Here is a 228,967-nt window from a genome sequence, read left to right as displayed (position 1 = left end):
AATCTTCGAAGACTGCTGAAGCTTCTTTCAGCCTCTGCTGAAGAAACAGGGCAAACAAGGAGCAACCTCACAAGCGTTTCCACTTGGTCAAAGAGTTGGCGGACTTCTGGCAACATATTCTGAAGAGTGCTTGCAGCCTCAGTAGTTGACTGATAATTATACTTGGACTTAAACATTGCTAATTGCACCCTCAGTGAAGCCCAGTGCAATTCTGGATATTGTTCCAACAGATCCCCATCAGACTCTCCTGTCAACAGTACCTTTTCAAGAGTACTGATCATAAGCAGCCCCTCTTGCTCAAATCTTTCTTGAAACTGCACACTGACAACATCCAATACCTTGAAAAATTCTGTCCTGAAGTAGTCTGCTGAGGAACTAGGTACATGTGCTGAACCCTGACCAGACAGGCGTTTCGGAGGCTTTCGAGCACGGGGCATTTCGATTGGAGACAGATTTAGGGAGTTACACATTTGTGTTGCTTTGTTGTAGACACTTTTGAATGCATCCTCTGTTCTCTTTTTTGCAATTGTGTCCTTCACACAGTTGACAGCAGCTTGCATTCCATCTACTGTCTGAGTGCGGCTCTGAAGAGAAGTATTGAGACACTCCAGCTCTTCTGTCACTTCTAAGGCAAGTAAAAGGCCAAGCAAAACATTGCCTTTTTGAAATCTATCAAACAAACCATTTGCTCTGCAAGCTGACTCTGAATGACCACATGCCATTTCCTCCAGAGAAAGTAACATTGGCTGATACTGGTTAAGCACAGCACGAATGGCAGAGGTGCGCATTGTCCACCTTGTAGGACACAAAGGTCTGATGGTTTTGACAGATCCACTCTCTGACTTGGAAATATCCTGGAAAATTGTCTTCATTTTCACAGATTGGCCAAACAACACTCCAACTTCATGAACCCACTGCAAAGAGTCACGGATAACAGGAGATGCTGTGCAAGCATGCTGTGTGATTAAATTTACACAGTGTGGACCACAGTGGACATATAATGCAAGTGGCTGACTCTCTTTGATGATGGCCTGTGCCCCTGAATATTTTCCTGCCATGTTCGCAGCACCATCATAAGCCTGTCCTCTCAGCCCAGTGATGGATAAGTTCAGACGAAGCAATACATCCTTCACAACCTTTGCCAGGCTCTCTCCTGTTGTCACAGACACTTCATACAGACCAACAAATTCCTCATGGACTATTAGATCATGATCAACATATCTTAGACAGACTGATTCCTGTTCCTTTCCTGATACATCTTGGGTACCATCCATGATGACACAAAACTGCAAGTTAGGAAGTGAATTGATGTTTTGTGCAATTCCACGAATTATAGAATTACTAAATAGATTGAGGATTTCATTTTGAATTTGTGGACAAGTATAATCAGTTTTGAGAGACAACCATTTGCTTAGGCTGGGGTCACCTTCCGACTTGTATTTTAGTAGCTGATTAAAGTTTCCCTCATCATCATCATGGCCTCTAAAAGCTAAACCTTGTCTTGCCAGAAACTGCATAGCGCTGATGATCTTTAATAGGCATTTCCTTGCCTCCTCTTGCTGCGATGCCTTTACATTGGACAGCTGAACATCTATTGGTCTTGATTCATAGATGTGTGTTGTTATGGCTGTCTTGTGACATTCTGATCCAGCATGTAATGTAAACCTCTCTCTAGCCTTCTTCCAGTTTTTAAAGCCAGTGCTGATAAAGGTGGTTTCTGTGTTTTTGACAAGATGTGATGTTTTGTTTTTAAAGGCCTTGTGGCAGTAGAAGCACAATGCTCCATCAATACCAGGCTCAAAATGGAGCCATGCAAAATCTTGGTACCACTGAGCCTGAAATTTTAGAGTTCTGTCTCGAAGCACCTGACACACAATAGTCTTGGAATCTGGCTGGTGGGGTTTTAATACAGGTACTGAAGGCCCGCCTCCTTCTACAACAGTCAACCCTAAGTCTGATGCTCTCTGTTCTGTCTATAAAAAATTACAAATTAGTCTGATTAGTAGAAGAAATATTTAAATGTACACTGTAAAAATAAAATTCAGGTCTCCAATTGAAAATTTTCTAGTGAACGATCACATCTAAATTTTTCAGTTGGCCAAATTGAATTTCTGTGAATTGATGCAATTTAATTCAATTAAAATTCAAGAAATTCAATTTGGCCAACTGAAAAATTTAGATGTGATCGGTCACAAGAAAATGTTCAATTGGAGACCGGAATTTTTTTTACAGTGTAGACATTGTTGCTAAATATTTTGTACATTCCATTCAGTTTGCAAATGCATACAATAAAAGGTACACAACAACAAAAGACCAATTTTTCGGTTCCCAAATCTAAGCCAAATCCTAAGAGACTTGATTTTAGTTATAACTTTAGTAATAACTTTTCACAAACGGAGTAGTTACTTTGTTTTGCTTATGCAAGGCAGTATAGACATAAAACACATAATGATTGTTTAATGGAAAAAAACTAAACTTATTCCATTAATTATCTTATTCCAGTCGTTTGTTTTTCCTCACCTCTGAAGCCTCCTCGAAACTTTCTGCCTCATCCTCTCTCAACTTTGAATTAACTTCTGGCTCTGTCTATTGACAATAAAGAAGTGTTTGAACTATGTTCATACAGGGAATTATGACATACAGAAGAAATGATGTACACTGCTAGACAATAGCCAATCATTTGTATCCTAAATTATCTTTCCTATATTTTCCTAATGACAATTTTATGATTGGTCTATATGGTACTACAAATATTGGTTGAACATTAAGCATAGATGTATAGAAAAATTGTACAATGTATATAAAAAAAAATTTAAAAGCCACTCTATCACTTCTCACCTGTGACGTTTCTTTTGTTTGTGTGTCATCCTGTTTCTGACCTGATAACCCTAAACTGCCTGTGTCTTGTTCAATCTTGACAACACAGAAAGAAAGTTAAATTACTTTCAAAATTGCATTTTAAACAATAAAAGAAAGAGAAAACTATAAATTAAGACCTATGTTAGAACGTTAATGCATACAATTGAATACTGCATTGCTAATGAATTGTATAATATAATAAAAATTGTAGGGTTAAACATGTCACAAAGCTGCCAGATTCAGACAGATATTTAGTGGCTGTTAATGCGTGAAAACCTGAATTCAACATTAAAAATCACATCTATATTCTAATTTTAAGAGCTTTGATAACATATATGTGAAAATAAAAGACGTTACAAAAGAAAATACACTGAAAATAAGTGCACGTTTGTGCGGAGAGCAAATATTTTCAATTTCCAGCAAAACCTGCTAACGTAATTATTCAACAAGAGAAAAAGGCTTTCATCGTTGTGCAACACAATTCGGATACATGCCAACTTACTGTGCTTGACTTTTTCGTAAAAAAGGAGTGAATAGTTTTTTGCCGTTTTGAACTCATCGCGACCTCTATGAAAATGATGATTACAGCGCGGGTGCGAGCATGGGCGTGCGGCGGCCGTGACACGTGAGGGACTGATTACCATGGAAACGTGAAAGGCACACGTATGTAGATAGATCTCGTCTCTTTGAATTTTTAATTTTAAATCTGGATTTATACACATTGCCTCGTGAAAACATCAACTGAACACAGTTTGCCGAATGCAAAAGTGAGGGGGACGAATTTACATTTTATATAAAGTGGGGGGGACACGTCCCCCGCGTCCCCCGCGTAATCTACGCCTATGATTTAGGCCTACATAACTAAAGAGAATAGAGAATTTTGGAATTAGAAAACCAAGAGTCACTGGCCTGGTACTTGAAGACGAACACATTCAGGCAATTGTCTCTTTCTCTCACACACACCAATCAGGTGACACACAGCTTTTGTTTCAGTATAAAGGAGGTCAAACACAGCATCAGCACAGCAGGAGAGAGCAAGAGTATATTTCAGCTGAGAGAACCAAAATTACAGAACAGTCTTCAAGCAACTAGATAAAGAGAAGCCCACTCAGAAAAAAACAAAAAACATTTAGATGTGTATTCATATGTACATTCAGACTTGGCCAAATAAATACATAAATAAGAATAAATTAACAATAAGCATAATTACATAAAACACAGTCAGAAGATAAGAGTCATTACTAGCTTGAACATATTTTAACCAGTTCCCAAACCAGTATAACTTTGCTATAGTTGAAAATACTGGCCCTATTCATGCCCAGCACTGGGCCGTCCCTTTGAGTTAGTGATGTGACGCCTCAGTGCAAAACAATCCAATAGTCCTTTGTGTAAAGAGCATGTTAAAAGCATAAATTCTACGGCTACATTGATGTCTTTGGGCACACACACACCAACTGTAAAGCAGAAAAATAAAAAACTTTCCAATGAGTAACAGAAACATGACTAATCTATTAAGATTTCATTTATAGTGGTCCAAAACTAAATCCAAGACTTTGATTAAAAAAGAACCATCTATGCCGTGCTTTTAAAAGTGATAAAGTATCTCACAGACTTGGATGTTTGTTTAGCAACCCTCCATGTGATAATTCAGTGCAAGTTTCACTCTTCGACTCCAACTCTTCCACCCCTAATAATACTGTATAGCATCAAACTGGCAGTCCTGTTTGTGAGGGAGGCGTTTGACAACGTTGTTACACTGATGACACTTTTACCATAAAAGTGAGTACACAACATGTCATCAGTGGACCTCCTAAATATCCGGACAGAAACAAAAGGCTGACAGTTCGAGAATCGGATAAACATCTTGTCAGCGTGGAGAAAGAACAGTTGTTACACATTTAATGTGCAGATTACAATCAGTGGTAGTATAGACTTCATATTGTGGCGTGAATCTACTACTAGGTTGGCAAGGGCCATTATGAGAAGGCAGTCTAAACCCCTCACATAAAACTGTAGGAAAAGTACAAACTGACTGGCTCAGGTTCGTCCAAGTGCCTTGCCAATTTCAGCCTATTTTTTTTTTTTTTTTAAGTGCAGCGTTTCAATGAGCAGTTTGGCCCCTTCCCCCTTCATCCGACATCTGGATCTTAAAAGGATTGGAGTACTGCAGCAGAGATATGCTAATGCATTAGCTCAGCTTTATCCAAATCCTTTAAATGACCCCCCTTCTTCTTTATAGCTGCTGATTCACTAACTGGATGCAGCCGCTGCCATCTTGTTTTCAGCTATGATGAGAACCGGGAAAAGGAAAAACAGAGAGCTGGATAACTGGGAAAAGGCTATGCATCTGAATTGGTTGTTTTGAATCAAACAACTTCGGTTGACACTCTTTTAGTAGTGAACGGCTTTGCTTTAAAAACTTATCCACCCTTAATGAGGAATAGAACTAAATAAATAACAAAATAAACAGATTCTACAAAAATCTAAAATAAATTCAAAATCTATTTGGAGGTCAACGTAAATAATAAAAATGTATGTACAAATTGACAGAGAAATTTCTGTTCCCTTTTTTGTATCCTCTATGCAACTGTAACAAAGAGACGGATACTCAAGAGAGGCGAACAGGAGGTATCTTTCAATCCTTCCATCTATCACTCATTTTAAATACTGTTCCTGCTTCGTCCACATCTGTCCCTTTTTCTGAAGCTTATGACCATGGTAATTTACAAATGATGCGCTAACCCTGCAAAGCAGATGACATTTCCCCAACCAACTGCTCCGACACAGAGGATGAGCATGTTAGAGAAAAAAAATTATCGGTTTGGTTTGAAGTCTTGTTTTTCTTCTCAAAGAGAAGATGATGGTGAATAGAGAGGGCACACAGCTTGAGTTTCTTTGCCTGCTGACCGACACTGCAGGGTCAAAGAAAGATCCACCCATTGAACTCCGTCAATCTGCCTTCTGTTTCCTATTTGGCCTAAACCTAACAATCCTGCAGCTACATCTCTATTTCTACCCCTCTCTCAGTGCGAATCAGTCTCTCTTGGGCTGTATCCATTAGCAGAGGGCAGGGAGGTTTTCGGTTCAGAGTCTGTGCTGCTAATGGCCGCTTTGTGCCGTGAGGCTCTGGTGAAGAGACGGAAGGCGCCTCTGCAGATGAGGGAAAACCAGTAAACCTGCGGGGCCATGAGCAAAGCTGCACCTGCGTTACAGTGCCAGGGCACGGACAGCGGCACCATGTAGAAGGGGATGGATGCGTACCTGTGAGAAGAGCACAAAAAAAAAACATACATAGAGTCATTGAAGTACGCAAGGCATCAGTTTACTGTCAGGAATTTGTTGTTGCCGCATCCAGTGTAGACAGCATCATTATAATGGGTTCTATCTAATTTTGTCGCACAGTGCCGCTCACGTCTGGTGTAAACACGGTGTAAGGAATTAGATGTATTTAGTATATTCTAAGTCCCTTTCGAGAAAAGTTTGAACACACGCGCGCGCACGCACGCACGCACGCACACACACACACGTTTGGATGATGCAAGTAACTAACATCAAACTATACAGTATCTGAACTTGATTTTTCACACGTTCTGAAACTGGATGACTTTTTCCGACAAAAACTACTAGGGGGTAATTTAAAGGATTTTCAAATGCAAAAAGTGCACTCTCAAAGAGCAATACCTTCCCGAGATATTTTCCATGATTTGTTCAGTTTTGGAAATTACATTTTTTTTTTAAAATCCTCTTGCTAGTGCAAGCAAATACAACTTCTTAGCCATGTGTTTGCCAGTAAAGACCACTCAGAAATGTAACTAGGAGTACAAGTGTTACTGAAAGTCTAAGGATGCTCAAATTTCAGTCTTCTGAATAATACATCAGTGCTGGAATCTTTAAATTAGAACATGCCATCCAGATTGATGATGTTTGTCCTGGTATTCCATCAATTCAAAACAACACGGCTCATGATCTTTGGTGGTTATTACAATCATTTAGGAGAAATGTGAAAATGTCTCATGTTTGAAACAAATCCTGGGTTGAGAATGAGTGAGAAATGTGATGCATATTTATGTCTGACCAAAAAAGAAAACTTCCAGATTTAGGATTTCATGTTAATATTAGAGGGACTGTGAATCAGTGGAGAAAGAGAGGATAAAAGAAAGATGGGATAGAGAAATATAAGACCTAAAAGACTGAATGATTGAGAGTGTTAAATAGTGATCATACCTGCCGTAGGCGTAGTAGAGGTAGGGGAAGAGAAGAACTCTGCAGATGAAGAAAGTGACCAGCATAAGAGCTCCATTGACTTTATGTAGGAGAGTGTGCTGTAGCTTGTACTGAGGCAAAGAAACAAAGGAGAGCACGAAGTAGAGAAAGAGAGAGTGATTAACAGATAGAAAAATATTAATAGGCAGAGCAATGAACCCTAACAACCGTGATTCAATATTCCCCACTACACATTTAACAATCAAGGAGCGAAGGAGACAAGAGAGTTGGTACAGTAAACAAGTCTGTGAAAGATCACTGTCATTCAATCAGATGTCTTAAGATTAGTCAGTCTGGTAGAAATTACCCATACACTATAAGGAAAAGAAAGAGAAATCTGAAAATCTGCTTGTCTATGTCATTCAAAAGAAAGATACGTTGACACGACAAAAAGTCTGAAAGAGATGGAAAGATGTGAGTGATTGTGTTTAGTACCTGGATGAGAATTTTTCCCAGACAGACAGACGGGGTGCTGAGTTCTGCCATGAACATCACACCCTGGAAATAATCCCCTTTGCCGTGTCTCCAGAACTAGAAAGAGAGGAAAAGAGGGAAAGGAAAGGGAAGGATGAGAAAATGAAGGGGAAGGGGAAAAGGACAGCAGGAAAGGGAAGGATGGGAATGGAAAGAGAAAGAAAAAGAAGGAAATTAGGGAAGAAAAGAAAAAAGACACAATAATGGAAGGGAATGGAAAATGGAAGGGGACGAGGAAAGGGAGAATGGAGAAAATTACAGGAAAGACAATACAATTTAAAGGAAGGGGAAAGGGGAGGAAACGTAAAAGAGAAAAGCAAATAAAAGAAAGTGGGAAGGGGAAAGGAAAGGTAAGGGAAAAGGAAGAGAAATATAAAGAGAAAGGGAAAGGAGTGGAAGGGAAGGGAAAAGAAAAAGAATCAAAAAGGGAATGGTATGAGGATACAGAAATGGAAGGGAAAGGGAATGAAGAAAAGATAAAGGAAAGTAAGAACAGAAAGAAAAAGGAAGAGAAAGTCAGACCTTTGTCAGAGGTAGACAAGCGTAGTGTGGTTTTATCAGAGGAAAGTGCTGCAGAGGTTCTCCTCTCTTATCAGTCCATAACACTTATTGCCATTTGAGTGCAGCTAATGCCAGGGTGCTGGCTGCTGTACCGCTGCCGACAGCAACAATCTCCATGGATACAGATGGAGAGTGATGGAGGGCATAATCACAGGGTGAAAGTACACAGGCCCATTCAGGACAAGTTAGACTCAGCCACACTTCAAGACACCCACATAAAGGGGTGTAACGGTACACGTATTCGTACTGAACAGTTTCGGTACAGGACTTCTGGTACGTGCACATGTGTACCGAAAGGTACCGAATTCAATTTTTAACAATAGGATGCGGAACACACTTCAATCCAAGTTCCCACACGAACATATCAAGTATTCTGTCCATTTTATCACAAAATTTAAGCGATAAATGCCGTTTGGACTCTCTTTAATGTGACGTGACAAAACACTGTATAGAGACAGAGTGCATTTAGACCACACCCACACCAGCAATCCAACGCTCTCCATTGACTTTTCCATCCTCCATCATGAGCAAACTCTCCATTGCATGAGGCTGCCTCATTGTCATTTCGGACTTATAACAAAAAGCTGCTAAGTGACAGGGTGTATAGCAAACAAGCTACAAAACACAGAAATAAGTTTTTATAAGCTGTTGACCCCCAAAAAACAGGAGACAAAAGTGTCTTTAAGGAGACAAAAGTGGATACAGGCAATAAGACGTGAAGCATCAGCAAGAAGAATGGGTACATTTTGGGATCCTGACACTCAGTATGCCTATGTGTGCAGTAAACATTTTGTCACTGTTAAGTCAAATATCCAAATGTCAGTTTTATATATTATATTTCCTGTTGCTGATTGCTGGCCGTATTGGTGTCCTGAGTGTAATTTCTTTATGGTGCCCGCGATGGTGCCATTCGCGACTTTGTAAAGCTGAGCCAATTGGGGTTGGGCTGGGGTTGTGGATGGGTCCTCTTTGGGTGCCCCCCTCAGCACTTGGTACCCTATGCGCAGTGCATGAATGCGTGTGGTGGGAGCCGTGGCTCTGCCCTCTAGTGGGTTTAGTTCTCAGTGTTGTGCTCTGTCTCAATTGCCTGTGTCCACTTTTTTGTTCTTAAAGCTACACTATGTAACTTTTCCGTCCACTAGAGGTCGCCTGTTCAAAACAAAGGCGTAGTTTGATGACGGCACGTTTGAGCGCAGAATCTCGGGACATGTGGTCTTCACCTCACAGCCGGTGGAAAACAGTCAGGATAGGACTCAGGCAGAAATCATGTTCATGGATGCGATTATTAACATTACTGTAGTCTGAAGTAGAGCAGGAGCGAGTGTTGTGGAGCTGAGCAAGGCCGCAGGAGCGATTGAAGAGCGGGACTGTTATTATGGCATAGTCGCTGGCGGGACTTTTATTATGACACGGTTGCCGGCGCTACTTCCTCTTTTCCAGTCATGAGTCTGAGGTAACCCAACTCTGTTTATCGTATTAGATATATCTGAGTGTGTTGAAAAGGAAGTTATGACGTTCGCTCGGCGGCTGCTATGACACTTGTTCACACTGCAGTGAGAGTAAAGTGTTTCACTGAATAAAACCGGAGACCGAGTGTGACGCAGATATGACGCAATCGACAGGCGACTCCCTCACACGCATAGCTCACACGTCCCGGCTCCTTGGTTAAAATAGCAATTTTCTCACGATTTACAAATAGTTTAAAACATTTGGGATATTCTAAGTACTCAACTGAACAAAATATATAACACTGGCCTAGTGGTTTCTGGATATTTTACTGCAAAAATCCTACATAGTTCACCTTTAAGGCCTGTAAACACCGGGACGAATATCGCCCGATAATCGCCAGCGTTTTTCGTGACGTTTTTCGGCGCGTCTTGAGTGTTCACACCCAAGCGATTTTCACTGGCGATGCGCCAAGTGAACGTGCACATTCAGTAGATGTTGCTCCCGGTACACAAGGCGGTGCTGTGGCACTTTACGCTTCTGACACTCGCTTGTCATGCAGAAGAAGAAGAGAGACAGTATTTACGTGCTTGAATAGTGCAAAAATAGTTTGGGCTCTGTTGTTAATATTTTTGTAATGTAAGGGCTCTCTATATAGTTTACAGCATTATCTTTAAGAAACTTTTAGTTATAATTGGATTAATTTAAGGACAGATACAAATTGTTCAGTAAACTACCGTTTAATGAAAATAAATAAAAAGCAATTTTAAATTTAGTTTTCTCTCCCTTGCTCCCATGCTGACTTTAAAATCAAGGTACGTACCGAACCATCCGTTTTGTGTACCGTTACACCCCTACCCACACAGCATGATCCCATCAAATCACTCTTAAACAGTCATGAAGCCAAAACTGTTACAACACTCTAAACATAAGGCCAGACTGGCTCTGGGCATAATCATATACCTAAAAAAAAAGTACTTTATATGTGTGTGTTTATGAAAAAACATATGTTAATGGCACACCATCCTCATTCCACTCACCACTGAGACAGGGAAACAGACAGTAACCATGACGACATGGTGCAAGACCATAAGGAACTCTCTGCGCAGATAGCCGATGATGGCTGACCTCATCGGTTTGGCCTCGCTATCCTCCTCGTGATCTTTGACCTGAAGTTTGTACCAGTAGCACAAGAACATGGCATAGATGTCATAGATGAAGTAGGGGACCGCAAAGAGGATATAGCTGCTGGTAAGCCAATGCCTGGACAGAGGGAGCAGAGAGAGATATGGGATGAAAGATCGAGATAAATTGAGAAACAGTGTTATATACACATACATACACATTTACACACACACACTATATATACACACACCGATCAGGCATAACATTATGACAGGTGAAGTGAACAACACTGATTATCTCTTCATCACGGCACCTGTTAGTGGGTGGGATATATTAGGCAGCAAGTGAACATTTTGACCTCGAAGTTGTGTTAGAAGCAGGAAAAATTGGCAAGTGTAAGGGTTTGAGCGAGTTTGACAAGGGCCAAATTGTGATGGCTAGATGACTGGGTCAGCAACTCCAAAACTGCTGCTCTTGTGTTCCCGGTCTGCAGTGGTCAGTATCTATAAAAAGTGCTCCAAGGAAGGAACAGTGGTGAACCGGCGACAGGGTCAATGATCAACTTTAACATGATTATTTCCCAGTCGTCCTTTATATTTGATAAGGATTTAAAAAAGAATTTTGCAGATATTATGCTCAGAAAAGCAACATTTCAAACCTGTGCAGATTAAATGAACTTTCCATTAATTATTGCCTGATATTTCTATGAACATGACCAAGGTGCTCAGTACTGCACCTGAAGGTTACAGGCAGGTGTGTTGGCCTTGAAAATATAACACCATGTATACAAATTTTTATTTAAAAAACCCTCTAAGATTCTGATAAATCTCTCATTTTGTGTTGCATGCAAGATAAACATTCCTACAGGTTTACAACAACAATATGGGAGTAAGTAAATCATGACATTTTCATTTTGGGGTGAAGTATTCCCTTAAAATTTGACTAGCAAATCAAGCACCAGTCAGATTGTAGAGGCAGTAAAACTATTTACAAAAATATGAAGCAGCACAAATGTTTTCAACATTAATAAGAAATGTTTCTTGAACACCAAATAAGCATATTAGAATGATTTCTGAAGGATCATGTGACACTGAAGACTGGAGAAATTATGCTGAATAATGCACTCAATGACTGGCTGTCTGAATGGTGTCCGCAGAATAATAAAGGGTTCATAGACAATTGGAAACGTCACAGAAGTCAGATAAATTCCAACACATAGAGACTCTCTCATCATATAGAGACTGTGCCCATGTCTAGTAAACACAAACAACTCCTAAACTTATTTAAAAGGTAAAAATCTGATGTTCAACAAATAGAAAAACAGACATAATACAGATGAACAAAGAATAAAGCTGGGTTTGCTGAATATTAGATCCTTTTCTACAAAATAACTTATTGTAAATGATATGATCACAGATCATAACCTAGATGTGCTGTTTGACAGAACCCTGGCTAAGTTAGTACTGATAAAGATAAAGTCTTAATTGTTGGTGATTTTAATATCCATGTAGATAATGAAAAAGACGCATTGGGATTGAAATTCATAGACATTCTAACCTCTATTGGTGTTAGACAACATGCGCCTGGACTCATTGTCGTAATCATACTTTGGTATGTTTCATCTAATTAAAAAAATTAACAGAATGCATAGATGATATAAAGAAAAAAATGGATGACTAGTGATTTACTAGTCTACTACTTAAATCGGAAAAAACAAACAAACAGAGGTTTTATTTATTGAAGAAAAAACCTCCTGTAGCAAGATTTAAAGGCTCAGGGATGGAGGAGGCATGAACCGGCGAACGTTCAACAAACTTTAATTCCAAAATAAACAAACAACAAAACAAAAGTAAAACGGCAGCCCCTCAGGGACGACTGCTGCATATAAACATAATGAAACGCATAAATAATCCAGGTCTCCGTGAGACTCGAGACTGGTGTGACGTGCAGGTGACGCTCATTAGCACTTGCGCTACCAGACTCGCTCCGTTCCCACGGCTCTCGGCCCCACCCTGCTAGCCACATACCCCCCCATCTCCCCTCACAGGCTGGGGGTACCCTCAAGACTGCGCTCTACTCCCCCACCCATCACAGTGGCCGCAGCACCTGGGGGTAAGGACAGATGAGGCGAGAGAAAAGGAGACGGAAGGATGAGGAAAGAGAGGGGAGAGAGGGAAAAAAAAATCTTGGTCCAATTTGCAAAATGTACTGCCGCTCTGTCCTTAACTAGCCGGGAGAACTTCTCCACGTTGCCTGAATACCTCAGGTGGACAGACTTACCCCTCACCCCCACTATTCCCTGATGCCCAGCGACAACGAATCCTCATCAGCATCCGGCGGCGAGGCACCATTCCCATAGCACCAGCTCCTCCACATGCTGGTGGCTGGATGCAGACCCGGACGTTGGCAAACTGCAACATCTGCAACCACTCAGCAACCGCCCCTTCATGCTTTGGTTGACGGAGGTGAGTATAGCCGTCACCTCACCGAGCTCTCCAGCTTCACGAGCGTCCTTGGTGGCAGATTCTTGGAATCCAACTCGAAAGTACAGCAAATTCCCCACAGCGGCGAGTACTCTATGACAGCGCGTCCCTCCTTCCTCCCAAGTTTCAGCACAAATTTAGCAAGATTTAAAGGCTCAGGAAAGGAGGAGGCGGGAACCGGCAAATGTTCAACAAACTTTGATTCCAAAATAAACAAACAACAACAACATGTAAGTAAAGCGTCAGCCCCTCACGGAAGACTGCCGCATAAAAACAAAGAAAAACACAACTTGAATAGTCTAGGCCTGGTCCTCTCTCGTCTTGCACAGTCGTCAATCCTTTTATTCTTCCGGAGCTCCTGCGTGAGACTCGAGACCACTGTGGCGTGCAGGTGACGCTCATTAGCACTCGCGCCACAGGCCTCACTCCGTTCCCATGGCTCTCAGCCCAGTCCTGCTTGCCACACCTCCGCACGTAATAACCAAGAATCAGTAAGAACACTTGATGGCTGCTCTGTCAGGTCTTACTCGTCAGTTAGGAACCTGGGTGTGCTCTTTGATACCAAACTTTCATTTGAAAGTAACATTTCTAGCATCTGTAAAACCGCATTTGTCCATCTTAAAAATATATTTATATTAGGGCTGGGCAGTATATTGAGTGTGTACAGTATATCAATATATTTTTTAGAAACAATATGGAAATGTAAAATGGAGTCCTAAACATGACATGCTTTATATTAAGGGCTTCAAATTAACTAGCAAGATATAGTTAACACGTATAGTTTAAATCAGCTTGCCCTGTCAGATGCTCTGACGCATACATATGCTGACTGACAGATAAATCCTTGCGCTGTTTAATGCGTTTGAGATGTGGTGCTTTCCTCAGTGCATAACTTGCATTTCAGAGGTATATTCACCATCTGTAAATGTTAGAAAGTCATGCAAATATGTCCATTTTGCTGTCAGGAGAGGACGTGAAGTAAACTGTCTAAACCCAGCCTGATATGCCGGCGATTTGATTTCGCCCTGCAGCTCAGTCTGGAAACCTGTACATTCATTTTTCCTGCTTCTGTTACACTTTTGCGGGAACCAATCACAGACTGGCTTATCCACCTGGCACGCTACTGGCGGGTTTAACACGATGACGGATAGAGAACCGATGGATTGATGCCCGTTGATCACGCCTCTTGTGGTCTGATTGGTTGAAGGACTATCCAATTATGTACAGAGTCATTTGAATTATGCTTGTTTATCACACCTCTCGTGCAGTAGAAAATGCATAGCAGACTCCCCAGACCAATGTCCAATCTTAAATTTAGCTTGGTCTGGTGATAGCAGACAAGACGTGAAGTGAATCTCAGCTAAAATTCAGGCTTCCATGAATGAGTGCCGGCGTGGGCATTCGTACCAAACAGACGTAGCGCAATTGAATAGGTGCACAATAACTCTTGACTAAAATATACATATTGCTAAAATATTTGTTGTTTGACAATAAATGTGCCATAGTGGAATTTTAAACCTACAAGTAAGTGTATTTTTATGAGTGACCATTATAAATGGGGTAATCAAATGTAGGCTAATATAATTAGTCTGTTGCTTTTGTTTTTATTTTCATTTTTAGGTTTAGTAAATCTAAATTGATTTTGTTTTTTTCTTAGAATGTTAAAATGTAATGTCATTTTAACACCTTTTGCACATAATATATTGCATAGCCTACATTACATTCAACATTTTTTTTCATAGCCTTCATTATCAACATTGTTTGTATGACATCATTGGGCAGGATGTGAATTTTTTTTTTTTTTAAATAAATAAAACAAATTTTAATCCAAAACAGAAAAACAAAGAAAATAGCTAGATATATACCGTATATTGCCATTTAATAAAAAAATACAGATTTTTTTGGCCATATCACCCAGCCCCAAGTTAAATTACAACATATGCTCTCAATGACAAATGCAAAAAAGGTTTATTATAATGCTCTACTGGGTGGTTGCCCTGCTCATTTAATAAATAAACTCCAGCTGGTCCAAAATGCAGCAGCTCCAGTTCTTACTAGAACCAGGAAGTATGACCATTAGACCTGTTCTGTCAACAGTACACTGGCTCCCTATTAAACATTGCATATTTAAAATCTTGCTAAATACTTACAAAAGCACTAAATGGTTTAGCTCCTCAGTACTTGATCGAGCTCTTAACGCATTATACTCCATCAAATCTATTGCGGTCACAAAATTCTGTCCAGATAATACCTACAATATAAAAATCAACAGCAGACATTAGATTCTTTTCCTATTTAACACCAAAATCTGGAACAGTCTTCCTAGCATTGTTCGGGAGGCAGACACACTCTGTCAATCTTAAAAAAAAACTCACCTCTTATATTCTCACATTTCTATAATTCACAACCGTTAAAGGATTGTTAGCCTTCATAAATTAGTTCAACCAGAACCGGGAACACTTCCCATAACACCCGATATACTGGTTACGTCACAAGAAGAATGGCATTTACACTAATATTAGTCTCTCTGTTTATCCCGAGGCTACTGTAAGTCAGCCATATTCGGTCCGTATCCAGATCCGATGGTGGACCTGCACCTAGCAAAGACTACCAGAACCAGACAAATCCTCTGCACAGACCTATGACCAGCTTTGTCTCCATACTGGCGTTATGAATCCGATCTTCCGAATTGGATCTGAATGCTACCGATCCACAATTTGATTTCTGACTTGTGATGCAGCCTACACCCTAAAAACAACAATAACAACAACAACAACAACCACACTGTATTCGTTCATTGGCCAGAGGAGAAGTGCCCCCGACTGAGCCTGGTTTCTCCCAAGGTTTTTTTCTCTATTCTGCCACCTGATGGTGTTGGGGTTCCTTGACCCTGTCGCCTCTGGCTTGCTTAGTTGGGGACACTTAATATTCAACCAAAAAATATTGATTTTACTGTACTGACACTATAGGATGAGAAGTGAACCGAGCTGGATGTCGACATAACTGTTTTCTGCAGAACTGCTTCATATAAACTAATTTAATAATCTTTTCAGCAGAACTGAATCAACACTGAACTGACTTCAGCCCTTAAAGAATGACACTATTTTCTTTTAGAGCTGCTGTACAGCCGAACTGTTTGCATCATTGAATAATTTTTCTATTATCACTGTAAAGCTGCTTTGAAACAATCTGTATTGTATAAAGCGCTATAAAAATAAAGGTGACTTGATTTGACTGAAAATGCTGAAAATGGCACTTGCCAGCTTTTTTTACAGTATTTTGATCAAATAAATACAGCTTTGGTAAGCATACAAGATGTCTTTGAAAAACATTAAAAATATTACAGACTTTCGAATAATAAAAATTGGGCAAGATGTCCCAAAGTATGTTGAAAAGAGTATTTCAAAAGTCCCCAGATGGTCTAGTATTTCCAGTACATTTTTGAAGTGCAGATCTGTGCACACTCTAATGGTTACATTTCATCTGCAACAATGTGAACTTTTATAAAGATCCGTTTGGCCATTCACTTTTAAATGCATCCTTATGCAAAAATATTAGGAGTTCTCCCCATGAAAGACCCACACCTGGAAGATCAACATGCTACTTCTTATCCCTCCAATACAGAAGGAAATTAAATAAATGTTAAGGATGTTAACTGTGTAAACTTGCCTGTCAGTCATCTTGTCAGTGACTGGATGTGCGTAGCTATGCGACAGAGCGTCCCTTAAAGATCCAATTTTATGACATGATAGTATGTCCCAAAGCTGGTCTACTCTTCTGCTACACACTCTATGTACTTTTACTCCATAAAGAGTACATACTTTTAAGGCGTAGCATAAGTAGGTAAATGGGGACACAGCATTAGTCTAATTCCCAGACTTCCTGTTCCCCTGATGTTGCATTTACATCACATAGCCTGAGTAATTGAGTTTACCTGGCTTAAATCATTTATGAAACATGATTGCTTTGACCTATTTGAACTGCCATTCTTAATTCACTTGTGGGCCTTCAAGTTGAGGCAAAAAATAAATGAGATAAACAGTTTAAAACGAGATGAATTCAACTAGATGAGGAAAATCAAATTAGAGCCAACCCTTTTCCATAAACCATCAGCGTGAACACATCAAATGGGTTTTAGGAGTGTTGAGATGCAGCTTTAAATTATGAACTGAAACCGCTGACTAAAGCCATCATAAAAAGTCACCAAGTTTTTCCAGAGTATTTTGCAAGTCTACTCTCTCTCTCGCTCCCTTTCCCCTGGCTTGGTGTGCCACAATGGATTTACAGATAGAAACTAATTAGGTTAAGAGCCTAATTAGATTATTCTGACAAAGTATGCATAGGAGGAATAGCACATTCTTAGAAACACTCAGAGTTAAGGGAATACTTCCGCACTCCTACACATCTGGGAACAATTCCATAGAAATTAGAGAATTCTCAGCTGTATACGCAAATGAGAGAGACACGTGCACATGGGAAAACAAACAAACACTAAAGTAAAGCAGTGTTGTGTTTAGAATAGTGAATCTTCCTGCTGATAAAAATCAACTACCACGAAAAAACAACAACAAAAAAAAAAAAAATTATGGATCTAGCCATAATGCACATCTTCAGCTGATACTCACTGGTCCTCGATGATGTCTTTACAAGAACAGGCGATGATGTACCCGGCAGAGGACGCCATAATGGCTTGAATAGAGGACACCAGCCTGAGAAAGGAAAAAAACCCACATGCTTTTAAAGAGCCAAAACATACTGCAAACACCCTTACATAAGAGATATTTGAAACCATTGATAGCAGATTTTGATAACACCAGTTAAAGGAAGGGTCATTTAAGCAGTATATTTCACAGTAACTTTTCTAGCCAAGAAGAAAAGTTCATCAATGCATCAGACATAACCTGCAACATCTTTACTCAGCAGTTCGTAATCAGATACGTTTCTTGCAAAAATGCCCACAAAACATGATAATAATCTCTGCCACAAACTCACAGCATTACATTTAGTGATAGACCAGCATAACCTACAAAATAAGAATGTTTTGTATTGCTCTTAAGATAACATTTAAGAAATGTTCATATACCCGAAAAGAATGTTCTTAAAAATCATTGTAAATAACTTCTTAAAAACCCAAATGTAAGATGTTTAATTAATTTATTGGGTTATTTCAAATATTAAGCATTACAACATAACAGCAGCTAGCTAAATATAATATTTATTACTACTCTAAAGTGACACAGATTGATAATTTATGCTTATATGATGCGCTCACTCAAGTTAGAACTAGCAAGGCAGCACAACACACACACACACACACACACACACACACACACACACACAGATACCGGACGCATTCACTCTAAAGAGCGCAAGACAGACAGAGCACAAATGAATGGGAAAGACCGCTGCATCTTGAGACAGGCTCTTTAAAAGTAACAATTTAGATGGCACGGCACATTAAAAATACGATGCCGAGTTATTAACTCCCGCCCAGCCAATCACAATTAAAATAATCTGCACATCTATTATGAGATCTACGGTAATCTGCAGGCAGCGGAAAAAAGACAGGCTTTGAGGTGTTTTCCATTCAGCGAGTCTTCAGCAATACACGCCTTTCAATCAAATAACATCTTTCGTTTTCTTCTTAAGATAATGTTCATGAATCCGGCCCCTGATTGGTTGATTGTAATCCATTACATACCTTTCTATCAAATTTATCTGACATTATCAAGATGAATTTGTTCTGACAGTTTAACTCTGAGTTCTTGTCATATTTTATTACCATTTTCTAAACTATAGCGAATAAACTGTGATTATGTGAGAAAATGTTGAAGGTGTCTGAATACATTTTGGTTTGACTGTATATCACTATATTCACTGATGCAGATATTTATCCTTTATTATATAATATATATATACAATTTATCATATTTTTTTTTAAACTGAATATTAATTAAAAATCACACACACAACAAAATACAATTATGAAGCCACTGCCATTTATAAACAAAACGAGGATAGAATATATTCTTTACTGACATACATGTTCTGTGAGGCTAAATATATACAAGTAAATAAAAGCAGGTAGTTTGAGCCTGACAGGACCGCTCAACACGTCTCACTTTCTCTTCCCTTATTTACCTGGACGAGACAATGACAGCATCCTTCTCGCTCCATATGAGCCCAGGACCATGTTTCAGGATTCGCTTAGACAGCAGGAAAAGGCCGGGGAAGAATATGGAGCCAGCTGCAAGGATGCTCAGCATAATCTCGGGAAATGTTGCTCAACGTCACGGTCTGTCTTAAGGGAATAAATATCACACATTTTAGGGTTTTGCTTTTGTTTTTAAAACATCCATATATACATTCTATTGTATAAATAAATATAAGAACAACCTTGAAAACCTTCAAACATTTTTTTTTGTTTTTTTGTTAGCATTTGGTTTCAAACTCAGCATTATAACTTGATTCTCACCTAAATCTGTTCACTGAAAGAAAGGAGAGAGAAGGGCAAGGTAAAGACAGAAGGATGAAACAAATGGGGAGAGTAAAAAAGGAAAATTAGACCACAAAAATGCACTTCAGAAGACAAAATGACAAACAAGCAACACATATACCTACATAAATGCAACATATATAAAACGTACTGTGCCAATTACACCAACATATTAACTTTAACTACCACTAAACTCAACAGTCAGGTCTACAAGACTATGAGGTACATATTGCAATGGCATGACACGGATTGATTCCCCATATATCTTCAGGAGAATTCCAATGCAACTGCATCCCTTCACTGGTCTCATTATTGCATTGTAAGGAGTCCTATATTATATATACATATATATCAGCAGAAGAAGCTGGGATGGTGGGGGTGTCCGTACGAAAATAGCCACAGAAAGGATTAGCAAGCAAGAGATTTAGAAAGATTAATGCAGGGAGAGGGAGGGGAGCGAGACGAGAGAAGAGCAAGAAGAAAGAAAGAGGGTGGGTGGGAGGGTGTTGGCCGTAATTCAGTGGTACAGTGAGGGAAACCTTGTGGGAGGAGGTGAAAGGGAGTGGATTACTCCTGTTATTGCAACATTGGGACTGTGGGTGCATGTCTGCAGCAAGTCAATCACAAAAGCTAAAAAGATTTTACAGAAATCAATTTATATCAGCCAAATTAGGGAGTTACAGACATAACAGCGAATGTGCGTTAGTTCACTAACGATTCTGTTCATGCAACGTGTCAATAATTCAAGGGACTGAACAGTACAAGCAAATCCTATTATGAAAACATATAACAGCGCAACACATGATGCTTTTGCATTTTAAACAGATTCAGAGACTCTAAATCTGCTGCAAGCTATATTACAAAACCCTCCACCATTCCCCACGTCAGCTCGGGTCACGCTCTGATTTTCTCCATTCATGTAAACAGAAGCAAAGCAGCACGCGAGCAGCTCGCAGATTCACAACGCTACCTTCAGAGCTAGCAGACTAGCGGCATCCATCCTATTGTCATCGCCAGCAGTCCAGCAGCACACGAGGCAGAGGGAGTCTTGTCGAGAACTCTAGCTAACAGGTTGTACGCGACAGGCCCACTGGCTGTGTGTGCTTACGGCAGCCAGTAATGAACCGCTTTCCACCCCACATGGTCGATAAAAAAAAAGAAAAGAAAAAAGAAAAAAAAAATAGCTAAAACTGGGATGCGCCCCCAGAGCCCCAGATACGATATGATTATTAAGTGTTCAACCCGTGCCATGCAACTCTTCTGCTGCACCCCATTTAGACCCAGAGACTAAAAAAAAAAACAGTATGTCTTATTTATACACCAAATGAGCCATACATCATAATCAATTACAAGATTTTTTATGATTTTTTTTTTATTATTTCTGACATCCATCATTTCTATAATATATATATATATATATTACTGGGGTGAGTATATTATCAGGGGAAATTTTCATTGTGAAGTGAACTAATCCTTTAAGAAAATTTACCAGCCAAATATATTTTACATAGGCCTACTAGTGAAAATTCACAACCCTCTTTTCCAATTTCAATACCACAGCTAAAACTACTAGCTTAACTAATATAATATACTAGCCTACATTTTTAAAGACAAGTAAACAATCAAATTACAAGCGCAATAGAACAAATAAATACAATACAACAAATTTACAAATAAAATAAACGGTGCTCTTTAGGCAGGTCTAACAGTTTTCAGGTAACGAAATTTAATAAACTAGGCTAATCAAATAAATAGCATAGTCTTCATATCCTTTTTAAAGTTCCAAAGCAGCAAGTGATTTTTTTCCTTTGTCCTTTGTTGTTTGATTAACATTAAAAATGCAGAAAGTAGCAGGATTGCGTTCACTTGAGATACAACCGACTGTTTACTAGGATACTCGCCGAGACAGGCATTTTTTGACATCATTTTGAGTGAATTTATCCATTCAAGCGCAGGAAGGCATGAAAGAGCTCAACTTTGCGCGCTGTCTGAAATGCGTCTTTCAGATGTTTAAACTTCCCACATAGCACGCGAGTAACGAATTCCCTATTCATGTGTTCCAGTGCTTGAATATTTACACTGGAAAGGCTAAAACTTTTGTGATGATGCAGCACTAACCCAACACTTTAGTTTAGTGTTTTTGTTAAACATGTTATAAGTAATTACTATAGTAATAACCGCAAATTATGCATGATTACATGCAACTACTAAACAATAAATAAATAAGTGGCTGGAATAATACTATTCCAAAATATTACGGTTAACATACAACAGTTTAAACAAAGAAACAAGTCATATAAAGTTATTGAAACAAGTATGTCCCCTATGAATGGCTATATTCCTCTGCAGGGCTCAAACCTGCAACCTTTCAATATCCAGCTCAGGTGTTTTCTTATAATACTATGTCACACCAACCACAGCTTTGTCATATCCCCTTAGAGACACAAAGTTGAAATGTCATCGCATTAAATTTGTTTAGATGACTATTGCTGTTACAGGCATTATGGTCAGAGCAAATTATTCATTCCACAACTTTGGTTAGGGATGGTCTGACTGAAAATGATAATTTTGGTGAAGATGGCACAAACGTATTACGGAAACCATAACAAGCAGTATTATGCATAAAAACACCAGAGAAAAGTAATAGAAGTGAGAACACATACATTGAGTCTGAATGGGTTAAAACATTCATAAACGAGGACAGGGTCATATTGGACAAGAGCAAGAGAGGCAAGCAAAAAAGGGGAGATTATTACTTTAAGGTTGAGCGGCGTCGGTTATAGGGCAGGACAATCCTGTCACAGTCTTGCAGAAATCGGATCACAAGGTCCATGAAGCATCTGTGAGACGTTCGACATGATGTTGTCGATGTATCCTTAGCTCTTGATCCCAGAAAGCTTGCTTCACAGTTTTGGTTTAGCAGCACCTTCTGGGGAAAATACACATGTTAACAACAATGAGAAAGACGCAATAAAAGTGTTTAAGGACGAACAATTTTAATGCAAAGTTTGTCTCTGAGCTGTCTGTCTTCATCCAGTGCATCCCTACATACAACAGAGCTGATCCGCGTCCAGCTGGTCTTCACAAAGCTATAACTCAAGCTGAGTCAGCAGATCACAAGCTGCAGTGGTCAGACATGACCACACTCAAACATTAGCCTTGCAAATGACTTAATTTAAATGAAAATGCAGGCTATCCGTGGCAGAGAGCGGATACCTGCGCCAGATGGATGAGAGATAAGCAGGTCTCCAGGCAACCACTTTGGTCCCCGGATCTGCCTCTCTGACCACCTCACTTGGATTAGACAAAACCAGTGGGCACCGAAGAAGGCAGGGAGGGTGGAATGGCTCATATTTGACTACAAAACATGTGCAAATTCTGAACCAAATGCCGAAGGTTATCTAAATAATGGCGTTATTCTAATTCCTATGTAGGCAAAGCAGAGAAAGACACACGCTAGCTTTCAGGCTAGCGCTGTGCTAACATGACTCAGAGCCTCGCTGAGCGGTTAAATACAGCCGTGGTCTCCGTTGTCTTTTTACATAACCTTTAACTAATATCACCGGAGAAGTCAACAAAAAATTACACGGAAACGGAAAAAACGGGTTAACTTACTGTGCATCGTTCTCGATTCCGGAATCACGTCTTTTCGACTGGTCTCAGTCTTAAAATGTGTTGACAAGAGATTAATTTTACTTTTAAATCTGCACCGCGACTCTTAGTAACTAACCGCTGATTGGCTAAACGAGACGAACGCGACAGATTTCCCCTTCGTTTATTGGTTTATGGTTTGATTGACAGTAAATCTGACCAATTGCGAGTAAAAACAAAGTGACCTGATAGTGCGAGACTGCATTAACTATTTATGGTCCGCCGTCTTTTCATTGTTTTAGCAGTCCGTACTAGAAAGACAGAATTGCCAATATTTTGCTGATGCACATAATTATTATTTGCTCAGCACACCAGAACAGAGTGTACATTTGTGTATAGATTTTTATAAAACTGGGTGATTATATGAAAGGCTGCCTATGAGTTTAACATCGACTTACTCCATCTAACCGTATCTGATAAATTATAATATTTGATCTAGTTACATGAAAACAGGTGGAGAAACCTCTATCACTGTGATATAAAGATACATACTAGTACATAATAAAATATTTAATTTCCTTAAAACGTTATCATCTTAAGCAAATCCATTATATATATTATTTTTGTTGAAAGATGGGCTTAGTTCCTGACATGACAGAATGTTTGTATGCAGCAAAAATGAGCATCAACTGCATGGGCAGGGTGTTTCACATCATAGCTATAATTATATTTCTACTTTTATAATATGTAATATTCCTGATGGGAAAGATATGCTAAAATCTCACCAGTAATGTGTGCATATGCCAAGACAGTTTATTATTATATATATTTTTTTATAAATAGCAGCGTGTGAAAGGAACATTTATATTTATATTTATACTTAAGGCCCTGGAACCTAAAAATTATATTTGCCCAAAATACTTAATGGATGTGCTAATTTTAGGAAATGTAGCATTTAGTACTTTTTATATTTTTATATAAAATTCCTTCAGCGATAAACTGAATTTTGCGAGGAAGATTGCTCCTTTGCTCGCTGCTCATTTGCACAAAATGAGCAGCGTCTTAACAATAGTTTTACTGGGAAACAAGACAAAGATAATTAAGTGTAATCTCTTATATCAGTGCAGGAGACTCCTGCAGTCTCAGCTCTCTCTCTCTCTCTTGGAAGGCTATATGCATATGGAAATTATATGGAGATATATGGTCACAACAAGGTATCCGAAGTTCCATTTATGGTTACTTCAGGGACTTGAAAACATGTGAAATAAAGCGCATGTACTTAAAATCAAGTGAACCATGTACATGTGGCCCTTGGTCATAAGGATTTTATGTAGTCTGGTGACTTGTGACCAGCTAGGGTTGGAACAGTAGGCCTATGAGATTTTGATTCTGAAACTTGAAACCATTTGTTCTGTTTTTTTTAAATTGCAATCATCAAAAACATGTCTAATCAATTAAATGTAATAATCAATTAAAGATATAAATAACTTGTATTTATCATTAATAATTTATTTAAATGTTTTAATAATAACATCCTACAAAATCTATTTTACTCTTTACTTTTCTTTTTAGGAATCAAATGAAAATGTAACAACTTCTGCTACTGTGCTGCACAACAGAGATTTACTCAATTAAAACATGGACAAATTATATTCCTGAATGTTTAAATAAATTGTATTATTATTATACCTAAGTACATTCCATTATACAATAATAATACAGACTATTTCTGTCATATTTTCAACCAAACATTTAATATGATTGGTGTAGTGAGACCTTTGAATTTCAGAGTGTATTTGACAATAGATTTTTTTCTCAAATAAAATGAAATAAAATGCTTTCTTTCAGAGCAGCCATGTGTCCACGTCCTTGTATTGTGAGATGGCAGGTGCTGAAAACACCATGGGCGTCACGCGTACTTGAGGCATAGACTATGTACTGTAGTAGACGAAACGGAAGAGCTCATTCAGCCAGACAGCTTATTACATACATTTATATAGTCTTTTTGTACTTTAATATTCACAGACAAGGTCGCAATTTGATTTATTGTACAGCTCTATTGTCAATTTATTCATCCATCCATCAATTCACACATTTTACGTGATATATGCGTTATAGGCCCACTGTAAATTCTATTTTCGTGACAGTAATTCCCATTGCATCTCAGAAATCATATAAAAGGCCTTAAAGGGATAGGTCACCCAAAAATTGAAATGGTCAATTTTGTCAGATATTTTGAAAAATGTTGGTAACCAGACAGCAGACAATAGCCACTGACTTCCATAGCACCAGTATTTTTTTTTCCTACTATGGAAGTCAATAGGGCCCATCAACTGTCTGGTTACCAACATTCTTTAAAACATCTTTTCTTTTATTTGCTTATGCGCAGGTTTATTTATTTCCACCTGCAATATCGCAGGTAAGCAAATTTGCATGATATGATAAACATGTTCATACCGTTACAACCCTAGTTTCCTATATGTTTGTCATGTGAATCTTTTCTAGAAGGTCCTCTTTGAACAAACATTGACAAACAGTGCCATGATCAACTGACTACCAAACTTAAGATCGGAAGATTTTTTTAGTAGAACTTTTAAAATCACAATTTTAAAGTTGCGAAAAAACAAAAGTAGCAACAGATCTATTCATCTATATTGTGGCGTAAAAGGGTTTTTCTTTGGGAACATTGTTAAACATTAAAAGGTCAAAGCATGATTAATTGTTAACAATACAAGTTCTATAATATGCATATAGAAAATAGGCAGAATTTTCATTTCTAACCGAAATAGTTGCAAAACCACATGAACAATAAAACTTCTTCAAAACTTTATAATTGAAATATAGTTCTGTCCTGGAACTGGAATACAATTGTGATGACAAGCCAAAAAGATGCAGAGACAAGGTTTCCAGTGTCTGTTTCTTTAATGTCTATTTTACCCTAATCCACTTCTCTTTTTTTCTTCTTATAAACTTCAAGTATTTGTTGGGAACACAAAAAGTCCAAAAACATTTTTTTCTTCTTCTAAAATGCAGACAAAAAAAAGAAGAAAAAAAAAAAGAAAAAAAATCTAATAAAACAGATAACAAGAAGATATAACCATCTTAAAACAACTGTTCAATCATATTACCAAAGCCATAATAGTCATTAACACGAATATCAAGTTTTCAGTTTCATCTTAAAAATGTCTAACATCTATTATCTTACGACTAAAGGAAATTCACCGTTTACTTGAAAAGTTCACTTTCTGCTTGGCAGTCGGCAAGACGAAAATGACTAAACCAACCCACTGATCTTCATTCCTGTCACTATTTTGCTAGTTTTTCTACCAACACAATAGCAAAAGTGGTCATAAAAACAACAACTAAAAAAATTGTTTTAAACCAAAACCTAAACGAATTGGTCACAATACATAAAAACAAAACAAAAACCTAAAAAGAACATGTTCCTATAATAAAATTAAATAGCAACAGCACATTTAAAAAGTTTCTAAAATAAAACTCCTAATGCACTGCAATTTGCAAATCCAAGTGAAGTCCATACACACATGCATTGAGAGACATTATTGATGAGGAACAGCCTTGATGCATCCAATCGTGCCCTCACTTTTGTTGCCACCTGCTGGTAGGAAGCAAACATTTACAGTGCTGGGCATTTGAGTACTCAGCCTTCCGCAATAAACCCAGAGAGCACCAACTGCCTGTATACAGTAACTCTGCCAGGATGCACGTCCAGTGTCTACAGTCTAGTCCATATTGTAGAATATGAAACCTGAGCTCTAGACGAGTTACTTTTACAAAAGAGTCAGGGAGGTATTACACAAAACAGCAGCATTTCTCCAAACAAGCATCTAAAACTCACCCATTAGTCACCGTCCCAACAATCCCTTGCTCTGAAGGAAAAAGAAAAGCAGATCGATTCAGAAACAATCCGGAGAGAGATTGGCGCCCAGTGGACCAGCTCCACACACGCTTGACGTCATTCGGCTGCATTACAGTACATTTTTGATAAATGATTGGGTTCAGTCTATACACACACACAAGCCCAGTGAACCGAGGGCCAGTTGAGGTAATGAAATATTAAAAAAAGGTACAACACTGCACATTCCCTAAACTCTTGAAACTGCAGTTTTTTCAAAAACACGCACGGACCAGATGGTTCGCTCATGCCGCCATGAAACCCACGCACCTGGTCCACCTAACACCGAACAAGTTGGACAAGACAATAAATTAAAAAGACAATAAATAAGAGTCGATCCATCTTCTCTGCCTACAGAGCCTCGCCCAATCAGAGAGCAGGATACTGATATCAATCTCGTTTGGTCCTAGGAGAGGGGGAGACGGGACCTTTGGGAAGATGCTTTAGGCGGGAACAGCACAGTACCTACGTTCCACAGATAAACACGTACGTCCATCGGCACACGAGACGCCATCACCCCTATACAGCATTCTAATACAACTCTAAAACTAATGCATTTGCTCAAGGATCATTTGCACAGGATGCTTCATAAGAAATATTGAGGGATTAGAACGGAATCTGCACAATAAAACTCCCCCAAAAAACGAAATAAAATGAAAATAATATCAGTAAGGGAAAAAGTGATTTTGAACAGAAAGCATTCGGTTGAATGAGGAAGGAGTAACAAAGAAAGAAGACTTGAGAAGAACTTTTGGTTACCAGAAATTTAAGAGTAAAACCCAAGAACCCGCAAAAGGAACACAGTGATAGGAAGTCTATAGAGAGAATTTGGAGGTACACCACAGATTAAAGATGGCCGCCGGGGGTGATGCTATGGACTTGTGAGCGCTATCATCTCATCTGTTAGTGAAATCATGGTCAGCCCAGTCTAGTCATTTGCATTATTCCAGATATCTGTATTGCACAACATTAACGTTGGCTCATTTAGTCAAAATTCCACAATCCATGAGATTTCCTTGTTTTTTTTTTTTTCCTGTGGAAAACTTCCCAAAATTTCCCATAATCCTCAAGCACACAGTCAGTATAAAACTGTTCTCAGCAGCATCAGAAGCATTATTCATCAGTGTTGTGAAAGTAGAACTGGAAAAATGTTTTTCTGAGAAATCCCCATGTTGACTTGGAAAGAGTGCCGAGAATGCGTTCAAAAGCATGTGATCCTTCAATCATCTCCAATGCAAGTTTGCTCCTGTGATCCACATTTCCCAGAATCCACCCCATCCCTCATCTCTCTTCTTTCCTCGATACTTTTGACGAATGCCAGGCTGTGGATCTGATACACAAGAAGAAAAATAATGACTTGATAGTTCACCCATTTCCTCACCCTCATGACGTTCCAAACCCAGAGTTTTGTTCATCTTCGAAACATGTAATCAAGAGATTTCGGTCCCTCCATTGACATGTCATAAAGAGAAAAAAAAAAAGTTCATAAAGAGATCGTAAAACGAATCATTATGAATTTAGTGGTTTAGTCCAAATTTTCTGAAGAGATACGATCATTTTATATGATGATCAGATTGAATTTAGGCTTTTATTCACATATAAACATTCATCAACTCGCACATCAGTTGTGGTAATCGGAAGCTCAAGAATGCTCGCTGGACACGCGAGAACCAATGAGGTTCACTCTCGTGTTACGCAGCATGTTTGAGCTTCCTCAAGAACCAATGAAGTCCATTCTTGCCAATGAAGTTCAAACCACTCAATTCATATGGATTAGTTTTACAATCTCTTTTTGAAGCGTCAAAGTGGTAGTTGCGTAGGCTGTCAATGGAGAGAAAGAGCTCAGATATCATTCAAAATATCTTCATTTGTGTTTTGAAGATAAAGTCTTACTGTTTGGAATGACATGAGGGTGAGTAATTGATTAAAATGCTCATTTTTGGCGAACTAACCCTTTAAAATGGAAGTTTGGTGGTCATAACACAAAAAAGCATTATATGGGTTTATTTATATGTATATATATATATATATATATATATATATATATATATATATATAATACATATACATATACATATACATTATATATATATATATATATATATATATATATATATATATATATATATATATATATATATATATATATATATATATATATATATATATATATATATATATATATATATATATATATATATATATATATATATATATATATATATATATATATAATAAAACTACTACTAGCACTACCATTATATGTGACCCGTGCTGACAAAATGAGTCGCAATGCTCACATCACCAAACGTTCACGAGACATAACAGATCATCTTTGTGTGAATACTCACCGTGACAGATATTTTGAAATACTGTAATTCTGTGTATGTGTGTATAACGGGATTGCGCGCTGTGAGAGGCATCTTAGGCCCTGTCCCAAATGGCACATTTCATGTGCACTTTCAGTCTTGTGGACTTAGAATGGCCGCTGCGTGCGCGTGTCCGTTAAGTCCACGAGACCGAAGGGGGTCCCATTTGACATTTTAGGGTGTTCGCGAGCACCCCCTTTGAGGTCGATATGCACCCTCAATGCGCACTTCTGCCGAGCCCGCACTGGTGTGGGTTACGCAGTGGCAGCCCACGCGGCATTAAAGTTGTGAAAGTGCAGATTCAGAGGAAGACTGCGAGGGTTTAGGGTGCCATTTGGGACAGGGCCTTAGTGCGCAAGCATCAGATCTGTCAGTCAGCTTGAGTTAGATCGCTTTCACGAACAAAGGAACTCCTCTCCGAAAACATAGAAATAAAAGATACTTTTAGATGTTTAATTGCTATTTGGAGCATTGGGATTTCTACACGTGGTCTTAAATGAACTAATTTTTGCGAAAACCTAAAAAAAAAATAATTTTTACTTGTTTTTTCTTTAGCTCGAAATTATCCCGTGCATATTCCGACTCCTTTTGCCAGCACGTGTCACATATAAGATTTATACAAATATTTATTTTGTATGGTTATTAATTTATATTTATTTTACTGCTGGCTATCAACAAAAATACATTATTAATATTATATTATTATTATATAGATTTACACATTAACAACAAATATTATTTTAAATAAGTGCATTTTATAGAGACCACCCGCTCTAGATATTGATATATACGCCAGGTATTTAAAAATACAACAACAATAAATCTTATAGCCAAGCAACTATCAAATTAACTACATGAATGAGTAAATATTACATCTCCATGTCATTGTTCATTTTGAGTGCATGTATTCAAAAAAGGTTTGACAAAAAATGCTTGTACTTCTACTGACCTAATGAAGGTTTTGAAGGCTGCACTCTGGGGATTGATGCACAAAGGCACTCGTTTGCCTTGCTGGTGCTCTGTTATAAAACGATGGATGAGCTCTGACGTGATGAAAAGAGAAAATGGGTTATCAAAATAGATCCTTCATGTCAAAAGATGATGAAGGTTAATATTGTTACAAAGGGCCAGAGTGATAAAAAGAGTCACCTTTGCCCTGCCAGACAGAGTGCATGCTCTGCTCATAGTTGTGGCTAAAAGGTCGATCCGCAGGCGGCTCAAAGTCTCGGGTGTACACCCTCCCGCTGGGCACTGAGTAACAGCACTTACACATGCAGGTGTGGTACCTCAGACGACCCTCATCCAAATACGGATGAGACAGAGCATCACTGCCCGAGATGCGCTTAGCCTATAGATGGAGACACACAGAGTAATAATAAGAACAACAACAACAACAAAGTCATTTTCACTACAATTGTTATTAACGGGCCATCAATAGTTGTTTCAAATAAATGCCGTTCTTTTGAACTTTCAAAAAAATGCTTCACGGTTTCCTCACAAATAGTAAGTAGCACGACTGTTTTCATCACTAATAAGAAATGTTTCTTTAAAATCAAATCAGCATATTAGAATTCAGCTTTGCCATCACAGAAATTTTAAAAATTATTAATGTATACATTTGTTAACATGTATTAATTGTAATAATATTTTAAAAAAATTAACTGTATTTTATAATCAAATAAATGCAGTCGATGTAAGCAAAAGAGACTTCTTTAAAAAAATATATATATATATATTGGATGGTAGTGTATTTTCAGACTATTAGGATTTTTACATTGAATGGAAATGTACTTAATCATCTAATTTTGACATCCAGACATGTCACCTTTGAGATCATTTTATATTTAGTCGATGATGATGAGGGAGAACTAGATTCTAATTACACACATATACATACATATATAAATATATATATATTTATTTATTATTGAAGCACTTTATCTGCATAACATACACCATACATCAAATATTGCAATTACATATTAAACAAGACATTGAGAATCTAACTATCATGAAAAACAATGTTATAATTTTCGTCTGTGTGCTTCCTACAGTTTTGTGAGAGTCAGCCATTTATGGAAGAATGTTATGAAGTGTTTACTGACTAAAATTAACTCTTATTTTAGGTGTAGGCTATCAAAAAACGACCACAAAAAAATGTCAAAATGTATCCATCATACTCACTGGATCAAAGACTAGCATGCGGCACAAAAGATGAACAGCTTCATGTGTTGCCCCATCCGACAACATGTACAGAACAGACAATGACGGCTAAGGGAGAGAAAGCACAAATTAAAGTTAGAATATTGTATTTGATTTGAGGATATATTTGAGCATTACATTTTTAAAGACTAATAAGTCATTGTAAGACAGGGTACAGAACTGGTTTGTGGGGTCCTCTAAGAATGTGCGCTCGAGCTCCTTCACACGCAGATGCCATGGCAGAAAGAGGAGGAGTCCCGAGAAGATCAGTGATCAGATCCAACTAAGTGAAAAAGAGAGGAAAGGAAACTGAGTAAGTGAAGAGACACTTTCATTCACACGGTTTCAAAATCTAATTCATGAAATAATTACATTTTAGCAAGATTTTAGTGTACATTAAAGATGATCCTTTATTATACAGTACCATTTAAAAGTATGTGGTGGGAATGTTTAAAGCCACAATATGTAATTTTCCACTGCTAGAGGTCGCTTATTCAAAACAAAGGCATAGCTTGATGACGCCTTGATTTCGCAGAGCTTATATTATGCCGCTGACGTCCGCTTCTGCTTTTTCCGGTCATGCGTATGTGCGGTAACGCAGTGCTGTTAATCATTTTAGATGCATTTGAGTTTTGAAAGTTATGTAATAATGCTCCTCTGTGTGTTCACTCTGCACTACTATGAGACACTTGTTGCACACTGGAGTAAGCTAGATCGGTATTAGGCGTGGTAAACATGGTACTCGCGGTAAATCAAGAAAACAAGATTTGAACAATAAGACTAACTGTGTTGAGCTGTGTAACAATGATTCATTTTGTGTCAATGAATGTATCCAAACAGTTGCTCACCTGTCTAATAAAACACATAATATACTAGTTCGGTTGAATCGTACTAGAGTTCATTTTCCCTTTTGGTGTGGTTTGTTTGGTCAGGTGTGAAAGCAACAATCGCAATCGGGTGCGCACCAAAAGCGGACCAAACAAGCGTGCCGAGACCTCCTTGAAGAGGTGGTCTCGGTATGCTTTCAAACTAACTCTGGAGCGGTTTGTTTGTGGTGAGAATGTGATCCGACCTCGAACAGACCCAACTTCAAAAAGTACTGATCATTTTTGGACTAAACCAGCTGCCGTAGTTTGCATTATGTGATGAGGAAGTGTTTGTTGACAGTTTGCACTTTAGCATGGCAGCTCGCGGACAAACTTGGAGTAGTGAGGAGGTGCGGAGCCTCATAGAAATTTGGTCTAATGACCATATTAGGTCCCAACTTTCGAAAACTCACAAGAACAGCGCGGTCTTCGCTTGAAGTGACGAGCGATGCACGCTCGCCGTTTGCAGTGCATTAGAAAGTTGTTTTCAAGCCGCATCCGCGCTTCATTATAGAAATGTATTGTTTGCATATTGTGGTGTATACAAACAATGTAATAGATTATGGCCAGGGACAAAACCAGCCCGCACAGTCGCAGTTTAGGAAATACGCCATGGCCAATGAGTGATGTGGATGTTGTCATGTGACTGCATTTTGGTTCGTTTCAACTGGTTTCGGACCAACGCAATCGGTGTGGTGTGAAAAGGAAGCAAAAAAGCTGAAAAATGCTACAATGTATAATTGTTTGCCCTTGGTTCGGACCAAATTAACCGAACTAAAGATGTGAAAGCACCCTAAAGCATCTTTAGTGTTTCCATGGCTTCTAGAAAATAAAACGGAAATCGAGGGTAACTGGGGTATGATGTCATTGATAGGTTTGGGATAATGTAAGTACACAAGTCAACAAAATATATCATATGTTCTAGTGGTTTTTGCATATTTTAATCCATAAATCTTACATATTGTGCCTTTAATTTGATGAGCAATTCAGTAAAATTGTAATATTGTGCAATAATTAGAATTTAAATATATTTGAAAAAAAAAAATTTTTTCCATGTGATGGCAAAGCTGAATTTTCATCATCATTACTCCTGTCTTCAGTGTCACATGATCCTTCAGAAATCATTATATTATACTGATTTGCTGCTCATGAAACATTTCTTATATTATAAATGTTGAAAACGGTTGTGCTGCTTGATATTTTTGTGTAAACGTGACTTTTTTTCCCAGGATTTTTAAATGAGAAGGTTCAAAAGAACAGCATTGATTTTGATACAAATCTTTTGTAACATTTGATCAATTTAGATTTTTTTTCCTTTTCAGATTAAAAAAAAAATATTTTTTTTATTATGTTACGGGTTCCCAAACTTTTGGTAGAGTATGTAATTTACCTGTTGTATGGGGCTCTGAGCCTGGAAAAGAATACGCCGGCCCAGCAACTCAGCAAAGATGCACCCTACAGACCAGACATCTATAGCTGAAGTGTAATGCTGGCATCCCATCAGAACCTCCGGCGCACGGTAATACTGCGTCACCACCTCCTGGGTCATGTGACGAGAAGGATCTGGCTCCTCCACTCGTGCCAGGCCAAAGTCACAAATCTAAATGAGAATGACAGGTGACATTTCTCATTTTGCCGTTATTATTTGACTAACTACATTTGAGCACATGTGCAGTGTGTTACCTTAAGCAGACAGTTGCTGTTGACCAGCAGGTTCCCTGGTTTGATATCTCTGTGCAGAATGCCTGCAGAGTGCAGGTACTTCAGCCCTGAGAGAAATGCATTTGTGAATATAGACACCCATGCTATTATTAAAGTTGCTGTGTCTTCACTAGTTTGGTTGTACAAAACAAGTGTTGTCATGAAAAAAATTGAAAGGCAGGTATGGAAATGGGAAAATGCAATAAAAATAAGGAGGATCTGACTCTTTTTCATATGAAAAAGAACCCTAAAAAGTACTACTACTTTATTACACTTCAAGTAAAGAAATTACATTTATGTATTTATCTTTTTGCCAGTCAAAATGTAAAAAAAACAACAAAAACTTTGCCATCACAGGAATAAATTATATTTTAAAATTATATTAACATAGAAAACAAATGTTTAAATAGTAATAGTAATACTATTTTTACAACATTACTGTTTCACTGTATTTTTTGATCACATACATGCAACATTGGTGAGCATTAAAGACGTCTTTCAAAAATGTCTTTCCAATCCGATACTTTATGAGTACAATACCATTAATATTAGCATTGTCATCCCTACTCCAGATTCATTATTAACACACATTCAGTCTCAGCAAGAAGATTCATTTGACTCTCCAAGCAATGAGTCAAAATTGCCCCAAACAAGATAAATAGTTCAGTAGGACTTTGTTAAATTTTATTTTCAGAACATAAGATTAAAGTTTTCCAGGCCGATTACAAGGCCAAATATAATCCCATTCTGCAACACAGGCACAAAACACACCAAACTCTCATGTGTCCTGATTAAATACTTCTGATCCCCAAAATAAAAATAAAAAGAATAATCCCAAAGTAACATATGCCCATGTGAACTCACCCCTGAGTATCTGGTAGAGGAACACCTTGATGTGATCGGTGGTGAGAGGCTGAGGGGAAACGATGACTTTATGTAGGTCACTCTGCATGAGCTCAGTGATCACGTATCTACACCACAGACCCAGTTAAGAACACAACTGTCCTGCAAAACATCTACAGCCACAATAACAACTTCTACTGTGAGAACACAAGAGGGAAACTAGCAATGGGTAAAATTAACCAAAAAAGAAAATACCGGTACATTGAGACTAATTTTATATCATCATTGCCATGTGAATTGAAAAGAAAATCTAGCCATAAATCTGTTAAAGTTCCTAATACGGTTAGTTTTCCAACTGGCAAATAACACTGTTTTATTTACTCGCCAAAGCTCATTTTCACTTGCATTTGGCACTTGAAGTGTTCATTTTGGATGCAAACAAGGATATTCATAAATTAATAAGTGCAAAAACAGCTTCACATTATGCTACACTTGAGTTAAACATACTAGACAGTAATTATAAGACTTTGTATTATAAGACTACTCTCAAATTTCACTATATTAATACAGCAAGTTGCTCTGCAAACAACTAAACTCTTTACACTGTATGTTCTGGGGTCCGTTCTTCGTACCTCGCTTAATACATCGGAGATGATTTGACAGATCTCAGATCTTTTGATCTCTGGTTAATTTGGTTCTTCAAACGAATTTGCGGATTGGATTAAAATATCTGGATTAGGTTATCTGAGATTACTGCGCGTTCCTGTGTTCCCTGAATAGGGCAGATGGATTGATACTCAAAACCACGATCAGCAATGCAGGGATTGGCTGGCGGCAAGACAGCAATGACATCATATAATTTAAAAAGCCACCTGGCAAAAAACTTGACAAATTACACAAAACCCCACGAATTTGAATTACACAAAACCCCACGAATCCACATACTGCCATTGCACTGCACTTTACGTTCCTATTGTTACTGTGTAACAACCTGTAATAACCTGTTTGCACATTATACTCCGATTTGCAATTATACCTATTGCATGCACATCATACTTCTCTATATATAAATATATATATATATTTTATGTTAACCACTTATTTTTAAGTCTACAGTTTCTCACTTATCATATCCACTTATTTTATATTTTATATTTTTATTTTATTTTTTTATTTTTATCTTATTTCCTATTTTTATCTTACTTGATTTATTTATAACTCTACTTATGTTAATACTTTTTATTCTAATTTTATTCTATTTCTATTTTAATTTCCCCTTGTGTTCTTGTAACTGTTATTTGCACTGTCCATGGAGCGGACCTGTTTACATTTCACTGCCAGTTGTATATTGTGTATATAACTGTGTATGTGACAAATAAAACTCTTGAATCTTGAATCTTGAATTTCTGGACCTATATAAGGAAACAGCTTATATAAAAACCAACAACCAAACCAACATAAAAGTTATAATAGATAAATTAAATGTGCACTGTTTTTTTTTTTAAAACATGATTCCCAATTATTTATATTCACGATTTTATAGTTTTATAGTTTTTACACCCTTTACATTTTTATTTTAATGTTGTAATTAGCAATTAATGTAATTTTTAATTCAATTTGAAGCAGATTTGTTACGTGACAGCATTAAAGTTTCTTGATGCTGTGTTCACACAGGGCGTCGGCATTAACCCTTCGCATTTACTTTGAATGGGTGACGCCATGCGTTGCCGAACTGAATTGTGGGTTCCGTCACGTCACTTCACTCGCGTTGCAAGCGGCAGAAGTTTTCTCAACTTTTCAAGCGCCAACGCAGCTTCATCCAATCAGATCGCCCTATGCAAATACCCTGGAGCAGACACTAGCCAATAGCGTTCATGCAACCCTAGAGCAGACGCAGCAAGTATTGTGATTGGCTGTTGTCAATATGACGGTCCCATCAGCACCAAGCTTCAGCCACATCCTCCGTCAAGCGTTAACGCCGACGTCCCGTGTGAATGCAGCGCAAGGGTCATGATCAAGTTATCTGCGTCTCCTGCGCTGCATCAAGCCATAATATCTGTCACCACTGAAATTAATGCACGGCTCAGAGTAACTGTACAGCATGTGTAAGACTGCAATAACATTATAAAGTAATTAATCTGTCAAAAATAAATATCTCTATCAAGTGACTGTCTATATAGTATTATACACAACATTATAATATTTTCAAATACATGTTTTATATTATTATTATTATTTAAAATGATTATTGCCCCTGGTTCAGTAAGGAACTCTTGTAATAAAGTAGCAGTGGCTGGGACACATTTTAAGTATCAATGCCGCTTAAAAAGATGCAATCTAATCTTGTTTACATGAAATAAGCCTGCTCGCGAGACTGTTGCTATGACAGCAAGTCCATGATGAGGGTCGAAGACCCAAACAATCCAAGATCATGCCAAATTGTCAACAATCAAACTAGAATGGAAACATATTTACCCAATAAATCCTTCAATGTACAACAAAAACTTGACTTTGCCGAGTCGCCTAGTCATCTAATCACATTCACTGTTGAGGCAGAGCAATTTCATTGAACAGCATCCCGAATGCTGGTTTGATCATTCTTAAAATGCTTGAGCCAAAAGTCTGTTATCAAAACGATTTGGCATAATGACCTCCCAGAAGCGTCTCACAAGATTGCATTCCCCAACACCAGGCATCCAAATGCAAGATAACATGACCATATTTATTGCGTTTCGTCTGTGCGCTCCGAGACGAAAGTCATTTATGATAAAAAGAGCGCCACAGTGGCTTCCCCAATTCCAGAAACGTCCATTTTTATATTTTATATTCCGCGCCAATTTCCCAGGAAGTAGTGGTTTTGTTATCTTGAACACATGGAATGGGAACCCTGCTTTATTCAGAAATGTTTTATGTGATATTTCAATTTTGCATGCTAGTTAAATTTGCAATTTTATGATGGAAACATAGCTAGTGACAGAATGCAAATACATCTACTGTGGTATAACGTTATACAAGTTGGAACATGGTATACAGTCACCCAGTACTAATGGAAACACCAATTACTTAACCCCCTTATTACATAGGCATGAACAGAAATAAACAATAATGAGGGGAACAGATTTAGGTGAAATCTGGGTCTGAAGGATACATCTCCTCAAAGCAGTCGATTTGTGGAGGTTGGAGAATGTCAAGGGCAGACAGCACCTGCCAAAGCAAATCATTCATTACAAAAAAAACATGCAATAAAATCCTAAAACTCTGCAAAAACACACACCCACTTACCAATCGATCAATGCACACATAATTCCTTTTTAGCCCACAAAACTTACGTTGTCATGTTTGAAGAAACACAGCATCCGGAGTTCCCTGAACACACGTTTGCAGGAGACCAGGTTCTGGAAGACATTCGGCATTTTCTTCAGAGCCACCTTACGCCCATCCCGAGGGTCCGTCACAGACCTACCAAAAGCAATGCAACAGAGTAGCCAGATGTTAACATTATTGAAGAAAATGTGAGTGTGTAATGTATAATACACCACTGTTGAAAAGTTTGGGGTCAATTTGATTTATAGTTACATTTTAAAATGTATTAAAATATAAAAGACACTTCTTTCAAAAACGTGCCTACATGGACAGAGAGTCATCATAAATGAGTGTGTTGGGATGACAACAAGACTTACCAGACCACCCCAAATGCACCATAACCGATAGGTCGATCAGGCTCCATTTCTGCAGGGCTTGGAACCTCACTTGCTGGGTTACTGTGAGGTTGCGGGATGGCCGCCCCTCCGCCTGTGCTGCCCCCGAGAGACGCCGGGTGTCTGGGAGTCCCAGCTGGTGCGTTGGGTCCAGTCGGATTTGGTGTTGCACTGAGGCCCGTTGAGGTAGTGCCGGTCGTGGTGTTGACACAAAAATACTTGTGGCCTAAATCTGATCCAGGGAACAAGTTACCACACACTGTCGGCCGAGTGGATCCATGGAACGCCATCCTACATTGGAACAAACACAGGTGAGAAAGTCATTAAAGGGATGGTCCACCAAAAAAATGTTATTCTGTCATTTACTCATCCTCACATCGTTCCAAAACCATCCATCTTTCTTCTGCTGAAGTTGAACACAAAAGATGATATTTTGAAGAATGTTGACAACCAAGCAATTTTGGTTCCCAGTGACTTTGTATTTTTTGTCCACACAATAGAAGTAAATACTAACAGAAACTGTTCGGTTACCAACATTCTTCGAAATGTCCTCTTTTGTTCTTCAGAGGAAAGTCAGTCAGCATTAGATAAACATGAGGTTGAGTAAATGACAGAAATTTCATTCTTGGGTGAACTATGCTTTTAAATTGATTAACTACACTCCCGTCAATGGGTTAGTAAAATTACACATTACTAAATGATTCTAAATTTATAAGTGACAAAACCTCAAATGTTATCATTGAACCGGTTATTTTTTTATGGAATACAAATGGAACAAAATAGGCATTATTCACTGAAATTCATCACATCCACTGGTGCTCATGAATCTTATTAATTTCAGATATGTTGCCATATGAAACATTGCTACATCAGTTCTCGTGTATGGTGTGGAAATGACATTCAAAATACAGGGGGTTCCTCCCCAGTGAATGATGCCTTATTTTGCTTGTTCCTCACACTAAGTTGGCATATGCCTTCAGAAGACTTGGAATGCAGTGTATAAGTTGTATGGATCACTTTAATGGTGTTTTTGTCATTTTTGGGGCTTAACATTCATGGTCGCACACAACTTCGCAATGACACGATGTGTGTAAATAATGACTGAATATTTTAGATATATTTAAGCTTAAGTGTATGTACTATATGTACTATATATATATATATATATATATATATATATATATATATATATATATATATATATATATATATATATATATATATATATATATATATATATATATATATATGTACTATATATATATATATATATATATATATATATATATATAAATGTAACTATTCCTTTCAACATCATTGTTTGAACAGTATCGATGGCAATACGGTCGTATATTAGTGCATTAAGGCACATACGTCACTTCCTCAACAAATAACCAGCCCAAAATGAATTGGGTTACAATGACTAAAAACTATAAATTAAACATTAAATCTAATACTAGGCAAGACAATCAAGTTGTCTCTTTGAGTCAGTGTTCAGATGCAGTGCAGCCGCATTGCAACAACTCAGATCACTCAGAAAACAAGACCAAATGCAAGCCAAAGGTTGATGTACTTTAATCATGTGCTCGGTCGATGGCCTGACAGCACCTTTATCGGCGATATCAGTTTAAATAGCCTGCAAAAAAAAAGAAAAGAAAACGACATATGTGCTTGCAACACGTCTGGAGAGTTAACATCAGTTTGTTCCTCATCTTTGTTCGCAAGCTGCTCTTTCCTCTATATATCCAAGCTAACAAGCTACACTGCACTCACGCAACTCGTTACAAGGTTAATATTTAAGCTGCTGTAAGCCCCTCCACACACTACCGTGGCCTGCCAACACATAGCTCAATCTTCTATATGTTTTGTTTAGTTTTATGCAATTTTCGAGCTAGTTAACTCTAATAATAATGTAGCTAACACGACCTCACCAGCTGTTACATCTGGCTAGCTGGCTAATTAATCTGCTCCGTGACCTATATATGATGTTTATATGCACAAATGATGCCTTTAGAGCGAACATAATATCACAAAGTGAATATAAACCCTCCTAATGCATACAGAAAGGGAAACGCGAGCTGTAGCTCGTGATGAAGGCTGATAATGTAGGTTTATTGGCTACAGTTGTTTGTAAAGTTAGCTTTAGCACAGCGGCTAACCTCTCGGAGCTGATGGCAGCGGCGGCGGAGCTCAAATCTTCATGACGGATGCTGCGGATCGCACCGCTCTCCCTGCATTTCTACTCGCTTTCAATCCTTCTGCTGCTGATCCCAAACCTGAACTGTCTCGCCGTGTTCCTCTCTCTCTGATCTGGAAATCAGCTGTTGGAAATAGCGGTAGTGAGGGAGAAGGAGGAGTTGAGAGAGGGGGATGGAGTGAAAGAAAGGAGGGATGAGTGTATGGGGGAGGGGAGGACCACCGGTGTAAACAATGCGAGGGTTCACTCTTGTCTTGTGTCAGTGATACACTCACTGCGTCTTACACGAATGGAGTAGAGTACACATTATAGAGCCGGAAACTTTTAAGCCCTTTTAATTTTTCTTTCTTTTTTTCAAAGATCGTTGATAGCAGGTGCTTAACCTTCAGAAAATATTATTGGTTTACCATCATTTGAGACACTGGGAAATTATATTTGCATGTTTTCCTGCCATGCTAGGTCCCAATATATTTAATCATTTAAGTAATAAAAAATATATATAAAATTTATATTTGTTTTCTTAAATTATGTTGATTTTAATTTTTCACCTTTTATATTGTATTTTAAACAGCAATGCTGCAAAGGCTTTGACAATATGAATATTTGTCATTCTAATAAAGCACCTTAAAAGTAAAAACTGAAGCTAAACATATGAAATATTATAATATGACCCATTATATTCTCCAAGGTGGGACAGGCATTTGATGTTTTAAAAACTAGCTATGTTTTTTTGCTATATTTATTTTATATTAGATCGTTTTCCTAAGATATCTGATAACACTGTATTGTATTCGTAGAAAAAAAAACATCCTTTTCTTTTCAAAAGAATCAATTTTCCATTTCTATCACTATAGCAACTGTGATTCAAATGGATAAATGAAGATACACATGACATGATAGTTAAATTCAGTATAATTAGGTGCATGTTCATTATACAGAGATTATTTAGGATAAGAGCACAGCGACACCAACACATATTGGCGTTAAACAAGCATCAACACAAACAGAATTGGAAACATAGGTTACAGATCTTATTCAATATAATCAACATTGTTACATTTTTTTTTTAAATGTCTCTAGTCCCAAAAAACAAGAATCAAGATCAATGAGAAAATTATCAAAAGAGGCAATGAACAATAGACACACTTTTAGTTTTCACGTATACTATGTACATTGCAAATATAAATATTTTTTCCTTGTGACCACGTTTAAATGAGAGGAAATGGCACTATATTTGATCCCCTTAAATGTTGTCATTTGTGTCAAGATCATTTATGATGGAATTCATTTATAAAATGTATCTGTTCCTGAACTTTAAGATCATGAGCCAGTATAATATAAGGGAATGGTTGGGATGTACAGTATAATGTGTCACTTCCTCTCAGTGTTCTACATTCCTCAACATTGGATTTTTTTAAATAATGAACTGGGACAGCACTTAATAACAGCCTACATTTAAAACCGGTGATCTCTCCAATGGGACTTTGCAGGAAAATGTAGCGACATGTCTATAGGATCTTGACAGGCTCTTCTTCAAAACACCTTTAGACTGTACCCATCAGACCAGATCAAAGAATACGAAGGAAAAGCAATCCAGTGAGACTTGCTGCTCGGTCTGCACATAAAAGTGAATCTGAAGCGGGTCATGTTTCTTGTGTTCGTTCAAAAGTCACACTTATTTTGAGGAGAGTCGTTCATGTCGACCACAGTGGCAGACTTGAGGTGGACGGGAGGGGTAACGGGTAGGTTTCCATGGCAATCTTTGTGTTGGCATTTCCATGGCAGCCTGGAGTGAGAAAACATTGAGGTTTGATTGGTAATGCTGATTTGCATACAATCACATGTCTCTATTAATTAACAAATTACATCAAAAAGGTAGACAATATAAATTACAAAAACAGATTTATAATAATTTAACATATAGTTAAAAAAAGATATCTAAATATTTATGAATTTGCTCTGCCGTGGCTTTTTTTTGGACCACCATTTTGACCAAAATTGATCAAAAGTCACAGTAAAGGCATTTATAATGTTACAAAGATTTCTATTTCCATGATTTACACAAACGTATTAATCAGCACAACTATTTTCAACATTCATAATGATGATAAATGTTTTTTTGAGCAGCAAATCAGCATAATTCTGAAGGATCATGTGACATTGAAGACTGGAATAATGATGCTGAAAATTCAGCTTTACATCGCAGGAATAAATTACATTTTAAAATATATTCAAACGGAATAGAACATTTTAGATGCTAATAATATTTCACAATATTGCTGTTTTTACTGAATTGTTTATCCAATGAACACAGACTCAGATTTTGTTGTAAAATGCCAGATGGGGATTTCCGTGAACATTTTCGAATGCCAACACAAATGAACCACTGAACAAGACTTTTGAATTGATTCATTTAAATGGCAGCTTGAACTGATGCACAGAAATGAAACAAACTTAATACGAATATTAAATATACACTAATCAAAAGACAAGCAGAGATCATGGAATCAGTTTTTAGGAAAACGAATGGCCAATTAAATTTGCATTTAATTATATGGCAGCAAAACCATTGCAAATATATTGTGAATATTTGATATATCAATCCAGTTCCTTTGCTCACCTGTCCAGCTTAGGCCCATCCTCTTGTGCATTTTTCTCCCCACCCACCCCACCCCACCCGTTAACCCTGCTTCATCCACCCCACCCGCCCTCCCTCCCTCCTCGTGGTGTGCTGTTGGCTAGCTGTGGCTCTGAGGAGCAATGCTGGAGCAGTCAGTCACCAGCAGCCCAACTGTGACCGGAGAGCTGGAAACAGGAGTGGCTGTGTCCACTGTCGGCACTGAACTGCTGCTGCTGCCGATGGGGCAAGGAATGTTGGGGTCCGTTTGGTTGGCGTGCGTGGCCATGTGACCTTGCAGCTGTGTGGGCGTCTTACAGTGTACCCCACACAGCTGGCATAACAGCACCCCACCTGGGCCTGAGCCACGGCCGACCCCACTCTCCTTCCACTCTTGCCCGTGGTGCTTCTGAGCGTGGACGCGCAAGTACGTCAGTGTGGTGAAACCTAAGTTAAAACAAGGATGATTTTGATCAAAAATATAATTGCCGTCTCTTGTCACATTCTCAGTGCTATAAATTATACAGGGAACCTTCTAACTTGGCACTGGCACTATTCTGTTTGGTTTTGTTCATGGACATTCGGGCTTGTAAGGCAGTGTTTGTGCATGAAGGCACCTCACAAAACTAATTTCGGACAGACTTCTTAGGAAGTGTAACCGTTTAATGATCTACAGCAAAATAGAGAGAGCTTTGGTGAGAACTATTTTAATTACTGCATTAGTAATTTCTCGCTAGAAATGATATCAGAAGTGGAAAATGTTGATAAAAAACGTACATTTACACACAAACTGACCAGCAAACGCAACTTTCGGATGCCATCGTTTTTCCCCAGCTCAACTGTCACAAAATGGAAAGCACAGGCAGCGAAGGATACTAATATGCTGCCTTCGAAAATCGATCAGATGAAGGTGTCTCAGGAGACAGGAAGTGAAGCTAACACTAGATTCGGACGTGCCTTGATGCCTTCCTGCCTTGAAATGTGTCCTCCGAAGGCAGCATTTTCCAGGTTTCGGACGCAGCCATTGTCTGGTCACCGGTATGTTATTGTGCTATTGCCTGTTTGCATGTCTGTATTTGTAATTAAACTACGTTTGGGAACCGTATTACCTGTCTCTGTCTTCCTGCCTGCACAGACCCATGACAGGTACATTATAAAAGTACTCTTTCTAAAAATGAACAACAGTGCCCAAACTATGAATTTTTTGATGATGGAGCAATTGGAGATCTTTTTAGATTCATTAAAAGGATCAGATCATAAGAGTCATTTGAGCCAAAGAGTAAGAAGCCACATGATTCAATCTACAAAGCCATAGTAAAATATTATGTATTAAATTATGAATTAACAGAAGTTAATGTCTGAATTAAATGTGATGAGATAAAAATCCTGAAATAATCCAAAGACAATAGATAGTCAGCATGTCTTTCTTTTGCGATGTCACTGGCTGCATGCAAAAACTTGCACAAATGAGTTGTTTGTAATAAAAAGACACTCACTAAAATCAAACAAATTCAGAATAAATTTGGTGAACTTGTCAAACCAGTTACTGAGTTTATATCTGACTTCAGTTTCTGATGTGTGCACTACCATTTAAAAGTTTGAGGTCAGTAAGATTTTTTTTCTCCAAATAAATTCATACTTTTATTCAGCAAGGGCATTGACAAAAGTGACTTTAGTAAATTTGAGAATTTAATAAAATTACAAAAGATTTATTTCAAATAAATCCTGCTCTTTTGAACCTTCAGTTCAGAAAAGAATCCTAAACGTATCACAGCTTCCACAAAAATATTAAGCAGCAAAACAGTTTTCAACATTGATAATAATAATTAAAGTTTCTTGAGCAGCAAATCAGAATATTATAATCATTTCTATAGGACCGTGTGACACTGAAGACTGAAATAATTTAAAATTCAGCTTTGCGTCACAGGAACATATTACAATTAAACGTATATTCAAATAGAAAACGGTTCGTTTAAATTGCTGTTTTCTGATGTTATGATCAAATAAATGCAGCCTTAGAGAGAATAAGAGACTTCTTTAAAAATGTTACTGACCCCAAACTTTTTAACAGCAGTGTATATTACATCATATTTAAAGATACGCATTCACAAAAGTGTTTTGTTGAATAAATAGAAAATAATAAAAGGTAGCCACAAATTAAATAATCAATGAAACTCACTGCGGTTGCAGAGGTGGCAGACGTGATGCTGTGATTGGTTGTGGACCCTCATGTGATCTGTGATGTAAGCAGGGGAGAGAAGTTTGCCACAGATGTGGCAGGGAACCTTGTCCTCGTGTCTGATCATATGAGCTCGTAACCGGTCTTTAGTGGCAAACGCGGATTCGCAGGTCTGCACAAACAAAGAACACGGTTCATCAAACACAATCTTCATTAAGGTATTCCAGCTCTATCCCTATCAGCCTTCATCACGCACATCATGACTCATCCTCGACTCACACACTGCCAGACACATATGGCTGCAGCCCACATACACGTCTTCACACATATGAGCAGAAAAGCAAATGCAAGAGCTCTGCAATACTGCAATAAAATGGCCTGAGGTTGATGATTTAAAAGAATATTCTGGTCCAAGGCTTTCCTAGGCTGCATTTATTTGATCAAAAATACAATAAAAATAGTGATATTGTAAATTATTTTTACAAAAAAATAATAATAATAATTGTATTTATAAATGTAATTTATTATTCCTGTGATGCAAAGCTGAATTTTCAGCATCATTACTCCAGTCTTCAGTGTTGGTGCAAGATTTGGTGCTTAAGAAAAAATGACTATGTTTACATGTGCACCAACAATGCGATTATTTCTAATAATTTGAGTAAGTTCTTAATGTTTAATTTGTTTAATTTTACATGACACAAGCAGAACCCTTCACTCAGTTTACATGCAATTTTTATTATTCTGATTATTCGCTAAATAAGTTATACCACACTCAGATAGGCATACATTATGCATGTTACCGGCTGTTTTAATCTACTCACATCAAAAACAAAATTAATTTTTATGGACGTACGGGATATTAATCGTCCCTGCGATGAACATGTCGAATTCTGACCCCCAGCAAGATTACTACCCTCTTAGTATTGGTAGGTTTAGGAGTAACAAGGGGGGTAATAATTTGGCACAACACCGGTTTTACCTACGGTGTCGTCACGTTCTTCTCCCTGTCTGAAGGAAGATAAGGAGCAGAGACTGCGCAGCGAGTTGTGTTGACAGAGCTTAGTGATTTGGAGAAGAGAAAACTTCCGAATAATGTCACAGAGTTCATTCATGAAGTATACGTCCGTGCACATGCACACTTTGGTCAGAGCAGCAATATTGTGATTAAGGTGTTTACATGCCATTTTAATGCAATTAAAATCGCTGTACTCGTATGTTATTGCGAATTATTGAGGTAAAGTTGAATTTAACTCTGATTGTGTTCGTCTGAAAGAAGATTGTCATATACATCTAGGATGACTTGAGGGTAAGTAAATCATGGGCTAATTTTCATTTTTGGGTGAACTATCCCTTTAATATTTTTGTGGAAACTGTGATATATTGTTGCAGTTTTAATGAATGAATCCTTTGTAAAAAAAATAAATAAATAAAAATAATAATAATAATACAAAATTAAATAAAAAAAATAAATGACAAATATATATATAATTATACTTCTGATCAATTGAATGCATCTTGGCTAAATAAAAGTATTAATTTCTTTCCCAAAAAATCTTACTGACTGTTCTTTTAAATTGTAGAATTTTTAAATATTATTTACAATAAAACTGTTTTTACTGTATAACTGGTCAAATAAATGTAGCCTTGGTGAAAATAAGAGACTTCTTTTAAAAACATAAAAAAATGTAACTGACCTCAAACTTTTGAACAGTTTATATTACAGTATAATTAAAGATACACATTCACAAAAGTGTTTTGTTCAATAAATAGATGATAATAATAAATGATAATAGGAGATCAAACAAATACATAGTTTTTTTCAGGATTATTTGATAAATAGAAAGATTTAAACAGAACACTTTTCTTTGTTTTACCCTCTTAAAATTAGTTTTAGAGGTAATCAAAGGCAATTCACGGAGCATGCAAGATGAAGTTAAAGACAGTGATAAAGAGTAAGAGAAAGATAAATAGAGAGAGGAAGACAGAGAGACTAGAAGATTAGAGTTGTATTACCGGACATTTGAAGGGTCTTTCTGTGGAGTGCACCTGTCGCACATGACTGTTAAGATGGTCAGGCCTGGAGGAGACAGAGAGAGGGCTCAACCAAAGAATACAATACACACAAAACCACAGTAACCAGCAGAGGCCCTTGAGCATTTGTGTGCATTCTGCACTTCATCTCCATGTGAACTAGAGGAGAGTCAGCAGAGATCTACCTCTGTCTGTAGCATCAGGGCTCCTTTAAAACAGCATGAAGACATCGGTTGTACAGTTGTTTTCATTAATTATTTACATATACTCATGTAGCTGACGCTTTTACCCAAATCAACTTGCATTTAAAAGTAAATCTTTTTTTATCAGCATTTGCGTACAGTGGGAACAGTGTACAGTGACTTCAGAGTTGCCAGCGCTGCGTTTTATCAGATGAAATGCAGGAACTATAGTTATACATAAAAACAATATATTATAATTCATTATATATAATATAATGTAGTATATACTATCAATATGTAGATTTTGGGCCCTATCATACACCAGTGTTTTTCGCTAGTTTCAGCCCGACACAGTCACAACGCGCTTGTTTCGAAGACTCGAGATCTACTGAAGAGAACTTATGCGACGCAGAAACTCTTACAAAGCAAAAACAAACACTCGTTTTTGATCCATTAATGCATCTCTCACTTACTGAATGCAACCTCACTCTTTGAAGCGCCTGTCAATCAACGCGTGCTGCTGTATTAAGCGAGGCATCTTCTCATAGGATAAGGACACGCAGACTCATGAATAATTAAGCGAGTCGTCTTCTCATAGGATAAGGACACGCAGACTGATGAACATCCTGTGACATTGGTACAAAGATGAATTTAAACCCAGAAGTTGAATATAGCGCAAATTTTTTTTTAAAATTTACTAGTTTTCTCCAACATTCAAAACGAATGGATGATAACATTGACTTCTATGATGTTAAAATCTCAGAAAATTTGGTTTAGGGTTTCATGACCCTTTAAATAGCAAATGCACTTGCGCCCATCTGTTCGCCCATGGGCGTGCTGGTCTAAAAAAACGAGGTGTGTTCAGGCCATAGACTGTAAAAAATATGCAGTGTCCGCGACGTCACCCATAGGATTCTGAAGAGCAGTTTTGAAGCGTAAAGTCGGTCATTGTCATCTTAGCAGCGCGTCATCACCACACGTCACTCCCTGAAACTGGGCAAAGAGGCGGGACATGGCTGGAGCTGAGGTGACGTGATGACTAACAGACAGCAGACAAACCGCTATCCATCTGTCACTCAAAGTGGCCACGCCCATAATTATGCAGTACTTTAATGTTTTATATAATGTAAACCAATGAGTTATAAAAAAATTCACCCCCTCACAGTTGTCATGAAGGGAAAAATTAGCCGTATAGACCAAAAACACAATTTGTACCAGACTTAAACATGTTTTTTTCTGCTGTAAAGTTGGGCATTTTAACATGGAGCTCAATGAGATTCTGCTCCCTTTTGGAGCCTGTCTCTAGAGGCCAGTCAATAAATTGCAGTTTAAGTCACTTCTGTGTTGGCTTCAAGAGAGACCACGAGAGGTTGCCGCTTGGTTCAGGCGCATTGTTGGCGCGTTGCTAATTTGAGGCAACTGAAACCGACTGCGCCATTTATCAACAAAAACCTGGTCTAAAGGCGCAGTATTTTTTGTTATTTAAAGGGCGTTAGTAATTTGCGCCTATAGGTGGGTGTACAAAGTGCGTACATTCTGCTTATTACACACACAGGGATGCGCAGCAGCACACAAACATTTTTAAATATTAAAAATAAAAGGATTCCTCTCTGGAAAAGCGTTCAGTCTTTCCGCTTTCTGCTATGTATATAGCAATCCACCATGGTGCAAGCGCAACTGGCTTTTAAAGGGAATGGGAGATGAGACTTTGATTGGTTTATTGCACGTTACGCCCAAAACACACCCATGACTCATTACGAAATTAGGTACAACCCTTTTGGACCATGCGCCTGGCGCGCTGACCATTTTTCTTTCATTAAGCGAGCAAAAGTGGCTTTGGACACGCCCTAAATGCACCTGCACCATGTGCTTCAAACCATGCGCTCAGATCGTTAAAATAGGGCCCTTTAAGTTTGGGGTTAGTACGATTTTTCACCAACGCTTGAAAAATACAGCAAAACAGTAATATTGTGAAAATTCTAAATAAATGTTTTCTATTTTAATATATTATAAACATAATTTCTTCCTGTGATTGATTTTTCAGCATCATTACTCCAGTCTTCAGTGTTCCATGACCCTCAGAAATAATGTTTTTTTCCCCAAGACTCCAGAAATCCATTTTATAGATTTAGAAATCTAATATATTTATTATTTAACATTATATTAAATATTTCATGTTAAATAATAAATATTTAAGATTTCTCAAGTGTCTTTGCCCTCACTTTTCAATCAACTTCATATAGGCCTCAGGGCCAGTGAAAATGAGACCAGGCTAAAAAAAAAAAAAAAAGTACTATTGGCTCAACTTATTAAATAGCTCTGCATATGGATGTACATGTGTGTCAAAATATATGAGATAGATTGATAAATACAGACAGGAGGTCATTTATCCCTCATCCCTAACCCATTTTCAGTCTCAAATTAGTAATTAGGGCATCTCTCCATAGCTTTCAGTTAAATTACAACACTCAGAGTCCTCGACCACTTTCAGAACTGCAGTATAATGCTCACTGTTGAAACCTGCTGTGGAATGGCCTGATAAACAGTCTGTTCTTGTTTATACCTAGTCTGCATGTGTTTATAGAAATCATTAAAAATGCATGTTCTCACAATATCAGCTCACTGATGGATGAAGTATGTTTGTTAATGCAACTAGCGTGCAGTTGAGCAAAGCTTTATCTCTTACCGTGAGAAGCCCTTGGCGCAGTGCGGACACACGTACGGTTTCTCCACTCCTCCCTGGTGTGAACGGACATGATAACTCATTCGGTCCTTTCTCTTAAACCGCTGTTGGCAGATTGGACAGGAGTACGGCTTCTCATCCGAATGGGACAACCGATGCCGGTTAAGATGGTACACGTCCCTGAACGCCTTCCCGCATGCCTCACAAGCATGGTTCTTCCTGACTGGATTGGGGTTGGGATTAGGATTGGGAGTTGGATTGATGGGTAATGGGTTTGTTATTGGGATAGATATTTGAATCGGGGTGGGATTACTTAGGTTATCATTGATGTTGCTATTTGGTGCAGCCTGAAAAACAGTAAAACAGAGTTTGAGATTTTCTTTTTGTGTTTAGAGCCACAGCAAATCTTTCAGTGTTTTCTGGGTACAACAAGCACAATGTTTGCTGACCTACTAACCAACTGACTGTAAAGTGTTCAACAAATGAGGTGAGAGCAGGTATGAGACCATCTTACACAACTGCTGACGCGTTAGCCTGATTTTGGCAGAGTCTTGGGAACTGGGAGTTAGAACGTTTGAAACCGACTATTTTAGTTCATCACAGGAGAGAAATAATGTTAAATGGCACTTTCCATGAATAGTACACACATTAGTGTCCTATTACTATTGAGAGTCATAAATGTCACATGTTTGTGTTGTGAGACATGATAGGTAAACTATTAATCTATCTAGAATAAAATTAGTCATTCAACCCTAAAGGCTGGAAAAACTGAAACTGGTTGCAATAATAGCAAACCTCATATAAAATGAATGGAAAATAAAACAGCTCATAGAACATTTGGCTTGACCTATTGTGTTTGACGATCAACCGTTTCTAATTGTTAAGCACCTTGTTTCACTTTTTTTTTTAAGGCCCTATTTGTTAATTGATGAAAAGTGCCTAATAGTTAGCAATGAGATAAAGAGATACAATGAGATTCAAGGCATAAGGGGAAAAGTCAAAGCAACAACAATGGAAGTGCAGCAAAGGTATGCAAAGTATTAACCAAAAGACACAAACCAACCCGACCTGCACCATTGTCCCAGTAACCACCACTGCAGTAGGGAGGGGCTGGTTCACTGTCATGGCAACCGTTGCTGGGGCGATAGAGACAGCAACTGTTTCTACCTGCTGATTGCCGATTGGGGAAGGATGGGCCATGGGGTCGACTGCCATGGGTATGGAGGCAGGTATAGACAGCTGGAGGAGAGAAAGGGGGATGGTCTGCCTCTCCAATCGTGCTCCAGCCTTCCCTCCGTCTATTTTCTCTCTAGCGGCTCTGTCCTTCATCTTGACTCCAGTGTGGACAGACTGGTGACGCCGCAGGTTGTAACTGTTCTTAAACTGCTTATTACATATGGAGCAGATGTGTGCAGGCCGGGCTGGTCGCATTACTGGCTTCACTAGGAAAGAGAAAGACGGTAAAAGGACACTTTAAGTATGCATACACAGGTGTAGTCTATCGCTGCGTCCCAATTCGCCTACTTATACTACGACCTACAAGTATGCACTCTTTTTGTGAAGAAAAAGTACATACTTTTGAGTGTGTAGCAGAAGAGTATGCAAGCTTTGGGACATCTATAACGGACTCTGTCGCTTAGTTACGTCCCCTTAGTTAATCCTCCACATTCAGTTTCATTTCCTTCCGTATTGGAGAGAAATGTAGTAGCACGTTGATCTGCCATTTGTGGGTCATTAATGCAGAGACTCCCCTCATGTGTTTGCAGTTTTAATATAATGATGCATTTAAAAGTTAATGGCCAAATGTATCACTACAAAAGTTCAAAATGCTGCTTCAGGTAAAATATAATGTGGATTACATAATAAATATCTTTTCGTCAGGTTAAATACTGATAATTGATCACTCAAACCCCTTTATCTTAACCTCTCTACTTAACGGTCGGACTGGCACACCCATCATGTTTGTAGTTTTTTTAACACTTTTTTATCCGTGTTTGTAGTTCTAATCGAATCCTCGTCCAACTCGCAATGGGTTGTGGACAATATCAGCCGTTAGAGTGTGCGTCGATCTGCACTTCGAATTCTGACCGTAAATAGTAAACCATCCGGGAATCTTTGGAATACTCTTTTCAACATACTACGATTTGGGACATACTAATTCTATTTTCGAACACTATTTAGTACGGATAGTATGCAAATTGGGACGCAGCATATTTTTGGTAAACAGGCTAGGCTAGGATTAGGATGGAACTCAAAAACATACTATGCTCTATTCAAAGTTCCTACTTAAGAGCTTGGAGGCAGTAATTACGATAAGATGTGAAATCACATGGGCAATTTCATTCTCCAGTTTCTTTCTCTCCGCTTACTGACAAAAACTGGACATTTTTTAGCACTAATGCATCAAACTAAAGTGCAAAAAATGCTTTATCTATGTATTTTATCATTCTGTTGCTTTTAGATTTTTTTTCACCAAATGGATTAGAAAAGATTTGCAGAACAGACTTCTAAGACTAGAACCAAACCAAACAGCTTCAGCATGAATCACATCATAAAAACCTCTGATTTGAAGTAGAAAAGGTTGTAAAAAACTGGAGAAAGACAACGATACTAGACAGGGTTGCCAGATTTACGTAACAAAACCCGCCCAATCACGGGCCAAAACTAGCCCAATCGCGTTCAGCGGGGTTCCCCGGTAAAAATTGTGTTCTGGGGGGTAAAAATGTTTGGAATCTAGAATGAATTCCACCCCCACCTCCCAATTTTTACCCCTAGAACTCGATTTTACCCCCTAGAATAAATTTTTTTCCCCCAGAATGCAAATCTTACTCCAAGAATGCATTTTTTACCCCCTGGAACTCGTTTTTACCCCCTATAATTAAATGTTTTCCCCCAGAATGCAAATCTTACTCCCAAGAATGCATTTTTTACCCTCTAGAACTCGTTTTTACCCCCTAGAATGATTTTTGTCCCCCAAAATGAAATTTTTACTCCCTAGAATGCAAATTTTACTCCCAAGAATGCAATTTTTACCCCCTAGAACTCAATTTTACCCCCTAGAATTAAATGTTTTCCACCAGAATGCAAATCTTACTCCCAAGAATGCATTTATTACCCCCTAGAACTCGTTTTTACCCCCTAGAACTCGTTTTTACCCCCTAGAATGATTTTTGTCCCCCAAAACTAAATTTTTACTCCCTAGAATGCAAATTTTACTCCCAAGAATGCAATTTTTACCCCCTAGAACTCGATTTTACCACGTAGAATTAAATATTTTCCCCCAGAATGCAATTTTGACTCCCAAGAATGCAATTTTTACCCCCTAGAACTCGTTTTTACCCCCTAGAATGATTTTTGTCCCCCAGTATGAATATTTTACTCCCTAGAATGCAAATTTTACTCCCAAGAATGCAATTTTTATATTCATCTTTATTTTATTTACAGATTTGTAATAGTTTTAGTTGACAATAAAGACATTGGTTCTGTTTTAACCTGGTTGCTGTTTCCATGGCAACAGCAACTTCTCTGAATGGCAAATCTCTCTTCAGATATAGAGTGCAAGTGTCAACCCCCCTTTTTCAGCAGCACTGGTTCCGGAATAATTTTTTTCCATTCATTTTTATATAAAATAGTCTTTGTTAAAGAGTTCTAAGCCATAAACCAAGCCAATCAGCTACGAGGTGAATCACAACACTACAAAAAAAGATTTTGTAAGGAAAGAACTTCAATCCCATGAAGCAACAGCATAATCGAATTAAAAACGATGGGGAAATATAATAAAACTATTAATTTACATATGTTGATTATATGTATAAAAAAAAAATATTTGAAGTTTATTACAACATATGCATATATAAAAACATGTCAGTATTTTGAGAGCGTTGTGAGATCGACTCAAGTCATTCGCAGTGCTTTATGGGAGTGGGCGGAGCTAAAGAGCTATTTTGGAGCGTGTTGCTTTTTTCGATTCTCTGATTGGTGTACATTTCTGTACTCATCATGAATAATGTAGATTTTCACCAGGAATTCCACTGTTAAACACAATTATTTAAAAATACCATGGATTAACAATCTCACAGTAGGTCTGTCTTTAGAGGTTTATATGTTATTGTTCAGAATTAATTTCCTTATGGAGAAAATAAAAAGTGTTTATACTTCTGTAACCCAAATGTAGGAGAGAGAAAAAGTGCAGGCATCCTAAATAATATTCCAACCTTACGCAAATAAATGGATCCATCAGCATTCTTGCCCATTTACATTATTCTCCAACTAATGCCACAACTACAAACAGCCTAACCTCGTTCTCTCCCTTCCCACCGTCCTCTTTTGCCCCTCCCTCACCCGGTACAGGCTCCTCATTCAGCGCCGCTGTGTCCACCGTGGATGGGGGCGGGGCAATGTGCTCAGGGGGCGGGTCCTGAGCGGCATCGGTGAGCTCCGGGAGAAGATCTGATTGGAGGGTCCCGTCAGTTTGGGACTGTGAAGGCGGAGTTTGCTGTGAGAAGGGGCAAAATCACAGATTTTAAACATTCTTTTCTTTTGCCTTAACTTGTGAATCAAAGTAAACCGGTTCCATTATGGGCAAATGCTAACTATTATGACATGAATGTTAATCAAATAAGAACATAGCTATCAACATTATGACATATAATCATCGTCTTACCTGAAAGAGGAAATTGCTCCAAGCTGCATCCATCATGACGTGTAGACCAGTACAGATGCTGTATTAACTAGTAATTTTTCCCCACAATGAACGACTTCTTCCACTACTTTATCACGTGTATGCTTTCTATTAAAAATGTAAAGCTACCATATGTAAAAAGACGTTACTGAAATTTAAAAAGTGAATGCATATTACTCTGACACTCAGAAATTAATATACGTTACGTTATTTCAAAATACTAAAAACATTAAGAAATGACAGCTGTCAGTCATAGTACCCGTTTTTAACACCACATTGTCAAATAACAGTGGCCTATCATGCTTAAAATATTATACAAAATGAATTTCTGCATTTAATGTTTTCTTGTTAATTAGACCGCTGTGCAATAATTCATGCAAAGATAATACAGTTAAAATGGCAGTTTAATGTTTCATTTGCTCTCAGCGGTAGCATGGCGTTGGTAAAAATATTTCCATCAATTTTTTTATTACAAGATTCTCCATCCAGGCCCCGAGCGGCATCTGCGCGAGCCTCGGCGTTGCGTTAAATCTCATTCGTGTCTGGCGAGCGCTTTACCGGTCCTCGTCCATGGCTCCGCCTCGGCATTTCAATCGAGAGGATGACATTTTTTCCTTTTTTTTCCTGCAATACTCTCACCCTCCCACCCTCGCTCTTTCTTCCTTTTCTTTTTTTATCCCGTCTTCTCTGCCCCGCTATCTCTCCCCCACCGCCGTGTCCCCCTTGTTTTAAAGGGATAGTATATTTTGAGTGAACACCCCCTGTGTGTCTTCGTCCCCTCCTCCACGCGATGCTCTCGAGCGCGGTGTCGTCCTCTCGCGCCCCTCCGGCGTTTGAGTTCGGCCGACGCAAATTACACCATAAACATCGAGATCAGTTAAAAGAAACCATTCGCATTCTTCTCTAAAACCTTAGTCTACAACACAAAGATTAGCGCTGGTAGACAACTGGATGTTCGTATGGGGGGAAAAATGTCGCAGGTCCTTAAAGGTAAAGACGTACGCAGACGCAGCTGCTGTAAATAATAAGCGGCTCTAGATCACTGCCGATAATAATTGTACGCGCCCAATGGGATTAAACATATATTTCAGATTCACTCCCAACTAACTTTTTTTTTGGTTCCCAGTACAATTTTCTCTCTGGTGGAAAAATGCCTTTCGACGAAATTTTGAACGGAAATAGAACGTTTATTTTAGGCTGTGCGTGGTTGTTCAGAGAGAACGTTCCTTTAACGTTAACGCAACTTCTGCACAACATTTCACCAGCAGCATAAGGCTGTTTTTATACATTATTGTTGTCATGAAAATAAACCCACACCATTAAATTAATTAAATGTTCTTCTCAACAAAAGGAAACTACAGTAAAATTAGGGGACGGTTTTGTGTTTGGCATTAATATCATCAGTAACAACTTGAAAAATAAAGAATTAACAACTGCATCTTGGGGTCAGGATAACTTTATTGTCAAATCACCTGTTACAGTACAAAAGGACTTTCCTCCCGATCATATAACTCTCATAATTCTGATCATTTAGAACAACAGCTCTAAAATAGTATGTCTACCGCAACCCAACAATACATTCAGAAGGCTATGGACAAAATGACACCAGAGCCTCTTGTCTAATATAATAATGGCTTCAACACTCTTTGAACTAATATTCAAACAGATGATACATGTTCTTTGATAGACCTGCAACGAATAGTCTAACAATGAAAAAAAACAAAAAAAAAACAGGCTCATATATAGACAGTTCAGCTCAATAATAATTAAATACCTAACAACTAATGATAAAACAAACAGCAAATACAGTAACACTCGAGTGGCTTTCAGTTGAAGTGTGGAATGTGCCTGTCTTTTCATCGGTGTTTGGAAATGTTGCTTTTAAACAGTGGAGCTATTCTAAATCCCACTAAAATGATGCATTAACAAATAAAACCATTAAAAATATGACACCCCAAATATGACATAAATATGGTACACTCATAGTGCAACTAGTTCCATCAACAGCAATGGGAAACTATTACAACTACAGGAATAGGGATAAAACTTATAGGCCGGTATTTCATACCATTGATAATCTATATTCAAATAAATATATATATATGCTCAGTGAGGCTTTGCAAGGTCCCATGATTGATTTCCATTATCTCATCCGTACTGGCTTCGTCTGCTCATCATCTGCGCTCTGCCGTCATCTCTTGGTTTCGGTCTACTCTCATCCCTCACTGTGCTTTGCTCCGCTCTCTCTCACGGTCAGCCACGTCGATAGCAGCCATGTTGTGGGAGGCGGTGATGAGGTGCAGGAGACTTATGCCAGACTTCAGCAGACAGACCACGCCGCAAACTCCCAGCAGCCATTGCAGCCACACTGGACAGAAAGAGAGAGAGACGTCATTCAAAAACATGTGATGCAAGCGATTTTTCAGTAAAATGTCATCTGTGTCCTTCAACATTGCTGTAGTGTGTACATATGAATTCAACACCACTTCAATTAATACAACTGGCAAAAGGAAAGAGGGACAACAGTGAAATCATGAAGCAAGACAGTCAGAAAGAGCCTGCCGAGACTCACCCTGCGGCTCCTCGATGTAGTACATTATGTAAAGCAGACAGTAGAACAGTTCATTCCCCATACACATGAAAAACAGCACCGGCTGTGGAAAAACACTGATGTCAGGACAGCCAGTACATGTGAACGTCTTCACTAGATATGCATACTTTAAGAACAACTAATTAGGCTTTTGATGGAAGTTCCTGTCTTCCTGACTGTGTGAATGAATAGTGTGAGTGAGCATGTTACCCTGGATGTGTAGTAGAGTCGTAAGATGGGGTTGCCAGAGAGGTCAATGGTCTTGTGACTGGTGGCTCCCTTCATCATGGAACTGGATAAAAAAAAAGACACACCCATATTACTAACACGATTTATGTAGGTCACAGAGGCACTTAAATTAAATGCAATATATTTTAAAGGTGCACTATGTAAACAAAAATTCAGTAAAATATCCAAAAAACAGTTATATATTTTGTTTAGTTGAGTACTAACAATATCCCAAATGTTTCCAATAATTTGTAAAAAAGTGAGATATTGCCATTTTAACCAAGGAACCGGGACGTGTGAGGGAGTCGCCTGTCAATGGCGTCATATCTGCGTTCCCTCGGTTTCCGGTTTTATTTTTGCAGAAACGCTTTACTCTCACTGCAGTGTGCAACAAGTGTCATAGCAGCCGCCGAACTAACAACTTCATTCTCAACACACTCAGATGTATCTAATATGATAAACAGAGCGGCGTTGCCTCATACTCATGACCGGAAAAGCGGAAGTGGCGCTGGCAACTGTGGCATAATAAAAGTCCCGCTGCTCGTGAGGCGTGTTGCGCTCTTCTTATTAACAATCACTCCAGCGGCCTTGCTCAGCTCCCACAACACTCGGTCCTGTTCCGCTTCATACTACAGTAACGTTAATAATCACATCCGTGAACGTGATTTCTTATCCTGATTCTTTTCCACCGGCTGTGAGGTGAAGACCACATGTCCCAATATTCTGCGCTCAAACGTGGCGTCATCAAACTGCGCCTTTTTTTTTACCAAGCAACCTCTAGCAGACGGAAAAGTTACATAGTGCACCTTTAAATAATATTCTAGATTCTGGATTCTAGGGGTTTGTGGAGATCCATGAAGGTTTTTTGTTTTTGACTATTTGCATCTACATTCATATTCTAATATTCTGAAATGCATTACATAATCTATACGTGTTAGTTATTGATTTTGATAATTAAAATAAAATCATTCTTTCTTTTGATTAAGGTCAAAAAAGAAAACATTTACATGGATGAATCATTCACAGTCAGTAAGATCATTTAAATGCATTTACAAAATAGAGAAGACTTTAACAATGATTTATGCAGGTACATTTACTATAAAATGCAAAAAATAAATAAATAAAACAATTCTAATGGTCAGTGGAGATCCATTTGGTACTCTTAAGAGAAGATAGATAATGTATATCATTTCTGACTATTTGAACGAATTTATCCAATATTCTGATATTGGCGTGTATGCATTTTTCAATCTAATAAATTACTTAAAGGTAACATTCATCTTCAGTGCTGGGAAGATGAATGTGTATTTAAACTGGGTCATTTATGTAGTAGAAATGAGAAATTATTTTTCAATTTGGTGCCTTCTAGACTGAGAAAAGACAGAACATTTATTTTTGTCTCATGTGGATGAAAGACAATAACTCCCAGAATAAACTTGCTTCGCTGCTCTGCTCAACAAGGCCACTCCCAAAGCCAGGGCTACTGGTTATCACTTGCCCACCATTGCACCACCCCCACCGTTGTTTTGATTTTCAAAGGAATAAAGTAATTTAGTTCAGTTAGAGAATAAACACTACTATTAAAAACTGAACGCGTCTTTTCAATAAAGTGTGAGTGAGCCGAACGAAAGTCACGTCACGGACACAACAGGGGTCAGATTTCATTCATCACGAGAGCGAAGAGCTGAGGTAAGCGCGGCAGTCATTCTCAGCACGTGTCCAGATCATGCCTATGGAAGCTTAACTTTCATAGGAATTCATTGAAAAGTTGAATATACTACCGGGTTTCTACTGATACAAAGCTTAATGCTAATCACTGAAGTAACCCTTTAGTTACTTAATACCGGTATGTAATTTTCGCAGCTAGAGGTCGCTTATTCAAAACAAAGTTGTAGCTTAATGACTTGATTTCGCAGAATCATGGGAGTACAATACATTAGATCATCCAGCAAATTCATGGATTTATCAACGTTACTGTAGTATGAAGCAAAGTGGGGCTGAGAGCCGTTGGAGCGCAACCAGGCCGCTGGAGTAACTACTAATGAGAGACAAGTGGCACACACGGCTCGAGAGCAACAGAGCTTATTTTATGCTGCTGACGACCGCTTCCGCTTCTTCCACTCATGTGTATATGGGGTAACGCAGCGCTGTTTTATTATATTAGATGCATTCGAGAGTGTTGAAAGTTATGTTATAATGCTACTCTGTGTGTTCACTCGCCGGCTACTTTTTTAAACACTTGTTACACACTTGCAGTAAGCTAGATCGATATAAGCCGTGGTAAAACATGGCACTCATGGTAAATCAAGAAAACAAGATTTAAACAATAAAAATTAGTTTTCTGTCGATGAATGTATCCAAAGAGTTGCTCATCTGTCTAATAAAACACATAATATACTAAAGCATTTTTGTTGTTTCCATGGTTTCTACAAAATAAATAGAAATCGGAAATCGAGGGTAACACGGGTATGATGTCATTAGCCGCGTTTTCATTACCCTTCAAATTGCACAAAGTAAAATTGCGAATCGAAAATACGACCAATGGAAATGCGTCAATTTCGCAAAAAACTCCCATATATAAATCGCAAAAAAAAATGTTTACGATCGCATGGTGATTTTTCCAGGCAATTTGAAAAAGGACATTTTTGTACAACTGCAAATTCTTCCAATAAATGTGAGAGATATATTTATTATACAATAAAACTGCCATTGTTTGTTAGTAGTATTATATTAATAATGGGGGCGCATTTCATTTGCCAATTTCACTGGCATGAAAGCAGATAGCAAATAAGCAATTAGACAGTGTAGCGTGCGTCAGAGAGCTCTGTGCGGGGGTTGCACAAGCAATCAGTGCCAGTCTAGACAAAATGACTATAGCCTATGCCAGGATCTGCCTCTGATGAATGGCGTGTACCAGTTTGGGGTGAGATAATCTGTAAACATAAATAACTAGGACTCCAAGTACAGTCTTGAATCAACTGCTTTATGCATGCATATATCAGGTGGTGTTATTGGCCGCATACACACTGTAAAGTTTCAGGAGTGACAACCACGCTTAAATACAGGAGGTAATCCCCTAAATGATTGTTTTGTGTGTGTGTACGGAACTATATATATATATATATATATATATAGAAAGACGGTGCATTCGTATTACTATGAATGGGAGAAAGTGCAACGTGCAAAATGGCAGAATCAGTCCCACTTTCTAAATAAGAGCCAATCGGCGATTGGTAAAGTCATCGCTTCCTATAGAAACAGTCAGTGCCCTGAGATGCGCGCTTATGACTGCGCATGTACATTAGCTTGGTCCAGCCTGAAAATGCAGTTTTTTGTTATGATTCGAGCATTTAAAAACCACATTTATAAAAATACATTTGTTGTCAGATTTCATTGGTGATTTCAAAAAAGAAATTTAATCGTAAGCTTGGCGAACATTTTTGGAGAATTAGATGTTTAAAGAGATGGGAGCTGCACTTGCATGTCTGAGAGGAGTTTCAAAGATGGCTGCTGAGTGAAATGACTCGTTTTAAAGGGACTTTGACGGAACACAACTCACTCCCAAATTAGCAATGATTGACACATTGGTAACCATAGCAACGTCCTGGTTTCTAACGCATTTGGTATATACTATGTTTGACCAAAATAATATTACAGCTATTAAAGACTTTAACCAACCAGACTTTAATTTGAACCAAACCACCGTTGCCAGAGGCGGTGTTTTATTTACGTTTGAAGGCTGCTTTGCAGAGCGTTCTCTTGAAGTGTTGCCATGTCCTCTTTGTAGTAAGTTAGCTCAAAGGGGATATATTAATAATTAAAGCTGCAAGCAGCGATGAAAGGGCTCTCGCACCCGTTTCACCGCCACCCGGTGGCTTTAGGAAAACAGAGCTGCTGGGCAATATGCATTTAAGTATAGGAGGACTGCGTCAGTCATTTGTATTTGCCACACTTCCTGCTACCAGCTGGTGGTGCTATGACTATAGCTAAATTTCGGTGAGTAGATGTCTTCAGGCAAGGGCACTCATCAAACATGTGAAGTTTGAGGCAGACAGTTGAGTTACAACAATTTCCTGTTTCATGGTGATAATAGCATGCTTTAGCACTCAGCTAAGTGTTAAAATCACAGTGTTAAACACATCACTTTCTGTTGCTAGTGGGTGGCTCTATTGCTATAACGGAATATTGCCATGTAGATGTCTTTAGGCCAGGTCTCTTATTCAACATGTGAAGTTTGGGGCAGATCGGACATAGAACGCCTGAGTTACAGCAAGTTCCTGCTTGTTTAGATTAGACTGACCAAATATGATGTTTATTTGATAAAATCTCTAGGAGGAGTTTGTTCAAGTAAGTCTGGAAATAACAAAAACTGCAAACATTTTGCAGAGAAAATTCTAAATATCTCACTTTCTGTTGAGTTGTCAGATTTTGCTTCCAGGGACTTTTTTGTAGGTATTGGGCTGTTACATGTGTCTACTGAATTTCATTCTTGTATGAGAAACTTAATGCAAACTGCACTTAATTTTGATTTTGTAGGTGGCGCTATCGAGCCCTTTTGAGGCCGCGTGTCAGTCGTCAGTAAAAAGAGAGAGGATTTGTGCATCTTTCTTTAAGGGCTGGAAGAAGTCACACCTCTTAGAGTTGTAAACCCAGCCTGATCTGCCAGCGATTTGATTTCGCCCTGCAGCTAAGGCTGGAAACCTGTACATTCATTTCTACTGCTTCTGTCAAACTTTTGCGGGAACCAATCACAGACTGGCTTATCCACCTGGCACGTTATTGGCAGGTTTATCACGATGACGAACCGATGGATTGATGCCCGTTGATCACGCCTCTTGTGGTCTGATTGTTTGAAGGACTATCCAATTGCGTACAGAGTCATTTGAATTATGCTCGTTTATCACACCTTTTGTGCAGTAAAAAATAAAGAGCAGACTCCCCAGACCAATGTCCAATCTTAAATTTAGCTTAGTCTGGTGATATCCAGACAAAGGGCTGTCTTGACCAATGAGAAAGGCCAAATCTTCCAAGCGGGAAGATTCCTCTGTTGCAGATTTTATGGCTCTTTGTTTCAAGTGTGCTCATTTGCATGTGCAGCCGGATTGGTTGCCAATGAAGAAACTATTGAAGATTCGTGTAATACTAATATGTTGCGTTGCGTAGCTATCGACACATCATATACACGATCATTTTAATCTTCAAAGTACAAATTTATAGAGCCCAAACATGGTATAGGTGAGGTTACATCAAACGTTGGTTCTAGCATAGAATATGCATAAAACAAAAATACCACACAACAACACTACCTGAGACAGTACTAATCATACACACAATGTCCTGGGGTGCATGTTCCTTTATAGATCAATTTTTCTATAAATTAATGAAGGAAAGTCCATGGTAACTGAGGCCCTTCTTAGTGGTATTTTGGGGAGATGGTTTTAAAGATTATTTGTTAAATTTAAAAAATAATTGTGTCTGATTTGTCTCAGTCGTTACATCTTATTATAAGCATTTTTGACCTTGTTGTTTGGGCCTGGCTTAAAGCAATCCAGTTTATTATGGAATTAATAATAATTATTAATATAAATAATAAACTGCAGATTGTTTTGATCTTATTTCCAATATAAAGCATTTGAATTTATTTAGGTTTATTATGGGCTTGTTCTTCAATATGAATGAGTCAAGGCTCGTACCTCTTTCCCTGTGGTTTTCTGGCATCGCGCATACAGAAGACAGACACATCTCTGATGCACATGTAAGCACATCAAATAGTTGTTCAGTTTGGTTCTGTACCCATTGTGTAGAATTCGGTAAATGCGGTTTTCATTCCCTTAAATGACTGAACTGTGTGTGTGTGTGTGTACAGAACAGAATTAACCACTAAAATGTGAATTGACAAATTAATTTAGCTGTGTGTGTGCGCGCATGATCATAGAGTCTGCAGGAATAATGTAGGCTAATTTTGTAAGCCAATACGGATGTTAGCACCACCCTGGTTCCCTCAACAAAACAGGATTTTTTTTCCATTGATTTTTGGATAATTGCAATAATTGTGTAAAATAAGCTCTGTGTCCAACAAAAGTTTATGATTCTTACACATTTTCATCATCATGATAATCTTTACAAATTAACACATTTTATTTTATTTTTAAGCCTAAATACAATCGCCAGAAGTAAAAAGCTAACGTATAGCTATAAACAAACTACAAGACAACTTCAATGTCACCATTAAATGTCCGACAACTCTCAGTTTTAATTTATAATCTACAAGCTGAAAAGTTTGAGTTAGAAAAGTTTGAAAGAACGTGATTATAAACACAACAAGGCTGTAAAAGCCGACTATTACCCCCAATTTCCACCGGCTGCGTTACGGCTCCGTCACGGCGGCGGAGTCAATAGGTTTCCATTAAAGTCAATGAGTGTATTTCCACTGAATGCGTTACAGCTGCGTTCCGACTCCGGCGATCCGCAGCCCTCCGCATCAAATACGCAGAGCTTCTATTTTTGCCGGATGCCGGAGCGCTCCGCAGCACTACAGGGCAGAGTACGCAGGACAGGAAGTCGAGTGACAAAACAGAACAGCCAGAAACAAAATAAAAGATCCGTTTAATTTTCAAAATAAAATACACCGCGCTCATTTTTCCCTACACTACACCTTGAAAACGTCATAATGGGTGGAGACAGGCTTGTTTTAACCCCTTTGACACGATGGATGAAGAAATGCTGATTATTGAGGTACAGAATCAACCCATCATCTATGACCCCTCACATCCTTTTTATAAGGACAACATTAAAAAGGATGCGGCGTGGAAAACTATAGCAGAAGTGATTGGTGTGGATGGTAAGTCACTATTTTTGTCCAAGAAATAAAGAAAGAAAGCAAATAGCTAGTTATGTACTCGTAATGAGGAGTTATATAGCTATACAGGTTAAATATCGCGCGATCACACCAGAATTCGCGAGATTACATGGGGCCTCGTGACGTCAGCTGTCAGTCATGACCGCAGCCGTTCCGCAACAAATCCGGACCTGGTGGGTATTGACGGACGACGGAACACGGAGCTGTCACGCAGCGGAGCCGTTCCGCAGCCGTAACGCAGCTGGTGGAAATTGGGGGTTAAGTAGATGCATTTTCCTGTTCAGCAACATTTAAAAGGTGCACTATGTAAAATTTAGGAGGATCTATTGACAGAAATGCAATATAATATACATAACTATGTTTTCAGTGGTGTATAATGACCTTACATAATGAATTATGTTTTTATTACCTTAGAATGAGCCATTTCTAGCTACACACACACACACCGCTGGTCCCCTTACAGTGAAGTCACCATTTTGCTTCGTCATGTTTCTACAGTAGCCCTAAATGGACAAACTGCTCTATAGAGCTCTAGCTACTTTCTACTGTCTCCGACGATGACATCTTTGTTCTGTCTCGGCCACCATAGCTTCTCTATGTGCTTTCGAAAGGGAGGGGTGAGCGGTGGGCGGTTGCAATTTGCAATCTCACTGCTAGATGGCGCTACAATTTACATACTGCACCTTTAACGTCCCCGACAACCTCTGTAGCCCCAATGAGCAATTTGTTAGCAACTGCACTTTTCACGACATGTAAAAGCTTTTTTTTTAAATCACGTGTGGGGTATTACTGTTTTTTATGTCGTATAAAACGTGAAAATATCTTGAGCTTGTGTAAACCACAGAGTTTATTTCAAGCAAAACACATTAACCTTGGGACAATGGAACCAGAAGTTCAAAAATGCATACTTTTTTAGGACTCATGCCTGCAGCTAGCCTGACGGTGTTTCGACCGCAGGAACCGGGGTCTAAATAAAGTTCCGGGTAAAGATTTCCCCCTCAAAACGGCCCTGCTCGCAAGGTAGTACTTTTTCAAAGTTCAGGAACTTCCAGGGGTGTGACTTGGGCGCTAAACATGCTGATTGGTTGAGCTCACGCAGCATTTTATTTCAACTGAAAGTCTGTTGCGGACGGTGCGCGCAGTAAAAGTTGTTTGCTATTCAAATCAACAATGGAGTTTAAAAAATACGACCGATGTACCGACGACGAGGTTCAGGCTTTATTAAGTGTATTTGCGGAGGATGAAATCCAGTGGGCTCTGGAAAGTTCCACGCAGTCCTACGTCACCGGACTAATCTTCACGGTACTTTAGACCGCTATGGAAACGCAGACAGCAGCAGGTCTGAGGGAAAGAGTTCCTGGGACAAATTGTTCTGGGTAATTTCGGTGGAAACGGGGCTATACTCAGATTCTAGTCAGAATATGAGTCTGACACTGCTCCATTGGGATGGGGGCGTGTTTCAACCGAACCAGGAAAGAAAATGCCTCTGCACTCAATTGGATAGATCTACAACCAATCAGAGCAACGGAGTAAGTGACGCATGCTGAGCAACACATAGTTGTCAACAGAACTCAACTGCACGCACATTGGAAGAAGAAGATAAGTGTAAACGCTCTTTGCCAGTGTTGTAAAAAAGAATGGAAGGATACACGGAGTACTTACCAACACAATCATAATTTTTGAGAGAAATAGTGAAGGTGAATGCATATACGAACAAATTCACCGTTTAGGATTCGAATGAATTCAACCCAAGCGCTCTTTGGTGACATGGATGATTACGTTACTGTTGATCATCTGTCCATCATCGTATAAAGCCCACCCTGACTAGGGTTGGGAACCGAGAACCGGTTCTTATTCAGAACCGAAACTGATTTTTGAAAAATACCAGAACCGCGCGAAATTCCTATGTTTCGGTTCCGAAAACGGTTCTGGTGCAATGTGTGTGCGAAGCGCTGGAAGCGTATCCTTTCATAGCGAGTGACAGCCAGTGTTGCCAAGTCCGTGGTTTTCCCGCTTTCCACTGTTGCCGCGGGCTGTGTTTCATGTCCGCGGGTTGAAGCGATTGTGCAATTGTGCGGGTTTTGTTGTGAAAACCTGGCAACCCTGGCTCACCTCATCATGAATATTAATTACGTTGCCTGCCGCTTCCAGGAGTGCAGCAGTTCAGCACTGAAAGCCCTCGCGCTACACATTTACGGTTTTGCGTCAGATATTTTCTCGTTGACCACCAGCATGGCGAAGAGAAAGTCACAAGTATGGATTCATTTCCAAAGAATGAATGATAATGAAGCAAAATGTGAAAAGTTAATAACATGCAAAGGAGGCTGCACTAGCAATTTGACAAAACATTTGCTACAGCACAAAGTGCCTCAGGGCTTATACCAGATTTATAGTGTAAGGCATATATATATATATATATATATATATATATATGTATATGTATATATATATATATATGTATATGTATGTCAACCGTTGAGTCACCATGGTTTAGGTAAGCGTTTAGGCACAATTACCTTTGTAATGCTGAATTGCAATTTATTATTTACAAGTTCACTGAATAACTGAATTACTATTAAATTAATATACAACTAATTAATAAATATAACTAATAAATATAATTTATAACTTGGTTTTATTCAGAGACAGAGAGATAAAATGTAATAAGACAATTTCAGAGGTGTTCATTTGAAAAACAATGTGTTGCAAGAATGGCTTAATTAATACTGTAACATATGTACAGTACAGGACTTTTTTGACATTGCCAACCTGTAAATTAATTTTAGAGCAAGTAATAAACACAAAATGGATTGTTTGAGTTGCGTATTGTGCCTTTTTCCTTTACCACTATTTGTGTAATAATTTTAATGGAACCGGAATCGGAACCGGAATCGTTAGGCGGAACCGAAACCGGAACCGGAACCGGAAAATTTCTCACGATTCCCAACCCTAACCCTGACAATTGGATTGGTCAGAACAGCTCTGGTTCGAGCATAGTTGCTCAACAATGGATCAAGTCCAGATTGAACTTCCCGACCTCAAATGAAGTGGGCAGGGCTAAGTTCGGCTGGCATCCAGGCTAGCCTGCAGTACTTTATTGGACAAAAGATATGTTATTTCACACACCTGTGCAGGTGCAGCCAGTGGCTGGCCACGTCTAGACACATGCTGAGCTGAAACAGGAAAGTGTAGGATGGGTACAGCAGTGCCAGATTCACCAGCAAACACATGGTGGCACAACGGTCAGTCAACATGTCCAGCATGGCACCAAACTTTGTACCTAAGGGAAGAGGCAGGGATGGGTACAAAGACTGAGCCAAGCACAGAAAGAGGAATACATGTAGAACACAAAGCTGAAGATCACTACCTTGATTAAGAGCACGGGCTGCATGTCCATCGAAGGCATCCAACAGGGCACTCAGTAGGTAACAAAACACAGCCGGGCCCGGGCAGCAGGGCATCAAGAAGAAGGATACCAGTGCCAGTACAATACGGGCATATCCTATTGAAAGCGTGGAAAAGATTTTTAAAAAAGCATATGAAAAGAGAGTGTACATGCTAACACGGGAACTACATATTAAAGTCGGCATGAAACGGAAGTGGCTATACTCTTTTCCTCCCTATTGTGATGTATAGTGAAACGGCTTCTCGAACTGTCTGTCTGTCTGTCTGTCTGTCTGTCTGTCTGTCTATCTCTTTCTTTCTTTCGGTCTCTATATCTATCTATCTCTATCTTTCTATTTGTCTCCATCTATCTATCTATCTATCTATCTATCTATCTATCTATCTATCTATCTATCTATCTATCTATCTATCTATCTATCTATCTATCTATCTATCTATCTATCTTCGAGAAAAAAAATGGGGTGGGATTTGTTGGGATCGTTGTGGTTTGCTATTGCTGTAATATAAAGTGACATCCCGCCATCGTGCAATAAAACATGTCACCAGAGAAGAGATGATGTCTGCAAGAGGGAGGGCAAGTTATATTGATTATTGATTTTGGGATGTGGACCTTGCACTCAAAAGTGGAGGCAGATATGCAAGTTTGAAGGGGCAGAGTTTAAAGTGCACGGATTAAATGGTTCACAATAAGATCTTCAACATGCATGTATAAAATAGGGTGAATTTGTATTGTATGCCGACTATAAATCTTTTATATTACATTGACAGTATTAGTGGGTGGATGTGCTGTTATAAACGAGCTTCACTCTAGTCTTAATGGATTACAGTGACAGCATAGCATCATGTCAAACATCCGCAGGAAGTCAAAACAACCGCTGTAAAACAACAATCATGCAGGCTGGACGCTAGTACAGTCGTTCAGACTCTACGCATCTTTAAACAAAACTGTGACCTCTATATAACGTTACACTTGTTTTTAACGAATAACTATTATTTGTCAGGCAGCCGCCGTTAAATGTGCGCAGGACTCTGCCGCGTGCTGACGATCCGCTTTCGATAACTCGCTCGTTTGACTCACCGATCAAATTCGGGACGAACATGAAGATATTTTCTTCGGCCATGGTAACGAGCGTTTCAATTTGGACGGAGCTCCCTGAAATGTCTCTCCTATGTTTCTATTTCCCTCCCTCTTCTGTATCTGAGCGTGGCGCTTGACGTCATGTTTCCTGTACGCGCGCACGCCGTCAAAGGAATCCTCCCCTTTAATTGGCACGCGCTCTATCCTCGATGTCACCAAAAGCATCACGTGCCACAGCTGACCCCAAATCAGCTGTGTGTCTGTCTATCCATACAAAGTGCACTACCGGTATTTTGAGTCTTGGCTATTAACAGAGTTGCTGCCGAAATATAATCATATTAGGGACAATGTACAGTCAGTCGGTAATTTTGTACAAAATATGGAGGGAGAAAAGCCTAAATAAGTCAGGATATGGAGCACTTCTTTATAGAAATATGGGATTTATTTCGCTTTAAAATATCCCCAGTACTATCACTCAATTATGTGACCAATTACAATCAAGTAAAGTCTACACGTAATCCAATGCTGCTTTATTACTAAATGTCAGTCATTGTTTAATTTGACAAAATATAGTTTATGCTTACTAAAAAGGACACACTAGAAACACGTTCTTACTGTTTTCACATAAAAGGCACTCTGCAATGTTCTGGAAAGGCTAGATTTGTCACTAAAAATAAAACCATAACCACTACAGAACAGAGTGTACATGCTAAAAAAAAAAAAGGTCATTCTTACACTGTTAGGCACATCTCCAGACTCTTAAGACATCTGCTGAAGAATTTCTAACCTGAAAATTATCTTGTACTAACTGTATCTGTTGTTTAGCTATTTTTAGATGAAAATCTAATCGCAATGCCCTTTAGAGAAGAACACAGCAGAAGAAAAATACACAGAATACACCGCAAAATATCCCATCAATTTTCTGACTAGGACTAAAAATAGCCAGACACCAGAACAAACATGTGCTTTTCATAAGCAACCAGTAATTTCCACCTAGTATGGCCTCTGTCTCTATGGAAACGGTCTTTTTTTCTACCTTCAGCATCACCAGGGTGTCGGTGCATGGCAGATGCAGGCTAGAAAACAAATGTATGGTCCGACAGATCACACAGGAAAGGTCATTTTGTTTGTATCCTTTTTAATGACTTGTTAATCATTTTCTGTACAAGTTCTATAGCCCATGTGTTAAAGAGTTCTCCTGTAATCATTTCACCTGAATGTAGTTTGGCCTTTTTTCTGAGCTCCCTGAACAACCATGCTCTCCTTCAGCCTTTCACACATTACAATTTTGCAATACATTTCAGCGCAGGCTACACACACTTTTCCACACATCTGCAAGCGCAGTTGTCTTTGCACCCTTATAGCTCCAGTCCTTCAAACACTGCAGGATGATGACAGTAATTTCATATATTTACCTCAAGTTTCTACCACCAGATACTGAAACACCCCCTAAAAGAGGATACACTAATAAGAATCCAGCATGTGTTGCTGTAAACACATTACATGATAGCCCAGAGTTACAGATGGGCTGAGGATTTGTTTTCTCCTCTTCTGTCCATAGATGTTAGTAACCAAGCAAGGAAGGACATAAGGGAATGTGGTGATGGGCAGGGGGGCAATGTGAAGGGAACACTGAGAACGGAGCGAGAAGTGATTGGCCAGGCACAGGGAAGTGAGGTACTGCACGTCTCCTTGGTTCAGGAGGCCGAGGGAGAATCCGAGTCCGAGTGAACGCTGGTGTCTAAAGAGAGCTGGCAGTGTGGGAGCACAAAAGATTTCGTGTTTTTTTCCGAAAGGAAAAAAATTATAACATCACTGGCAAAATCAGGCTTCATCTTTCACTACGTTCTTATGGGTATGCTGGAGATTTTGGTTGTCAATGTAAACAGCTTGTGTCCGTTTTTGTACATACACATTTTGTATGCAAAAACAAAAGTAATGCATTCCAGAAAATAAGATGGAGGGAGAAAAGCCTGCTGGGTCAGAGGGGGGTGGGGGGTGTTTGAGACACTTTACAGTCGCCTAGAAATGTTCTATACAGCTAAAATCTCTTAAAATGTTCTGTACAAGTTTAATACTGGCTCTAAAATACTAATCTCCTGACAACGCACTGCACAACAGACTCCTACCCTGAGATGTAACAAGGAATGCTGGGATAGGTAGTCCTTTTTTATTTTTTAATCTAAAACGAGACTCAAAATGCTCACTATGACACTGCCAACATTTCCCACCTAGTGGTAAGCATTGATTTAACAAAAAAAAAGGTATTTCAAAAAAAGAAAAGGAAAACATTGTAAAAAGAAAAATTAGTGTACAACACAAATATTACAGCGGCAGTAGTAGGTGTAGTAATAATGACAGTATCTATTTTTTTTTATGTCCCACTTTCCAATTCACATAGCAAAATTATTATTACCCTAATTAAGAGTTAGTGCTTGTATATACACACACGTTGTATAAGTACAATATAGATCAAAAGTGTTGAACGGGAAACAATCGGACGACTTTCCCTGTCAAACCTTCCACAGGAGATGTATTATACACATATATACTCAAAGTCATATAAACGTCTATTGTGTATGTTTGTATACAAATGGTCCCTGTACATCAGTCTCATGCACAGAAACTTGTAACCCAGCTCTCTCTTATTGACATGTACATCATATTTACACAGTGTGCATTTATAGAGTCAAGGAGATGGCTTATTCACCCAGCCAGGTTCAATCTCTTTGTTAAAGTAATCTTATCACACCTATGCTAAAAACAGACACTGAATTACAGCCCAGTTTAAACCAAATGCAACTTAAATGGCAGCTTGCCCTTATAAGGACAGTGGGCGGAGTTGCTTTAGGTCAGCTGAGCCTCTAGATGGCAGTATGACATGTGGCATTGTTCACGAAAATAAACAAAAGAATACAGAATACAAAAAATCATTACAAAATAAAACAAAAAACTGCCTCCCGTCCTTGACTCGAATACAAATGTACAGTTTAAAACCCACCACTGATAGATGTTCTTTTAGTATTGTTTTAGTACTATCTACATAATTACACAAAAAATCAGTTTTATCACCCCTTTAGTTCCTCAGTTTACGCATCGTCTCCATGCAACACGTTTCTGCACATGCTACAGCACCTTCTATTGCATTCGACTCGCTCGCTCTGCTCCCGTTAGCAGTAAAATCCAAAAGTAGGACTCATCCTCTGGAGGCTCAAACTCAAGAGAATTCTTCCATTATTCACTCACCCTTCATGTCATTTCAAACCTGTATTTTGCCATTTATCTGCAAAACACAAATGAATATTAGAAAGAGCTTAAAGAGGTAGTTCACCTAAAAATTTTAATTCTGTCATGTCAGTCCTGACTTTTTTTCTTTCTTGAAGAACGTTTGTTAACAGACTTTCTACGTATGGACATTAACACTTAGACATTTATCAAAATATCTTCTATTATGTTCCACAGAAGAAAGAAAGTCATACAGGTTTGAAGCGACATGCAAGTGAGTTTTCATTTTTGGGGTAAACTTTCTCTTTAAAGCAGCTTTTTTCCATATAATGCTGAACTACATTTGGTTCTGACGCATGAAAATCCAATTTGATCAGCTCAAAGAAAGCATTCAAATGGATTCAGAAGACTCTGAAATTCTGGGAACTCTTGTTGCATAGAAAAGTGCTGCTTAAAGATCCTCCAAAAATCCTCTTGTGTTTTATGAAGAGAAAAAAAAAGCTTTTTAGAGTTTTGTAACAACATGAGAGAGAGTAAATAATGATAGATTTTTCACTTTTGGCAAACTATTCTTTTAAAAAATAAAACCCTTGAATTGAATTGCACTAAATGAATTCAGCTTAATATGATCCAGGTCTAAACATAAAATAATATCTGTAAAAAATTCAAATCTTAAATCTTTAGACGTGCAAGAAAATACCTGGACATGAAAGAGCAGAATTCAATGGGTCTGTCTGACCATTTAAAAATAAAATAAAACTAGGACTAGTCGAGGATGAGCCCAATCTACAGCATTGGCACCACGTCATTTTCCTCCTTTCCCTCCCACACACTTCAACAGTATAGCTTTCTGCTCCTGTAACAGTACATCTCATCTTTTCTGTTCCCGATCTAAACCCTGAGCCCTCTCGAATCACTATCCCTTGGAAACCCTGAGATCTATCTTCTTGTAAGTAAAGGTGTGACCATCTAAACGCGGTTTCTCCTCCTCGCCTCCTAAACAAGCTACGTGAAGGGCTTTTCTCCCCTGCTAAAGCCCGCAAAATGTTCTGAACTTGCTGCCTGATTTTCTACGAGTAGGAGAGGTGGGATCCGTTGGAGATGTGCGACGTCACTGATGTACTCCGACTCAAACCTCCATCCCCACCCGACCCACCAGCACCTCCGCCTGAGGCGGTTCTCCGAAGAGGGCCTGGACTGTTTCTCAAAGCCATCAGGCTGGGGCCCCTCACAGCCAGGCTCTCGCCCCTTCCACCATAGCCACTCTGAGAGGAGGAAGAGGAGGAGGAGGATTGGGGAGAACATGAGGAAAGGGAGATGGGTGGAGGAGGAGGTGGTGGAGGGAGGAGCGCAAGGGATTGGGAAGAGGCATGGGAAGAAATGTGGTGCGAGTGGCCATGAGAGGAGGATGAAGAGGAGTGGTGACCACTTCCTCCTCCTCCTCCGCCGCCACCACCACCACCACCTCCCCACTCCCTCTCTCGGCTGTCGCGGTACAGGTGTGGCGTACTCTGGTGGTGGTAATGCTGCGGTATGTAGCGGAGGTGATGATGCGAAGACGACGACGACGATGCAGACGAGGCGGAGGAGCGAGAGCCTGGAAAACCACGGGCACCCATTCCATCTAAATCCCTCTCTCGATCTCTCTCCCGGCTGGAGATTTGCTCCCCTCGGCTGAACCCGGCCGTACTGTTCTGGCTTCGCCAGGAGGGTGGCGCCGCTGAGTTTTGGACGCCATGGCTCCACTGACTGCCTGAACGAGGCACAGGACGGGACGGCCAGCCCCCAGGGCCAGAGGAAGGAGGGTTGGGGTAACCCTGATTGTAAGCCTCAGCAGGGATTCCACTCAAAGCCATGTTACTGAAGCCCAGACGCATGCTCTCCGAGTCAAAGGACTCGATTTCTCGAGCTTGGTGCTCGAGCAGAGCCCGGATTCGCTCAGAACGCTCGTTCTGCAGAGACAACATCTCCTCCTCGATCTGAGAAAACAACAAAAGCGTGACAAACAGAGAAAAATTAGAATTGACATGGGATGCCTTTTGATGCATAGTACCATAGTGTCAGAAATTAATTCACCCTTCGCTGCAAGTTTGATTGACAGGCGATCTGACCAATCAAATAGTTGAATCTGCCGTTTTGTCCGACAAAACGTTGGTAGATTAACGTCGGTGAAACAACATTTCTTTTAGTGTTCATATCAAAAGTATCTTGCTTTGCTGTCTGCGTGTTGTCAGTGTCCTCTTTGCTCCGCTGTGTATTTTCTCTACGTGAGAACGTGTGTGGTGTGAGAGCGCCAGACTTTGCGAACGGTCAATTGTGAGTTGAGTTTCTGGTGTCTTTGCACTATTTGAATAAGGAGTTCAAATCAGTCACTTAAAAGGTCAATTTTTAGTTAGGATGCTTTTTTAGACGTCAATATGATACACATGTTTTTGCACTATTCACTATTCTAATGTTTTAAAAAAGCTGTGATGCCAAAGCTGTATTTTCAGCCTAATTTCTCCAGTCTTCAGTGTCACATGATCCATCAGAAATCACTCTAATATACTGATTTGGTGCTCAAGTAACATTTCTTATCACCTTGAAACTTTTTTCAGAATTATTTTATAGAATGTTCGAAACAGCATTTATTTGAAATAGGAATCTTTTGTTACATTATAAAATGTCTTCATAAGGTCAAATTTAATGCATCCTTCTTAAAAAGTTCTAACAGATCCCAAACTTTTGAAAGGTAGTGTAAATATTACAGCAGCTCATTAGGTTTTAGAACAGAGCCATCATAAACGATTAATTCACTAATATTCACTCCACTTCTCTCTCTCTCTCTCTCTCTCTCTCTCTCTCTCTCTCACCCTCTGCTCAAGGAGAGCTCTCCGTATAGACACTCTCTGCTCCAGGTCTTTGGCCTCCCTCTCGTGTTGTGTGTCTGTGTGCATCTTTATTTTGCTCTGATAGGCGTTTAGCAGCTCCAATTCCTGCTGCAGCTGCATGCGCAGGGCCCGGTACTCGTCCTCCTGTGTCTCATCTAATCGCAACTGTTGTGAAAACAAAAAGGTGCGATATCAGTAGAGAAGCAGCCAATGAAGAGATTTGGGTCTAATAAGGTCCATTTAGGTCATAAGTAGGCAAACCTCACAAAACCAGTCAAGAACATTTGCTGTTATATTCCTCAAAGTCAATGTTCTTGTCCAGTTTTGTTGAGATTGCACCATGCATGTGAATGTATACATGCATTATTATGGTTACTGCACATCATTCAGAAAGTATGCACTAGTAAAAGAGAAACAAAAGCATTAAAAGATGGTCTCTCCTTGCCTTACTCACAGCCTGTGTGGACAGCATGTCTTTGATGGAATGGTCGTACTGTTCGGCCAAGATGGCCAGTTTACGCGTCTGCTCCTCTTTAAGTCTCTTCAGTACGGTTTTATGCTCTGATTTGGGGGTGGTCTCCAGCAGGTGGTTCCGCAGGGCTTTGTATTGCCGTGTCTGAATCTTACAGGTGTCTTGGAACTGACGTTTGATCTGGAGCTCTTTTGTCTGAAAGAACAAAAACAAAAAAAGAAACATATTTGATCACTCAAGTTAACATTCAAACAAACATCTCACATTCATCTGTTGAGTATGTGTACCTTCAGATACTTTGTTTTTGTCTTCAAATTTATCACATATTCGACCCTTACCTATTACCTATCTGATCCGGGGGGATATGAATGTTTTTTTTTACAGTCTTTACATAACGCTGCATCATTCTTGAGGCGCATTAAAGTGGCCGCTACGATGATATTGACAGGCAAGTGCGTCAGTACGTAGCCGGAATAAGAAATGATGGGCCTCGCTGGTGGGTAAGTTCAGCTCTTTAGAAATGTCCAGCGCCTTCAGCTGGATGACGGCTCTGGTTATGGGCAGCCCCTCATTTCTTTTTTCGGGCTACGTACTGATACACTTGCCTGTCAGTTTCCTCGAAGTGGACACTTTTAGGACAGTGGTAAGCTTTTCTTAGCATTTTTAAGTCTGTCTTTTTGGGCTCGTCATCTTCTAACATTACACTCTGTCGCACCACATTTCTTGGCTGCTTAAAGGATTAGTTCACCCAAAAATGAAAATTCTGTCATTAATTACTTACCCTCATGTCGTTCGACACCCGTAAGACCGCCGTTCATCAACCGCCGGACTCAAATGAAGATATTTTAGTTGAAATCCGATGGCTCAGAAAGGCCTCCATTGGCACAATATGCTTTACACACTCAAGACCCATAAAAGGTACTAAAGACGTCGTTACAAAGCCCATCTCACTACAGTGGTTCTACAATAATTTTATGAATCGACGAGAATAGTTTTTGTGCACAAAAAACCTCCTAAAAACGACTTATATAGTGATGACCGATTTCAAAATAATGCATCATGAAGCTTCGAAGCGTTATGAATCAGCGAGTCGAATCGATTCGGATCGCGTGTCAAACCGCCAAACTGCTGAAATCATGTGACTTTGGCGATTCAAACTGCTGAATCGACTCACTGATTCATAACGCTTCGAAGCTTCATGATGCATTGTTTTGAAATCGGTCATCACTATATAAGTCGTTATTTAGGTTTTTTTTGCGCACAAAAACTATTCTCGTCGCTTCATAAAGTTATTGTAGAACCACTGTAGTGAGATGGACCTTGTAACGACGTCTTTAGTATCTTTTAAGGGTCTTGAGAGTGAACCGTGCATTGTGCCAATGGAGGCCTTTCAGAGCCATCGGATTTCAACTAAAATATCTTCATTTGTCTTACGGGTGTCGCACAACATGAGGGTAAGTAATTAATGACAGAATTTTCATTTTTGGGTGAACTAACCCTTTAAAAGATCAGAAGGCCTTTATTAACCCCCTGGAGCCATGTGGAGCACTTTTATAATGGATGGATACACTTTTTTGGGCTTCAAATTTTATAAAGCTTGGAAATGCCAGGACATTTAATATAACTCTGATTGTATTCGTTCGGAAGAAGAATGTCATATACAATTAGGATGGCTTGAGGGTGAGAAAATCATGGGGTAATTTTCATTTTTGGGTGAACCAACCATTTAATGAGAGTTGTTTGACTGCACTGCGTTTATCACCATGAGCTTAATGTTTGCATCATAACCTCTCCTCAGTTCACTTGCCCGACTTTTAAACAGCTCTGTTTTGATTTCAACATTATTTGGCACTGTAAAGTACCGGTAGTTTACGCCAGGGGCCGCTTCAGTCCTAGGGGGGCAACACTCGTTTTACACGTTTTACTATTGTTGCGGGTGTATTATTGACATGTAAAATTTTAGACCCTGAATATAAGACGACCCCATTTTTTCAGATGTATTTCCAAGAAAAAGTCATCTTATATTCTGAACAATACAGTATTTTCTTAAACATCAGTTAGTGTACAACAGAGTTATGTGGCATTAGGAACTGGATTCAGAATGATCTGATGATCAGAGTTCAATTTGAATTTATGTAGCAAACATGATGCACTATTATTCTAATCATTTGAAGAAAGTAAAATCAAAATGGGACGACAAAATGAAATCAAAGAAAATTCCTGCAGTACTATTTACATTTAAATAGCCCATAAACATATTTATTTATAATCTCTCACACACACACACACACTTTAAAATGTTATATATTTTAACACTTAAAATCCCAAAATGCTCTAATTTACCTCTTATAAGATGGGAAATATAATGAATAATTACCTTAAAAAAATTATAACTAGGAAATAATCTGTTCTTGTCCATTTTGTAGTTCATTGAGATTCAAAATACCACAGGATGTTCAAAACCCTACTCATAAATTAAATGGGATTCTTCATTTTTGTCCAAACCTGGTGAGCACCTCACCATGCACATAAAAAAAGCTGTCCCCACCTTTAAGCTTTTAGGTTGCTGGCGGACCTCCACAGCGTGTTTCTGACAGAGTTCCTGCTCTCGACGCTTATTATACTCCATCTGGTTGGCCAGTTCGCTCTGGTGCTGCGTTCGAATCAGGTCGGCCCGAGTACGCTGAACCAGTGCCAGCTGCCTGAACTCCAGCTCCTGAGTGGACTCATGATGTCTCAACAACATAGCGCACTCCAGATCCTTCTGGGTTTGACGCTTATTCAGGTCCTACAGGGAGCAAATAAAGGCAAAAAAGGATGGATTATGCATAGAAAGAGATTAATAGATAATAAAAAAAAAATTGTTAAAAGTGTCACTCAAAAACTCATGTCATTCTCACCTCTCTAAGCAGGTCCTGCTCCAGATTGTGTCTCGCGAGCAGCATTTTCCTCTTATACTGCCTGCACTGCAGCTCGTAATACTGCCTTTGTCGCCGCAGTAAAGAGGCCTCTTCCTCAGCCTGGATCTGCTGCATACACTCCTTCTGCCTCACCAGCCATTCCTGCTTCTCTCGCTTCGGCGTGGACTGGTTCTCATTCAGCTCCTGTTGCCATGGAGAAGGATTTTAGGGTGGCAAAAGCAAGTGTTACGCTCTGTGGACGTATTTGTAATATGCGTGTGATTTGGGGAGAGTGATACTACTTATTTGGCGTGTTATGTGCTACGTACTTGCGCTCTCTCTCACTCTCTCACAGAGATCCCAGGCAGTATAATAGAGTGGAGAAGCAATGCTGGAGTGCTGACAGTGACGCAATTCACACTTTCCCCTGATCTAGAATTGTGATATTTTAGTGAATTCTCTCATGCACAACCGAGGATGGTCTTTTTCTCTCAACTTTGTGAATGAGTTGTGTACCCACTAGCTGTGAGAGAGTGTGAGTGCCGTGCATGTTCTTCTCTTATGTTACCGTTATTAATTTGTGTAAATATTGTGTTTGAATTTGGAAGCCGTAGGGAATTTTGCTTATGTTAATGTTAGACAGGGAGCGAGGTAAGACTTTGTTGTTTATTTGTTTTTCTTTTGTATAGGTTATTTAATGCTACCCTCGTCAGATAGAGTTATTTGCTTCAGGGAATTGAGGTGACTGTCAGTCTTTTTCGTTACATTTATCATTATTATTTATTTTAATTTACAATAATTGTTACATCCTCTCCTACCCCTAGAAAAAACGGGGAGGTTTGTAACAATTTAAAGACAGGTAATGAGGCTGATAAATATGGAGCAAATCCAAAGACTATTTAAATAATGAATTCATAAACATGAAACTCTGAGAGGAGTCTACTCTTTGACAGAGTCTACCTCCTTTAGCTGCTCCTTGCGTTGCCTGTACTGTCGTTTCTGGGAATCCAGCAGGCTGTTGAGTTCTTTCTTCTGCTGGTTCAAAATGTGCTGCTGAAATTTCTTCTCTTCCGTCTGCGCAGCTTTAATCTGAAAAAAAAAAAAAAAAAACACACCAGATAAATATGTATAAGCAACACAAATAATACACATAAAAATACATACACAAATGTTCAAAGTTTTGGGGTCAGTATGATTTTGTTTTAAATGATCAAGAGGGACAGTAAAGACATAATATTAATACAGAATTTTTTTTTATCACCATTTCCATCAAAATATGACAAAATAAATGTTACCAGAACACAAAAATCAGCTTTGCCATTACAGAAATAAAAAAAAATATTTAAATAGAAATAATTTTAAAGGGGTGGTAAACCACGATTTCACTATTCTAACTTTAGCTAGCGTGTAATGTTGCTGCGTGAGCATAAACAACATCTGCAAAGTTACAACGTTCAAAGTTTAAAGCAAAGGGAGATATTTGCTTTTAAAGAAATCAGTTTCTAAGGACTACAGCAAACGGCCAGCAGGCGACTACAGACATTCCTCCAGGGTTGGTGACATCAACAGGCTCAATATTTACATAAACCCCTCCTCCGAGAATATTAAATAAGGGGGGGTGAGGCCATTTTGTATCGCGGCGCTGTTGTGGTATAGTTAGGCTGGAGTGGTGTTGCTGGAATGCCGACGAAACGCTGTTATTTTCATCCGGATTGCAGGTCTGGGGTACTTGCTTTGTTCAGCCTTCCTTGTGGGACGGGTGCGTTGCAGAGCATTTAACATACAGCATGTTATATGCACGTGTGTTTGAGACGGAGGGGAACAGGTCTCAGATATATGCTGCCCATCATAAAGCACGAGACAGACAGGGTCGGAGGAGAAGACTGGAAAATGTGACATAATGGACAATAATCATCTGTATTTGCAATTCATGAGCCGCGGTTCATGCACGACGGGCTCGCGGCTCCCACTGCACATTTCACGGAGTGGAAAACTCCCACAATCGTCGCGAGTTCAATGCCGAATTCACACACGTCAGCTGCGCGAGACACATGCCAGTGCGTGGATGCACGACGGGCTCGCGGCTCCCGCAGCACATTTCACGGAGGAATTAGCTTCCACAATTTTCGCGAGTTCAGTACAGGATATGCACAACGGCTTGTCCTGAAAGCTGGATTTACAAACAGAAGCTGTTTACGGGCCACAACCTGTAAGTCTGATTTATTTTTCATTGATGTGTTTTCCTGTAATAGGTTGTAGCAAGGAAGTAAACAGATGACAACACTGTTCTGCAAACCAGTCTGTTAAATGCTCATTCATACTTAAAGTTATCCGACGAACACCTATCGTTACAAACACTAACAGCGAACTTGGCATTAGTGTAAATGATTCTTTGATTAGAGCTTTTATGTATTATTTATCTACAGGCATGCTAAACATGGTTCTGTGTGTGATTTGGCTACTAGCAAAGCCAATGTTTAGTGTTCGTTTTGGGACAGATATTTGGCTATAAAAATACAAAAGTAACAGTGCCATTCAGTAGCGATCACTATAGATCCGCAGTCTTTACTCTTGAGGACTGAACAGGTTGAACAGATTATGCTCGATCATCTTCACTAAAATGTTCTGGTTCTGATTCGGGCTCAGATTGGTATGGTTTATTGACGCCATTCTTTTTAATACTGACCAAAGCACAGCCTCCAGGGAAGGGGCGTGACGTTTCCGACAAACGTACACTAGGCGGTTAGCGAATCACAACACACTGGGCCAGCTAACCAATCAGAGCCCACTGCGTATTTTTGAGGGACTGGCTTTATACAACCCGGAAAGCATCAGACCGTTTTACAAGGAGGGACAGAGCAGTGTAGAATAAAGGTCAAATATATGAAAAATAATGAATTATTTGTAAAAACGAAGCATGAACACGTGTTACAGTGCACCCCACAAACACAATCAAGCCTTCAAAAGAATGTGTTTTGCCACCCCTTTAAATAATACATTTCATTAAGTCACAATATATATTACTGTTATTTTTTTATATAAAATAAATGCAGCCTTGTTAAGAATAAGAGACTCTCTTACAACCCCAAACTTTTGAACTGTAGAGTATTTTTTGTATCTTTTTTTCTTTTAATTTTTTACTTTTAGTAGTATTAATGTTTCACTAAAACAATTTAATTCACAAACAGTTTTAACTTCTGGTAGTGAAATTTAAATATCTGCTCTTTAAAAGTCCCATTCTTGCACATAAGACAAGGAGGGATCACAAAACACCTAATAATCATTATCATTTTTCTTAAATCCCTCACCTCTTTTTCCAGGATGGCCTGATGTTTCTTACTCAGCTTGTCTGCTTCACTTCCAAAGTTGTTTCTCTGGGTCTCCAGCTCTTTGTCCAGTCTGAGCTGATGTTCATCCATTTCAGACTTGAGTTTGTTCTCCAGAGCCAGCAGCTGTTTCTGGTGCTGCCTCCTCATGCGTTTGTACCCGGACATCTGCTCCCTCAGAGCCGAGCCCTGTTCATGCTCCTGAATCTGACGGGTCACCTGGAAAGAAAGGGAGAGAGAAGGTTGTCTATCCCAACTTCAGATCTAGAAAAAAAGGACTACAGGCCAGTCAGATGCTCACCAGAGAGGCTGTGCGGATGGTGGCAAAATGATCTCGGTTTCTGTGCACCCTCCTCCGAGCGGCCGATGACGGCTGCTGCTGCTGCTGCGACTCCATCTCCGGCTGATATGGGTCGTCGTAAATATTATCACGCGTCTGATAAACAAAAACAAATTAGTCGAGGAAAGGACAACATTTGAAAAATTGTGTGCTCTCCGGCTTTAATCACGTACAGTGGGGCGGTGTATAATGGAACTGTTAGAGGTGACAGTCTGTTCTCCCTCCTGCATCATGGCCATCTCAGCACTGTCGTCCGAGCCATCGGCAAGGCTGTTGACTGAGGAACTCTGGGAGCTGGCGCTGATGGACATGGAAGGCACAGACTGAGAGCTCTCCATACTGTTCACCGTGCCTGTCTGCAGGAGGTACTGCTCTGCTTCCTACACACACAAAACAAAACATGCCATGATCTTTTCCAATTGTCTGTAGTGTAGAACAATATAACAAAAGAGCAGAGAATGGGCTGAACTAGATAGAAGGATCAAAGAAGAGAAAGACAAAGGTTGACAAGCCTCTGGATGTACCTCTTCCTCCTCTCCTCCTTCCTGTGTGGGGCCGTTGAGGGTTTCCTGAAACAGGATCTTCTTCATCTTCCTGTACTGAAGGTTGTCCAGCTCTCGCACAGCATCTTTGGTGCGCGTGATCAGATCCATCACAACAGAATGGGGGCGCTCTCGACATAGGAAATGGTGCTGCGAAGAGAATCCATTGTGTGAATCACAGAGCTGTATAGATGAGCTTCATGACCAATCTCAGTGTGTAAACATGGATGAGCTAGAATTATGTGAAATAACCAGTTACAGTCATACAAATAATTGCTATCAATGATTTAATTGTCCATTTTTTCACATGCAGAATAAGCTTAATACGCATACAGCTTAAAATGTGATTCATCAGGAATCCAGTGTGAGCTATTAATAGCACAGTTTAAGTAGTGTATACTTTTTTTAACACGTACAAATCATGATTTTATTGGCTTAAGAATATGCTGATCAAATGTTATTAAAAGCTCTTTGATAGATAAAACGGTTTACATGTAACACATTAACAACACTGATTTTGGTCCCACTTTACATTAGGTGGCCTTAACTGCTATGTACTTACATTTGAATTAATCATTTGATACAATGCACTTATTGTGTACATGCATGTTTTTACACTGTACTTACATTTAAACAAATTGCCTGCCTGTAATTACATCTGTAACTTCTGTAATTACATTTTTAATTACACTGTTGACACCACACCTACCCTTAAACTTACCCATACCACCACACCTGTCCCTAACTTTCCCACCTCAATATCAGCAAAAGTGTTTAACAATACAATGTGAACACAATACGTACTTTGTACTTATTTTTTGATGCAAGTACATAGTAGTTAAAGACACCTAATATAAAGTGGGACCCTGATTGGTTTAATACATTTTACCCCAGCGGTGAAAATGGTTGCCTAGCAGCTAGTGGTTTAAATTGCACAAAAAAAAAAATTCCACAACTCGCTAACCCATTTGTGATAAAGACTCTCTCATGGATTTTGCAATTAAATCTTTTTTCTTTGACACTTCATCAAGGCATTTCTATATTCCAGTGAAACATAAGTGTGCACAATAATAGCAGTTATTTCAAACTAATCACGAAAAGAGTATGTAATGACAGGCCTAGCTAGAACAAGGGACGAGAGGGGGAGAGAAAATGTGAATGAAAGAATGAATGAATGAAGAGTCAGAGAGTGTGTCTAGTCTCACATTGAGCAGCACATCTGAGGTAGGCCTGTCCTGAGGGATCTTTTGAAGACAAGAGTCCACAAAGTTACGGAAGTAGTCCGACCTGCATTCAAATAGGGCGGAGATAGAAAAGTAAAGTTAAACATGCGCATACACAGAAAACATAAAAAAGAAACTGATATGGATAAAGGAGAATGACACTGCAATAAAAATAAAAGCAGTCATTTCAAACTTATTTTAAATTGGCCATTTCGAAAGTCTGTGTGGAAGACTTCCAGTAAGCAACTTCCAGTCAACAGAGTTGTACAAAAGTAATTGATTATGTTGCTTTATTTTTCAGGCTAGTAATCAAACACATCATATAGTTTTACTTTGACTGACGGCTGGTTTTAGACCTGATTATAAATGAGAGAGCATTGAAACAGACAGTGCCTAAAAAACTCATGTGACAGACACCAATACATGACTTCTCATTCTGTATCTCCTCATGGCATCCACAAGCTTTGAATAATGGTCTCAGCAGAGAGGGAGAGAGAGCAGTTTCAACTTGACGTAACACGTTATCTTCTAATTTTTTCTCAGAATCAGAAAACATTCCCTCTTTCCTTACAGCAGGTACATAGTCCATGGACACATTGATAATGAATGATTTATTATTTCATTATGGTAATAAATTACTATATTTCAATTCATATTATGCTGCTAATGTTGTGTAAAACTACTAAATTCTAGTATTATACTTAGAGTTACTTACCAACACACTGTAAAACGGAAAAACGAATAAACTAATTGCAAATGCAAGAGAGACATAATGCAAAACCAAACAGAGATGAAATGCAAAAACAAACAGTTAAGAGAAGACAATGAAGGAACAAGAGAAAAAAAAAAGTAGACCAAAGTTCTCACCAGTGGTTTGACGCCAGGACAGGGCTTTCGTTTTGCGCAATGTGGTATAAGGCACTCATAGCATTCATATTGAACAAGGGAGGCTTCCTTTCAGCTAGACAGAGAGACAAACAGAAATTTAAAACCAGTGCAAGCGCGCACACACAAAAAAGAGAATTAAGTCAGATTAAAAGGATGAGACCATAATTAGTGCTACGATGAAATAAACCGAGACTAAATAAATAAATGACTGAATAAATGAAAATGCTAGGAGTTTGAGGGAGACGCAAACAGTGGGTGAGACCAAGAGAAAGAGGAGTATAAGTTAGCTTACAACCCAAAGCAGCTTAGACACTAAAACCCAAATCCCTTTCCCTTGCAGGAGACGAAGAGCCAACACAGAATGGCAAGCACCGAAAAACGCTGGCCTAAATAAACCCTCTTAATACCCATAAAGGCCTGGGGTCAGTTGGAAGTCAGGGATCAGTTTCAACACATCACAAACCTAGTTCGATGCAGGTGATGCCGAGAGACCAGACGTCCACCTTCCCGTCGTACTGCCCCTCGTCCATGGCTAGGATCACTTCTGGGGCCATCCTAAACACAAGAGGGAACGGATCATGGTAAACACTACTTTCTTTGCTTCCTTGAAAGAAATAAAAGCACAATCTACTGCACAGACACACTTTAATAGTCACAATACGGTTTCCTCTCAGTTCACGTAGACCATTTATTGACAAAAGGCAAATCTTATGGCCGACATTGTGAATGTTACAATAATTTTAATTTGCTTTTTATGTGGCAATTATTGCAACATTCACAATGCTGTTTTGCAATCTCTGTCATGAATTGACAGTATGAGAGTGTTCAAACATTTTAATAGTATCTGAGATTTACATTTTAGCAGAAACAATTGTGTAAGAAGTGGCAGGGTTGATTCATCTATGTAAACTAATGCAATTAAATTAGTTCAGTGATTCAGTTCAAAACTCTGATTCTAAGTTTTATGTTGTCAAAAAACAAATCTCAAAATGTGTCTCAAAGTCTCTGAGGTGTTTGTCATATTAAAATGTCTTCGTAAAAATAAAGTAAATATTAGTTTATAACAAAAGTTTGGGGTGACCAATTTAAAATATAGTAAAGACATTAATATCGGGGAATATAATTTGAAAATAAAGTGCCATTTACACCAATGATAATAACTATAAAGTTTTAATAATCATTCTAATTCTATGAGAATATAGCAGTCCACACCACAACTATAACGATAATGGCACAGTGGAACAATATCGTTGGAATCACTGTCAGAATATTTTTTTTTTTCAGCTGATGAGCGATTAAAAAAAAAAAAAACATTGACGGCTAGAATCCATCAGAATCCACCCCGACTTAAACAAATTTACAAGTTTATTTAAAGTGGCTGATGACGTGTGTCTGCTGGTGTGTAAATGCTAATATAGTTATTATCGGTATAGTCTGTAACACTTTTTTAGGATTCTTTGATGATAACATTTAAAAAACAGCATTTATTTGAAATAGAGTTTTTTGTGACAATGTAAAAGGAGTTGTGTGCTTTGTTGAATAAAAGTATTAATTTATTTTTTTTAAATCGTGCTGACCCCAAACTTCTGAACAGTAGTGAGTTGTTATATCGGTGCATAAAGATGCTAAAACTACTCTCATGTGCTCATTTAGTGAAAGAAATCCTGACTAATTACAACTTCAGGCGAGAAAATCTAATAAAATAAAATCATAAAACATAGGCAGTTTAAAGGCACAATATATGTATGATTTTTGGATTAAAATATCCAAAACACTGGAACGATGTTATATATTTTGTTGACTTATGTGCTTACTGCTTACATTATCCCATATGTTTCCAACAATGTTTAAAATCCAGAGAAATATACAAGTTTAACCAGTGAAATGGCCAGTGTCATTGCAGTGGACAGTGTCCTGTCCAGACTGATGTCATATTTGCTTTACCCTTGATTTCCTGTTTCTTGATTTAACGTGAGTAACATGTTTGTACCATGTCTCAGAGACAACGCTATTCTGTCAAGTGGCTAACATAGCATAATCCGAAAAAGCTTTATTTGGAGTAACAGTAATACAGCATTTTCTCCACCATACAAAATATTTTAAAATGAATTACATGCCATTAGCAACACAAGTCATACAGCTTTTATTAATATGATATTCTAATACTGATCTAGCTTACTGCAGTGTGCAACATACAGTGCGTCTCATACCAGCAACCAAACGAACGCACGTGTAACATTATAACAATTTTCAACACACTCAAATGTATTTTTAGTATGATTGTTTTGACCAAGTAAAACAGCGCTGCATTACACCAATTATTTTAATTTGTCAAATAAAGTGACCTGTATGAGTAGAAATTCAGCATGTGCAGCTGTTTCATTAGAATGAAATAAAATAATGTGAATTTAAGTGATCAAAAGTAGCTGTAACAGATCAGGGAAGGAGGAGGCGGGAACTGGCAAACGTTTAACATAACTTTAAATCGTAAAATAAACAAACGACAAAAGCAGCGACAGTGGCCGACTGCGGCATAGAAGCATAATAAAAGCTCCAAGGCTTTCGGCCCGCCCTGCTTCATACCTCAGTAACGTTAAGAACACTTTAATACATTAGCTCAACCATGAACATGATTTCTGCCAGTCCAGTCCAGTCCGATTGCTTTCCATCAGCTGTGGAGGTGAAGACAACAACTCCCATGATTCCATGCTCATTAATGGGCCATCATCAAGCTACGCCGCAGTTATTGTTTTGAAAACAGGACCTCTAGCTGCAAAACTTACATAATGTGCCTTTAACCAAATAATCAACTGTATTTACAACTTACCAGTAAGGTGTACCCACAAAAGAGTTGGCAGGAGAAACGATTGAGGCGGAGCCAAAATCTCCAAGCTTCACCTGACCGGGCTCAGTTAGCAGAATATTACCTGCCTTCACATCTCTGCAAAAAGAAAAGAAATAAGGATCTGTGCACCTTTCAGCACTGAAAATAAATATATATTGACAATGGAGTAAAACACTTAGATGGAACTACAAAAGAACAGCCGAATGAAAATCTCAAAGCGGGCAGGTGTAAAGATAAGAAAAGAAATTCAAGGAAAGGGTCAGCGGTCTCACCTGTGTATCATGTTATGCGAGTGAAGGTAGGCGAGACCCTGAAGTGCACCGTGGGTAATAGCAGCTATTTCCACCTCCTGCAGAGGCTTTTTATGCACTGTGGGATAAAAAGAAAAATGAAAATGCTTTGCTGTGGGAAAATAACACAATCCAGAAATCTGATGATTACAATATTTACACCTGCATGTTTCTCTATGAACTGATGATGGTACAAATGCAGCACAGCAAAAACAAATGGACACCTCTAATGTCAGACAGGGCAGCTGAGGGAGAGCAAAACCGCTTCATTTGAAAAGAAGGGAGGACACGAGGAAGGGTAAACATGAACTACTCACCCTCTAAAAGATCAGAGGCTGATCCTAGACAGTATTCCATCACCAGCTAACAGGAGAGACAGACAACATTAGCACACGTCAGACAAACACTTCGCTCACACGCATATGCATATGCATATGCACTTACCCATGCTGTGTGCTCTCTGAGGTAGCACCCTTTGTATTCGATGGTATTGGGGTGTCTGAGCTTCTGCAAGAACTTCACCTCCTTTATGATGTCCTGCCATTTCTGTGGGCCAAGAGAGAGAACACACCAAAGAGTAGCACAATTGTGGTTTGATTCCGTGAAAGAGTATCAACTGATTTGATTCAATACTGTTGAGATACAAGTTGAATTTTGATTCTCACCTCATTGGACTGCTTGCCACTGAACGACATCTTCTTGATGGCCACAACCTCATTGGAACGTACATCATGAGCCTGAGAGAAAAAATACGGTCATATAGAGCCTTAAAATACACACGTACAAACACATTAGGGGTGTAACGGCTCTTCCCTGCAAAAAAATTATAAATAATTCAATCGAACCGCAACGCTCTCCACTCACTTGCACCACGGTTCACTCTAAAATCTCACAACGCATCTACAATATGGTTTGTTGAAAATAATGCGCAAAACACACAAACAGAGTTAAGCTAATGTACGTTTTCAGTCGATGGATACACATTCTGGCTTCCCAATACATTACAACAGCAATAATCAAAAAGAACTGACAAAACAGTCACTCTTGTATGCCAGTGCCATATGCTCGAACATGACCCAGTAATTTATGCCATCATCACGCGGGTGTTGATAGCGTGCAAGCACAGGCGAGACCTGAACAGCACACATTGCTATTTGTGTTTAAACTAAACTCATTTATAGGGTTAGTTCACCCAAAAATGAAAATTCTGTCATTAATTCCTCACCCTCATGTCGTTCTAAACCCGCAAGACCTTCGTTCACCATCGGAACACAAATGAAGATATTTTTGATGAAATCCGAGAGCTCTCTGACCCCTCCACAGACATGAATTTAAATACCGCTTTCAAGGTCCAGAAAAGTATTAAAAACATTGTTAAAATAGTCCATGTGACTCCAGTGGTTCGCCCTTAATTTTATGAAGCAACAAAAATAATGACTTTATTAAACAATTTCTTCACGTCTGCGTCAGTCTCCTACGCCGTTTACGTTGGCCAGCTCCTGGGTCAGCATCACACGCATGCGTTGTGGTGCTCACGTGAACGGCATCAGCCAATGGTAGGCCGGCGTAGCTCTGACTTAACTCGGAAGCGCTGTACTGTATTTACTACATGAACAGCGTAGGACTGACACAGACCTGAAGAAATTGTTTGTTTTTTGCGAACAAAAAGTATTCTCGTTGCTTCATAAAATTAAGGTTGAACAACTGAAGTCATATGGACTATTTTAACACCTTTCTGGTCCTTGAAAATGTTGTCTTTGGAAGGGTCAGAGAGCTCGCGGATTTCATCAAAAATATCTTCATTTGTGTTCTGAAAACGGGGTCGGAACGACATGAGGGTGTGGGTTTGTGGGTGAACTAACTTTAAGCCTTGCCTTGTAAACATGCAAGAGAAGATTTGTGTGCACACGGCACATCACAGATAGCGCACAAATATTGAGTTCTCTTAATTCATGGGCTTGAACGGACAAATTCACACAAAAAAAATATGCCAACATGCCCGTCTTGGTGAGTATCCTAGCAAATATAGTAGGTTATGTCTTAAGTAAAACGTAAACAGTCAAGAAAAATAGTTGAGTGTGTAGTAGGTAGTGGATCCGTGCATTATGTCTAAAAGGGAAAGAAGCCTATTCCTGCTGTCTGTGTTTTTAATGTTAAAGGATTACTTCAGCGTTTAAGGATTAAGCTTTGTATCAGTAGAAACCCGGTAGTATATTCAAATGACAATGTGGCCGTGAATGAATGCTGGGCAGCCGTGCTCATTTTAGTTTCGGTTTTGAATTAGAGCCAATTCCGGGGTGGGTTGCTTGAATTGTGGGTTCATTAGCCTATTATTCTTAATGAAAAACAAAAAAACAGTACAGTAAAATGACAAACTCACTTAAATAGGCACTTTTACTGTATTGAGCAGACACGTTCAGTTTTTAATTGTAGTGTCTGTTCTCTAACTGAACTAAATTATTTTATTACTATAAAAATCAAAACGATGGTGGGGTGGTGCCATGGTGGGCAAGTGATGTAACCGGTGGGACCATGGGAGTGGCCTCACAGGGCAGTGAAGCAAGTGCATTCTGGGAGTTGTTGTCTTTCATCCATATGAGCCAAAAATACATTTTCTGGCTTTTCTCAGTCTAGAAGGCACCAACTTCAAAAATAATTTCACAGTTCTACTACAAAAATGACCCAATTTAAATACACATTCATCTTTCCAGCGGTGAAGTATCCCTTTAAATCAAACAACACATTACAGAAACCACTCACTGCTCTTAAATGAATAGCTTTGTAACTTCAATAATGATAAATCTTAATTTAATTTATACAGTGAAGATTATAATATGCAATGTTGTTTTACATATGATTAGTTTTCAAGTACAGATATTGAATAAAGTACTGTTAGACACCTGAAAAGCACTGTTTATTTTATATGCATCTATGCTCCATTGTATGTGTGTGTGCTGTTGCTTGTAGTTTGATTATTTGTTCTTATTTTCTTTATTTTTATTTGAAAGCTATCCTAATATCCTAAAACTGTGACCCTTAAACCGTGATAAAAACTGAACCGTGAGTAATTTGAACCGTTACACCCTTAAAACACATCCATGGGTAAATATTGGCAGGGCTTGCTCACAAAATACACCGCTCCAAAGCTGCCATGACCGATTTCCCGGAGATCAGTGAAGAGCTTCTCGGGATCATCCCTGTAGAAGAGCTCAGACACCTCCGAGTCCTTCATGGTCCCAGTACGCACACTGGCAGGCATGACTGGCTCCTGAGACAGAGAAAAATAAAAAGAGAACTGGTAACTATGCATGAATGCTGAATAAGCAATCATGTTGTATTATGTTCATCTGCAACATCACAAAAACAACACTATTGAACCGATGGACAGACTACTTCTGCCGTGTAACCTTCAATTTTGCAGACAGACTTGACATAGGGGAAACACTGACACATGATTTTCTTAGTCGTGATCCATCTAAAAAAAAAAGTAACTGACAATGGTAACGTGATTCGTTTGGGTTAGGGACTGCACAGGACTTGCTTGAGAAAGATTTGTCATTTTGTTTTTAGACCACGAACTCAACAATGTCACCAAAGAAGTGTGTTTTTGTTTGTGAGGAAAAGATAACCTTGTTGAGCTTCCCAAAGAACCTAGTGTTAAGGGAACAGTGGATGCAGTTTGTTTTTTTTCTGAGGTAGCAACAGAGTTGTGTAAGTGTGTTCCCGGCATTTCAGTGGCGAATGTTTAATAAACAAGGCCCAGTTCGACGCTGGATGTGCAGATTGTTTGAAACTGAAAGATGGAGTGGTCCCAACGCTCACGGTCATGAGTCTAAATCGTAGGTGGTAAGTAAAACTGCATCAAATGTCTGTGTTTTGTTGGCAATCAGCAAATAAGTGCCCTGTTACTCTTTGGCTCCGCCCACTGGACGCCTCCAGGAGCTGTATTTGTCTTTTATAAATCTGATAGAACCGAAGAGACTCTTCGGAGATATGAAGGATGCAATACTACTTTATAGGTACTCAAGATTAACATGAGATTGGCAGAAACTGTGTGTATTATGTGCCCTTTAAGACAAAGACCTTTTTTTTAGTTTTTTTTGTTACTGTTTATATGTTTATTGTTTAATGTAATGCTGGAACCTGTACAAAGAGCTGTACTGAAAACAAGTTCCACCAGCTTGGCTGTGTTGTCATTTAATAAAAGAAGAAGAAGAAGAAGAAGAGCAGTGACAATAAAAATTGCCAACCGTGCGTGGGCATTTCAGTCATGTTGAATAATGCATCAACATCACATTTGCATATGCTGTAGCTGTACTATTCGAATACATGATTGGTTGAACCAAATTAAAATATTAAACAGAACTATAAAATAACCATGTTAACAAATTAATGGTCATTTCAAACAAGCGTTTGTGTTCAGAATTATTAAATTCATTCTCGTTCAATTGTTGTTCATTTACTGTTTCCTTTCCGTTTCTTGAACCGGTTCAGAGTCAGTAAAAATGGCTTTAGGTGAGAAAAGTCACCTTTTGTTTGAGAAAGATAGTGACCTTAATGTAACCTGAGTTATGAGTGATTGATTGGAATCAAGGACATACTTTCTTCTAAGACAACATCTGTTCCAACTCATGAGTCACCTAATGACGTTATCTCAGTGCAAATATTCAGCAACTGGTTTTTCTTCTCCAAAACACTAGGCTATTATTAAAAATGCACACAGGTTCCATATTTAACTTATATATACAAGTTAAATATGGAACCTGTGTGCACCTGATTACTCCTAGTATAGTTTACCACCAACCAATGTACAGATAACCAAGAGGAAAAAAAGAACAACATGAATGCATACAATACTGTTCAAAAGTTTGGGGCCAGTAAGGATTTTTAAAGAAATTAATACTTTTATTTCGCAAGTACGCATTAAAATGATCAAAAGTTTCATTAGAGATATTAATGTTACTAAGATTTCAGTTTTTTTAATCCAAATAAGCATATCAGAATGATAGGATCTCAAGGATTGTGTTTATGAAGAATAGGGATGGAACGATTACCGGTTTCACGATAAACCACGATAAAATGTACTGAGGTTAGTAATATCGCTTAAAAATTAATTATCATTAAAACCACTCGTAATTATAACGATTTTGAAAACGCGCTGTAAATCCTGTCCAGTCAGCGTCAGTCTGGTGCAGGTGCAGGTGCAGTGCGCAACGCTGTTTTTTGAATGAGAAGGCAGAAATGAAATGGCAGAAGGCAGTGACAACACTCGGGGGATTGTTCAGCCTTCTAAAAGGACCAAATCTGAAATGTAATAAAATAAACTCAAATCATATGAAAATATGGATATGCATTATTTCACTAGGATACTGTTTAGGCTCATACACAAAATATGCTAGATTTACATGCGTCATAGCTGATAGAATACTGATGAGAATTTGCTTGAGAATATATTTACAGAGACAATATTAGATATTAAATTTACACCAAATGATTATTATTTATGCGTTATGCGTTGCTATTGACAACGGCCATTATAAGGAAGGAAATCCCATAGAATAGAATCTAACTTAAAAAAGTACATAGAGCTGCTTGATTTATTTGTTTATTGATTTTCAAACAAAACTTGTTGAAATGTTTTAAGTGTGTGCATCTGTTCTTTTTGAACACATTTGTCTCATTTGAAGAAAACCGTGATAATACTGATAACTATGGAAGGATATCGCGGACAATTTTCAAAAGGAATTGCAAATGGTATTTGCAATTGCGTTTTCAATTTGTGGACGCATAATATGTGACACAATCCAAACGCAATTGCAAATCGCGCATTACCATTTGCATTTTCGTTTACGCAAACGCACAATGACTGCCAAATTTCAAATGGAAAAGCAAAGTCTGTTTGCAATTGCATTTCCAATGTCTTGCAAGTTATGACCCTGCCATTTTGGAATAGCAATAGAAAATCACCTATTTGCTCTTTCATTTCCTTCGTGTCCTGCCACAACCTGCACAAAATTCAAATGGAATCGCAATCCCCTTTGCGTTTGCATTTCCGATGCCTAACACAGTCAACTGTCAATCAGGCTTGAGGGCGGGGTTTATTGATGTAGTCGGAAAGTAGGCCACGCCCTCAAGTGGTAGAAAACCAAGGACTTTTTCATCATTATTCATTCCTAAGAACATGGGGAGAAATATCCAATGTGTCTATTTAGCAAAAACAACAAAAAAGTCATAAAACTACTGTGTAGTTTTTTGCACTTCAAACAAAGCCAAATACCTGGAAATAGACTATTTATCACCTGCCAACCAAACAAAAAGAAACCAAAAGAAGACTGCTCTGGTTGCAAGCAAATTGTCAAGAAGCAATTAAGATAGGGATGCTTTAACCGTTGACCAAAAGTAAGAATTTTGACAGATTAATATACAGTTAAACGGTTTAAAATGTGTATATAAATTTATTTATTTATTTTTTTAAGGTTTTTATTTTTATTTAATTTTTTTGCTGCATGGTTAAAGCAAAATATGCTAAATTCGGTTTAAAAATCAGTTCAATATATAATATAGGCCTATAATCTTTTAAAATAGGCCTATCCTTTTATTGAACCTGGGGCAAAAAGACATTTTGAAAGATTTCACCAGCTGGTAGGCCTACTTTCGGTTTTGCCGCGGAGATCCTTGTGATAAATAAATGTGTTGTATTTATGATAATCCGTGTAGATTTCAGTTGACGAAAATAAATAATAAAAGCGCGATAAGTCACGAAAGACAACTGAATTACTGACAGGATGCTGTGCGCGTGTTCCGAGCGCAACACGGACAAGCGTGCCCAAACGGCCAAATAAACACAGAAATAGGCTATATCAAAATGCCAAGTCGAGTATTCACATAAACACAGTAGATGTAAGCACTGTGTGCGTGCACTGCACACACACAAATTTATAACCGGACCTCAAAGTGAAAAATTTTAAATTAATCTGATGAGAAAAAAATGCCGGTTCTTTATAAGATTCAATCTGATTTAGTAGTTTTTCGTTTTGTCATCTTAATGTATTAATTATTTAGAATAAGTGAGAAATAGGCTATTTGGTATTTATTTATTTTATGCTTTTTATTTATATTACTTTATTATATATTATTTCAGTTTTTCTCTGTTGTCAGAAACGCTGCAGGTGCGTGAAAATTTGTGTGAATCCAGGTTCTGTTGTTGAGCTGTTCTGTCAAATCTGTTAAATGTCAAAATAAAGATACAAATATAGTTCAATGAATAGGAATAGGCTACATATGATGAAAATAATAATGTTGAATAAAATGAAATGAAGAAGAAAATCAGATCATCAGAGGAGGTAGGCTACGAAGCGAACATGAACTGCGATTGAATGTCACTAATTTTCTTTTCTTTTTTGATCGCTTGGCTCTTGAGCACAGAATCGTATGGACAACACACAACTCACATCATGTCAAGTTTCTATAGATTTTCTGATTTTAACTCATCATGATAATTTACTGTGTCGGGTGCAATATGATGATATTCGTCTGATATAGGCTATAGCCTACCGAATGCAGTCATGTCACTTTTCTTATTTGCTGTTTTTTTTCTGGTTGCAGGTGAACATACAATCAGTTCTGCATTTTGACTTTGTTTGAACTAAAGAGTTTAAACTTGTTTTTTATTACAAAAATAGCCAAATCCCCCGTTTTCCACCACTTGAGGGCGTGGCCTACTTTCCGACTACATCAATAAACCCCGCCCTCAAGCCTGATTGACAGTTGACTGTGTTAGGCATCGGAAATGCAAACGCAAAGGGGATTGCGATTCCATTTGAATTTTGTGCAGGTTGTGGCAGGACACGAAGGAAATGAAAGAGCAAATAGGTGATTTTCTATTGCTATTCCAAAATGGCAGGGTCATAACTTGCAAGACATTGGAAATGCAATTGCAAACAGACTTTGCTTTTCCATTTGAAATTTGGCAGTCATTGTGCGTTTGCCTAAACGAAAATGCAAATGGTAATGCGCGATTTGCAATTGCGTTTGGATTGTGTCACATATTATGCGTCCACAAATTGAAAACGCAATTGCAAATACCATTTGCAATTCCTTTTGAAAATTGTCCGCGATATCCTTCCATAGATAACCGTGATAATTTGGGTCACTATAATCGTGATGTGAAATTTCCATACCGTTTCATCCCTAATGAAGAATCATGTGACACTGGAGTAATGACTGCTATAGGGCTGTCAAATTAAAATTTAAAGGGGTCATAAAAAAAATATGTAAAAAGTATATATTACACTGTTGTCTGAGGTCAACTTATGATGCTCGCGTGGTTTTTACATTCAAAACCATCATAATGAATAAGTAATAGGCTACTTTTTACCCTGGTTTTGAGCCTCTCTCTTGGAGAGCCGCTCAACGCTCGTTTTGATGGGCGTGCCGCACTGAACACTTGGAAGTAAACGCCCATTGCTATGATTGGATAAGCTTTGCATATTATAATGAGCTTCGACTCCCCCGTGAGTACATGTGAGGAGTTGTTTTGAAAGCGTGTGGGAAAACGGAAACCGGAATGATTCACCCACAGCAGGCCTCGCAAAAGGTCTTTATCAAACAAACACAATGATTTATCTCTCATCCAAACATGTTTTACTCACATTAGTGTGTTGCTTGCTTCATTCATTCATTCATTCATGTCATCTCATCCTTTCTGCAAATCCAGTCTCTTGTTTACAAACTAATCCGTGGTGAAATGAAGGAACAAACGCGCATCTTACCCACGTGAGCTGGATATTCATTCAAAATAAAGTTCATCCATGAATTCATAATACTGGAATCAGAAAGAAGCTTATGCAGCATGTTTATCGCTTGGAAGTTCGATCTGGTTTAGAAGGCCTATTATTTATCTATAACATGCCATACACAAATCGGTGGGCGGGGCTACAGAATCAGGCGTTCATCTTCTTCGGTAAAGGCGGTGTTTCACCACACTCACACACGTCAAAGGGAGGCACATTCCCAGATCGAGCGTTTGCTGAGCCTGGTGTCAATAAAAGCTTTGGCCTGGTGTCAATAAAAGCTTTTCTTTGACTAACAAGTTAGTTTTCAGCTCTGAAACTTACAGGATATTCTTATATGACCATGACCTTTTATATATCAAAAGCTGAAGGGAAAGTTGATTTCTCAATTCATGACCCCTGTAAGTCATGAAAAGTCCAGGCAGACCTGACCTGTTGAAGAAGGATGGCATCCATCCCTCTTGGGGTGGTGCCGCTCTTCTCTCTAGTAATCTGGCACATAGTCTTAGAGCTAAACCTTGACTCACTAGGGCCCAGGTCAGGAAGCAGACAAACTGGCTAAACCGACCGTCTGCTAGCTGTCTCACGTTACCGGAGTCAGATAAATCCCAGCACATAGAGACTCTTTCACCTAGATATTATCATATAGAGACTGTGTCTGTTCCCCGAATTAGTAAATACAAAAAAACATCAAAACCATTCAACAGTAAAAATTTAATTGACGTCCAACAAATAAACAAAATATATAATACAGATGAACAATTGATAAAGCTTGGGTTGCTGAATATTAGATCCCTTTCCCCAAAAGCGCTTATTGTTAATGATATTATTACAGATAATAATCTAGATGTGCTCTGTTTGACAGAAACCTGGCTAAAACCTGACGACTACATTACCTTAAATGAGTCCACCCCCCAAGATTATTGTTATAAACATGAGCCGCGTCTGAAAGGTAAAGGGGGAGGGGTTGCTGTAATTTATAATAATATCTTCAGTATTACTCAGAAGTCTAGTTTCAAATATAATTCCTTCGAAGTTTTGGTGCTTTATGTAACGCTATGTAGTGTACATGATAAAACCCGTTCAACATTTGTGTTAGCTACTGTATACAGGCCACCTGGGCATAATACAGACTTTATCAAAGAATTTGCTGATTTTCAATCAGAGTTAGTACTGGCTGTAGATAAAGTACTAATTGTTGGTGATTTTAATATCCATGTAGACAACGGAAAAGACGTATTGGGATTAGCATTTAAAGACACACTAAACTCTATTGGAGTTAGGCAACACGTGTCAGGAGCCACTCATCGCCATAATCATACTTTAGACCTAATATTGTCACATGGAATAAATGTTGATACCATTGAAATTCTGCAGCAGAGCGATGACATCTCAGATCATTACTTAGTATCATGTATACTTAATTTAGCTAAGGTTGCAAAGCCGCCCCCTCGCTTTAAAAATGGCAGGACAATCACTGCCGCTACTAAAGATTGCTTTTTAAATAATCTCCCTCATCAGTATCATCTGCTCAGCATCCCAGATAGTATAGAAGAACTCGATGTTGCAACAGAAACTATTGACTCTCTCTTTTGCAGTACTTTAGACACAGTTGCTCCTCTGCGCTTAAAGAAGATTAAAGAAAATAGTCCAACGCCGCGGTACAACGAGCACACCCGGGCCCTTAAAACAGCAGCCAGAAAAATGGAGCGCAGCTGGAAGAAAACAAAATTAGAGGTATTTCGTAATTCGTGGAAAGAGCACATGATCACATACAGAAAGGCTGTAAAAACTGCTAGATCTGCTTATTTCTCAACTCTCTTGGAAGAAAACAAACACAACCCAAGGTATTTATTCGATACAGTGGCTAAATTAACCAAAAATAAAGCTTCAACTTCTGATGATTGTAAACAGCACAGCAGTAATGACTTTATGAACTTCTTCACATGTAAGATTGATAATATTAGGAAAAAAAATTTAACCATGCAGCCGTCTAATACAGCATCACATCAGACAGAGCATTGTAGTGTCACTGAGGAAAAATTACACTCATTCACTGCCATAGGAGAAGAAGAATTGGCTAAACTCGTTAAATCATCAAAATCGACAACATGTATGCTCGACCCTATACCAACTAGGCTATTAAAAGAGATGCTACCAGAGGTCCTCTTCTTAATATCATTAATTCATCTTTGTCATTAGGATATGTACCGAAAACTTTTAAGTTGGCTATTATTAAACCACTTATTAAAAAACCGCAACTTGATCCTTCAGATTTATTCAATTATAGACCAATCTCAAATCTACCCTTTCTGTCAAAAATACTTGAAAAGGCAGTGTCTTCACAATTATGTTCCTTTTTAGAAAGAAATGGTATCTGTGAGGATTTCCAGTCAGGATTTAGACCGTATCATAGCACTGAGACTGCTCTCGTCAGAGTTACAAATGATTTGCTCTTATCATCCGATCGTGGCTGTATCTCTCTATTAGTGTTACTCGATCTTAGCGCTGCATTTGATACCATCGACCACAACATTCTTTTGAATAGACTCGAAAATTATGTAGGTATTAGTGGAATTGCATTATCATGGTTTAAATCATACCTATGCGACCGTTATCAGTTTGTAGTAGTAAATGAAGATATATCACACCGATCGCAAGTTCAGTATGGAGTACCACAAGGCTCAGTGCTAGGACCGCTACTCTTCACCCTGTACATGCTACCACTGGGAGATATCATTAGGAAGCATGGCGTTAGTTTTCATTGTTATGCTGACGATACTCAGCTCTATATTTCTTCACGCCCTAAAGAAACTTACCAATTCACAAGATTAACGGAATGCATAGCTGATATAAAACATTGGATGACTGGTAATTTCCTGCAACTCAATTCAGAAAAAAATGAATTTTTAATTATTGGACAAAAAAGCTCCACAAGTAGTAACCTAGAATACTGTCTAACACTTGATGGCTGTTCTGTCAAGTCCTCGTCGTCAGTGAGGAACCTGGGTGTGCTCTTTGATACCAATCTTTCGTTTGAAAGCCACGTTTCTAGCATCTGTAAAACTGCTTTCTACCATCTTAAAAATATATCTAAATTACGGCACATGCTCTCAATGCAAAATGCTGAACAGTTAGTTCATGCGTTCATGACCTCAAGGTTAGATTATTGTAATGCTCTACTGGGTGGTTGCCCTGCTCGCTTAATAAATAAACTCCAGCTGGTCCAAAACGCAGCAGCTCGAGTTCTTACTAGAACCAGGAAGTATGACCATATTAGCCCAGTTCTGTCAACACTGCACTGGCTGCCTATTAAACATTGCATAAATTTTAAAATCTTACTTATTACTTACAAAGCACTAAATGGTTTAGCTCCCCAATACTTGAGCGAGCTCTTAACATATTATACTCCATCACGTCTACTGCGGTCTCAAAATTCTGGCCAGTTGATCATACCGAGAATATCCAAATCAACTGCAGGCGGTCGATCGTTTTCCTATTTAGCACCTAAACTCTGGAACAGTCTTCCTAACATTGTTCGGGAAGCAGACACACTCTGTCAGTTTAAATCTAGACTAAAAACACATCTCTTTACTGTGGCATACATATAAAACACTTTTTCAATGAAATGATTGTTAGGCTGCATTAACTAGGTCAGCCGGAACCGGGAACACTTCCCATAACACCTGATGTACTCGTTACATCATCAGAAGAATGGCATCTACGCTAATGTTAGTCTCTCTGTTTTATCCCGAGGTTTACTGCAGTCAGCTGGATCCGGGCCGTATCCAGATCAGATGGTGGACCTGCGCCCAGAGAAGACCAACACAGGACCCCGAAGTGTCTGCAGAGACCGTGATTAGACTCCCCCTGCAACTGCCTCATCGACACGGCATCTCAATAAACCCGTCTCCGGCGTGTTGACTCCGATCATTCGAATATTGCACTTTAATAATTATTTAATCAACATCATCCTCAATAAACCCGTCTCCAGCATGTTGCCCCCGGTCCCTCGAATATTCTGATCTATTATGACCGCCGAGCTGTAAAACTGCCAGAATAATAATAATAATACACTGTTTGTTAATTGGCCAGAGGAGAACTGGCACCCCGACTGAGCCTGGTTTCTCCCAAGGTTTATTTTTCTCCATTAGGTCACCTAATGGGGTTTTGGTTTCCTTGCCACTGTTGCCTCTGGCTTGGCGTGCTCAGTTGGGGACACTACATTTTTCAACTAAACATCGAAATACATCTAAATAATAAACTAAATTAACCATTTAAACTAAATTACTGATCAAATTATTGATCTAAAGCCCACACTGTCACTGTATGATACTTGAAATTTTTCCAGAATGGCTATACAGCTGAATAAAATTATGCTGCATTATTTTCCTGTTTAACACTGTAAAGCTGCTTTGAAACAATCTACATTGTTAAAAGCGCTATATAAATAAAGTTGACTTGACTTGACTTAAAAAAAAAATCCACAACGTAGCTCAGAACGAGGAAGTGTACAGGACAGCGTCATCCAGAAGGACAGGAACTATGGCCACGTATAATTATTGACAAGCCAACACGGATTAAGCGTGTGCCGAGTCATAACTCACGCAAAATCCGGAAGAGGAGAGACAAGATATCGCTCTGAGTACGCCGTTTTAACTATTCAGATTGCATAATTCAGTGGGAAATAAATAGATATGGTATCATTCGTCATGGTATCATTCGTGGTATTCAAACGTGAGAATACATCAATATTTCTCCAAATATGCACACTTATTGACTAAAATACCTAACAAAAGCTGTTTAGTGGTAGACTGGGTAAACCCGGCAGCCTGATCTGCCGGCGATTTGATTTTGCCCTGCAGCTCAGTCTGGAAAACTGTACATTAATTTATCCTGTTTCTGTCACACTTTTGCGGGAACCAATCACAGACTGGCTTATCCACTATTGGCGGGTTTAACGCGATGACGGATAGAGAAGCGATGGCTCGTTGATCACGCCTCTTGTGGTCTGATTGGTTGAAGGACTATCCAATTATGTACAGAGTCATTTGAATTATGCTCGTTTATCACACCTCTTGTGCAGTAGAAAATACAGAGCAGACTCCCCAGACCAATGTCCAATCTTAAATTTAGCTTAGTCTGGTGATAGCCAGACAAGTTTAGAGGAGCTATGTGAACCCAAATAAACTGCAGCAGACGTGACTGGATATGTTTTTTTTTATTCTATTCAAAATATCGTAAGTTACCGATTTATTATTTTACACTCCTGACATAAATCAAGAAATAACTGTCACTGCAACCAAATTGTATCATTAACCGTGGTCAATTATTGAAGCTGGAGCCTTTAATCTTTCTAATGATACACGGTTTGTTCATATGACGTTAAGAATGTGGTTTTAATGTGCACTGAAAACGACTATAATCTGAGGCAGACAGCGACGAGGGTTAAGGGGATGAAAAAAAAAAGAACAACAAAAATATTAATAATGATAAAATAAAAACACTAATTCACCAAATTGGGGTAAAAAAAAAAAAAAAGTGGTGAAAGTGGTTTCAGAAATTGAACCAAGTGTGAAAAGTCAAAAATCCACTCTAAACTTGTGAATTCCTCTCATCTCTTCTCTGGCTTGGTTTATATGCCACAATCTGGCATCTGCAGCACATTATAAAAGACTCAGAAGTCTGTGACCCAGTTAGAAGTTGTGAGACTCTGTGCAGCACATTATTAAAGAAGATGCCGTAATCTGTACTGGTTGGATGATGTAGTTTCAAAATCAGATGTTTCGTTCCTTCTTTTTTCATCTTCATGTTAATGCATCCAATACGGTTTGTTCACGCTGTTTGAATTGCCAACTATTGAAAAGAAAACCCAACCATTACATTCAATGCATCCCACATCTGGTTAATTCACACCCAAACACAATACATAAATGTACACAGTCTGATCAAAATGTAAAGAACACCCTGATGGACTCCATCTCATTTGCATATGCATTTCAAATTCACACATCATGCACAGTGTAAATGTAAAGTTATAGTAAATAGCGTTAAAGGTCCCGTTTTTCCAGTGTTTTTGAAGCTTTGATTGTGTTTACAGTGTGCAATATAACATGTGTTCATGTTTCACGTGTAAAAAAACACAGTATTTTTCACACAATTTACTTATCTGTATACCACTGTTTTCACTGACCTAAAAACGACTTGATGATTTCCTTATTCTATGAAGTCCCTCCTTCAGAAACACGTAACGAGTTCTGATTGTGCCAGCGGTTCCCGTGTAGTGATTCGACAGCAGCTTAGCGCACATTGCTCGGAAAGGTCACGCCTCTTACCATAACGGGGTGTACAGGGATGTAGTCCAAACCAGCCGTTCGCTATAGGCTTTGAAAGGGAACTTCTGTCAAATAAAATATCTCGCTTGGCATTGAACTTTGAGCTTTATCATTTTACAGGTATTATTTATGCTCTAACAGCAACATTACACACTAACTAAAGTTTGAAAAATGGGATCACGAAGAACAGGACCTTTAAATAAATGTAAAAAAGTAGAAGGTTTAAGGGAGTGAAAAACTAAATTGGGCTAAACTGTGCAGCAATTAACTATTTTTATAACTAATTCATCTGATAGTTTGTTCTTTGATTAATAAAAAAAAACGGAATTCAAGATGTTGTGAAATGTTCAGATTTGACAATTAAGGCTTAAAAAAAGACAATTATAGAAGCAACAAGTTTCTGTAACTTCTTATACTGTAAATGTAAGGAAAAATGTTAAATGCTATTATTTAAATGTTTCTATAAAAAGTACGTACAGAAATTAATAGCACCAGCAAAGTCAAAGTCATTTGATCTCCTAAGCTCTGGTAATGATAATCAATACGCAAATCTGATCTTGATGCAGCTCATCTAAACTGTAATCAAAAAAACACTCGTAAACACAGACATATTGGAAACTCTCACATATGTTCGCTTATCAGACAGGTAAAGACATGCAATTTTTTGAGATTCTTGCATTATCTTGATGTTCTCACAGGCTCCTGAGGCTCAAGCTTTTACAAGAACACGTATAATTCAACCAATTCTCTGCAATGACTTCATTGAGTCTGTTTCAGAACTATAAAAATCACAAAATACTAAATTGTTATGAAATGTGTGTTAAATCAACTAAATTAAATCTGAAACACCATGATCTCACATACTAAACTGTGCTTTAACAACCCAATAGGCTGTCAGTCTGAGGTCTAGACCTGAAGACTTAGGCCCCGATATACTTCAAGCAAAATCGAAGAACGAACTGGGGCCAGTTGCATAAACTAAGCCATTATGTTAAGACAGTGTCTTAAGATCTATGAGCCTAGCAGTTAGGCAAGTGACATTCAGTCTTACTTTTCGTATCAAATTAGGCCAGTCTATGTTTTTATGTAACTGATTTAAAAAAAATTATGAAGTCTTAAAGAACAAAAATGTATGTCTAACTTGTAAGACTAGTCTTAACGGTTTATGCAACCGGCCCCTGGTGTGACGTCATTTAGAACAAAATCAGACAAAAATTGAAGTTTGTTTCAACAGATTGAAACTTTCCAGAAAAATTTGGCTCTGGCTGGTAAACACCATCTAACTAACATTCGTCTGTGGTGATGATGTAATAGGTAGGTGTGGCTCTTCTTTGATGTGGATCTTCTCCACATTTTTTCTGTTCAATCCATCAAGGTCGGACATCCGCTAGTAAAAACATGAACACACCAGAGAGCTGCTTTATAGTAGAAAATTAAGTTGTAATTCTAATTGAAAAAGACACTGACACTTAAAGGGATAGTTCACCCAAAAATGAAAATTAGCCCATGATTTACTCACCCTCTAGTCACCCTAGGTGTATATGACATTCTTCTTTCAGACGAATACAATCGGAGGTATTGTGGAGCAGTTATATGATGGATAGATGCACTTTTAAGGAGTTCATAAATGAGGCAACAATTCATTGCCATTATAAAGCTTGGAAGAGCCAGGACATTTCTTATATCATTTTTGGGTGAACTAACCCTTTAAGTGTCTGTCTTTTTCAATTAGAATAACTTAATTTTCGACGTGTGTTCATGTTTTTACTAGCTTCTCGCAGTTCAAAATGCTCACGCTACATCTGACGACTGTAACTGGTGTGCAATGTCGTCAGACGTGGCGTAAGCATTTCGAACTGCGAGAGGCGTGGGCTCTCCACTTTTTCCGTAAGTTGAATACAGAAGACGCTCCGCCGGAAGTTAGACATTTTACTTTATAAAGTTTTAAATATGGATATTTTCCTTACACAAACACATCGCTTCAGAAGGCCTTTATTAACCCCCCGGAGCCGTGTGGAGCAGTTATGATGGATATAGATGCACTTTTATGGACTTCAAAAACAGAGCAACAATTCACTGCCATTATAAAGCTTGGAAGAGCCAGGACATTTTTTTAATACATGTCATACACACCTAGGATGGCTTGAGGGTGAGTAAATCATGGGCTAATTATTAAGTTTGGGTGAACTAACCCTTTAATGCTGTAAAGCTGCTTGCTTTTAAATAATCTATTGTATAAAGTGGAAATGTGTCATGACTTTACAGGAGTGCCGAATTGCAGAGCTCATGCCAACCATCCACACCGCTTTGATCAGATGCTATCTTTACCGATTTCTCATCACTGTCATTTTTGTTGTGTTTATTTTATTAAAAGGAAAACGTGCAGTACATATTAACACCTCTTAGTTAGCAATGTGGGCGGTGTCAGGATGTTCGCTAACGGTATATTGCTACTCACGTATTTCAAACTTCTTTTTACCTCAAAGCAAAAAAAGAAAAAGAACTCTGCCATAAGTATATTGGGGCCTTTACACTCATGCAAACAAATAGAAACCACATGAAATTCTATTTAAGACATGGGTGAGTCCATAAAGTCAACATTAAATGCAGATTGAAACCTATTTTACTCCTGAAAATTAATGAGTTTCTGAATTAAATGTGATATTAAATATGGAAAAAGTGGGTGGGACTTGGTTTAATCCATTGGGGAATGACAATGGAGTCAGATGGTTGGGGGGGGCAAAAGATTTTCAATTTTCCTTGTACAAATCAAGACAACATTGTTTGTAAAAGTATAACATGCATTAAGAAAGCAAATACTGTTTTTCAATTTTACATTGTCTTTACAGTCTTGATGAAACTGAAGTACCAACTCATTGTTTCTTCAGTAGTGTGATGTACCTTTTGAGTGTAAGGGATTATCAAAAAAAGAAATTAAGGGCAGGTAGTTGGTTCTATGCACCAGTTGTTAAAATTAAACATTATTAGGTCAGTTTTGCTGACCCGAAAAATGATCCGATCCGTGATTCAAAAATCGTAAATGATCCGAACCATGAGTTTTGTGATCCGTTGCTCCACTTATATTTGACATGGACAGCACAATGACAGACACAGCAGTTCCTGACAAACACAGCTCAGACAACAACTCTGGAAGAGACGCTCAGATTAAAATATAATGCTTCAACAGACACCCCTGCACAGACAGTGACTCAATCACACCGCGGGAGACTAGCAACATGTACTTCAGTGTCATCTGCGTTTCAAAGCTTTTAGCAGCACAGAAAACTTTCTGGTTACTGTAATGAAGACTTGAAAATACATGAAGGAAAAGCACATGTCATCTGAGCTCTGTGGATGACCACCAGTGCTTCCAACAGCATGATTACAGGGTGGTGGGGGTCTATGGGATGGAGAAGTCTATTTCGCATTTCCTGTTTAAAGAAAGGAGATCTAAGGGAAATCTTCAGCTGCTAACCAACCCATAAACCGACAACAGTAGGTCTTAATCCTGATCATACTGCACATTTTATATGTCTACTATATTTAAAGAGTTAGTTAGTGAGGCAGAATTTTCGTTTTTGGGTGGACTAACCCTTTGATTTATTCACCTCACAAATAGATGCTCAAAGTCCTGAACTGCGTGTGTCATCCACAATGTGCAGCGACCAGGATTGAGAACTACAGCTTTACTAAGTATTGATGAGGTCTTTGACCCCCTCCTCCTACTTATGGTCTACTAACATTGCATGATAAATATCATGTATTGATTACACATGCACTAATGTGCTATTATTGTACTTAAATGGTACCCAGTAATGTTCTTCCTTCCACTCACTGAGTGCACTTAAGTCTATAATGTCTTTATGCAGTTGAAGCACACCTTTCACACCACTAAAACCTTTCATGTGGACTTCGTGTAGTGTGGAGCACTTTTATAGGACTCTGGGTTGAACACTATTGTATAAATGCTAATTAGGCATGGGGGCACAATCAGTTTCCGGTGTTCTGCTGGAAAGGGGGAAACTAAACAATAGAGAAACAACCCGGCTGTCTCTCAAAACCCAGTGAAATAAATTTTCGGGGAAAATATTGTTCCTGATGCTTCTTAGTTAGGCAGCTCACTAGGTTGAGACACATTAACTAACTAGAGTTATGATTGTATGTAGCACAAACCCTTGATTATATTGTTATGAAGGAAGATGTCGGGCCAGTTCATGACAGGCTCAAGATGAGCGTCTGTCAACAACAGAAAGTCTGTGTTTACGTGTCTTCTCTAGCTTTATGTCGCACAACCACCATTAGGTTTCAAACTCAAAAGTGTTTAAATAAACAATCTGTCTTACCGTGGTGTCCTGCGATCCTCTTCTTTATCCCCTGTGAATAAACAGTTATCCGGCTTCCTCCGCAAATAACCGTGGCGTTTGCTGTTTTTTTGCCCCTTGCGCCGTTTCAAATCAACACACGGTCCATTTTTATACCAACGTCCGCCTTCTAGTGTGCAGAAGAGTATAATTGTATATGTATGAATGTCCTAAAACTCTTTAGTGTCTATGAAGTCTTTATCTCACTCTCTCGCTAACGGTTCGTTAGCCAGCTAGCCAACTGTTTCCACTTTGAATACGGGCCGCGGCTGGTGTACCTGCTCGCCCGCTCCCGCGCGTATCATATTGCACAGTTACATCCACACTTTTGATTCTCGATATGATTTGAAGACTAATTTTATTCTGTGTCTGATTGTCTTTCTATCTAACCCCCTTTTTTTGTCCAGGAAACGCAAAATGGCTACGTGGGGCGGGAGCCAACCGGAAGGAAGGTCAACATGCTGTGTCGTGTGTTTCCGGTGAAGAGTGGCGTTGGGAGTCTACCATCTTGATAAGGGCATGGTTTATAATGATACGTTGTACATAATAATAACAACTGATAGATACATTACTCAACTTTAAGGTTTGGCATAAATTACAACACTACTACAATAAACAGGGTACTCTATTCAACAGAAGAGGTATTTCATGGTAGTAGCCTATGTGTCAGCTTGTTGACCGAGTCATAAACATTTTTAAAACTACATAAAAAATAATAATCTAAAACATCATTTTATGACTGTCATTTTTTTTAGTTCACCCAAAAATGAAAATTCTGTCATCATTTACTCACCCCCAAATTGTTCAAAACCTCTATGAGTTTCTTTGTTCTGCTGAACACAAAAGAAGATATTTTGAAGAATGTTTGTCAACCAAGCAGATAGAGCAACCATTGACTATCATAGTAGGGAAAAAATAAGGAACTCTGTTTCTGGGTCCAAGCCTCAACTCGTTTCACTTGAGAATGCCATAGACGACCATTTATGAGTGCTATTTATTCATATTAAACATCAAACATTTTAAAAACTAAAACATTTTAAATAGCTACTTACAGTCTACACAACAGTCTCTGTACTAGGGTTGCCACCCGTCCCGTAAAATACGGAATCGTCCCGTAGCCTATATTTACAAGCAAAATGCCGTATTTTACATAGGTCCACACATAGTTCAATAAAACACATACAGATTTTGCAGTGTGGAGAATACTGATAGCAAATATAAAGACATACATTTCAAAATAAGTAGTACCAGTTGCATAAACTAAGCCATTATGTTAAGACAGTGTCTTAAGATCTAGTATGAGCCTAGCAGTTAGGCAAGTGGCATTCAGTCTCACTTTTCGTATCAAATTAGGCCAGTGCATGTTTTTATGTAGCCTAACTGATTAAAAAAAATTATGAAAAGTCTTAAAGAAAAAAATGTATGTCTAACTTGTAAGACTATCTTAACGGTTTATGCAACCAGCCCCAGGAGCTAATTTGAGCGTGATTGCGTTTCAGCGGCTTTGTTGCCATAGCGGCGGAGTCTCGAGAACAGCGGTATACAGTTAAGTAAATTGTGTGAAAAATACTGTGTTTTTTTACACGCGAAACATGAACACATGTTATATTGCACACTGTAAACACAATCAAAGCTTCAAAAAAACACGAAAAACGGGACCTTTAAGAAAGACATTGCATGGGTAATATAGCTGCTGGTGAGGTTTCCACCAGTGGCCACCGGAGGTCTCACTCTCTGGAATACTAGACTTCGGACTTCATTTCCCATGCACCCAAATTCCGGGACTGATTACCACACACCTGTTCCCCATCACACTGACTAAACCCTGGTTGCTCAGTCACTCGTTGCGAAGTCTTGTTTGCCCTGGCTACATTTCTGAGCGTTATTGTGTTTCCATGGCCTGTCTTCTGACTCTGCTTTGTCCCTCGTTTATCCGGATCTGCCTGCCTTTTGTTGACTGTTTGCCTGGATAGTGGACTCTGATTGTTTGCCGCCTGCCCTGATCCTCTGCCTGTTATGACCATGCTCTTCTCCCTGGTGAATCGACCAAAGCCTGTTTGTACATTGACATTGTTTTATTCTAATAAACTGCACATGGATCCCAACCTGCCTGAGTCCTCGTTACAATAGCCTATACAACCTTTAAACGCAAAATTATTTTGATGGGGGTCAATCCGCCCATGGCAAATAAACTGAATGACTAATGTGACACTGATATATACTACCATTGAACTCTGACACTAACTGTGTGAATGTTTAATTTTTAACCATCTTTTTCTGTTGTACAATACCAGTAAAACTAGATCACTGAGCAAGCAGTCATCATCAATATAAGTGTGAAAAAAGCCACTCAGATAGAAACCGAAATAGTAATAATAACAATTAAAGTACTTATTTTACACAACAGTGAAAGAGAAAAAATTATAGAACTGACATTTTTAGACAAGATTAAATAATTATTTTTATTTACATATTTTGTTCTTCTTTCATTCTTTTTGCCCTAGTGAACTAACCAGCCAAACATTTACATTGACATTTTTTTAACCTTTTATTATTATTTTTTAAACACAACCCAAATATGTTCTTTGCATGAATATGTATTACAAATGAATATATTATGAATAATAATGCTATTCAATATTTAATGCAAATAAATGCTGTTCTTTTGAACTTTCTATTAATTTAAAAATGAATGGTTCCCACAAAAATATTATATAAGCAGCACAACTGTTTTTAACATTGATAATAGTTTCACCAAATATTCATATTATGATTTCTGAAGGATCATGTGAAGACCTCACTAATGATGCTAACAAAAACAGCAATAGCTAAATTACACTTAAAGAGATATTAAAATTGTAATAATATTTTACAATATTATGGTATTATTATTGATCAGATAAATCCAGCTTTGGGGAAGAGACGTTCGTGTAAATGTGTCTCTCTGTTTGATACCAGCAAATCATAATTAAAATAATAAAAGGAAAGGTGACTAAGAAGACTTGATAACTTTATTGTTTATTTAATGTGTTCATTAAGAGGCAGAGACAGACAGAGCAATAAAGATCGGCAAGTAAAGAAAATAGAAAACTTTTTTAACATTGATTTACAATAGGATGCTCATTCCTGCTGTTCTTTTGGTTCTAAATTACAAGCGACAATATCAAATTAGAGACACTTGAATTGGTGTATTGTGTTAACCTGTAGTAAAATGACTTCACACATGAACTGAAAGGCTCTCAACACGTAATCCACAAAAGTACTTGTAAAGGTGACTGGGGCGTGTACTTTACAGAATAAAGGTAGGCCTATCTAAACAAAAAGATGAGTCAGAGACTCAAGGTGGTGGAGGCTGAGAACTTAATAAACCCGACAATACATGATTTACATTACATCTCATTAGAGGAGTAAGGAGCAAACAGCAGTCGGACCAGAGCATAAGTATGAAGTTTTATACACATTTGAGCGTTGTTGGAACCATACTTCTCAACATAGCAGGTAAGATCTTAGTGTAAGTTTAATCATTTTTAATAATGGCAATTGAATTCTGTTGCTAAGGACCTCTTTAACTCATGATATCTTAAACACCTTTTGATCTAAAGCCTAATGCTTAAATGTTTGTGGAAATAAAATATGCATTGTGCTTTTCATATGAATTTCTTTACAAATGTAAATTAAATGGATGAGTTTAATTTAATTTAGTAATGTAGGCTACTGGATATTGAATAAATTAATATTTAATAGCCTATTCAGTTCTCACTCAGAACGTTAACAACTTGATGCTTTATTTTTGACTTGACACAAAGTTCTTTTTTGCACCCAGCCAGCTGTGTATAAATTAAAATGCACATATGTATTGCAAAGTTTCAGGAGTGACAAACGCTTGTAATTACCGGAGTAAATCCGCTTGTTCCGCGAGCCTTTGGCATAACCATATCAACAGACGAGACAAGTGCTGTAGTGTAAATGCAGACTAATAGACCTTCAGCACCAGGGCCGGCCCGTGGCATAGGCGAAATAGGCAAATGCTAGGGGCGCCACTCATCCATAGGGGCGCCAAAATGTATTACTGATACTATTTTATTCACATTCATTTTAAATATTACCAAATAAAGCGCAAAAAAACGTAACTAAGTCCCCCGCATCTTCTCGGTCCGCCTCATCGATCTCCCCCGCCGAGCTACTGAAGTGCGTCAGAAATATAACGCGTGATCAGTTTAACGTTGGGAATTTGTTGTGTCGCGTCGCCTCTCGCCGCATCTAATGTAGACAGGATTGCTTTCATTTTTAAGGGTGTTGGCCGCTCGCTCCAGGTGTAGACACGGTGAAAGTTGCCTGATAATTTATGACGGATGGCCGACTTGTAGTGTCATAAAAAACAGAAGCCCTCTGATGCAGGCAAGATAAGGGAAACACTGCAAAAATGCTCTTCTTTTTCGTATTTTTGTCTTGTTTCTAGTCTAAATATCTAAACATTCTTAAACCAAGATGCATTTACTAGATAAGTAAAATTTTATTTTTTCTTAAGTGAGTTTATGCTTAAAACAAGCTAAATTATCTGCCAATGGGGTGAGAAAAATAATCTTTTTTCTGATTAAAATCTTGTTTCATGTTTCTGTCCCAAACAGAAATAAGATAATTTTTCTCACCCCATTTAGCAGATAATTGTGCTAGTTTTAAGCTAAAACTCACTTAATTTAGATTTTTTTTCCCCCAGAAAACAAGGAAAAATTTTTATCTAATGTCATTTTACTAGTAAATACATCTTGATTTAAGAATTTTTTGATGTTTGGACTGGACACAAGAAAAATTTACTAAAGAAGAAGAGCATTTTTTGCAGTGTAAAGACAGAGGTAAAGTGATGTAATGAATGAACAGTTTATTTAATTGCATAGTAGTAAAATACTAATGTACGCTAATTAATTCCTTAATTCTTAAACTATATGCAAGCAGCTGTTTTGGGTTCTCCAGTGGCCACAGACAGTGTATTTTGTCAAAAAATAAAAAAATCATATCTGTTTTTTTAAACGCATGTAATATCACTTTTTTAATAGCCTAATGTTTTTACTCTACAGTTGTGCAGTTTTAAGGGGACATATGGACATTTTAAAATGTATTTGCGGAAATTAGTAATGATATTTATATACAGGTTTATTTAAAATAGCAAAATTTTATGTAAATTTGACATTAAATATCTAAATTTCTCAGTTTAATTCATGGTGAAAACATGAATGTGCATATTAGTGGAAGTTTGCTGCCATCTACTGGAAAACAAACACTTTTGCTAGTTCTCAATAGTTTGTGCTTGTACTTGTTATTTGTGTTTAGGCTGTAATGTGGCGTAGGTGCTATTTTTGTATAGTTTAACTATCACAAGCCTTTTAAAAAAAATTAAATAATAATAATATCATGAACATAATGATGGGGTAGAATGGACTGGACATCATATAAAACAACAACAATAAAAATTAAAAAACATCAATGCATTAAAAAAATAAAACAGTACCAGTGTTTCCGCAACTTAGACTGATAACATGTAGTGCTAAACCTTGATACAAGGGGCACCAAGTAAAATCTTGCCTAGGGCAGCAAATTGGTCAGGGCCGGCCCTGTTCAGCACCATTGACGAGAAAGTCTGTGTTGGCTGGCTATCCTTTACGAAAAATAAGTATATGCCCTACTTCAAGTTCATTTATACATCTGTAACGTTCAAGTATCATTTAAAGTATATTTTATGTCGTAGGGAGCGCGGGGCACAACCTAATTATTTTGTACGCGGAGCGAGTTGTAATACACATGGTTTAAAACTTTCTACACATTCCAGGATGACGAAACTTATTGTATTTAATAGTTGCTATATCAAAATTATTTAGAGGAAAAAAATTGCGCCAAATTTTTTTTATTTGTCTAGACTCGAGGTGCGCATGCACTGATCAATAATTTCACACAATATGTCATATTAAACGACTTTACATCCAACAGTCTAACACGGTACTTAACAACAACACACTAAACCATAGCACAAAACTACATACATATAGATGTGTGCGGGTATGTCAATAAAAGTAGTTGTAAGACCTGTTTCCAGCACTAGCTATTAGCTGCACACCTGAGCAGTGAGTATAGAGTTTGTATTTATTTCAGCGTCTGTTCACAGCATACAATATTCAAACCATTCACATAAGCATGCAGCATAGTAGTTGAGAGTAGTTATTTTGCCACACAGTAAAAAACTAATGAAAATACATATAAACCAATTAACCTTTAACAACAAAAACTGTTGCTTATGTGATACAGGCCTCATTCATCTCACAGGATTAACATATTTAGTTATACATTCTTGTCATGACAATGACTAATTTTAACAACATGGCTATAATCCATGTGGAATATCTTGACTCATGCCAATGGTATGCGCCAACACATTTATGTAAAAGGTAAAAATGCGACTGCATGCAGGTAACACAAACCAGTTTATCAGCTCTGTTGTTGTTTATCTCTGTCTTCCTCATAGGTTCTCTCTGCCAGTTAGAAGGTAAGTTAATGACCATAAAACTCTTGTTCCACATATTTATAGGGTATTTGAATTGAGGATTCACAGATTTTCTTCCCTATAATCAGTATGTGGTCAAGCTCCCCTCAACAACAAGATTGTTGGAGGACAGGATGCAACGGCAGGGTCCTGGCCGTGGCAAGTCAGCATTCAAAGTACAACATTTGGAGGCCATTTTTGTGGCGGGAGTCTAATCAATAAAGATTGGGTTTTGTCTGCAGCTCACTGCTTCCAGAGGTATAAAGTTTGAAGCTTGAATAAAAAATGAACATTTTGTCATCAACTCTCGTGTTGTTCTAAACCCTCAAGACTTTTGTTCATCTTGAAACACAAATGAAGATTTTAAATGAAATTTGAGAGATTGCGTCAACCAAGCATGCTTGAGCTTCCGTTTACCAAATTTGAGTGCTCTGTGTAAGTTTGCTGATTAATATTGGCGTGAATAAAAGCCTAAATTAAATCTGTTCATCAAATAAAGCGATCATGTCTCTTTATGAACGTCTTGAAGCTTCAGAGTATTGGGCGAATGGGCTTTCAAGAGACAGAAATCTCTCAAATTTCATTAAAAATATCTTCATTTGTGTTTAGAAGATGAATGAAAGTCTTGTAACAACAGAATTTTCATTGTTGGGTGAACTAACCCTTTAAATACAACTCAAGACACAATTATAAATTGATCACAGTGGAATTAAAACGGACTTTACTTATTTACAGCTCCATGAGTACCATTACGATTTACCTAGGACTTCGGAGCCAATCGGGCTCAACCCCTTATCAGGAATCCAGGACAACAAAACGATTAATTAACCATCCTAACTATGACAATCCTACCAACGACAATGACTTAGCACTGCTCCAGCTCTCTTCCTCTGTGACTTTCTCTGATTACATTAAGCCAGTCTGTCTGGCTGCTCCTGGTAGTACATTTGGTGCAGGTACAGAGAGCTGGGTCACTGGATGGGGCATGTTACAATCTGGAGGTGAGTGAATATTAACTTGCAAATACTGTAAAGCTCAACAATTTACTGTAAATGGTTATTAAATTACATTAAAATTATTGTCCTCTCATCCATGTCACAGACACCCAGATTCCTGACATACTGCAGGAGGTGCAGATACCAATTGTGGGCAACAGTGACTGTGATAAGGCTTATGGAGGTGGCATCACGAGCAATATGCTTTGTGCTGGATTGTTAAATCAGGGAGGGAAAGATTCATGTCAGGTATGACATCAGCCTTTCATTTGAACCTATTTTGATTTACAAATGACGAAAAAATTATCCAAGCCCAAACATTAAGACTCAAAATATGTCAGATATAATAGATATTTTACAGTCACTAATATGAATGCAATTAGGCAACATGTGTTGGACATACTACAGAGTCCTACCAGTGTCAGTTGAATAATTTTACTGCCATTCAAAACACCTATCACATGGCTTTATATGAGAGCAAGCGGAATCTCAACGGAAGTGGCAAGTCATCCGGGTAATTTTTGCCTACTGTTTGTCGAATAGACACATTCAGATATACTCCTCTTTTGCTGTTTATTATGGAAGTAGGCATATTCAGACGCAGCATCTGTCTCATAATCTAGCACAGTTTTATCATTGTTAGAATATAAAATGTGTAAAATATTTAAATACAAGCATTTCAGTCGAATGCAATGTGTCTAACCTTTAACCCCATGGGGAAAAATATTCTTTTATAATGAAAACTGCAATATTCCATAAAAATAAGAATTGTGACTTTACAGTTAACTGTACATTTTCAGATATATAAATGTTAAGTGTTTATCTATGCAGGGAGACTCTGGAGGTCCAATGGTCAGTAGGAACGGCTCCCTGTGGATTCAGTCAGGCGTTGTGAGTTTTGGTATAGGATGTGCGAATCCCAAATATCCCGGTGTGTACGCCCGAGTGTCTCGGTACCAGGATTGGATCAACTCTTACATGGGCAGCAACCAGCCTGGATATGTCTCATTCACTTCCAATGGATTCAGAAGCTCGTCTAACCTGCTTTTAGTTTCAATTTCTCTCACATTCTCCATTATTCCTCTTCGGAGATTATTTTAATGACAATACTCAGGGCTCTTTGATCAAGAGGACAATTGTGCTGTAGTACAAGTTATCATAGGCGAGGAGAGCAGTTATATTGTTATATTGTCATTTATTCTTTATCTTTTTAAAATATACTTAAGGTACTCTGATTATTGAGTTTTTAAATTATAAGATTGTGCAATGATGAAGTTCAGCAAGCATGTGCCTTCAGAATGTTTAAATAATGAGGGTGCAGTTTATGCCATTTGGCCTAAATATGAGACAATCTTTAAATTATAATGCATAGCTAATTATTTTCCTCACTTTGGGTCAGAGACTATACTGAATTTATATTGACTGGTTGTATTTCATTGCAAATGCACTACAGTCACTTTTGTTTAAACATTTTATATTATTTACAATAACACTCAATCTGTCTGAATATCTGTAATTAAAACGTGTGCTTTGAAATGTTTTCAGGGATATTGGTTATTGAAAATTAAATTATTTTTAAACAATTACCATGTTGTAGTCAAAGTTTAACAAATCTATAGATGTCCCTTTCTGCCACTTGATTTCTTGTAATTGTGCGACTTCAATTAAGTCATTTATCTCATTCATGTCTTTTCCAGTAGCAGATAATGGCAGAAGCGTGAAGTACAACCCTTTTGATATGAGTGTTAATGCACGTGTTAGTAGCTACATTGATTAACATTCATTTCTTTTATGGCTTGTAAACATTATCTCTTCTTTTCTGCAAAAAATGCTATTGATGTAGGCCTATTACAAGATCTAAATATCTCAAAGTTATAAAAATTACTTTCATTACAAATGTTACACTTCTCAAAACACCCCAGTTCCATCTGAGCCTTTAAGTATGGCCCTGTCCCAATTGGAACCCTAAGCCCCGGTGTTCTTCCTCCGAGCCCACACTTTCGTAATGCCGTTTGGTCTGTCGGGTAGTCTGCGGAGCTTGCCTCAATTCAGTTTTGGCAAAAGTGCGCATTGAGGCTACATCGAGAGTGCATATCGACAGGCGAAGGGGGTGTTCTCGAGCACCCTTTTGAACCTAAAATGACAAACGGGACACCCTATGACCTTTTGGACTTTACTAATCCTCCAGTTGTTGTCAGAATGTTGGTAACCAGACATTTGATGGACCCTATTGACTTCCATAGTAGGAAAAATAATATTATAAGTCAATGGCAGTCAACTGTTTGGTTGCCAATATTCTTCAAAATAAATTATTTTGTGTTCAGCAGAAGAAAGAAACTCATACAGGTTTGGAACAACTGGAGGGTGAGTAAATGATGACAAAATTAAACATTTTGAGTGAGCACCAATGATTTCCTGCAAGAGACTGATGCTATCTAGTGGTAATATAATACCTACACTATATACTCAACCACTCACAAAGTTATGGAAGCTTGTTTCCGTCATGGAATAAAAAATGAAAAAGGCAATTGTGACTTTTTTAAATCTCATAATTCTATTTTGTTTTCTTCTCGCAATTGTGAGTTTATATCTCACATTTCTGAGAAAAAAGTCAACAAGATTCCTTAAACTTTAATTATACCAACGTTGTCACCAATATCCTATTATTGGCTGGAGTAATATTGTGACAACTAGCCCCTATGTGGGGATAGTTCACCCAAAAATTGCAATTCTGTCATCATTTACTCTCCCTCAAATTGTTCTAAACCTGTATGTTTGTTCTGATGAACACAAAGGAATATATTTTGAAGAATGTCAGTAACCAAACAACTCTCCCTCAAATTGTTCCAAACCTATATGTATTTGTTCTGATGAACACAAAGGAATATATTTTGAAGAATGCCGCTAACCACTGACTTCTATTGTATGGAAAAAAAATTACCATGGAAGTCAATGGAGATCAGCAACTGTTTGGTTACAAACATTCTTCACAATATCTTCCTTTGTGTTCATCAGAACAAATACATACAGGTTTGGAACAATTTGAGGGAGAGTAAATGATGACAGAATTGCTGTTTTTGGGTGAACAATCCCTTTAAACGTGATTTCCATATACGAGTGTTTGTGAGAGTAAATGAGTAATTAAAGTATGTGACAAAGTGGCATTCTGCAACTCAAATTAGAAGCATTATAGAAGAATGCAGGTGAGCGGGTGTGTACTAAAACACTTGCACAAGGAAAAACAAGGTGTGTCAGAGGTAAATAAACGTAGGGTCCCATTGAATGTGGTAGCACTTGCTTTACGTCTCATTAGACACTTCTCAGTAGGCAGCAAACAAGCAAGAATGACATTGCGTCAAGCTGTGTGGGTTGCAGCGGCCATACTTCTCAACATAGTAGGTAAGATCTAAAATCATAGGCCAGACAGGCCAGATCTTAAAATAACCTTGTTTAATTGTAATATTGTTTATATTATGTTGCCTATTATACGTCACAAGATGATAGAATTAAACCAGGATTAGCTTTAATAAATGTGCCTTAGAAAAAAAAACATTACTGGTGGCCATCTTGAGACAAAACAATGGCAGTGACGCATTTTAAGATAATATGTCAGAGCAAGTTGCTTTCAGTTAAAACAGCTCAAACAGTCTGGGACAGGCTTATGCCTTGTCTGTGAAACCGAGTGTAAATTTAAAAAAGAAACTGACTGTAACTTAGCTAAACTGTAAAGTTTAACAAACTGTGTCTCAGTTGCTATTTTTATTAGATTTATTAGATTTTGTATACTGCAAGTATACTTGGAAGTTTTCTTTAAGTGAACATAACATTATACATATAGTTTATTTATATATTATTTTTGGACTTTAAGTACTATTTTCCTATTTAGGTATTATTTTTTATTGCTGGAAATATACCATTAACTGTTCCATTTTGGAAACATTTTATTCTAGATTCAACATTCATACACTCCTATTACTGCAGAAATGTTGACATTTTCGGTCTTATTCATTGTTGTGTTAGGTTTTAAATTTAAGTTTAACAGTTTCTAAAATAGTACTTTATAAAATAAAGATTTGGTAGTGTGTCTAAGTGAAAAAAGAGTTAATGTAAATTGAAAGATGTCATCATTGATTGCATGTTGTGCCAAAAAAGTAATAAATAATCCACAGTTTAGCCCATATAGACTGCTGTTGTGAGTTGACAAGTTTAACAAGTTGACTAAGTTTATTTTGAAAGAAAAAAGTTGATAAGCCAACTTGATGTAAGTTGATGTGCTGGTATGTTCCTAAAGGAATAGTTTAATTCATGAGAATTCTCGAGAACAATAGCGATCTCCCCAATTTAAGAATCATTCTTTTGAGTCTGATCTTTTTTAATAAATCACTTTATTCAGTTCACAAAATTGGTCCGAGTAACCAGTAAATGATTTCAAATACATGTGTTCTACAGACGGAAGTCAGAATTCTTTGACAATACTGAAAGAAAAGGAAACTACAGGCTACTCAAACAAGCAGTTTATCAGTTAGGGTTAGTATCTGCATATCTCAGACTGAAATACCACACTGTAAAAAATTTATAATCTTCCCAACTCAAAGTTTTCTAGTGACTGTTTACATCTAAAGTTTTCAATTGGCCCAAGTGAAATTCTGTAAATGTAATTTTATCAATTGTGGCAAGAGCCTGTTAACATGGGCTCAATTGGAAATAATATGTTGAGCCAATGGAAAAAATGTATAATCTTCCCAACTCAAAATTTTCTAGTGACTGGTCACATCTAAAATTTTCAATTAGCCAAATTGAATTTCTGTGAATTGAATTTTATCCATTGTGGCAACAGTCTGTTAACATGGGCTCAATTAGAAATATGTTGAGCTAATGGAAAAATTTAATTTACCAACACTGTAAAAAATGTCAGACCTCTCCAATTAAAAATTTTCTAGTGACCGATCACATCTAAATTTTTTAGTTGGCCAAATTGAAAAATTTAGATGTGATCAGTCACTAGAAATTTTTGAATTGGAGAAATGTTTTACAGTGAAACTGTGTGGTTGGTCCAATTAAATATTTTAAATTGTAGTAACAATTGTTTATTTCTCACTGTCCCAAAAGACAAAAATGACTAAAAACATAAATATATTAAGCAAAATACAGAAACAGACAACAGGGTTGACATTTTATCACATTACTTTATTAACAAGTAAATTCCAACACAGGATATTTGGTGAAAATACCTTATTTTCAATAAGGAAAAACTCTGAATACATTCAAGAAGTCTTCGGCATAACAGGATGTCTTGTTGTGGTGAAGAAAACACGGCACGGCAAGCTAAAAACCTGCAAATGAAAATAAAAACTAACATTAATGACAAAGCTCCCCTGCATCACATCTGGCAAGAGACAGAACAGAAGTTTCTTCATTATATAACTCAAGCCCTGAAAGAGGCCGACGCCAAATGCACCGTGTTCAACAGTCGCATGCCGCACATATCACACAAATGACTTAATTTCCTTATTACCTATTGTTTTAGACATATAAGACATGAGGAAAATAAAACTATTGGCTACAGGCTACCATTAGATAATTATGTGGTAAACGAGAACACACTCATGAAAACGTTTCGGTTACTAACGTAACCTCGGTTCCCTAAGATGAGGGAACGAGTATTGCGTTTTGCTAAAACGCTATGGGGAATTCCTTTCCTCGAGATATTGAAGCAAATTTTTATCCAAAAATACCATGTACACGCAGTGCAGCTGCACAACTCTCAGCAGGAAGCAGCTGCGTGCTGATTGGCTGTGCCGCTGCAACTGCAGCAACCTATGGCGAGACCGTGGGGCGGGACGGACCAATCAGGTCCTTCCAAATTCCCACCACAAGGGGCAACAGAATTTGCATAGCCAAGGGTATATAAGACCCACTCTCGCAAGGTTAGTCAGGTTAATCGACTGAAGCGACTCCTGAGCAAGTGAGCAAGCACGGCAAGCAAAACGCAATACTCGTTCCCTCATCTTAGGGAACCGAGGTTACGTTAGTAACCGAAACGTTCCCTTACGAGAGTACTCTCGTATTGCGTTTTGCTAAAACGCTATGGGGGACCAATGCAAAACGCCGTGCTTGCTTAACGGCTCTAACGCCGACGACACCAAACCCAGGCCAACCTAGGTGGGCCCGTAATATGATATCAAGAAGTCCCAAAATGAGCCAGACCTGAGTCAAGCCCTTAATGAGAATGAACACTATATACGTGTAATATAATGTATAGACCGGACATAGTCGGGCCAGGAATAATGAATGGCCAGATAATTCGAGCCGTATAAGGGATGTGCTATGACTTATACAATACTTAACCCAGACCGGACTTTTCGAGCCTTAAGGGGTTAAAATTGTACACAGCAAGAAGCCCAGCCTATAAGGCCAGGACATCTAAATTATAATCTGATAAGTGGACGGGGAGGCCCAGCCTGCCGCCACACAGATATCATTTAGAGAAATGCCAGTAGACCAAGCCCACGAAGAGGCCATGCCTCTAGTAGAATGGGCTTTAATGCCTAAAGGGCAGCTGAGATCTTTAGACTCATAAGCCAGCGAGATAGCATCTACTATCCATCGTGACAAGGTCTGCTTTGTAACCGCGCACCCTCGGGTGCGGCCGCCAAAGCATACAAAGAGCTGTTCAGTTGCCTAAGCAGCGGAACGCTCTATGTATATCCTCAGCGCTCTGACAGGACAGAGCAAATTAGCATCTGTTTCATCTATTGGTGATGAAAGTGCTGAGAGTGAAATGACCTGTGCTCTGAACGGAGTTGAAAGCACTAGGTACATATCCATGTCTTGGTTTGAGGACGACTTGAAGTCGTTTGGCCCAATTCCAGACACGAAGGCGCTCACAGAGAGCGAGTGCAGATCACCCACTCGCTTAACTGACGATCGCCAGCAGAAAAGCGGTCTTTAGTGACAGGAGCTTAAAGCTCACCGAATGCAGAGGCTCAAGTGCAGAGCTCTTCATGACATCCAAGACACTGGACAAGTCCCATATAGGGACTGAAGAGGGGGCGAGGTGGGTGAAGCCTTCTAGCCCCTTTAAGGAAGCGAACAATGTTAGTCCGTTCACTTGAATGTGATACGCTGCTATAGCAGCCACATAATTTTGAGCGTGGAGGGGGAACGACCCGCGTCCAGAAGCTCTTGTAAAATGTAAGCACTTCTGACACTTCACAATCCTGTGGGGTCAGACTTCGCGCTTTACACCAGTCTGAAAAGACTGACCATTTGTCTGAATAGAGCCGCCTGGTCGCGGGGGCTCTAGCTTCAGTAATGGTATTCAATAATTTTTCAGAGAGGTTCTCATGTTCTCATGAAGCGCCCATCGATCGGGACGGGGATGCCAGATCTGCCGTCCCGCCTGCATGAGGAGGTCTCTCCTCAGCGGGACCGGCCACGAATCTGTATCCGACATCTGATTCAGTAGTGAGAACCAAGGTTGATTTCTCCAAAGCGGGGCTATTAAAGCACAGCGCATCTGCTCTCCCTAATCCTCTCTGTGACCTGAGGTAACATTGAGATTGGGGAAAAAGCATAAAGAAGAAGGTTGGGCCATTCGTGGGCCAACGCATCCTTGTGCTTGGAGAATTATATTCGGCATTGAGCATAGTCTTGTGAGGCGAAAAGATCCACTTTTGCCTCTCCAAGAACTGCCCCAATTGTCTGAATTGCACCTGGACAGCATGTCCGGACCCAAATTCAGAATGCCTGGCACATGAGTCGCTCTCAGCGTATTGTGCTCTGCCCATATAAGGACTTCTTACGCCATTGTGTGCAGATCGATAATTTTCAGACCGCCTTGGCAATTTATATAGGCTACCACCGACCTGCTGTCCGTTCGGACCAGGGCATGGTGGTACTTTATGTACGGAAGGAAAGCTCTTAGCGATAGCGTGACCACTTTCATCTCTAGACAGTTTATGTAAAGGCTCCTCTCCGAGTCTGACCAGAGACCGGAGACTGGCCTGCCCTCGTGAAGGGCTCCCCAACCTAGGTTGGATGCATCTGTCGAGATAACTTTCCACTTCGTAACAGTGCCCAAACTCACGCCCGTCTGGTACCAGACGGGATTTTTCCAAGGAGCCAGAGCCAACACACAGCTGTGGTCTACCTTGATTTGCAATCGGCCCGAGAGCCATGCGTGAGCTGGAACGCGGCGATTCAGCCAGTGCTGTAGGGGGCGCATGTGTAACAGACCCAGTCTGAGAACTAGCGCCGCCGAGGCCATGAGACCCAGCATCCTCTGAAAGTGTTTGAGAGGAATGTGTGCACCGGACCTGAGGGAAACCGCTCGGTTCTGAACAGAGAGCGCGCGCTGTGACGTCAGTCGCACGCTCATCTGCAGTGAGTCCAATACTGTTCCCAGAAACGAAACTTTCTGTGTGGGAGACAATAAACTCTTTGCCACGTTGATTCTGAGTCCCAAGCATTCTAAATGGTTGAGAAGCCAAGATCTGTGGTTTAACAACTGTATCTCTGACTGAGCTATTCTGAGCCAGTCGTCGAGATAATTGAGAATTCTCATTCCCCGAAGCCTCAGCGGGGTTAGCGCCGCTTCCATGCACTTCGTGCTGGGAGTCAGAGATAGACCAAAAAGGTAGCACCTTGTATTGGTAAACTTTTCCCCTCGAAGGCGAATCTCAAGAATGGCCTGTAATGAGGGGCTATTTGTATGTGGAAAAAGGCATCCTTTAGATCCACAGTGAAAACCCAATCACCCGGCGGATGTGCGCGAGGATTTGTTTCATTCTCAACATTCTGAACGGGCGTTCAGAGGGTTGAATTAATTTGTGGGGCGGGTCACTGAATAACAGGGACCTGTAAGCCCGGATGCATTGTGCTAGTAGCACTGTGAGAGGCGGCGTGCACTGAGTGGTGACGCACGCCTTATTGGGTCGCCTTGGAAGTGGCGCTTACCAAGGGGATTGTGTTTGTGTACAGAAGAGCACGTTGCTCACGGGCTCATAAATAGTAAATAGGGAAATAGTGTTCCCAGCCGCCTGAGTGCAGGGGGCCGGAGAACGCAGAATAGCGGCGAACGCTTTGTGTCGCCGGGGAAATGGTGCATGTGTACAGGCGAGCGCGTTTGTTTGCGGGCTCGTCGATTGTAGGAATAATGTTTCCAGCCACCTGAGTGCAGGGAGCTGGGGAACATAGGGAAGCGCTTGAGTGTAGGGGTACAACTTTGATGTTGGCACCTGCCTACAGACGAACTCGTAACACTGTGTTTAGATAGTGTTACTGTAAAGTGGACGCATTCTTGCGGATTAGTCCACGTGCACGTTAGCGGCAGGGCTAATGGATAGCGCGTGCTCTGCAGGCGCGGGTCTACCTAGCCACTAGAAAAGCTCTGATTCATTGTAAATAATGTGTGGTGGCGCGCACTGTATAATGGGCGCCACTACATTAGAGTATTCGCGGCGTACGCCAGCGAGCGAATTCACAGTGGTAAACGCATAACAGCGTCAATGTGCAACTGAGCATGTTTGGCCACAGGCTAGTTATTGCAATGTTACATCTCCAGTCACCTGAACTAAGGGAACCGGGAGAATATCAGGTTTATTGAGTGATTTGTGGCACTGAATTAACAGTGCTTATGCAGGAGTGCACACTATGTAGTGGACACATTGCCTACAGTGTTGAACCACTCCAGCCGCCTGAATAGGGGAACTGGGAGAAGTGATATTTGAGGGAAAAAAGGCGCAAGCTTGGCAGCCATTTTATGACATCGTTATGCTCAGACGGAGAGCGCGTGTTATGACGCGCTCTAGTCAGCGAACGCGCGCTGTGCAGCTGCAGCGAGAACGGCTGTGACGTAAGCGCGTTCTCGGTATATCCAGCAGCCTGAGTTCGCATGCCTCTCCTCTAGCATTCTCTGCCCACGGCATATCAGGGCGGCGGGGCGAGAGAGAAGGAAGAGTGAGGAGAGCTTATGTTGAGTTCACTCGTGTGTAGAAGTGCACATCTTCCATCCGCGTGGCGGCAGTATCACATTCTCTGTCAGCGGCCATTTCAGGGCGGCGGAGTAAGAGAAGGAGCTAGTGAAAAGCCCCGTATGCCTGCGGAGCCATTAGCACGGCGGGAATAACATTATCTGTCCACGGCCATTTAGAGCGGCGGAGGAGAGAGAGGGAGGCGCGTGGAGAGCTCCATATATCTGCGGCGTCATCAGCGCAGCGAGGATATAACCTTCTCGGTCCGCGGCGCGTTTCAGCGTGACGGAATGAGAGGAAGGGAGAGCTCTGTATGTCCGCAGCGGGGATATAATGTTCTCTGTCCACGGCCATTTTAGAGCGGTGGGGATGAGAGAGGAAGGAGTGAAACTCTGTATGCCCGCGGCGTCATCAGTGCGGCGGGGAAAACCTTCTCCGTCCGCGGCGCTTCTCAGCGCGACGGAACGAGAGAAAGGGAGAGCTCCGTATGCCCGCGGCGCCATAGAGCGGCGGGGGGTATCACATTCTCTGTCCGCGGCGCCTTAGCGCGACGGAACGAGAGAAGAGGAGCGCTCCGTCTGTCCTCGGCTTTATTTGAAGCGGCGGAGGACCAATGTTCTCTGTTCACGGCGTAAACACGCGGCGGCACGAGAGAAGAGAGGTGGAGAGCTAGAAGCTCTTAGAAGTGGCGTTGGCAGCAACACACATATCATAAACACACATACATAGTATAAAGGATATTTTAACGCCGGATGGCGCAGCTGGAAGGCAGGCTGAAGGCGGAGAATCCGACATCCTCAGGCTGCGTGTTCCGCTGGGTGCGTGTCGACGGCGGGCTTCGATCCGGAGCTCAACGATTGCAAGTCGCTGAAGAAGAATTAATCTGACTAACCTTGCGAGAGTGGGTCTTATATACCCTTGGCTATGCAAATTCTGTTGCCCCTTGTGGCGGGAATTTGGAAGGACCTGATTGGTCCGTCCCGCCCCACGGTCTCGCCATAGGTTGCTGCAGTTGCAGCGGCACAGCCAATCAGCACGCAGCTGCTTCCTGCTGAGAGTTGTGCAGTTGCACTGCGTGTACATGGTATTTTTGGATACAAATTTGCTTCAATATCTAGAGGAAAGGAATTCCCCCATAGCGTTTTAGCAAAACGCAATACGAGAGTACTCTCGTAAGGGAACAATGAATGCATGAACTCGTGATTCTACAAAATGTCTTTTAAACTTCACACCCGGTCATAAAGCAAAACTCTGGAGAATAATTTCAGTGCTCAATACTCACCAACGTCTTTGTGAGATGAATATCTCTCTATTCTCTCGGGAATGTGTTTCGGTCTTCAGCACCTGCTGGTTCGGCTCCACTCGCGCTGCCATTTTGCGCATGCGTATACCGTTTTTCGGACGGAGGACTTGTTCAGCCAACATGGATTTTTCACTTCGACTTCATAGATTGACTGAGCACAATTAAATATGTTCGGTGAATATACAATTTTAATTTTTAGTGAAGACCTTAAGCTATGATTAGTACAATGCATCTTTTTGCATGGCGATAATTATTTGGAAGTCATTTATTGGGCCAATATGTAATGATCAATTTACACAATTTTTCCCCCCAATTTTTTTTTACAGTGCATCACTGTCAAGAAATCACAAAACTAATACTCGTTTTTATTGTCTCAAATCTGTTTAGCAACTCTAAATATTTGTTATTATTTCTTTGTTTTTTTTTTTATTATAGGCTCACTTTGCCAGTTAGAGGGTAAGGTTCTACACTCTTGATGACACATGTTCAATTAATTGTATATGAACAATCTTGTACAATAACAATACACACACACACACACACAGAGTATATGTATGCACCGATCAGGCATAACATTATAAATGTAATATTGTGGTGGTCCCCCTTTTGCTGCCAAAATAGCCCTGACCCATCGAGGCATGGTCTCTAGACCCCTGAAGTTGTGCTGTGGTATCTGGCATCAAGATGTTAGCAGCAGGTCCTTTAAGTCCTATAAGTTGTGAGGTGGGGCCTCCATGGATCGGACTTTGTTCAGCACATCCCACAGATGCTCGATTGGATTGAGATCGTGGGAATTTGGAGACCAAGTGAACACCTCAAACTCATTGTTGTGCTCCTCAAACCATTCCTGAACCATTTTTGTTTTATGGCAGGGCGCATTATCCCGCTGAAAGAGGCCAAAGCCACCAGGGAATACCATTTCCATGAAAGGGTGTACATGGTCTGCAACAATGCCTAGGTAGGTAACAAAGTAACATCCACATGGAAGGCATGACTCAAGGTTACCCAGCAGAACATTGCCCAAAGCATCACACGGCTTGCCTTCTTCCCATAGTGCATCCTGGTGCCATGTGTTCCCCAGGTAAGCCACACACACGCACCCGACCATCCACGTGATGTAAAAGAAAACGTGATTCATCAGACCAGGCCACCTTCTTCCATTGCTCCGTGGTCCAGTTCTGATGCTCACATGCCCACTGTTGGTGCTTTCGTCAATGGACAGGGAAGCTTCGAAACGAAGCTTCGAATGTCATTGGTCACGTGATTTTGATAGAACGAATCAAGCATCGATACAAAGCTTCATTGTTTCATTTTTTTGACACACACTTCGGAGCTTTGGTGTCACTGATTAGTACATAGTATTCTGACACCTTTCTATCAGAAGCACACAGGCCAGCCTTCTCTCTCCAAGTGCATTAATTGGCCTTGGCCCTGTCGCCAGTTCACCACTGTTCCTTCCTTGGACCACTTTTGTTAGATACTGACCACTGCAGACCGGGAACACCCCACAAGAGCTGCAGTTTTGGAGATGCTCTGACCCAGTCGTCTAGCCATCACAATTTAGCCCTTGTCAAACTCTCTCAAATCCTTATGCTTGCCCACTTTTCCTGCTTCTAACAGATCAACTTGCTGCCTAATATATCCCGCCCACCTACAGATGCCTTGATGAAGAGATAATCAGTGTTATTCACTTCACCTGGTCATAATGTTATGCTTGATCTGTGTATATATATATACACCTATTTAATAATAACAAGATAATATTATATAGAAAGTAAATTGAATCACTTTTCATTTTAATTTGATTTCAGGTGATTTATCTTCAACAATCTTCTTTTCTTCCCTCAGTGTGTGGTCAAGCTCCCCTCAATACCAAGATTGTTGGAGGAGTAAATGCAGTTGCAGGGTCTTGGCCCTGGCAGGCAAGCCTCCATCATATTTCATCTGGAAGTCATTTTTGTGGTGGGAGTCTAATCAATAAAGACTGGGTTTTGTCTGCAGCTCACTGCTTTCGGAGGTATGAAGTGATATATATAATATCACACTGCATATGTAGATAGACAGAGGAATTAAAACTGACGTATGTTTTTGTATTTCCAGCACCACCGCATCTAATGTAAAAATCTACCTGGGACTCCAGGTCCAATCGGGCTCAAACCCTTATGAGATCTCCAGGACTGTGAATCAGGTCATACCCCATCCCAGCTATAGCGCAACTACCCAAAACAACGATATAGCACTGCTCCAGCTCTCCTCTTCTGTGACGTTCAATGATTACATTATGCCAGTGTGTCTGGCGGCTGCTGGTAGTACATTTGGTGGAGGTACTAAGAGCTGGATCACTGGATGGGGCAAGCTCCATTCTGGAGGTGAGTTCAACTAAACACGTCAGCGATTCAAAACTTTGTATAGGCCTAACGTGTGACAAGAAAATTTCCATCGATTTATGTTATAGACACCTATAGTCCAAACAAACTGCAAGAGGTGCAGATACCAATTGTGAACAACAGTGTTTGTAATACAGCCTATGGAGGCATAATTACAAGCAACATGCTGTGCGCTGGAGAGAGTGGGAAAGATTCATGTCAGGTAAATCAGTTTCATGTCAGACATCACTCACTGTCTGCTTACAGTTTCTTACTGTATATACTGTCAAGAGATATTAACATTACATGTTTATCAATGCAGGGAGACTCTGGAGGTCCAATGGTCAGTAAGAACGACTCCCAGTGGATTCAGTCTGGCATTGTGAGTTTTGGTCGAGACTGTGCACAACCCAAGTTTCCTGGTGTGTACACCAGAGTGTCTCAATACCAGTCTTGGATCAGCTCTCGGATAAGCAGCAACCAGCCTGGATTTGTCTCATTCAATTCCCTTGAATCCAGCTCACCCAGTCTCCTCTTATTTTCCCTTTCTCTCACATCATCCATCATTCCTCTGATTTTCTCCTTCTATCTGTTTTCTTAAAGACAGAGTCATCCTTTTCAGGTTTTGCTGATTACAAGATTTTAGTTACGCTTAAAAGTATAAACTATATATACAGTACAGTGCAAAAGTTTGGGGTCAGAAAAATGTATTTCTATTCATCAATGAATCCTGAAAAAAGTAGCTTGTTTTCCACCAAAAAAAATTGAGTTTTAATGTGTTTTTGATCAAATAAATGCAGCCTTTGTGTGACTTCTTTAGAAACATTTTTAAAAATGTTTTTTACTGACCCCAAGCTTTTGAACCACAGAGTATAAGCCACACTTACTGTATATTGTGAGCAACTAGAGAACCTTAATCATCATTAAGTAATACAAATACACTGAAACCACTTGTATTTAAATAAAGTTTTAAATAATTATGACCTAATAGCCTACTTTGTTTCTGTCCTTAATTTTGAAGTGTTCTGAAATTAAAGCTACACTGTGTAACTTTTTTAGTCTATTCTTAGCTAAAAACACTTAGTTCTTTCAAAAATATATGTGCTCATTAATGTATATTTACTTCTTTCAAGTAATAAAGTATTCTCGTAAGTTTATAATATGCCATTGAAAATACATAAGGTAATGGGATATAACGGTGGTCGCCATGTTGCCCCTCCATCTTGAAAGTACATTAGCCAAAGAGGGACATACCCGTAAATTCAAGCTTCGCTTTTCGCGTTTTAACCGGTTTTAATACTCGATGGCACTGTACAAAATTCTCTGCCTCGCGCATGTGCGCGTCAACTTGTTCAGACTTGTCTGGTGCATGTGCAGAGAGTTTTCATCTCAGCAGCGTCCAGTAACAGTTATACGGAGTTTTCCTGGCTTGTTTATTCCTCAAAAGTCTGTTTTTCCTTGTGTGGTATTTCTGTGCGTTAATAACTCCGTAAGTAATAAGTTATTGTCATTGTAGATGTGTTTCAGAGTGTGTCATTGCGTAATTCAGTTGATGTCACCTCAGAAGTATTTTTGTGTCAACATACAATAGCGTAATGCTCACCTATTTGAATAATCATTCAGTTATTTTGTTATCAACAATGTTTATTCGTTTATAGAAAATATTTGCTTGTAATGTATGTTGATGGAAATATGTATCAGGTCTGATCGGCATATTAACAATTGTTATACAGAGCGCACTGCAGTGCTAACGTTAATGCGGCGCACACACTTTTGTAACCGGACACCGCTTGTTAGCAGCGGCAGCTCCGCTCCTTTTAATGCAGCTTCATTTAGCGCCTATATATGGTACAATAAGCTCTGGTTTACGGTTACATTATACAAATGTAACTTATAAGTATAGTTATACAGTTCTTAACTGTGTATGTATATTTACCATCCTTATTTGTTCTCTCACAGAAACCACATTTATGTACATATCCACGCAAACCTGTTTATGCCTTGCAATTGGATGACTGAATAAACATTACTATCATCAAAGTTCACTCTGGATTAGCTGCAGTTCTTTCTAGCCGAATAATTAGGCCAGTTGAGTTCCAACCATCCCACTGCGCACAGAATATCCCACAGGCACCGTGTCGAATGTGGACGAGGTCGAACTGGAAGCCATGTTAATCTTGGACTAAATCGGCCACCGTAGGAGTTGAAACGAAATCGGAATTGAGAGGAACAGAAACTAAAATTCGCTGGATGGTCATATACCTTTTCACCACTAGATGGGGGAAAATATCACACAGTGTAGCTTTAACAGAGAAGAGTAGGCCTAACTTACACACACACACACACACACACACACACACACACACACACACACACACACACACACACACACACACACACACACACACACACACACACACACACACACACACACACACACACACACACACACACACACACACACACACACACACACACACACACACACACACACACTGGTTCCAGATATAAAAATGTTCTGAAAACTTGCACTTGATTTTACCCAGTTCTGTGTTAAATCAACAGAATAAAGGCGGAAAAGGTTTTGAGTTATAAGTTTAGAGGCAAATTGCATGTATGGTAATAATAGTTTGCAATGGTCCATGACAAAAGAGTACATGCAAAGTAAATATTCATTTCAATCTATGCTTTGGTTGGGTTCACCACTGTGCAAAATTTAGTTAAAGGAACATGCCACTCATTTCCAACTCCCCTAGAGTTAAACAGTTGAGTTTTACCGTTTTCGAATCCATTCAGCTGATCCCCGGGTCTGGTGGTAGCACTTTTAGCATAGCTTAGATCATTGAATCTGATTAGACGCTAGCATTTCGCTCAAATAAATGACCAAATAATTTTGATATTTTTCCTATTTAAAACTTTACTCTTCTGTAGTTACACCGTGTACTAAGAACGACAGAAAATGAAAAGTTGAGATTTTCTAGGCCGATATGGCTAGGAACTATACTCTCATTCCTGCGTAATGATCAAGGAACTTTGCTGCCATACCATGGGTGCAGTGGCGCATTGATATTACGCAGTGCCAAGTTTTAAATAGGAAAAACATTGAAACTCTTTGGTCATTTTTTTGAGCGAGATGCTAATGGTTAATCAGATTCAATGATCTATGCGCTATGCTAAAAGTGCTACCGCCAGACCCGGAGATCGGCTCTATGGATTCGAAAACGGTAAAACTCAACTGTTTAACTCTAGGGGAGTTGGAAAATGAGCCTATTTTCATTTTTTAACTCTTTCCCCACCAAACACGTAGTTAACATCATATAAATCAAAACCGCCTAATGTTACTGAATGAAAATGTCAACCCAGGATGAACTATAGGACTGTGCAAGCATTAGGGTTGTTGATGGACTCAATCTACTCCATCTGTGTTTGATCATTGCTCTGAATCTGATCTGGATGTAGTCTTTGACAAAAAAAAACATGATTTTCTCAGCTTTTTGTTCTAAATGTTGCTTTTTTAAATGAAACTTACACCTATTTAATTGTTGATAAAACAGGAATGCATGAAGGTAGAATTTTAAAGCAGAGGGTCTTGTATAAAACTGACAAATCCAATTAAACTTATAAATAATCACAATTATTAACCTTTCAGTATTTACTTTGTGAAGATTAATTTTCGCAAGAATTTCCACTTTGTGGCAAAATTTCCTCCCTAACCAACAAGTTTTTCCTTAAAAATGTCATTTTTAAAACTAGTATTGGTCAACCAAGGAGGCATTAATATGAGTAAATAGCATGCTTGAGATAAAACATGAGATGTGATGTGTGAAAAAAAAAATCAAACAAAACATAACCCAAAGTTTACTATAAATTTACATGGCTTCTGTTATCTGGCATAATGAGTGCAGTTCAGAGAACGCTTTGTGTATCAGTGTCATGGAAACACACCGACACAGGTGTGTCATTTGCAACGAGTCTTTATATTGTGTCCCCATGCTCTTATCCTTATTATGAGGAGAACCGATGATGATGTTTTGGACAGACTCAAATGAAAATCAAAGCCAGCCGTTGCCAGAGGATCCATCCAACGTACATATCCTCCTACAATCTGTGAGTTCTCTTTCTGTTTACAGTATTTTGTTCTCAGCGAAAAATCTCTCTCTGCATCAAATTACTGAACTAACAAGTTTGCAAGTGTGTTACTATTCTCAAATGAATGGCTCTGTTAATCCCTCTGTAACTGTCTCTCTGTCCTTCACAGGCTCCTCAGCCAACCACTATTTTCCAGCAGTTCCCAACAGCAGTGGCGTCACCTTTTGCCCCTGTGCGTTCAGGACACATTAGAGAGGGTAAAATAAGAGAGAAATGTTTAAGGAAGAATTCACCTCTCATTTCAAACCTGTATGACTCTATTTCTTCAATGAAAGATGAAGTTTTGAGGAATATCCTGTCAATTATTTTCATTATTTTCAAACATCAGTAGTCATAATGGCTTTGTTTTACGTGCAAGGTCTGGCTCATTTTGGTCTCTTTGTGTTTGTATGTGTGTTTTTAGACCTTGTGGAACTGATGATGATTCAGAATGCACAGATGCATCAGATCATCATGAATAATATGAGCATGTCTGCACTCAACAGCTTCAACTACACACACACACCTGAGGTGATGTGTTCACACACATGCAACACTGAATAAACATGAAGATACTTCAGTTTCATGTAAGATGTGAATGTTTCCATGTTCTCCATTTAATGTATATAAATATAATTCTATTAATTTTTCAGCAGACTGCAAAAATCAATATGGTTTTAGAGGAAGAACCTGACATTTACCATCATTATTACCCACCTGTGCCCGGCTTCTGTTACCCGGGTTGGATGCCTTTACCCCAGCCACTGATTCAGGCCCCACCCCCTGATCTCCAGAACATCCAGGAACCACCACAACATGCACAGCAAGTTCACACAAAATGCAGGGACAGGTTAGACAGATATCACACAAATTACTATTTAAAATAACATTAACATACATATGGTTGAATTTGACAAAAACTGCAAAAAAATGTCTGGGTCATATTTCACCCCAAGATTTTTTTTTAGAAATTATATTCTGTAAAAAGAAATGAAGCCTATTTTTAAGACAATTTAAGTATACATCATGGTAGTATTTGTTGTATAGACTAAATAATTTTGTTTGGATAGAAAGTGAATGGGAGCGTATTAGGTTACAACTGTTCAGACAAAAGTTAAGTTGATGATATGTAACTCAGGCACCTTTTTATACTCACGGGGTCTCCGCGCATGGACTGTCATCTGCCAATGATTATTGGCTTTTGTTTACACGTGCCTCAGACACTAGTCACTCTGATGACTTTCCCCATAGCATCAATACCAAGATATAGTGTCTCGTTCCCCTTCTCAGGGAACCAGGGTTACAGCCGTGACCTGAGATGATTTTTGTTATTATATTACAGCAATGAGAATAAGATTTTTTCTTACATTACAGTAATGATAGTTTGTTTTGGGGAAATTAGTTTAATTGTCATGAAAATAATGTCACATTGCCAAAACTATTGATAGTCCTAAAATATGTTATTTATTTATTATATAGTTAAAATTTTGAGGTAAAATATGACCCTTGAGCCATATATTTCTTTATGAGATTCAACCATCTACATGTATACAAATGCACTTGAACTCACCAGAGTGATGTACGTACCACCCCCACCTCCACCCAGTGCACAGACTGTTGGTGCTGACATCCCACTTACACCAGGTACACTCACAGACAGACACACACGCGCACGCGCACACACACACACACACACACACACACACACACACACACACACACACACACACACACACACACACACACACACACACACACACACACACACACACACACACACACACACACACACACACACACACACACACACACACACACACACACACACACACACACTTTCTGTTCTAGTATATCACAATCACTTATACGTTTGTGTGTGAATGTTTACTTTTATTTTACGTATTAATTAAACATAATTCTGTGCCTGACCCCACCTCTCCAACCTCCAGAGTTTTATGCAGCAGAAAGATGGCAGTGATGTGCAGATGACAACTAAATCCAGATCATCTATAATAACCAGTTCACTTCTGAAGAACAAAGAATAATAGTGCATAAAAACGCATGACAAATGAAAATAAATAATAGTGTATTCTTTACGCAGTCTTTAAACAAAGCTTTATTTAGACCTTTTGCATTCTCAAATTTTATGAGCTCTTTTCCAGTTGCCTTATTTGTCACTTTAGCTGCCTCTCCTTTACGCGCTTCTTTCATTTTTATTTTTGCTTCTTCCTCTTCTTCATTCTTTCGCTTCAGCTGCTGCAACTATTGATCATACTTTACCATGAGAGTATGAAAGTATTTATCTCTGAATTCATTGAATTCCTCTGCTTGTTTTCTGGCCTTATCTTTTCTTTCTCTCTCCTTTTTGTGAAAAACTCTCATCTGGCTTTATCTTCTCTCTTTCTCTCTGCCTGATACGTTTGTGTTTCAGCAACCTGTCTGTCAAACAGATTTGATGTGATGATCACAGATATGTGTTGAGTCTCAATGCGTCCTCCAGTTCTCTCTGAAGGGAGGGAACATTTTTATAGCCATTGGCAAGATTAACCATCTGGAACTCCTGAAAGTTCAATGAAATGTACTATATTTTAGTTCAATAATGGTTTTATTTAATATTTTGTATTATTAGGCAATTTTATGGTAATAAATTATATTTATGCAGTTGTTATAATCCAGTTATTACATGTTTTTGAGCATGAAAATGTAAACTGTAAACTTAAACTGTCAAAAATCTTGAAAGAAAGCACAGACTTAAATCAAAATTAAGTCTCCTTTAAAAGACACTGCAGATTATTGTTGATGAAAAAAGTACAAAAAAGTATATATATATATATATATATATATATATATATATATATATATATATATATATATATATATATATATATATATATATATATATCTATATCTATGAAAATGCACAAAAATACTATTTTCAATAGAAGAATAATTTTTTCACTCAATCAGAGGGAAATGATAGGTAAATAACACTGATGTAGAAGTAGCAAGAAAAATCAGTCATAAATCTAAACAAGCTGTGTTCCAAATTTGAATTTAGCTCAAAAATTTGTGAAAAAAATGTGCTTTCAGTATAAGTAACAAGTAACAAACTGTTACGGTTGGTGACCCAGGAACAGGCTGAAGATCACAACCAAACATAAACATAAATCTTAACTTCAGAGGAATAGTCAGGCAAATGAAATACAACCTTACAAAACAGGGACTAGACAAAGACTGAGTGAACAAGAGGAACTTAAACAGTGAACCCAAACGAGATAATTAAACAGATACAGCTGAACTAAATGAACTCATAAGGACAGTGACCACGGAAACAGGGAGTGGCGGGAAACTGAACAAAGGAACAAAAAAGGTTTCTCAGAACTCAGAACAACCACTAATATAGATAACAATTAAGGACAAAGAACAACTGAAACTGAGGGCAATATATACACAGAGATACATGGACTAAATGAGATAAAACAGGTGTAGGCTAACAACCCAGAACAGACACAACACCATAATCACATTTGTTGTTTCTTCTCTGTCTTGGTATCCTCTTCTCATTGTAAGATACAGCTGATTAATTTTAAGGCAAGAAAATATATTGGTGCCAAATCAATGATAACTTTAACGTATGGTATAGCAGAATGATTTGGCAATGAAAATTAGGTAAAAATAATGCACCTTTAAGTTCATCAATGCTATTTTTAACAATTAGCCTACCATTGAAAAACATTGCTGAGGATGTTGTGTTATTTTCGTGTCGCCAGAAAGACAGCATTGGACCTTTGCAACAGATTTGCAGTTAAGTTTCACATCAAAATTCACACCAAATGTGGTGGTAAAGACAACTAAAAAGTTTTTACATCATAGCTTTAAATATCTATTTAAAATATGCATATTTTGAATCATACTTACAACTGTATCGAGTTGCCATTTCAAAACATGTTGCTCTCTCTTTCTCTAAAAAAAAGTGAAAGTAGAACTGTTATTATAAATAAAACATTACAATTTTTTAAAAGAGGGATGATATAATAGTATAGACTAATTTCCTCTCCAACTGTCTCATTACTGAAAAATCTCATCACTGTAATAAGGAAATAAACTGCAAAGTACATTGATAAATGACTAGCTGATAAAAGGAGAAATAATTGGGGTTGGGTTGTGTATCAAAATACTGGCTCACACATATTACACAATGTGACTACAGTAGAGGTTGCTGCGCAATAGAAGACCATGATGTTGTGAAGAAACACTCTTACCACCAGAGGGTGTCACAAATCCACAAGAGTTTTTTGTTGGTGAACGGGATTTCACAAAGTACAACATGTTCCTGGACCAACATCCTGAAACAATACTTCAATCAACCAATCACATTTAAGTTTACAGTTTATATCAAATTTAGGCTTACAATCAGGTGCTTCTATATCACTGTTATTCGCCTTTCATTTCCCTCTGATTTTAGGGATAACTTATGGGTAGGGTTAGGTTTAGGGGTAGGGATATGGTTAGGACTAAATTTTCGGATAGGGATGTTGTTGCAGGATCAACAAAATATGTTGATCTTGGAACATACGGTCTCATGGTGACTGGGTTTTAAACTTCCAGTCACATGTATTATTAGTCTTGTGTATGTTTGAAGAATGTGTGTGTTTTGTAATGTGGTCTTTTGCACTGTAATCACTTGTGCCCTGTACACAGACACACACTGTTAACATTTTGTAGTGTTGCGCAGTGGTGTGGATTACAGGCTGTGTGTGTGTGTGTGTGTGTGTGTGTGTGTGTCTGTGTGTCTGTACAGCCTGTTGCAGTGATGACTGATGTGTCTCGATCATATCTGCACTCTTATGCAATATAATTCTTCCACACCACACCAATTAAGCACACAGTCTCCTAGTTGTATTTAGCACGTGGAACAGTCACGTTGTTTGTTATGATTTTACAAGCTTGAAAAGAAAGGAAATATGTTTTAAATACATACACATGCACTCAGGATAGTTCAAATGCATTTTACAGAAAGCTCAGAACTGAGTGTTACTCTCTAAATAAGTGTTTATCTGTGTGTGTGTGTGTGTGTGTGTGTGTGTGTGTGTGTGTGTGTGTGTGTTGCCATGCAATGACTCACAACACAAACCTGGTTATCTGAGAGTTCAAGCACATTAATGATACTGGCACAATGGTGAAGATATACTTCATACCAATATGCTTCCAGGAGACAGATGGGGGTCAAAATAAGATCAGCTGACAACCTACCTCACCAAAACAGCACATGGACACACATGCTCTTCAAGCTGATGACTAAATAGGATGAACAGTGATGCTCCACTTAAATCTGTGTCTCCTAGAGTCATGAGATAAAGACTTATATAGACTTGGGCAAATCAGTGTTGATAATTTAGTTTATTATTGAGCTTGAAAAGCATTCATGGACGGATTATGATTTTATGAGGCCCTGGAGCATCAGCCTCTTTCCGGCAAGCACCTGAAAGTTATTGCAAACTGAACTGTAAACCCTAATAAGTTGGCAAAACTCAAAAAAATTGAGGCAATCGGTTACATCAAATTTTTAAGTTAAGAAATGTAAAGTTTAAGTAAGCAGAACTTGCAGATTTTTTATTTTGTACTCATTCATTTTAATTGTTCTTACCTTCATATATTTAAATTAAAATTATCAACTTGAATATTTTTTTTTAGTATTGGAAACATGGCTAGCTTTAACTAGCTAATTCAATAAATACTAACTTGCTAATTGGTAGCACAATGCTTTGATATCATTAGCACAGCACTTGCTGAATGAGTACAGCAATATAATACATTTAACATATATCTGTTCTCAAACTATGCTCCACTCTAGCCTGACAAGCCAGACCCATATCAAGAAGTTGGGTCTGGGAACACACCATTGGCAGGGCTCAATCCGAGGGGATTGAGCCCTGCCAATGGTGTGTGTCTTTCAAATTCCCTCTGCACGCAATAGGATAGCGCTATTTTCGAAAGACCGCTGTTCCCCAGCAGCAGCAGCCATCTTCTTTGTTTTCAAGCAGAAGAGAATTCAGGTGGAACCGTCGCAACTCTGCCATCATTATATTAAGCCCTCCCACCGACTCTTTACATGTTGTGATTGGCCTGACTAGAGTTTGGTTTTTCAAGCTTGCAAGCCAACGGAGAGTTGCTAGACGACCCAGGCTGCAAACTACATTTACTGCTAGGGTGCGTCTAGATTTCGAGGCTAGCTCCACTCGTCACCATAATGGAAACCCTCGAAAAAACCCAACATAACAGAAACTCTAGCAAATCATTATACTACTAAATATCCACCTTGACATTAATCTTGCACAAAAAAAAAAAAAAAAAAAAAAAAAAAAAAAAAAAAATATATATATATATATATATATATATATATATATATATATATATATATATATATATATATATATATATATATATATATATATATATATATATATATATATATATATATATATATATATATATATATATAACACTTAATTTTAGCATTTACTCTCCCTTTTAAGTATCATGGCAAAGCATATTGGGAAATAGAAATCCCAGCGCAGTTTCAGTTAAATTTAAGTTAGTCTAAATTAAAAGAAACAAGTTCACAAAACTCAAAACAATGAAACGATTTACTTAAAATGTGTCAGTTTTGTGAACTCAAAAAGTTCATAAAAGCTTGTTTGAACTAATTTGTTTAATTTGAGTTGGCTCTACTCAAACCAATGAATTATTATTAACATCAGTGTTTACAGTGTTGCACAACAACTTTATTTGCCATTTTGAATTTGAACTTTGAATTTCTCATACAACTTTGTTTCTCAAAACTTATGTCCGAAAATGTTAAGATCTTTTGCATCTTGTAATTCCATTAGTAAGAAATAAACAAATCAAATATTCCATCAGAAATAAACTGCAAAGATGAGTTTCCAAAGCTGAAGTGGGGGGAAGAGTGTGGCGACATTTGCAGCAGCTGAAAAAACCGACAAGAGAAAGAACAAGAACAAGCAGGATTAAAGGATCAGTGGAGGGGTGCAGAATTCTGGTTGTCTCTCGTCCTTTGGCTCTGTTTGTTTAGCTATAAATATCGAAACAGCCGTCAGTGTAACAAAAGTGCAAGTGGAGACAAATTATCACGATTATGACTGGAATAAAAGGATATATTTTAATTAGTATGAGGTAGAGAAATCAGAAATAGAAATGAAGTGATAGATGGAAAGAAACAGAGAGATAGATGCATTCGAACAGGACAGTGTCCTCTTGGCGATGACATTCTTGGCACAAAGTCACTGAATGCATTCTGGGAGATGAACCAGACAGCATGTACCACAGTCACAGCACCACTTCACCCTTCTGTTCTTTTTGAAGCACTCAGATACTAATAAATGCTTCTGATGTGATTCCTTATAGACCAGTTTTGATTTTTCATCCATAAAACAATCTTATTTATGGCAGAAATAAATGATCTTGTTTTAAAAGCGGAAAATACATTTTAAAACACAAAAAAAATTGTTACTATAAAGTATTAACAATTTCACTGTGAAATCAATGCAGACTATAGGGCATTTTCTGTCATAACATTTTAATGTAAAAAACAAAACAACCAGATGAATGATGCTGGAATACCCATAAACTGTAGCTGATATATTTTGTTATAAAGAACAAACTAATGAGTGCAGCAGAGATTAAAGCACTTTCTGCTCTGATATACAGACATCTTTATACATCTTTATGTATATTATACAGTCTGTGGTACTGATCCTTGCCCGACTGCATTTTTACATTCAATTCCATCCTCTCTGCATTTCCCATCCCACAACATGTCACTGTGAGAACTTCTAATATTAATAATAATTTCAAAACATTTAAATAATGTGATTGTAATATTTTATATAAATAGTGCTTGTCCTCTTGTGCTGATTGGATAGATAATTTGAACGTTCTCTACCCAAACTTTGTTTATAAAACATAATTGTACGTTTAATAAACATAATCATACTTTCTCTTTGTTTCTTTGTTTGTTTGTTTGTTTGTTTGTTTGTTTCTTTCTTTCTTTCTTTCTTTCTTTCTTTCTTTCTTTCTTTCTTTCTTTCTTTCTTTCTTTCTTTCTTTCTTTCTTTCTTTCCTCACTAATTGTATTCAAACACAAAACAAAACTTTAGATTTTATACTAATACAATTTTATTGAAATGATTATCAATAAATCCAACAACAACTGTTAATAAAGTGCAATTCTTATTTGTCAAATAATTGACTTTTTAAAAAAATAATGTTTTTTTCTCTTTTACTAAACATTACATTTTTGCATGACCAACCCTGACGGCATGCAGCAAACATCAACACAAGCTCAAAAAATGAACATATGTCCATTCCATTAATGGCAACCCCAAAAAAGTGCTGTTTTGAACGTATTCTCAATACAAAACAAGCAAATGCTATTTACAGCTCAAATTCACTATACAAAACCAACATGCTTGCTGTCAAGATCATTATCAGGATCATCATCTTTCTTTTTCCCATCATGAATATCATTTCATCATTTGAGGTTTCACTCTCTGCACTTTCTGTTTGACTGTCCCTAAAATTCTACATGCCCAAATCTTTCTGTCTCATCCTGCATTTTGCATCAGTATTTAATAAAGTCCATAAAGTCTTCGACTCATATTTGTCTTCCTGCTTTTCAACCCCTTTGGGCCTCCTGGGACATGGATCGGCCCAGGGCTCTGGGTGCTTTGGCAAACTCCATCCGCATGGGTTTGACGGGCGGCAGGTCCCTTGTGATCTGTTCCACTGGTCTCTTGTCTGGGCAGGCTCCGTCGGGAACCCGGGCAGGAGGCAGATCTTCCAGGGTGTGTGGGGCTCCCCGGCTCAGGCGGATACCCAGTTCAGCAGGCTTGAAGATGGGCAAGGGCAGAGTGTTCCTGTAGGGTAATAGCTGGTGCTCCCTTACACCTGTGTCCACAGTGCCCACTCTAAGCACACCCGAAGGGCAGGCTTGATTGAGAGGACGGATTTGCCAATAACGGGACAGAGTCTCTCGGCGAGAGTCATCCGACATCAGCATTGACTGGCTGTATAAGAAAAATTGAGAATTATGAATGAAAGGGGAGTTTTGACATTTAATTAAAATGATTTTACACCATTTTATCATTGCTTTTGTTGTTAGGTTTAATACATCGCCGTGTTGTTTTTTTCTACTCAAAATTACATGTTCTTACTCAAAAATGGTCCAATGTCTATAATGTCTACTGTATTATTTACTTAGATTTTCCGTTTTTTACACACTTATGATCAATAAGTTATGACATGTTTTTACATTGCTTTAACTCATCAAAATAAGTTTTATAAAATAAAATTTTATACAAACGTATTCATCTCATTTTTAAAAGTCAGTTTAATGTAATTTAAGTTGAAATTACTTAAACATTTACTTAAAAGTTTTAGGTAGCAACTTTTTTTTAACAGTGCACTTTAAAAGCATGGCTTAATTCAGTTCATATTCATATTGTTTGAGTAAAATGTAGTTAAATCTACTTCAACTAAGTAGAAATTACTCAACAAACTTGAACTGGCTAAGTTACAGTTACTTATTTTATTTGTTAATTACTTACTATTTACTTAACTTAGTTAGATGTTACTTAATTCCATATGTGAAATTTACTTTAAAACATCTGTGCGCAAAAACATGCAAAGTAAAAGCAAAAGTAAATTTCACTTCACTTAGGTATTAGTACCTTTTTTGAAAGGGCACCCCCATGACACCTTATACCTTTTTTTACTGAGAGTGTTCAAGAAAAAGCCATCTTGCTGCAGATATGAATATGCACTCACCGATCCTCAGGTTGTGTCTTCATATTGATGCTGTGCCAGTCAGCAGTGTATCTCTCTCTCTTAGTTGGATTTTCCTCCTTCACACTGCAACAGAGCTCGGCTCCAACCACACAGCCTCCTTTCTTCTCCAGAACTGTGCACACTGGCATCTTCAGCTTCTGTTTGTAAGTGGCTTGAAAACTTCAATTATAGTCAATGATCTAACTGTATTGCAGTGAGATAGATTAGTCAATACTGCGTTGAAGATTTACAGTTTTCTTTTTTCTTGTCCTGGTTGAGTTTGAGGGAGGTCTCGACTATCTGTCTCTTGAGCTGCCTGGTCGTCTGTCTGCTGGAGCGTGTGTCAGACTTTTATACAGCTCTGCAGCTATTCCCGTCTGATGGAATCACTCTGCACTTTGTCTACACGGACACCTGACACTCACACACCCACACATCCAAACATTGCAACCCGTTCTCACTCCCAAGGCGTCAAATTCCGACGCATGGTCAAGTGCTTTCCGCGTCACAATAAAGACGCTAAAGGCACCCCTAGGCGTCACTATATTGACGCGCCAAGTGCTCCATTCATTTCAATGAGAAACCTTTGGCGTCAGAAACAGACGCGTTGGGCATGGGAAAGTTATCGTCATGATGATCATATATTGGGTTATGATTTTGCCATTATGACATGTTGGACTGTGATTCTCAATTTAATCAGCCAGCATCATTTTATTTACGCTATCTAGACACGTTTTAACATGTAACCCAACCCCATTCCATCCCTAAACCTACCCATTTGTGTGGTATAAAACGCAGATATAACAGGCAGAGTCGACTGCATGCACAATTTATTCAAAAAATACAAATATTCCGAGGCCAAGCGATTGATTTGTGTGAAGGAAATCCCCAAAAGCGATCAGCGTCTCCATCCGCAGAAGATCACGAACACATAAAATTTCAAATATTGCCGCCCGTTACGTCAGTTTTCATAGTGAAATTGCATTGGCTCTAGTATGTCTCGTGACCAATTGCGTCATTACGTCAGCTTTGATTGTAAAATGTCATTGGTTCTCGTGTGTCTTGTGACCGAATGCGTCATACTAAAGAGGCGTGTGTATTATTTGAATGAGATATGAATGAGTGCGTTAACGGAGCTGCGGGATCATCATCTCAGCGATTCAAACATTAAGATCAACTCTGTTCTTTACATGAAGACATCGTGTGACTTCAGAAGACTTGGAATGCAACATGAGTTAATACTTTTATACTGTTTTTAGTCCGTTTTTGCAATAAATAGATGTGACTGTACTTCTATTTGCCTGTTATGTGTTTCTATATTGTTTAGGAGTGGGTAGGTTTAGGGTAGGAGTTGGGTTAGCTGCTCCAAAATATAAAAGTAACCTTTAAATATGAATAAACTATTAATAAAATCATGTATACTTTTACAAATGCAAAGAATAAAATGCGTCTTGATCTGACGCATTGGGTAAACAACTGAAATCAATGGAGCACTCAGCGCGTCAATATAGTGACGCCTAGGGGTGACTTTGGCGTCTTTATTGTGACGCTGAAAGCACTTGACCATGCTTCGGATTTTGACGCCTTGGGAGTGAGAATGGGTTGAACATTCACACACACAGTACAGCACAGGAACATGGATACGAAGAACGAAAAAATCCCCAGCAACTCACATTTCCATGACACATCTATCCATCTATCTATCTATCTATCTATCTGTCTGTCTGTCTGTCTGTCTGTCTGTCTGTCTGTCTGTCTGTCTGTCTGTCTGTCTGCCTGCCTGCCTGCCTATCTATCTATCTATCTATCTATCTATCTATCATCTATCTATCTATCTATCTATCTATCTATCTATCTATCTATCTATCTATCTATCTATCTATCTATCTATCTATCTATCTATCTATCTATCTATCTATCTATCTATCTATCTATCTATCTATCTATAAATGCTGTTAAATAATCAAAGTCAAAGTATGTAGGAACTGTATTGGACTTATCTAATATAAACATTTCTAGTTATTATCGGAATGGATTCTGTTGCTGATGCTCAAATGCTTGATCACATTGTATCAACATGTGACAGTTGTTCCTCCATGATCCGTGATTAACAGACATGAAAAGTCTCTCAATGGAAACTAAACAGTGTTCAGATCTGGAGCCAGACAGGATATTATAAACATGTGGCAGCAACTGTTCTTTACTGGTAATCTTCTTTTGCACTCATTATCTCTTTTAAAATACATGTTTAAATGTGAATTATCACAGAAAAAAAAGACTACTATGCTGCTATATTTATTATTTTATTTTAGGAGATGAAACATAGCATAGCTGGAAAGGAAAAACTACCACTGGTTACAGATCAGTATTTAAAAATATTTCTTTTACTTTTTTTCAAACAACCAAGATATGGTAAATATGGAAAAGCGTGGTCATAGCATGTGTTCAGTGAGTGCTGGCGCTGTATTCAGTCATCGGATGAATATAGTGCTCTGTGGATAGAGGTTGTGACAGTTGTATTCTCAGGTTACACACACATTCTGTCCCCTATCCGTCATTGACTCTCAGTGATGCACTGGGTGATTACAGGAACTGATCTCACGTTTGTGATGTCCCTCCCCTGCGATGTGGCCACTCAGCACACTATGGTATGGAAATGTAATGCCAGTCATGAAGAGTTACATAGAGTTACAAGCATGAGAACCAGGAAATGTCACATCAGTCCAGGAACGAAGCTGCTTCTGTTTATGATATACACACTAAATTTGTTTCCTGTCATGCATGTTCATACAGTGGCCACAAAAAGTAATAGGCAAGACTTCAATATGTATAAATGTCATTGAATTACATTGCACTATTTTGCTTTTTTTAAGCATGATTTCAGTGTGTACATACTTGTTAGGGACACAAGAAATTCAAAATACAGAAGTATTCAAAAGAATTGGCAACTATGTCCATCAGTCAATGTCTTTTATTGTCATCTATATCAGACGTTTTACCAGACAAGCAACATACAAGACAGGACAAAATACACCGAGCCATATTAACCTATGATTCAGTTAATGGATAGTCACCACATCAAAAGAATTTACACTATTTTGTATCCCAGCTCCATAACTGCACATATACATTATATTATAACACATCTGATACATCATCTATATAACTGATTGTATTGTAGCGTTCCTTTTTAAGATTTTCAACAAGAAATTAAAAATAAAAAGTTTGCTGATTTAGAAAACAATGTCACTAGAGAATGGATAAACATTATTCTATATGACACCTTTAAATGCAAAATACACAATATTATTTTTGAGTTATTTGGTAGTAAATGTATAAAGATATGTTTGTGTACTTGATTATATTACATCTTTGTCATGAAATAAAAATATGCTGGTTTTATATATTCAGGTACATAATTATGAACATTTTTTCAGAACTTAATTGAAAATAAAAATTATTTATCTGTGATGCATAACCCAGCTGCTGCTCTAGTTCATGAGTTATTACAGTAACTATGATCAAAAAATACAAAATTTTAATTTAAAAAAAGACAACACTATGTTAAGGGTGCTACAAAGGAACTTGTTAGCATACATAATGATGAATAATATTTTCAGAATAATATATTTTATTTAAGTGTCAGACCATTATAATGACATGGACATTCGCCCTAAAGATATACTAGTCTATCAATCTGTTCTTCCTATAGCATAACATTGAGGTATCGGCTGGATTTGTCTGTTGTTAGTCATTAGCATTCATTTTTCATGCTCAGGGGGGCTCTGCGTCTTTTTTGTTCACATTTTATTTTAATATATATTTTTTTTAAATATCACTGCTTTGAGTGCTAGTCTGGACATTTTCCCTCTCAAAAATGTGTTTCAAAGTCTCATGAATTGTAGTGTTGCACCACACGTTTACATTCGTGATTAAAAGACATTAATAACATCAAAAGTCATCATGTCTAGATCACTGTCATAAAATTGTAAACGTGTATCATGTTGACAATGACATGCACAGTGGCCCTAAAACATACTTGCTTTAAAATTTTTAAATCACACTTTAAAATGCATGAACTGAACCCGGTTGGATTTTAATATTTGCTCCTCAAGTTTACACAGGTATCCTAGCAGAGTAACCACAGGTGTTCATCAAATGTTCGGCAAATTTGAATGGGGAAATCCATTAATTTTAATAGGAATCCACATTTGAAATGTCGTAAGAGTTCGAAAGTTTCCCTTCCGTAGATTTCGCATCAGATTCAAGGTTGGTCACGCTGATGTGCCGTTACCTAAAAAGAAAGCTGCTTGTTTTGAAAGTGGCTCCTGTGTAAGGTGTGCTTCATACATTGCTGACAATATTCACTGGACCTTTTTTTGCCCGCGAAATGTGACCGGCCGGCAACTTACAGTAGCCTATATATAGCCCTGGTGTTTGGCCCTTCACCTTTTCAGCGCTGCACTTGTTGTGTTCTTCTGGTGTAGTGACAAATTGGGTCCCCCCCCCGATATAGGGTCTCCTCTAGGACCCCAAGTGATCCCATTGGTTCAAATTGCTAACAGGTTTAATAGGTACTCTCTTTAACTATATGACCGTTATGTTAGCTTATATACTAGCATAGCATAGATAAGCGATTAACCTGATAGCTTAGTTTATACACACATTTGCACTTAATGATGTTCAATTATTCACTTAATAGGCTATTATTAATTAATGAACAGTTAATCAAGTGTAAGAAATTACGTTAAATCGGTTTTATTATGCACTAATGTCTTTTTGTATGCATTATATATTAAGCTATGCGTATTTTAAATTAATATCATTCGTATATACTTAGGATAATCATTAACTGACAGTTTCAGAGGGAGGACCCGATTTGTCATGACACCGGTTTGTATTTCCTCAGCATGAAGGTAAAATTGTTTTAAAATCTTAATGGCATCGCTTCAAAAATTAATGCTCATAACTTTCGTTAACTCTGCAATAAGTAAATCCATGATATCAGCGAATTACTCTTCGATAGCGATGCCATAGAAATATCCAGAGCAAAAACAGAAGTTCAAACACAAAATTCTAAAAATGGCTCTTTGCTTTTTCTCGTGCATAAGGTCTATATAGTTTTAGAATTGAAAAACTAACAAACTTCTTTGTGTGAAATGCTTTGATTGGAAATGTGTTTGTGCAGTCTTTCTTCAAAATAAATGACACTTGGTTTGGTATTTCATGCAATGTGACAGCCATATATTTAAGTGTTGCTTAAGTGTCCAAATACTGTTAAGGGCCACTGCACATATGGACAGAAACAGACCTTAAATAATGTAATCACAGCTGTACAACTATTTTAAAAACCTTGCAGTTTGTCAGCTCTCACATAATTCACTTTCAGTAGCTTAATTCACTCTTTTACTTTAACTCTCTGTTTTACATCATATACCATTCATTTTTTCTCTTTGTACGTTTTATGTGAACAATGCAGAGAATGATTTATTCCTAGACCTGATATTGTTAAAAAAAAGAGATCATTTAAGACCCTTTGACATTAACAAAATGGCAGCAGAGAGCTATCAATGGAGAATGTGTTCTAGTGACAGGTTAAGGGTTAGTGTAATGTTCTATTGAATCACCTACACTACGCTCTTCAGAAACATTTAGTTTGGTCAGATCTTGTCAAACGTATGACCAATACTACACTGTAAAAAGAAAAAAAAAAGTTTCTGCCTAATATTTTTAAGTACAATCAACTTGTATGTTTAAGTCATTTCAACTTAAATTAAATAGCTTATAAAAAACAGTAGAAAACTGCTTAACTTATTTTGATGAGTTAAAGCAATTTTGATTATGACGTTTTTACATTGATTTAACTATTTTTTTTATTTTTTAAGTTATGCAAGATTCAACTAATTTTTAAGTCAGTTTTCTTTTTTACAGTGTAGTTAGTTTCTTTGCCTATTAGAGACGAATTTCTGTCAGTTTAGTTTAGAAGTGCCCAAACCCATAACCCCAAGATTGAAGGCAAAAATTCCTGGTGGCACCAAAAAAAAAAAAACTTTTTGGGAGATCTTGTGCCACAGTCCCCAATCTGCAAAATATTATATTTTATAGATTGAATGAAACACTCATTACATGTTTGAAATGCCCAAACCCGCTATAAATTCCACAAGGGGTTATTATAGCACCAAATAAACTCCTGAATTCCTTTGAGTCTGCTTTGGTCCCCATATTCTACCCCAAGTGCCCAAAGTTCATGTTTGTCCTATTTTGTTTACCCCATGTAACCAACCCCATTAGCCTAGCTTGTTAAGGCTGTTGTGTACATCCTTATACTTGACCTTAGTAGTCTTGGTTCTGGTATCCACCAGAGCCTTCATAATTAGCCTCCATGTCTTCGTTGTATCCGGTGTACTCCGTGCCTGCAGTGGGCGCTCCAGCGGGATCCTGGCTGGGATCAGTGTAGTCCTGAGAGAAGAGAGATGAGCTTGCGCCTAATTTGTATTTCTGGAATCCAAGGAAAGCTTGACCAGCCTTTAGGAGAATGAAGATGCCGGAAGGAGAGGTTTAGAGGGTGGGATCGGAGGGATTAGAGAGGAATTGGAAATGAGAGGATTATTGGCAGCAGGGAAGGAAGATTTTTTTTTTCAGTTTTGATGGTGAATAGTGAATGAAAAGGCATCAGTTAGGGAAGCCAAGTAAGGTTTAATTGAAAGGAGTAAATGAGAATGACAGGATGGGACAGAGAGGGAGAGGGGGGAAAAAAGAGAAAGAAAAGCAACATTAGTTTGATTAAGATACAGGATTAAGATGGTTAGTCAGCTTTAAGATTAACAGAGTCAAGAATACATTTAGGAAATGCTTAGTGAGTGGCTAACACATAGAAAACCCAAATCCAAAACAAAATGTAAAACCAGAACTTGTGTCAAACTTAAGTTTAATCGAACAACATCTGTCAGTATAAGATTATAAAATCTATCACAACGGATAAATATACATCATAGATCTTAAGCAACTACAGCAGCTCAACTGTAAACAAAAATAAGATCATGAAATGCCATGGCAACAATAGAGGCAAATGAGAGGGAAACAGTGTATAATGTATCAGGACACAGTATCTTGTACATATTGTTACAAAACAATTATGTAAAGAGCTCAGCGGAATGTTTCATGTGCAACTGCCGCCCCCTAGTCAATTAAAAGTGTAACCGCAATTAAAAAAACCAATCAAATAATAATTTTCTGAAGAAAACATTGATTATCTGGCATAAAAACTACCCTTCAAAAGTTTGGGGTCTGTAAAATGAATCAATGTTTTTGAAAGAAGTGCTCACCAAGGCAGCAACTATTTACTAAAAAATACAGTAAAACAACAATATTGTCAAATATTATAGCAATTTTCTATTTAAATTTATTTTAAAATGTAATTCATTCATGTGATGTCAAAGCTCAGCATCAATACTCAGCATCATTACTCCAGACTTCAGTGTCACATGATCCATTAGAAATCATTCTGATATGATGATTTGATGCTCAATAAAACATTTCTGATTATAATCAATATTGAAAACAGTGGTGCTGCTTAATATATTTGTGGAAAACATGATACATTTTTACGAGATAAAAAGTATTTTCCCCGAAAAACAAAACAAAAACGAACTCACTGACCCCAAACTTTTGAATGGAAGTGTACCTTTAACCCCAAGAGATAATCAGCATATAACAACAAGGTACCATTAGTATAAAAAAATGAAGAAAGAATATGTTATTATAACTTCATAATTCCAGGCAGATACGTGTTAAAATATTTTAAAGCTCTTCCCAGTTCATACAATGAGGTTTAGGGTTTGATATGGCACTTGATGTGGCTCTTGACATGGCAAAAAATCTAAACAGATCACAGATTATCTTCAGTGATATTCATTGCTGACAGCAGAATTTGAAGGGTGCTTTTGTAGTTGATGTTGATGTCAATGGCACAGTAAACAATTAAGTATGTGAGTGTGGTAAATGTTAGACAAATGGAGGTGGTGTTTGAGGGGTGAACAGTTTGTTGTATTCCTCTTCAAATGAGACTTTCTTTAGGCGCTCCAGGGCCAGCAGTGTAAGAACACCCTAGAGAAAAACAGATTGGCCAGAGCCAGCGATCAACAAAAAGAATGGCTGGAAAAACATTTCAACAACACTGGGTTAATCGTATGGATGCAGCTGGGAGGTTTCTGTAAGAGAAGTTCTTAGAGAGATTAGCGGTTAGAAGGATATATGCAAACAGTGAAGCAAAGATTACTGGGGTAAATAATTCTCTGGAAAAGTACAGAAAGTAGATTAGAGAATGAAGCTGTGTAGATGTTCATTCATTGAGAAGAAAGAAATGCATGCAATCTAACACATTTTCAGATGAAAGAGACTATGCTGAAAATATGAACAGGACTTTAACAGACAAATATATCATATTTATTGTAAAAGTTGTCTTGGGATATTTAGATGGAAAGAGATTGCATTTTCAGTTGATGAGAATTTATTTTAAAAATATTTGTACATTTATTGGAAGTCCCATCAATTAAAGAAACTTTGTGTAATCACTTTAAAACAAATATAAATATGTTTTGAACATACATTTTGGTCAAGTGAATTTTTGATTTTGGTGTGTCACTTTCGGTGATTGAAATAAAGTTTAAAATAAATATATATATATATATATATATATATATATATATATATATATATATATATATATATATATATATATATATATATATATATATATATATATATATATATATATATATATATATATATATATAAAAAATATATTAGATGAAAAAACTTAAACTTAAAAACTACTTCAGTGCTAAAATTACTGAAACGAAAACAGAAATATAAAATGAATGAAAAAAATACATACTTAAGTAATAAAAATGAGAAAAGCACAGCAAAATTAAAATGAAAACAAAACATTTAAAAATAAAAGCTATTTCAAAATATTAATAAATACTACAACATAAGTAATACAAAAATAGCACTGGTGCATTACTACTACCATCATCTATATAATACAATACAAATGTGACTGAGAAGAAAATGTAAACATTGAATTTCTCAAATCAAATCTGATTCTGATGAATTCAGTTTTAAAGGAAAGATTTACTTAAATGAAGAATAAGATTCAGTACAGACCCATGTAAATATGGAGAAGAAGGCGAAAGTGATGGCTGCTCTGGCTGCGTCTCCACCCTCTTTGAGGGGGTTATCATCTGGTTTAGCCACCTGCCACTGATTGGCCAGGAAACAGAATCCCACAAACCACACGAAAGACCAGAAGGCTGAGAGAACAAAAGCGAATGGTTCAGAATTTCAAATCAATAAAACAGCACAATAAATACCTTTGACTGGGAAAAAAAATACAAACAAACCTAAAATGGAGTGATCGCATATTGTATTCAAAATCTAAAGGTCTGATCAAAACAGTCAATTTACATTTACAGACATAGATGGCGCTATTGCACCACAAATCCAACATAGCACTGCAGTCTAGAAGCAGTTAGATTTTACCAACAGAGGTCAGTGTCTTAAAGTAATGCTGCGGTAGAGGAAGTTCGGATCACTGCTGATTCCGAAAGCTAGAGGTAGAAGGCAACAAGATACCTTCATCTGATTGCTTTTTGAAGGCAGCATAGATGTATCCTTCGCTGCCTATGATATCCCACAATCCTGTGCTTTTGTTTCTGTGACAGTTGAGCTAAAAAATAAAGATGGCATCTGAAAGTTGCGGTTGGTTATCAGTTTGTGTGTAAATGTATGTTTTTGACCAACTTTCAAGTCCTTTCTAGTGTCAAATTACTATTGTAGTAATTCAATTTGCTTTATCACCAAAGCTCTCACTATTTTGTAGTAGATTCTTAAGCCATTATGCTGCGTCAGAAGACTGTCCTGTATTAGTTTCGTGAGGGACATTTGGGCGGAAACACTTCCTGCTAAGTCATTGCCTGATAGGTTATTGCTTTAGGAATCTAAGGGCCCTATTTAAACGATCTGAGCACGTTCTGAACCGCATAGTGCAGGTGCCCTTGGGGCATGTCCGAATCCACTTTTGCTAGTTTAAAAACGGTTAAAAAATCAGTCTGTGCGGCAGGAGCATGGTCCAAAAGGGTTGTACCAATTCTAAAGGAGTCATGGGTGTGTTTTGGGCGTAACGTGCAATAAACCAATCAGAGTGTCATCTCGCATTCCCTTTAAAAGCCAGTTGCGCTTGCACCATGGCGGATTCGCTATTTACATGGCGGAATTTGTAAGCGGAAAGACTGAACGCTTCTCCAGAGAGGAATCCTTTTATTTTTAATATTTACAAATGTTTGTGCTGCTGTGCGACCCTGTGTCTGTAATAAGCAGAGTGTACTCGTGTTGTGGACCCGCCCTAAGGCAAATATACTTACGCACCTTTTAAATAACACAAAAAATACTGCGCTATTGATTTAGACCAGGTTTTTGTTGGTCAAGTTGCCTCAAAATAGCAACGGTCCAACAATGCGCCTGAACACACCTCGTTTTCAGACCAGCACGCACATAGGCGAACACCATAAGGGTGCTTTTGAGCCAAGAAGACAACAATTTGTTAGAAACAAATGTATATGGGAAATATTTTTAAAACCTTCTTAGTGCCACATAAAATAATGTATGTGTTCAAATGAATAAAATATAATGTGTGGTTTGTAAAAAAAGAGTGAGGCAGCAACCTTACAGTAAATATATCTTATCAGTGATACAAAGTATTGATATGCAATACTTGCATTCTATCAGCAGTTTACCTGAAACTCCAATATCAGCTATCACAGCCTTCTTGCGGTCTTTGACACTGCTTATCTGAGGAAAGTAGATGTCCAGTGCCATAAATGCCGCACAGCAAAGGAAGGCCAGGGATCCCATCCCAACAGCATAGTTACAGGCGTTCTGGTTGCGGTTAAAGATGCAAAATTCCTCTACCTCATTTGGACGGTTCACATAGCCCTCGTTAGCAATGCATCCAAAGATCACAATGGAAAAGATCTGAGGAGGAGAATTAAAATAAAGGGAAAAGATGGACAGAAAATATGAGAATTTGGACTTCACACTGCATATTCACATTGTTCATACAGCCAACAGTATATCCATAGAACACAATGCAAAATTTAAAGTGTAAGCTAGATTAGTATACAGGCTAGAGAAAAGGTGAAATGCAATGTACCAGTTTATTACAAGAAAGGATTCTGAGGAGGAACAAATGACTGGAGTTAGAAATGTTTGTCAGTTTAGTTTTAGTTTTGTTACTATAGTCAGCATGAAACCAAAGTTTGATTGTCTTTTCTTCCCTATTATAATGTATATTCGATTGAAACAGCTTCTCGAACAAGAAAAAAATGTAGTGAGACTTGATTTTGTCCATCGGGAACTGGTTGTATTGATATGATCCAACCATTATTGCTGTGATGTGATGTCATGTTAGTGATAGGTTGTCCCGCCCTTGTGTAAGTAAACACGTCATCAAGGAAAAGATGTCACTGCATTAACCCAGCGTTAAACGCAATGTCAAAAGACCTAGAGCCAGTTAAAGTCGTTGGAATGTTATTTATGTCCACTGTAGTGCTGATTTCAGCTTTTCTAGTAAACAAACAATTTCTGCCACCAAATGAAATTGTTTCTCGCAGCCAACCACAACCACAAGATGCCATCTATCACCACAAACATCACTGATCATGTGTACATCTGTTTTTAATCTCACTTTGCTTTCTACACAGAAGCTAGACTAGATTTGACACTTCCATAACAGTAAGGGGCCTATTTAGATTCAGATGAGCCTATGTTCTCATTTTTGCTCCAGGAATAGTTAACTATCTTCAAGAGGATGGAGGCAAGTTTTGGCAAAGTCCAGGGTTTTAACAGCTGGCCTGTTCATCTGTACAATATGTCTGAATGTGTGAGAGTGCGAGAGAGGCACTTCATTACTTCATTCATGCAATTAAGTTGAAATGCTCTTGGCTGCCAGCAAACTTTCCCATAGTGGTTCCCTAATTGTCGCCTACAAGCCCATGATTTAACCCCAAGAATCAGCTTTATAATTACACTAATGTTAAGGGGTTTGGCAGCATCAAACCAAGTAAACACTGAATCTCCTAAAATAAAGGTTCAGTGGCTCATTCAAACCTCAATCTTGATCTCATTAAGGACATATAATCAAGATACCATGATATCTAATGCCAATGTCATCACTGCTGACATTTGGTTAACTTCAGGTATAACTCAGTTTATCACATTTTAAAATGTTCAGATCCATTCCAGAGGATTTACCTACAAAATCAGTGCCTAATGCCTTCTACAGACTGCGATTTCTGCAATCCTTTAAGATTATTACATAGCACACTGTACAACATGGATCTAATAAACTTCGTAGGCTACGACGCAAGATAGCATAGAAGAATAAAACATTATCAGTATGCGCTAGTGGTAAACAAAGAGAAAGAATAATCGCACTCTGGCAATTGTGGTTTTTGTGTGTGCTGAGGAGGAAGCGAAAGAGGAGAATATGGACGTGGTCATGTCTAGGGAAAAGAGGCCAACTTGGCATACCAATTTTGCAAATGGAGCTTGAGGCAAGTAGTTTTAATGCCCGGTTCAGACAATTTTCGCCAGATTTTAGCATGATCCGTTTGTCGTAGGGTGTTGTGGGGATTTGTAAATGACAATGGGCATCGGGACGCAAGAATCGATCGCTTTATCTTGTATAGTGTGTCATAGTGAACGACAAACGACATGCGTCTGTGATGCTTCATGACATGGCAACAGTCTTCCACCACGGGTTCAGTCACATCTGTGATATTGACCAATAGGAGCACAGAAGCTCCGTACACAGCTTTCAAACATGCCTAAACGAAAGAGAGACAATAGTATTGGTGCAATGGAGGAAAGATTCATGGAGCTATGGCTGTACTCCTGTCTTTATGATGTTTCCTCGTGGGACTACCGCGAAAAGATGAATGCTGGCAAGCGATAGTGGAGGCGCTTCAGCAACCGGGTGAGTAGTACATTTATTTTTATTACTGGCTAAAAATTCTAATTTGTTTCCCTTTGGAAGATTCCATAATGTCCTCTTTGTGCAATATAGGAACGTGTCAACTGTCAGGCAGTCCCGCCTTCTCTATGACATCACAGATGTTGTTAAAGACGACAAGCAATAATTGGACAAGAAGCAACGTGTTTTTGTCCGCAACACAAGAATTTAGGAGCCAAAATTGCATAATCTGACACAGTGACTATAGTTACAGACAAAAAGTCTGAACCCAGCATTAGTTTTAGCGCCATGTCACGTTGATCAATACGCCATTTCATGTTGCATTTTTATTGGCTAGTCAGTAAACATAGGTCGTAGCAGCAAACACACTGTGAGATAATCATGCTAAATTTCTGACACTGTCAGAAAATTAACACAGCCTATCTTTGGTCGCAGGACCATGACAACGGCCATCTTTGAATCTCCACAGCAATCACCACGTCATCTTTCATCCAGGACAGCCCAAAATCATGCAATGTGTACCGGCCTTAAAGACGGGGTTTAGACTGTACGATATCAGCCCGATTTTGCCATTTTCCACTTGACGTAGGGTCCCATACGGAAATGTAATATGTGTATACACTTACCTAAAGGATTATTAGGAACACCTGTTCAATTTCTCATTAATGCAATTATCTAATCAACCAATCACATGGCAGTTGCTTCAATGCATTTAGGGGTGTGGTCCTGGTCAAGACAATCTCCTGAACTGAATGTCAGAATGGGAAAGAAAGGTGATTTAAGCAATTTTGAGCGTGGCATGGTTGTTGGTGCCAGACGGGCCGGTCTGAGTATTTCACAATCTGCTCAGTTACTGGGATTCTCACGCACAACCATTTTCACGCACAACCATTTCTAGGGTTTACAAAGAATGGTGTGAAAAGGGAAAAACATCCAGTATGCGGCAGTCCTGTGGGCGAAAATGCCTTGTTGATGCTAGAGGTCAGAGGAGAATGGGCCGACTGATTCAAGCTGATAGAAGAGCAACTTTGACTGAAATAGCCACTCGTTACAACCGAGGTATGCAGCGAAGCATTTGTGAAGCCACAACACGCATAACCTTGAGGCGGATGGGCTACAACAGCAGAAGACCCCACCGGGTATCACTCATCTCCACTACAAATAGGACAAAGAGGCTACAATTTGCACGAGCTCACCAAAATTGGACAGTTGAAGACTGGAAAAATGTTGCCTGGTCTGATGAGTTTTGATTTCTGTTGAGACATTCAGATGGTAGAGTCAGAATTTGGCATAAACAGAATGAGAACATGGATCCATCATGCCTTGTTACCTCTGTGCAGGCTGGTGGTGGTGGTGTAATGGTGTGGGGGATGTTTTCTTGGCACACTTTAGGCCCCTTAGTGCCAATTGGGCATTGTTTAAATGCCACGGCCTACCTGAGCATTGTTTCTGACCATGTCCATCCCTTTATGACCACCATGTACCCACCCTCTGATGGCTACTTCCAGCAGGATAATGCACCATGTCACAAAGCTTGAATCATTTCAAATTGGTTTCTTGAACATGACAATGAGTTCACTGTACTAAAATATCCCCCACAGTCACCAGATCTCAACCCAATAGAGCATCTTTGGGATGTGGTGGAACGGGAGCTTCGTGCCCTGGATGTGCATCCCACAAATCTCCATCAACTGCAAGATGCTATCCTATCAATATGGGCCAACATTTCTAAAGAATGCTTTCAGCACCTTGTTGAATCAATGCCACGTAAAATTAAGGCAGTTCTGAAGGCGAAAGGGGGTCAAACACAGTATTAGTATGGTGTTCCTAATAATCCTTTAGGTGAGTGTATATATATATATATATATATATATATAAAAAAAATATATGCAAAATATAAAGTAAAAACCTATTAGAAATTGGAACAATTTCATATATTGACATAAATTTATCCCACATATTATATGTTTATGTATGTATAATACATATTTTGACATATATGTCTCATATATGAAATATATGCTGCTCATTAAGAGTAAAAACATAAATGCACATATATGCACATCTATCAGAAATTCCATATATTGACATATATCTCTATTCTACATATTATATATGTTTAAATTATATATCTGACAATTCACTATCACTGACAAATGACGTAGAGTCTTAGTATAGATTTTATGTATAAAACAAATTACATTTAAAAATATAAAATATTTTTAATGTTGCTTATTGTCAGGTGAGGCAAGGGATGAAGGACTCAAGGATGCAGAGGTTAATGGGCTTTTTATTAAACTTCAAAAATTAAAAATCAAAACACAAACAAAGCTCTTCATGCTTGTAACTGGCTCACCTTACTTTTTTATACAGTAAGAAAGCCTCATAAAACGGGACTTCACTTTTGCCAATATTTTGTGTTCAAAATAACTGTAAGAGTCTCAAAGAGGGAGTACAAATAAATTGTATCTATTGAATCACAATTTGCACATGGACGAAATCCAAGACAGCATTGTCATATCAAAGCTCAACACTGAAAGTAAACAAATAAACAGTAAATCAACTAAAGTGATACACAAATAAAAATTACATTTAAAAAAATGCCGTAGAGGGAAAATTATATACACTCTGCAATGCAAGTCTTGTAGAAGTCCCAGTCTTTGTAAAGTCCCAGCAGGCAATGAAGTTTACAATCCTAAATCCTAGATAAGGCACTGGCACAATCCAACACAGGTAAGAAGTAAGTATCAGCGCACTCAAGCCCCATAACAGAGTCCTCTGTGAGCTTCTCTGCAAACTTCCAAACACTAAGAATTAACATTTTTATGGGTACATAAAAATGTGCATTTGAATAAGATTGTAAAGCATTAGAATGTACAATTCACGCAACTCCTCAAACACAATGTGATTCCAGGCATTTTCACCCATACTCCATCGCAATGCCTCTCCTATGCTACTCGCAAACTTATAATCTTTTCCGCCCTTTGTTGCCCTCTAGAGGACAGGATGAAAAATGTCACCCTTGTAACAGGGTAACTGTTACTTGCTACACAGAACAAAACATGAAAGTACATGGCTGATGAGCATGAGCCGCGTGCTAAACAAACACACAACACATGGATAAAAGAGTGCATTCTGCCCAAGCAAAACTACTTGCTCACACGAGACCAAGCGAATGCTCGTACTCTACGCTCACAACGGGGCGAAAAACACATGGAGCATTAATGTCCGAAGCCTGAACCAAAACCAAACTAGAATAAAATGCCAGGATTCAAACACCACTATACAAATCCATATAAAATCCTATACAAGCATACTGAATGTTTGCATACATGTTGATTAAATAAACTTACATATATAAATTGGACATATATTGTTTACATATATGGCATTAACATACAGTACCATATAAAAAGGCATCATATAAATAATTTTAATATATGTATATTTAATAATTCTTCTATGGGTATTTCATACATGGTATAAATATCATGAGGATGTATATATGAGCTAATAATGTATTGCCTTATATGAAACATATATGACATCACTACTCGGATATAGGGACATATATGTACATGTATTACATTTCTGTATGGGCTGAAAGAATTACTCTTATGAGCTGGTTCTTCCGATAAATAGTAAAAACAAAAGAGTTTCTGGTTTGAATCAACATCTGGCCTCAACATTTATCTTCGTTCTATTCCAGATTTTCGTTTTGCCCACCTAAGCATTGAAGTGAAGGCAAATAAGATTGTGATCATGAATGTGATTGAAAGGTTAGCTGCAGCATTGTCACAGTTATATATGCACCCCGATGCGCAAATGCATCATGACAAAGCAGTATCATTGCTGAATGCTGACTGATTGTTCATATTACAACATAGTGTTAAAGACAAGTTTTCTTTTTAAAAATAATACATTTCTCTCTCTGAGTCTAGGAATTTACGGAGCTACTGGCCAAGTATTTTGCATGCTTTTAATTAGCTATCTGGATCACAAGGCTTCATGGCCAATGAGTGCATGAAAGCAAGCATTGTAACAGGCAGCACGCGGGATCCTGATCTTGTGATCATCAGGAGCAAAGCTTTACATGCTCCCCTTTTCAACCTGATTGGAATTGGTTTTAGGCACATGTGAATGTGAAACAAGCCATTTGAATGTTTAACTATTTGTTTGTTTTTAACAGTGGACATTCGTAAGCGTGTTATACAAAAAATATATGTGCAAAGCAGACGTTTTGTTTCTTTATATTGTGACAATGAGGTTTTCTCAAGGCTTTTTTTTTTCTCTTTAAATAACAAACTGTCCAACCCATTAATTATTTTCACAAGCCTTTTCATTTTGCATATTGATATTACAATACTATATTAAGCATTTTAGAATACATCTCATTTATATGATCTGTTTTTGTTTTTAACTTTATCGTACTGTAGCTACAGTATTGTATTGTTATTTGCCATTTTGCGCAGTAATGCCTCAATTTCCTACAGTGGATTAATAAAGTGCTACCCTAAATATCACATGCATGTCACATTTTGTAGAGTTCAGCACCTCCCACAAGGTCAATGTGTCATATTTTATTGGTTTTCTCTGGTCCGCGATGTAATTTATGGTTCTTCAATCATCCAAACATATCAGCTGGGTCTGGTTTGTGCGTGTACCATTTTAGAGCCAGTGAACATGGCTCATCCACCAATAAATCAATCAACACTTTGAGAGGAGGAGACATACAGTCAAATAGAGCTGTCCAGTTATTCATCGGGACTCTTTATGCGAAACACAGTGGTGTTCCTGTAGTCGGTTGTGCAATGTTAGATAGTGGCCAAGGCAATGACAGGTTATAGGAAACCTATAATAAAATAAAACTAATCTACAGCTCATCAGTGATGCTCTAACATCAATTAAAACAGAGTAGGAAAAATGAGAATTCTGTTCTCATGAAGTAACCATTTTTTTTAATGAAACATCTGATCCAGTTCAGTCTGATCATTTATGAAATCAGACTAATCCAATTCTTGAGTCATTGAGTATAAACTTAAATGTTGGTATTTTTATTAACAAAGCTTCAGTTGACCTCGTAAAACTTGCAAAAGTCACACGGACCACTTTTATGTTTGTTTTACAGTGCATTTGCATTCATCTTGAAGCTTGTGTCCATTTATTGTAATTAACTGCATGGAAAAGAGTCTTTGATGGTCTGGATGGTATGAGGAAGTCTTCTTGACAACTAAAAAGATATAATTTTTCTCTCTTTTTCTCAGTCTGTTACATGCCTGCCGAGCTTTGCCTCTCGCTCTCCCCTCCCCCTCCAATCCCTCGCTTTTAATCTCCCTGACCTTGTGTTCACTATGCGGGGAAAGAGAGATCACGAGAGAGAGAGAGAGAGAGAGAGACTGAGTCATAAGACTACAGATGAAGACCACCTATACATCTATAGTGCTCCCCCACACAATCTGAAAACTCGCACAGTATTCAGAAATCATGCATCCATGCAGCAACACTGACCGAAGAAACAAGATTAGGATATTTTTAAACAGTCAGTAGAGCAATAGGTCTGCTGTGCTATAAACAGGAAAATTAAATTATACTGCACTGGTAAATGCTCTGGTACATTTGCTAAATAGCTTACTTCATGTCAAAGATATTTGAATAGTGCTTCTTATAAAAACTACAGTAGCACACATGCTGATGTATAGTATAGTATTATATATTATATCAACTTTGATTGCCATTGTGTTTTTTTTTTGGTGTGTGTGTATGTGTGTTGGGGGGTGGGGGGCGTTAACTTCCTAATCAGGTCATAATCCCTGTTCGGCACCCCTGAATCTGACAATGAATATTCTTAAATCAGTTCAAACTTCAAACTCAAGACTCAATCATATGTTTGCAGAATCACTCTAAACCTTCACTTTAGTACCTGTGGCAGTCTTCATAATGTACTGTAAACCCGAATAAGTTGGCAAAGCTAAAAAAAAAAAAAATTAGGTTAAGAGATTCAAAGTTTCAGTAAGCAGAACTGGCAGAATTGTATTTTGTACTCATACATTTTAATTGCCCTTTACTTGAAATATTTGAGTAAATTCATACATTTAACTTAAAATTATCATGTAATCTCAGTAGTGGAAAGTAGTGGAAGCTTGGCTAGCTTTAGCAAATTCAGTAAATGCTAATGTGCTAATTGGTAACACAATGCTTTGATAGCCAACCAAACATAACAGAAACTCAATTAGCAGAGCAAAACATTAAACTACTAAATCTCCAACTTAACATTAATCTGGCACAAAACACCATATTATAACACTTAATTTTAGCATTTACTCTCCCTTTCGAGTGCCATGGCAAAGCATACTTGGAAATAGAAATCCCAGCCTAGTTTCAGTTAAATTTAAGTTAGTCTAAATTAAAAGAGACAAGTTCGTTAAACTCAAAACAACGAAATAATTCATATTACTTAGAATGTGTCAGTTTATGTGAACCTCAAAAAAAAAAAAACGTTCTAAATACTCATAAAAGTTAATGTGTTTGGTAATTTGTTTAATTTAAGTCGGCGTTACTCAAACCAATTAATTATTTTGGTTTAAAGTGTGTGTATATATTACAATGCTTAAAAATAAATGTTGTCTATAGAAAAACTAAATAATGCTATCGATCAGTCAAATTCATTTTTACTTAGTGTTTTTTTTCTTCTTTTTTGAAGAATCACACCATTGGCTTCTTGTCACAGAATAATACAGAAGCGATATTATTTTTTATATATTATATTATGTTATATTACATTAAATTATATATGTCAATTGGCATTGCATTATAAATATACATTATCCTTAAAATGAAATAACCAAGATGGCTTGAAGAACACAGATATCATATTTCACGTTTCAGGACTAGCAAAAAATTGCAACTTGCTCTCTGTACAGTAGCCAAATCTGCAAGATATCAGAGGCGGAGGTGGGTAAAAAGGTTGTTGGTTTTGCCCCCTTTTGCGCTCACTGTTGCTCAGCTAGTCCTGCAGACTGGGGTGATTAACAACAAGTCATTTTAACTGAATCCTAAAATTTCTACACTGGCGAACTCACTTTCTTGGGTAGAGTGTCTAATCTGTCATTTACGACAACATACATTTACATGGCAGTGGCAGCTGCAGCTGCATGCTGTGACTGCTTGTGCTTTATGACAGGTGGCAACCAGCGTTAAGGTAATACTGACTTGTGTTCATTTTTCTTTTTTTATGTATTAAGCACATTGAATCTACTTTGCTTTTTTGTTTTTAAAACAAGACCATATGTGGATTAGATATGAGACTCAATGAACAAGTTAACAGTGATCCATTGCCAGAATATCACAACCAGACAGGGAAAAAATCCTGCCAGGAAATAAATGAATCACAAACTACGATAATAATGTTAGAGAGGATAAAGAGGCTCTGCAAACTATATTTTCCCCCTTGACGTAGTGGGACATATGGAGAGAAATGGAGAGCGGGTCACCCTGCAGCAGTATCCAGCTGTGCCATTAGTCCCATAAAGGACAAAAGTAAAATGACTGTGCTATATTTAAAGCATCACATGCCCATTCATTGTAAAATGACTGGGCAGGCAGGGTTTTGATAATAATATATATCATTTAAAAATAAAATAAAAGAATAATTGCAACAGACAAGCTGGAAAAACGTGGTAATTCTGTGTTTCACAGAAACAGACTGCAGTTAGAAGCTGGTTGAATAGTGTGGCAGCTTGGGAAAATAAATGAATGAACTGCTGCTGATTCTTGCCTAGAGGTTTTTCAACACCCATGTTTTCAAACTCTGTGAGTGAAATATTTTGGAATATGAGTTTTTTGTGTTAAAGAGACCAATTTTTTGTGTCAAAAATCCAAAAGATCACCAATTTTAAAGCAAGACCCTGTTTACAAACAAGCAATGAGAAAAGACTCCAAGCCTATATCCATCATAGCATCCACCAGATCTGAATCATGACTAATGCAGAGTTCACACTGCCCGATTTTAGCCCCGATTTTGACTCGCCGACGGGTTTTGTGAAATCGCAGACAAATGCCCGAAATCATAGGCAAATTGTTGCTCGTTCACGCTAGTGACAATCACGCAGTGTGAATTATCAAAGACGCGGTGATCTGAGGGAGTCGCCGACGCCCATGAGATATTTGGTTTGCTAATTATCTGGACGATTCAAACTGTGTGAAATGTGTTCTGACCACTGATCTATATAAATGGATCGCAAGTTTCATTGTTATGATCATTTTCGATAACAATTAATGAGTTCACACTAACATATAATTTATAGAGAGTCAATTTAAATGCGTATTTGGCGTGCTGTCCGGGGGGAGGGCTCCGAGCTCTGAATTTGGCCCAAACCCAGAGTAACCCCCGTGTATGTAAGTGGTTAGAACTAAAAGTGTGGAGAAGGGGTGGTGGAGGGATGCTGATAAACTGTCAACAAACGGAGGTAAGACAACTGAATATATACACCTCTTATTGTTGATTGGCTGAGTGCTCTCCACTCGTGTCCATTATCTGAACGTGCTCCTCCTGAACATAATTTCTAGTCTCGTGTGAGAACTCTGTTCTGATGCACGCGTGATCTCGCGGGTTTGGTTGTAAAATGTAGTTTGCGGACCAGATAGGCTGCGTTCACACTGCAGGCTGAAATGACCCAATTCCGATTTTTTTGCCCTTATGCGACCTGTATCTGATCTTTTCATGACAGTCTGAACGACACAGATCCGATCTTTTCAAATGCGACCCAGGCCACTTGGGTAAGTGGTCCAAATCCGATACATATCCGATCTTTTGAAATGCGTCTTCAGTCTGAACTGCCAGGTCACATGTATCCGACCCGCACGTCGTTGATACGTGACAAACGTCATCATTGTACGTTGAAGTAGGCGGGAATGAGAAGATAAACAACTAGGGCGGACGATGCTGAGACCAGTCAGTGGAAGGGAAGCGAGATTTCGGAGTTAATTAATATTTGGGGGGACAGCTCTATTCAGGCCAAACTCGAGGGCTCTTATCGGAACCGGGCGGTTTTTGAAAACATTTCCAGCGAAACAAGTGACGTCGTTGACCGTTGAGTACTCTTCTGCGCATGCGGGTCACTTCTGGGTCATTTCACGTTCACACAGGAGATCACAAAAGGTCGCATTTAATTGGAAATGTGAACGGCCTTGCAAAAAAATCAATTTTTTTCAAAAAATCGGAATTGAGCATTAAGCCCTGCAGTGTGAACGCAGCCATAGAGTTGTCGCCTACTCGCAGTGTGAAACCCCCTGTCGCCGATCCATCATGCAGTGTGAACACAGCAGCAACTGAATGCTACCCCAAATAGTCATGCAGTGTGAAAAGAACTGTGATCTGACTAATTTGAAAATCATGCAGTGTGAACTCGGCGTAAGGCCTTGTCCAAACTAATACTGCTTCACTTGAAAACGCATCTTTTTCTCTCTGGCGAAAACAAAGCTTTTTGAAAATGCTCTCCAAAGTGGATACATTTGAAAACGCCGTTTTTGCATTGTAGTGTGGACTGTGAAAATTTGAAAATGATGATGCACGTTTAGTCATGTGACGCATATTGTACAGAGAAATTCATATTTATACGGGTATTGTACCCGTTATGCTATTCACTTTCACACAGTTGCTAAAAAAATATGTTAACATGAGAGCAATTGCGTTATAGACCGAAACAGAACCAGACGCATCAGTGAATTGTGAGATATTTTGCTAAAGAAAATGATCTTGCCAGAAACATTGCGTGATAACTTTATTATGTCTTGTTCTGTCTGTATCAGTGAGCTTTTATGAGGGTTTACACATGCACAGTCAGGTGAATTTAACGTTTTCCGACGTTTCAGTGTGGACGAGAAACTTTTGGAAAACACTTGAAAATGTTAGTGTGGACAGAGAGCGTTTTGAAACAGTTTTCAAATGTATCCGGATTAATATAGATGTAGCCTGAGGGTATGTTTACATGTGTTTCGAATGTTCATTTACACGACAGCAGTGTTTTGGGGGCCTGAAAACGCAAGCTTTTGAAAACGGGTTTCATGTAAACAACAAAAATGTATATTACATGTTCATGCGTTACATGTTTGCGCTGGGTTTTCTTGACAAAGCGACATCTCCAACTACTGGCCTGGCATGCATAATACAGCCTTTTTTGTTATTTTCGCAGATTTGTGTGAACAATTTTTTGACAATGTTGACGTCTGATTTTAGTACATTGTTGTCGTGTAAACATACCCTAAGAGTTCACTGCATGCTAATGTTGCAGTCCACAGAAGGAGTGAAAAGGGAAAGAGACACTGTTATCGGACACAGGATAAATGAAAGGTTTCAAATAAATATTCTAGAGGCAATCCCATTAATGCCTTTACTGTTTATCCATTTTCATTTCCCTCATAGTGAGCCTGTTAGTATCCAGCCTGAGGTCTTAGATTGTTGTCATGCCAACGCAGCAGCATTCACTCAGCCAACCAGTGTATGAATCAGACGAACACACCTCCAGTCCATCCTGAAGATTCCATACACTGCACACACACATCCACTAACATGCAGACAAATCAACAGTTGTTTGCCACCTCAAGGTGACGGGTGTCATTTCTGTGCATACATTGCATACAGGTTGCTCGAACACTCTCTCTATCTTCAATTGGTTGGAAAAACAGGAAATCTCACCTCAAACTGACAGTATTGGTTGAACGCGAGGTACTCAAACAAACAGAGGTAATTCAGCTTACCTACTAAGAACATTTAGGATACATAAAAAGCTCCTACATACATAGTCACACTGATCAATAATATATCGCACATGTGCAGTCAATACAACCAAAACTTTCCATGATTTTCCTAGTTATTCATGATTGCTGCAAATATTTAGTTAATTATTTTTTAGAGATTGATTTCTATTTTATGGAGCCCCTAAAGGCACATGGTAATTAAAAACAAAATGAGATGGGAAGAAAGTTTATTTGTCAATCATTTTGCGTTCCAACGAGAAACTTTCTCACAAAGAACACAAACGTTTTACGAGCAAACTCAAGTCTCTCGGGGATGGAACGCAAAACATTTTGCCAGGGAACGCAAAGTCATTGACAAATACTTTTTCGGCCCATCTCATATTTTTGTTCCTCCTCCATGTCCGTGCTCTGTACTATTTATGTGTTTTCATCATTAACTTGTGTTAATTCAATTAAAGGTAAAATAATTGTATTTTTTTTTAAATATTAGAGAAAAAACTTAAAATACTTAATACAATTTTTTGAAAAGTTGCCTTGACAATGAACTGAAATATAATAAGTTTGAATTACTAACAAGTTGAGTAACTAAAATAACTAAAACAGAAATAAAAAATTACAATTAATTAAAGCTAAATAGAAATATTTGTGAAATAACAAAAACGAATAAAAAACACAAAAGCGAATAAAATCACTAAAACAAACAAAAAATAAAAAAATATTATTACTATTAAAATATTATTAAATATTATTACATGGGCCCACTACACTACTACAGAATAAAACATTAATACTAAAATATAAAAAATAAATGGTACTAAAATAACAATAATTTGTATGTCAGATTCAGATAGTTATTTTAATTTGCGTTAGAAACAAATGTCATATGATGTGAATGTGGCTCAGTGGAGCTTTCTAAGCCTCCATGTAGAATATAACCAGAGAATTGATATTTTCATTGTTCGTTTTTAATAAATGAGCAATGAACCCTGAGTCAGTGGTCATTTATATTACAAACACCTTATAAAAGGCAAATGTCTCGATTCTCACAGGTAAATAATTTCAATTCTTGAATGATACTGCATTGTTGTGGCCACTTCAGACACCTGCCCACCCCTCCCCCAAATCAGCCACCCCTTATAATCTCCCACCACCCCCTCACCATGTGTCTCTCCACAAAACGTTTTTATCAGCAAATAGTGCACAGCACACATGCTCATTCATGTACGAGTCGTAGCTTTAAACAAATCCAGAGCCACTTGATTGAGTCCAGATATGATAAAGGAAATAAATGATCAGAGAAGCAAAGTGTTAAAATTGTTTAGTTAGTTAACAGGCAGAAATCTCTCATGTAAAGGTAAGAGGGATGTAGATGTTGTCAGGTAAAGTAATCCACTTTTCATTTAAGAATACTGAGCTTCTTGAGCTAGTGTCACAGTGTGAGTCCTGATCAAACCGTCTCTTTTTACAAATAGATTCATGGAATTGAAATTCCTCAATTGAGCAATGAGCTACAGAACAAGTACAGCTATTATAGGGATGGTTCACCCAAAAATTTAAATGGTCATTTAATCACCCTCAAGTTGTTCCAAATTTATATGAATTTCTTTCTTCTGCTGAACACAAAAGATGATATTTTAAAGAATGTCGGCAACCAAACAGTTGACGGTAGCCATTGACTACCATGGTGTATTTTTCAATTCAGTCAATAGGGTCCTTTCCCCATACTCTTCAAAATATCTTCTTTTGTGTTCAGCAGAAGAAAGAAATTCATATAAATTTGGAACAACTTGAGGGTAAGAAAATGATGACAGAATTTTCATTTTTGGGTGAACTATTCCTTTAAGGTATAAGATGAATGGTCCATTATGTACAGTGTTGCCCTGAACAATGGTCATTTACAGCCATATTTGTATGTTGAATATCAGGATTGACCAATCAGATTCAAGCATCCCAGAGAGCTGTGTGATTAAAAAATAATAATAATCTGAATAAATGATTTGCGAGCGCGCAGATTAGCGCGAGAGATGTGCATTTAGGCGGCAAAGCTTTACAAGCCGTTAACGCGTCATCACATGACACTCGGGCTCGCGCCTAAATTATGCAATTAGCAGAATGACTCTCACCCAAGATACTATTCGAAGAATAGTCTGCGGTTGCTGAAAGAACGTAATTGGATCGAAGGTGCCGCCAGCCTTGCCAGCCCCGTATGCCTGCTCCATCCTCAGAGGTTCTTGATTTCTCCGTGTCTGAAGTTTTTTTTTTTTTAAAGAGAGATAATTGACCTTGATGTCGAATCAATTTATCCCCGCGCTACACCTTGACTCTTCGTGCTTCACCCTTGTGTGTCGTCCGGTCTCGATCTTGGCTGCACGTTTGTGGAGGTTTTCTTGTAAAACGATGTCCCTTTCACTCCGTACCTCTCTCATTTCAAGGGTGGAGAGAGGAGACTGAGTAAACACGCATCCGGGGGAACACGAGAGCGCGCATTATGCTGTCAAGCTTGATGCGCACTCTCGAGGATACTTAGGCGCGCCGCTGACCACGTGCCCGCAAAACGCTCAGTAGTTACTCTCTGTTTATGTGACATAATACATTTGAATCATGCGTATATTACTTTGAAAAACGTCAAATGTGTAAACATCAATAGTCCCAATATTATGGGAACCCATCGAAGAGCATTATATGGAATTTTAAAATTATAAATCCTTGTAACATTGTGCCACCTAGTGACCGCCCATAGCCCACACCCAGAGGACAAATGCTTAGTCATATGTAGACACAATATTAAATAAAAATATTTATTTAGTTTATGTTAAGTAAAAACAAAAATAAGAATAGGGATGCACTGCAAACCGCTCCAATTCAGTTGCCAAATGCTTTTATGTGAAAAACTCAACTTTACAGGTGATGGACAGATCCAAATTATACGATTATAATGTTGTTCAAAATGTATTTTGTAACCATTACAATATATAATTTATAATATAATATAATAAATTCTTCAACATAACTTCTGTAATGACTTAGGAACATCACAAAAAAAATCTATATACACTTTCCAGGAAGTCGAGGGCACTTGTGAAAATTCAGCAGTTCGTTTAAAGAGGACTGGTGATAGACTTCTGTCGGTACATGGTAGGTTCTTAGAAATAACGTATCCAAAGGTAATTGGCTAATGTTTCACATGTTATGAAGGCAAGGCTTAAAGTCAGAATTACAATAAAATGTCAACTACTGAAAGAAAATAACAGTTACAGTGTGATATGAATAATTTGTCCGGTAACCAGAGGCCGAAGGTGATTAGTAATAATAAGACAAAAATAAAAATGCATAGAACAAAAGTGAGGGTGTAAATTTACTAAGGTGTTATTTACAAATAAGTGGTTCACAGAGTTTAATAAGAGCGCTTAAGCAATACTTGTTTTAAAAAAAGAAAAAAACGTGTGTAAATGTGTTTTTTTGTGTGTAAATTCATCCATGCACATCCATTTAAAGCACAATCTGTATCTTCGGTCACACACAAAAACTCCCTAAAAGGTTCAAATGTTTTCTTCCACAGTTAACAGTTGCAGTGGTTTTGATTTATGGCAAAAAAATCTGATGCACTGCAGTAAAGGTTAGTCCGAAAACATATTTTCACAGGTGTCCAAGGTAAGTCCCTCAAAACACAATTCCTATTGCTGCACTGAACCAACAGGAAGGCTTATTCAGAGTACAAAATGCGTTCTGTATATAAGCAGAACCTTTTATTCATATCTAAAAGCAGCATTCCTAGCCCAAACAGTCTCATTAAACTATTAAAATTGGCAACACTGGTAAGAACAAAGGGGGAACTTTGACCATCAGTACAAAATACAGTGTCATTATGCGTCAACCACTAGGATTCGATAAGTCACATTGGAATAACCACACATTTATTCAGCAAGAATTTCACCCCTGTTTGTGAAATGTATCTTAATGGTTCAGGTCTACATAGTCGTATAAACAAATGTTTGCGTAAACCACTACAATGAAAGTCACCTAAACCGATAAAATCTCTCAATCCTTACAACAGCCCTCTTTTTCATCAATATCAAATTCATGTTCATTTTTATCCATATTTCTTTTGAAAAGGAAAAAGCTCTTTAAGGCTTATGGATTGCTTCCCAAAGTCAGTATTAAAATGGCTCATTGTAATTCTTACAAAAAATGGGCATCACTTAAGGGAAACGAGACAACATGTTGAGTGCAGATTCAAAATTACGACTCCCTCTGGCCTCATGAACTGCTGCTAGAACTACATCAGATGTCTAATCCATCTGAAGGGCATCTAAGAGAGTGTGAGGACTTCAGACACTTCTTCACAAGCGGCATTCAGTGCTAATTCTTGGTACCTAGTTTTGATGGTTGGAACAGATACCTCACTCAGGTAAGTGCCATGTCTCTTATTGTGCTTTTCATCCGACTTTTTTTTCCAGCTCTGCATCTTTACGCCTCATCACTACTGAGCATCTATGCAAAAGAAGGGTATAGCCAAGATGGTGCCATAACTGGACAACATGCGAGTTACTTGACGTTGAACACCATGAGGGGCCTCTCTTCGCGCTTTTGCCAGGGGCTCTTTTTATTCTCGCCGTCGTCATCTTTGTCGTCGGTTTCATTGTCATCGTCAGGACTGGTGACAGAATCTCTGTGGACCTCGCTGGCACTACTACGGGTGCTGTGGTCACGGCTGTGGCCTTTACGAGGAAACGTCCCACCTCTGGACTCCGAGGTCTCTTCAAGCAGTGGCGCTGTGGAGTTCTCCTCAGGTGAGTACATAGCTGAATGGCCATCACTGCTTGAGTCTGGCATTTCGATAATGGGAAGCTTGGAATAAATCTTTCCATGAGCTTTTCTTTCACTTCCTTCCTTCACCTTGTGCTCCCCTTTTGCTTTTCGGTGAGTAGATTTCCCTGAACTCACGGGGAGTGTTTCAGAACGGTGGTCCTGGGCTAGATTGCTGGGGCCCACGGGTGCACGCAAGGCTTCATTGCTCATTTCAATGTAGGAGTGTCTGACAAGAGAGTTTGAACGGCCATCAAGGGAAACAAACCAGGCACGAGGGTGTGGCTTTACCCCAAGCTCCAGCAGCTTCTTTTCCGTCATTGCTTGCAACTCTCCATTCATTTGTGCAATAGTGGAGTCATTGAAAAGTACAGGAATACGGACGGGGGCAGTGGATTGTTCTGATCCCCAGTTCTCCTCTGAAGGTCCCTCTGCTTGCTGGCTAGACTCTTCCTCTTCCTTTTCTTGCCTGGCCTGCTGCTGCTGTTGCTTTTGGTGTTGACTCTGTTGCCGTGGCAGTGTCATGCTAACCTGGATGCCCTCCATATCATGCTGCAGCTGCTGCTGCCTTTCCATTGCCTGCTCCACAGCTGACAGGTCAGAGGACAGATGCATGTAATGTGCAGGGATGACCAGTGTGGGCACCATGCTGTGGTACATGCTCTCCTTCATCTGCTCCATGGAGTGACAGAAGATCAGCTGGCCAGGCTGGGTGTTGACAGAACTGGGCCGAGTGAGGTGATCCCCTGCCGATGCATAATACTCCGGAGGTTTGCTGTCCCGACTGTGATCCGTATAGTGACCAGCAAACGGCGGCAAAAGTGGAGGTGGAGACGGTGGGTCTGATGAATAGCCCTGGTTGTCTTTAGCATTATGGCGATGGTATCTGCGCTCATCGGTGTCCTCAGCAGAGCTGTAACCTTTGCTATAGTCGTCCTGTAGGAGCAGGTCTCGAGTTCCTGTGTTTGAAGAGCGAGTGGCCTTCAATGGGAAGCTCTCTCCTCGCTTTGTGTCAGCATTCATCCGGGAGTTGTGCTGTCCATGTCTGAAGAAGTCCTCTCGAGAGCTGTGGAGATCACGGTTGGAGGAAAGGTCAGATTTGATGCCGTCATGGTCACCGGCTGAGGAGGCGGTCTCCACGTGTCCACCACTGATGAGATTGAGGTGGGAAGTGGATGTGCCCTGGTCTCTCTTTGAACTCTCCAGAGTGGACGAGAGGTGCATTTTCCGACGATGCTGACGAGGTTTCAGACATCGCCTCCTGGAAAAATCATAATATCTGTTAGCAATTATCCCACCAAGTATATCGATCAAGAAAACATTTAATAAAAAATTGTTGTTAACATAACTACAGTTTCACTAATGCCGAGTTCACACCGCATGATTTTCAAATGAGTGATCTGCAAAGAGAGTTGGAGGTAAATAAATTATTTTGCAATGTGCTGCTGTTGCGGCTGGTCAAGCAAATGTTTGAAGGCTGTAGGTCATGGCCGATGTAATTTTCAGTCAGAACACATTTCACACAGCAGAAATTTCACGACTCATCTGCGTTTCTTTACGATCACGTCTTTGATAACTCACACTGCGTGATTATCACTAGCGTGAACGAGCACCGATTTGCCTATGATTTCAAGCATTTGTCTGCGATTTCACAAAACCTGTCGGCGAGTCAAAACCGGGGCTAAAATCATGCAGTGTGAACTCGGCATAAAGGACAAATACAAATGAAGTTTAGTGTTTTGCTCGATTTTCTCTTGGAACTGATCTTTTTTCGGGCACACAACAAACATGCACACAGAGTGACGATACCTGCAGTAGTACAGTAGCAAACACAGCAGAATAAGCACTAGCAGGGCCATGGCACCCAGAATCGCTAGCAGGAAAATAGTGTGGTAGGTAGTGATGTCTCTCAGACCAGAGGTGTTCAGACCTGTTCCTTCAACACAAAAATAAGTATTTTTTTATTTCCCCATCTCTAAAGAAAATAAAAAAATGAAACCAACCATGTTAAGAAATGAATGTTATAAGAAGATGAAAATGGATATTAAACTAAAATTTTATCTAAATGTTTTTCATTTTTAAAGTCATTCTGTATAATTTAATGTTTACTTATCCATAACAATCTAAAACCTAAACATATTAGTTATATCCTCAAAATGTCTCTTATTTATAATATAATATAATATAATATGCCATGTAACTGCTGCTGTCCTCACCTGAGGATGAGGGAAATGCTGCAAGCCAGTATCCTAAATTTGGAGCCACAAAACTCCACGTCATCTGAGTGCCCTCTTTTTTAATGTATCCAGCACCGCTTCTGACCCATAGACCTGCAGCAAACCAGGACTTTATTACAAAATGAGCAGACATGGATAAATGCAATGAAATCTTGCTCCAGCGTGCAGGAAAAGCTCAGTTATATGTGAATGGGCAGTGTGCCAGGGACAGATTAGACCCAAACAGTGCCAAATTACACACCCAATAGCTTTTCTTCATTAAAAAGACATTTTAGGATCAGTCTAGGTTACCATTCAATATTCAAAATCACAGAAAATGGAATATGGTGCACCAAAGCAGGGCAGTGAGGGGGGGCACAAATTTTGCAACAAGCCCTACGGCCAGACAAGAGCACAGAGAGTTAATATGTTCTGACAGGGTGAACCCTGACAAATACGATTTTAAATGTCTCCCTCCACTAAAGACGAAATGTTCTCCCTGTGCTGGACTTCACAACTGGAGCATACAAATTGGACCTGTTACTATATAGTAGTAAAACAATAGCAAAAATGTAACAAAATGTAACTTTTTTTATTAGACACTGATGCTTTTTATTGCCTATGAACTATTATTTGTGTATCATTTCAGATTTCACCGCTTTGTGCACATTCAGCTCTACAGCAGAATCAAACCCCAAAATACCAAACCCTGACTAGAGCACAAAAACGGACCAAGGCAGCTGCATGCAATGTGTAATTATGCACACTAGAAGGTGCTATATGTTCAGCTCAGCAGGGGCTTTCCAATATATTAAGCTCTTCGAAATTACCATGTGCATAAGCATTCCCTGTCTCTGTATGGGCTATTCCCTCTGTGATCTGTCTCCAAAACAAATAAGGCCTTAGTAGTCACATGTCAAATTTCAGCAACACAATGAATGTTTTCATAATCTGAACACATTCAGGGCCCACCCTTTTTAGATAAAGCATAGGGCTGGGACTCAGCAGTCTGTGACATCATGTACATTTGTGCTGTGTTAGTATATGAGACTCAGAGAGTGACTAAGAGCTTTGGTTTGTGCTTTGAGAATGCAACCGTCTTCTCATTTATATTCCCAACATCCACGTTTCTACAGTCTACAGAGTAAAGTCTTAGACAATACAGACTTTTGTAGTTTACAGCCACATGCGTCCATCACATGGTCAAAGACACACTTACTGAAAGATTGTATCTGCCTACACTCAAGAATACAGGATAATGTTCTGCAGAACTGACTCTCCTCTGAAACGCAAGTCTTTCTGACCACCCCCACACACTGAATATTTAGTTTTTTTCAGGGAGCTGACCAGCATTCTCCATCTAGATAGACTTTTCAGCATCCTGGTAACTGTTGGCACATTTTGAGTAGCTCCATACTAAGCTACTATTTTCTTTAAAAAGGGAATAGAGACTTGTGCAAATTTCTGTGAATTGATAAGACTGAATGATATAGTTTAATAGTTTTTTTTTATGTTCGTAGGAATCAAAATATATGATATATAATAAATAACTAAGTGATTACCTAATTATGAATACATGATTCATACACTATCATTCAAAAGTTTAGGGTCGGTATAATTTTTATAATGTTGTTTTGAAAAATGTCTCTTATGCTCACCAAGGCTGCCTGTATTTAATCAAAAATACAGTAAATTAAAGTGAAATATTATTACAGTTTAAAATAATTGTTTTCTATATGAATATATTTTAAAATGTAATTTATTCCTGTGATGATAAAGCTGAATTTTCAGCATCATTGCTCCTCTTCAGTGTCACATGATCCTTCAGAAATCATGAAAAAAGTGAAATAAAAAATGGTGTCTAATATATATATATACTATTATTAATGAACTATTATTAATAATTGATCACCAATAATAATTTAATCAGCAAATTTAAAGCAGCACTAGGTAGTTTTTGCTCTCGGGGTCCCCCTACAGTTGGGAAACAGTATTGTCCTCTACTACTGTCGTAAACTGTCATTCTACATCAGTGGATGCATCGCACGTACATTTGTTGACATGACAACTATGATAGCCCTGAACACTGCAGGAGGAGTTCACCTGTCTATGGAGTTCACATGCAGGTGTTCTGCTCATAGATGGTTCTGCTTGCGTCACGTGTGAAATGTCTTCATCCCAGGTACAGTAGCATATGTTTCAGCATGTCATATGAATATCATTTCATGGGTTTTATTTTTTTCAAACGCCAAATGATCGTGATTCTCACGTTTACAAGCCAGCGTCATTATAGTAGCCTAGTCTATTGGTTCCCGTTTTACAGAATCTATATGATACTTCAATTCAATGTTTGAGTGGTAGGTAATAACCATATATCGTCAATATTATAATATCAAGCTACCCTAGATGAATCTGCAAATTTGAAAAATCGATTTGCATTATAGCTTGAGGCAAGACAAATAAACCAATATCACAGACATGTTAGGTATCCTAAAATATGATTTTGTACGTCTTATCATATGTATTTACTTGCAAGAATGTAGCCCCTCCTCCTTCAGCTCACGCCAACGAGCAAACGCTGGCCCAATGTTGATCCTCGTCCTGCCTTTAATCTGATCACTTTCTCGTTTCCTCTTTTTGCTTTCCTCCGACAAAACCTTTGCTTTCTTATTTTTCTGTGCTGCTTCGGCCATGACTATAACATCCGGCAAACAAATAATAGTTTGGCTCGCACGTCCGAATTTAAGGAAGTGGGGGTGGTGGTGGAAGTGACGTATATGCCGTAAAGCAGTCGAATTTTGTAGTTCTTTTTTTTCTCGGGTTACTACCCGAAACCCGAAGTTTAAAAGTACGATTAAAAACGACACAGACCCCGTCAGGCTATGGCAGACGTGTCATTCAACCTATTGTAAGTCGATGTATCATCACAAGAGGTTTGAAAATATATTATAAAGGTTGAAAAGTTACCTAGTGCTGCTTTAAATTCTAATAATATCATACAATATTACTGTTTTACTGTATTTTTGAATAAATAAATGCAGTCTTGGTGAGCACAAGACACTTCGTTCAAAAACTAAAAATCTTACCAAATTTGAGTTCGGTAGTGTATAGAAATGATTACATTATTTGTGCATATCTAAATAATGCTAAATCTATATGAAAATCCAGCCCATATATATATATATATATATATTAAATAAATTAAGTCTTGTACTGTAGGGGGCAATACTCGGACAATAGAACATCCTTTCAACAAACTTATCTGTCAGGGCAAGGGTCAAAGGTCATAGAGGAGGCTTTTCCAGGCCAACTGTCTCTCTTACTGACAGCCATCACAGTCCTGTTTGATGGATTAGACATTCCTTAAATGCATTGTGTTTCATCTTTAATTACTGTACTTATATTACCCACCAAGACCAGTTTAGGAAAACAAGCTCAATTCTCAATTCAAAATATTATCATAAATAAGATCATATTTAATAAAACAAAGACTACCCAACAACTTTTAATTCCCCTTGATGGGCATCTACCAAAGTGTTACACTACCTACTGCAATGGGCGGGTAAAAGGGGGAGCTGGGATTAGGTTGCCATAGACTAAGCTGCTTAGTTTAAAATCATTTGAGATTTCTCTGTGGAGCTAAGAGAGGCTAAATTAATCTTTTACCTCACTTTAGGAGAGGACCTAATAAGCAGTCTAGACATTAGGGAGATACCGGATAACCTGGAATAACACATGCAACTATATCTAGAGCAATCTATGCAAAATTAAGACCTAAATGTAAAGCCAGAAAGGGAGCCAATACCCTCTTTTAGTTGTAATGATTTTTCCACCAGAGCTGTTCTCTTTATTAAGCTGGCATCAGTGAATGATCTATTGAATTCTGCAGAGCTTGCCAGGTACTAAATCACATCCTGTTCTGGGAGCTATTTCGTGACAGGGTCAGTGTCTGGAGATGATTTCTGCTTTATGAATTGGCAGACTATTATCTCTCCGATGTGAGAAGACCTAACAGCTTTCTCTGATTTGTACTGCACACTCACTTCACCTGCTCTCACTTTATCTGAACCTGCTTGAACAACTCTCAACTAAATATGGAAAGTTAAAAGTTTTTCTCCATCTCCCCTTTAGTCGTGCCCATTTTTCTTACCTCCTCTCTGCTTCTTGTACATATATTAACAATTTACGACCCCCTCTGCCAAATGCTGCCTTAAGCCCTTGTGGTCCTCCTGGAGGTCCACACTTTGTGACTTAATTTAGCATGAACTATCACAGGGAAAAAAAAGTCAATGTCATACCTAGTTTAGCGCCAACCTGCCCCAAAAAACTTGTCTGGAAGTTTCTAGTAATCCTGAAGACATCAAGCGTATAGCGTCAGTTCTGGCAGGTAACGTTAGTCAAGCTTGCATCAGCTGACAGTCAGCTAATCACGTCTACCTATAGGAATACGACGTCTATCACAGCATGCATACATAAGCTCCTTCAGTACTATCAGCAGCTATCGTGTTTCTCCAGAGCTCATTTACCCTCCTCCATCCCCAGGTCCTCCTCTTGTCGGTCAGGATTTGGTATTCTAATTCCCCTTGAATGAGACTAAATTCCTGAATTATTTTGTACATTTAATATCAACATTAATGATATCTGTATACATTATGTTGGTTCTGTTTACCCTAAGGGGGTTATTGCTGCTCTCCCTGCTCTTATCCATGCTAGGCTGCATGGATGCGCAGGGAGTTCTTCTCCAAGATTAATCAATCATCTTTGACGATAGAGGTCCTGACAGAATTTGTTTAGCTAGCTTAGGTGTTTAATTAACTAGACCACTATAGAATCTGGATCAACAAAGGGGGAGCATCACGAGAACATGGCGCACCCTAAAGTGGGCGTTTGTGATCACCCTTCTAATCACATTGGTAACAAAGTTGCTAGTTTGATTTATGTAAGGGGTAACTTTGGATAAAATTGTCCACATGCATAGTGTTGTTTAGGGTTAACCCAAATGTTGTTTAATGCTGTTTACCTGTTCTGTCCTCGAACCTCCAGACTGGGACACTGGTGGCAGTCTTGAGAGGAGAGTCAGAAGGAAGAGGGATAGAGATGTGAATGGGTTCTGACACCTGGACCTCAGTGCCGTTGGGCCCCGTGAGCTGAGCACACATTGCAGCTAGTGCAGTTAGCTCCACCCAGCTACTGTTGGTACCTGAATCAGAAGAAATGGCAGAAAATGGATTATATTTCATGAAGCCACAATTGCAAGCCTCTGTTTACTACATTATTCTACGCAATGATGAATGATTAATGGGTAACATATTTCTTTGAAGAGGTGTTTGGATAAACTCGCCTGTTGTGTTGTTCTCCATGGCAAGGGGGTAGGGGAAGCCCCCAAGCTCATACTGAGTGCGGGAAGAGGTGAGCATTGCAGAGAGGGTGATTTGGGAGGTGTTTAGTGGTGGTCTGATGGCTCTCCTCTGAATCTGTACCCATGGCTGTCTCCGGGATCCTAGACAACAGAGATATATTAAAAATGTTTTTGAAATGTACAGGTATAGAGAGTACGAATGGATTAATCGTAACGAATTTATGGATTCTGTTTGTGACAAAGAATTGAGTCATAATTATTCACATCAGACTACACACATAGGACTACGATGGCTGGCCTCTATGATTGTTGTTCTGAATAAGAAACAGTTATTGGTTCCCAACCCTAATAATGAGCTTCTTTGGGATTTGTTGTTTCCTGCATTCCTGCATTTATAGGATTCTGTCAGTAACCACTTCCTTTAACCAATGTTGCGGTTATAATGAGCAAGTGACTCAACCTCTCTCTGCTATGGCTGTTACTATGCTTTACCATCCTTTCTTCCCAGTCAGACAGAGATTGCTATCCAACTTTATGTAAAAATATGTGGGGATGAATAATTCCAAGAAATTGCTAAAATACCTCAAGAATATAAAGAAAATGTTTCCCAGAACTATAGTGTTCTTCATAGTTTCCTGAAACATTTTACAAGAATCCAGAATTCAGAATCCACACTGCAGTAATCCCTTCCCCTCCTCCACATGGCTTGCTTAGTCTGCGAGAGGCAAATAGAAAGGCCTAAAAATACAAGTGCGTATCTCTCACTGTAGGCTGTCTGCTCTGATTAGTATGTGGTTAGCTGATCACTGATCGGCCCAGACATCCAGGATAGCGTGGCTGCCGTGGCAGTGCTTGGGGACTGTTGAAAGCTGGCAGGCTGCGACATTCCCTTTTTGTTGGTAACTCTTTTGGTCACAGATATTCATTTACTAACCATATCCATCTCTTGATGAGAGGAGAAACTAATAGAGTGCAAAGGAAATCACCCACAGGAATCTATAAAATTAAACCTTACACCAATTGTCTGACCATCTCTCTTTGAGCAACAGAAACAAACATGTATACCAGCATTTAAAGGTATAGTTCACTAAAAACACACAAAAACACAATAAATCCCATAATTTACTCACTCTCAAGTAATCCTAGGTGTATATGACATTCTTCTTTCAGACGAATACAATCAGAGTTATATTACAAAATGTCCTGGCTAATCCAATCATTATAATGGCAATAAATGGCAGCCCAAAATTGTTATATAACTCAGATTGTATACGTCTGAAAGAAGAATGTTATATACACCTAGGATGGATTGAGGGTGAGTAAATCATGGGGCAATTTTAATTGTTGGGTGAACTATCCCTTTAAGACAAGTGTGAGATTCAATTAGGCTATTACTGGCAAGGCTAATGTGAGCCTACTGACAGACTAATATCGTTAGGTTTCTGACTCTTAGCCAAACTGCATATTGTGGCACTAGCAGTAATTTGCATTTTACATGATGATAAGGAAGGTTGCAACAGTGTCTGGCCAACAAAGCTTCCAATTCCTCTAGGATTGCACAAGCATTGGGCCGCAGATGGGTTAATTCCCTGTAAACCTGACACTGAAATTAATGATTATGCAGTAAAAGAACGGAACAGTCTATTTGGGCCTGATACATCGCCAATTGGCAAGCCTCCTAAGGAGCTTGGGCATTTTGAATTGCAGAATCCCCTTCATGTGCAGTATCATGTGGTTGGACTCCCCTGATGTGTCCGTCTACTGTCAGAGAGATGGTTAGTGATAACCTGCACATGAAAAAATACATCCCCTTAAAATTTCTTGTTGTGTCACATATGTGCAAATAAATACAGATACAGTAACATCAAAAGTAATGGAAAACAATAAATTTCTTAGCCCTGACCTATATGACGTTCTAGGTTTCCTTTATTCTCTTTTAGTTTAGCCAATTAGGCTCACTTCGAAGTGCCAACAGGCCAAACCTTTCTGGTTTAGAGGGGAGTGTTCACTGACGCTTATCATTTTAAAGTTGGACAGAGAGCTAAATTGAGAAAATTAAAACCCCTGAGGGAGTGAGCTCATCAAATAGACATACCACTCGTGATAAATCACTAAAGGGCACTTCCCCCAACCAATTTATCACCATATCCATGACAAAGCCATAGATGTTAGTAGCATCAGTGGGCCTTTTGTAAAGAAGGCTTTTTGAATGCTATAGATTAGTATTGCTGACCTTAGGGTCAAGCTATCTGAGGGAAACAATCAGAGTTAATGCTGAGTGTATGTTACCCACTCTGATATAGATACCTAAATTGTGGGAGTGGCCAGGTCAATGAATGTGTACCATCTGCTTACTATAAATTATTGTAAATTTGGATAAAAGCTCTGTAAATTAATAAATGTAACGTTTGTCTTTAAGTAGATTAAATGGTTCATAACCAATCAGCTTGAAGTATCAGAGATAGTGGTTACACTATTACATTTTATCACAGGAAAGGTATCATCATTGAAATGATAATCATTTACACTCCAGATCAAGTTTTTTGTGCCCACCGATCCAATTAATTGAATATTGAGTATGTGCCGATACTGAGTCCCAATCCGATACTTGTATTTTCATGGTGCTTGGTGCACACTTCAGGTACATTACAGTTATTAAAATCAATCCAGTGTCTAGGATGTGCAAAGAGTTTCTCAGGGGCTCAAATGTAAAAAGTTGTATCTATCACTATGGAGTAATTCCAATACAACAATTACTACAGTTATTATATTCATAGGCCTATATTATTATATTGAAATTATTCTAATAATAAGACTCTGGTAGATGTAAACATCTGTGAAAATGGTAGACATTGTACAAACTTTCTGGTCAGAATTATGAATATGGGGCTACTGGCACTTATTGTATTTTATATGAACAATAAGCAGACAACAAGAAGTGCATTTAAGGTTAGAAAGCATGAAGCTCACGGTGTAAGAATGCCAGTCTGTCAGTGAAGTTTAAAGCAAGGGGCAACCCATAGCAATGCTTTATGGCAAGTACTTCTCAAATAGTCTAATGGCAGATAAAAATAAACTGTAAATAAATGACTTTGGGACTACTCATTTGTAATTTGTTACAAAAGTATGCATAAAATACGCTAAACACGTTGTGACATGCTAGAATAGGCCTTATTCTTGCGTCATTAAAAGGAAAAGATTGATTGACTTTTTTTGCCATGGACTCAATAAACCGTTACAAACCAAACTTGTCCGTGATGGTCCTCGAGGGTCCCTGAGTGGGTTTCTTGATTATGCACTTCAGGTGAGCGGTTCTGCATTCACTGTGGGAGTTTCAGATGAGGAACACTGCACTCCCGCAGTACCCACCAGTCCAGAGTCTCATCCAGCAACGTCTCCAATCACGGTCCAGGGCCCAGTGACGTTCCCTGTCTCCATCCAGCGTCCAGAGACGGCTCCAGCCACTGACCAGCGTCCAGAGATGGCTCCAGCCACAGATCAGCCTCTAGAGACGGCACCAGCCACTGACCAGCGTCCAGAGATGGCTCCCGCCACTGACCAACGTCCAGAGATGGCTCCCGCCACTGACCAACATCCAGAGATGGCTCCCGCCACTGACCAACGTCCAGAGATGGCTCCGGCCACTGACCAACGTCCAGAGATGGCTCCAGCCACTTACCAGCGTCCAGAGAGGGCTCCGGCCCGTGTCCCGGGTCCAGAGAGGGCTCCGGCCCGTGTCCCGAGACCAGAGAGGGCTCCGCCTCCTGTCCCGAGTCCAGAGAGGGCTCCGCCTCCTGTCCCGAGTCCAGAGAGGGCTCCGCCTCCAGTCACGAGTCCAGAGAGGGCTCCGCCTCCAGTCATGAGTCCAGGGAGGACTCCGCCTCCAGTCACGAGTCCAGAGAGGACTCCGCCTCCAGTCACGAGTCCAGAGAGGACTCCGCCTCCAGTCACGAGTCCAGAGAGGACTCCGCCTCCTGTCACGAGTCCAGAGAGGACTCCGCCTCCTGTCACGAGTCCAGAGAGGACTCCGCCTCCTGTCACGAGTCCAGAGAGGACTCTAACCGGGCCACCTGCTCAGCCTGCTCAGCCTACATCACTAAAAGCTCAGCCTCAGCCGTCGTGGGGGTCTCCAAGACCGTCTGCGCTGCTATGGTGGTCGTCTGCTCCGCCGTGGGGGTCTCCAAGACCGTCTGCGCTGCTGTGGTGGTCGTCTGCTCCGCTGTGGGGGTCTCCAAGACCGTCTGCGCTGCTGTGGTGGTCGTCTGCTCCGCCGTGGCTGCCTGCGCCACCCTGGTCATCAGTCCAGCCTGCCTGGCTTTCTGCTGTGCCTGAGTCTCCAGGCCCTCTTTCCCTTTTAATAGCGTATGGCAAACCCACTTGAAGGTGCATATCGCCACCTACTTTATGACACCTGTGTGACATCTGATGTAAAAAAAAGGATCTTACAATAGCCAATACCAAACATAAAAAAAAAAATGCTAAATCGGCCCTGATACTGATCCTTGAGATCGGCTCAGGACATCCCATATAACATAATATACATTTAATTTATGAATTTATTTTTCTTAAATTAAGTCATTTTCACATAGTTGGTAAAATATAAATATTTTATGTTGAACTGTCAGCAAATATATTTTGTGATTTTGGATATTTTCTGTGATCAACATTAAATGGTAATAAAACTACTTATACCATGACATTTGATTTTGGTCATACCACCCACCCCCATATGGTTGGTAGCAGTCGAATGACTCAATAGCTATCTGTATCTCAATAGGCCCTGTGCCTGGATTGTTCATGCAAGCAGTTCTCAGGAGATTTACATTCAACTCACACTCCTGCTTGATTCTCACCAGTTTATTCTCAGAAAAACACAATTCTCTCCTCTTTCACCCTGCCCCTCTCACTAGTCAAGGGAGTCATTTCTCATCTCTCTCTTCATTGCACGTGTTCTCAGTTACAGATGTGCTTGAGCTCTGTTGGGAGAAAAAGACATTATGCCACTCTTGGCCAGAGAAAAGGATGGAAATACTAACAAAAAAAAAAGGAAGTTCAATGACTGATTTATGCAAAGTAGTAAAGGTAGATTTAACTAAATGTAGGGCTATGATGAAATTACGAATATTTTGTTAATGGTTAATTATTATTAACAATATATGTTAGGATATCAAAGTGAAAAATGTTTGCAGTTATTGCAAATAATCACAATTGTATCAAAAATAGCTTTCAGGCGATTCTGTAATAATAGGAAAAAAGGACTAAATGGAATAAAGATGAGGGTGCATATTGTGAATGTAATTAATTCCTGTTGTGAAATGCACCTAAAGATATCCAGAAATACAAACACAACAATGATATACAACAATGACTTTCCAAACATTCACTTTCACCATTTATATTAGCATGTGTCTAAACAAACCCTCAAGCCCAAATCAATGGAGTGACTTCCTTTCAGGCTGGCATGCAGTGAACACAAAAATCCACCCACGCTACTGCTCAGAGTTTATGCTGTTTCATTCCGTACATTTGCTTGCCTCACTTTTCATGAAAAATGCTCACAGAAAACATAACCCAACTCTGCAAACAAATACACTGAAGGTGCATGTTTGAACAAAACAATAAAAGCATTATATTGTGCATTAATTAATTCTCTCAATTTAGGGGGTATTAACAAACTCTTTACAACAGTAATTTAGATAGACAGACTAGCAGATCTCAGATCAGGTTTTTACATGACACATTCCTCCCACATAACAGAGACAGATATGCACCACTTTAATAACCCCTCCTCTTTCAAAAAGCATTCTACTGGCACTGCCAAAGTTGCCATGGTAATGGGTTTTGAGGCATGAAAAAAAACCCCGCCAGTGTGAGTCCTGCTCTCCCTCTACTTCTCTCAGTAAGCACCATGTTATTCTCTGAGGTTGTATGTACTGTAATAGTACATAAACAATACTAAAATAATACTTTTACAGTTGTCAGACATTTGAATATAGTTGTTCAAATTCCAGTTATAAGTTTATATATCTTCAGCTGTAGGACAACAAATGTGATATGATGACTGATGGTGAAATCTCTTCCCAAGGACAAATTTGGGCCCAATAACACTTACTGTACATTTCATTGGCTTCTTAAATAAAACTCAAGTTTAAGCTTTTTTAATTAGATGGAAAGATCCTAATAAATAAATAAATAAAGCATCGGTGGCCTGCTGCCAATATTCTCAGAAAATGTTCATGTATAGAGTGGTGCAGCAGATATGACATCACTTTGTAGGCCAACCGGCAGTTAAAAAACACTGGTTCCCTCACCAAAATCACAATAGGGTTTTTCCATAGGCTCTGTGATCAACAAAAGTTAATGATACTTACATGTTTTGTCCATCAAGATAATTTTTACAGATGAAGAAAACTTTTATGAATTTTGAAGCCTAAATGCAGACGCCAGAAATAAAAAGCTAACGGTAGGCTATAAACGGACTACACCACAGTCCGTCCCACAACTTCAGTAGTTTATAAGAGTACAACTATAAGCATAATGAGGCTATAAAAGTGGACTGAGGTTACCACAGCGTGATGACGTTTAATCTCCCCGACAGCTTCTGTAGGCCCATTTAGCCACTTGTTAGCAACTGCCTTTTTCAAGACACGTAACAGCTTCAAAAAATCATGAGTGGGGTAACACTGATGTATTTTATGTTGTAGAATAAAACGTGAAGTGTCTTGAGCTTGTGTTCACCACAGACCTTATGTAAGACATTTAAACAAAATCCCATTCAAAAAAACTCATTGACTTTAGAACAATGGAACCGGAAGTGCTAAAATGCTAACTCGCTTCCATGTTTTGGCCAACAAAGTGATGCCATACCTGCACCACTCTATTCAGCTTCAATATTAAGGAGTATTATTAAAAGTTCACACCACAACTACAACGATAATGGCACAGAGGAACGATACTGTTGGAACCACTTTCAAAACAATTATTTCCAGCTGATGAACGATAAAAACATTGACACAATCCAATCATAATTTGAGAGCTATAGCATTTAAAGCAGCGAATGACAAAACTGCAGTGTGCACTTAATAACAACAAGTTGTTATCATGCGCTGGTATGGATGCTATTATAGTTATTGTTATAGTATTCTTTATATTCATTGCTCTTGGTGAGACTGTGAATGTGCTCAAGTGAGGTACACAAATAATACTTTGGTACAGTAATGAATGATTACTCAAGGACTTTACACTCTTATTAAAAAGTCTAAATCCGACTGCGAGGCCTTTTTCTGTGCTGGGCCCAACAAGTAGCCCATTTATCTCTGGAACAGCTTGGAGACACTGATGGTATTCTAGAGCGAGAGCCTTTCTTACTGAATGTGAAGAGGGAACGAGAGCAATCTGTTGGCTTGTCAGCAGAAGTGGGAATGGGAGGACACTGAACCATTTGAGTACATGTAACTATAATCACTGAGCACATCAGGGACCCACACACACAGGCACAGCTACACAGTCCCTTTATGCACAGAGAGATCGAGCTCATTAAATTGATAAGGATCAGGCAGAAAGAGCTGTGTCAGGATGCCTACACACACATACACACAGAAAAAGAGTGAGGATATGCAGGGCTCTGATATTCATGTTTGCATGAAGCACATTACATCACATTTGGTAGTTGGGTAAAATCACTTCCGACCCAGAAATCACAGAAATCGTCCACCTGTGTCCACCAACACGGTTTGATCATGTTTGTAAATCTTAGTGGACATTTATTGAGTGTGGATTCTGTGGAACGAGGTGAAATAGCTTGTAGAGACTGTGTCCAGTCTCAGTTAAATTGTATCTGCTTATTGGCAGCTCTTTGGATATGAGACTATAGTGTTAGTCTGATTATTAAACAACCAACTCAGCAGTTCCACACATCTGCACATGTAAACACTGCAGAATGTGTGTGAATCAATGGGGCTGCTTTTGGATGTCAGATTCCAAGCTAACCATGTGGAACGCAGCCTGGCTGAGCTGCCACGCAGTCAAACCTACAGTGCAGTGCTCATGTGGATATTACAGGTTTGAGTTCAAATTGGGATGTTTTTTTCTCCCTTGTGATTCCCTTTTTAAAGTACTATTAATAGAAAAACTGTGTTGAATTTAATTAATATGATTCTTAAAGGCTATGATTAAAGAGTTTACCCAAAAATTTAAATTCTGTCACCATTTACTTGAGAACCAAACAACATTGGAGCCCATTGACTTCCATTGTAAGAATAAAAACAACAACAACAACACTAGGATATTTCTCAAAATATCTTCTTAAATTTTTCACAGAAAAATTCATATAGGTTTGGAATGACATAAAGGTGAGCAAACAACGACTCACCTGGAGAACCCAACAGTAACTGCACAACATCGTCATACAGCAGGAGAGTGGCCGGTCTCTGGGGAAGTAAATAAAGACTTACGGAGGCGTATACTGAAAAACAAGTGAGAGAGAGAGAGAGAGAGAGAGAGAGAGAGAGAGAGAGAGAGAGGGATAAGTACACTACTGTTCAAAATACATTTATAATGTCACAAAAATTTTCTATTTCAAATAAATACTGTTCTTTTGAATTTTCTATTAATCAAAGAACCTTGAAAAAAGTATCAGTTTCCAACATCGATGATAAGAAATGTTTCTTGAGCACCAAATCAGCCTTTTACAATTATTTTGTGAAGGGTCATGTGAGACTGAAGACTGGAGTAATTATGCTGGAAATTCAGCTTTGCCATCAGAAATATTAAAATAGAAAATACTTATTTTAAATGGTAATGAACCATTTCACAATATTACTGTTGAAGAGGACAATATATAATAACAGTAAGGTTTACATTCATAAATACTGTGCATTCCACTCTTATTATACACACAAATGTTCATAATTGATATACAAAATAAATTAATCATATACGGTAGATACCTTAGAAGTCTAATTAAAAAGTGTTTATATGCATGTCTCAAGTTTTTGGAGAAAGAAAACAGAACACTGTTCATTCTACTTCACGCTACATTAGCTTAGCATAACAAACTTCTGCATCTTACTTAGCATTATTTGTATACCATTTGTCCTTTCCACATGTCCATACAAATCAGTTAATCTTCCATTTAAAATTTTCTCTAATTTTCAGGAATCATTTACCTTGGAGATGTTGTTTTTCCTGTAATATACAGTAGTTCACCAGATACTAACTCACAGGTGTGAGACATGACTCACTAGGCACAGACAAATCCTCAGGTTTGCAACAAAGCAACCGTAATCTCTCTTCAAACAAGCCTTTTATGACACCACCAAGTAAAACCTGACAACATCTGAGATAGCCCTGCAGCTATTTGACTTCCTATTTGACAAACACTACCAGATGATCAGCTCTGTTGCCGTTCAGTGGATCTTGTTTTGGACCCATTAATATTTTGTCCAGAGGACAGACACCTAAAGATGTAAAAACCAGAGTCTTCGACATATTATGTGAATTATGAGAAACATAAATTGAATGTTACCCATTGTTGGCATGCCCACATTAAATATTTATTCATTTAAAAGTCTTTTTTAAATGAATGAGTCATGTGTACATTTTCTTGCACTAAAACTACTGTGCCAACATCTATCTTTGTCAGCTAATCTGAAATGTACCTCACCCTTGAGTACAGGAGGACATATGCTGGCAGTGCTCCAGAAGACTGTTGCATGCTGGGAGCAGAAATCCTCTGTGTCCATTTCCCATCTGCTATGGCACATTATTATGTCCCCCTGCATACACTGACCTCAATGTTTTCCAATGTTTATTTCATGAGAACATGATTTTATTCAAGCTCTTTAATGTAATGAACACTCACAGGATTATTAGCACAACAATTCTGCCTGCTTGTGTATGTGTGTATTTAACAGGCCACCAAAAGTCATTAGGATCCCAAATGCACGGTAGAATGCATTCAGATTTCCCTCGGATCAAGAAAGCTTGTCACTTGCAGGAACAGACTTTAAGAAACGTGACACAGCCGATTCATGCACATTTACACCCATGCCGTTATGCATACATGCACGCACATACAGCACAGATGCCCTGAACAGAAGGGGCTCTGGTCTCTTTAATATTCTGCTTGGGAGGTATGTGCACAAAATAGAGGGAGCAACAACAATACTGCCCACACTCCATTAACAAGAAGCTCAAAGTAAAATGTGTATGAAGAGAGGGATGGAAATGCATTGACATTGCGTGGTTTCATTTTACATAATTTGTAACCTTAGTTACCTTCTGAAGCATTGTGACAACACAATACACATTTATACACCCCCTGGCTTTGATGATTCACTTAGTACAATATCTGTTATCGGCCATCAGAGAGTCATCTAACATTCACTTTTTATCTTTAAAATAATTTATTATTTTAAATGTTATCTTTAGTAGATCTCAAAATGAATATCCATTTTAATAGAGTACATAAAGTTGCGATGTCTAAATCAACTTGCAGAATGTAAAACAATTGTATAATTTAAAATCTTTAGGTTTTAGTTTTATTTCAAACTTATTTAGACCAAATAATATGGAATTTTGATATCAAGCATTTATTATTTAAATAATTATAAGCTGACCTGAATGCGGAACCTGATTTTACCAAGTACAACATGTTCCTGGATCAACATCTTTGTTGATCATGGAACAACATTCCAATCAGATTTGAGGTATAAGCTTACATTTTATGTCAAGTTTAGGCTTAAAATCAGGGTTAGGTGCTTCTACATCACCTATAATTTCCCTCATTTTAGGGATAATTTATAGATAGGGTTAGGGATATGGTTAGGATTACACTTTTCGGACAGGAATGTTATTCCAGCATCAACAAAATATGTTGACCCAGGAACGCGTCTAACACGGCAAAATCAGGACATGCGTTTTGAATATAGGTGCAGCAAATTGGTGTCAGTATTCCTTTCACTATTCCTTTAAATGCTTTTTGGTCACTGCAGATGGCATCAAGCTAATATTAGCATGGATTGAAAGCCCAATTGTGATATAGTGGGCTCTATAAAACAAGTCAAATATAATTATTCAGTTAAACCATAATGAACTAAGAGAGATACGCCAATGGAGGAAAGAACAAGTGTTCCCGACTTCAAATGATTTAATCGGAGCCGCAAGCAACTGCCTCATCACTCCGTGAGAATGACTCTCTCCCTCCGAGTTTGCGTGACTCACACAGATTATCAAAGTGCTGCAGGGACAGTTAAAACTCCACGACACTGAAGGTTTTTTTTAGAAACCCCTTTTCAGCATGGCTAAGAGACGAAAGGGAGGAGGAATGGGGGAGATGTTTTGGTATCAAACAGATGAGGTTTAAAAATGCTAGCCCTCAGAAATCTGAATAGCAGTGGTCACATTATTATAGAGATGTTCAGTATGCAATCTAGAGTTGGAGTACAGACCAATCCATTATCATCATTCAAATGACCAGCATCACCTCACTTTCACACCACTGCTAGTAATGTAATCCATATGCACAGCATTAAAACAACCACCCAGATGAAAACATGAGCCTGACATTTAAATGGATTTTGTCAACTAGTAGTACTATTATTATAGCCATCACAGACATGTGCTGTTAGTAAGCCACATGCAGATGTAAATGAACAGGGACTAACATTGTCTGAATAATATGTATAATATAATATGAAAAAAAATATATTCATGTTTTAACATTTCTATTTTTCTATTTTATATATTTGATATAAACTGGCTTCCTGACTGAGCCTGGTTTATCCTAAGGTTTTTTTTTCTCCATTTCTGTCACCGGTGGAGTTTAGGTTCCTTGGCACTGTAGCCTTTTGCCTTGCTTGAATGCACTGACACTATTGGATGAGATCTGAACTGAGCTGCATGATGACATCCCTGTTTTCTCCAGAGCTGCTTTACACAGCTGAACTTTATTGAACTGAACTGATTTCAACTGAATAATGACTGTTTACTATTGTCTAGAGCTGCTTCACAGCATAATTGAATTCTGTTTGCATCATTGAATGAGTATTTTACTGTTTATCATCATAAAGCTGCTTTGAAACAATCTGTATGAAAGCACTATACAAATAAAGGAGCGTTTTGCATGGTTGGTTGGTCTTGCCAACAAAATAATATTGAATGTTTCACAAATATTTAGTCCCCCAGTAGCCAATAATTGTATTCTTTAAAACTAATCTTTGATCACCAAAATGACATATTTAAATGTTTTTTCCTTTGAAAAAATTTGTCATAGCTTGAATTAGCCCCGCCTCCACTCACTCACACCAGATCCACTCGGTCAGTCAACTTTACTGTAGTAAATGCTGCACAATGGTATCGCTCTTTACAACATCGGACAAATAACGGTAATTAATATGATTATCCTTTTGCTTGACTACATTATCAAACAGCTAATAATGTGTTGCTAATGTTACATAAATCATGTTCCAGTTCGCCATCTCAGTCTGCCTTCTAAAAATCAGCATCCTTGGAAACGCTTTGAACAACTCAGAACGTCAATGGAAAAAGGCATATAGTTCATCATAACATAGTAGTATACATCATAAACATAATTCCCCCGCTATATTGCTAAATGTACCTGATTTTTCATATCAACAGAAAAATATCCCGGGATAACCTGCTTCTCTTGAGACTCCACTGCTTCAGAGAATAGTTAATGATATGCTAAAGCCCGCCCGCACGTTGACATGATTGGTTACAAGGTAGTTTGTGATGTCATAAACACCACTGATTTCAAACCGTTGTCTTTGGTTCACTGTGGTTTTAAGGAGAAAATACACAGCAATGGTGTTGACTTATGACTTTGCACATGGTTTGTCTTAAAGCTTATTAAAAACACCACATAGACATAAAAACAACATTAAAAACTTGATTTTCACCACAGGGGGTCTTTAATATCCCTCAGACTTTATGCATAATATCTTATTCTCAAGCTGATTCCTGTAAATTGATCTGTATAATAAACTTTGTCTAATGGCAAAGGGTCCTCACAATTCAATTAATTCAAAAACTTCCTTTCTTCCGCAACTTCATTTCATCAACACAATCTGTCATCCACATATTTGACAGCATCTCCCAATTTGGTGTGACTCAATGGGAATGTGTGTAATGCCCCCCCAAGAGGCTAATGCCATTCTAAAGATGCCTTCATCCACCAGCCCGGCAGGTCTGGCACGACATGGAGCCACATTTGCTGGCTGCCTCCATATCTGTAACCCCTCTGGCTAAGTGGCTTCCAGCTGCTCTTACAGACAGCTTTATGCTGAAATACACGATTTCACTGCCTCCCCTCCCCAGAGGTCTGACCGCATAACAGGGTGGGGTTTGGGTGGAGAGAGGGGCGGAGGAGAGCATGCTGTTGTGCAAATAGAATTAAGCCAATTGTAGGGCGAGAGAGTCAAAAGAGGACATGACCGTCTGGGGCCCGACTCCGAGCAGCTGCTAGGTATCACAACACGGGCCGGCACGCTCCACACCCCAGTGAGTGTTGTTTAACATTCCTGTCCATTTGTGTGCAAAGCTCCATCTGGATTACAGATCTAGATGGTTCATCTAAATAATAGGATGTAGCCAACAGATCGCAAATCACTCGTCAGATTCGGAAAGTTCACTGAGGCCATGAGCAAAAATATCACCATGTTAACAGTGTAAGACTGGGAAAGCTGGAAATCACTATTTAAAATATCAGCCAGGGCCGTGATATGTTTTGGTTGGGAATATACAATAGCCAATACAGAGGAGCTCCGGGAGAATAAAAGAAGGATAGTAATAGTGCAAGATGAGAGAGGACCAGGCCTGGACTATTCATGTTGTGTTTTATTATGTTTATATGAGTCAGTCGTCCGTGAGGGGCTGCAACTTTACTTATATTTTGTTGTTTGTTTATTTTATAATTAAAGTTTTATGTTAAACGTTGCCGGTTCCTGCCCCCTTCTTCCTTGAGTCTTTAAACTAATAATTTATTTTAGTTTCTAAAAATAATCTGCAGGCTTAACCTGACACAATGTAGAAAAAATTCAGTACAGAAAATACTCACGCGGGATGCGGCTGGCATGCCAAGGTGCTGAGTTTGTGACAAATCCATGCTTTGATGCTGTGACGATGACCCATGTTCCTGGCCGGTACAGGAATGTAAGTGTGACAATCCCATCTACTCCAGCAAGGCTGGATGCTAAGATGGTCTGGTTTCCACACACCTGAACTGTGGATTCCTGTAGGGGTGACAGGTCGCTGTTGTCGAAGACCTGGACTTTAATCAGCACCTCTGTGAAAACAAGAATTAAAGGGTTTTTAAAAGAGGACATATGCTTTTTTATATTTTCAAATTTCTTTAGTGTGTAATGTTGCTGTTTAAACATAAAAAAGGTATTTGCTAAGTTACAAAGCACACCAAAGGGAGATATTCTCTGTATCAGTAAGCACTGTTTCTCTCTGGACTGAACTCTCTGTAACACCTCAATTGTAGTCTTGAGTTTTCTTCTGGGAACGTACACATCACAATATTTCTCATTTTAAAAATTTCTGCCCAATGCATACCCAAAAAAAAGGAGGACGAGGCCTGGTTGAGTTGTGTGTGTTGTTGCCATGTGAAACTCGCAGTTATGATAAGGGGTGTGACAATTCCGAAACATGCTCTAAGCAGTTGACAATCACAACACACTAGTCCAGCTGTAACCGTAAACACATTTCCATTACTTGAAATAAAATAAACATTAACAGTAATAAAATACAATAAAATCGAAAAATAAAAATAAAAAACTTAAATAAAATGAAAACAAGAAATGTTGCCTTGGCAACTAGCTGAAATGAAAAATTTAAGTTCTAAAATAACAAAATAAAAACTACAACTAAATAAAAAGTGAATAAAAATGATTTAAAAAAATCAGAAAATATAATAAAATCTAATTGAATATAACAATAAAACTATATTAGTATACAATTGATACAAAATTAACACTGATTTAGTGTTTGGATAAGGATTTAAAGTATATTGGTACCATATTGGTTATTGTCCAGTATTAGAGACTTTTCGTTCAAAAATAAGTATATATGGGCTGATATGTGATTAATTGTGGATACTCATTTCTCTCACATCATCTCATCGAGTGTTATGTGACTATTAAAGTTTCTTAAGGGTCAAGATCAAGTTATCTGCGTCTCCTGCGCTGCATCAAGCCACTCCCATAATATCTGTCATCACTCAAATTAATGCACGGCTCAGAAAACTGTACAACATGTGTGTAAACCTCCAATAAAATGATAAAGTAATTATTCCATCACAAATAAATCTCTCAATCAAGTGGCTGTGTCTATAGTATTATACACAACATTATAATATTATTTTCAAATAAATGTTTATATTATTATTATTTAATATATATAATTATTATTGTCCCTGGTTCAGTAATGAACCCTTGTAATAAAGTAGCAGTGGCTGGGACAGATTTTAAGTATCATCTCAAGATCACCTCCTGTTTACATAATTAATAAGCCTGCTCCCGGGTAGGTTTGATCTTATGCTATGACAGCAAGTCCAGGATGAGCTTCGAAGAACCAAACAATACAAGATCATGCCAAATCGTCAACAATCAAATCCAGCTAACTGAGTTAGTGACTTACGAAGAACGGACTTTGTGCCAAAAGTTGTGCACACAACTACATCTATGTATGGTACTAAAATGTAGTCTTATTGACCAACACATTCGCTAAGAGTTTATATTAGAACCTCTAACCCCAGTGGTCTACATTGAACAAATGACATGACTATGTTTGGAAGTGTCTGTCCTGATCTGACATGTTAAGTACTCTGGTTTGTTTACATTGAAGACCCGAAAGCATGGAGTGCAGTCGAGTCTCTTGCAGTGAGTCAGATCGTCTGCCACCAAGTTCGATTGATGCTGGGCAAATGCAGCAAAGCTGTCTGGTTTAGTTCCTGAACATGTGCTTACTGTTCAAAAGGGATGACCTGGTTCATCCCCCCCAGAACTTTTACACGGTCACATTTTGAGGCATGTAAACAGGCCAGGGAGATAGCAAGTCTTTGTCCTGTTTTTTGGGGATATGGGTACACAAGGTTCCTTCTGGATACATGAGGTTGTAAATATATTAAAATACAGTTTTTAATTTTTTTTTAATTAACTTCTTACCTTTAAGTCATGTTTTCCAAACAGAACCATGTACCAATGTTTGATTTGTGTTCTGTTCACGCTTGCATGCTGCAGTGTCTTTCAGAACCTCTCATTCTTTTGATTCTAAATGGGTCAATTGATGCATGTTACCATGGATACTCAGAGATGTCAGCAGGCTAACTGTGGGAAAAAATGGGTCCCTGCATTTCCTGGTGAGGGGATACAAGTTCAGTTCAGAAAATAAGATTCTTTGAATCAGTGATGGGCTGTAGATCTAATTGCACACTGCTTAAAGTAATCAAATGTACAAAAAACTGCTCAGTCTTCACTGTGTAAATTAAATATACATTTATTCTAGAAAAGAAAAGTTAGAAAAGTGATTCAGTTAAGAGCAGCGAGTGATTTTCTATTAGTCTTTTGTTCTTTGATTACCTTAAATGACACACATGGCAGCAGGTTTATTAGGCTGCTGGTACTTTAAAGGGTCATGAAACCCTAAACCAAATTTTCTGAGATTTTAACAGAGTTATGTATGTTGAGCATCATAGAAGTCAATGTTACCATCCATTCATTTTGATTGTAGGAGAAAACTAGTTAATTTTAAAAAATGTTGCGCTATATTCAACTTCCGGGTTTAAATTAATCTTTGTATCAACGTCACAGAATGTGACGCTTTGTCGTACTATATAGTACATCGATGACTCATCGATGTCTCATAATTATTCACTAAGTCTGCATGTCCTTATCCTATGAGAAGAGGCCTCACTTAATTATTCAAGAGACTGCGTGTCCTTATCCTATGAGAAGACGTCTTGCTTAATTATTCACGAGTCTGCGTGTCCTTATCCTATGAGAAGTGCCTCGCTTAACACAGAAGCACGCATTGATTGACAGGCACTTCAAACAGTGAGATCGCATTCAGTAAGTGAGAGACGCATTATTGGATCCAAAACGAGTGATTATTTTTGCTTTGTAAGAGTTTCTGCGTCCCATAAGTTCTCTTCAGTAGATCCTGAGTCTTCGAAACAAACGCGATTCATCCACACTGTGAGTGTAACCACTATTTAAGCCCATTAACCGATCAAACGGCTCATAAATTATCAATGATGCAACAGCGTGTTCGTATATATTTTCTATGCAGAGAACAAGCGGATTGCTGTGCATTTATTTGTGCAATAAATGATAGCTGTCGTTATGTACTTACTGTATTTGTGTTATTTAAGGTGAGCTTACACAACCTTGTGTATATTGTATGCTTTTAACTCTGAATCAGAAGCCGTTGCTGTGTTGTTGTCAGTCAGTCTCCCCTCTTCCCACTCCGCTGCTTAACCACGCCCACTTTTATAGCATTTTTCAAAACTGTGGTGAGAACTGACGGCTGCTAAAACAGGGGGTTTCATGACCCTTTAAGAGCTAATGAACGGATCCAATATACTGCTACACTAGTGTTAAAAATATTGATATTTCGATATGTATCGATACTGAAATATCTGAAACGATACCAATACTCCTTTCTACAGTATACGATACACCAACACCAACTGGGCTTTCTTGCTCTCCTCCGAATGACAGCGAGTTGACACGCACCCGCCTCCTCTCATTCACTCCGTTTAAAGGGTAACTAAACCCTAAACCAACTTTTTTTCGTTAATGATCTGTAATACTGGGGCTTTATTAATGCTGTTCATTGATTCGAGTAAATGTTTTGACATTTGAGTATAAAGTGTTTTAATTCTATAAAATATGGTGTAAAACCGCCAAAGTGCTGCCCTCTTAAGGTTGAACGGTGGCTACTGCAGTTGAATTTTCCTATTGGACGTTGTGGTACATCGTGACGTAGGATGGTACCTCCAACGGCTCACTATCCGCGCCCCTGGCACGAGCTCACCACGCCCTCAGAAATGTTTCCCCCAATCACACGATGAGAACGGCTTCACTCCAGTATGAACTGTCATATTACATGAAGTAGAAACATTATGAATGAAACTGACTTGACACTTGCTTTAACATTGTATTGAAGAAAATACGGTTAAATAATGCAGTTGTCAGTACACGTCAGGCTTTTCTTGCGATATTATTGCCGCCCGTCATGTGTACAGATAATTTTCATACATGAGACGCGCTTTCAAACCCTGACACGCAAGTGGTTGCCACGGACGCAGATAGATTAGGTCAGTTCTCTTGCGCGGCTGCTTCACTAGCATCGTCGGCATCGGGAGTTAACGCAGTTTGAGCAGCGGCTCGCATTGATAAGGCTCCGGGTTTGTGTCTGTTACAGACAATCCACCCTCCTCCACTTCAGGTGAAGGTAGGAGAAATGACCGCTCTGTTGCAAAGCTGGCGTCACTCCAGTCATTCTCCATCTTTGTGACTCGCGAGTCAGACAGCTGTCAATCAATCCGTCACTGCGGGTCTCAGGTGCACGCCCTCCGCTCAGCTCCGCCCTCGGTTCGTCCCCTCTGTGTCCGCCGGGCTCTGCCCACTTTTCCAGCATTTTTTGAAAATTGCCAGTGGGTGGAGTTAAGCTCTGAGCAGGGGTTTAGTTACCCTTTAAATAGTGTTGGTGTCACGGGTCTGAATTTTGCGAGGGATTGCACATAATTCTACTCATTCCCGCAGATTTCGCGCTCACATCTGAAGCGCACACACATACAGTAATAAAGCCGCCTCTGACATACAAGTGCAAAAATGAGCTCCTTTTCCCAGCTTATTAATGGTCAAATACACTAAAAAATAATGTCACAATGCCAATCTTGGAGAGTATTAATGTACAGTCGTAAAGAGTTCAGGAAGAATGTGTAACAGGAACAGTATTTCGGATCTATGCGTGCGTCAGGTCTTAAAGGGACAGCAACGAATAAACATGCCACTCTCTATGTTGTTAACGTTATTCAAACTACAAAAAGACAAACAATCCCTTACTGCTCTTGACTGATTAACTTGTGTAACTTTAATGGATTAATCTGCATTAAAAATTTTAATAACCCGAGATGGGTTACAGTCGTAACCCGAGATGTTCCCTTTCGAGGGAACTCGCACTGCGTCGGAACGACACTTTGGGGAACGAAATTCCCACTATGCCACCACGAACCATGCCTGCCCTAGTGCAAAGCTGAAACCCAGGCACACTCAGGACGAGAGCACCCTAGCGCCAGGCGTTGCAGGGAGGTGCAGACTATAAAAGCTGATGAAAATATGTGGGGTAGCCCAGCCGGCTGCCTCACAGATCTCCTGAAGTGGGACCCCCATAAGAAGGGCCCTAGAAGAGGCCATGCCCCTAGTGCAGGGGTGTCCAACCCTGGTCCTGGAGAGCTACCACCCTGCAGATTTTAGCTCCAACCTCAATCAAACACACCTGAACTAGCTAATCATGGTGTTCAGGGTGCTAGATAATTACAGACATGTGTGTTGGAGCAGGGTTGGAACTGAAATCTGCAGGACGGTAGCTCTCCAGGAGCAGGGTTGGACACCCTTGCCCTAGTGGAATGCGCCTTCAAGGCCAAAGGTGAAGGCAAACTGCGCACCTGATAAGCCAAGGCCTGGACGATCCAATTACTGACCATCTGCTTGGACGCGGGCAGCCTCTTCCTAGAAGACCCGAAACACACTAACAATTGGTCCGACCTTCTGCACTGCGAAAACTTCCGCAAGTAAATTTGCAGCGCTCTGACCGGGCAGAGCAGATAAAGTCTCCCCTCTTCTGCTGACAGATGAGGTGGAGGATGGAATGCCTGCAGGACCATAGGCCGTGCCACACTCGATGGCACCTTGGGCACATAGCCTGGCCTCGGATGGCTTTAACTCCGCCAGGGGCAAACTCCAGGCAAGTCGGCGTTATAGCCAAGGTCCCTCACCTCTTAAGCGAGGTGATAGCTAGGAGCAGCGCCACCTTGAGCGACAGAACTCGGTCTGTCGCCAACTTGAGCGGTTCGAAGGGGGCCAAAGCCAGTCCCTCGAGAACCACCGTCCGATCCCAAGTTGGAACTCTGGAACGAGTCGCAGGCCTCATCCTCCAAGTACCACGGAGGAAACGTACGACCAAAGGGTGCCTCCCCAGAGGCCCATCCCTTACAGGAGCGTGGAAAGCCGAAATGGCAGCCACGTACACCTTAAGTGTGGACGGGGTAAGCCCCGCAGAGAAACAATCTTGGAGGAACTCCAGCACTGAAGCCACAGGGCAGTTAACTGGGTCCACCTCACGCTCCCTGCACCAAGTGGAAATCACATTCCACTTTAAGCTGTACAACCTTCTCGTGGAAGGAGCCCTGGAACTGAGTATGGTCTCCACTACACCTGCCGACAGGCCAGCCTCTAAGTACTAAGCCCCCTCAGGGACCAGACCCAAAGCTTCCACAGCTCTGGGCGGGGGTGAAATATTGTACCCCCCGCCTGAGACAGCAGGTCTCTCCTCAGAGGCCCTGAGGCCCTGCCAGCAGTGCTATGATGTCTGAGAGCCATACTCAGGCCGGCCAATACGGGGCTACTAGGAGTAGACTGACTCTCCAGGACTCCATCCAACCAGTGAGGGAGGCGTCTGTCAAAATGGTTTACAATACACAGCGCACTTGCTGAAGAGTGAAAAGCTAGCGCTGTTGTCACGACGTAGCACCAATCAAGATTGGTCTAGTTTCATTCATGCTTCAGACGCGCTACGCTAAGGGAGTGTTCCCAAAGTGTCGTTCCGATGCAGTGCGAGTTCCCTCGAAAGGGAACAGACTGTGTTTACAGGGATACTTGCAAAGACAAGCCTTTTGACAAAGAAGTGTGTGTATTTGACCATTCAAGCCCACTAAGGTGCCAAAAAGAACTCAGTTCAGTACTCACACGCTCTATGAGCAGCGGCTGCATATGCGTGCTTCTCTTAGACGATAACGTTTCAATGTGAGTTAAATCTCTTTTTTTCGCCCATTATACCTGAAAAAAGAAAGCCTGTTTAATAATTACCAGTAGGCACATCTGAATATAATGTGTTTTTCACTTCCAGCCCTCGTTAACAATTTTATCTCACTTAAAAATTAATATTTACAAAATTAATATATTATGTTATTGACATTGATGTGGTTTGGAGTTGGTAAAATGTTCTTGGAAAAAAATATGATCAGAATATCGACTTGCATAATAATTATGCACTCAGCACTCATTATATGTATGTATGTATGTATGCATGTATGTGTGTGTATATATATATATATATATATATATATATATATATATTAGTGGTGGGCCGTTGTCGGCGTTAACGTGCTGTGTTAACATGAGACTCTTATCGGCCGATAATAAAAATATCGCCGTTAATCTATTCTCAAAGTTGGGTTGGGAGCTGGGTCTATACTACGCAAGCTATGATGACTTTCACCTTGATATTCTAGCGTGGATGTATACCTAGCCGAATTGCACTGTAGGGGGCGAGAGAACGAGTCTTCGAACCTGTGTGCCTACTCAAACGATACGACACTCATTTTCTACAGTGTCGATATATCAGCTGCGCTCTCCTCTCCTCTCCGACCGACAGCGAGCTGACACGCACCCGCCTCCTCTCATTCAGTCCGGTTAATCCTCTGAACATTGCGCACGGGTGTTCTGGCGTTTTTTTCCTCATGATAGCGTGTTAGTATCGGTGTGACCGGTCTGAATTTCGTGCGGGGTTGCACATAACGTTAATTCTACTAATTCCCGCAGATTTCGCGCTCGCATCTGAAGCGCACACACACATATCGTAATAAAGCCGCCTCTGACATACAAGTGCAAAAATGAGCTCCTTTTTCCAGTTTATTAATGGTCAAATATACTCAAATATGTCTCAATGTCCATCTTTGTGAGTTTTAACGTAAACACAGTCGTAAACAGCTCACAGGAACAGTGTTTGGGATCCATGCGTGCGTCAGGTCTTAAAGGGACAGAAGTTATTTATTATTCAAACTACAAAAAGACAAACGATCACTTACGAGTGCACATATTCTGAATGCCTTCAGCAGAATTCAAATGAGCCATTTTAATCTAGATTAATTCCAAGATTACAGTGAGATTAAAAAAATGTATCTATACCCACCACTTATATATATTATATATATATATATATGTATGTATGTATGTATGTATGTATGTATGTATGTATGTATGTATGTATGTATGTATGTATGTATATATATATATATATATATATATATATATATATACACACACACACACACACACACACACACAAACATAATATTTTTAATCAATTTTTAAAATAAAACCATCAATTAAAACCATGAGACCCTTTAATTGAAAAAGGAATAAGAGATAACAACATGCTTAATATATTAATATTATTACATTAATATATATTTTTCATATTACACAGAAGAAAAAAATAAAGGTCCATGTACTTTTTCGTTCATTCCAAATCCGTTTTTAATTAAAAACAGAAAATGAAAAAACGAATCGTTTTTTGTTTTTTTCATTTTTTTCAGAAAAACAAGATTTCGGCTTGATTTTTTTATTTTTCGTTCAGTGGTAGAAAAATGAATAAACAGTTTGAATATATTCGATATATACACGTGGGCGGGAATTATACGCCCCTTTCTGCTGATTGGTCAGCCGAAGATCAAATTTATCCGTCATCAGTTCTTCCTCAGTTCCGCGCAGCAGAATACAAGTCCTGCGCTTCAACAGCTGTACGGATTCTTAACGCGTGTTTCACGAGTTCACACTTACATCAAATTAAATAGAGTAAAGATTATGCATATTTGGCGTGCTGTCCAGGGGAGGGCTCCGGGCTCTGAATTTTGGCCTGAACCCAGAGTATCCCCCCCGTGATAGAGATAGTCTAGATCTAGACTGTATTTTATTATGGATTGTGTTGACCTCTAATAAGAGGAAGAAACAAGGTAAATATGCTGTATATATATACACCTCTTATCGTTGAATAAAGCAATTAGCTTGATGTGCTCCACACGTGTTTAATTAGGTTTAATTATCTGAGGGTACTCCACTTGTGTTTACTTAGGTTTAATTATCCGTGCTTCTCCCGAAATTTGTTAATGAAACATCAATTCACGAGTTCACACTTACATCACATTAAATAGAGTAAAGATTATGCGTATTTGGCGTGCTGTCCGGGGGAGGGCTCCAGGCTCGGAATTTTGGCCCGAACCCAGAGTATCCCCCAAACTGCAAAGAACAGGACAGCCACCAGAAAACCCCCAAATACGCAGATAATTGGTGGGCTGGCGTTTTGATAAGCCTGGTTGCTTGACCAGGAAGGCCTGTGTTGCCTCTGATGGGAGCAGCTCACGGCATCGGGCGGACAGGCCCTACTGGTCGATGGACTGGAGCAACCTTGTTTTGGAATGACCGATCGGGAAGGCTCTTGCAACAATGGGAGGCCAAGGCTCACTGTATCAGACGGGAAAAGCCCTACCGGCCGATAAATGAGGAGCAGCGTGGTTTGGAACCACCTGACCAGGAGGGCCCATGTTGCCTCTGACGGGAGCTCACATCGCCAGGTGGACAGGCCCTACTGGCTGATGAATGTGGAGCAGCCTTAATTTAGAACAACCAATCGGGAAGGCTCTTGCTACCAGAGGGCCCCCTACTGGCTGGTGAACGGGGGGGGGGTGCGTTGTTTGAAACGGCCGATCGGGAGGGTTCAGGCCGCATCTGACAGGAGATCAAGACTCGTGGCGTCAGACGGGTGAGCCCTACTGACCGATAGACGGGGTGGCGCAATTAAAAAGAAACAACTGACCGAGGGGGCCCACCCAGCCTCCACCAGGAGCAGTTTCTGGCGTCAGGTGAGTGGGTCCTATCGGCCGACGGCACGGTGAAAGAGAAGTGAAACACCCGGCCAGGAAGCTCTCGCCGACATCTGATGGGAGATCAAGACTCGCTGTATCAGATGGGTAAGCTTCGCTGGCAGACGGGTGGAAGGTAAAGCATGGATGCTCGTCCAGGAGAGCTCTTGCAGCAACCAAAAGGAGATCAAGACTCGCGGTATTGGGTAAACCTCGCTGGACGGAGAAAAGAGAAGAGATAGGCATAGACCTGGAGAGCTCTGCGGTGTCCGAAAGGAGATCAAGACTCACGGTATCGGACGAGTAAGCCTCACTGGATGGAAAAAGAAAAAGATTGATAGCGACCTGAAGGGCCCTCGCGGCATCCGATGGGAGATCAATTCTCAAGGCATCGAAAAAGGAAGCCTCGCTGGTCAGGGAAAGAAAAGGATGGATGCTGGCCTAGAGGGTTTTCGTGGCATCCGACGGGAGCTCAAGCTCAAAGCATCGGATGAGTAAGCCTCGCCAGACGGAAAAGATAGCCACTGTCCAGGAGAGCTCTTGCAGCATCTGACAGGAGATCAAGACTCGCTGCATTGGATGGATAAGCCTCGCTAGACGGAAAAGGAGAAAAGATAGGATAGTGTTTTTTTTTTTTTTTAGGCAGTCTTGCTTCGCTTGATTAAGTACGATATGGTTTCGCCATCGAGTACTGATAGGTCTGAGATAGTGGGGTGGATGTTAGGGTCGAATTTGGAAGTGATGGCAAATTCTGAGCATCCTAAGAAACCGAAAAGGCTAAAATAAGCGGTGTTGAGTGTGCAGGCTGCACTGAGGGGCTGGTAACCTGTACGAAGGGTATGGATACATTTTAAGAGGACATTTAGTATTGTGATTGATGAACCCTTTATCAGGAGGGAGGTTCGTGAATTTTCTGGGGAGGGAGCCCCATACAACAATTGCGGAAAATTTTTTATACCGCTCAGGTAGCATTTGATGGACCCAACTTGGAGGCCCTTAACGGTATTAAGGTAGGAAACGAGTTGATTGAAAGGAGAGAAAATTTGATGGTATGCATGTTATAAGAGAAGTGGAATGCTTTAAACATCTCCAAGCGGTCACGAAGGATTGGAAGGTTCTGGGAGGGAACATCACTGCTGCGGCACTGGAGAAAAGGTTAGCCAGAGACACTGACCTCCAGCGGTATCAAAGGGAACAGCACTCCTGTGCCAGTGGAGAAAATTATCAAGAGAAACTGAGCTCCTGCGGTACCGGAAGGAAAAGCTCTGCTGCGGCAGTGGAGAAATTAGCCAGAGAACCTGAGCTCCTGCGGGAGCAGAGGGAAACAGCACTGCTGTGGCAGTGGAGAAATTAGCCAGAGAACCTGAGCTCCTGCGGGAGCAGAGGGAAACAGCACTGCTGTGGCAGTGGAGAAATTAGCCAGAGAACCTGAGCTCTTGTGGGAGCAGAGGGAAACAGCACTGCTGTGGCAGTGGAGAAATTAGCCAGAGAACCTGAGCTCCTGCGGGAGCAGAGGGAACGGCACTGCTGTGGCAGTGGAGAAATTAGCCAGAGAAACTGAGCTCCTGCGGGAGCAGAGGGAAAGGCACTGCTGTGGCAGTGGAGAAATTAGCCAGAGAAACTCAGTTCCTGCGGGAGCAGAGGGAACAGCACTGCTGCTGCACAGGAGAAAAGGTTAGACGGTCAAATGGAGAACCACATTCGTATGAGGGAAACAGCTATGACATTTAAATCTAGCATATTTTGTGTATGAGCCCATACATCCTAGTGAAATAAATATCCATATTTTCATGTAATTGACAGTTTATTTTATTAAATCTAAAAAATTAAAATCGAAAAGGTGTGCATCAAACCTGATACCTAGATGAATACTTTACAGTTGGTTTTATGACTAAGCCATTCTCTTCAAATGCTATTGAAGTTAGAAACATGTATACTAATGTAATTTTAATGTAACTTAAGAGACAGTCCCTAAAACTATCGAATGTCCAATGTCAAGCCAGCTTTACTCCAGTTAATTTCACCTGTAGTAAGTCAGTCTGGCCAGTAGGAATGTACAACCTTTGGATCATGAAAGCCAAATAATTTTGCCCGCTAGGCATTTACCATAGCCCTGTAAAAATTCATTTGAATGGTTTGTTGAGATTCGATTTGCACTGTGTGGTGAATTTGCAGACGGTCCCTAAAGCAGCCTAGACGGATACTTTACCTCGCTGAATAGGCTACTGCTTCTTTAAGGCGGAATGCATTCTCTCTCACTCACTCGCTGATGAGTGGGCAGTCAGTAGATGGAGCGCGAGCTGTGACCGTTGCATGCGTTCTAAATTTCTGTTGCTCTTTGCCGTTTTATTTTTCTGTTCAGTAACAGAGTTGTCAGTGGAGTGTATGCGAACTGCCCCATGTGTGCGTGGGATCGACGCGGATAATAAACCTCATGGAATGTCAGATACGTGAGATTGCTTACACTTAGCTACGACCATTCAGGCCAGCTATCCGGCCTCTCTGTGTGAAGCGCTACACCTGTATACATACAATATTAAATCACAATAAAGAAAACATTGTCATTGTTCATAAATATTCACTTGGCATAAATGTGCACCATTCATTGATTGTGAACTGCTCTGAACTGAAGCATTGTTGTGCAAGCCCTTACAACGCTCAGAATCTGAAACGTGAGTTCACATTTATTTAATGAAAAGCCTTTGAAGTTTGCAGTATCGTAATATGTTTTTCTATCCCCAGAATATAAGATGCCTTAAAATAATCGTTAATAGAATGGTATACAATATAGCCTACTGTAAGGTATTGATGCTACATTTAAGTAAATGGGTGCTCCAAAATACAGTGTACAGTTCGCACACGTCTATTTTTTGTCGCAAATGTGAGTATGGTCGCACTGTCGAGCCCTGTGTGACCGAGCTTATGTGAGCGTCAAGTTGAGAGGTATTGAATCAAAGGCAGTGATGATCAGCTGGTTCCAACAAGTGGCTGATCGTTTGGCGTAATTTGCGCTTTTGTACTGTCATCATTTTATTGATTTAGCTTTACCAGCAAGTATATTTATAGTTCATTACCGCGTGCGTGTCGGATAATGAACGCACTTCTCATGTGTGAAAATTATGTCTTTAGTACACAGAGGCGGTAAGTTCGCAAGAAAAGCTTGATGTGTGCCTGTAACAAATTATTTAAGATAATTTTCTATTTCTGTTGTAGTTTCCCCTGTTGCAAGTCTGCGGTGTGCACTCTTTACACACTTTCGTGGTTGACTCTGACGTCATTTTTCTAAAACAACACGCTATTAACATATCTTTAGAACAACGAATTAGAATCTAGAAGTCAGAATCGCAATTGTAAATTGTGGCAAACACAATTACATTCGGGAAAAGCAGAATTTATTTTACCGTGAATGATGATGGAAGCGGCCGAAATGGCTTAGAAATCTGTAAGGAAAAGATTTTAGCATTGTAGAATTGCTTCGAGCTGTTTGAGCTATGTAGGCTATACAGCTTGGGCCGGTGGGGCGACCTGCCGGAAAAGCAGTCCATACTAAAATAAAAACGGTCAACGAAAGAAGGTAAATATGCTGTATATATACCTCTTATCGTATAAAGCGATTAGCTTGATGTGCTCCACACGTGTTTAATTAGGTTTAATTATCTGAGGGTGCTCCACTTGTGTTTAATTAGGTTTAATTATCTGAACGTGCTTCTCCCGAAATGTGTTAATAAAACATCACTTTGCAACTAAATTTCATATTTCTCATCAAACAACCAGACTAACGAGTGGCTCGACACAACCCGTACCGGGGCAGAGCCTGGACAGGACTTTTTCGTGTAGATATAAATTCACCTCTTTGCATCAGTTGGCAGGATATATGACGGCTGTCATAGCCTACCTTGGTTAAGTAAATAAATAAAAAAATATAAATATTTTAAACATACATACATTTAAAATACAAAAAGGAAAGAATAATGCATTGCAACCAGACAACCGGAGAACAACAGAGATATTAAAATGCATACTCTTTTATTTTATGATTTATGCCTTGTGTTTTATTAAAATTGATTATAACTAATATCTCAAAAGGGTGCTTGTGCACAGCATAAGCTGCTCCACACTCGCACACAGGACTGCAACACAAGATTTTCATTAAAGCCTGTAATAACTTGCCATTTCAGTTTGTTTCTCACACCCTACAATAGCCACCTTCAGAGCACTTGGAATACATGGCACGAGTTGCATATGGATTATGTTACAAGTCAACATATTTGCATCCGCATAAAAAAGGGGGCAAAATGCGAGAAATAATTTTTGTGTGTGTTCCGAAAAAAGAAGGTAATAAGCATAACAACATCAATTGGTAACCCTGGTTCACACAGTTCCAATAAATTGCAATGGGTTAAATTAACTTAATAAACTGCAGATAAACACACATTCAGGCGCAGACATGTTCAGGAATACGCAGCAGTTCTTACTTTGAGTTTATTTCATATTGCGTAAATAAATGTCCAATGACCCCCATTTAATTAGGCTATAACAGTGATTAAGCCCAAAGTTAATATGTAATTAACACAATGTATAGCCTATAATGCATCCTATGCATTTTGTAATAATAAAGCACATTTTATAATTGAACGTATTTGCCAGAAAAGTCGCACCGAGTGTAATTCACATGACGCCGGGTCATGTTGAGAGAGAAACACGCGAAAGTTGCATTGAAGTAAAATCTGCATTTTATTATTAGCCTACATTCAGAAGTAGTGTAAAACACCGGTAAATAAAATACAACATTAACATTATAAACACTATTAACACGTACGCTATGTGTAGGCTATTTTACTTCCCCTCACTGTATGACAAATCCTTAAATTAATGGTATTCAGAAAACAACAAGAATGAAAAATATAAGTAGCCATATAATAAAAAATATACATAGATATAAAAATAGTCTAGGCTATTTTGCAGACCCCCTGGCACTTTGCTGGTCTAAAGGTCTACACAGAAGAAAGCCCTGTCTAGGCTCTGCCCCGGTACGGGTTGTGTCGAGTCATTCGTTAGTCTGGTTGTTTGATGAGAAAAATGAAATGTAGTTGCAAAACACGCTTTCCGTACAGCTGTAGCAGTGCAGGACTTTTATTCTGCAAATAAGAACTGATGATGAAATAGATTGATCTTCAGGGGTGTATAATTCCCACCCACGTGTATATATAGAATATTCAAACTGTTTATTCATTTTTCGACCACTGAACGAAAAACTAAAAAATCAAGGCGAAATCTAATTTTTAGTTTTTCTGAAAAAAAAAAAGAAAAAAAAAAAACTACTAGTTTTTTTGTTTTCTGTTTTTAATTAAAAACGGATTTGGAATGAACGAAAAAGTAAATGGACCATAACCAGAGCTGAAAAGGATTTTAAGAGCAAAATTGAAAGAATCTCCACTTCCACTCACCCACAAGGATTTCCTGTGCACAATTCCACTTCCTGTCTATTGTTTGAGTCGAAGAGCAAGGCACAAATAATCCAGGAAACTTTTCTGCGACATATGTTCTCGGCTTCAGCGGAAAAATGAACTCACAGAAAAACTTATTTTACTACATCTAAATGTTTATTGAAAACTAAAACACAATTTGGCAAATATAAATATTTGTCTGCCTTTGAGTGGAAGGTGAAAACGAACCCTACATTTTCTACTCTTTCCATGTTTAGTCCTGTCCACTGTGATAGTCTCTTTAAAACAAACAGCACTTCATTATTTGCTTGTATTAGGGAGCGAAATCTCTTCCACTCACTCACACAGTGGCCGTCTGCGTTTCCCTACAGGCTGCGTATCTTTGTTATAGGCAACTGAGGAGACTGCATGGAGACAACAGCACTTGACTAGTACGAGACAAATGACTAGTACCACTTAACAGACCATACGCATCTCAAATGGCACAATTATCAATGTAAACCAATCAGTTTTGTATTGAAAAGCGTTATTGTCCAGGTAAGTGTTATGTCAAAATTTAAAATGGGAAAAGATGGCCAAGTTGGGCCAAGTCCTACAAGACAAATTTCTGCTCTATATCTCCAGAAATACAGGTTAAACCCATGGGAAAAGGTGTAATTAACTGGTTGAGAAGTGGTCCTGGTGTCACCAATGGCTCCAGACCACCATGTTGTTTTTTCAGGCAGGCAGACGATGTGTTAATAGCCAAGCAGGAATGTCTGCCTGTCAGGAGCCCTGTTTGCCAAAACCACTGGGTTTCACTGGGATGCTTACAAAGTCTCGGACATAAAAGCAGTGTAGCCGTAGCCTTACAGTGAGGGCTGAATAAACAGCACATTTCAGTGCTCAAACATAGACAGTGATGTATTTGTGATAGCAGGGTCCGAAATGAGCACTCACTCAACACCAAATGTATGTAAAGATTTGGCCAGAACATAATAAATACATAAAAACACAATACATCAAAGTAGATTTGTAAATGAAATATTTTACTGTTGTTGAAGTGATGTGCACAATTCAATTGAAAATATCCACATAATAAGCCACCTAAACAAAAATATGAGAAACAAAATCATCATGACCAGAGACAAAATGTTCTGTGGTGTAAGAGTTATGTTTACATTAGACTAACTCATAAATAATAAATAAATTAATTATATTTTCATCTTAAAAACAATTAAAAAAAAAATGAAATAAATAAATAAATATAGAATTACTAAAAAAAACAGAAAAAAACTCCCACATTGGCCGGCCGATAAGCAATATTTATGGCGAGTACATTTTCAACTGACTGGCAGATCTGGCAAAAAGTCCCCCTCATTGTGTGTCCATGTGTGCTATAAAGAGTAAACTCCCACCTCTCTATCTGTATACGATAGTTTGGAGAGTCCTGAGTACAGAACATCTCATAAATCATTCCAAAAAGCCTCACCCTTTCCCCAAGCACCAGCTGGATGATGTCCTTAGCCCAGGAAAACAGTAACTCAGGTGCTGACAACATCTAACAGAAAACCTACTCCTATATTTGTTTCCTTGCTAAAATTAGAGCACACCCACTCTTCAAGTGATAACACTTTGAGATGCATGTGCGTGTCTCTTCCAGGCAACCTCATGAGATGTTTAAAAACCAGGATTCTGGATCCATGTTATGTGAGGAAAATAACCAAGCAGCTAGGAAGAAAGTTAACACTGCTAGGATCCAAGAAAACCAAAAAAAACCCCCAAAAAACAATGCAAGTTCAAATAGCTCATGGTCTCACTTGGTACATGTTTAGCTTGTACGCTCTGGCACCTAAAGGGCTGCAAAAACAAACCAGATACCCAGAGTGCCAGATTTAGCTGGAAGGCAAAAAAAATATCTTCTAAGGGCTCTAAAGGTGTTGATACAACCCCGGAGAGGAAAAGCACAGCAGAAATGTGTTGACTTAGCTCTAATGAACCCATTGTTGCTCAGGGAATTTATATAGACTTCTGCACAAAGAAATGTTTTAAACGTCGAGCCTTAAATTCACAAGACTGCTTGCTTCATCTGTCAATGGGCACTTAAAAAAGAAAAAGATTTAGACAATTTATCAAGAATGAATTACTTTTATAAATACTAATAACAAATACTTTTAACAGATAATGAATAATTAACTTCAACATGAATATTTATATGTTGTGCATATGAGGTTAATACCTCAGTATGTACACAACTGTAACATGATTGAATCTCTCCTTTTTTCATTACTACATTTTATTTATTTATTTACACTGAATGAGCTGCCAACTGTAACAGTCTGCTAAGAATACTGCATGACGAAAAAGGATTACAAGCAAAATTAGGAACCCTTTCTAAAGCCTAATCCAGATTACTGTTTCAAAACATCACTAAACTCCTATTAGACGCAATACTGCAAAACTGAGCAAAAACATAGATTTAACATAATAAACAAGCTGCTGCACTAGAAGACACCTGGCTGTAGTTTTACAGGCAATGGGCCTTCATGGATTTAACGTATATTATGTAATCTCCAATTTTTCATGCATTTTTTACTTAAAGCTTTTTACGCCCACCAATCAAAATATCTAGACACATTGTGATGATGTGAAGCAGGATCTCCTCAGAGGTCAGGTTTACAGGGGCTCTGCTGCTGATAAATCTGCCGTTTCCTCAAAGCGCGAGGGTGTCTGGTGTCAACAAAGAAATTCCTACCTTTGAACAGCTGCCTAGGGAGTTCACGGTGGGCTGATGGCCAGACGCACACTCCTTAAAGTTGTGATGGCCCGTGTAACCAGAAAATCCTGCCAAGCTTTTCTGTACCCTTCCGCCCACAAACAGTCCCAGCTATAAAGAGCCTTAAATAAAAGATCTGCTGTCAAAGCACATGACATCACCTTAGAAAGACCTTTCTATGTCCTGCCAAAGCAGGTGCTTTAAATTAGCTAAATCCCAGAACAGAACTCAATTCACTTCATATCAATCCCTAACAGTGGTTAATGGAACCATTTCAATACAAGTAAAACTCTATTGACATCTGTTGATTACCGCAAAGTCATTGACAACAATTTATGTTATTTATGACACAATGCTTCCTCGCCATTAATATTTTCCGGCAATACATGTTTTGTTATATGGCAGGGCGCTATTGCACATCTTCTGAAAGAGTACAGAATCTCCAGATCAAAACACAGGCGAAGAAAAAGCAGCAACAAGAGATACAAAGAGCAAAAAAACTGCCTAACGTTACAGAATGAAATGCATTAGGGTGTTGATGGACTCGATCTACTCCATCTATGTTTTGATCATCTTTGTAATCCGATCCGGACTAAGCCTTTCTCATGAGAAAAACATGATTTTCTCAGCTCTTTGTTCAAAATTTTACTTGCCCATATTCAAGTGTTAATAAAAAAGAATGCATGAAACTAGGATACATTGTTTTTTGTTTGTTTGTTTAAAAGCAGAGGGTCTGCTCTTTCTTTTGATATATTGCATCTTCAGATATTCATACAACAAAATATTATGGGGTCCATATAAATGTTGTGAAAATTATCAAAAATGCTTGTGCTGACTGGCAACTTTTAAAAAAACATGGGGGGAAAGAGTTAAACTCCTTCCGCAGTTAATGAAAACACTTTTAAATCACCAATTTTTTTTGCCTTTTATTATGGGAAGAATTATGGGAAGTGTAATTTTTCTCTAGGAATTCAGCTGATAAACACGATTATTATAAAATTGAGTTGAAATAATACGGGCTGATGGCTTCAATAAATCCATATACCATGGATTAACAACCTCATTGCACACAGTAGGTCTGTCTTTTTAAGTTATCATTAAAAATCAATTCCCCTATAGAGAAAATAAAATTGATGTATACTTCTGGAACCCAACTGTTGCACTCTATAGCCCAGTATCTAGGGACTTTGAGGTGGTACTCTGTGTGTTTCGACCGCAGGAACCGGGTCTAAATAAAGTTCCGGGTAAAGATTTCCACCTCAAAACGGCCCTGCTCGCAAGGTAGTACTTTTTCAAAGTTCAGGAACTTTCAGGGGTGTGACTTGGGCGCTGAACATGCTGATTGGTTGAGCTCACGCAGCATTTTATTTCAACCTAAACGTCTGTTACGGTGCGCGCAGTAAGAGTTGCTTGCTATTTGAATCAATAATGGAGTTTAAAAAATGCGACGAATGGACCAACGACAAGGTTCAGGCTTTATTAAGTTTATTTGCGGATCTGGAAAGTTGCGCGCAGACCTACTAATCTTCACGGTTCTTTAGGCCGCGATGGAAACACAGACAGCAGCAGGTCTCGGGGGAGTTCCTGGGACAAATTGTTCCGGGTAATTTTGGTGGAAACGGAGCTTATAATAAACTGATCTGTAATGGAAATCATGGCTGATTATGATTTCACTGAAGGTTCATAAAGTCATGCAAGTTTCGATGACATCTAATAAAAGCGCCATGCAGCACAATGCAGCGATTGTGTCTCAAATAAAAGCATAGAGTGGCAAGCTGGGGCAGCACACAAACAAGAGCTGTCATGGTAACACTCGTCTTTGCATGAGAGAAGGATGTAAAACCCCCTTAAGGGGAATCTCATGAAATCTACTTTAAGTTGACAAAGCAATGACTTACTATGTGGCGACTGGACAGTATATGCTACACAATCATGAACACAAGACAAAAGGGAAGAACTACTTTTTTTAAACGTTTCAATGAAACCACCCCAATTCTGATTTGGATATAAGCCCAAAAAACTATTATAAGTCTAAGAGGAACAGTACAACTGTTTTTCAAACTGTGCAAAATGGCTAGGGGTCAACGCCTGCCTAAAGGCAAAGATGGATGCACTAAAATCTCCAGCAGTCAGTTTGCATTAGTGTCTTGGCTGGCCTTCCCTCGCCAGGCCTTTGTCCTGAATCAGAGGTGGCGGCACTAGGTGTCAGCTTGATTAGGACAGTGATGTGCATGCCGTGCCACTACAAAAACCCATCAGGATAACAATATTTCACACTCTGGTAGATGCTTTACAGCGTGTCACTGACAAACATCTGATGCCTCAATGCGATTCACACAACCAAAACTCAACCCTTTAGCTCACAACTGCAAAGCTATGCTGTTTAAAAAAGATGCAAGATCATGAAAAACATGAATTAAAAAACCCCACCTATATGTACACAAGAACGTATGTGAAAATCTGTGTCAAATTTCCTGAATGTCATGATGAAACTAGAGAAGTGACAGGAAGCTACTCTGCCATCCTGCTATTGTGTTTAAAAGCTGAGTTGACCACACTCAACTCTTCTGAAGACTTCAGAAGAATTAAGAAGGATGTAGAATGTCGATAATTAAGTGAGAAAGTGAGTCATGCAGCGGTAATTAGTTGCTGTCTTCCCAATCTTTAGACATATAGATGGATGGATGGGACAGACAGACAGACAGACAGACAGACAGACAGACAGACAGGAGATAGATAGATAGATAGATAGATGATAGATAGATAGATAGATAGATAGATAGATAGATAGATAGATAGATAGATAGATAGATAGATAGATAGATAGATAGATAGATAGATAGATAGATAGATAGATAGATAGATAGATAGATAGATAGATAGATAGATAGATAGATAGATAGATAGATAGATAGATAGATAGATAGATGAGAAACACAAAAATCATGTAGAATAATATCATCTCTCACTGGGTAGATGAATCCTGTCTGTTTCCTGAACAAATTAATCTTCAAAAACAACTCATTAATATGTATGACATGCTTAATATGTGCATAAAAAGATCCTGCACATAGAACAAAATATTCTCAGTGTGAGTGTTTGATAATGCACTCTGGTGCATTGATTGCTTGATCTATTAAAAAAAAAAAAAAAAAAAAAATATATATATATATATATATATATGTATCTAATTTGACTTATATGTCAAAAACTTTGAGAAAACATCATGTTTTTGACTGACTCTGATTTAAATGTTTCCCATCAGCACAACAAGGAGAGCTTAGTCAGCGGAGCCCTTTCCAGTAGACTGCATTGCAATAAAACATGGATAAAAAGGATCCAAGGCTTTTTAAAACGTCATCCCAGGTCTTTCTCAGCTCTAGAACAGGGAACTCACACATGGTTTTATTATGTGGCTTCACCTTTAGGTCTCTCTTCAAAGGGTCCCAGGCTGGAGTCCACAGGCTAGCGGTAAATTAACTTCTGATGCCAGCTAAAAAACCTCTGATGACTTTTCAGAATACAGATTACAAACCACAAAAAGACTAAAATGCTGACAGTGAACGTTTCAAGTGCAGTATCTTTACATTTCTGTATTTAAATGGCTCAGAGATTAAGGAGAACTAAGAGGCTGAAATATCTTTGGCAAAATTTGTGAGCAGCTCAGTGCACATGAGAGAAAAGACGCTCCAAGCCCACATTAATATTCATTGGAAGTTGCTGAGGAAAAAAGGAGGTTCACAAAAGAGTTTGCACAAACAGCTTTTAAAGATCCGCTTGGTCCTGTGGTGACAAACTGGCGTCAGACCAGACAAAAATAAACTATAGAGCAAGTAAATTCAAGTAGAACTGTTTTGAACAATGCTCGTTATATTATGATTTTTTTTTAAATGTTATTGAAACTAACATTAATGACAAATTTGATTCAAACGTGAGTACATATATGTAGGCCTAAATAGTTGCAGAATAGCAGAGACATATAACACAAATTTAAGTTTTCCTCTTAAATTTCAAAATTTGTTGGCCAAAACAATGCGTTGTCAATGTTACATTTTTATTCTTGCCGTTTCATAATAATAACAATAGCCTACTCTTTAAATTATGCTGACAAGTCCACAATATGCTGTGACAGGTTTCCACTGGGGCAAGTTGTCACAAAGACCAACATGTGTTCAATAAACTTTTTTTTTCTTCTCTGGTGGAGCTGTTTAATAGAAGAAGAAAAAATTGTAGAAAAGATTTGTACCTAAACAAACTTAGACTTTCAAAAACAACCCCCTGAGAAATATTTACTGGAATAAAAAGTGGGACAAGTCTCCCCTATACACTATAGGTAGGCTACATTTAAAGTTAATACATATAGATTCATTCAAATGATTAAGAACTACAGTTAGAGAACAATGTTGCCACTCAGTGAACTTTTCTTTTTCATGGAATTTTGGGTGGCCTTGAATATACGAAACGATACTAGCTTTAGTAGCCTATAGTTACTGTACCACATAAAACTGTGTTTGAAGCTCAGGGTCTGTTTAACAAACTTCTTCCCTATATAGATACACGAGGGTCATTTGAGGGGCCGAACAGTTTGAAATCCTTTGTTTCCAAACTGTAACTCCCATAAGGCTCTAAAGTAAATGTGCGCAAAAACAACGGTGCGTGATAAATTGCTATGAGCGCAAATGCGGCAGTTACATAATAAAGCAGCAAATCGATGTTCTGTTCTACACGGCGAAGCAGCTCCACACAATTATCACGGTCGGAGACGGATGCTACAATCTCAAATCAAACTTACCAACTGGTCCTGGGGTCGGCAGTGATTTTGCCAGCGTCCTCCAAGCACCACAGAGGGAAAGAAAAAGAAAAAAGGAACGGGAGGTGTGCGGTGGACGCATTCTTACAGCGGCATCGTCAGATCCTCCTTAAGTAACAGTTCATCCATGTTTATTCGCGGGATGGCAGAAGACTGACTGCTCTAAAGTGCAGTTGCCACGGGTGCCCACTCCCTTCCCGAGTACGGCTGCTCCGCTTCTTTCAGTCCTGTTGTCCCAGACGGGAGGGGGGAGATCATGGAGTGCAGTGTGCTCCCGTGCGCCCTCTCTCGCCCGAGGCTCATACGATTTTTTTTTCTTTACAACATTTTAATCAGTTGAAGACCGTTTTCAGTGTTTCGAGTTTTCCTTTGATAATTTATAGTTTGTACACATATGAACAGCGCATAGAAATATGAATGAAATAACATGTAAAGATGCCATACAGTTGGATCCGGTTAACCTACTGAGTGCACTTTTACGAGCCACATGGGAGGTTTACTTTTAAAATATATTCTGTTACAAATAAAAAAGGTATGTAACGTAATCCAAGCACCGCAATGTGACAGTAATGTGATTACTTTTGGATTCCTTCAAGGTCACGTAAACAGGGCCGGCCCAAGCCCTTATGGGGCCCTAAGCAGAATTTTATTTGGGGGCCCCTCGGTGCCACCAATACGATTGACTATTGTCAATTCTTGATCATTCGAACACCCAGTATCAATGTTAGTATTTGTAGCTGTGTTGCTTACATCATGTCTGCCTGTCATGTTTTTACCCTTACACAGTTTTTAATTGTGACAGTAGCAAACCCACAAGAGTGGTCAGATGTTAATATTCAAAGCCTTATATACTACAGTTCAGACTGGGATATATGTGGCTACTGTTTTGTTTTGTTTTTTGTTTTTTTTAAGTAGCCTAGTCTCTTATGCTGAATATGCTCACCTTTCCCAGGATTCTTTTATGAATAGAAGGTTCAAAAGGACAGCATTTCTCGAAAATAGAAAGCTTTCAAAGAATCCTAAAACTATTGTAATATAAAAACTGATAAAACTTAAGCATCAAATCCTCATAAGAGAATGATTTGTGAAGGATCATGTGACACTGAAAACTGGAGTAATGATGATAAATTCAGCTTTGATCACAGGAATACATACACTTTACTATAGGCTCTATTCACATAGAAAACAGCTGTTTTACATTATAATAATATTTCACAATATCTGTTTTTTGATCAAATAAATGCAGCCTTGATGAACAAGGTTTACTACAGTCCGTGTTTACTAAATCCATCCATTCATAAAAAGGTTACCGGGCAACTGACGAGTAGTACGTTTTAGTGCCGATTTTCTCGCACTTTGGACTTTGAATATGGTTAACAAGAATGTCCGGCCGAGCTGCGAGCTCGTGCAGTGCTGTCAGAATCAATCCGTGCATATATTAGAAAACGTCTCGGTTACGTATGTAACCCTCGTTCCCTGAAGGAGGGAACGGAGACGTACGTCGGAAGTGACCGACGAATTGGGATCTGATCTCAGAGACCAATCTACTTCGAGTGTATTAAAAACGAGCCAATGGAGATTGGCATGCGATCCACGCATTCCACGCACCGCCCCGCAGCGCGGGTATAAATAAGGAAGTGGAATGCTTGATCATTGCCTTTTTCTGCTGAGGAGCCGAACTAGTGACTCGGCCCCCTAGCGGAAGCACAGCACCTGGCGACGGGACGTACGTCTCCGTTCCCTCCTTCAGGGAACGAGGGTTACATACGTAACCGAGACGTTCCCTTTCAGTCGGTCACGTTCGACATACGTCGGAACTGACCGACGAATTGGGATCCCTACCAAAACGCCAGGGCGCTGGCCCTTCCAGCGTCCTGCTTGAGCGCACTGGACCGTCTTAGATGGTACGGAAGTCAGGGCTCCAAGCAGGGAGGTCAGTCACTGCTGTTTCTGCAAGACCCACTCAGTGTGACTATTGGATAACGCTGGGAAAGCGTGCCCGTCTCGGGAGATGGTACGCTGCGGAGCCACGACCTTCGTAGAAGGCTAGGTGGCAGAATACACATAAGGACTAACCTGGCAGGGTAGTGCAACATATGGCAGTCTCTGGGGTGGTTCCAGCCTGGTCCCAGGGGGGAAAGAACACGCCCAGAGACGACAGAGCGGGCTCTGTCAAGGGAAAGACACGGGGCTAGCCGAGTAGGGTAGCTGGTACCGTGGAAGAATACACATATGGGGTAGCCGTGAGGGGACCGCTACATATGGAACCCAGCCTACACACACGTTTCACAAGCATACGGGTGCAGGCCTGGCGTCAGACGGCCGCAACGTCTGGCACCGCAGGGGTGACGGAGGAGCTCGACAGGGTTAGCCGTTTCCGGGGAACACAACTGGAGAAAATAGACGCACGTATCCGGCCCAGAGGGCGGGAGTGGCGTTGCAAGCCGACACTTAGAACGGGCACTTAGCGCTACTGGCCACTGGGGGTGAGGATGCGGGAAGATACCGGCTCTACACGGAGGCTATAGTATCTAGCGAACGTGTTAGGTGTCGCCCAGCCCGCAGCTCTACATATATCTGTCAGCGAGGCGCCTTGAGCCAGCGCCCAGGAAGAAGCAACACTCCTTGTTGAGTGTGCTCGCAACCCGAACGGGCAAGGCACGTCTTGGGACTGGTAAGCCAAGACGATAGCATCCACTATCCAGTGGGCTAACCTCTGCTTGGAGACAGCCTTTCCCTTCTGCTGGTCTCCGTAACAGACAAAGAGTTGCTCTGAGGTCCGAAAGCTTTGAGTCCGGTCGACGTAAGCGCGAAGAGCGCGGACGGGACATAAAGCCTGGGCTGGGTCTGCCTCCTCCGAGGGCAGCGCTTGCAGGTTCACTACCTGGTCCCGGAAGGGAGTGGTAGGAACCTTGGGCACGTATCCAGGCCGGGGTCTCAGGACAACGTGAGAGTTGACCGGCCCGAATTCTAGGCACGATTCGTTGACCGAAAGTGCATGCAGGTCCCCTACCCTCTTGTTGGAGGCCAATGCCGTCAGAAGCACTGTCTTCATTGACAGGATTTTAAGCTCCACAGACTGCAAAGGCTCAAAGGGAGGGCTCTGAAGTGCTCTGAGCACTAGAGCTAAGTCCCAAGAGGGTAACGAGTTTGGACGAGGAGGATTTAGCCTCCTCGCACCTCTGAGGAACCTGACGATTAAGTCGTGCTTTCCTATGGACTTACCTTCGACTGCGTCGTGATACGCCGCTATTGCTGCGACGTACACTTTGAGGGTGGAGGGAGACAGCCTTCACTCCAGCCCATCTTGCAGGAAAGAAAGCACGACACTAACCGAACACCTCGGGGGTCTTCCCGGTGGGAAGAGCACCATTCAACGAACAGGTTCCACTTCAAGCGTAGAGGCGCCTCGTAGAGGGGGCTCTAGCAGAAGAGATGGTGTCCACCACTGCCTGTGGTAGACCACCTAGAACCTCCGCGTCCCGTCCAGGGACCAGACATGGAGTTTCCAGAGGTCTGGACGCGGGTGCCATAGAGTGCCCCGTCCCTGAGAAAGAAGGTCCCTCCTCAGGGGGATCGGCCAAGGAGGGGCTGTCGCGAGGAGAGTTAGTTCTGGGAACCAGGTCCGGTTGGGCCAGTAGGGCGCAACTAACAAGACCTGCTCCTCGTCCTCCCTGACCTTGCACAGGGTCTGTGCAAGAAGGCTCACTGGGGGAAACGCATATTTGCGCAGGTCCCGGGGCCAGCTGTGCGCCAGTGCATCCGTGCCGAGGGTGCCCCCGGTCAGGGAATAGTACCACTGGCAATGGGTCGAGTCCGGAGAGGCAAACAGGTCTACCTGTGCGGCTCCGAAGAGGTCCCATATCAGCTGGACCGCCTGGGGATGGAGTCGCCACTCCCCCGGAGGTGTCGACTGGCGAGAGAGCTCGTCGGCTGTCTGGTTCAGCGCACCTGGGATGTGAATGGCACGAAGCGACCTCAGATGCTTCTGACTCCAAAGGAGGAGGTGGCGGGCGAGTTGGAATATGCAACGGGAGCGTAGACCACCCTGACGGTTGATGTACGCAACGGCCGCAGTGCTGTCCGTACGGACCAGTACATGCTTGCCACGTAGCGGCCCCTTGAGGCGGCGCAGTGCCAAGTGTACCGCTAACAACTCTAGGCAATTGATATGCCAATGCAATTGAGGTCCCGTCCACAGACCTGAAACTGCATGCCCGTTGTACGTGGCCCCCCAGCCCGTGGAGGAGGCATCCGTGAAGAGCACAGCATGCCTGGACACTTGTTCTAAGGGCACCCCGGCCCGGAGAAACGAAGCGTCGGACCATGGGCTGAAAGTTTGGCGGCAGTAAGGAGTCATGGGGACCCGGTACTGGCCGCTCTGCCACGCCCACCTCGGGACTCGGCCATGGAGCCAGTGTTGAAGCGGTCTCATATGAAGCAATCCGAGCGGCGTTACCGCGGCTGCAGATGCCATATGCCCCAGGAGCCTCTGAAAAAATTTCAGTGGGACCGCTGTCCTGTTCTTGAACGAATTCAAGCAGTTCAACACCGACCGGACCCGCTCTTCCGTGAGGCGCGCAGTCTGGCTGACCGAATCCAGCTCCATACCGAGATAAGAAATCCTCTGCGTGGGACAGAGTTTGCTCTTCTCTCGGTTGACCCGAAGGCCCAACAGGCTGAGGTGACTGAGCACCGTGTCCCTGTGTTCGCACAACTGCTCCCGAGACTGGGCGAGTATGAGCCAGTCATCGAGATAGTTGAGGATACGAACGCCGCGTTCTCTGAGCGGAACAATGGCTGCCTCTGCGACTTTCGTGAAGACGCGAGGCGACAGGGACAGCCCGAAGGGCAGGACTTTGTACTGATATGCCTTCCCCTCGAACGCAAAACGTAGGAACGTCTGTGTCGAGGAAGGATAGAGACATGAAAGTACGCATCCTTCAGGTCGATCGCTGCGAACCAATCTTGGGGACTGATGCATTCGAAGATGCGTTTCTGCGTTAGCATCCGGAACGGGAGCTTGTGCAGGGCCCGATTCAGGATACCTGAATTTGGATTCAGGTCCAAGATTGGCCGTAACCCACCCCCTTTCTTGGGTACAATGAAGTAGGGGCTGTAGAACCCCGCCTTCATATCGGCTGGAGGAACCGGCTCGACCGCGTCCTTCGCCAGTAGGACATCGATCTCTGACCGCAAGACCTGAGCATCGCTGCTTCGCACGGAGGTGAAGAGGATGCCCTTGTACTTGTGAGGCCGGTGAGCGAACTGAATCGCGTAGCCGAGTCTGTTGGTACGGATGAGCCAGCGAGACGGCCTGGGGGCCGAAGCCCAGAGACCGCACGAGCAGGACCAACGGCACCACAGACGTACCCGGGGTGGGGCAGCGAGGCGGAATAGACAGACCCGACTCGGGAGGCCCGGAGGCGGCCCGAAGTGTTGTCTGAGTATTCCAGGGTGGGGAGGAAAGAAGTGACAAGGCCCGGGGGCGTCGCACACTGCCAACCTGGCCCTCTTGGGGTACTCCCACAGACCTCTCGCAAAACGGCCTTCCATGACCGCGCCCCAACCAGTGAGGGAAGCATCTGTTGAAGCGGCTCTCCGGCAACATGATGCTCCCAGCACTGGTCCTTGGGACAGGAACCAAGGTTTCCGCCATATGACGAGGGAACGAAGGCATTTGCACGTTACCCTGATCATATGAAACGGATTTCCCCTCGGGGAAAACCCCCTGGCCCTCAGCCACCACTGTAGGGGTCTCATGTGCAGCAGGTCAAAAGGTATCACCTTGGACGCTGCTGCCCTGAGCCCCAGCAGTCTCTGAAACTGCTTCACAGTGAGGCTGCGGCCCGGCTTCACTCAGGAGACCATCGCCAGTATGGACTCCACGCGTGCGGGGGACATTTGTGCCCGCATCGACGTGGAGTCCCATACAACCCCCAGGAACGTAGTGCGCTGGGAGGGCGTCAACACGCTCTTCTTCGTGTTGAGTCTCAGCCCCAAGCATCTGATGTGGGCCAGAACGACATCTCGATGCCGAACCGCCACCGCGAGGGGAGAGTGCCAGGCCGAAGGGAAGAACCCGATATTGGTACGCTTCGCCCCCGAAAGCGAACCTCAGGAACTTCCTGTGACATGGAAGGATGGAAATATGGAAGTATGCGTCCTTTAGATCTATCGTGACGAACCAGTCCTCGGACTGGATCTGACTCACGATGGCTGGAATTATGAACATCTTGAACCTGAATCTCCTCAGAGACCGATTCAAGAGCCTGAGATCTATAATCGGACGCAACCCACCATCCTTCTTTGGAACTATGAAGTACCGGCTGTAGAACCCGGAGTCCCTGTCCGCCAAAGGAACCCGCTCTATGGCTTCCTTGGCTAACAGGGCTTGTACTTCTTGTTCCATAACCCGAACCTGCTCTGGGCCGACCACAGTCCGGACCACCCCGTTGAAACTCGGGGGAGGAGAACCGAACTGCAGCCTGTAACCCAGCTCTACAGTCTGCAGGACCCATGTAGATACACTCGGAAGGCATGACCATGCGCCAAGATAATCTACTAAGGGAACCAGCCTCTCGAGGCTGGCCTCGGGTGTCAACCGAAACTCGTTCCCGACCCCCCTGAAGCGGCTAACCGGCAGGGAGCGGTCGAGAACGATTTTCGGTGGGCGCACACGTTCGCTGCCCAGTCGCAAGTCCCTTTGGAGGCGACGAAGGCAGCGTGTGTGCGCGGGAAATCAGTGAGGCCCGAAGCGTCTTTGACGGCAGGAACACAGCACTGATTTCCCGAGAGCTCCTGGGGGAAAACGACCTCGGTCGCTCCTACCCGGGAGAGGGGGCTGGCCAGCAGGGGCCTCATCTAAGGGAGCAGCTCGACAGGGCCGCAACACTAGGGCGGACACTGCGCCTAGCAACCACCTGAAACTGATGTGTCCCGCAGGCCACCAGGCGGCGAGAACGACATCAACTTCAGGAGGGCTCCCTCTTAGATGAATATCCAGACAAGTCAAACACGCTTGGGTGACAGATCGATTAAAGTATCTAACTTATCAAAGTCAGATAACATGACACTCAATTCCTCAGAATTAAATGCCATCATAATCACCCAACCCGTGCAACCTAGTCTGAATAATAGGCTGAATAAAAAATACATCTAACTCCTCACGTTAGATAATACTTTAATTTAATTCCTCAGAATTAAATGCAGCCATAATATGGTCTGAATGATAGGCTGAATATCAAACTCCTCTAAGTCAGATCATATATTATTTAATTCCTCAGAATTAAATACAGCCCTAATCATCAGACGATACTGTTTTATTGTATTTATATGGCTCGTAACCACACGTTGCCTCAGCAACGTGGCTCAAGCCGTTAAAATACAATTGGCTTTCATCCCTCGGGAAAAAAGTCGAACAGGCGCGAGGCTGAAACACCCGAAAAGCGCACGGTAGTACGCGTCAAGATATTTCTCAATGAAAACAGCCAGCACCCTCAGGCGCTGACCGCATGCCTCGCACCCAACAGTATCCACAATACAGTGAAACATGGTCAGAAATGACAGGCTGAATATCTAACTCCTCGAAGTCAGATCCCATTTCATTTAAATCCTCAGACTTAAATGCAGCCCTACTTATAGACGATACTGCTTTATTGTATTCATACGGACTCGTAAACCACAGGCTGAATATCAAACTCCTCAAAGTCAGATCATATATTATTTAATTCCTCAGAATTAAATACAGCCCTAATCATCAGACGATACTGTTTTATTGTATTTATATGGCTCGTAACCACACGTTGCCTCAGCAACGTGGCTCAAGTCCTTATAATACAATTGGCTTTCATCCCTTTCGGGAAAAAAAGCCAAACAGGCACGAGGCTGAAACACCCGAAAAGCGCACGGCAGTACGCGTCGAGATATTTCTCAATGAAAACAGCCAGCACCCTCAGGTGCTGACCGCATGCCTCGCACCCAACAGTATCACACTTTCACCGTATCACGTTGTATCACTTTACTAGCAGACTCGAACCTACGCGCTGCCTTTTTTTTTTTTTTTTTGGCAACGCGAGATTGAATCTTGCACTAGGAAATGGCGAGCCTCGATACGGAGCACGTCTAATTCCTCAGAATCAGACAGCTCACGCATCGGGTCCTCCACCCCGGGGGAAGAAGCCGCAGCGCGGCCTTCCACACGGGGAAGGAGAACAATGGAACTGTCAAACAGGGAAGGAGAAGATGCCTCAGCACCCTGACAGCCCATCTGCGAGTCCCATGATTGATCAACCGTGCTGTCTTTTTTTTTTTTTTTTCGACAGACACGGGACCAGCCATGGGGTTCGCGAGCCCTGCTTGTGAACAACGTTGGTAGACAAACAACATCAATAAGACTGACAAAACAGTGTGTGTTTGCATCAGCTTCCTTTTGTATCTTCCGGGTATGCCGTCATCTACGACGTCACGACGCAACACCAATCAGATTGGCTTGATTTCATTCATGCTTCAGATGCGTAACGCTGTGGGCGTTCCCCAGAGTGTCGTCACTCGACGACACAGTGCGAGTTCCCTCGAAGGGGAACGGTGCTACCTGATTAAACCGCGCGCGCATCCAGCAGTCGCAGCGCGAAAGCAGCTGGATCGTCTCACGCATAGCGCTGACAAACTCTTTCGGCGTTCGCCGCTCTATTGAAGTCATAACGAGCGTCAGGCAGTCGCTTTATCCATTTTAATTTGATACAAGCGCAACATCATGTGTACATGTGTATTTTTCAGAGGTGTATAATAAATGTTGTGAAATAATTGACCAATAGAGTTTTAACACAACTTTAGTGCTGAAAGGATCTTCTCATCTGAGCTGCCCTGCCTGCAGTTTGTCACTCATCGCTCGTCAATGTCAAAATATTTGAGATGATCAATCAAATTAAAGTAGGCGGGCTTTATGTACACAGAAGCTGCTTTAGAAGGGGAAGAGACAGGGCAAGAGAAGGAGACTGATGAGAGAAAAAGAAAGAGTAAAAGAGTAATGGAAATGATGAGAGTGATAGAAATGAGAGTGATGAAATGAGGAGAGAGAGCAGGTATGATAGATAATCTACTGCCCACTAACATGGTTTTGAAAGTTTTTTTTTTTTTTTTTTTTTTTTTTAGCCTTCAAACATCTTCACGAGTTTGTGTGCCCATATATTCTTAGTGAAAAAGTAGTAAACAGATTTGGCTTGCTGTTGTCACAGACACGTCAGGTTCCACCCTCCACCAATCACAGCGCACTCCTTCCCCAGAGTACTGATCACCATCACCTGCACCTCATCACCACACTCATCACCAGCACTACAAGACTCACAACCACACAGCACTCCACGTCCGGTCTCGTTCGCATATACTTCAGGTTATGCTTACCTCAAGGACTCTACTACTGATACTTACCTGTCTCCAGCGTGTCTCCTTCCTTCCGTGTTCCTTGTCTGCTGTGTGGGTGTGTTCCTGTCCGTCCCTCAGTACTCCAGCGATCTACAGTCTCCAACGATCTCCAGTCTCCAGCGACCTCCAGGCTCCAGCGTCCTTCCATCTACAAAACAAAAGACAGTAACTCTCTCTCTCTCGTATCACCTTCTAATCTACCAACAACCGGTTTACTCACCTGCTCCACAACACCTGCTCTACTGTGGTCTAATAAACTACCCTTACCTGTTAACATCTGTGTCTGCCTCCTGTGTACTTGTAACAGAAGACCGGACCATACCGAAGACCCAGTATGAGCCAACCGGATCCATTCCAGGAATTGGTAGATGCGCTTCGGCGTACATTTCCTCCACAACCCACTCCAGTTACTGTTCATTCACCTGCACCAGCGAACACTAACCCATCTGTCAACAACCCTCCTTCACTACCTCCGTATGCTAGTCCCATGGCCAAACCGGCGCCCTACTCAGGATCGGCGGAGAATTGCAGCAGCTTCCTGCTGCAATGCACACTGGTCCTGGAGATGCAGCCGCACTTGTACCCGAGCGACACTTCCAAGATCGCCTTCATTATCTCTCAGCTCAGCGGCAAAGCATTAATGTGGGCCGATTCCATCTGGTCACAACAGGGTGCGGTAACACAATCATACGCAGCGTTTATTTCCCACTTCCGGGAAGTGTTTGGAAAACCGATCACAGATTCTTCAGCTGGTGAGAAACTTTATAATTTAAAACAGGGATCCATGTCTATTTACGATTATGCTTTGCAATTCAGAACGCTTGCAGCAGTCAGCGGATGGAATGAACAGGCGCTGATAACAACATTTCGGCAAGGATTGGAACCTCGGGTACGGCTGCATCTCGCTGCATGCGAGGACTCCATCGGCCTTGAGAAGTTCATCCAGCATTCCATTCGCTGCGCCACTCGCATGCAGGCGTGCATCCAAGAGCACCAGGACCAGTATCCCTTCAACGTGCCCTTCCGCCGATCCGAACCCGTCAGCACCCCAGAACCAGCCCACGAACCCATGGAGTTAGAGAACTCCCGACTAACCCCTGAAGAACGCCGCCGTCGGCTGACCCAACGTCTCTGCCTGTATTGTGGTGAGCCTGGGCATGTCATAGCTGCATGCCCCACACGACCTCCGCGACCCATGGTGAGTGCCATTATTCCTGCTGATCATAAAATGAAACCACTCACCACTGTCGTCACCCTTACTGCCGCTAATGTCTCCCTTTCAGTGGTCGCGCTCCTCGACTCGGGGTCAGCCGGCAACTTCCTCTCCGGTGCCATCTGCCGCCAGTTACGCCTCAAGACCACTCCGTCTCCGACCACCTACAGGATCAGCTCAATAACCGGAAGACCCCTCAGTCGCAAGCACGTCCGTACCGTGGCTGGACCAGTCACTCTCCAAGTAGGGCTTTTACACCGGGAAGAGGCTCACATGCTGGTTCCGGAGGATTCGACTGCTGACGTAGTTCTGGGGCGCCCCTGGTTGGAGCAGCACAACCCTACCATCTCCTGGAAGACGGGCGAAATCCTGAAGTGGGGCGACACTTGCTTCTCTCAATGTCTAACTGAACTTCCTCTTCCATCCTCGTCTCTGCCTGATCTGACTCTCTGTGCCACATCCATCGAAAGTCCAGTTGAACAGCGCTCTGTCGATGTCCCCAAGTGTTACGCCCCCTTCAGCGATGTCTTCTGCCCGCAACGGGCTTCCAAGCTGCCTCCACACCGGCCATGGGACTGTGCCATCGACCTGCTTCCGGGTGAACCAGTACCAAGGGGTAAGATATACCCACTATCCATCCCGAAGGAGAAGGCCATGGAGGAATACATCCAGGAACCCCTCGCCCAAGGTTACATCAGGCCGTCTACTTCCCCTGCTGCATCCAGCTACTTCTTTGTGGCAAAAAAGGACGGAGGCTTGCGGCCATGCATCGATTATCGTTCCCTCAACAAGATCACTGTTAAGTTCCGGTATCCCCTTCCTCTCGTCCCAGCAGCCCTCGAACATCTCCGTGGTGCCACTGTGTTCACCAAGTTGGACCTCCGCAGCGCGTACAATCTCATCCGGATACGTGAGGGGGACGAGTGGAAGACTGCCTTTATTACCCCTACTGGACACTATGAATACCTCGTCATGCCGTATGGATTGGTAAACGCCCCCTCCGTATTCCAGGATTTCATCCATGAGGTGCTCCGGGAGTTTCTCCATCGATTCGTCCTAGTCTACATCGACGACATCCTCATCTACTCCCGGAGCCAGGCCGAACATCGCCAACACGTTGCGGAGGTCCTCAACCGTCTACGTCAGTTCCATCTGTTCCTCAAGGCCGAAAAGTGTTCTTTCCACCAAGCATCCGTTTCCTTCCTGGGATACCACATAGATCACAGTGGCATCCGGATGGATGAGAGGAAGGTGGAGTCCATCACAACCTGGCCAGAACCCACTACCATAAAAGAACTCCAACGCTTCCTAGGTTTCTCCAATTTCTACAGACGATTCATCAAAGGTTACAGGTCTATCACTCATCCACTAACCAGTATGTTACGCAATAAGCCCAAGTCTCTGTCCTGGACCCTGGCAGCCACCAACGCCCTGAGCCAACTCAAGAAAGCCTTCACCACCGCTCCCCTACTAGTCCATCCAGACCCGGAAAGGCCCTTCGTCGTGGAGGTGGATGCTTCCACAACCGGAGTGGGAGCGGTGTTATCGCAGCAGCAGGGGACGCCCAGTAGACTCCATCCATGCGCCTTCTTCTCCCGCAAGCTCAGCCCGGCGGAAGTCAACTACTCCATCGGTGACAGGGAACTCCTTGCAGTCAAGCTTGCCTTGGAAGAGTGGAGGCATTGGTTGGAGGGAGCCAAACATGCGTTCCTGGTGCTAACAGATCACAAAAACCTTGAGTATCTTCGATCAGCCAAGAGACTAAACCCCAGACAAGCCCGTTGGGCTATGTTTTTCTCCCGTTTCAATTACACCATCTCCTTTCGTCCCGGTACCAAGAATCTTAAAGCTGATGCTCTCTCCCGTCTGCATGCTCCTGACGAACAGACCGAAGAACCAGAACCCATTATTCCAAGCTCCCTCATCGTAAGTCCTATTACCTGGTCCGAAGAAACCATCCCCTCCTCCAATGCCTCCACGAACCCTCCGCCGGGCTGTCCACCTGGCTTGCTGTACCTCACTCGGAC

General features: G+C 39.5%; 10 protein-coding genes across 22 annotated transcripts; 2 read left to right on the top strand and 8 right to left on the bottom strand.

Moving 5' to 3' along the window:
• Positions 1–3,877: 3,877 nt before the first annotated feature.
• tlcd3ba (TLC domain containing 3Ba) lies at positions 3,878–23,415 on the bottom strand. 6 transcript variants are annotated; one of them, XM_079825193.1, is made up of 8 exons: positions 23,323–23,415; positions 22,464–22,636; positions 19,353–19,512; positions 17,837–17,920; positions 10,644–10,866; positions 7,558–7,653; positions 7,084–7,193; positions 3,879–6,120 (listed from the first exon to the last, which is right to left on the bottom strand). In XM_079825193.1, the coding sequence occupies exons 3-8, from the start codon at positions 19,475–19,477 to the stop codon at positions 5,883–5,885; spliced, it is 876 nt and encodes a 291-aa protein (XP_079681319.1). In that variant the 5' UTR covers positions 19,478–19,512; positions 22,464–22,636; positions 23,323–23,415; the 3' UTR covers positions 3,879–5,882. The 6 variants fall into 6 exon arrangements, with proteins under 6 accessions (XP_079681320.1, XP_079681319.1, XP_079681322.1 ...); XM_079825196.1 differs by lacking the exon at positions 23,323–23,415 and adding an exon at positions 22,924–23,193; XM_079825194.1 differs by lacking the exons at positions 22,464–22,636; positions 23,323–23,415 and adding an exon at positions 19,823–20,028 and having other exon boundaries at positions 3,878–6,120.
• A 1,931-nt stretch (positions 23,416–25,346) lies between these two features.
• Positions 25,347–41,368, bottom strand: nlk1 (nemo-like kinase, type 1). Its single transcript, XM_079828237.1, has 12 exons — positions 41,053–41,368; positions 38,876–39,184; positions 38,525–38,654; positions 38,344–38,399; positions 35,217–35,323; positions 34,335–34,420; positions 34,042–34,251; positions 31,967–32,068; positions 31,768–31,854; positions 30,733–30,931; positions 30,533–30,626; positions 25,347–28,544 (listed from the first exon to the last, which is right to left on the bottom strand). The coding sequence occupies exons 2-12, from the start codon at positions 39,181–39,183 to the stop codon at positions 28,496–28,498; spliced, it is 1,428 nt and encodes a 475-aa protein (XP_079684363.1). The 5' UTR covers position 39,184; positions 41,053–41,368; the 3' UTR covers positions 25,347–28,495.
• Positions 41,369–41,985: 617 nt separating this feature from the next.
• Positions 41,986–56,422, bottom strand: maza (MYC-associated zinc finger protein a (purine-binding transcription factor)). Of its 3 annotated transcripts, XM_079822448.1 has the most exons (8): positions 55,446–56,149; positions 55,124–55,277; positions 51,851–52,224; positions 50,786–51,129; positions 47,900–47,963; positions 45,887–46,058; positions 43,711–44,154; positions 41,986–42,876 (listed from the first exon to the last, which is right to left on the bottom strand). In XM_079822448.1, the coding sequence occupies exons 1-7, from the start codon at positions 55,479–55,481 to the stop codon at positions 43,829–43,831; spliced, it is 1,470 nt and encodes a 489-aa protein (XP_079678574.1). In that variant the 5' UTR covers positions 55,482–56,149; the 3' UTR covers positions 41,986–42,876; positions 43,711–43,828. The 3 variants fall into 3 exon arrangements, with proteins under 3 accessions (XP_079678574.1, XP_079678576.1, XP_079678575.1); XM_079822450.1 differs by lacking the exon at positions 43,711–44,154 and having other exon boundaries at positions 55,446–56,422; XM_079822449.1 differs by lacking the exon at positions 55,446–56,149 and having other exon boundaries at positions 55,080–55,180.
• A 483-nt stretch (positions 56,423–56,905) lies between these two features.
• On the bottom strand, positions 56,906–69,781 carry cdipt (CDP-diacylglycerol--inositol 3-phosphatidyltransferase (phosphatidylinositol synthase)). The gene is made up of 6 exons (XM_079822480.1): positions 69,624–69,781; positions 68,508–68,642; positions 68,267–68,420; positions 58,264–58,345; positions 58,036–58,117; positions 56,906–57,831 (listed from the first exon to the last, which is right to left on the bottom strand). The coding sequence occupies exons 1-6, from the start codon at positions 69,664–69,666 to the stop codon at positions 57,686–57,688; spliced, it is 642 nt and encodes a 213-aa protein (XP_079678606.1). The 5' UTR covers positions 69,667–69,781; the 3' UTR covers positions 56,906–57,685.
• A 967-nt stretch (positions 69,782–70,748) lies between these two features.
• taok2a (TAO kinase 2a) lies at positions 70,749–108,487 on the bottom strand. 2 transcript variants are annotated; one of them, XM_079825171.1, is made up of 20 exons: positions 108,015–108,487; positions 91,672–91,812; positions 89,210–89,281; positions 88,989–89,090; positions 88,862–88,907; positions 88,527–88,623; positions 88,237–88,350; positions 85,873–85,964; positions 85,389–85,482; positions 84,504–84,585; positions 83,281–83,448; positions 82,930–83,136; positions 82,718–82,852; positions 82,399–82,635; positions 80,051–80,179; positions 79,091–79,294; positions 78,739–78,978; positions 76,164–76,385; positions 75,701–75,883; positions 70,749–74,827 (listed from the first exon to the last, which is right to left on the bottom strand). In XM_079825171.1, the coding sequence occupies exons 2-20, from the start codon at positions 91,801–91,803 to the stop codon at positions 73,919–73,921; spliced, it is 3,465 nt and encodes a 1,154-aa protein (XP_079681297.1). In that variant the 5' UTR covers positions 91,804–91,812; positions 108,015–108,487; the 3' UTR covers positions 70,749–73,918. The 2 variants fall into 2 exon arrangements, with proteins under 2 accessions (XP_079681297.1, XP_079681298.1); XM_079825172.1 differs by having other exon boundaries at positions 76,173–76,385; positions 108,015–108,464.
• Positions 108,488–111,346: 2,859 nt separating this feature from the next.
• Positions 111,347–118,066, top strand: LOC307127070 (trypsin-like). Its single transcript, XM_079818050.1, has 6 exons — positions 111,347–111,530; positions 114,547–114,567; positions 114,654–114,822; positions 115,300–115,565; positions 115,666–115,808; positions 116,391–118,066. Exons 1-6 carry the CDS (start codon positions 111,476–111,478, stop codon positions 116,658–116,660), a joined length of 924 nt encoding a protein of 307 aa, XP_079674176.1. The 5' UTR covers positions 111,347–111,475; the 3' UTR covers positions 116,661–118,066.
• A 785-nt stretch (positions 118,067–118,851) lies between these two features.
• On the top strand, positions 118,852–131,246 carry LOC307127059 (trypsin-3-like). Of its 3 annotated transcripts, XM_079818021.1 has the most exons (7): positions 118,875–118,958; positions 127,272–127,292; positions 127,709–127,917; positions 128,685–128,853; positions 128,937–129,205; positions 129,292–129,425; positions 129,525–131,246. In XM_079818021.1, the coding sequence occupies exons 3-7, from the start codon at positions 127,818–127,820 to the stop codon at positions 129,801–129,803; spliced, it is 951 nt and encodes a 316-aa protein (XP_079674147.1). In that variant the 5' UTR covers positions 118,875–118,958; positions 127,272–127,292; positions 127,709–127,817; the 3' UTR covers positions 129,804–131,246. The 3 variants fall into 3 exon arrangements, with proteins under 3 accessions (XP_079674148.1, XP_079674147.1, XP_079674146.1); XM_079818022.1 differs by lacking the exon at positions 127,709–127,917 and having other exon boundaries at positions 118,852–118,958; XM_079818020.1 differs by lacking the exon at positions 127,272–127,292.
• A 10,104-nt stretch (positions 131,247–141,350) lies between these two features.
• On the bottom strand, positions 141,351–143,586 carry tcap (titin-cap (telethonin)). Its single transcript, XM_079820033.1, has 2 exons — positions 143,177–143,586; positions 141,351–142,416 (listed from the first exon to the last, which is right to left on the bottom strand). The coding sequence occupies exons 1-2, from the start codon at positions 143,323–143,325 to the stop codon at positions 142,026–142,028; spliced, it is 540 nt and encodes a 179-aa protein (XP_079676159.1). The 5' UTR covers positions 143,326–143,586; the 3' UTR covers positions 141,351–142,025.
• Positions 143,587–146,128: 2,542 nt separating this feature from the next.
• On the bottom strand, positions 146,129–169,460 carry syngr1a (synaptogyrin 1a). Of its 2 annotated transcripts, none has more exons than XM_079812621.1 (4): positions 169,088–169,429; positions 153,973–154,210; positions 152,345–152,490; positions 146,129–149,701 (listed from the first exon to the last, which is right to left on the bottom strand). In XM_079812621.1, the coding sequence occupies exons 1-4, from the start codon at positions 169,181–169,183 to the stop codon at positions 149,510–149,512; spliced, it is 672 nt and encodes a 223-aa protein (XP_079668747.1). In that variant the 5' UTR covers positions 169,184–169,429; the 3' UTR covers positions 146,129–149,509. The 2 variants fall into 2 exon arrangements, with proteins under 2 accessions (XP_079668747.1, XP_079668748.1); XM_079812622.1 differs by lacking the exon at positions 146,129–149,701 and adding an exon at positions 150,088–151,282 and having other exon boundaries at positions 169,088–169,460.
• An 846-nt stretch (positions 169,461–170,306) lies between these two features.
• On the bottom strand, positions 170,307–216,540 carry fam171a2a (family with sequence similarity 171 member A2a). 2 transcript variants are annotated; one of them, XM_079812602.1, is made up of 8 exons: positions 216,287–216,540; positions 193,423–193,650; positions 187,717–187,809; positions 179,328–179,486; positions 179,007–179,186; positions 173,987–174,100; positions 173,580–173,706; positions 170,307–173,031 (listed from the first exon to the last, which is right to left on the bottom strand). In XM_079812602.1, exons 1-8 carry the CDS (start codon positions 216,384–216,386, stop codon positions 171,510–171,512), a joined length of 2,523 nt encoding a protein of 840 aa, XP_079668728.1. In that variant the 5' UTR covers positions 216,387–216,540; the 3' UTR covers positions 170,307–171,509. The 2 variants fall into 2 exon arrangements, with proteins under 2 accessions (XP_079668728.1, XP_079668729.1); XM_079812603.1 differs by having other exon boundaries at positions 173,580–173,700; positions 216,287–216,509.
• Positions 216,541–228,967: the final 12,427 nt, after the last annotated feature.

The sequence above is a fragment of the Gobio gobio genome (genome assembly GCF_949357685.1).
Source record: "Gobio gobio genome assembly, chromosome: 1".
NCBI lineage: Eukaryota > Metazoa > Chordata > Actinopteri > Cypriniformes > Gobionidae > Gobio > Gobio gobio.
Note: the sequence above shows the minus strand (reverse complement) of the source record. Positions and strands in the feature narration are given on the sequence as shown.

Excerpts from the sequence above, each read along its gene's own strand:
- LOC307127059 (XM_079818020.1), top strand. The coding sequence starts at position 127,818 with ATGGAAGGCATGACTCAAGGTTACCCAGCAGAACATTGCCCAAAGCAT. Across the intron at positions 127,918-128,684 it reads TGGTGCCATGTGTTCCCCAG|TGTGTGGTCAAGCTCCCCTC; the intron begins GTAAGCCACACA and ends TTCTTCCCTCAG. Across the intron at positions 129,206-129,291 it reads GGGCAAGCTCCATTCTGGAG|ACACCTATAGTCCAAACAAA; the intron begins GTGAGTTCAACT and ends TTTATGTTATAG.
- cdipt (XM_079822480.1), bottom strand. The coding sequence starts at position 69,666 with ATGGCCGAAGAAAATATCTTCATGTTCGTCCCGAATTTGATCG. Across the intron at positions 68,643-69,623 it reads GTTCGTCCCGAATTTGATCG|GATATGCCCGTATTGTACTG; the intron begins GTGAGTCAAACG and ends CGCTTTCAATAG. Across the intron at positions 57,832-58,035 it reads CTACATCGAGGAGCCGCAGG|TGTGGCTGCAATGGCTGCTG; the intron begins GTGAGTCTCGGC and ends CTTTCTGTCCAG.
- syngr1a (XM_079812621.1), bottom strand. The coding sequence starts at position 169,183 with ATGGAGCAGGCATACGGGGCTGGCAAGGCTGGCGGCACCTTCGATCCA. Across the intron at positions 152,491-153,972 it reads AGCTGATATTGGAGTTTCAG|CCTTCTGGTCTTTCGTGTGG; the intron begins GTAAACTGCTGA and ends TTGTTCTCTCAG. Across the intron at positions 149,702-152,344 it reads TCTTCTCCATATTTACATGG|GCTGGTCAAGCTTTCCTTGG; the intron begins GTCTGTACTGAA and ends ATTCTCCTAAAG.
- LOC307127070 (XM_079818050.1), top strand. The coding sequence starts at position 111,476 with ATGAAGTTTTATACACATTTGAGCGTTGTTGGAACCATACTTCTCAAC. Across the intron at positions 114,823-115,299 it reads GCAGCTCACTGCTTCCAGAG|CTCCATGAGTACCATTACGA; the intron begins GTATAAAGTTTG and ends ACTTATTTACAG. Across the intron at positions 115,809-116,390 it reads GAGGGAAAGATTCATGTCAG|GGAGACTCTGGAGGTCCAAT; the intron begins GTATGACATCAG and ends TTATCTATGCAG.
- maza (XM_079822448.1), bottom strand. The coding sequence starts at position 55,481 with ATGATGGATGCAGCTTGGAGCAATTTCCTCTTTCAG. Across the intron at positions 55,278-55,445 it reads GGAGCAATTTCCTCTTTCAG|CAAACTCCGCCTTCACAGTC; the intron begins GTAAGACGATGA and ends CCCTTCTCACAG. Across the intron at positions 46,059-47,899 it reads AAAGACCCTTCAAATGTCCG|ACCTGCGAATCCGCGTTTGC; the intron begins GTAATACAACTC and ends TTGTTTGTGCAG.
- fam171a2a (XM_079812602.1), bottom strand. The coding sequence starts at position 216,386 with ATGCGTCCACCGCACACCTCCCGTTCCTTTTTTCTTTTTCTTTCCCTC. Across the intron at positions 193,651-216,286 it reads GCCGACCCCAGGACCAGTTG|AGGTGCTGATTAAAGTCCAG; the intron begins GTAAGTTTGATT and ends TTGTTTTCACAG. Across the intron at positions 174,101-179,006 it reads GAGGTTCGAGGACAGAACAG|GTCTATGGGTCAGAAGCGGT; the intron begins GTAAACAGCATT and ends GGTTTGCTGCAG.
- tcap (XM_079820033.1), bottom strand. The coding sequence starts at position 143,325 with ATGCCAGTGTGCACAGTTCTGGAGAAGAAAGGAGGCTGTGTGGTTGGA. Across the intron at positions 142,417-143,176 it reads AAGACACAACCTGAGGATCG|CCAGTCAATGCTGATGTCGG; the intron begins GTGAGTGCATAT and ends TTTCTTATACAG.
- tlcd3ba (XM_079825193.1), bottom strand. The coding sequence starts at position 19,477 with ATGCTGAGCATCCTTGCAGCTGGCTCCATATTCTTCCCCGGCCTTTTC. Across the intron at positions 10,867-17,836 it reads AAAGACATCATCGAGGACCA|GCATTGGCTTACCAGCAGCT; the intron begins GTGAGTATCAGC and ends CCCTCTGTCCAG. Across the intron at positions 6,121-7,083 it reads CTCTACTACGCCTACGGCAG|GTACGCATCCATCCCCTTCT; the intron begins GTATGATCACTA and ends CTCTTCTCACAG.
- nlk1 (XM_079828237.1), bottom strand. The coding sequence starts at position 39,183 with ATGGCGTTCCATGGATCCACTCGGCCGACAGTGTGTGGTAACTTGTTC. Across the intron at positions 31,855-31,966 it reads TTAGAGGACCCCACAAACCA|CCGTCATTGTCTGTTCTGTA; the intron begins GTTCTGTACCCT and ends TCTCTCCCTTAG. Across the intron at positions 30,627-30,732 it reads CTCTGTCTGGCAGGGCAAAG|AGCTCATCCATCGTTTTATA; the intron begins GTGACTCTTTTT and ends TCATCACGTCAG.
- taok2a (XM_079825171.1), bottom strand. The coding sequence starts at position 91,803 with ATGCCTGCCAGTGTGCGTACTGGGACCATGAAGGACTCGGAGGTGTCT. Across the intron at positions 79,295-80,050 it reads GCAAGGAGCAGCTAAAGGAG|GAGCTGAATGAGAACCAGTC; the intron begins GTAGACTCTGTC and ends CCATGGCAACAG. Across the intron at positions 75,884-76,163 it reads CCACACAGGCTGTGAGTAAG|TTGCGATTAGATGAGACACA; the intron begins GCAAGGAGAGAC and ends TTTTCACAACAG.